A 288,358-nucleotide genomic window follows, 5' to 3' on the forward strand; every position below is an offset into this window, starting at 1 on the left:
CCCGCCGTATGGTTCCGATCTCGCCACATGCGATCATCGTGCCTTCGGTCCCTAAAAACAGTTTTGAAGTGTCGACAGTACCTGTCGGATGGGGATGTGCAGCAAGCAGTTACGGGCTTCTGCACGCAGCAGGACATGTTGTTTCACGAAATGAGTGTCTTCAAACTGGTGCTTCAGTTGAGTGATTGCCTCGAACATCGCGACGGTTTTGCCTGATAGACCGATTCTTGACTGTGCAGCCTTCAAGCAGAAACTTTATGATCACGCCTTATTGATAATATTAGATGTACGTTTCGTTTCAATAGATGCGTAACGAGGAGCTCCTCCAGAATGCAGGCCATGTTAGAAAAACAAGAATACACAATAAATATTTACAAAGCATTTAAATATGCTGATGTACCTTCCACAGATCCCAAGTGATACTATTCCTCTGGATGTGGAATAAATCAAAACTACCTTAAACATACTTTTTTAATAAATGTAATAAATAACCTGTCACAAAATATGCAAATGTTCAACGCATTGATAATTCTTAGGGTATCGTAGCCATCCATCATCAGTTAACAGAAAAATCATTTTACGACACTTATTTACAATGATCGCATTAATGCATTGAATTTGTACCGAAGTTAGATTCTACTAATAAAGTAAGTCTGTGAAAGATGGCGCTCATTTTCAAAATTATTCATAAAAAATCCCATGAAGCACTTAAGTCAAAATAGTTTATTGTAGAAGTAAACAAATCTATTTTCATAAAATATAATTTTTTGAGAGTTTTACATACACGCTTTCGTCATGATATTTAACCATTAAGAAAACCTTACACTGCGGCATCTATCCCTTAGGCTAAGGATGAGATGCCGCGCCCTTATGGATGACATGCCACATGATGATATTTGTTGAAATTTATAATTTTTTCAACAAAAATATGTTAAAACGCTAGTTTCTGATCGAAGTAATTGAGGAATAAAAATAAACACTGAAGAATTGGCAAACAAATAATTTTTATTTTTATTTGTAAAAACAGTTCTAGAGGACAGTGACGTGGATCATTGTGGATTTATACGATCTTCCAGTTCTTCTTGACCTGAGAGTCACTAAAGTTAAAACGATCTCCTCAAAACGACAAAACCTTTTCTTGTCGTGCTCTGTCCAATGGAATTATCCCAATAGACGGCGCAAACGTCTGTGTAAAAAAAAAGAAAACAAAAAAAACAAGTTTTACGTCGTCAGCCGCTCGAGATTAGCCTAGCGGTATAGGACGCTGCAGTCATGGACTGTGTGGCTAACAAATAATTTTTATTTTTATTCCTATTTTCCCTGCCACTGTCAACACAATAAGTATCAAAGACTGTATTGTTCAATTTTCGTGTGCCCAAAGCTTACAAGCCAAGCAGCAAACCAGTCACATTTTTTACTGATTTCACAATACAATTCTTTGCACTCCTTACGTGGTGTATTGTCAAGATATGCTTTCTTTGATATAGGCCTAGGCCTATGTTTGTCGTAATTCAGATCGTCGGGATCTACATCTACGTCTACATCTACACTCCTGGAAATGGAAAAAAGAACACATTGACACCGGTGTGTCAGACCCACCATACTTGCTCCGGACACTGCGAGAGGGCTGTACAAGCAATGATCGCACGCACGGCACAGCGGACACACCAGGAACCGCGGTGTAGGCCGTCGAATGGCGCTAGCTGCGCAGCATTTGTGCACCGCCGCCGTCAGTGTCAGCCAGTTTGCCGTGGCATACGGAGCTCCATCGCAGTCTTTAACACTGGTAGCATGCCGCGACAGCGTGGACGTGAACCGTATGTGCAGTTGACGAACTTTGAGCGAGGGCGTATAGTGGGCATGCGGGAGGCCGGGTGGACGCACCGCCGAATTGCTCAACACGTGGGGCGTGAGGTCTCCACAGTACATCGATGTTGTCGCCAGTGGTCGGCGGAAGGTGCACGTGCCCGTCGACCTGGGACCGGACCGCAGCGACGCACGGATGCACGCCAAGACCGTAGGATCCTACGCAGTGCCGTAGGGGACCGCACCGCCACTTCCCAGCAAATTAGGGACACTGTTGCTCCTGGGGTATCGGCTAGGACCATTCGCAACCGTCTCCATGAAGCTGGGCTACGGTCCCGCACACCGTGATGCCGTCTTCCGCTCACGCCCCAACATCGTGCAGCCCGCCTCCAGTGGTGTCGCGACAGGCGTGAATGGAGGGACGAATGGAGACGTGTCGTCTTCAGCGATGAGAGTCGCTTCTACCTTGGAGCCAATGATGGTCGTATGCGTGTTTGGCGCCGTGCAGGTGAGCGCCACAATCAGGACTGCATACGTCCGAGGCATACAGGGCCAACACCCGGCATCATGGTGTGGGGAGCGATCTCCTACACTGGCCGTACACCACTGGTGATCGTCGAGGGGACACTGAATAGTGCACGGTACATCCAAACCGTCATCGAACCCATCGTTCTACCATTCCTAGACCGGCAAGGGAACTTACTGTTCCAACAGGACATTGCACGTCCGCATGTATCCCGTGCCACCCAACGTGCTCTAGAAGGTGTAAGTCAACTACCCTGGCCAGCAAGATCTCCGGATCTGTCCCCCATTGAGCATGTTTGGGACTGGATGAAGCGTCGTCTCACGCGGTCTGCACGTCCAGCACGAACGTTGGTCCAACTGAGGCGCCAGGTGGAAATGGCATGGCAAGCCGTTCCACAGGACTACATCCAGCATCTCTACGATCGTCTCCATGGGAGAATAGCAGCCTGCATTGCTGCGAAAGGTGGATATACACTGTACTAGTGCCGACATTGTGCATGCTCTGTTGCCTGTGTCTATGTGCCTGTGGTTCTGTCAGTGTGATCATGTGATGTATCTGACCCCAGGAATGTGTCAATAAAGTTTCCCCTTCCTGGGACAATGAATTCACGGTGTTCTTATTTCAATTTCCAGGACTGTATATCTTCATCTTCATCTTCATTTACATCTACATCTACATCTTCATCTACATCTACATCTTCGTCTTCATCTACATCTACATCTACATGGATATTCTGCAAATCACATTTAAGTGCCTGGCAGAGGGTTCACAATTCTCTATTACTCCAACCTCGTATAGCGCGTGGAAAGAACGGACACATTTATCTTTCCGCACGAGCTCTGATTTCCTTTATTTTATCATGGTGATAGTTTCTCCCCATGTAGGTCGGTGTCAACAAAATATTTTAGCATTCGGAGGAGAAAGTTGGTGACTGGAATTTCGTGAGAAGATTCCGCCGCAACGAAAAACGCTTTTCTTTTAATAATGTCCATCTCAAATCCTGTATCATTTCTGTGACACTCTCTCCCATATTTCGCGATAATACAAAACGTGCTGCCTTTCTTTGAACTTTTTCGACGTACTCCGTCAGTCCTATCTGGTAAGGATCCCACACTGCGCAGCAATATTCTGAAAGAGGACGGACAAGCGTAGTCTAGGCAGTCTCCTTAGTAGGTCTGTTACATTTTCAAAGTGTCCTGCTAATAAAACGCAGTCTTTCGTTAGGCTTCCCCACAACATTTTCTGTGTGTTCCTTCCAATTTAAGTTGTTCGTAATTGTAATACCTAGGTATTTAGTTGAATTTACGGGTTTCAGATTAGACTGATTTATCGTGTAACTGAAGTGTAACGAGATCCTTTTAGCTCTCATGTGGATGACCTCACACTTTTCGTTATTTAAGATCAACTGCCACTTTTCGCACCATTCCTCTATTTCTTCTAAATCATTATGCAGTTTGTTTTGATCTACTGATGTCTTTATTAGTTGATAAACGACAGCGTCATCTGCAAACAACCCAAGACGGCTGCTCAGATTGTCTCCCAAATCGTTTATATAGATAAGGAACAGCAAAGGGCCTATAACACTACCTTGTGAACGCCAGAAATTTCTTCTGTTATACTCGATGACTTTCCGTCAGTTACTACGAACTGTGACCTCTCTGATAGGAAATGACAAATACAGTCACATAACTGAGACGATACTCCATAAGGACGCAATTTCACTACGAGCCGCATGTGCGGTACAGTGTCAAAAGCCTTCCGGAATTCCTTGTCAGTAGCACTCAGAACTTCAAGTGAATAAAGAGCTAGTTGTGTTTCCCAAGAACGATGTTTTCTAAACCCATATTGACTGTGTGACAATAGACCGTTTTCTTCGAGGTAATTCATTATGTTCGAACACAATATATGTTCTAAAATCCTGCTGCATATCGACGATATGGGCCTGTAATTTAGTGGATTACTCCTACTACCTTTCTTGAATATTGGTGTGACTTGTACAACTTTCCAATCTTTGGCTACGGATCTCTCGTCGAGCGAACGGTTATATACGATTGTTAAGCATGGAGCTAATGCATCAGCATACTACGAAAAGAACCTAATTGCTATACAGTCTGGACCAGAAGACTTGCTTTTATTAAATGATTTAACTTGCTTCACTACTCCGAGGTTAATTACTTCTACGTTACTCATGTTGGCAGCTGTTCTCGATTCGAATTCTGGAATTTTTACTTCGTCTTCTTTTGTGAAGGCATTTCGGAAGGCTGTGTTTAGTAACTCTGGCTTGGCGGCACTGTCTTCGATAGTTTCTCCATTGCTATCGCGCAGAGAAGGAATTGATTGTTTCTCGCAGCTCACAAACTTCACTTATGACCAGAATCTCTGGATTTTCTGCCAGGTTTCGATACAAAGTTTCGTTCTGGAAACTGTTATAAGCATCTCGCATTGAAGTCAGCGCTAAATTTCGAGCTTCTGTAAAAGATCGCCAGTCTTGAGGATTTTACATCTGTTTAAATTTGGCATGGCTCTGAGCACTCTGGGCCTTAACATCTGAAGTCATCAGTCCCGTAGAACGTAGAACTACTTAAACCTAACTAACCTAAGGACATCACACATATCCATGCCCGAGGCAGGATTCAAGCCTGCGACCGCAGCAGTCGCGCGGTTTCAGACTAAAGCGCCTAGAACCGCTCGGCCACCGCGGCCGGCTGGCATGTTTGTTTCGTTGTTTCTGCAACAGTGGTCTGACCCGTTTTGTGTACTAAGGAGGAGCAGCTCCGTCGTTTGTTAATTTATTTGGTATAAATCTCTCAATTGCTACCGATACTGTTTCTCTGAATTCAAGCCACATCTGGTCTGCACTTACATCATTAATTTGGAAGGAGTGGAGATTGTCTCTCATGAAGGCGTCAATTGAATTTTTATCTACCTTTTCGAATACATATATTTTTCGTTCATTTTTGGAGGATTTGGGGGCTACAATATTCAGTCTCGCTACGACAACCCTGTGTTCATTAATCCGTTTTGATACTAGTTATTAACTTAAGCTTATTTGTTGCTAAAAGGTCAAGCGTGTTTTCACGACAGTTTACTATTCGCGTGGGCTCATAATTTTCAGAGAATGCGCTTAACACAGTTTCGGATGATATTTTATGCGTAACTCCGAAATGAAAGATGTATTTTCGCCAATCGAGGTTTTCCAAATTTAATTTCCTTTTCCCGGTCTGAACTTTAGCCGTAGAATCTTTTTATTTTCTAGCCTTTTCAGCTAACCTCTTCTTCAGCTCATCTCTATTTTCTTTGGAAGTTAATAAAACTGCCCCTTTCTTCTTTCCTTTCCTGGGTGTCTCTTGATTTAGTTTAGGTATAGGGGAAATGACAGCTAGAAATTTTGAAGCAGTTCCCTCAGGCTCAGGCTCGAAGCTGTCCTTGCTGGAACCACGTTGGTCAGATGGTTGTGAGATGCAAGTTGTGGATGAAGACGAGGTTTGAGGTTGTGAAGATATCGCCTCGGGATTAGGCGCAGTGTTATCTGATATCGAAAAGAGGTAACCTGGAAGAATAATCTTGCCTAGACGGTAAATTCCTGTAGCCTTGAATCCACTGGTCCCATTGCCTACGGAGGCTGGTTTTTCCCAAGCCCCTCAAAGTATAGGGCCAACATCGTACCTAGTCAGCTTCCCGCCAACATGTTGTTCAACACAGGTGTTGCTCGCTGCTTTAATATAAGTTTTAAGTGGGGCGAAGAATGACTTATCAAGAGGCTGGAGAGCGTGTGTAGTGTGAGGGGGTAAACAGAGCAATGATATATTTTCAGCTTCAGCGAGTTCAAGGAGCGCGATTGCTGTGACGTGCGAACAGTGTCCATCGAGAATTAAAATGTAATGCCCTTGCGCTTTCCGGGACAGAAACATATCCTTGAACCACTTAAGAAATATATAAGAAACTATCAGCCTCGAATGCGGTAATGAAACCAACCTTTACCTTGGATTCAGCCCAAATAATAGAGCCTCTTTCAGAAGATATACCTGAATCTATAATTTTTCTAAGAGGGCGTGCTCTAGAAATAAAACTAAAACGGTCTGAATAGGTGTAGTAACATTTTTAAAATGCGGTAAATAAGTACTAAGTCAACACCAAGACTTAACTTAAACTCTGGCGTGCGCCTCGTCTCCAAGGACGCCGTGCGTTGGGCCTCGGGAGCTCACGTGAAACTAAGTAGGACTAGCTAACGCGCTGCGAATCAACATGGCGAGGAAGATTGCGCATGTCTAACTGAGACCATGACTGTCAAAGATAAAAGACCAAGGCAGTTATATCTTAAAGCAAATAACTTATAGAAAGTTTGAAAATCTTACACATAAAGCCTCTGCACCAGGTTATGACTAAAATGTAACAAACTCTGCATAGATTTATATAAGTTCGAACACACTACCGCGACTTACACTATTAGAATATGCCAGCCCTTTCACAACCAATGCTGCATAACGCACCCATCGTTATTAATGAAAGATGACACAGGACATAAAACAACGAGAATGGAGTACGTAAACGCCATAATGCAATAATCTCGGTTAACCGGTACACAGATGGTCGAGTAGGTGTTTTTATCAGTTGCTGTGGATATAATTCTTATTACTGATACGCACTGAATGAAGAATATTATCAAGATAAATGTTTTAGCTTATTACTAAAAATAACGCGTGAGTGAACGAACAACGCCACTTCATTGCCATAATACCAAATGACCAGCATGGGTCAAATTATGTGTTACTTGTAAAAACTATGGTAATTGCGTGAACGGACATGCAACGCCCTTCCATCGCCCTTACACTCTGTCGACCGACAGAGGTCAATTTCACTATGCGCTACGAAAGAGAATTATCGCCTCTTATATTAAAAGCTATTGTTAAATAGATATGACATGATAAAACATGCCTGACCCAAAAAGACACATAGGAAAATTTTATGGACACTTGACAAGGGAAAACGGCATGTTATTCACAGGGAAGAATTAAAAAGAAATGAAAGATAGCTAGTAATATGCCCATGTGCATGTCATAAATGGATAAGGATGAGGCAGCCGGTGTGGCCGAGCGGTTCTAGGCGCTTCAGTCTGGAACCGCGCGACCGTTACGGTCGCAGGTTCGAATCCTGCCTTGGGCATGGATGTGTGTGATGTCCTTAGGTTGGTTAGGTTTAAGTATTTCTAAGTTCTAGGGGACTGATGACCTCAGATGCTAAGTCCCATAGTGTCAGAGCTATTTGAACCAAGCCATTCGATAAGGATGAAGTCATCTCTGGATTGCAACTACAAATAAATGTAAAGGGAATAAAATCCCAAATGGTCGAGATGGACGAGCTAAACTTCATCTTGTCACCCGAGGTTCCATTTCACCTCTCGTGGGCTAGTAACCACTTATATGAATATGGCTATTGTCTAAGGGATAGATGCGGGCATCTTAATTATTTAAACACCATGCGTGCCACATTATGTAAGCATGGAAAGACCACCTGATGGGATTCATGTACCAAAATGGCACGTGCTCAAATGCACGCATGCTAGCCACTACCTTAAGGGATGTCTAAAATAAAGTATATCAAACACCGACCATCTGTGTCACACCGTCACCGAAATACTGCTCGGCTCCTGCCAGTCAGCCATTACCTGGTCATGATGTTCTAAATAATAGCATTAAACATTTAAAAAAAATCCTTGTTTTTAAGATGAAGTTGATCGTTAAGGAGGTTTATCCTTATCAAATTGCAGATGTTTAAAAATTTCGATTTCTCCTAGGATGTCTAATATAGCACCTTTAATCTCATGATGAAGTAGCTCCGTGCTGGTTAGGGTATTAGGCGCATGTGCCATTTAGATCAGGTGTTCGGCGAAGGAAGAACCTCGTGTGCCGTCACCACTTTTGGTTGGAATGTGCTCCTTATATCTAGCAGCAATGGCTCTGCCTGTTTGAGGTATATAATAGTTCGGGCTGACCCCACAGATGATTTTATAAACCCCAGAGCGAAATAGAATGTCATGTGATGCTTGCAGTGTATGGACCAAAGTTTTTTTCAGATTATTGTTGGTTGAAAATTCTACCTTAAACCCACAATTCTTAAGCATTCGGCCTAATCTGTAAGAAACCCTGCCTATGACGGGAATAGATAAAATGGCAGCAGGCTCACTTTCTTCCTCATCAACTAATGCAGGTGACGTGTAATTTCTTTTATTTAGTTTCTTGTTGTGCATTTGCCTCACCAAATGAGCCTTGTAACCATTATTTCTACCAATTTTCTCAAGCGTTGCTAATTCAGATTCTAACATTCAGCAGTGGGGGCTATGGGTCATTTTGGAGTGCCTCCACCGCATCGTGGCTCACAGTGTGGGCGTGAAGCAACTGGTGGGTTCAGCATCGGCAGTAGATAGCATTTGGATTATTTGCAAGCCTACCCAGGCATGATACAGAGAAGGGAGTCAGCGATGGCTGATGAGACATCACTTGACCAATGACGGCTGAACTGTCGGATCATTTTCCCATAATTTCGACTTCATGGCAATACATCCACGTGGCCAGGAACAAATGGTCTGCGATTACTTCTAAAGATCAATGTGCTGTTGATGGTGTTGGTCACACATATTGTGAACTCGACTACATGTCGCAGGAAGAAGTTAACCACTTCACTGCTGAGCAAGGACTAGTGGAGTAGCTTGAACAAGTGGGTCCTCCCTATCCAAGGGTTTGAATTGAATATGGTATGCTGATAGATACTGAGTGTGATGGCAGATAGGATTTGGGGTATTCTCACTAGGAGAACAGAAATATGGTACTGGATAGTGGCCATCTAGCTCAGTTCTGCATTTTTTATAGACTGACTAATACGTAGGTCTTCCTTAAGGAGGAAAGGTGGGTTTGCGTCATTGCAATATAGTCACTATATGCGATATTTTGCTGTAGGTAATACGTTCATTCCCTATGATACAGCACCACCATGACCAGTAAACAGGGCATTCATAGTGCGCGAGGTTCCCTAGCAGACGTGGAAAGCTATGTCGTCATGGGTTTTGACATTACCATGTTGTGAAGGGGAGCCATGTCTGTGTTGTTCTTTGACTCTCTGTCTCTATGGGAGACTTCAGCTGACTCACTCTGAAACCGCTGGTCCTCCATTCACGCCTAGCTCACTGTCACTGGACTATCTGGACCAGTTCCGTCACCAACTGGAAAGGTCATTCACTGTTTGCCCCCTGGTCTGCCTCGCAGTCGGAGCGTGGCGTCGTCATGTCCCCACTCCTTGTTCATGATTCTGCACTGTCCTTGAGACCAGATTCAGTACAAAATCTTATTCTCCTACAATATAAAACACAATATATAAACACTTCTCCATGACAGACTCAAGTTTACTAATTTATTTATGGAGTAATTTGATCACATACAAAATAAATTTTTCGTAAGGATTATAATGGAAACAAATGTCCCACGTTCCAGTTTATTGTTACTAATACTGACATAATCACCCTTACGTGTTATGTTTGTAATGTAACTGACTGTCATTTCCTCTTACAGTAACACAGTCTTATTGTGCCTTGGCATGCCTGGATCTAGGGGGGAGAGGGGGGCAGGGAAACTGGGGTATCTGCCCCGAGTGGCAACTTCAAGGTGCCGCCAAATCCATATTCTTGAAGAAAAAAACCTTGTTTCACAAAGCACCTAGCATCCAGTGCACGGTCTATCGATTGTTCATATGATACTGAAACGCATCCCTGTTGGATTTTGAACATTTCTGAAGACAAAAAATGTTCAAATGTTCAAATGTGTGTGAAATCTTATGGGACTTATCTGCTAAGGTCATCAGCCCCTAGACTTACACACTACTTAACCTAAATTATCCTAAGGACAAACACACACACTCATGCCCGAGGGAGGACTCGAACCTCCGCCGGGACCAGCCGCACAGTCCACGACTGCAGCGTCCTAGACCGCTCGGCTAATCCCGCGCGTTTTTGAACACATTGTAAGTTGATTTCTGAACTAATAATAAGTTGATTTTTTAATTCGGGCGTTGTGGATGGGATTTCTCTGCCAGGTGAAGCCCCTTCGCATCTAGAAATAAAGAACTTTCCCGCAGTTAAAAGGGGACGTGGTTGTACTAGCTGAGCTTAATAAACCGGAACGGGCGAATGCCAATCGTGTTTGTTTTTTTTAGTTGATTGGGTGTGCTAATGATAAGCGTTGTTATAATTATTAGCGAAATCCATAGACTCAGACTACCAGAATGAAAATAAACAACTAAAAGGAATAACAGGTAAGAAAGATTACATATTATCTTCTCGGTGATCCAAGAAACCGAAATTTTGACAAAATTTTAGCCACATCGCTGCACTACTAAGGGCCAGTCGTGCCGTCCCCGGTTAGTAGCCGCTTAATTCTATTTTCGAAATACCACGGAAAACGCGTCGCACGAGCACGTAATAACGCCTAACCAGAGAATAAACGCGGTATAACTAAACCGGGGGTTTGGCAGTTAACCGAAGAACAAGTTCTGACAATGGCAGAAAAAGTTACTGAAATAGTGATGACAAGACTATTTGTTAGAACGAGAAGGGACAAGAAGTAGGGACATCATACAAATTATATGGAAGAATACGGCGATTCTAAATTTACATAAAAATTTCGGACTACTACTGCTTCCCAGTCTCATGCCTGAGAAACTGGAGCATATGAATGAAATGTAAAACTATTTGCTAACATGGAACTTTTTGCTCGTAGTAGGCCTAACAGGCATTTGATATTGGTATTTTGGGTATTATATTCCGTCGTGTTATATACGTAAATGCGGTAGATAAAAATGACCATTTGTGCGAAAACACTTATTTGGCGTGTGTTACAATTGCTGCAATATTAGAAAGGGCTATTTCGTTTTATGTAGCAGACTGTGACAAAATAGACGTAATCAAATCGAGAAACCACACCATTCTTGGGCACTATTCGTATTAACAGCTTTTCAGTGTTAAACAAAATTTTGATGTTTCATGTAGAAAAATGTTTGACGAACTTTGATGTAATAAATTATTTCGCAGAAAAGAGAGTACGTCTTGTAGACCTGTAACAAAATTAGAGAGAAAGAAAATGCTGGGACCTAACGATAGAAGAAATGTGTACTGTCGTGTTTGTCTCTTGTGTTTACTGCTTTTATGTTTCCCATATTTAATTTTATGGCACACAAAAGAGAATGTTATTAGCTAATAGGCAATAAAGAGTGCAACATTTCTCAGGAGTTCTTATTCTTCCGTTCGTAAATAATCCACCCACCATTAAAAACTCACAATTATGTGACCGAACTGGGAACAGGAGAGGCACCACCCACTGTCCTGAATATCGGTTTGGTGGCTTCTATTACAAAATATACGCATGTTAATTACACGGAGCGAAATACAGTGGCTTGCGATGGAAGAGTACTGTGTGATGAGGTTTTGCACTTCACTTTGGCGTACTTAAGACCAAATAACATAGCTTACATTTCCTCGAACATATTCGTTTTGTATATCAAAATCTTAAGAAAGATGTGAGATTCTGGAAAAGTCGATTTTTTTAAAAAAAATGTCATCCTATCTCAAACGCTCAATTATGATGGTTGGGGGGCCGCCTCTATCAAATTTTTGCCCCAGTCGGAAATATCGTAGATCCGGAGCTATGCCTTGGTGCTGTCAGTGTTTATTCTACAGAAGCTGAGATTAGTACAAGGTTAGTGAAACTGTTTGCTGAAGAGTGCTAACATGCATCTTCTGTTCATAGTATGCCTTAAGATCTATCAACCGTAATTAGCTGCTCGCTCATCATATCCTGTTAGTTACGTTAACATGCGAGTAAAGCTGCGTGTTTACAGACAACCTGAATGAATACTCTGTACAAGCTGAGGTATGCCCTTAGTGATACTGTAACGTAACTTGTATTTAGGCGAGCTAATCGGCCGCCCAGTACTGGTACGAGGTAAGGTGAATTTGTTGTACGGTCGGCCGCCAAAGCGCCGCGGCCCATCTAGAGGCAGCGACCGTTGCTAGCGAACAAAGGTCCAGGAACAAAGGCTTGGCCTAAAATACGAGATTTTGAAGGTTAGGGGGACAGACAATGCTCCAAGAAATGGCGAAGTGTCAGAAAAGCTGAGAGGTGATTTCTTACAGCTGTTTGAGATTCTATAATAATTTACAGTCAAATATTAATGCAAATCTGAATACATCCACGATCTCACAACAATTAGGTGTATCCAGTGACTCAACAATATTTCAATTTCTTTAAAACTAGAGAAGTCAGTATTCCACAGCGAATAAATACGAGGGCTATCCACAAAGTACATTACGTTTTGGAATTAAAAATAAATAAAGTATTGATTTTTTTTATTATATACACATGAACGCCACACTTAAATACTACTTTTCTACATAGTTCCCATTTAAATTAAGGCACTTATCGTAGCGATGGACGAGCTTGAAAATTCCTTCGTCGTAAAATTCGGCCGCCTGCGCCTTCAACCACGTGGTTACCTCTTTTGGGACAGAAAAGGTGTGATTTTTGTGGATTTCCTGGAAAGAGACACTACAATAAACTCTCAAAGGAATTGCCAAACTCTGCACAACCTCAGAAGAGCAAGTCGGGCTCAAAGATCTTGCTGATTCACGACAACGCCCGGGCCCACACGGCAAATGCCACGTGTGAAGTTCTCGAATCTTTTAAGTGGGAGTTGTTTCCTCATCCGCCGTACACTCCCGACCTGGCACCAAGCGACTTCCACATATTCCCAGCAATGAAGAAGTGGTTGGCTATGCAGCGTTTTGATGACGACGCACAGCTTCAAGAAGAGGTAACCACGCGGTTGAAGGCGCAGGCGGCCGAATTTTACGACGAAGGAATTTCCAAGCTCGTCCATCGCTACGATAAGTGCCTTAATTTAAATGGCAACTATGTAGAAAAGTAGTATTTAAGTGTGGCTTTCATCTGTATATAATAAAAAAATTCCAATACTTTATTTATTTTTAATTCCAAAACGTGATGTACTTTGTGGATAGCCCTCGTATTTTCACAATGAACCTCCGAAGAAATAACTTTTAAATGCTTCATGAGATTTTAACGTGCAGTAACTCAGTTGACAGTATCGAACCACAGCTATCATCGCTGAAAGCTACATATTTGCATCTACTTTATTTTTGAATTATTATCTTTTTTTTAATTTTTTGATTATGCAGATGTCTGCCGGAATATACACTCCTGGAAATTGAAATAAGAACACCGTGAATTCATTGTCCCAGGAAGGGGAAACTTTATTGACACATTCCTGGGGTCAGATACATCACATGATCACACTGACAGAACCACAGGCAAATAGACACAGGCAACAGAGCATGCACAATGTCGGCACTAGTACAGTGTATATCCACCTTTCGCAGCAATGCAGGCTGCTATTCTCCCATGGAGACGATCGTAGAGATGCTGAATGTAGTCCTGTGGAACGGCTTGCCATGCCATTTCCACCTGGCGCCTCAGTTGGACCAGCGTTCGTGCTGGACGTGCAGACCGCGTGAGACGACGCTTCATCCAGTCCCAAACATGCTCAATGGGGGACAGATCCGGAGATCTTGCTGGCCAGGGTAGTTGACTTACACCTTCTAGAGCACGTTGGGTGGCACGGGATACATGCGGACGTGCATTGTCCTGTTGGAACAGCAAGTTCCCTTGCCGGTCTAGGAATGGTAGAACGATGGGTTCGATGACGGTTTGGATGTACCGTGCACTATTCAGTGTCCCCTCGACGATCACCAGTGGTGTACGGCCAGTGTAGGAGATCGCTCCCCACACCATGATGCCGGGTGTTGGCCCTGTGTGCCTCGGTCGTATGCAGTCCTGATTGTGGCGCTCACCTGCACGGCGCCAAACACGCATACGACCATCATTGGCACCAAGGCAGAAGCGACTCTCATCGCTGAAGACGACACGTCTCCATTCGTCCCTCCATTCACGCCTGTCGCGACACCACTGGAGGCGGGCTGCACGATGTTGGGGCGTGAGCGGAAGACGGCCTAACGGTGTGCGGGACCGTAGCCCAGCTTCATGGAGACGTTTGCGAATGGTCCTCGCCGATACCCCAGGAGCAACAGTGTCCCTAATTTGCTGGGAAGTGGCGGTGCGGTCCCCTACGGTACTGCGTAGGATCCTTCGGTCTTGGCGTGCATCCGTGCGTCGCTGCGGTCCGGTCCCAGGTCGACGGGCACGTGCACCTTCCGCCGACCACTGGCGACAACATCGATGTACTGTGGAGACCTCACGCCCCACGTGTTGAGCAATTCGGCGGTACGTCCACCCGGCCTCCCGCATGCCCACTATACGCCCTCGCTCAAAGTCCGTCAACTGCACATACGGTTCACGTCCACGCTGTCGCGGCATGCTACCAGTGTTAAAGACTGCGATGGAGCTCCGTATGCCACGGCAAACTGGCCGACACTGACGGCGGCGGAGCACAAATGCTGCGCAGCTAGCGCCATTCGACGGCCAACACCACGGTTCCTGGTGTGTCCGCTGTGCCGTGCGTGTGATCATTGCTTGTACAGCCCTCTCGCAGTGTTCGGAGCAAGTATGGTGGGTCTGACACACCGGTGTCAATGTGTTCTTTTTTCCATTTCCAGGAGTGTAGTATCCTCCACAATTATACAAAAAGTGAATACTCCATTAACACTTTATATTTGACATATTTGTGTATTTATTTATAGAAAAGTTTCCTCTCGTTCTTGTTAATCCTTGTTATGAAATTATTCATTTAACTTTATTTTGTAATTCTATTTTATTAAAAAATGGTTCAAATGGCTCTGAGCGCTATGCGACTTAACTTCTTAGGTCATCAGTCGCCTAGAACTTATAACTAATTAACCCTAACTAACCTAAGGACATCACACACATCCATGCCCGAGGCAGGATTCGAACCTGCGATCGTAGCGGTCGCTCGGTTCCAGACTGTGGCGCTTAGAACCGCACGGCCACTCCGGCCAACCTGTATTTTATTAGTTCGCAGTTGTAGCCAGTGCATAGACTATTTGACTGCAGGAACCCAGTTACAAGTTCTTGCTTGCAGGAAATCAGCTGCGGCGCAAGAAAGCAGACAAGTGCGGTTCGACCGTATGGCTACAACCAGTTATGCTTTTCAAACAGAGCCGTGCATAGCCTACGTACCAAAATACGAGGAATCGTAGGTAAGACGCTACTGGTTTGCTCATACGGTATGCTTTTTAGAGGAGGCGTTACTCAGCGGTAACCATTGGGTACCATCACAATGTCGTACTTTGTCTGTTGGTGACAACATTGTCTGTTCCCCCCCTCTGTCTGTTCCCCTTCTCTACAGCCATTCAGTGTACCATGAATTCTGTGTCCTTGATGTGCAACAGTTAACGGCTACCGTCCGCAACCAAGCCCTTTCGTTCCCTTTATGTGCATTTCTATTATTCCTAACTTCATATCGAACACAAGTGGCTCACTCCGTTCATAATCTGCACAAATAAAATTTTCATTTTCCCACTTTCGTGGTCCATACCGATACGTATGACATCCCCTTTTCCTTCTTTATTCCCTCTGTTTACGCTATGTAGACCACGTACTCTCCATCTATGTATTGAATTCGCTCGAGCTCTCTTTCTTTCGACCAATTAAGGACCCACGATATTTCGTTGGCAGCATGTCATGGCACAACCATATGATTTCAGTAGGAGTGAAAGGTTTGTCTAAATAAAGATAGTATTATTTTCCAATTCTTCAGGCAGTTGGACTAGGTTTCATAAACCCGTCTCTTTAATGGCGTATAAACCTACCATTACCTGCTTACCCTGGTCCTGTGTTGAGCGTGACCAGTATATCGCTAGAAACTTCTCTCTAAATACTGCAATCAACGAAAAGTTCTTAATAATTGGAAAGAGTCTAATGGTGCTTCTGTGTCGAGGTGACTCATTACAAAACGTAGCCGACAAAGCGCTGACCATTTGGCAGGGAAACAACAGACGAACTGTCGAACCCAGGCCATCGGTTTTCTCTTGAAGTTTTGGAATGGATGTGCCAATATGTAGAACGCATCGTCCATTTATTCCTTTATTAGAGATGCATTCTTTCAGTCCGACTCACACCCCGTCCCTCGTTCCCAGCTCATCGGCGGCGATAAGGCTAACCACTGCTTCGGTAATTGTTGATTTCAGGTTGCACGCTAGGTATGCGTCCTTGTTCACGGCCTGTGGGCAACTTCCTGCGCAACACCGCACCTTTTGTTGTCTACCAAACAGTCCCCATATGTTTCATACCGAAAAACGTTCTCGTTACACTCCTCTACCTGTTTGTTCCCCCATTGATTGAGACTGTCCTGCTGTTAATTGAGTATAGGCTGCATGGACCCGAACATGGCTTTCGTATCTCTTGTGCCACATGTTCATTGTTCTTGATCTTTAACTGATTCATGATCTCTTCTGATTTCGCATTAACATAGTCTTTGAGTTGACCGGCACGCTCTTCCCTTAGTTAATCACGCTTCTCCATCTTTTCTTGTCTCATGCTTTTGCAAATCAAAGTTGCTCCTATAAAAGTTCTATGGTTTCAACCGTACAAGTTAGTTTCATTATCTCATTACCACTTCCCTCTACGGTACGATATTGCAGTGCCTCGATTACTCTGATTATGATGCAAAGTTCGTTTGGAAATGCATGCATGTCCAAAGGAACAGGCACTGCGGTGACTACATCCGCCTTACCATTTGGCTATCCGTGCACGATTCACAGCCAGCCCCAAACTTCCATATGTCATCAAGCATGTGTCTACGACCTGGACTCGTACATCGATTAAGTATATTCCTGTACATGTCAGATGTTGTACTTAAAAGTCGCCTGCCCAGTATCGGTAGCGAAATACGATATTGCAGTGCCTGCGTTATTCTGAGTACAATGTCCGCCACCGTAGCTGAGTGGACAGCGTGCCGGCTTGTCATGCTGAGGGGCCGGGTTCGATTCCCAGCTTGGTTGGAGATTTTCTCCTCTCAGGGACTGGGTGTTTGTGTCGTCTTCATCACCATCATCATCTCGTCTTCATCATCATCATCTAATCCTCATCGCCGCGCGGGATTAGCCGAGCGGTCTGGGGCGCTGCAGTCATGGACTGTGCGGCTGGTCCCGGCGGAGGTTCGAGACCTCCCTCGGGCATGGATGTGTGTGTTTGTCCTTACGATAATTTAGGTTAAATAGTGTGTAAGCTTAGGGACTGATGACCTTAGCACAAGTCGCCGAAATGGCGTCACCTCAAAAGACTTGCACCAGGCGATCAGGTGCATTCATGTCCATAGGAACAGCAACTGCGGCGACTACAGCCGTTATGAAATACATTAAACGTATTCGCAATTGCGGGTAATGACAACCATCAGCTGTAAAATGGAGTGACGACAATGAAAATTTGTGACGGACCGCGATTCGAACCCAGATTTTCCGCTTATCTCGAACGGCCGCCTTACCTACGATTTGGCTAGCCGCACATGGCTCTGCCGATACCGAGCAAGCGAATTACAATGTCTGACCTGTACGGGAATATACATAATGGATTTATGAGTCCACGTGGTAGACGCATGGTTGACGACATATGGAAGTTTGGGTCCGTCTGAGTCGTGCATGGATAGCCAAGTGGTAAGATGACCACTCGCGATAAGCGACAAATCGAGGTTCGAGTCCCGATCCGGCGCAAATTTTCATTGTCACCATTCCATTCTACAGCTGATGGTTGTCATTATCCGCAGTTGGAATACATTTAATGTATTTCCCTTTACTGTTTTCCTGCATTCTTCTTTCGCTTCCATCGCTACCTTCCTGGCTTCTTGTGCCGGGTTCCTTGCTCCCTGAGCTACTTTCGGTTTCTTCTGCCAATTTCTTAGTTTCCTTGGTCTCTCCGTTTACTTCCTTGACTTCGTTTTGTATTTTTTTCTTCCATTTTCTTGGCTTTTTCTCTCCACTTCTTGGTCGCGTCTTTGACTTTACTCCGCATTGCTTTTAAGAACTGTATGACACCAAGTCTATTACCTCCTGTCTCACTACGTCTATGTGGCGAAGGTGCACATGAACCCAACGAAGTATCAGTTCTCGCTGTTCTACATGTTCAAATGGCTCTGAGCACTATGGGACTCAACTGCTGAGGTCATTAGTCCCCTAGAACTTAGAACTAGTTAAACCTAACTAACCTAAGGACATCACAAACATCCATGCCCGAGGCAGGATTCGAACCTACGACCGTAGCGGTCTTGCGGTTCCAGACTGCAGCGCCTTTAACCGCACGGCCACTTCGGCCGACCTGTTCTACATGCGGCGTGGCCTTGTCTTTCTCTCTTCGATAACCAAGATCGGCATCTGCTTCCTGCACAGTGAAGTTCGTGGAACGCAATTAGTGAATCGTATTTTTATGTTCGCCCTGACCAGCACCAATTCCGCAATCGTTTTCACCTTTACCATTTCCCAGAACATGTTCCAGATCTCCAGCACCATGCTCATTCGTGTCTTAGCTCGTTAGACCATCATCTTGATAGAAATTGCCCCGTTCGTTCCTCATTATCGCTGCTACGAAATTAATTGTCCCATTTCATCCTTCATGTATTAGGTGTCCTTCCGTCAGAACAGTAAACGCCAGTTGCCACAAGGTAGTTAACTTCTTTCAGGGGGTGGCATGATACTGCGAATACGCAGAAATCGCAAATAAGATATGCAAACCTTAGAATTATATAGACTTGTACAGAGATGCTTACGACTCGGTTAAATACAACGAAGTATGACATTTAGAAAAAGAGTGACTCACTGTCTTAGATTCCTTTTAAGGTTGCAGCGACCCTCATGTTGCTATTGTAATTTACTTCACTGTGGCTCAAAAAAAAAAAAAACAAACTCCCATGTAATTTTAAGCTACCGAAAACTTACATTTACCGTTTATTCTTTACAACCATCTAACATTCTGCGTGGTGTCTGTTGTTCTATGTCCTGTCTCCCTACCACTTTCGCGCAACGACGCTCTGAGCGTGTTTTTTAGGGAATTGACTAGTTCGAACCTGGGACCTGTTGCTGGTAAGGAGACGCCAGACCACAAATGACATGTAGAGTTCAGAAGAGTTCAGTGAGACTAGCGATGATATAACCAAATGCTTAATGGTTTCAGCGTCAGCTCTGCTGCACTCCCTGTAAAAGAATCTTAATACTGACTAAATTTAGTGGAAGGTGTTCAAGGCTTTCCTATTTTTAGTTTGCTGGCAAATTAACGTCGAGAAAGCAATTAAGTTTACCATTGGAAATTTTATTGTATTCACAAAACATTGTTTATTGATAAAAGTAAATGTTTTAGTACAGGGTGATAAAAACCAACTGCGTTCAACAAAAATCTGATCGAATATTCCCTGAATGGGTATCCAAGTTCTACAATGGATCGAAAGATGACCTATGCCATATCACATCTATAATCTAGGTTTAAATTAAGTTTCACAAAAGAGAAAACTATCAAAATGGTCTAAAGTGACCCTCAATAATCTTTAATTACTTATCTAACTTGTCGTAAATTACAGTGGCTGATGTGGCTTCTCAATAATTATATAACAGAAAAATCATCGGGTTTCAGATTTTAACTTACGTAGCAAATGTGAATACCATGAGCTTCAATTGACGATCGACACTAGTATTACGTAAAAAGGGGATGTAACAGATGAGACTTCTGCAGTTCTGAATGAAGTCTTAGGCACTCAAAAAATGAGGCATCGCATGCGTTCATTACCTTGTCGGTGTTCGTCAGGGGGCAGCGGCCGGCGCAGCTCCATCCAGCTCGCCATCTCGGAAGTAACTCTCTCCTAACTTCTCCTTACTACAATTTACCGAAGTTGGTTTAAAAAAAAAACTGTCTGGCTGTGTTTTCATCTGACCAGTCAGGGTCTCAATGTTAACCTTAAGCTCCGCCTACAAAAATTCTGTCCATCCAATGAGAAACGTTATACTTTTCATGGTGGGGCAATGTTTTTAAAGTTTGCAACGTAACAGAGACGCGAAAAAGTCTCACGCTAAAACTTGCAGTTGGTGTCGCCCTTTTAGTGTTATCGTAAGATCTATACTGTTCTTCTGGAGGGCTCTAGCTTTTAACATGGGCTGGGGGGCGGTTCTAGCGGTTACGTTTTGTGGTGGGGCAATGTTTTTTAGGTTTGCAACGTAACAGAGACGCGAAAAAGTCTCACGCTAAAACTTGCAGCTGGTGTGGCCCTTTTAGTGTTATCATAAGATCTATACTGTTCTTCTGGAGGGCTCTAGCTTTTAACATGGGCTGGGGGGTGGTTCTGGTGGTTAGCTGGCGACGTGGGTGTCCGTCCCTTATCGTAGGGCCTTCTAGCTTAACACGGTTCTGCTCTCGGCTTCTGTTCTCATTTCTCCCCTCGGAACTGCGTCTGTCTCACGGTGGGAAGGTATGGCATGCATTTAGGCATTCTTGTGTTAGTCTGTGGTATTCCATTTGCTCACTCGTTAAACGTATTGCTTTGGTTAATTTAATGTCACGATTTAATCGGAGCTATATGACATACTACTGGATTTGCTTATCATGTCAGGGTTTTCATGGAAGGTGTTGGATTTGCCTGACACCTTACATATCACCACTCTTCGAACTTAATTTTTGCACTGAATTTAGACAATGATTGAATTTTTGTCTAAGTCAGTCAAGAATTATTCCTTTATCTAAATTTTGTTGCCTACTGTTCAGCCACATTATTCTGGTTCTATGCTGGTTTGTATTACTAATTTATATTTTTATATTCTTCCACATTAATCTCAAAAATATGTTTATATTGACAAGAGAAGAATATTTTTTTCTATTATAATTATTATTTTTTAATTATTTTATTTCTTTATTTAAGTATGAAGTTTGTTTTTTAAGAAGTTTGTTATCGAAAGTGAGGAGTCTTTCACATCGATTTTCTTAGAAGTATTTCTTTTTATATAAATGTAGTAATTAAGTAAAATCAATTCCTAACACAATTTCTAAATATCATGTACAAGTAAAATGTTTTTGTTTCTAGACACTCATTTCAACATTGTTACACTAACAAATAAGAATTATTTCCAAGAATTGCTTTGACAAAGAAATATACATACACAAGTATTGAGATATTATCCTATCAAATGGTACAAATGTTAAAAAAAAGGGATAACATCCAACAAGATTATTTTTTATTCTTTGTTTAGGAGAAAATAAGTAAAATATAGTAATTCTTTTATTTTTATGACGAGAAAATAAGTGGCATATAGTTTTAGTGTTTATTATGCCTTACTTTTGTTCTTTATATACTGTCCATTTCAGAACTAATGACTTATTTTTTATCGATAGTCTATTTTTTACTGAAGGCCATAGTCAATGACTGTTATTTTGTAGTTTATTAGCTGTCTGGTGTGCTTAACTTATTTAGTTTTTCACACATTTCTTTTTGCACAATTCCAACATCACATAATTTGATTTCACACATTCACACAATCCTATGATTGTTTAAGCATGAAGTTGGCAAATGTTTTTGCACGAAGATGATGGACTTGAGCGAGATGGATGTGGGCAAGTATTTGATGTACAGCTTTGTTTGTCGTTCCTTGTTGGCTTTGCAAGTGTGTGTTGCGGAGATCCCATAATGGAATGGAGCTGTGAGTGCAGAATCTTGAGGTTTACTGGCTTTGTATGCGTGAAAGTCATCGTTATGTGTCGCTGAAAGCGGTCGTTTTTCGTTGTAATACTTCACAGACGACTAGTTTACAATAGGATAGGGATTTGGGAAGTATGTCACCTATTCTTCACCCATCTTCTTTCTTGGTCTCAATCTTGCGAATCTTCAACTTCTGTTCTTCCTGCTTTTTCTCTGCTTCTTACTTGTTTCTTGGTTCTTCTCTGGGCAGGATATGGAAATATTTATTGATAACTAGTCGCTTTGAAGTTCTCCTCTTAGTAACAGTTTCATAAATTGTTTTGGCGTGTCATTTTTACTTTGTGGAAGTTTTCTTCAGTTTCGTGCACCAGCGTGCTGTTTAATAGCAGTAGTGACTTTTACACTTTTTTTTTTTTTTTTTTTTTTTTTTTTTTTTGCCAGTGGTGGCTTACCCAAGCGATCTTCTCGTTGGGCCGTTTTTTGCTCGCTCCGTTGAGTCGGGGTGTTCCAAGACGCTCTTGACTTCTGTTCCGCCACTCTGTGGTTCCGTGTTCTGTCCCAGCAGGGTTCCGCCACCCTGTGGTTCAGCAGATTTACTGTGCCCACTTCGGCTACAAGGGCCCTCTTTTGGTCTTGCTGTCCTTTCCCTTCTCTTGACGCTTCTGCTTTGTAGGAATCGTGTCTTGTTAATTACGTCCTTTTCTTTCTTGATACTTCTCGCGTTGCAACTTGTGGGTTGTCGCATCTGTTCTTTGCTGGAGTTTTTACAATGGTTCTTACAAAAAGTTTTACTTATAACCATCTAACATATGTCTAGTACCTACATTGTTTTTCGCCTTCTTAAAAAGCTTTACAAATTTCGGCGCCCTTTCCATGTTACAGTTCTAAGATATTTTGAGTCTTAACTCCGCCTCTGGAAATTCATCTTCCTCGTCAGTATTCTCCCAATTAATTTCGTCCCAACATGATATTGTTATTTTCTTGTGTTCGATTTCATTTGGTCCCTTCGGATTTGTTTCTTCCTTCTTCTCTTCTCGTGATAAGGTATTTACTTCTCTGTTCAAGGTGCTGCAATTGTCCTGGGTCGGTGCATCATTCCCTTTGGCATGGGCGCTTAGCTGTCAATTCGAACGTTTATCGGGGTTTGATGGTCTTACCTCCACCTCTTCTATCTGTATTCTCTTTTCTTGTTCAGCTTGTTGATATTGGTTTCTTTGTTGATAATTTGTTGCTCTATTGGTTCTCCAATACCCATTCCGGTTGTCGTTATTCCCTCTGTAATAGTTGTTGCCGTTTCTGGGTGAATTATAGTTATTGCCATATTCTCTTCTAAATCCATAACCGGTTCTTTGTTGAAATCTATTGTCGTTTCTTGGTGCAAAGTTATCACGTGGTTCATAATTACTGTTTCTTCGTACTGTGTCTTGTGGATTCCACTGCTTTTTGCTTTCGTTTTCACGTGCACTTCGTCTTTTTCTTGCGTCATCTTTCGAAAATATGAACTCTAGTCCCTTAGAATACCTTTAAATTCTTCGACGTCATTGCCTCCGCACCCTACTAATGATTGCTGGTATTTCAATGGTAACTTCATCGCGCATAATTTAATCAATCTCCGTCACTGTATGGTACATCTAAGCATTGATTTTTCTTTGCCATTGATTCGAAAAATTTCACGGGACTCTTCTCTCCTGAATTTTCAAAATATGGGTTCTGTAATAATTCGTACTTCACTCTGTTCTGTGCTTCGCTGGCCCAATATCGTGAGAGAAACTTCTCTCTGGAATCTTCGTACGATCGGCATGTCTCTGCAACATTTTGCATGGTTTCTGCGACTGTTCCTGACATGTGTGCACATATAAAGTCTAATTTGTGTGCTAGCGTCCAGTGTTCTGGTAATCCTACTCGGAATTGATCAATGAAAGTTCGTGGATGTAATGAGTTTCCTTCTCGAAAGTGTTGAAATTTTCTGACTGTGAGGAAATGATCGTCGTCGTACTTCGTCATAGTTCCATATGAAATTCGCGATTCTTCGCCACTTTTGTTTCTGATCATTTCTCCCGTCGTTCTTTCTGGTTGTCGTAGATCCATTGGATATTGTCCACTGTAACTTTTGCGTACCCTTGCGTAGTATCGTTGGAGTGGTACGCAATAATTTTCTTCCATCGTTTGTGAACGTGTAGCTGAATGCATTGCACTGTACTCTTCGCGACCTGTCTTTCCATTGTAAGGTATTGGTTCGGTATCTTGTCTGGCTAACCTTGCCGCTTCATTGCACGATCCAATCTGTCTTGAAACATACATTTGTGGATCCGCATGTGCCTGTGGTGCCGTTTGTTCATCAAGAATTTCGAAACGTGTTTGTTGCGGTGCAGGCTGTCTGATTTCACGTATGTTATTTTTCGCCTGTGACTGGAATCGAAAATGCATGATATCTTCGTTAATTGCTTGTTTTTCCGGTGCTGTTACAGATACGGATGTGGTTGCAGACTCAGTGCTTGTTCGATCCTTTTGCCTCGTCTTCAATATGACTTAGGTGTAACTGAATTTTTTTGTTTTGTTCTTTAATTTCACGCATTTGTCTCGTGGTTTCTGCAATTTGTTTCGTCGTTTCTGCATTCTGAATTTTAATTTGGTTCGCAATTTCTTTATTTTGTCTTGTCATGGTTTCCGTCATTAATTGTAATAATTCTGCCAGATTGGTGGGTCCTATTGCGTTTTCTTCCGATGTCCTACGCTCTGTGTTTTCGCCCAAGTGTTGGTTTGCAACCGATTGCATTGAACTGTGCGGTGACACGTTTCTGCTCGCATTCCTTGTACTAGGTGGTGAGGGAGCTCTGATTACTTGTACTATGGGTTCTACGTATTCAAGACGCAAGTTAGAATCCTCATCGGCTGTCTCTCTACTTTCCTGCTCCTCTGTCGTATGCTGACCTAGGTTTTTTGTGCCTTGGCGTACATTATCCTCGTTATGGTGCGTTATCTGTCCTATTTCTCGCGATACTGTATCGTCTGTTGTACTGTCCTCTATTCTCTGTCCATCTTCATGTTGGGTCTCTACCCAATTCGGTCAAAGTCTCGATCTGCCATTGCTACTCTCTCCGAATACCTTACTTTCTGTTTTAAAGGCAATTCACGCGCCCTACTTCGCGTTAACATGCGCTCATACGATCTCACGCGTTTCATAAACTTTTTGCACACACTACTTGACAAACCATTCACTTACTTGTTGGGTCAGAAGCAACTTGTCAACGATGTATCCGCCACCTGTGTGCTTACATTGGAGAGAAAACTTAATCAAACTTAATTCTAACAATATTAAAATTCATAACTTAATTATGCTATTGTCTCTGCTAGAATGTCTCACATTCTATTGAATACTTTCTTACTATCTATCGCTGCAGCTACTGTTTTCGACTATGTATAACTTTATGAAAAAATTTTTTTTACGAAAATTTTTCAACAGGACATTTTTCTGACCTAGTTAGGCATGTGGTCGACCTTCAATCATGGTATTTTACCATCCTGGCAGGGTCGCCATTCTGTAACATTCAGCGTGGTGTCTGTTGTTCTATGTTGTGTCTCCCTACCACTTTCGAGCAACGATGCTCTGAGTGTGTTTTTTTAGGAAATTGACTAGTTTGAACCTGGGACCTGTTGCTGGTAAGGAGACGCCAGACCACACATGACATGTAGAGTTCAGAAGAGTTCAGTGAGACTAGCGATAATATAACCAAATACTTAATGATTTCAGCGTCAGCTCCACTGCACTCCCTGTAATAGAATCTTAATACTAACTAAATTTAGTGGAAGGGGTTCAAGGCTTTCCTATTTTTAGTTAGCTGGTAAAATAACGTCGAAAAAGCAGTTAAGTTTACCATTGGAAATTTTATTCTATTCACCAAACATTGTTTATAAATTGCACTGTTGATAAAAGGAAATGTTTTAGTACAGGATGATAAAAACCAACTGCGTTCAACAAAAATGTGAACGAATATTCCCTGAATGGGTTTCCCAGTTCTACAATGGATTGAAGATGACCTATGCCATATCACATCTATAATCTAGGTTTATATTAAGTTTCACAAAAGAGAAAACTATCAAAATGGTCTACAGTGACCCTCAATTATCTTTAATTACTTATCTAACTTGTCGTAAATTACAGTGGCTGATGTGGCTTCTCAATAATTATATAACATAAAAATCATCGGGTTTCAGATTTTAACTTACGTAGCAAATGTGAATACCATGAGCTTCAATTGACGATCGACACTAGTATTACGTAAAAAGGGGATGTAACAGATGAGACTTCTGCAGTTCTGAGTGAAGCCTTATACGCTCAAAAATGAGGCATCGCATGTGTTCATTACCTTGTCGGTGTTTGTCAGGGGGCGGCGGCCGGCGCAGCTCCATCCAGCTCGCCGTCTCGGAAGTAACTCTCTCCTATCTTCTCCTTACTACAATTTACCGAAGTTGGTTTAAAAAAAAAACTGTCTGGCTGTGTTTTCATCTGACCAATCAGGGTCTCAATGTTAACCTTAAGCTCCGCCTACAAAAATTCTGTCCATCCAATGAGAAACGTTATACTTTTCATGGTGGGGCAATGTTTTTAAAGTTTGCAACGTAACAGAGACACGAAAAAGTCTCACGCTAAAGCTTGCAGCTGGTGTGACACTTTTAGTGTTATCGTAAGATCTATACTGTTCTTCTGGAGGGCTCTATCTTTTAACATGGGCTGGGGGGTAGTCCTGGCGGCTACTTTTCGTGGTGGGGCAATGTTTTTAACGTTTGCAACGTAACAGAGACGCGAAAAAGTCTCACGCTAAAGCTTGCGGCTGGTGTGGCCCTTTTAGTGTTATCGTAAGATCTATACTGTTCTTCTGGAGGGCTCTAGCTTTTAACATGGGCTGGGGGGTGGTCCTGGTGGTTAGCTGGCGATGTGGGTGTCCGTCCCTTATCGTAGGACCTTCTAGCTTAACACGGTTCTGCTCTCAGCTTCTGTTCTCGTTTCTCCCCTCGGAACTGCGTCTGTCTCATGGTGGGAAGGTATGACATGAATTTAGGCATTCTTGTGTTAGTCTGTGGTATTCCATTTGCTCACTCGTTACTCGTATTACTTTGGTTAATTTAATATCACGATTTATTCGGAGCTATATGACATGCTACTGGATTTGCTTATCGTGTCAGGGTTTTCATGGAAGGTGTTGGATTTGCCTGACACCTTACAACCCTTCTTTTCCTTGCGGCATCACTTTGTTATAAATTATTCTTGACGGAGAAAGACCAACATCTTAGTTCATGTAAACCACTGTCCTTCGCTTTCGTATACCCTCTAACTTCTGCTTTTGTTACTTCATTCCAGCACAATTTGCCAGACAGTATTACTCTTCCAAAACTTACGATTCGTATGTAATTTCCCTAATACTAATTCGGTATCCGCATTCATCCGTTTAATTTGGATACAAAGCTTTAGTCAGACTATTAAACCTCACTCTCACTTTACAGCATAAAAAATTGTACGTACATAAAACCGTTAAAAATATTTACAAAACTGAATTAACGACATCGCTAATCAATCAGACGAAGAACAGAATCCATGGAACAACAGACAGGAAACTGAAATAAAATTACATCTTTTATTTAATCGCACCAGTAGAGTGCTATTAACTATCGTGGTTCTAAGTATTTACCGTTCCCAAGTCACTTACAACAAATCCGAAAGATGACTGCGTCATAGAAAATTGTATGCTGATACAATCAATTTATGCAAAACCTCACGTGTGTAAAAAGTGAAAGCCTGTATCAGAACGTTAATTATCAGACAGATAAATTCCCTGATGACCTGTTGCACTCGAACGGATCGGTACAAACAAAGAAACCCTAATGCTCCTGGGTCCTTAAGGAGTGTGTTGCGTAATATTAAGAATGCAAATGTTTAAACTGTTGTCAAAAATAAGATTTGAATATCATATTAATTTATTCAAATAAAGCACAAAGAGGGAAACGTATCTGATTATCCCACAAAAGGAAGTTAATAATAATAACTATACAAGAAACTTCAAACTAGATGAACTCCTTGGTTGGCAAACATACTTCAAAAATTTGAAATTGGCACTTATAAACACATCTGACATACTGCAATAACTCACGATTTCCTACTAATCGATTACAGTGACTGCTTGGCAGAATGTTAGTCTGAAAAGACACATGCATCTACTAATGTGCAGATCGACTTGGATTAGCTAATTGTAATGCTCAGTTCCGTGACAGGTTTGTTGTTTTCAGAAACAACAGCAAACCAACACCGACAACGATAGTTCAGGTATACATGCAGACGTCGCAAGCTAAGATGAAGAGACAGAGAAAGTGTATGATGATATTAAAAGGGTAATACAATATGTAAAGGGGGATGAAAATCTAATAATCATGGGGGACTGGAATGCAGTTGTAGGGGAAGGAGTAGAAGAAAAGGTTACAGGAGAATATGGGCTTGGACAAGGAATGAGAGAGGAGAAAGACTAATTGAGTTCTGTAACAAGTTTCAGCTAGTAACAGTGAACACCCTCTTCAAGAATCACAAGAGGAGGAGGTGTACTTGGCAAAGGCCGAGTAATACAAGAAGATTTCAGCTAGATTACATCATGGTCAGACAGAGATTTCGAAATCAGATACTGGATTGTAAGGTGTACCTAGGAGCAGATATAGACTCAGATTACAATATAGTAGTGATGAAATGTAGGCTGAAGCTTAAGACATTAGTCAGGAAGAATCAATACGCAAAGAAGTCGGATACAGAAGTACTAAGGAATGACGACCTACGATTGAAATTCCCTAAGGCAATAACGAATAGCTCAACAGGCGGTAAAGTTGAAGAGGAATGGACATCTCTAAAAAGGGCCATCACAGAAGTTGGGAAGAAAAACATAGGTACAAAGAAGGTAACTGCGAATAAACCATGGGTAACAGAAGAAATACTTCAATTCATCGATGAAAGGAGGAAGTACAAAAATGTTCCGGGAAACTCAGGAATACAGAAATACAAGTTGCTGAGGAATGAAATAAATAGGAAGTGCAGGGAAGCTAAGACGAAACGGCTGCAGGAAAAACGTGAAGACATCGGAAAAGAAGTGATTGTCGGAAGAACAGACTCAGCATACAGGAAAGTCAAAAGGATGGTAAGAGTGCAACGGGAGTTCTACTGTCAAATGCAGAGGAGAGGGAGGATAGGTGGAAAGAATGCATTCAAAGCCTCTATGAGGGGGAAGATTTGTCTGATGTGTTGAAGAAGAAACAGGAGTCTATTTAGAAGATATAGTAGATCCAGTAGTAGAATCAGAATTTAAAATAGCTTTGGAGGACTTAAGATCAAGTAAGGCAGAAGGGATGGATAACATTCAATCACAATTTCTAAAATACTTGGGGGAAGTGGCGACAAAACGACTATTCACGTTGGTGTGAGGAATGTATGAGTCTGGCGACATACCATCTGACTTTTGGAAAAGCATCATCCGCACAATTCCGAAGACCGCAAGAGCTGACAAGTGCGAGAACTATCGCACAATCACCTTAACAGCTGATGCATCAAAGTTGCTTACAAGAATAATATACAGAAGAATGGAAAAGAAAACTGAGGATGCGCTAGATGACGATCAGTTTGGCTTTAGGAAAGGTGAAGGCACCAGAGAGACAATTCTGACGTTGCGGTTAATAACGGAAGCAAGAGTAAAGAAAAATCCAGACACGTTCATTGGATCTGTCGACCTGGAAAAAGCGTTCGACAATGTAAAACGGTGCAAGATGTTCGAAATTCTGAGAAAAGTACGGGTACGCTGTATGGAGAGACGGGGCATATACAATATGTCCAACAGATTAGATTAGATTATATTAGATTAATACTTGTTCCATAGATCATGTATACGACACTTCATAATGATGTAGAACGTGTCAGGTTAATAAAAGATGTCTGTACAAGATATTACATTACACAAAGTATTGCATGACACAAATGTTTAAGTTTTTTTCCCCCTTAATTTATATCTAACAATTCAGCCAATGAGTAGAAGGAGTTGTCATCTAGAAATTCTTTTAATTTATTTCTAAATGTTAGTTGGCTATGTGTCAGGCTTTTGATGCTGTTTGGTAGGTGACCAAAGACTTTTGTTGCAGCATAATTTACCCCTTTCTGTGCCAAAGTCAGATTGAACCCTGCATAGTGAACATCATCCTTTCTCCTGGTGTTATAGCTATGCACACTGCTATTACTTTTGAGCTGTGTTGGATTATTAACAACAAATTTCATAAGTGAATGTATATACTGTGAGGTTACTATGAGGATCCCTAGATCCTTAAATAGATGTCTGCAGGATGACCGTGGGTGGGCTCCAGCAATTATTCTGATTACACGTTTCTGAGCAATGAATACTTTTCTACTCAACGGTGAATTACCCCAGAATATGATGCCATACGAAAGCAGTGAATGAAGGTAGGCATAGTATGCTAATTTACTGAGATTCTTATCACCAAAATTTGCAATAACCCTAACAGCATACGTAGCTGAACTCAGACGTTTCAGCAGACCATCAATGTGTTGCTTCCAGTTTAGCCTCTCATCAATGTACACACCTAAAAATTTTGAAAATTCTACCTTAGCTACAGACTTCTGTTCCAAGTCTATATTTATTACTGGAGTTGTGCCATTTACTGTACGGAACTGTATATACTGTGTTTTATCAAAATTTGAAGAGAGTCCATTTCCTGACAACCACTTAATAATTTTGTGAAAAACATCATTCACAATTACATCACTTAGTTTTTGGTTTTTGGATGTTATTACTATACTTGTATCATCACCAAAAAGAACTAACTTTGCATCTTCATCAACGTGGAATGGTAAGTCATTAACGTATATCAAGAACAGTAAAGGACCTAACACCAAACCCTGTGGGACTCTGTACTTGATAGCCCCCCAGTTTGAGGAATCAGCTGTTGTTTTAACATTACATGAACCACTTATATCCACTTTCTGCATTCTTCCAGTTAAGTATGAATTAAACCATTTGTGCACTGCCCCCCACAAACCATAATGATTTAACTTATCTAAAAGAATTCCATGATTTCCACAATCAAAGGCCTTTGAGAGATCACAAAAAATACCAATAGGTGATGTCCGGTTATTCAGAGCTTTTAATATTTGATCAGTGAAAGTGTATATAGCATTTTCTGTTGAAAAGCCTTTCTGAAAACCAAACTGAGATTTTGTTAGTACTTTATTTTTACAAATATTGGAGGCTACTCTTGAATACATTACTTTCTCAAAAATTTTTGATAGAGCTGTCAGAAGAGAGATTTGGCAGTAGTTGTTGACATCCGACATAGCCCCCTTTTTATGCAATGGTTTTACAATGGCATATTTCAGTCTATCGGGAAAACACCCTGCTCCAAAGAGCTATTATATATGTGGCTGAGAGTCCTGCTTATCTGTGGGGAACAAGCTTTAAGTACCTTGCTGGAAATGCCATCAATTCTGTAAGAGCTTTTATTTTTCAGTGAGTTTATTATTTTACTGATTTCAGAGGGAGAGGTTGGTGGAATTACAGTTGTTTCAAACTGCACAGGTATGGCCTCTTCTATTAGTAGCCTTGCCTCTTCTAGTGAAGATCTAGATCCTATTTTCTCCACAACATTTAAAAAATGATTATTGAAAAAATTTTCAATTTCTGATTGTTTGTTAGTACACTTGTCATTCAGTTTTATGGCACTTAAGTCTTCCTGTGCTCTTGGTTGCCCTGTTTCCCTTTCAATAATATTCCAAATTGCTTTAATTTTACTATCAGAGTTACTGATCTCAGACATTATACACATGCTTCTGGACTTTTTAATAATTTTTCTTAGTTCCAAACAATAGATTTTATAATATTGAGCAATTTTGGGGTCAGTACTCCATCTTGCCGTTAGATACAGTTCTCCTTTACGGTTGCAAGATATTCTTATTCCCTTAGTTAGCCAAGGTTTTTTATATGTTTTCTTGGAATTATGTTTAACTATTTTCTTGGGAAAACAATTTTCAAATACCCTTAAAAATGTATCGTGAAATAAGTTATATTTCAAGTTTGAATCGGGTTCCTTATACACTTCATCCCAGTCAAGCTGCTGTAGGCTTTTCCTAAAGTTTGCAATATTTATATTGTTAATTGAACGCACTGCTTTGAAAGCCTGATTTGATATACTGCATGGAGCTATGTCATGTACTGTAACTAGCTGTGCACCATGATCTGAAAGACCATTCTCAACAGGATAAGCATTTATGTCCTTAAACTTATCTTGGTCTATAAAAAAGTTATCTATCAATGTATTCTGTTCTTTGTTATCCGAGTAGGAAAATCAATGACGGAGCTCAAATTGGAAGAACTGAGTAATACTACAAGGTCATTCTTCCTATTACACTCTTTCAGGGACCAACATTGAAATCCCCACAAATGATAATTTGCTTTCCCCTGTCTGACAGATAGCACAACAAATCATTCAAGTTTTCTAGAGAGAGCTGGAAATTCCCTGATGAGGGGGACCTATACACTGTTACAATTATGAAAGTGCCATCATTTAGTTTAAGTTCAGTGGCACATGCTTCCATATGTTGCTCTACACAAATTTTTTTAGTTTCTAAATTTTTTACTCTGTGGACGCTCTTGACATATATGGCAACTCCTCCTCTCAACATATTATCTCTACTTACATGTGCAGCCAATTTGTACCCATTGATGCTAACCTTTTGCATATCAGTGACAATGTGATGCTCAGACAGGCATAGTACATCTGTTACATTCCCAGTTTCTATATCTTCTAAACAAAGCAGAAGCTCATCAGTTTTATTCTTCAATCCCCCAATATTTTGATGAAATATACTAACATTATTTTTCACTTTACTTGAACTTTTTTAACATCTTTAGTACTTGCCTGGCTGAGTTTCCCACTGGACACTGATCTTACACTAAAAAAGAGTTTCCACCATGAGATGTAGTTCCTCCCCCCTTTAAATTTCCTGCTATCAGCCCAGCCAGTTTACCCTTCCCTTTCTTGTTGAGGTGTAGGCCATGTCTAGTATAGTCCTACCTACAGAGTGAATCAACAGGAACCACCCTAATGTGTGACCCTGCACCAGATCCAAGTAGCCGTTCCAACTCCAAATTAACTCTCCTGACAGAAGAGCTCAAATGCACTCCAGAACCGACACAAACCCAACACTGGTATGACTCGATGTTGATGCAATCTTTGCCAGGTCACACTCTATGCTGTACCCCGGATCTCTGTCAATACTGTTGCCTGGCCCACCCACAATAACCACGGTATCTTCCTTAGTAAAGCCTCTACGTAGTGAACCTAAATCCTCTGTAACCTACCCCAGTCCAGCACTAGGTTCGAAAAAACTTGTGACCTGGTATTCTGACCCTAATTCATCCTGCAGAAGTTGGCCCACACCCCTAGCATCCGAACTACCTATCAACAAGACTTTCTTTCTCTTTGCAGACTTCCCTACATTCTTATTCAATTTGCTGCTGAAAGCTTGTTGAGCTCTGTCTACATCTACTTCTGTGAGAGGCTCATCAGTTTCTGACTGAGACAACAGGTCAAACCTATTTTGTACATTAATAACAAAGCTGTCTGAAGAATTTCTCGGCCTGTTCCTTATGCCTGTTGCTACTTTCCACCCCTGTTTACCCTTCTCCCCCATTAACCTGCCCAGTTCTCGCCTAGCCTCATCTAACTCAGCCTGAAGGGCAGCAATTTTCCCCTCCTGTTCCACAATCTTTCTATCTCTACTGCGTAGCCTACAGAACCACTGATAAGTCTCGCTCATTTTCCCAATTCCCACGCCACTACAATCGCCCCAATGAAAAAGGTACTACATCCGTCACACCAGACCCCGGAGCTAACGATTCTACGGCACGTCAGGCACTTTACACTCATGGTACAAATCGATTTTAGTGACAGAAAGACAATTAAGTTACCGGAAAACAACGAAAGTACGTGTACGAAAAATTAGGCCTACTGGCGACTATGTAAACAGTGGTTCAGAAGTTTTTTACTGGAATTTACTTAAGAGATGACGATACTCTACGGATGTGAAGGGGCAGCAAACGTATTTAGCACACTAAACTATCAGTATCTGAAAGTTCAGAAGTTCGGTCTGGCCGCGATATGTAAACAAAACGAACTTTACGTGATTACTGTGAAAATACGGGAGTAAGACAAAAACCTTTAATGGTACGCTTGAAGAGCACTATAATTAACGTAATAAATTAGTTTAAAGTGTTAAAAACAGTTTATTACTACTTAAATTACTTATCTTGTACGAGAGCTGTGACTCAGACGTCCGTATGGACAAGAGGGAATAATAAGAGTGAGCAACCAGGAACGAAGTGTTCGTATTAAAAAGGGTGTAAGACAAGGATGAATCCCTTCGCCCGTACTGTTCAATCTGTACATAGAGGAACCAATGATGGAAATAAAAGAAAGGTTAAGGAGTGGAACTGAAATTCAAAGTGAAAGGATAGCAATGATACAATTCGCTGATGACATTGCTATCTTGAATAAAAGTGAAGAAGAATTACATGATCTGCTGAGTGGAATGAACAGTCTAATGAGTACAGAGTATGGACTGAGAATGAATCGGAGAAGTAGCAGAAATGAAATCAGCAAGACGCTTAACATCAGGACTGAGGGTCACGAAGGAGATGAAGTTAAGGAATTCTGCTGCCTAGGCAGTAAAATAACCAATGACTGACGGATCAAGGAGGACATCAAAAGCACACTAGCAATAGAAAAAGGCCATTCCTGTACAAGAGAAGTCTACTAATATCGGCCTTAATTTGAGGAAGAAATTTCTATGAATGTACGTCTGGAGTACAGCATTGTATGGTAGTGAAACATGAACTGTGGGAAAACCGGAACAGAAGAGAATCGAAGTATTTTAGATGTAGCGCTACAGGTGAAAATTAGGTGGACTGACGACGTAAGGAATGAGGAGGTTCTGAGCACAATCGGAGTGAAAAGGAACATGTGGCAAACACTGATAAGGAGAAGGGACAAGATGATAGGACATCTGTTAAGCCATGAAGGAATGACTTCCATGGTATTAGAGGGAGCTGTAGAGGGCAAAAACTGTAGAGTAAGACAGAGATTGGAATACATCCAGCAGACAAGTGAGGACGTAGGTTGCAAGTGCTACTCTGAGATGAAGTGGTTGGCACAGTAGAGGAATTAGTGGCGGGCCGCGTCAAACTAGTCAGAAGACTGATGACAAAAAAATAAAAATGCTCAGACTCAGTGCTGGCCAGGGATTGTCTTAACCTGCCGGACCTGCTGTTTATGTGCACCATAAATTATCAACACAAGATAAGCAGGTCATCGCCTCCATCTCTGGTTTCCTCCGATACAACGCCGGGCTGCTGCTGCCGCAGACTCGAACCTGCAGAGAAGTGCTCACTTCTAAGACCCACATCAAACTCCCTCTCGTCTGTCAAAATTTAAAGGCCCACTCTTTTCGTCCCACCAAGAAAAAGGATAACTAATCTTACAAAGATTCTAGTTCGGCAATGGCGTGATTGCTCTTCCAGCAAAACTCCCGCCAAGACAGCACATCATGTAAAAAACCTCCAACGACCTCTCAGACCTCCCCTCCCCTCTAATAACCTTCCCTCAATGTGGTCTGGCCTCATGATGCCACATTTCATAATGTTTTCTCCAATCGGTGTTTTTTGTGCCCAGAGATAGCCCCGTTTACGGCATTCTTGGAAAGTTACAAAAACTGTATCCGAGGAAAGTTGCAAATTCTGCGCCTCTTCATGTAATTTCAGAATCCTGGATATTATTAGCTACTGAAGGCACTGTTCCGAACATGGCAAAATGCCGGCCTCAGGCTGATAGACATTCCTTCTCCTAACCCTAGCTCTGTTTCTCCGGCCAGAGTGGACGTGTGCCATTAAGCTGCATAAAAGCTTCCGTACACGGGGGGCCGCCTGGCAAAGCAAGTTTCATCTTCACTACACGTCTCTTACTGCCTGAGGCGCAGCCCCGGCTCTGTTCCTGCGAATTCCTCTATCCCTGCTTTTTCTGTCAAGCCTTACAACTCCTGTCCAGAGTCCATCGCGTGTGCAACTCCCAAACTCTCAGAAAAGCAAAGAACAGGCTCACACCAGCTGTGAAAACAACGACAAGAAATTAGCAAGGAATCAGCATATATAGTTACTGCAGTCACGTTTACCATTCAGAGGTGTTATTGTTAGATTCTGCCTTTTCAGTATCATTTATTGTTATTGGTTGGAAAGCTGAAAAATTTGCGCCTTTCAGTCCGCCATTATGTTACAGCTGCAGCACCTACAAGGCTATTTACAGCAAGTTTTCTACGGCCTACAGTGTCCAACCTATTTGCAAGTCAAATGGAGTGCTATCTCTTGCGCTGTCTTCCCTAATCTGCCACTCTTTGAGAATATTACCTGTGAGGCAACACGCAGTTTACTGCCGCATACTCATTCACTACAGATAACTGATTATCTCTCGCCATTGGGGGAATAACACTCCCCGTTCGTACTTAAGTGAGCAATTTTCGTTGACAAGCAACACTGCTGTAGAACCGTCACTAATCGCCCATGACATGAGTGAGTGGCCTTAAATTCATAATCATAAGGGGTTGTTAAATAACACCACTAAGTAATCCTGGCGGTATCCCCAGACGCCCCTGCGACGGGGATGTAAATGGGCTCATATACTTTATCATGCCACCTTTCTGCGACATCGGTACAAGTGGAAAGGAAGTTTTGTTATTACCTAGTGTGGGAGTTTAGCTTCCCACTCGCCTTTTTGAACTTCTGCATTGTGACGAGACATCTTCATGCCTCTGCTTGCCCCCTCTTGCTGTATAGTGACGAGGAGTCAAACCCCTTGATTTTCTCATTAGTGAACTACCTATATATGTAACATGTAGAGTAGTTACCGTCCTCATATATGCCATCACATGTGATCTGACTCTAGTAATTAAGCCATGCCAGTTATTATTTGCAGCTGTGTGAGAGATTGACTTACAGTTTATACAAAGCTATCTTGCCATTTGATTCATCCTGAGGCTCCTGATATCAGTTCCAAGCGAAGTAAACTAATCAAAAATAGTGTGCAATGTTTCTGGTTCGTTAAAAAACGTTGTGAAGTGAGTCAGTGACCAGATTTCTGATATCATCAATATCATGAGTTATGCAGTTCACATATGTTTCTCCAATGGTAAAGTAAACACATTAATATTAGAAATTTACGAATTTACTGTTAGACTCCTTCTATTGAACCCCTGATTTTTCTAATATTTAACACTGTGCTACAGTTATCTGAGAAAAGTTATTTTAATTTCTTTACTGATACTTTGTACAGTTCATTTTTGAGAAAGTAATGTATTCAAGAGTAGCTTCACATATCTGTAAAAACGAAGTACTAACAAAATGTCAGTTTGGTTTACAGAAAGGTTTTTCCACAGAAAATGCCATATATGCTTTCACCAATCAAATTTTGAATGATCTGAATAACCGAACACCACCCATTGGGATTTTTTGTGATCTCTCAAAGGCTTTTGATTGTGTAAATCATGAAATTCTGCTAGGCAAGCTGAAGTATTGTGGCATGAGTGGGACAGTGCACAAATGGTTTAATTTGTACCTAACTGGAAGAGTGCAGAAAGTTCAAATAAGTAGTTCTCATAACATGCAAAGATCAGCACATTCCTCAAACTGGGGAACTATCAAGAATGGGGTTCCACAAGGGTCAGTCTTGGGTCCTTTGTTGTTCTTAATATATATTAATGACTTGCCATTCTATATTCATGAAGAGGCAAAGTTAGTTCTCTTTGCTGATGATACAAGTATAGTAATCACACCTGACAAACAAGAATTAACTGATGAAATTGTCAATACTGTCTTTCAGAAAATTACTAAGTGGTTCCCTGTAAACGGACTCTCACTGAATTTTGATAAGACACAGTACATACAGTTCCGTACAGTGAATGGTATGACGCCATTGATAAATATAGACCTTAATCAGAAGCATATAGCTAAGGTAGAATATTCCAAATTTTTAGGTGTGTCCATTGATGAGAGATTAAATTGGAAGAAACACATTGATGATCTGCTGAAACGTTTGAGTTCAGCTACTTATGCAATAAGGGTCATTGCAAATTTTTGTGATAAACATCTTAGTAAATTAGCTTACTACGCCTGTTTTCACTCATTGCTTTCATATGGCATCATATTTTGGGGTAATTCATCACTGAGGAATAAAGTATTTATTGCACAAAAGCGTGTAATCAGAATAATAGCTGGAGTCCACCCAAGATCACCCTGCAGACATTTATTTAAGGATCTAGGGATATTCACAGTAGCTTCTCAGTATATATACTCTCTTATGAAATTTGTTATTAACAACCAAACCCAATTCAAAAGTAATAGCAGTGTGCATAACTACAATACTAGGAGAAAGGATGATCTTCACTATTCAAGATTAAATCTAACTTTGGCACAGAAAGGGGTGAATTATACTGGCACTAAAGTCTTTGGTCACTTACCAAATAGTATCAAAAGTCTGACAGATAACCAACAAGTATTTAAGAAGAAATTAAAAGAATTTCTGAATGACAACTCCTTCTACTCCATAGAGGAATTTTTAGATATAAATTAAGAAAAAAAGGAAAAAAACAAAAAAATATTTAAAAAAACACAAAAAATAAAAAAGTTAAGTATGTTGTTAAATTAACTTAATTATGCCATGTATTGGAAAATTTGATTCGTTCCACATCATTACGAAATATCGTATTCATGATCCATGGAACTAGTATTAATCTAATCTAATCTAATCTAATCTTACATTCTTTTATGTTACTTTAATTTTCTGTTGTTTTCCCATGGCTAACTGTAGAGTAGTTGGACAATTTATGATGACACAGATTCTTCAGGCTACAGAGAAGACCACATCATGATCGTCCATTCAGCCAATGTTAGTGGGCTATCCAGTTTATATTTTTTCCATTTCCCTTTACCCTGTTTCTCTCCCTCCAATTGTGTCAGCAATGCTATAGTTTCTCTGTTCTTCTGTTAAAGAATGCAGCTTTAGTTTTGCTGTCTTATCTTTACATGCACCCTTTTGAGATATCATTCGTCCCTTGGTGCAATATCTGATTAATACTTTTCCCCTGTGGTCTTCCCATTGATGGACTCCAAAGATAAGTGCGGCTTTGTAATGCTTTAAAATGTCTAGTCTAAAAATAACTTCCACAGTTTTTTTTTTTTTTTTTACTATTAACTTGAGTTACTGACAAACGTACTGCAGTTCTACTTCTGTGCTTTTGTTACGAATGGCTCTGTGCACTAGAGTTTTCTGCAGTGAAAGTATAGTCCAGTTACAATTTACACTGCGGTGCTACAAAACATCTTCTCTAATCATTGAGGCTTGGCCACCTGGGTCAAGCAGACAAGCAGTTATAACTCTTTTAACTTTAATACTAATGACAGAGCATTTCACTGAACTGAGGCAAGATTGTCTTCCAGTTACCTATCTCTTATATCCTCAAACTATATACACATCGCATTCACCCTGGCATCTATGCTTCCCATGTACTGAGTTGTGACCTACACCTTATCCCCTAATCATTGCCTCATGTCTTGCATTTCTTCCCTGTTGCTATTATTACGGTGAGCGTACCTCTGCCAGACATGGAGTAAACCTATCATCTGGTTGTTGACTGAATCTCCTAATTACCACCTGCCACTGTCATTATAACAAAGTCCAAAACTATTATTCCAACGTCCTCAACTGCCATTCCTTGAAAACTGCGGCTTCCAATTATGGTTGTCTTGGTGCCCACTAACAGAATAGTACACCTCAATCCTGACGGCAATGTTCTGTTCATGTACACGTCGATTTACACCCAATTCTTGTAATACGAGGGAATGAGCTTATGTCACCCATATTGCATCCTGCAATGGTGATATCACGTCAAAATTTATTGAGAAACTTAGTGAGACAAATGCGAATAAGTTCAAGTGGGTCACAGGGAGCATCCAAATATTGATAACTTTTCAACAAATGGTTCAAATGGCTCTGAGCACTATGGGACTTAACATCTTAGGTCATCAGTGCCCTAGAACTTAGAACTACATAAACCTAACTAACCTTAGGACATCACACACATCCATGCCCGAGGCAGCATTCGAACCTGCGACCGTAGCGGTTGCGCGGTTCCAGACTGAAGCGCCAAGAACCGCTTGGCCACTTAGTGGCGATACCGTTTCACCATATCTTTAAATTACTCAATTGGATGATGACGAACGCTATCCAAATAATTCTCTTTAATCAAACTACTGATTTTTATCCCGTTCAGCATTCCGCAACCAGAACTCATTAATGATAGCTGTCCAAAATTTCTCACACATCTTACAGTCTTTCATTAGTACTTGCATTCCAGCTGCCAGTTCACTGCGTAAATGGATGCATGCGTATTTCATGTAGAATATTGTCCACAATAAGCTGGAAGTGAGTGGTAAAAGTGGCTAAGTGACATATGGGAGTGTTGATCATTGTTTGAATCACGAAAAAGAGACTAGGCCTGCATAGAAACAAACTTTCTTCTGCACCCCTCATCACCACGGCCATAACAATTAATTTTATTGGCCTGACTAACTGGCTCAGACATACATTGAATGTTATATGATTATTCTTCTAATTTCCTACATTATCCTGTATCCTGACATCTACGTTTGCACCCTGTGCTATCTGTCCCCCTCGATTTGCTACTACTTTCTGCATTATGCCTTCATTGTCTGACACTCTATTATACACACATCAAAAAAAGCTTTGCATCATCGTGGTTCCCAGAACTCCTGAAGATAGACGTTGACTGTGGATACTGTATCACAGACACAGTCTCTTTGACTGTTCAGAGACGTCACTAAACCCGCCCAAAGATGTAACCAACCATGCTTGAGCAGTGTCTATTAGACGGAAGCGGTCCGATAGCCGATCAGTTCCAGTCATTTCCTGGGAGGTACACGGCTCATGTTGTCTGCAGTTCAGCCATGCCTAGACGGTCAATACCGCGGTGCGATCGCGTCCGCATTGTTACTTTGTGCCAAGAAGGGCTCTCAACAAGGGAAGTGTCCAGGCGTCTCGAAGTGAACCATAGCAATGTTGTTCGGACATGAAGGAGATACAGAGAGACAGGATCTGACAATGGCTTCCCTCGCTCAGTCCGCCCAAGGGCTACTACTGCAGTGCGCTACCTACGGATTATGGCTCGAAGGAACCCTTGTAGCAACGCCCCCATGTTGAATAATGCTTTTCGTGCAGCCACAGGACGTCGTTTTACGACTCAGACTGTGCGCGATAGGCTGCATGATGCGTAACTTCACTCCCGACGGTCATGGCGATGTCCATCTTCGCAACCACGGCGCTGTGCAGCGCGGTACAGATGGGACCAACAACATGCCGAATGGACCGCTCAGGACTGGAATCAAGTTCTCTTCACCGACGAGAGTCGCATATGCCTTCAACCAGACAATCGTCGGGGACGTGTTTGGAGGCAACCCGGGCGGTCTGAACGCATTAGACACACCGTCCATCGAATGCAGCAAGGTGGAGGTTCCCTACTGCTTTGGGGTTGCATTAGGTGGGGCCGATGTGCGCCGCTGGTGGTCATGGAAGGCGCCGTAACGGCTGTACGATACGTGAATGCCATCCTCCGACCGATAGTGCAACCATATCGGTAGAATATTGGCGAGGCATTCGTCTTCATGGACGACAATTCGTGCCCCCATCGTGCACATCTTGTGAATGACTTCCTTTAGGATAACGAAATCGCTCGACTCGAGTGGCCAGCATTTTCTCCAGACATGAACCCTATCGAACATGCCTGGAATAGATTGAAAAGGGCTCTTTATGGACGACGTGACCCACCAACCACTCTGAGGGATCCACGCCGAATCGCCGTTGAGGAGTGGGACAATCTGGACCGACAGTGCCTTGGTGAACTTGTGGATAGTATGCCACGACGAATACAGGCATGCATCAATGCAAGAGAACGTGCTACTAGGTATTAGAGGTACCGGTGTGTGCAACTGTCTGGACCACCACCTCTGAAGGTCTCGCTGTATGCTGGTACAACATGCAATGTGTGGTTTTCTTGAGCAATAAAAAGGGCGGAAATGATGTTTATGTTGATCTCTATTCGAATTTTCTGTACAGGTGCTGGAACACTCGTAACTGAGGTGATGCAAAACTTTTTTGAAGTGTGTATAATTCGGCAAGCTGTTCACTACTCAGTTATTGATTTCATATTGTGCCTGCTTAATTTGGACCTGTGCTTCAGCTTATGATGCACCATTACATACTAACAGGTCATGTTCGACAGCCATCAATCTGTTTTCAAATTGCTCACCGAGTGCACAATTTATCGTTTAATAATTCATATTTCCTTCAAAACTGATTCAGCAGTCGTCTGGTTTTTGGCGACTACTGCGTCAATTTGAGTTTCTATGTTGCTAATCCTTTCTTTCTGTTGTTCATGCTTACTATTTTTCTCATCAAACCTTTGATTAATAACTCTACTTTGTTCCTCTAAGCTCTTAGGAATATTTCGTTGTTGCTCCTCTAACTTATTACTTTGCTCCTCTGGGCCTTTGATCCAATCTCAGAAAGAACAACTTAACAGCCACAGTCTTTAAATGACTGTGGACAATATTTGTCTCTTCTGAAGTAACATGAAGTGAAGGTTTATCTTCGGCACCTTCTTCGCTTATGTTATCATCACCACCTTTCCTACTCAAGGCGGCTCTGAAATTCCTGGAATTTGGTCCGTTATCTCGCCTCTGTCAGAGGCCCCTGTCTCCTTGTTCACGACTTCCTGCCCTCGACTCTCGCCTATTCTAACCACAAAATCACCTACACCTGCTGGAGTCCATCTGCTGTCTAGACAGATAGTTTTCATATTCGGTTGTGCTTTCATGTTGAAAGACCCTTACAGCGTACCTTCATCACTTCTACTTAATTCTGCTTCATGCACTATGCTGTACTACTCAAAACACAACCTTCAAAATAATGACAAAAATTCGAACACCTACAATGCAAAATGAAATCTCCGTTTCCTGTCATTTCACACCAACACTCCTCTCAGATGCACATACAGTTTCTCTCCCCCGAAATAATAGATGCGCACAACAATACCAACATCTGACAATCAGGGCAACAAAAGTTTTTTTCAATTATAGTCTTAACGCAAGGTAAAATTTTGATTGGCTGAAAAAGAAACACTGATCAGTACATGCTAGCTCACTGTGTTTCAGAAGGAACTACCTTTCGGAAACATCCACAGCAAAGGGAGCACGTGAAAGAGAGCCACTCTTTCTTATAATGTTAGTTTTTACATGGTAGGAGTGTTCCCTGTCCTACTGAGCGCTATGTTCCATGGCCAATAGCTCTAGTTCAAATTATTCTTATGATAATCTGTCTAAGCATGGATTCATTGTGACCCTGGCACTATACGATAACGAAATGAATTGAAAATGCAGCACATAATGCATGAATGGCAAGCTACCAAGGAACACCATGTACAGTAGATGGAGCACGTACTTCTTTCTTTAAAATCATGGACTACTCATACGCATTCTTAATTTCATTTATCTATCTTCGTAAATACGCACTTCAGTGGAAAATAGATATCCTTCCAGCAACAACTACAATTGGGGTTATATATTTTCTAGTGATTATTTCTTGCTGGGAGAGTGGCTTCAGACTGGCAATGAAAAAGAATCTCTCTATAAAATATTCACATTTATTTTAGAATAGCATGCAAAATAGATTAACATTTAACCTTTAGAATTTGATCGAGTATTACACTCATGTACAGAAAAACAGAACATCTTGGACGTCTAGAGATGGGCTGTTCATATTCACAGGACATGTACATTAGCATGTTCTGCAGAAATGATTAGCATTTAAACCATGTCGGCCCGCGGGTTCAAGGTCAACATCGACATCGTGGCGCATCACCGCCTACCGGTAGAATGTGCCTGCGACTCTCGCTGTCGCTATAAACCGAAGGTAACGGATGAGTGTGACTTGAGCAGGATGTCTCGCAGACTTATGCGTCAATCGTACAGTCAGATCAGTGAGTTTGAAGGAGGGCGCATTACACTGGCATGAGATGTATTCATCCGGGAAACTGTTGCTCGTGTGGGACGAAGTGTTTCGGCGGTGCAACGGGTGTGAGCAGAATGGTTCGTGGAAAGCCGTAGAACACGACGAGATGGGTCAGGTGGCACCACCCGGACAACCCTTCGAGAAGATTGCCACCTCATCCGAAGAGCATTGGAGGACAGATCTGCGCCCTCCTCGTCTTTGGTGCAACAGTGGAACTGTGAAACACATCATACACTATAAGCTGTGACAGTCCGTCGCTGTTTATTACGGTATGAGTTACATGCGCGTCGTCCACTTCTCCAGCTACCTTTGACAAATGTGCAGAAACATGCTAGACGGTAATAGTGTATGGAACAACGTCACTGGGGACAGGAATAGCATCAGACAGTGTTTTAGAACGAAGCCAGGTTCTGTTTGTTTGAAAATGATGGCCGCGTTTTGGCTCGCAGCAGACAGGGGTAGTGGTATCACAGTGACTTTATTCGCATAAGACTTACAGCGCCAACCCAAGGCCTTACGGGTTGGGGTACTATTGGATGCAACCACAAATCGCGGTTGGTGCGTGTCCAGGGCACTGTGAGCACTGTGACCTACTTGAATGACATCCTGCAACCCGTAGCCTTACCCTTGCTGCACAGCAACCCAGACGCCAGTCTCAGCAAGACAATGCACGACAACATGTTACTGCACGAACACGTGCCTTCTTGGTGACACAAGAAGTCAGCCTTTTTGCCCTGGCGTGCCAGATCACCAGGCTTGTCACCAATCGAAAATGTGTGTGATGCGGTAAAACGACGGATGCATCGCTGTGACCTAGTGCCAACTACCACAGATGAATTTTGGAACGAGGTGAATCCAGCATGGATGGCTATACCACAGTACGCCGTTCGCGCCTTATAAGCATTGATGCTATCACGCATGGAACAAGTCATCAGGGTCCACAGCGGACGCTGTGCATATTAGGCAACAGGACACATGCTGAACCGGGTAGACTGAAATGTAATCATTTCTGTAGAACTTACTAATGTACATGTCCTGTGAATATGAACGTCCTATTTCTAATTGTTCAAGGTGTTCTGTATTTTTCTGAACATTAGTGTACAATCTACAGAATCAGTAATAAAGACTTCTACAAAAATACACTACTGTCCATTAAAATTGCTACACCAAGAAGAAATTCAGATGATAAACAAGTATTCATTGGACAAATATATTATACTAAAACTGACATGTGATTACATTTTCACGCAATTTGGGTGCATAGATCCTGAGAAATCAGTACCCAGAGCAACCACCTCTGGCCATAATAACGGCCTTGATACGCCTGGGCACTGAGTCAAACAGAACTTGGATGGCGTGTACAGGTACAACTGCCCATGCAGCTTCAACACGATACCACAGTTCATCAAGAGTAGTGAGTGGCGTATTGTGACGAGCCAGTTTCTCGGCCACCATTGACCAGACGTTTTCAATTGGTGAGAGATCTAGAGAATGTGTTGGCCAGGGCAGCAGTCGAACATTTTCTGTATCCAGAAAGGCCCGTACAGGACCTGAAATATGCTGTCGTGCATTATCCTGCTGAAATGTAGGGTTTCTCAGGGATCGAATGAAGGGTAGAGCCACGGGTCGTAACACATCCGAAATGTAACGTCCACTGTTCAAAGTGCCGTCAATGCGAAAAGAGGTGACCGAGACGTGTAACCAATGGCACCCCATACCATCACGCCGGGTGATACGCCAGTATGGCGATGACGACTACACGCTTCCAACGTGCGTTCACCGCGATGTCGCCAAAAACGGATGCGACCATCATGATGATATAAAACAGAACCTGGATTCATCCGTTTTGCCATTCGTGCACCCAGGTTCGTCGTTGAGTACACCAAGGCAGGCGCTCCTGTCTGTGATGTAGCGTCAAGGGTAATCACAGCCATGGTCTCCGAGCTGATAGTCCATGCTGCTGCAAACGTCGTCGAACTGTTCGTGCAGATGGTTGTTGTCTTGCAAACGTCCCCATCTGTTGACTCAGGGATCAAGACGTGTCTGCTCGATCCGTTACAGCCATGCGGATAAGATGCCTGTCATCTCGACTGCTAGTGATACGAGGCCGTTGGGATCCAGCACGACGTTCCGTATTACCCTCCTGAACCCACCGATTCCATATTCTGCTAACAGTCATTGGAGCTCGACCAACGCGAGCAGCAATGTCGCGATACGATAAACCGCAATCGCGATAGGCTACAATCCGACCTTTATCAAAGTCGGAAACGTGATGGTACGCATTTCTCCTCCTTACACGAGGCATCACAACAAGTTTCACCAGGCAACGCCGGTCAACTGCTGTTTGTGTATGAGAAATCGATTGGAAACTTTCCTCATGTCAGCACGTTCTAGGTGTCGCCATCGGCGCCAACCTTGTGTGAATGCACTGAAAAGCTAATCATTTGCATATCACAGCATCTTCTTCCTGTCGGTTAAATTTCGCATCTGCAGCACATCATCTTCGTGGTGTAGCGATTTTAATGGCCAGTAGTGTACTTTGGTCTCCCAGGAAAGAAAGGACATCGCCACAGGGCTTTTAGTAATAGGATCGGGGTAGAATCTAGTAATTGCTGTCATCAGTACGTCAGGGATACCATCCTACAATCACTTGCTTGTAATTAGTACAACACAGCACAGGCTCCCAGAACTACATAATAAGATGAGCAAATTGGGAAAAGTTATGACTTCTGCGCACACATGTGAGATTTCCGTGACAAACCTCAACAAATTGTTTCACTCGACGCAGCCTCTCAGAGCCACATTAGTTAAAGGTCATAATCAAAAATAATCCGCATGCAAAGAGAACACTCGTCAGTTTTTATTCTTGATTATCCTGTAGCCGCGTCTTATGTGTCATTATGAAACAATGGCTCACAGAGAGTCTTTCCTTGATTGATTTGTGGATAGACCACGTACAAAGAGACGCAATGAAAAGGAATAAATTAAATTATCAACCATCATAATTTCGTACATCATATAAGTAGTTTTATTTCATTTAAAGAACAATCCAAACAGGTGTTTAGTATTTCAGAACTACAGCCAGCCGCAGATCATAACTAACGATGAATGTCGCTTTGACCCGCGGGGTAGCCGTGCGGTCTTGGGCGCGTTGTCACGGTTCGCGAGGCTCCCCCCGTCGTAGGTTCGAGTCCTCCCTCGGGCATGAATGTCTGTGTTGTCCTCAGTGTAAGTTAGTTTAAGTTAGATTAAGTAGTGTGTAAGCCTAGGGACCGATGACCTCAGCAGTTTGGTCCCATAGTACTTATCACAAATTTCCAATTGTGTCGCTTTGGATCGGAAGAGATTCTCTCCGATTTCGGGCAGCTAGCTGAAGTAATAAGGACTGCCAGCCTTGCTTGTGAGATGAAGGCGGAGACTGCCGTCTGAACCATCGTCGACAGAAACGATTCTTGTCCTTTGGTACAGAGCAGAGAAGAGGGCCTGAATCGGAGGCTTAGACGGTTCTGCGACAGTGCAGTCTACAGATTCCTCGACTTGTGCCACAGGGTGCTGGATTTCTGGGTTCTTTTTAATACGCCAAGTGTCCACCACACACAGGAAGCGGCTACACGGGTAGCGGGGACTGTGTGGAGGTGACTGGGTGTTTTTTTTTAGGTTAGAGTGTCTCGGGGAAACACGAAAAGGGCGTCCATCTATAAGGGTGCACGACAAACACAGGAAAGTAGACCCAGAAGCAATCGATGTTGCAGTTGTAAATTGCCGCAGCTGTGTTGGAAAAGAACCAGTGAGAAAGCAGTGAAGCTGAAATGGTTGTAGATGCAGAAAGCTGACTAAAGCCGGAAATAAGTTGAGCCGAAACTTTTACGAAGGACCTATCCGTTATCAGGAAGGCTAGATTAAAAACAGTTCTGTTGGAGCGTTTATTGATGTCAGGAGTAGTTTACCTTACAGTGAAATCGAAGTAGATAGTTTCTGCGGGTTAAAAATGGTTTGAACGGCTCTAAGCACCATGGGACTTAACATCTGAGGTCATCAGTCCCTTAGACTTAGAACTACTTAAACTTAGCTAACCTAAGGACATCACACATATCCATGCCCGAGGCAGGATTCGAACCTGCGACCGTAGCAGCAGCCCGGTTCCCGACTGAAGCGCCTAGGACCGCTCGGCTACAAAGGAGGGCTTTTCTGCGGGTTAGTATGGGTAGAGTTTATACTTGACAACAAGTATAAGTTAATAACTGATTCATTTAACCGATCCCCCAACTCAGATGACAGAGTTGCTGTGCTGAACAGTTCAAACAAACTCGAGTCTCATTTCAAATACGACCCCATTCATATAAATATAGTCGGTGGTGACGTCCACCTACCCTCGATATGTTGGCGAAACTACATGTTTAAAGTCGGTGGTAGACCTAAAACGTCGTCGGAAATCGTTCTGAATGCTTTTTAATGCACAATTAGTTCAGCAGCCCACTCTAAGTGTAAACTGTTGCGAAAAAATACTTGATCTCTTCTCAACAAAACATCCTGACCAAACAGGGAGTAGCACGACGGATACATTAGTTAGTGACCACAAGTTTGTTGTAGCGAGACTGAATATCGTAACATCGAAACACACCAAAAATAAACGGAAAATACATCTATTTCAAAAGCAGATAAAAATTCGATTGAGGCATTCCTAAGAGACACTCTCCACTCCTTGCATATCTGAATATGTAAGCGTCGCCCAGATGTGGTTTAAACTCAAAGAAATAGTATTAAGAAACATACCAAATAAATTAATAAGAAATGGAACTGATTCTCATGACGCACAAAACACGACAGAACACTGTTGCAGCAGCAACGAGAAAAGCATGCCAAATTTACAAGAACACAAGACCCTCGTGATTGGTGAAGTTTTACAGAAGCTCGAAACGTAGCGCGAACTTCAATGCAAGATGGTTTTAATACTTTCCACAATGAAACTCTGTCTCGAAATGTGATAGAAAAACCAAAGAGATGCTGATAGTATGTAAAGTAAACCAGGAGAAATATAAAACCAATACATTCACTGTGCCATAACAATAGTAATGTTATTGACTCAATGCCACTAATGCAGAGCTGCTAAATGCAGTTTTCCGAAATTCTTTCACCAAAGAAGACTAAGTAAATATCCAGAATTTGAACCAAGAACAACTGCCAGCATAAGTAACTTAGAAGTAGATATGCTCGGTGTAGCACAGCAACTTGAAATCACTGAATAAAGGTAATGCCTCTGGTCCTGATTGTATACTAGTCAGATTTCTTTCAGAGTATGCTGATACGATAGTTCCATATTTAGCAATCACATTCAACCAATCGCTCACTGAAAGATCCATATGTAAAGACTGGAAAGTCGCTCAAGTCACAACGATACCCAAGAAAGGAAATAGGAGTAATACGAAGAATTACAGACCCATATTGTTAACGTCGATTTGCAACAGGATTTTGGAATATATACTGTGTTCGAACATTATCAGTTATCTCGAAGAAAACGATATATTGACAAACAGCCAACACGGATTCCAAAAATATCGTTCTCGTGGAACACAGCTAACTCTTTATTCTCACGAAGTGATGAGTGCTACCGACGGGATGTCGCAGTGATTCCTCATTTTTAGATTTCCAAAAGGTTTTTGACACCGTACCTCACAAGTGACCTCTAATCAAATTGCTTGCCTATGGACTATCGTCTGAGCTACACGATTGGATTCATGTTTTCCTGTCAGAAAGGTCACAGTTCGTAATAACTGACGGAGAGTCATCGAGTAAAACAGGAGTAATATCTGGCTTTTTCTAAGAAAGTGTTATAGATTTTCTGCTGTTTCTTAGGAGACAATCTGACTCGCACTCCTGGATTGTTTGTAAATGATGCTGTCATTTACGGTCTTATAACGTCATCTGTTGATCAAAAAAACTTGTAAAACGATTTAGACAAGATATCTGTATGGTGCAAATAGTGGTAGTTGAAAGATATCTGTATGGTGTCAAAAGTGGCAATTGACTCTAAATAATGAAACGTGTGAAGTCATCCATATGAATACGAAAACGAATTCGCTAAATTTCGGTTACATAAATAATCATACAAACCTAAAGGCTGTAAATTCAAGTAAATACTTAAAGATTACAATTATGAATAACTTAGGATGGAACTGTCACATAGGTAATGTGGGTTAGGCAAACCAAAGACTACGATTTATTGGCAGAACACTAAGAAAATGCAACAGGTCTACTAAAGAGACTGCCTACACTACGATTGTCCTCTTGTGAAGTACTGCTGTGTGATGTGGGATCCGCATGCGTCACACTTATAGTCGTGATACTGTGATGTTGTCTATCGCGGTATTCCTCTACGTGCTGGTACATTTGTTCCGTAGTAATTCTCCCTTTTTACATTGCTACTAGTTCCTCTGGTAGAAGTGGTTCTGGGTTGGCAGTACCTCTAGCGACCTCTCGGTCCAGTACAACATAGCCTGTTCCGCTTGGTTGTGGTCGTACCAGCGGTCGTAGCTGGTAGACGAAATGTTGCGCCAGTTAATACACAAGTTTTGCCGTTTATTATTATTCCGCCATCCTGTAATTCCACTCTGTTTATACCCGTTGGTTTCCCACGTTCATAACTGTATACTATGACTACTTCTGGTGAAAAAACTGAGTAGACATAGTGGGTTTCTGCTCCGTGGAAATGTGGATATGGCCTTATCACTTCCCTTTGGCATTCACGTGCTAAGGGTTTTCCCAGCAATAACTGGACCTCGCATGCCTGTACGTCAGCTTGTATTGTCCTACTTGGACAGACCGTAACGCTTTCCCTCTGGCATCTCTGTATGGCTTCCAATGGCGTTTGAGCGTAGTCGTCTCTTTATTCTGAAATTGTTAAAACATCTTTAGTCCGTTCCTGTACCCATTTTCCCGCAATTTCCCACCAGACTGGATATGGGTGTACGGTGCAACATTGATACCATGCACTGGCATCTGCTTCTGGGAATCGAATTTACACATGAACCTTGCACCATCGGAACTCATCTCAACGGTGTAAACATGATATAAAATTGCCAAATTTCCTTCTGTTGGTTCCACTATGTGTCGTAATTCTGTTGTAAATTCTTTTTGCGCTTTTTGTAGGCCGGTTAGGAATTGCTGTGGTGGCAATAATGTAGAACTTAGCTGCCCCTGACTGGAGTAATGCACTGCTTCTTGTAGCTTATTTACTTCTATTCTTGCACCATTCTATCTGTTAGTGCACGTAGCAACCTGGGCTACGGCCACTTTTCCATCCAATGCGTTCAGTCCATTTTGCATTGTGTAAATTACTGTTTAAGGCCTGCACCGCATCTTGCACAATCTGCGCTAGTTCGGCAGTTAATTCTCGCACTGTCGTGGTGTTGTTAAGCACATGCTGTTCTAGGTTTAACAGCTGAGTGGATTTAGTAGCCTCCGCTACTCTTGTATTCGCTCTATCGTGTTGTTCAAATCCCGTATGTCTTCACTGTCGGCTGTGCCAAACACCGTTTTTAGTAGTTTTCCACCAGCGTCTAACCGATACCTCCCTGTACGCACCAGAATTCGGCGTACCAGGTTTAATACCTGTGTAAGTAGTTCCCTTAGTTTTCCATATCAGAGTTCTAAAACTCGGTATTCCTTTATACTTGGGTTAAAATTCCCTCTTTCTGTGCCTCTCGATGTAACGACTCAAATGCCTCTTGCAATCTACGCACTTCATTCCTAACGTCGAAGCATGATTTGTCGGCAGGACATCTGGTTGCCTGCAGAGAAGGCCGGACTCAAGAGGCTGGATCTGTAATGCAGCTGTTACTCTCATCCTGGCGAGGTATAGCATCACTTTGACTACGGCACTCCTTCAGAGGCCCCATTCCAGTATGGTACCCGAGAGAAAAAACTTCCCTTCAGAGGACGAGATTATCCAGAGAAAATTTTACTCCCATATACAAAGACAATATTGCATTGATCTGTCGATAGTTGAAAATTAAAAAAATACACTTTAAAACAGACTATAAATAGAACAAAATAAAACTGAAAGACTTCATAATACAATACAAAGGAAGAAAACGAAGTGCAATATAGGCAAAGAACAATCTTATCTATCGATGTGGTGTAAGCGCGCAAGGCATTTTAGATGTACTTTGGTAATCAGTTGTCTGTTTTTTGTTCCCTGAGGCTTCACATTCTGTACTGCAGATGCTGCTGGTATCAGTGGCAATGCATCTCAAACCTCCAGCAGGCAAACAAGAATTAAGTGGAAGTACTGGACGGATTGGGGTTCGCATCATTCGTCATTGTTTATTAAAACGGCAATACTTTTACTTGCTCTCGAAAACACTTCTTTTCCTCGTTAAACTGAACAGCATTGTCCCTAGTGGCTTCACTTCATTATCACATACTCCGCGTAATCTATATGGTGGCGACTGTAGTCTTTTTCTGCCCAAGAGCTCCAGAATGACTACTGACTCCTCAGCCCCTGTTTCCCTTAGCGCCGGCCGCGGTGGCTGTGCGGTTCTAGGCGCTCCAGTCCGGAGCCGCGCTGCTGCTACGGTCGCAGATTCGAATCCTGCTTCGGGCATGGGTGTGTGTGATGTCCTTAGGTTAGTTAGGTTTAAGTAGTTCTAAGTTCTAGGGGACTGATGACCACAGCAGTTGAGTCCCATAGTGCTCAGAGCCATTTGAACCATTTTTTTCCCTTAGCATTTACTTTGCCTAGCAGGCAACATTCCGTCTCTGAATACGTTTCTGCAGTCTTGTGTTCTACTGTCTTTGAGTAGCAATTTTGATCTCCGAAGTGCACACAATGACGTCGAAGATTTGCGCTCAGGAATCGGGCCCCAAATCCACCCGGAGTGCTCCTGGTTCAAACTGTCCGCTCTCGGTTCCCATTCAGGAGACTGGAGCCGGCAGTACTGGTGTCTGGCACAGGAACAGGATGAGCAGGGGCGGTATCCCCTCTCTGAAAGGCAGATGACGGACAGTGTCCAGGTCACACAGGTTAAGTTCCAGCAGACATGGAAGTAGATGGCGGTCTCTGCGCCCTAGCAGTGTTGTCTCAGATGTTGGCAGTGCGACTCGTGGTTCCACAGGTGATCGAAGACTGCTACCGTGCTTAGGATCGACCTCCATAGCCTCCCTTCTCACTGGATACCCGCAACTGACACAAGGATTGAGACTTTGCTTGGGGCAGTCTGCAATCAACACTCACCAATCTGACACATCTTAAAAACGGTTGTGTATTTACCTTGGTGCTTCTCGTGCGCTCTATGGTCGGGTGGATGGCTATGACATCATGCGTATTGGTTTCCCTCGCTGTTAGGTCTCCCAGTGATTTCAGACTTTCATAACTTCACCTTTCAGAGGCCCTTTCCTGCAGGCTTGGCACTTCAGTACTTATTGTTGGGTTGTATCTAGCCTTCCTTGCGACAATCGGCTTGTTACTAGTGCGACGGCATCTCTCGGTTTCGAGGATGTTGTTATGCATAGCTTGCAGACGGGTGGCTCAGTCATTGCCTCATGCTGCAACAGTTTCCGTGTTTGCCGCAACTTGCTCAGCATTTCCACTCTAGCTGGCTGTCTACAGGTCACTAACACAGGCGGTTTGGCTTCTAGGAGCTGCCAGGGTAGAACTTGGATGAAATTTTAGTGCCCCCCGGAAATACTATCATGGGCCGCAACAGTATGGTGCGTCCTTCAGTCCCTCGCAGTTGGTTGTAGAAGTGTGTACTGTATTTTCTTCCCAGAATAAATAAACATTTCACTCTCTCGGTTTGGGAGAAGTAATCAAAAGAATGACTGAGAATGAAACCGACCAAATTTTTCCAGAACCGTTCAAATTATTTTGTCTAACTGCGACGAGTGCTTCAGTTGAAAAGAGACTTTCTTGTCTTAAACGCGTAAAAATGAATTTGAGGATTAGTATGGCCCAGCATCACTTGTCAGCTCTTGCCTGTACGACAACTGAAAAATCAGTCGTGTGAATACTGGAAAGCCGAAATACTTGGTATGATAATGTATTCGAAAGATTCGGGAAGAAGAAGAATCGTCGGGTTATTTTGTTTTGCAAATAACAACGCTTAAACGCCCAGTCTAGCAGTTCATTTGTAAATAAAAATAAGTGTCACTATTATTATTATTATTATTATTATTGGTAGCAGCCGTTGTGGTAGTCGTCGTTGTCGTCTTAATACACTCCTGGAAATGGAAAAAAGAACACATTGACACCGGTGTGTCAGACCCACCATACTTGCTCCGGACACTGCGAGAGGGCTGTACAAGCAATGATCACACGCACGGCACAGCGGACACACCAGGAACCGCGGTGTTGGCCGTCGAATGGCGCTAGCTGCTCAGCATTTGTGCACCGCCGCCGTCAGTGTCAGCCAGTTTGCCGTGGCATACGGAGCTCCATCGAAGTCTTTAACACTGGTAGCATGCCGCGACAGCCTGGACGTGAACCGTATGTGCAGTTGACGGACTTTGAGCGAGGGCGTATAGCGGGCATGCGGGAGGCCGGGTGGACGTACCGCCGAATTTCTCAACACGTGGGGCGTGAGGTCTCCACAGTACATCGATGTTGTCGCCAGTGGTCGGCGGAAGGTGCACGTGCCCGTCGACCTGGGACCGGACCGCAGCGACGCACGGATGCACGCCAAGACCGTAGGATCCTACGCAGTGCCGTAGGGGACCGCACCGCCACTTCCCAGCAAATTAGGGACACTGTTGCTCCTGGGGCATCGGCGAGGACCATTCGCAACCGTCTCCATGAAGCTGGGCTACGGTCCCGCACACCGTTAGGCCGTCTTCCGCTCACGCCCCAACATCGTGCAGCCCGCCTCCAGTGGTGTCGCGACAGGCGTGAATGGAGGGACGAATGGAGACGTGTCGTCTTCAGCGATGAGAGTCGCTTCTGCCTTGGTGCCAATGATGGTCGTATGCGTGTTTGGCGCCGTGCAGGTGAGCGCCACAATCAGGACTGCATACGACCGAGGCACACAGGGCCAACACCCGGCATCATGGTGTGGGGAGCGATCTCCTACACTGGCCGTACACCACTGATGATCGTCGAGGGGACACTGAATAGTGCACGGTACATCCAAACCGTCATCGAACCCATCGTTCTACCATTCCTAGACCGGCAAGGGACCTTGCTGTTCCAACAGGACAATGCACGTCCGCATGTATCCCGTGCCACCCAACGTGCTCTAGAAGGTGTAAGTCAACTACCCTGGCCAGCAAGATCTCCGGATCTGCCCCCCATTGAGCATGTTTGGGACTGGATGAAGCGTCGTCTCACGCGGTCTGCACGTCCAGCACGAACGCTGGTCCAACTGAGGCGCCAGGTGGAAATGGCATGGCAAGCCGTTCCACAGGACTACATCCAGCATCTCTACGATCGTCTCCGTGGGAGAATAGCAGCCTGCATTGCTGCGAAAGGTGGATATACACTGTACTAGTGCCGACATTGTGCATGCTCTGTTGCCTGTGTCTATGTGCCTGTGGGTCTGTCAGTGTGATCATGTGATGTATCTGACCCCAGGAATGTGTCAATAAAGTTTCCCCTTCCTGGGACGATGAATTCACGGTGTTCTTATTTCAATTTCCAGGAGTGTAGTAATAGTATTAGTGGTAGTGGTGATTAGTAATGCTACGTCTGGATACATAAAAAGATAAATAACGGGGATTTTTCAATATCTTTCCTGGCCTTCCCAGCACTGTGGCTCATCGACCATCACAGCATCCTCTGTAGTTTCCCTGACTGCTGTAATACTGAAAGACAGACAATTAGTGTTTTCTACACCTAAACAGCACATTCCAACACATCTTTCTACCCTTACGCGACGAGCCCATAGGGGACATCCACACACTTACCCAGCCAGTCCAGCACTTCTCAATATCGCGGAATCGAAGGACAAAGACTCTTGGTTCAAACCCAGTGAAGGAGGCATATCTCTCGTTGGCTGTGGCTAACCTGTCTACTTATAACCTAAAAGTTAATTTATATTTGGCGCTGACTTCAAGCATTGGCTTTGCCCGAATAAGGCCCCAGAGTTACGTCGCTACTGCCCTCATCCTACTCAACTATATATGCTTAGCTCCTATTTTCACCTCATGCTCGCTCTCATGCATTCAGATACACAGAAAAGAAAATAGCAAGCATGAAGGGTCGTGTGACATATGAAAAACAATGCGAATGCGTTCATTTTTTATAAGGAGAAATTTTTCCCTTTACCGATCAAAGATGTCAAATCAGAAATGGGTGAACGAATTTAATGGAGTGGAACTAACAATACCACTGCAGTGGTAACAAAAAGACTCGACCTCTTTGAGGATGTCCACACTGAAATCGGTATTAGTGACCTTGAAGCAGTTGTAGCAACAATGTTTACCAAAGCACACAGGGTAAGTAGAACAAGTAGCAGCATTTACATGGGTATCAAAGTAGAGAAAGAGGCAATAGTGTCACAATTCAGAGAGCAATATGAAACATTTATCTCTGGTCAGGAGCAAGTAAAAGAACTATGGCTCAAATTTAAGAGAACGGTTGACCAGTCACCTGACAGACATGTATGGAATAGAACAGTTCATTATGGGAGGGACCCTCTATTGCATACAGCCACTATAAAGAGACTTATAAGGAAACGGAAGTTATTTCCCAATACATCTCAAACATATCATATGACTGTAGGTACAGAGAAGCTGAATGAAACATGTTTAACTGTCATAACGATAACGCAAGAAGATCAATAATTACAGTAACAGAATACTATCGAAAGATCTGTCTAAAACCCCAGTAAGTCCTGGTCATATGTAACAGCAATTAGAGATACCATAGTTGGCGCGCAACCATTTACGGATGAGACAGAACCGAAAATGAGGATAAGCAAGCAAATGCTAAAACGATGTAAATAGTGTAGCAGTACCAGTTCTGACCAGAATAAACATTGGGTACAGCACTACTTTTGCTGGTATCAGCGTTGTCAGATTACAGATGAAGCGATTGTTCTTAATACATTCAAGGTAGCCCCCAGTGTGGGAAAGGGAGGGGAAGAGAGTGAGTGAAGGGGTGGTGGGTGACGGGAGGGAGGGGTGGGTGAGGGGACAGAACAGGAAGTTGGCCAATTGCGTTAAATGCCCTTAGCCAGTAGGGATCATTCGAAGAATGGACTCCGTAGGGTGACGATAATTTTGTTGTAACTAATAAAAACAAATTAATTTTATTATTATTCCGGTTAGGTAACTTACATTATTCACTTCAGGGAGAAAATCATCAACAGCGGAGTTATCCTGCCCACAAATATTTCCATAAATTGCAAGACACTCTGACAGTATAAATGAATGACTTTGTGCCATATTCTGCAAAACAGCGGTCAATATCAATGTAAGGTGCTCTGACATAACAGCGTTAAGTATAATTTAATGACATCATGATAAATTCTGCATAAAAGCTATTGGTGAATTGTGTGTGTGTGTGTGTGTGTGTGTGTGTGTGTGTGTGTGTGTGTCTGTGTGTGTGTGTGTGTGTGTGTGTGTGTGAGCGTGCGTGCTTGCGTGTGTGCCTGCGTGTGTGTTTGACAGGGTGCTATCAAACCTAAAAATGCTGTTGCATCTCTAAAGCATAATTAAAGGCTTATCTTAATTAAGATAATTAGTAGAACAGCACTGGGCATTTTTTCTGTAAGTACTCCTCCCATTGTAAGATTAACATACGCCAGTCGCCTTAGGTAAAAATGGTGCTAAATATATTACTTTTAATATTGTGATGATGTTCAGATGTGTGTGACATCTTATGGGACTTAACTGTTAAGGTCATCAGTCCCGAAGCTTACGCACTACTTAACTTAAATTACCTTAAGGACAGACACACACACCCATGCCCGAGGGAGGACTCGAACCTCCGCCGAGCCCAGCCACACAGTCCGCGACTGCAGCGCTCCGCTAATCCCGCGCGGCACTTTTAATATTATTCCAGTTATGCAAGTCTCATCATTTGATGTATGTATGCTGTAATGAGGAGGCCATCAACGGCTGAGTTATCCTACCTGCAAATATTACCCTAACTTATGACGTAAGTGACTTTGACAAAACAAATTAATGACATCAAGGCATATTCAGCAAAAAATGGTGGTATGGATGCTGCACTTGTGCCACGATATCTATCAACAGCGGAAGCCAACACGTTTTTGAGCGCACCCTCTGCAGCAGCAACCAGTCACCTCCATCCTTGGCGCCAGGCGGGACTTAACCGCACAATCGCGACACACTACGTCATTGAGTCACAATTGGAATCAACCGAATACAAATACGCGCGCGTAACAATTTGTAGGGATATGAAATGGAGAGACACCATACAAATTACCTTAGAGGTAGATAAATAAGGTGACAGACTCCATTTCATTGGTAGTATACTAAGAAAATGCAATCAGTCTGCAACCGAAATTGTTTACTGACACTCATGGACCCGCCCTAGCATATTTCCCAAGTGTGTAGGCTCTATATTTACAGTTGCGCTCTACCAAAACTAATGTTCGGTAGTTTTGGTACAGTACATAAGTAACGCAAGGAATTAACCAAAGGAGGAATCCAGAGATCCGAACCCCCCCAAAAAATCACTTAAATAAAATTATGCATGAAATTGAAAGATATTCTTACTTTCAATGCTACTGTGAAAAAGGGATAGCACTATCGATAGTCAACAAGGTTATCGATAGGTATAAATTAGGGATATATCGACGACACTATCGGTATGCCGATCCATACTTTAGCCAACACCACCTACTGTACGTTGTTTTACCTCCCTTGGGCTCACTTGTTGATTTGTTGTTCAGTTCAGTTCTTTCTTGCAGCTGAATTTAATGTAGAGGGTGTCGTTTTTCCTTTTGTGTTGTATGCTGCTGTGATAGTTTGTAATATGGACAAGTTTGTAAGAAGAAAGAAGAGGAAAGCCGGTTCTGATTCGTCCACGAGTGTCACAGCAAGTTCAAATTATGTTCGCACTACTGTAATAGCCATTTACGATCTATAGCAGTTTAATGTTAGCATAAAGCGCCTATTTGGAGAGTGGTAGAGCTTCAGGGCTGCAATTTTTCAGTATTTTACAAGGCAGCGGAGCGGTAAACGTCACAACAAATAACATTAAATTAAAATTCAAAATTAAAATTAAAATCAGTGATTAAAAATACACATGGACTGACATTCGAAGCTCAAAAATCGCATTGATCAACAAAAATATCTCCCAAATGGCGATGGGTGCATTTCATTAAAATATTTGCTCAATAGTCTCTCAGTAGTAGTCCAAATGGCAAAATGTCACCCAGTCTAGTCAACTGAAAGGTGCTCAGTTATGAAATCCTGGCTAGTCCTTGAGTGACGCAGTAAATGGCAAGATTACCGGTAGTATTGGTAGCACTGGTAGGGAAAGAAACACACACGAAGTTGTTAAAGAAAAACTAGGAGCAGCTGACTTTTGTTTGCTTCTTGGTCTGGTAGTTCGTTTTGCAAATAATTAGAACCACACATCATTTAATGTTAGTCCTTTGTGTAAAAATGGTTTAAATGGCTCTAAGCACTATGGGACTTAACATCTGAGGTCATCAGTCCCCTAGACTTAGAACTACTTAAACTTAACTAATCTAAGGACATCACACACATCCATGCCCGAGGCAGGATTCGAACCTGCTTTATGCAACTACAAAAAAAAAAAAAAAAAAAAAAAAAAAAAAAAAAAAATTGTTCAAATGGCCCTGAGCACTATGGGACTTAACTTCTGAGGTCATCAGTCCCCTAGAACTTAGACCTACTTAAACCTAACTAACTTAAGGACATCACACACATCCATGCCCAAGGCAGGATTCGAACCTGCGACCGTAGCGGTCGCGCAATTCCAGATTGTAGCGCCTAAAACCGCTCGGTCACTCCGGCCGGCTGATGCATCTACAGTTTAAATGTACTAACATAGAAAAATCTACGCAACTATTGTTGTTATTTTGCACTAAATAGAACATTCTTCATCGTGATCAAACGCAAGAGTTTACTCCTATCATTCACAAATGCGAAAGTTGTTTGCGGATAACAGAAACATGGTTTATATAAGTTAGACGAAGCACTGAAGCGATGTTTGATGCAATTTTGTTTTGTGGTTTTGTTTTAATGTTATCTTTTTTTTGAGGAAATTACATTTTCTAGCGGAATATGATAAATATGCATTGCTTTTGTTGTATTTACTACAGCATCCTTCCGTTCCACGTTACAGATCAACAACTTCCGAACAAAACTTGAATTAAACGCTAACAACTTGAGTTTTGCTACAAATACTATTTATTTTTAAGTAACAGACAGGGGGAGAACTATGTAGAAGAAAAATGTTCCGTAGGTTACGTGGCCCCTTATATATCCTCATTCAGTTTCTACACTCCTGGAAATGGAAAAAAGAACACATTGACACCGGTGTGTCAAACCCACCATACTTGCTCCGGACACTGCGAGAGGGCTGTACAAGCAATGATCACACGCACGGCACAGCGGACACACCAGGGACCGTGGTGTTGGCCGTCGAATGGCGCTAGCTGCGCAGCATTTGTGCACCGCCGCCGTCAGTGTCAGCCAGTTTGCCGTGGCATACGGAGCTCCATCGAAGTCTTTAACACTGGTAGCATGCCGCGACAGCGTGGACGTGAACCGTATGTGCAGTTGACGGACTTTGAGCGAGGGCGTATAGTGGGCATGCGGGAGGCCGGGTGGACGTACCGCCGAATTTCTCAACACGTGGGGCGTGAGGTCTCCACAGTACATCGATGTTGTCGCCAGTGGTCGGCGGAAGGTGCACGTGCCCGTCGACCTGGGACCGGACCGCAGCGACGCACGGATGCACGCCAAGACCGTAGGATCCTACGCAGTGCCGTAGGGGACCGCACCGCCACTTCCCAGCAAATTAGGGACACTGTTGCTCCTGGGGTATCGGCGAGGACCATTCGCAACCGTCTCCATGAAGCTGGGCTACGGTCCCGCACACCGTGATGCCGTCTTCCGCTCACGCCCCAACATCGTGCAGCCCGCCTCCAGTGGTGTCGCGACAGGCGTGAATGGAGGGACGAATGGAGACGTGTCGTCTTCAACGATGAGAGTCGCTTCTGCCTTGGTGCCAATGATGGTCGTATGCGTGTTTGGCGCCGTGCAGGTGAGCGCCACAATCAGGACTGCATACGACCGAGGCACACAGGGCCAACACCCGGCATCATGGTGTGGGGAGCGATCTCCTACACTGGCCGTACACCACTGGTGATCGTCGAGGGGACACTGAATAGTGCACGGTACATCCAAACCGTCATCGAACCTATCGTTCTACCATTCCTAGACCGGCAAGGGAACTTGCTGTTCCAACAGGACAATGCACGTCCGCATGTATCCCGTGCCACCCAACGTGCTCTAGAAGGTGTAAGTCAACTACCCTGGCCAGCAAGATCTCCGGATCTGTCCCCCATTGAGCATGTTTGGGACTGGATGAAGCGTCGTCTCACGTGGTCTGCACGTTCAGCACGAACGCTGGTCCAACTGAGGCGCCAGGTGGAAATGGCATGGCAAGCCGTTCCACAGGACTACATCCAGCATCTCTACGATCGTCTCCATGGGAGAATAGCAGCCTGCATTGCTGCGAAAGGTGGATATACACTGTACTAGTGCCGACATTGTGCATGCTCTGTTGCCTGTGTCGATGTGCCTGTGGTTCTGTCAGTGTGATCATGTGATGTATCTGACCCCAGGAATGTGTCAATAAAGTTTCCCTTTCCTGGGACAATGAATTCACGGTGTTCTTATTTCAATTTCCAGGAGTGTAGATGGCTCACCGCTTCAGATTACTAGACGAATCCGCTAAGACACTTATCACACATACAAACAAAGCGATCGATTTGATACTCCGCCAGATATGTACGCAACACGCCTAATCCAGGTATGACTTCTACTGACCAGGGCTGCTAGGGAAACCATGGTAGTGTACCTTACTTATGACAGTCTACGGTAGTGTACGGTAGTTTTAGTACTCGACCCACACCAAACTGAAGGTATATGAAGAATGCCAGTCTGTTTGAAACATGGCGAACATCACGGATACGCTGAAGGAACTGAACTGGCCCACACTTGAAGACAGACCTAAAATATCATAGGAAGGCCTTCTTAAAGAAGTTGCCATAAGTGCTAGATCTAGAAACATTCTACAATCCCCTACACATCGCTCCCATAGAGATCGTGAGGAGAAGATATGACTAGAATAAATTTTCCGCTCTGCAGCGGAGTGTGCGCTGATACGAACCTCCCTGGAAGATTAAAACTATGTGCCGAACCGAGACTCGAACACAGGAGTTTTGCCTTTCGAGGGCAAGTGCTGTACCAACGCTGTCGTGCCTGGGCAGTTCAGTTGCTAGAGTATGTGCACGCAAAAGAGGACACTCATGTATTCGAGTAAAGTCGTGCAAAAACACAGTTTTAATCCGCCAGGAGGTTTCAAGATGGGAATAATTATGGCGCGCGCAGAGACGTTCCAGCAATCAATTTTTCCACGCTAGTGACGGACGGCCGTGTGCGACCATCAACATTAATTTTTTATCCTCAAATGCGCTATAAGTGTGCGAGGTTATTGCACATCTTCACACTTGGGGATATGAGCGTGTTACAAGTGAGGGAATTTATTTGCACTAATAGTTGGAATAACAACGTTCCACAACTTTATTATTTGTACGCGCCATGCAGTTTTCGATGGTACAGGTGGAGTAAAAAGTAGCTGTCACCTGTCGGAGTGAGCCGCGACAGCTAGGCTACGATCTACAGGCAGCCAGAGGGCACCCAGCAACCCACGCTGGAAAAAAATGTCTTATTCATATGCATGCGACAGCGTGCGCTTCCAATGCGTTCCAAAACACCGGCCATAAAAATGAGATTTTAGGTGTAACCTAAAGGGCTTGACGATTCAATTGGTTCAAATGGATCTGAGCACAATGGGACTTAACATCTGAGGTCATCAGTCCCCTAGAACTTAGAACTACTTAAACCTAACTAACCTAAGGACATCACACACATCCATGCCCGAGGCAGGAATCGAACCTGCGACCGTAGCGGTCGCGCAGTTCCAGACTGTAGCGCCTAGAACCGCTCAGCCACTCCGGCCGGCTCTTAACGATACACAGTTTACTTTACGGGTGGTTCCTCCGATAACCCGAAAAAAAGCGTTTTTCGCAATTTCTTTCGCCTTCAGCAGCGCATATCTAAATAACTAACCGTAGAAAATTGCTCAAATTTTAACGCAATATTCTCCAGGCATTTAGCTAGATGTGCCATCTATACATCTTCCGTTATCGAGAAACACTATGTTTTTGGGTTCCAAAACTGATCTCCGGATTCCAAGACAACTATGCACAGGAAATGTGTGCATTTTTTTCAATACATTCCTAATATACCGATCTCGAACAACCTTGAAAATTTTCTTTGTATTTCGTCCATTTACGAAGTATAGAAATTCAATATTACCCTACCTGTACACGTAAAATTGACACATAAGATAAACTAAGCTAAACTCCGTCCAGACAAACCTTGAAGGCCAAAGACACCGACCGATCGCCGCGTCATCGTCAGCCGTGAGGAGTAACTGGATGCGGACGTGGAGGGGCATGTAGTCAGTACACCGTTATTAGTTCTCGTAATCGGAGTCGCTACTTCTCAATCGAGTAGCTCCTCAATTAGCCTCACAATGGCTGGGTGCGCCGTCCTTGGCAAGAGCGCTCGACAGACCGGATTGTCAGCCATCCAAGTGTTAGCCAAGCCCTACAGCGCTTAACTTCGGTGATCTGACGGGAACCGGTGTTACCATTGCGACAAGGCCGTTGACATGTACCTGAAACACGCATGTAAACTTCGATGTGAGACGAAATTGTAGTTCATGAAGTGCTATATCAAGGAGAAATATGCTGTAAAGTGTCCTCATTACTGTTACCTGTGTTCTGGGAATTCCATGTTGTAGTACTGAAGTACATGCAAAATTTTTGTGCACTTACAATACGGTTTGAAATGTGAAATTAGTTTTGTGTTATTCCAACTATCAAAATTTTACTGGCCCATAAAGTTCTTTTCATATGAGTAACTTGCCGTACTGTAGCAGGGAAAACGATGGAACCAACGTAAAATGCTCCTATCGAAGCACAAAAAAGGCGAATATGCTCGTATTTAAAACACTGTGACTGAAAAGTAGGGACCACCTGCCTCATTCTACCTTCCGCGGCACCTTTACAATTTTTGCAACATTGTTGGCATGTTAACATATCTGCGCTGTTTTATGCCGAGAGAGAAGGAAACAGTGGTAGTGGGCAAGAGAAGGGAAAGTAATAAACACTGGAAAATATAAGAGAGTGGTTGCCGTACAGAAAGAGCAAAGGAGACACTGGCAGTGAGAGAGAAAGAGAGGGACGTAGTGGCAGTGGAACAAAGTTGACAATGACAGAATAGGGCTAGAAGAAGAGTGAAGGAAGCAAAGAAGCGTGTGAATATATACGCATGTCGAAATTTTTGAGAAAATTTTCAAAGGTGCTGAGATAGTAGGTAGAATGAGGCATCCAGTATCCCATTTTTAGTCAGTCTTTTAAACAGGAGCATATTTGCCATTTTGTGCCCCGATAGGAGCATCTTTCCGTTGGTGTATTAATTCTCATTTCTTGTTTGGATTGTACACCAGAGAGACCAATGCGCCATGTCAGGAGTTTAATTGCATTAACATTGGATTTGCGTTAACTGGAAATACTTAAGGTTAGCCAAAGACTCAAGGAGCGTATAATTAGGTTGCGTACAGTTAGTTATTGAGCTACAGCAGTAGTGACATTGTGATTCATAGCCTTGCTTTGATACCGTACTAGAACTGATCAGACTGAAACTCTATAGATTGAAAAGTGTTATTTGGAAATGAAACTAATTACGTGATTTTATGGTGCAATATTTATTGCATGGAAATACTGGACTGTCCGTGTGTGCTGAACATGCGTAACACTCATTTTACAACACTTCCTGGAAACGTCACGTCATTTTGGCGTCAAGCGCAGCATTGACGATCGCAGTAACTGCCGTCGACTTCCGTTAGCGTTCGCAAGGGTCCCTCACAAGACTTCAGTCAAGTGTTTCGGAGATTTATAAAAACAAGTCATTCTTGGAATTGTCTGTTGTAACTATGGCTATAATCAACCCTCTGTCGCGGGCAGTCGGCTTGACTGACGCAGTTGACATGTTTTGTTCCCCTCTCCCCAATTAGGCGGCGAGGAATTTCACTGCTACTAGTACCTTCCTATCTTCAGTGCTGTTTACAAATCCCTCCATTATTTTTCACGTGCCTTGGTGGAGAGTAGATGTGACGTTAATGCCCTCTCAAGCTCACTTCGCCCAATTGCGTCTCAGTTACGGAGGTGTTATTTTTGGCTCTTTTTTATCAGAGATATGATTTTGCTCACTTGATGGATAAGTAGTATGAATTTTCTGAACATTTTATGGAAATATATAGTATACTGAGCTGGCCCTTCAGGTACATTGCGCCCGATTACATAATTATCCTCGTGTTCTCTTGTTCGCACTCCGTATTATCCACAGATGTCGTTCGGAATTATTACCATTTGTGTAGCCCACGGCATCTCAAAGAAATACAGGATTTGCTCATGTGTAAAGACGAGGAAGGCTCCATGCTAACTGAAGATCATGGTGATAAGAGTGACATTGATTCTAAAGGTAAAATGGAAGAACTTGAAGGCGATTCTGTAGCAGAGCATTATGGTGAGGATACTAGTGAAGATGAAGAAGGAAGAGGTAACAAAACATGGAACTTTGATTTGATAAGGGATAAGGAGACCACGTGGGCCAAAAAGCCATCTGGGAAAAGACATCGCATGGGGATTCACAACATCATCGTTCTCCTTCCTGGAGTCATAGTAAATGTTAAGAATGCTAAAAGTGCAGTTGAATGTAGGAATAACTTATTCATTGACTATATCCTTGAAACAATCGTCAAGTACACAAACCAAAATTAAGAGAGAGAGAGATCACTTTCACATATATAATTGAACTAAGAACTTTTATTGAGTTGTAACGAGAAAATGCAAACAGAGGGAATCGTCAAAGTATGGATGAACTCTGGCTTACAGATGGAGACGCGTTGAAAATTTCAGTCTCGTGATGAATCTCAAACGGTTTAAGAGTCTGATACGTTGCCTTCGTTTTGACGACCGACCTACAAGAGCGCAACGGAAAGAATTTGACCTTACTCTTGAAGTTTTCGGAACTTTCGAGGAAATCTGTCAAAAGAGCTACTGCACCGGGGATAAGATCAAAATAGACGAAATGCTTCCAGATTTTCTTGGTAGATTTGTTTTTCGGCAATACATACCCTCAAAACGAAACAAATATGGAATGAAACATCTTGCTATTGTTGGTGCTAAAATGGTGTACACAGTCAACACGGAGATCTATGTTGGACTACAACCTGCAGGTTCTTTCTGTGTCAGCGACAAACCAAGTGAAGCTGTCAAGAGAATGGCCGGATCTAGTCGTAATATCACTGCTGATTGGATTTCTGATTACTATCTCATCGATTATTCGACGACTAAAAAGCTTCCTATGTTGGACCTGTTAGAAAAAGTAAAAGACAGCTACCATCAGATTTTGCTAATGACAAAAGGGAGAAATACCACAGCAGTATGTTGAGCTTTAGTGATGGGTAGAATTTGGTTTCCTATACACCGCGCGAGAACAAAAACGTGATTGTTGACCTTCGCTTAATAACGACAATGCCATTGATCCCCAATATGGAGAGGAAAATAAACCAGAGATAGTCACTTTCTACAGTGCAACAAAAGGTGCCATTGATATTGCAGATAAAATGAGGGCTACTTACAGTGTGAGCCGAAACACAAAGTGCTGGCCAATGATCTTTTTTTTTCACAATGTTGAATGTGGGTGGTATCACCTCCCAGCCTATTTACCATGGAAATCAATTGGAGAAACTCCTTGGAAGAGTGTACCTAAAATCGCAGGCACATCAACTTGTTCTTGGAGAGTTACATAGAAGAAGTATGATGAAGATTGGAATCCCCACCAGCTTGCAAAGCCGGCTCAAAAGATTTATCCCCACAGAAGACAGAAAGAAATCAGCACCTCTCCCACATCCCAAAAGACGTAGATGCACCACCTGCACAACAGAAATGGGTCGCAGAAGAATGTTAAAATATGAACATAAAAATTGCCACAACACGATCTGCTTATTCCATGCAAATATGGTCTGCCAAATTCGTGCGTCAAGGTGTTTCTTCCAGTAATTCTAAGTGAGTGCGAAAGACACAAACATATATTTAAAATTACAGTTCTTTGCACAAATTTATTGTTTAGGAAAATCAATATACTGAAACTTATATACTTCGACTGTCACAATTTTATCAGTAAACTGTCGAAGTATTAGTAACAAAGTTCTCGAATTTACTGCCTTTCAGGAAAGTTCTTGCGCTCAAGTTATTCTTGGGACCGAAAGCTGGCTATATCCAAAGTGTTAAGTTATGAGATCTTTAGCGAGTCGTGGAACGTGTATCGGAAAAGACAGATTAGAGGCCATAGGAGGGGGAGTGTTCATTGCAGTTGACAAAAATATTTTCTCTATTGATGTCGAAGTTGAGTATGACAGTGAAATCATCAGATGTATGCAAAACTAAGTTTATTGCTGGATGTTTATATCGGCCACCCGATTCCGCTGTGACAATTCTAGAGTCATTCAAAGAAAATCTACGGTCAATAGCGCTTAAATACGCAGATCATGCAATCCTAGTTCGAGGTGACTTTAATCTGCCGTGTATATCCTGGGATGTCTATGGATGAATTGCAGGGGGTACAGGCAGACTCTCCTGCGAAATACTTTTGAACACGTTTTTTGAAAACTGTGTTCAGCAGCTAGCTCGGCAGCCCACATGTAATAAAAATACTGTGTAGCTACAAATAGGCCGGACAATGTCAGTTAGTGATCATGATGTTATAGCAACTATGATTACGAAAGTTCATAAATCAGTCAAGAAGACTGAGAGAGAGTTTCTGCTAGACAGAGCAGATTGTAAATCGTGGTCTGGAGAGTGGATGAAGGATGGAAAAGACCCACCATGATTTAATAACGAAATTAGGTGGATGCTAAGGAATCAGAGGCTGTTGCACTCTAGGTTCAAAAGGGGACGCCCAAATTACGACAAGCGAAGGTTACTAGAGATTAGTGCGTCTGTGAATAGATCTATGCGCGAAGCATACAACAACTACCATCGTCACACCTGAGCAAAAGATCTGGCAGACAACAGGGAAAAATTACGGTCGTATGTAAGATCGCTAAGCGGGCCTAAGGTCTCCATTCAGTCCCTTCTTGACTGGTCTGCTGTGGGGGTTGAAGAGAGCCAAACGAAAGCCAAAGTTTCAAATTTCACGTTCAAGAAATCGTTCACACAGGAGAGCAGTACAAACATATCGTCATTTGGCCATAGAACAGACTCCCGTATGGACGATATAGAAACAAGCATACCTGGCGTAGAGAAACAACTGAAAGACTTGATAAAAAAAAAAAAATCACTAGGTGTGGATGGAATCCCACTTCGGTTTTACTAAGAGTACTCTACGGCATTGGTCCCTTACCTAGCTTGTATTTATCGTGAATCTCTCGTCCAGCACGAAGACCTTAGCGACTGGAAAAGAGCGCAGGTGACTGGAAAAGAGCGCAGGTGACTCCAGTATACAAGAAAGATAAAACAACGGACACGCAAAATTACAGACTAATATCCCTAATTTCCGTTTGCGACAGAATCCGTAAACATTGAAACGTCCCCTTTGGAAAATTATAAATGATTGTGCTCATAAAACCCCTTACGTTACTTGATTTTCAAACAGCTGAGCAAAACTGAACGTACTCAGACATTTCTCTCTTTACTTATTCTGATCAACACTAAACTGACACACAATATTTTCAGCGCAACGCAATCTGACTTTCAATAATCCCCACAAAAGAATGGCCCCGACCAACAATAATCTATACATTTCATGAATCACATACCTCACAAAAAATCTTCGTTACTCGAACTACTGCAATACAGCGAGTGCCAATACTGCCAGTTAAATAAAATTTTCTAATTACTGAAGGCACTAACTACTGATAGGCATAGTTAGCAAATGAAAGATTTTTGTAGAGAACAAACAATGTATTTACCTTAATAGTGTTCAAAAGTCATAATATATATATCAGTTCATGACATCCAGACTTACAAATTTCCTTTTTTCTGAAGGACACACGTTCAGAACGTCCGCTCCCAAAATTCTGCCAATTCCCCACATCCACTACTGCTGGCGGCTCACCTCCAACTGCCCAACAATGCAAATCAGCCACAGACTGCACACAGCACAGTCAGTGTCATACAGAGCGCTACGTGGCGTTACAAACATAAAAACCTAAACAGCCTACTTACATCATATTCTCAGTTTGAATACCATAAACTTTCTTGAGACTAAGAAGCTAATGTCCCAGAATCAGGATGATTTTAGAAAGCATCCCTCGTGCGAATATCAACTTGCCCTTTTCTCACATGATGTACTCAGAACTATCGATGAAGGGTAACAGGCAGATTCCATATTTCTACATTTCCGGAAAGCATTTTACACGATTCCTCATTACAGGTCGTTGATGAAGGTACGAGCATATGGAACAAGTTCACAGATCTGTGAGTGACTGGGGATTCTTAAATAATAGAGACAAGGGTACGTCACAAGTGGCCCAATGAAGTGTGATAGGACCACTGTTGTTATCTATATCTATAAATGATTAGGCGGACAGGGTGGGCAGTAATTGCGATTGTTTGCTGATGAAGTCGTGGGCTACGGTTAGGTGTCGAAGTTCAATGATTGGAGGGAGATACAAGACGACTTAGACAACATTTCCAGTTGGTGTGATGATTGGCAGTTAGCCCTAAATGAGGAAAAATGTAAGTTAATACAGATGATTAGGAAAAGAAAACCTGTAATGTTCGGACAGAGTGTTACTAGTGTCCTGTTTCACACAGTCAAGTTGTTGAAATATCTGGGCGTAACGGTGCAAAGCGATATGATATAGAACGAGCATGTGAGAAATGTGGTAGGGAAAGCGAGTGGTCGATTTCGGTTTATTGCGAGAATTTTGGGAAAGAGTGGTTCACCTGTAAAAGAGACCGCATATAGGACGCTGGTGCGACCTATTCTTAAGTACTGTTTGAGTATTTGGGACCTGTACCAGGTCGGATTGAAGGAAGACATCGAAGCAATTCAGGTGCGGCCTGCTAGATTTGTTATTCGGTAGGTTCAGACAATACGTAAGTGTTGCGAACATGCTTCGTTAACTCAAATGGGAATCCCTGGAGGGAAGGCGACGTTCTTTTCTAGAAACACTTTGAGAAAATTTAGAGAACTGGCATTGGAAGCTGACTGCCGAACGAGTCTGCTGCCGCCAACGTACATCGCGCGTACGAGCCACGAAGATAAGATACGAGAAATTAGGGCTCATACGGAGGCGTACAGACAGTCGTTTTTCCCTCTCGCTACTTGCGAGTGGAACAGGAGGGCAAATGACAAGTAATGGTACAGGGTACCCTACGCCACGCACTGTAGGGTGTCTTGTGGAGTATCTATGTAGATGTAGATGTAGAAAACTGTGCACTGGTAGTTTCAAAATTTCGGTCCTTTATGTTTTCTTTTGTTTTTAATAAAAGGTTTCTTAGCTTCTAATTTCGTACGTTCTGTTTCTACATAATTCCATGAAAGCCACTGATTAAGTTTAGGACACTAATGTTGAAACTATGAGATAACAGGTGATTTCAGAAACTGTGCCTGTCGAGCTCTTTGCCTCCGAGACCGGGTGTCCCAGATTTCCACCTGATGGAGGGTTAAACGTCACATAATGCCTTATGGACGGTTAATGTGTTGATGTAAAAGTGCAGATTCAAGAGTGCGTTGTTATGGTCATTAATTTACCAATTAAGCGTCAGGCAAGCTTGTTTTATAATTATGTCGTTTCAAGATAACGGAGCATAAAAAACTTATTACAAACACGCCACCATTATCGTTAAATGTCAGTTAATAACGCAGCAACGATATAAGCCTTCAAGAGATCACATGATAACCAAGACTGGAGACAAACATCACGTGATTAATTAATAATGTAATGGATAACGTCGCGGTTTCTGGAGTCGAAAAATATATCTTCGTATCTCGCCATATGCAAATATATACATTTTTTTCATGTTAGCTTTGTTAACACATTCTGGGACTTTCTTAGGAATGTAATACAAATATTTTCTGCAATATATGATGTTATTTACATTCTGTCCGATAAGAGAATGAAGGATGAAATAAATATTTACCGATTTCCGAGTGTGTGAGTGGGCAGGATCCTAAGGGGGCAGTTTAAAATTATGCAACTGAAATGAACAACAATAAATTTCATGTACCTCCTCGAAAATATTTTATTCTTTATTTCTGAATATGTGGTGGTTTCCGAGTGGGTGATTCGGAAGGAACCCAAGAGGACAGCTTAAATTGCTGCGAGATAATCGAGGAGCAATAACAATCACATTCTTTCTTGTCACAATGTCTATAACCGACCAATGGTCGTAGATAATGTGTGTGACGTCAAAATAACGTCACGTCTGCAGGAAGTGTTGTGAAATGAGTGTTATCCGTTAAGCTTTGATCTTTTAACTTGAACTACACGCAGTTAGATGAAAACATTTCTATCAGGACATACTATTAATCATTGTGGATTATCAGGGGATTTATGTAGGCCCCTTTAGTTGGCGTTCCACTTCAGTCTTTCTGGAAGGTGGGAAAGTGAACTGACTTAATAACACTGGCTGTAATATTCGCCTCCCAATAGGCAGGCCGCCGCACATTCCTAACGAGACTCAAACGGGAAGAAAACCTAAAAAGTGGTACAACCGGGAGTATCCTCTGCCATGTACTTCACAGTGGTCTGCTGAGTTTGGATATAGATGAGCATATACAAGAGCCAGGTATATATCCAAGTTGAGAGACGGTGTTATGGTGGTCATGGCATCCCTCACCACCATGAAGAACGTTTTACTAAAAAAAATTATACACTGCTCTACAAAATTAAATTGTTTCTTTTTCGAAATCCAATTATAGCCCCCCTTTGCAACGCCTAAATTTTAAATTTGGCTCAAAGGTACCTACAACTTTCGTCTCTAATGGTGCAAAATCGTGGCGGCCTGTGACGTCACCCTAGAGCTGGGCGACGCTTGAAACAGCAAGGTGTCGACACATGCGAAAAAAAGGCCACAGCTCAGAATTTCATGTCAGCTGTAAGGCGTGTTAACGATGTTACGTTGGCACGAAAGTTCACCACAACTCTGCCCAATGACACTGTGAACATATAAGCTGGGAAGTTCGTCACTCCCTGTCTAACCCAAATACCATCCCTTCTTTTGACGCCTTGCGAATGATGTCGGAACCGCGACACCCAGAGTGGAAATCAGGCTGTGTTCTTATGGGCGACTGAGGAAAACATTTCAGACACATCGCTTCTCAGAATCGACACGAAAAGGCCTCACGGGGCGGCATAAAGAAAGTCAGTGAAACCACCCCTTCCCTTGGCGCATTAATTCCCACACATTTCGAGATGTGATGAGCAATATGACCATGTTCTTAACAAATCTGGCCACTGCTACCACCCCGTGGGGTTTCAGCTCTACACTGAGGACATCGAGATGCTACAGCCCCACTGAACGTGGTGTCATCCCTTCGGAGTGTAGCGCGGCAGGAAGTTGGAACCACTAGAATCGGTTCAGAACCATTCGACGAAATTTTTTAATTGGATACGAAGCTGTGCGTCTACATTTTCATCTACATACATACTCCGTAAGCCACCGTAAGTGTGCCACTACTAGCCATTTCCTTTCCTTTTCCAGTCGCAAATACAGTGACGGAAAAACGACTATCTACTGTATATGCCCCTATACTAATCCTAATCTCTCCTTATCTATCTATATACCTCCGTAGGAACCCTAATCTCCCTTATCTTCATGGACCTTACACTAAACGTGCGTTGGCAGCAGTGGAATCGTTCTCAAATGCCGGTTCTCTAAATTTTCTCTATAGTTCTCCTCGAAAAGAACCTCTTCTACCCTCCAGTGATTCCCATTTGAGTTTCCGAAGCATCTGCGTAATACTTGGCTGTTGCCCGAACCTACCGGTAATAGATCTAGCAGCCCACCTCTGAATTGCTTCGAAGTCTTCCTTTAATCCGACCTGATGCGGATCCCTAACGCTCAAACAGTAATCAACAATGGGTCCCACCAGTGTCCTATATGCGATCTCATTTACAGAAGAACCAGACTTCTCTAAAATTGCCTCAATAAACCGCAGTCGACCACTCGCTATCCCTACTACAATGTGTGCTATAGTGTTTTTATATTTTTTCATCCTTTTTTTTCGTGCATTCCTGTGTTGTGATAAAGGGCGGGTTTGACATTGACACATGCGTGAATAAAATGACAACGTATCCCTCTAACATCACCTACTTCGGCAACTTTCTCGGTGCCACAGCTGCACATAAAAAATGTATCCGTAAGAAACTTCGACACCAGTTCAGCCTAGTGGCTGCTCCAGTGCCTGAGTATTAGTCAACCCCTTAGACGCTCTTAGGTGGGGGTTACCTACCTTCGGGCGCTAGAGCGAGACTAAATTGCTATAGATTTTTTGACAGGTACACTTTCAGTGTGCCCAACAAATGTGTAATCTGGCACCGAGGGTATTGGTGGAGGTCTTAGAGCGACACTTCGTCATTTTATTCAAGCATGAGTCATGTCGATCACTCCCGTCATCGAGCCAAAGGTGGATGCGAAGAAGGAAGGACGAAAAAGCATAAAAACATTTTACTACTTCCGATCACGTTCAGATTTCGTCAGATGGTTGTGTTTCTACCTTTTACGTCACAGCAAAAATTGCTGTCGCGCTACACACCAGAAGGGCGAGATCACATTCAGTGGGGTTAACGCTCCGTGATCTCCTTAGAGTTAGGTTCGAATGCTGAGGGAGTGGCAGCAGTGGCCTGATTTGTGAAGAACCGTGTCCTGTTGCTCATCGCACCGCGAACTGTCGTTTTCAACCGCGAAATGTGTGGGAATCAACGCCCCAAGGGAAAGTCTGATTTCGTTGGCGCCCTTTATAGTAATCCTTAAGATCCGTGCCGATTGTGAGTGGCGATGTGACTGAAATGTTTCCGTCGGCCAACCATAAGAAAACTGCATGATTTCCACACCGGGTGTCGCGGTTATGACCTGCAACACTGAGCCGTCAAAAGAATGGGTGTAACGTAGGTAAGACTGGGTGTGACGATATTCCCATCGTACAATGTCTCCACGGCGCCCAGTGTATTTTCAGAGATACTGTATTGCTTTCGAAGTGTTTTCATTTACGTTTTTGGAGAACAAATAGCCGTAAAAAACCAAGTCTCCAAAATGACAAGATACGCTAGAAAATTACAAGCTTCGTCTAACATTATACTCTTCAGTGGCTTTCCTGGTGTGTGTGTTTTTGGGGTGGGGGGGGGGGGAGGGGGGAAGGGGATGGCCCACGTGGACTGGTTTGTGTCGGACCAGCTGAAGAAAACGTTCCGGCCAAGATCAGTTGAATATTCACAGATTTATTATACCCGCAACCACCAACAAATCCTACACAGTACGTCCACAGGCAAACTTGGAAAACCATATCGAGTTGGAAAAGGCGGAGACAGATAGACCACACATTAAGAGGGAGGGGGCGGAGGGAATAACACGAAGACTAAATTCTCCGAACGCAGGCGGAAGCGTCTGAAAGAAACAGCATTCCTGTCATTTACACGCTCGCTCAGCCATTGTTTTCAGACCTGCACTAACCGCTTTAGCGCTATGTGAAATAGTGATAACGATAACTGCACACTTCGACATTCCGCTGCGTAAATTAGTAAGGTGACGAAGTTGCTCAGACATGAAACTTAAGTTTCGTCTTCGTATGTGTGTTCACAAGAACTGATATATTCTGTGCTTGCAGTAGTTTAACACCGATATGTATGATATCTATAAGGAGCGATCAAAAAGTTTCCATTTGAGGGCATGTATGCAACATAGCGCGACTCCGATGCGGGTATATAGGCACCGAGGTGTAGCCAAGAGATTAATGAGACATTCTTGTATTTCAGAGGTGCATGCTGCGAATGCAGAAATGTGAACTATGGAGACGTCATTACCAAATGCGTCCAAATGCAACCAACGTCCTTTTATTCTTTTCTTGAATGTGGAATGACAAACGCCGGTAGACATACATAGGAGAATGAAGAATGTGTAAGGCACAGCATGTCTATCGAAGACCAACATTGTGGAATGGTGCCCCAAGTTCTGGGTGCTGCTGCTTCGGGATAACGCATGTCCTTATACCGGAAATGTCAGAACTCAGAAGTTGCGCCAACTCAGGTGATACACATTCGAGCAACCGCCCTACAGTCCTGACCCCTCCTAACGCGATTGCCACGCCTTCGATCCCTTGAAAACGGCAGTGAAGGGTCGACAGTTCCTATCTGACGAAGATGTGCAGCAAGCAGTTACGGACTTCTTCACGCACCAGGACATGGTGTTTTACCAAACGGGTATCTTCAGCCTGTTGCGTCTGTGCTCTGATTGCCTCAATGCTCGTGACTGTTAGTGAGGGAAGATAGGTCGACGGATTGTGTTCATGGATTTCCTTCCTTCATAGATCCGCAAACTGAAGAGCGAGCAGTTGATTCCCAGCTCTGTCTTCCCCAAGACATCAGTAGAAGTAACTACACGCTGTTTCACAAAGATACACTGACATTACGCGGTGTCAGTCTGCATGAGGATGTTTATTTTCCACAAAGTCCATTAACACTCACTGGAATGAAAATGTGAGTTAATAATAATACTAACACAAGAAACGCATGTGGACAGAATCTACGTACATCTCTGCATACTGTTCTACACTGTTAGTGGGCAAATTAGTTCTTAGTCATTCTGTACGGCAGCTGCAGTGTTCTTGCCCCAACATGAGTGCTGCTCGCTTTTCATTTTACAGATAGACTATACTTCCCCAGAATTTTCCGTCCGGTTCTCTGATGTGAGTAGAGAAAATAAATTCAGAGAGCTCTTGTTTATATACTCGAGGAATTATTTTCAGTTTATTACATGAGTACTTATTTGCAGATGCTAAGTGAACTATTATGCAAAAATGTTCAACAGTTGGAGATGTCAAATGTTTACCATACTGAAGAGCATGTCCCAAGTATAAAATGCTGTTAGTATGTATTTCATTGTCTCCATTAGCACTGGCTGAATACTTTCGTAGTATGAGTCCTATCTAATGCATCACCACAGCCTCAGCTCTCATAACATCTGAAGAGGCCAACAGTCTTATATTGTCTCCCTCTGCAATAAAAGTAGGTCACCTATGCATTACGGAACTTCAGACATTTCAGCGTAAGTCAAGTAACGCATTACTGCAGATTTCCCTTCTAAGCCTGAACATGATCAGTCCCATTCCATTAGTCGTATTCACACTCCGCATGGGAGGTATACTGATGATGTGTGGTGGATCACTTCACTCAGTGCAGCCCACTCTGTAAGTGCCAGCAGTCGCAGAATAGAAGAGGTTTATGCAAACTTCCAGTAACACAGATGATGGTGAGAGAAGTGCAGTAACTCTCAGCTCATTCGTAATTCGCCGCCAAAGGATTACAACACAATTACACGGCTATAAAATACACTGTCAACAACAGCAGCAACAAAGTGTCAAATTAACCAATCCATTCCCTTCTCCAGCAACAAATACAGGTCGCCGCCAAAATTACACAAAGTAAGAACTTCTCAAGCACAGTTTATGCGAGTATATTTTACATGAAAGTTCATTTAACAACAGCAAGTAAGTACTACTCTAATTAACTGAAAATAGCTGCACTATATAAGAACCAGCTGACTGAAGTTACTTTGTCTACTTACAAAAAAGAACTGTGCAGGAAATGCTGGGGAGATATAGTCTGTCTGTAAAACGAAAACCAACGAAAACTCATAGTGGGGAAAGTTACTACAGCTGCCGTACATAATGACAAATAATTCGTGTCCCGAATGAGATTTTCACTCTGCAGTGGAGTGTGCGCTGATATGTAACTTCCTGGCAGATTAAAAGTGTGTGCCGAACCGAAACTCGACCTCGGGATCTTTGCCTTCTGCGGGCAAGTGCTCTACCATCTGAGCTACCCAAGCACGACTCACGCCGCCTCCTCACAACTTCACTTCTGGCAATACCTCGTCTCCTACCTTCCAAACTTTACAGAAGCTCTCCTACGAACCTTGCAGGACTAGCACTCCTGAAAGATAGGATATTGCGCAGACATGGCGTACCCACAGCCTGGGGAATGTTTGCAGAATGAGATTTTCACTCTGCAGCGGAGTATGCGCTGATATGAAACTTCCTGGCAGATTAAAACTGTGTGCCGGACCGAGACTCGAGCTCGGGACCTTTGCCTCTTGCGGGCAAGTGTTGTACCATCTGTCGTGTCCCATACAAAGTCGTAGAAGAGTATACAGAGATTTATGTAGGCTCCGTCACCATGCGTTTCTTGCGTTAGTACTATTAGTAACTCACATGTGTATTCCACGAAGTGTTAATGCACTTTGTAGAAAATAAAAGGCACACCCTTCCCGCCACCTCAGGCATGTCAGCTCACTGCGTCGCCAGTGGTTCGTAAGGCGCGCTGCGGAGGGTCGATGTAACTTTGTGAAACACCTCGTATTTGTTTCTTGTAACGTAGTTGGGTAGACAGAGTGGGGAGCAATCTGCTCGCTCTTCACTCTGCTGCCCTATGAAAGAGGGTTGTGCATGACCAAAGTTCAATGGCCTACCTTACCTCGCACTTTTACTCTGCCCCCGCCTCCACCCTATTAAACACCAAAAACAATTTGTCCCTTGATGTGGCTTACTGCGCTTGTACGCGGTACACACATTTTATATTTGTTTAAAATTAATTTCATTTAACAGTAACGAGTTTTACACCATTAAAACACTATTTTTAATCATCTGCATTTTTTCATTTCCTGCAGCACAGAAACTACAGGGCGACAATTATTGAACAATATGAAAAAAATCTTAAATTAATTACAAACTACTGAGTGCACACACTTTATTCAAAATGTAAACGTCATATTCGGATTTAGGCTATGACGTGTTCCATACGCCTACCATCATTGGCGATGATGTGAAGCAGACGAATGGTGAAATTCTGCGTGACGCGATGAAGTGTCGGAACATCAATGATGTCGATGACCTTCTGAATGGCAGTTTTCAGCTCAGCAATGGTTGTGATGTTATTACTGTACATCTTGTCTTTAACATAACCCCACAAAAAGGAGTCGCTTGTGTTCAGATCTGGAGAATATGGTGGCCAACTGAAGCCCATGCCAGTGTCCTGTCGATACCCCTTAGCCAGAAAGCGGCAACCAAACTACTCCTCCAGGACATCAAACACTCTCTTGCTTCGATTGGGTCGGGCTCCGTCTTGCATGAACCACATCTTGTCGAAATCAGGGTCACTTTGGATAATGGAGATGAAATCGTCTTCCAAAACCTTCACGTACCGTTCAGTAGTCACCGTGCCATCAAGGAGTAACGCACCGATTATTCCGTGACTGGACATTGCACATAACGAAATCGCCCGTTGAGGGTGAAGAGACTTCTCTATCGTGAAGGGCGGATTCTCAGTCTCCCAAAATGCGGCAGTTTTTCTTATTGACGAAGGCATCCAAATGAAAGTGGACTTCGTCGCTAAACCAAGCCTTACTAATCCCCATCATATCCTGCGGCCAATAGTGCAATTTGAACGTCCTAATGCAAACAGTTCAAAAGTTATGACGATTTTATTTCACATAGTTCAATAATTGTCACCCTCTATTACTCCTAGAGAAAACATGAAGAGCAACTTTTCCCGTAGAAAATTTAATCTAGTCTGAAACGTCCCCTTTGAAAAATTAAGAATGACAACGCTGGTAAACTTCTACGTTATTTGATTTTCAACCAGCTGAGCAAAACTCAACGTACTCAAACAGGTTTCTCTTTACTTATTCTGATCATCACTAAACTGACAAACAATATTTTTTTGCGCAGCGCAATTTCAGCTCCGATAATCCAGGTTGCTTAGGTTGTTATGTTGGTAATTCCACATAGAGTATGAAAATCGCTGACTGAGCTGGTTGGACTCATTGACGGAATATTCACTTGTGTAGTGTTGGGCAGTTGTAAGTGAACAGCGCGTAGCGTTGGGCAGTTGATTATAACTACTGAAGGCACTAACTACTGATAGGCATAGTTAGCAAATGAAAGATTTCGATAGAGAACAAAAAATGAATTTACCTTAACAGCGTTCAAAAGTCATATATATATATATATGTGTGTGTGTGTGTGTGTGTGTGTGTGTGTGTGTGTGTGTGTGTGTGTGACATGCAATCAAATTTCTTTTTTTTGACGGACGCACGTCCAGATCGTCCGCTCAAAACTTTGGCATCTTTCTCCCCACATCCACCACTGCTGGCGGCTCACCAACTACCCAACGCTACGCGCTGTTCACATCCAACTGCCCTACAGTACACAAGCGAATACTCCAACAATGAGTCCAACCATCCACAGACTGCACACAGCGCAGTCAGCGATTTCCATACAGAGCACTACTTGGCATTACCAACATAAAAACCTGAACAGCCTACTTACAAGTTTAATTTTATTCTTGAAATATTTTCACTGGAAGAACGTGATTTTTCAGTTATTAAAATAAAACATAAAAAAGTGGTGTTTACGCGTCTCCCCCCATCCCCCTCCCCCACTAACACACATTCACACCACCGGTTTTGATTTTTACGTTTTGTTCATGAATCACACTCCTATCACCGTACAAAAATTTGTGACTACACAATTTTACGAATTTTTCCCCTAATTTTCCTTAAGTGACTGGAGTATGGTGTGACAGGCGGAAATTGCGACGCTTGGTTGTATAATGATTCTTGATAACAGACAACTACGAGAAGCAATTTCGTTACACGTTCAGTACCTTGTATTTCAAAGCTACTTGATAACCACTAACTGTTCCCTTTTCTCAGAAACGAGTTAACGTGTCAAGTTCAAATTTACGTCACATCTCTTCGCGGTGTAAAAATTTTAATTGTTAAAATTCATGGTGAAATCTTAGGCTGTCCTTAACTTTGCACTATTCATTACTAGTTTGGGTAAAATGACCATTATCAAAATAAGCTGGCATAAATGGCAGGAAAGTTATACCATAATTTGAACAAAAGTAATTTGCTTTTTCGAGCCCACTACAATACGTAAAATCTTTTATAATATTAGCTGTATACAACAGTTTTTATCAAGAAGTTAAGTCCACACCGACAGCTACTTAAACACTTTCCTTCTTGATGAAAAGTATAGTACGTAGCTGTTATTGTAAAAAAAATTTATATGCTATGGTGGGCTCAAAAGAAAAAAATTACTTGTGTTCAAATTATGGTATAACTTTCGTGCCGTTTATGCTAGATTAGCTTGATAATTTTCATTTGACCGAAACTAGTAATTGTGCAAAATAAAGGACAGCCGAAGGTTTCAGCGTGAATTTTAATAATTAGTTGGCGGCTGAATAACACCACCTGCAAACATTAAAAAAATGTTAAGCTTCTAAGACAGTTCAGTCAAAAGATACTGCTATGTATGTCACATAATTTTGATGCTCGAGTACTCCCTCTTCGAAATCTATATGATACTTTCCTTTGACCTAGAATCTTCAAATTTGGTAAGAAGTAAGGCTGACAGTAGAAGTAAAGGGCAAAATTCGAAATTGTTAATTTGTAGTTATACTACACAAAAAATATTTCTTTTCTCCTTTGTTATCCGATTTCAAACTTGAAGTTAAAATATTCTCGAAAGTCTTGGAATCTCTGGGACCGATATCTTGCCAGAATCAATATCAACAACAGGCAAAAACCACCAATATCCTTCATTTCCAGAATGGGGAAACTGTGCATAATTAAGTTTGTACGGAGCCCTCAGTGCGCGAGTCTTACTCCATCTGGACGATCTTTTTTATATTTAATCACAGATCAGTTATTGCTGGAAAGTGATAACCTTTATCGCATTTTACTAATACTAATTCTGACTCTAATTTAGTAGTTTTAAAGTTCGTAGTCATAAATAAATATAGACGTACAAGAGTCTTTTCTTGTCGACAATGAGTTTACTTAAAGACGAGAGAAATATCAGAGAAGACATGCCTGGCGATGACGTTGCCTCGCCGATGCTTCAATAAAATCTGCAACCGTCGGTACTCTAAGACACAATGGACGATCAAACTAATGGCGTGCCTTCAAAGTTTAATGTAAATAAACAGCAGATTAAAATTCAGGTTGATTAAGCTTTGCGGTGGGAGTTCACCCTTCGACAATTAGCTACATGCTGAAAATCTCAGCCATCACCGACGGACTCTAGAATACGAATTTGATGTCCAATAAGGGCAAAATACCATTTATATAGCCAAGAGCACACGCCCATCCCAACAGAACGCACTATTTTATTTCCACTCATAAAACAAATAAAAGTGTTCCAATGTTCTACAAAGTCGGTCAACTTCTGTCGGTTTAAACTTCACTTCGGTATGGATACGAATGTCATTAGCTTAAAATCTTAGTGTAGTCTTAATACAGACTGAACGAAAAGATCACAGTCCGATACACTTCAGCAGGTAATTAACACAGTTTATAACTATTATGAAGAAATGCAACTTATTAGACTTCCACCTTCCACACAGTTCAAAGTCACTAGCGCAATCGTTTAATTATCTTCGTAGTTAACCCCTATTTGCGTAATACTGCGAGGTACGAGATTATTATTCCACAGCAACTTTTCCCGTTACTGCCATAAGATATCTGTGGGACCATTTAGAAACTATTCACTGTCCTACATCAGACACCTACCAAAATGTCTCACAGTCAAATTAAAACGTCCACGTAGCGCGTCTGCATGGACTCATGTATCCTCTTCCTGAGTACTCTACAGCATTGGTCCCTTACGTAGCTTGCATTTATCACGAGTCTCTCGCCTACCACAAAGTCCCAAGCGACTGGAAAAGAGCGTAGGTGAATCCAGCATATAAGAAAGGTAAATGAACAGACCCGCAAAATTACAGACCAATATCCTTAACTTCTGTTTGCTGCAGATTCCTTCAACATATTCTCAGTTCTAATAATATGGACTTTCTTCAGACTGAGAAGCTTACGTTCACGAATCAGCATGATTTTAGAAAGCATCGCTCGTGCGAAACTCAGCTTGCCCTTTCCTCTGCGAACTATGGATGAAGGGCAACAGGAAGATTCCATATTTCCATATTTCCAGAAAGCATATGACACACTGAGAGAAGGGCATCGTCAGTAGAGCCCCAAGGAAGTGTGATAAGACCGCTGTTTTTCACTATATACATAAATTATTTGGCTGACAGGGTGGGCAGCAATATGCGGTTGTTTGCAGATGATGCCGTGGTGTACGGTAAGATGTCGAAGTTGAGTGATTTCAGGGAGATACAACACAACTTAGACAAAATTTGCAGTTGGTGTGATGAATGGTAGCTAGCCGTAAACGTGGAATAATGAAAGCTGATTCGGATGAGTAGTAAGAACAAATCTGTCATGTTCGGATACAGTATTATTAGTGTCCTGCTTGACACAGTCAAGTAGTGTAAATATCCGGGCTTAAAGTTGCAAACCGATATGAAGTGGAACGAGCGCTGTGGTAGGGAAGGCAAATGGTCGACTTCGGTTTATTGGGAGAATTTTAGGAAAGAGTGGTTCACCTGTAATGGAGACCGCATGTAGGATGATGGTGTGACCTATTTTGGAGTACTGCTCAAGTGTTTGAGATCCTTACCAGGTCGGATTGAAGGAAGACATCGAAGCAATTCAGAGACGGGTTGCTAGATTTGTTACCGGTAGGTTCGAGCAACACGTAAGTGTTTCGGACATGATTGGGAACTCAAATGGGAATCCCTGGAGGGAAGGCGACGTTCTTTTCGAGAAACACTTTGAGAAAATTTAGAGAACCGGTGTTTGAAGCTGACTGCCGAACAATTCTACTGCCGCCAACATACACTATGCGTAAGGACGACGAAGATAAGATACGGGAGGATCAGGAATGGAAATGACTAGTAGTGGTGCAGGGTACTCTCCGCCACGCACCGTACAGTGGCTTGCGGAGTGTCTGTGTAGATGCAGGTGACATAGTAATTCATATTCTCTTGTTATCAACAACAAAAACTCCTCAGTCCTGGCAAAATTTGACATACAAGTAGATGAAGCACACTGAGGTGACAGGAGTCATCGGATGGCGACATGCACATATGCAGATAGTGACAGTATCGCGTACAGAAGGTATAAAAGGGCACAGCATTGAGACAGTTGTCATTTGTTCTCAGATGATGTATGTAAAAAGGTTTCCGGCGTGATTACGGCTGAACGACGGAAATTAACAGACAATGAAAGCCGAGTGGTAGTTGGAGATAAACGTATGGGAAATTCCATTTCGGAAATCGTTACCGAATTCGGTATACCGAGATCCATAGTATCAAGAGTGTGCCGAGAATAGCAATATTCAGATATTACTTCTCACCACAGCCAACGCAGTGGCCAACGGCTTCACTTAACGACAGAGAGCAGCGGCAGTTGGGTAGAGTGGTCAGTGCTAACAGACAAGTAACACTGTGTGAAATAACCGCAGAAATCAAGGTGGATGTACGACAAACGTATCTGTTAGGACAGTGCAGTGCAGTGAAATCTGACGTTAACTGTCTATGGCAGCAACCGACCGACGCGAGTGCCTTTGCTAACAGCACGACACCGCCTCCAGCGGCTCTCCTGGACTAGTGACCATATCAGTTGAACCCTACAAGGCTGGAAAGGCGTGGCCTGGTCAAATGAACCCCGACTCCATCTGGTAAGAGCTGATGGTAGTTTAGGATGTGGCGCTGACCCCACGAAGTCATGGACCCACGTCGTGAAGACGACACTGTGCAACCTGGTGGTGGCTCCATAATGGTGAACCGATCATTACTTGGAAATGGTTATGCTCGGCTACTTGGAGACCTTTTGCAGCCATTCATGCGCTTCATGTTCCCAAACAACGATCGAATTTTTGTGGGTGACAATGTGCCATGTCATCGGGCCATAATGGTTCGTGACTGGTTTGAAAAACGATTCGAGCGAATGGTTTTGCCACCCAGATCGCCTGACATGATCCCATCGAACATTTATGGGACCTAAACGGCAGGGCAGTTGGCACACACAAAATTCTGCACCGGCAACACTTCCGCCATTATGGACGGCTATAGAGGCAGCCTGGCTCAGTATTTTTGCAGGGGACTTCGAACCATTTACTGTGACCACGCCACGTCGAGTTGCTGGACTACGCCGGGGAGAAGGAGGCCCGACACGATGTTAGGAGACATCCCATAACTTTCGTTACCTCCGTGTATATCCCGAACTGGGTCACCGCATTACCGTCCATACAGAATAATATTTTCGGGTATGTTATAGTTACAAAGTAGACAACTTTTACAGCTGTGAAAAACAATACAAAGGCGGGGTGGAAATGGAAAGCGTTGAATTTCAGATCCGATATTCGTCAGAAGAAATAAGGAAACAATGTATCTCTGTTTTCACACAACTGATGCGCATTCGAAAAATTCAGGAGGTATTCTAAAACACAGAAGTGTGCTGCTCACCACATCGCGGTAAAAAAGAAAAAAAAAACGAAACAAATTAGAAAATAAAAAAATGTTACGAATATTTTAAGTGCTATACCAGAAAACTGACTGGTTTTAAGTGCAATAAGAAAGTTTTTACGAGTTAAATCTTACAAATTACTGCAACTGAACATATTTTGAAACCGGTAACGGCGCTAGTTGCGTAAATAAATAGCATTGTTAACAGTGGGTGCATGCTGTTTTCTGCTTTGCAAGAATTAACTTTTATTCTGAACACAGGCATGTTCTCAAGAATGTCGGTTTCCGAGAAAATACTAGGAAGAAAGTTTTTGTTCCAAAAGCCTTTAATGTTAGGCACCACGTTTTATTTGTGGTACTACAAGTACAGAAACGCAGCATTAGTCTTAAACTATTAGAACTGTAGGCAACATAGACCATTTCTCTTATATTTTAACTTTCTAAATTCCAGAGGGAAGCACAACTTGGCACAAAGACGATGCGCCCTCTACTAACGCATGTTTGAAAGACTTTTACCAAGGTTTGGCTCTTTGATCAAGTCTAGAGACATGCAACAGAGTACCGGGAATAGAATAGCACTGAAAACGCGTTTTGTGAAAATACATGACTGGGAGCAAATTCTATTTCTTCTTTTCAGTTCTAGAGTTTGTAATAAGACATATATTAACAACATAATTAATATTTTATTCAGTAAAAATGGAGAATGAATAGGGGTAAGCAGATAAATGTCTACTGTTAATAATAACACTATCCGGTTCAGTACCACTACTCGTTTTGGTTGTGGTTATATTTTGGATCATTTTATGTACTTCAGGGTATTATATGACTTGGACTGCCGCAACAGTTTATGAATATAAGCTTATACAGTTTTGAAGTCGATCATGTGAACTGGACGTCATGAATAAAATAACTCAATAGACTATCGAGAAGAGCATAATACCGAATGATCAGTTGTGCAGAAAAGTGGATCAACGTGACCTCTATTCATGACGCCCGTCCATACGTGGTGTTCACCGTGACGTCCATTCTTGGGCGTAAGGAATGGGGCATGATTTGTAGTACAAAAACAGTTCATGAAGTATCCGTCAGACCAAAGTGTGACTCACATACGCCGCTAGTGTCAGTCTTCACGCTCTGGTAACATGTTCCTGGTCAAATCTTTGAGCTGAGTGAAACCGAGACTCCCTACTTACGCAATAGGTTTTTGTCCGAAAATCCACAGACAGAGGAAGAGTAAGAAATGGAGATAGGGGGTATCAAATTGCCTAGCGATCTTGTTTTGCAAGAAATAGTTTATCCGATTGAAACTAATACGGGTAATTAAGAAAGAATTAATTAGTGATCTAAGAATTTTTTATGCGAATTGTAACAGCCAAACGAAGAGTGGAAAATGAACAAATGTGATATAAGCTGAATAGCGTGAAGTTTAGTTTTACAAAAAAAATATTTAATTGCTTTAAAGTGGTCACGATAATTGAGAAGAACTGTATTACTGACTAGAAGGAAAATTACACAATGAATTTTTACCCGAATTTTAATAACCTAACGAAGAGGTGATAACGGGCAATGGGGTATTAAATTGACTAGAGTGCGATATAGTTTCCGCAGAAGAAGTGTTTATTTGCTTCAAAGTAATCAAGGTAATAAAGAAACAATTAATTATTGATTTGAGGGCAAATTGAAATATTTAAACAATTGCTGCTACTAGATATGTAAATGAAGTGTCAAAAAGTTCATCCTTTCAATGCCTATCAATTTTGCACACATTAAGTTATGCCAGTGTGATATTTATCTGTCAAAATGGTTTCCTTCGAATTCAACATTAAATTCGAGACATTTCGAGAACAGAAATCATTACGAAACATGTGTCACACATTCTGAAGAAAAATTTAAAATATAAAGAATTGAAAAACAATCGTTCAAATGTTTTGTGAAATGATTTGTCTGATAGTAAGAAATGAAATAGATTAGAGAAAAACTTGACTGTCCTTTGGATGATGCGCGGAATCATGTACAGCAAAAGCGGTGTGTCAAATATTTCTCTACTGTGTTTTACTTCTTACTTTTAGACAAATCATTTCACTTAACGTTTGACCAATTGTTTTTTTAAGTAATTTTTTCATTCTTCTACTAAATGTAGGACAGCTCCTCCATCTCTGGGGCGCGGACTGAGTGATGCGTGGCATTGTTTATCTTTTACGGTGTTACACAACCTGTGTCTCTAAGACGCTGGAAAAATTGGCCCAGGCTTTCAGGCTACTTCCATTTTCTAGAGCATACAGAAAATCGTATTCATCATATCACTGATGCTGTAGTGGACGTCAGTTGCTAACAAGTTGTGGAAATGGCAAAAGGAAATGTATAGAATCACGTGTACATACAAGTACCATAACAACAGTAAACACAAAATTGAAGTCATTTGTATAAGTAGGTCATATGATACGAACAGTATTCCATTTGAGTCCATAGACATATCACCGCAATGCACTGAAGAGGTATCTGAATGCTGTGCAGGGGCAGTTGAATTCAATTAAAACTAATCTTTTAATTCTTGGTGTTTACAGGTCTCCTAACTTTGACTTCAGAGCATTTCTGCTTAAGCTAGAGAGGGTTTTTAGCTCAGGAAGTACAGGAAGTACCAAAACCAAAAATTAGTTACATGCGGTGACTTCAACACTAATTTTATATGTGATTGTGCAAGAAAAAGGATGTTGGAATATCTTCTAAATTCTTATGATCTAATACAGAGTGTGTATTTTTCCAACCAGGGTGCAGAGGAACAATTTACGTTTCTGGTATACTGTAAGTTACGTGATTATTTCGATAAAGTAAAGTTTGTGTTGTTGCTGTATTGTTATGCGCTATCCATTTGATTCTCCAGTAAGTAGCCGAAGTATTTGTTCCGAAATAAGTGAAAGGTTTATATAGTGTGGGCTCAGTTCTTGGTTTACTTTTTGTATCGTCACATAAACAATACATGTTAAACTGTTTTTGTTTCTCCAGAGGTTTTGAATTAGTATCCGAACTTTAGGCCTAAACTTTCAAAGAAATTAAATATATTAATTGAGTAGTCTACGAAGTTATTCTTGATTTAAGCTAAAATTTGTTTGCTAGGAGTGAAAAGTGTATGACATGTCTTAGGATTGTTAGTTCCAAGGTGTGGTGTGAGGGTTATTGCAGTTTCTTTCATGTGGACGACTGTAGCGGCGTGGGAATTGAAAAAATAAACATGACTCATTGGTTGTGCAGGATTTGCTGTAGAGATAGGAACATAGTGTAACAGGAGGGCAAGATTGCTGCCCTTCAGGCGGAACTAGATAAAGCGAAACAAGACCTGGAAAGGTTAAGGGGGGAAAAGGCAAAAGAAAGGTGGGGAGTGACAACAGGTTATAGAAGAAATAGGAATAGGGCGTTCTCAGATAGTGTGGTTGTCAATGTGGAAAACAGGTTTGATCTGTTGTCACAGTTGGAAACTGATGAGCCACAAGTAGTTACAGGAGTAGACTGGACGCAACCAACTTTCAAAAAGTGTTTGAAAAGTAATAAGTCAGAAAAAGTTGTGTAGAAGAAGAAAGTTTTGTTGTTAGGTAGTTCACATAATAGAGGTGTTGGCCAACTGTTGCAGGATGAACTAGGGTCAGGTTACTATGTCAAAAGTTTTTTTAAATCTAGTGCTAGTCTGGGTCAGGTGATAGAGGATATAGGTTCACTTTGCAAACACTTCACAATGGAAGACAGCGTGCTAATAGTGGGTGGGGCGGGCAACAGCATAGATACAAACTAATTATTCAATTGAGAGTGACCTGGTAAAGACAGCATCAGCAACGAAACATAGTGGTGTTGGGCTTGTGTCTGTTCTGAGGCGCCATGAGTAGATTCATATAAACTCTTCTGTTAGGAGAGTTAATTTAGAGGTGGAACAGCTGCTTGGATCAGGTCAATGGTCTCATATCAGTGCAGTTCCTGTTGACTCTATCAGCAGGTGGGACGATTCTAGACATGGCCTTCACCTCAACAGGAATGGGAAGGAAAAACTGACTGGGCTAGTAGCAAATTACTTAATGGGGGGCACTGTCACAAGTGGTGAAGTACCAGTGGTTACAAGTGACTGATCAGCAATTTTTTTAGGGTAGGGAAGGCAGAAGCAAAGATGGCTGAAAATGACATTCAAATTGATAAAACAGGAAACCAGAAAGCAAATTTTAATGTACACAATTCATGCAGACGGCGTCTGATTGAAACTAGAGATACTCAAAGATTTATAGGAAAATTAGGTTCTTCTGGTTGTAATTCAGCCAGTGCACATAATCAGTTATCCTTATTGCATCAGAATACTGGAGGACTAAGGGGTAAGCTTAATGAGTTGCTTATTTGTATTGAAGAATTAGAGTTGAGCAAACCAGTTGATATAATCTGCCTCACTGAACATTATGTGACCACTGGTATAGACATGTCATATGCTACAGTTTTCAAGTTACCTTCTTACTTCTGTAGAGAAAATGTGAGGAAAGGAGAAGTTGCCACATCTGTCAGAAAATGTTTTGATTTCAAGAACACTGATATTAATAAATTTTGCTCAGAGCAGCACTTAGAAACTTGTGCAACAGAAGCAGTATTTCATAATAAGTCCTTTATAATAATGGGTATAAGAGTACCTTCAAGATATTTTAATCTCTTCATAAAAAATCTAAAAGCTCTGTTGTCTCATCTTATGGTAAAAAAAAAAACAAGTAAATAGTGGATGCTGGTGAGTTTAATGTGAATTTATTGAAAAGCTCTGTCAGTGAACAATTATTGCCATCAGTAACACCATCATTCAATTCAGTTCCCACTATGAACCTTGCAACTAGAATATGTAAATGCTCTGAGACTCTTACTGATGATATCTTTGTATACAAATCTAGGGCAAAAGTCATATCACAAAACCAATAGCAAATGGGATATTTGATCATGATAAGCACCCTCTTGTGTTAAATGTTGAAAATTGTCAGGATAAAAGATCTATTAAATCTGAGTACAGGAGGGTAATAAATCAGTCAAAACTTGAGAATTTTAGGAGGTTGCTCAAAGACATAGACTGCATAGATGTTAACAATACGTCTGACTCAATTTAAAAATACAAAGCATTCATCAATAAAGTTATCTCCTCTTTTGAAAATTGTTTTCCACTATGAGTAACTCAAATCACACAGAAGTCAAAAAGTAAACTGTAAATTACACAAGGAATAAAAACATTATATGGGACAAAAAGGAGACTATATCTACTATCTAGGAACAGTTCTGATGTTAGAATCGTAATGCATTACAAAGAATACTGCAAAATATTGAAGCAAGTAATCCAGAAATCGAAGCAGCTTTATTACGAGAAAAATATCAGGCAACAAAATAAAAATTGTATGGGATATAGTGAAGACAGAGACAGGTGGAGCCAAAAAGGAAGAGGAAAAGATAGCTCTAAAAATAAATGAGACTTTGGTAACAAATGCGTATAGTGTTGCAACCCTCTTAAATAGATACTTTCATTTCTGTTACTGACAGCTTCGGGTTATCAGGTTTGGTACACTGGAGTATCTGAGACCAGTCTTTAAAAATAACTTCAGTAAAATGGAAATGACACTTACGTCTCCCAAAGAAATAGCATTCATCATAAAATCCTTAAAATCTAAGTATTCCAGTGGGTATGGTAACATATCAACGAGGTTAATCAAACAGTGCTCATGTGAGTTGAGTTCATGGTTAAGTTATTTGTGTAATCAGTCTCTCATCAGCGGAACATTTCCAGATTGGATAAAATATGCTGAAGTTAATCCTCTTTACAAGAAGGGGGATAAAGAGATACCATCAAACAGTCGACCAATTTCACTTTTGCCGCCATTCTCAAAAATATTTGAAAAGGTTGTGTACAAATGTCTCCTTAAGCATCTGACTGCATATGATATATTGTCCAAGTCATAGTTTGGATTTCTTAAGGGTTTGATATAGAGAAAGCTATTTACACTTACAGTGAGAATGTACTTAATTCATTAGATAATAAATTACAGGCGTCTGGCATATTCTGTGACCTGTCAAAACCCTTAGACTGTGTGAACCACAGCATTCTCTTAAGTAAATTAGAATATTATGGTGTCACTGGCAATACTGCGGAATGGTTTGAGTCTTATCTACCTAACAGGAAACAAAGGGTGTCATTGAAAAATACCTTTGCAGTAAGCAGTCAGTCTTCATCTGAATAGGAATTAATTACATGTGGTGTTCGTCAAGGTTCCATATTGCTCCCATTGTTTTTTCTTCTGTAAATTAATGACCTCTCGTCTGTTATACTGCCAGATGCTAAGTTTGTTTTGTTTGCAGACGATACAAACATCGCAATAAGTAGCAAGTCAAGCAGAGATTTAGAAATAGCTGCTAATCAAATTTTCACTGACATTAATAAATGGTTTAAAACTAATTCATTGCCATTAAACTTAGAGACAACCCACTATATGCAGTTCAGAACACATAAGAGATTTCCTTCCAATGTATGTATAACACATGGAGGGATGCAGATCTAAGAGGTTGACAGTGCTAAATTTCTAGGATTACAACTGGATAATAAATTCAGTCGGGAAGTGCATACCACAGAACTGCTTAAGCGCCTGAACGAGTCTATATTTGCAGTGAGAATGATATCAGATGTAGGAGATATAAATATTGCTTACATTCATTCTATTATGTCAAATAGGATCATATTCTGGAGTAACTCATCAAACCGAGCAAACGTTTTTAGGGTGCAAAAGCGTGTGATAATAATCATTTGTGTTGTAAATATAAGAACATCATGTAGAAACCTGTTCAAGGAACTTGGTATTCTAACTACTGCTTCTCAGTATATTTATTCCTTGATGGAATTTGTTGCAAGTAATATATCTTCATTTCCAACCAATAGCTCAATACATAGTATCAGTACTAGGGATAAGAACAATCTACATAAAGACCTAAAATCACTTATCTTGGTCCAAAAAAGGTTCCAATATTCAGGAACACACATTTTCAATAAATTACCAACAACCATTAAAAACTTGGTTTCAGATACAGCACGGTTTAAACAGACTTTGAAAGACCTTTTTTTAGATGAATATCTTAACAGAGACTGTTAAGCCAGCTTAAATAAAAATGTCTGTCAGATTTCAGTTTTGGCAGCACTTGGTCACCACAGTCAAGATTAAGAATGTTTTGTATGACAAATTTATTAATAGTGCATAGCAATGTTTCATTCTGACAGTACATAATGGTATAATATTTTGGGGTAATTCTTAAAGTCAAACAAAAGTTTTCAGAGTCCAAAAGCGTGTAATATGTATTATTCGTGGAGTAAATTCACGGATGTCCTGTAGCAACCTCTTCAAAGAATTGGATATACTAACTACTGCCTCTCAGTATATTTATTCTTTAATGGAATATGTCTTAAATAATATATCTCTTTTTCCAACAAACAGCTCGGTTCAAAGAGGGTCCACTACTCAGGAACACACATATTCAATAATTTGCCAGCAAACATAAAAAATTCAGTTACAAATAAAGATCAGTTTAAAAGGAGCCTGAAAGACTTACTAGTGGCCAACTCCTACTCCATTGACGAATTTTTTAATGGAAACAAATGATGTATTGTATATACTCATACTGTTAGTATTGTTATTTCAACTTAAAAAATGATATATTGTATATACTCATACTATTAGTATTGTTATTTCAGCTTTAAAAAAAGTGACACGTTCCACATCCACGAGGATCTCCTCAGCACGGATCTATGGAACGAAAATCTAATCTAATCTAATCTAGTGTGTTAATCCTGTAAATATTAGCTGTTCCAGTTTACCGCATTGTATTCTCCTATTTCGACAATCTCCTGACAAATGATCATGGTAGTAAGTATTATATTCAAATGTTTTATGTTTTTATGTTATACTTTCTGACTTTCCACACCCACGAGAATTATCTCCTTTTTTGAGTGTAAGGAACGAAAACGGAATCTAATCTAATCTAAAGTAGCACAGCCATAGACAATATTTTTATTCATTCTTCATTACTAGAAGGGCTTTCTGTTAGTAGTACGGTTAATGGACTTTCAGATCACAATGCACAAATTTTAACTCTAAAAGGTTTTTGCACTCAAACAAATGTTATATATAATTACAAACTATCTAGAAAAGCTAATTCAATGAGGATAGAGAGATTTTTAAACCTCGTTAAGGGACAAGAGTTACAGGATGTTTATAATGCCGATAGCATAGATGCAAATATAAAGCTTTCCTTAAAATATTTTTCACGCTCTTTGAAAGTTGCTTTCCATTAGAACGTTCTAAACAGGGTAATAGCCTGGGTGGCTGGCTAGTAGGATAAGGATATTTCGTAGAACAAAGTGGGAATTACATCAAAACGTTAAAAGTAGTCCAAATCAAGCTACAGTAGCCCATTACAAACAGTATAGTAAAGTACTTAAGAATGTTAATAGGAAGGCAAAGAGTATGTGGTACGCAAATAGAATAGCTAATTCACAGGATAAAATGTAAACCGTATGGTCAGTCATGAGGGAAGTGTCGACGATATAAAACCAGTTGGTAGTAAAAATATTTCTGTTACTGGTAAGTCAGAGGTATGCACTATATTTAACAATCACTTTCTGAACATTGCTGGTGAATTAAATAAAAACATAGTTTCTACAGGGAATCATATAACTGTCTTGGAAAATGACTTTCCAAGATTGATGTCTGAAATGCTCCTCTGTGTTACGGACAAAGGGGACATTGAGTCGCCGGCCACTGTGGCCGAGCGGTTCTAGGCGTTTCAGTCCGGAACTGCGCTGCTGCTACAGTCACAAGTTCGAATCTTGCCTCGGGCATGGATGTGTGTGATGTCCTTAGTTAGGTTTAAGTAGTTCTGAGTCTAGGGGACTGATAACATCAGATGTTAAGCCCCATAGTGCTTAGAGCCATTTTACCCATTTTGACATTGAGTCAATAATTAAGTCAATGAAGACTAAGGACTCTTATAGATATGATGGAGTGCCTTTCCAAGATTGATGTCTGAAATGCTCGTCTGTGTTACGGACAAAGGAGACATTGAGTCGCCGGCCACTGTGGCCGAGCGGTTCTAGGCGTTTCAGTCCGGAACTGCGCTGCTGCTACGGTCACAAGTTCGAATCTTGCCTCGGGCATGGATGTGTGTGATGTCCTTAGTTAGGTTTAAGTAGTTCTGAGTCTAGGGGACTGATAACATCAGATGTTAAGCCCCATAGTGCTTAGAGCCATTTTACCCATTTTGACATTGAGTCAATAATTAAGTCAATGAAGACTAAGGACTCTTATAGATATGATGGAGTGCCTAGGAGAGTATTAAAGTACTGTGCTGCACATGTTAGCGCTTGCTCAGGCATATTTGTAGTTTTTTCCTTTAAGAATGGTCAGTTTCTTGAACTACTAAAGTGCTCAGTAGTAAAGCCTCTTTATAAAAAGGGAAGAAAGGGATAATGTAGACAATTTTAGTCCTATTTCTATGCCATCATTGTTTGCTAATGTTATTGAAAAGGCTGTATATATAAGGATAATTGATCATTTTATTTTACATAATTTGCTATCAGATGTACAGCTCGGTCTTAGAAGTGGTTTAACAACTGAAAATGCTACATTCTCTTTTCTCTGTGAGGTACTGGATGGATTAAACAAAAGGTTTCGAACGCAAGGCATCATCTTTTATTTAACTAAGGCGTTTGATTGTGTTGATCAGAAAATATTGCTCCAGAAGTTGGACCGTTATGGAATACGGGGATTAGCTCACAGTTGATTCACCTCTTACTGTAACAACAGGCAGCAAAAGTCATTATCCTCAGTGTCGAGACTTCGGGACTGGCTTTGCTATGGGGTCTGAGTTTGTGGGGAGGGGGGGGGGAGGAGTGCCCAAGGGATCAGTGCTGCAACCACTCCTGTTCCTTATTATTTAAGTGATATGCCCTCTAGTATTACAGGTGATTCTAAAATATTTCTGATTTGTGATGATAATTTGTAATAAAGGAAGTTGTGTGCAACATTGACACTGTTCCAAATAGGGCAGTTCATGACATAAGTTCATGGCTTGTAGAAAATTAACTAACGCTAAATCACAGTAAGACTTCGTTTTTACCGTTTCTAACACATAATTCAACAAAACCCGACATTTTAATTTCACAGAATGGGCACGTGATTTCAAACTTCTAGGTATTGAGATAGATAGTAAGCTGTCATGGAAAACCCACGTTCAGGATCTTGTTCAAAGACGTAATGCTGCCATTTTTACTATTCGAAAGTTATCTGAAGTAAGTGATAGTTGGACATGAAAAGTAGTCCACTCTTGCTTATTTTCATTCGCTTATGAGGAGTAGTATTATACTTTGGGTTAACCCTTCCCATTCTCAAAAGATATTTTTGGATCAGAAACAGGCGGTTCGGGCAATAAGTGGTGTAAGTTCGACCCCTGTTCATTAGTCTGAGTATTCTGACATTGGCCTCAGAACATACATATATATATATATATATATATATATATATATATATATATATATATATGTGTGTGTGTGTGTGTGTGTGTGTGTGTGTGTGTGTGTGTGTGTGTGTGTGTGTGTGTGTTTGTGTGTGTGTGTGTGTGTGTGTGTGTGTGTTTCTTATTAACAATATCAACTTATTCCCAAGAATTAGCAGCTTTCACTCAGTTAATAATAGACAGAAATCCAATCTGTATTTGGATCGCACTTCCTTGAAACTTCTGCAAAAAGGTGTGCAGTATAATGTTGTATCCATTTTCAATAACCTACCAGAAGAATTCAAAAATCTTAGCAGTAATCCATACGCTTTCAAATCGAAACTGAAGAGCTTCCTCACTCCTTCTATTCTGCCGAGGAGTTCCTTTAAAAATTAAGCTGATTCCTGCATTATATTGTTGTTTGAGTTTACATATACTTATGGCATGTCTCTTTTGTGTTAATAAACATTTTATTTTTTATGTTATTACTATGTTATAATTTCACGTACTGACATGTTCCAAGACCTTGGAGATTTGCTCCTCAATTTGGTTCTACAGAGCTAGATGTGTAAAGTAAAATAAAAATCAGAACCCGAAGTTGGGCCTAATTTACTGTACAGCAACACGCATTAGCGTCACTGAAAGTGACAACTTAATTGATAGCAGACAACCTAAAACTCAGTTCCATGTATTTATAAAGCACTCTGACGAACATAAAAAGGCGTTAGTAGATACTGTCGCACGCGTCGACGGAGCACCAATGCAACGACTCTACTCAGGTCCGCAACGAAACGTCTTTTCGTCACTTTTATGACCAAGTGCCACAATCTCAGAAAGTATTCGTTTACGGGCACATGCTTATTGGGCTAGTTATTCTTTTTTTGATAAGTACTTCCACCGATCAAATTATTCCACACTATGCAACACCTGTATACAGGAAAGAGCTTGGTATCCAAGATACTTAAAATTGTGAACAAAACCTGGACATCTCAGAACATTATTTCCGAAGCCTATGTAATTTCATTTTTATTTGGCTTCCAGCTTACAAGATATCAGACGTAGACATCGGAAGTTTGTATTTATATTCAAATTAGACGTCACTTAAGCATCAAGATGCGTTATTAATCATTGCCAACACGAGAAACGACTCAGTTGTGTAAAAGTACCCTTAAGGAACGCTTACATATTGAGGTACGGAAAGCTACCATTACAGGTTACGTGAGCAGAGAACAAAACAAAGAAAACAGATGTGCGGACGAGCAGTTCTTTCCTGCCGGGGAGTCTACCGGCTTACCTTTAACTGCTTCAAATGGAGACGATATACAACATTTTAACAAAGAAGGTGATATGGGTTAGCGCTGCCTTCATAGGTTCACGGGTTCAGGTGCTTGTCTGCACGTGGCCTTTTGTGAGTAGTTATGTGTTCGCTCGTAACGAGGTGATATCAGGATGGCTTGCACTTAGTACAAACGCCCCAGGTCGCAGCAAATATATGCGGCGGCGTAGTCGGGCGATAGTAGGGAGTAAGGGGAGTTGTTGTCCTTCCGCCTGTTTCTATGGTCTGATAACGTGGTAATAGAACCTGAGTGTCTGCCTCTAGTTTCTGCATAACAGGCTGTGCGGTCGCTGGCTCGTCGAGTGAAGTGCAACACGACGCATCCGTCATGCTGGGCAACGACGTGAGTACTCGAACCTTTTTTTCTTACAATTCAGTCATACTTTTTGCATTGGGAATCGCTGTTGTGGCACTTATTATCAGCAAGTGTTAAGGAAAACGCGAAAGAACTCGTCAGCCTAAAATATTCCAAGCTGTTGCAGTTTTTCGCTATTCAAATCGTCTCTACCTCATTGTCCCCGTTCTGGTTCTTGAATCATCTAGAGGAGGGCCGTTCTTGAGTAACTGACAATCGATAGTCATGTTCTGAAGAATGTGCAGTAGCGGAAAAGAAACTTTGAGGAGGATCAAAAGACTGGAGATTGTGCGACGACGCTCGTGAAGCCCTTGGCGTTAATAACACAGCGGGACTTAACCCACTTTTCCGTTGTTCGATAGGCGTGAATGAAGACTCGACTTCGTTACTGCACATGTAAACTGGTAACCGAATCGTGTACTTGCAACAAAACTTCTGCTCTATCAGCAATACAATAGTTGTGGTATCATTATATTCACGGCTGTAATTTTCAGCAACTGTAAAATATATTTCTCGGGATAAACTTCAGTCGTCGGTTGCAAAAAAAAATAATTATTACGCTTTACCGATTTCGACAAATTAATAAGTGCTGCACATATCTGGACTATCATGTCATTATGGAGAAGATACTGACGTCTGCTAAATCAGTACCAAGTTTCAGAAAATGACAGATTACTTTTTTGAAACCGGTAATGAGTAATGAAAATGTGTTTCCAACTGACGACTCAAATTTATTTCGAAAAATTAGTAGAGGTAAGCCGGCCGGGGTGGCCGAACGGTTCTAGGCGCTACAGTCTGGAACCGCGCGACCGCTACGGTCGCAGGTTCGAATCCTGCCTCGGGCATGGATGTGTGTGATGTCCTTAGGTTAGTTAGGTTTAAGTAGATCTAAGTTCTAGGGGACTGATGACCTCAGAAGTTAAGTCCCATAGTGCTCAGAGCCATTTGAACCATTTGAGTAGAGGTAACGGGGCCTCCGTACAGAATGTCCCACATTTACCATAGTAGTCGTTTTCTTGAAAATGTCATGGGATCTTTAGGGAGAATATGTTTTAGAAAGCCTTTAATGCCGAGGGGAATAGTAATTTACTTGAAATGAGATTGACTTTCAAGCAAACGTAATCATGCCACTTCAGAGTCGAAATCGAATATTAAATTTCTATTACTGTCAACTAAACATTTACTTGTCAGAAACTTGTTTGGCACACCAAGACGCTACGGAGCACTAGCCAAACCGGAACGAATGGGATGGGATGACGCAAGATAGTACAGGGCTACTATGAGTTATTCATTCGTTTCCAGAGTTCTGTATTTTCCGAAGTGTTAAATGGACAATATGACTTATGCGTGAATAGAATCTTAAACTCGCCCTCTTCGCACTGTGCCCATCAAGTGGCGTTATAAAATGGGGACAAAGCGGGAAAAGAGTTATTGTATGTTGGAAAATCAGGGCCGGTTCGAGAACATTTTTTCATACAAGAGACTTCTTCGCGCCCCCCTCCCTCCCTTCCAACCCTTTTCTCTCGCACACTTCCACCCGTGCCAGTCTCCGCTGCTAATTGTGATACGCACAGTGCACAGATCTCGCGCTTTTGTACCCCTACCACTCCCCTCGGCTTGGGCGCCCCAAGCAGCCCCTACTAATTGCAATTCGTCCTACGTAGAAATCTTAAAGATGTGACACCTCTGGCGCTGTTCTCATCTTGACAAGCCAAGCGGCAACTTGGGTCGCTTGGGCTCTAAATCTGCCCCTCGAATACGCGAGATGTTCATCTGTTACAATAGCGCAGTCTACATTCAGAAGGATTTATGCAAAAGAACCACCATGTAAGCAGAACGCTGTGCGTTGGAATCGAACAGTTAGGGATACAGGTTCCCTTTGCAAACAGAAAAGCACCACTCGATCGTGTGCTAGATGCATGCGTGGAGAGAATGAGGGAAAAGTTCTTACGCAGTCCAAAAAGAAATCAACGGCCCGTGCAAGCCACGAACTTTTAATAACGCGGGAAACTGTATGGAAGATTTAGTGTAGGTGTTTACATTTCAAACCGTACCGTTCGCAGTTCGTGCAAAAATTGAAACCGGAAGATTATGGCTGTCGCCTTCGGTTTTGCATCACAATGCAGGAAGCAGTTGAGAATGAACGTTTCGCGTTTGAGCTGATATTCAGCGACGAAGTAGCCTTATATTTGTCTGGAAAGCGTAATCGCCACAGTATGAGAGAGCGGGGCACTGAAAATTCTCATTAAATTGTGGCGCATGAACGAGATTCGCTGAAGGTAACGTTATCTGTGCAGTGTCACAGACGAAGCTGTATGGGCTGTTTTCCTTCTGAGTCTGGTACCTCTTACCTCGATGTGTTGCAGATGTTATTGTTTCCACAAGTGACTACTAATACGGAGAATTTCATCCTACAAGACGGGTTAGCCACTCATTGGAGCATAGACGTTCGTCCCTACCTAAACAACAAACTTCCGCTTCTCTGGATTGGGTGTAGTGGTGAAGATGATGTGGCTCTGTTCCCCTGGTCCCTCAAGTCGCTTGGTCTAACGTCGTGCGACCTTTTTCTTTCGGGTTTCATGAAGAACCGTGTTCGCGTACCCCCACTGCCAAGGACATTGTAGCAGCTCAGAAAACGTGTCAATGCTGCTCTGATACTCATTGGCAGGATGTTGCTACATAAGATTTGGAGCGAACTTCAAGATCGCGTGGATGTGTGTCGTGTGTCCAGAGCGGCACTCACAGAACTTTTGTAGAGTGCAAAATGCGATCTTGGAGGATTTACGGTCCTGTTCGAGCATCAGTCATAATTGTACGTGTAATATTCTGAAAAATAAGGTTTTTTGTAAGCGGATGAATCAGTAATAGTAGTCCTGTATGTCTTGCGTTTTCTCTTTGCTTGTAAGCTCACTGGGCAAAAAATTAGTCACCCCAGTACGTAAGCACATATTTTCCTTTAAGCCTTTACAGGAGGCAGGGCAACGGCCTTGCCGCAGTGGATACACCGGTTCCCGTCAGATCACCGAAGTTAAGCGCTGTCGGGCGTGGCCGGTATTTGGATGGGTGGCCATCCGGGCCGCCATGTGCTGTTGCCATTTTTTGGGGTGCACTCAGACTCGTGATGCCAATTGAGGAGATACTCGAACGAACAGTAGCGGCTCCGCTCAAAGAAAACCATCATAACTACCGGGAGAGCGGTGTGCTGACCACACGCCCCTCCTATCCGCATCCTCAGCTGAGGATGATACGGCGGTCGGATGGTCCCGATGGGCCACTCGTGGCCTGAAGACGGAGTGCTTTACAGGTGGCAGAGCGATGAACTCAGGTGCTGAACCGCTCGCTCGCTGCCTCTGCGTGAGCATAAGACAGTAGCAATCAGTGGAACATTTATGTACGTAAACATGCGTAAATGTAGAGACGTGATGGTCTTGCAAAAAGCGGAAATCTTGTTTGGCCGTGGCAACTCCCGTAAGGTGTATGAAGCTGGTAGATTTGTTGGTGTTCCACGACGCACTGTCACCGTGTCTACAAGCAATGTGTAACTCACGTTTCCACGAAACACGACGTCAGCATTGTGGTCTGAAAAAGATCCTGACTGAGAGGGACAGGATACTCGTTTTGCGAATCAAAATGGCTTATAACCCGACAAGAACTGCTGCAGACAGTGAATGAAGGTCCATCCCACGTGTCAGCGAGGGTACATTGCAGTGGGAACTGCATGCAATGAATGTGATGCGCTAAAGCTATGGTGCTTTCCTCAGTTGGGAGAAGCCGAACTACAGAAAATTATTTGGTAGGAAGAGGGTGGGCCGCCTCACTAGTGTAACTCAGTATGGGACTGGATAAACGACGTTGTATTCGACCACTGGATTGGCTGCAAGATGCCGGACGACAGAGCGTGTTCGTATGGCCTCCACGTTCACCCGATCTGCAGCCAGACGAATTTTATTTATGGATGTTTATAGAGGATCGTGTGTTTCAGCCTCCGCTAACAGCTGATCTACCCGACTGAAGAACAGGATTGAAGAAGTTGTTGCAACAGTTACTCCACACACGCTCATCAACGTTTAGGACGAACACTCGTATCGTCACAATGTGTGACGTATGACGAATACTGCTCACATTGAACACTTGTAAGAAAACTGTTTGAGTTTCTCTTTCAATTGATATATTATTTGTAATTGTACGTTGAAAGTAGTAAATTCTTTAACGTCTTAAAACTCCGATATTCATTTTGAAACATCCGTTATAGCGAAGAACCACTGGTAGACTTAGTAGGATTCAACCCAGTTAATAAAAGGAGTGTACTGTAATCGGCAGCGACTGAAAGTAGCATCGTCACCACAATTTACTAAATGGAAATCAACAGGAGTTTCGCAGAAACGTATCTCATTGCAACATATCTTCGCTTTACGTCATATTTGGTATCTTCGAGTGACTTAGGCGCGAGCGAGAACGTAAATATTTCCTTTAATTCTCCTCATAATAAAGGCTAATTAGCATGAGACATGTATCAAGCGTAGGAAAATTAATGTTTCTGGACCAAGGAACCCACTCGTCACTCTAAGGCGCTGCAGTCATAGACTGTGTGGCTGGTCCCGGCGGAGGTTCGAGTCCTCCCTAGGGCATGGGTGTGTGTGTTTGTCCTTAGGATAATTTAGGTTAAGTAGTGTGTAAGCTTAGGGACTGATGACCTTAGCAATTAAGTCCCATAAGATTTCACACACATTTGAACATTTTTGAACCACCCGTTACGTTCGTACCTCATGGACTGCAATTGTCTTCCAGTAGTAGAAGCATAGCCTAAAATTTCCTACTAATTATGCCGAGTGGGAACACGACTTGCACGATGAGGGCTTTATAACCACATCCCCTTCCATTACACCGCTGCAGCATTTGCAGGTGAATGTACACGCAGCCGGAGTTACGGTATCAGCGGACACTCAAGTTTCCTTCTACCACCAGCAACTTTCATCGCAAATCAATTTGGACCTCTCATGTCAGTAGATACCCAACTTAAAAGGTGGGCTTTCATGGGACTGATAACTGATGTGGCGCATCGGAATGTATCTTATTTTCAGATGGATTGAGGACAGTGGTCGGCAATGGGAGACGGTAAGGGTGGACGGGGTTGGGGGGGGGGGGGGCGGGATAGACTAGGTTATCAGTGCAAAGTCTGCTTTTATGTTAGTTGCACCTGTAACTAGAACATCCTCACTTGTAACTCCACCAACAGTCAGTACTTTAAGACAAAAGTTATTGGAATAAATGTCATTCTTGAAGCTTTCCCGGCGTACTGAATATTCAATAAAATTGTGGCAAGAACTCAACATGATCCGGCAGCAATTCCGAAACCTCAGTGAACATAAGAGAACCTATTTTAAAGGCACCGTTGGCTACAAATGAATTCCATATGTTGGTTGTAAATTGTTAGCCACTATGCTAGTGGGACATGCAGCATGACGAACTGAACCTCAACATTGACAGTGATTCCTGACCTGTTTTCCATACTGATACTTTCATCAGATCAGCCTCTAAAAAAATTTTGTAGTTGCTCTTTCATTTCTTTTACATTATCGTGTACTTCATCAAGTCAGTTTTTAACCATCCCACTTACGTTAACTGGTAAACATGTTTGGAAAACCTGGAATCAGGTACTAAGGCTTATAAAATTGAAAATGAAGCCTCTTACAATACAAAATGGACAGCAGTTTTGGTAAAGACCTAAAAAGGAGTAAAAACGTGTACCCAACACTCCCAAAATAAATCACCATGTGAGTAATGGAGCCCTGATTTATTCTTGCCGCTGTCGTGTATCTCAACAACATTCTTATTTATGCCTGAAATTTTGCAAACCAACGACCTCCAAAATCCAAGACTACAGCAACCCAAGTCAAACCGGTCCTCACTGTCTTACAAACAGAAAAAAAAACCCGAACAGTTGTCCAAATGACGGCCCGCACTTGTCTGTAACAGTCCCACACATTCTCATAAAAGCAAAGCAGAGCCAACAGGCAATAAACCAGAAATGACTACTGACCTCATACAAACACTTCATTGACACACTCCTTCTGTTAACAAATTTCTGCTGTCGACGCCCTTCCCCTCACAACACACATGCAGTCATACTTACACATACACACACGGACTAAATACTTTATCTGCTTTAACGACTCTACCCTCTAGAACTACTAACCTACCATCTAATCCACAATCACATAACGCGGGAGACCGCGCTGACGCTACCAGTAACGCATAGCTGCTTGCCGGCTGTCACGTACAGTGTTAAACACACAGAGTGTACGCCACACAGTTGACAAGCGTGATTACAAAAACAGTTTTTATCAGCCCGGTAACATATGCACTGTCATTGCCAGCCGCACGTTGAACGCAAAACGAAACAAAGCAGAAGTGGTTGTTTTCGAAATACGTGAGCGGACAGTTAGTTATATTCAAGCATGTACGAGGGCAGTTCAATAAGTAATGCAACACATTTTTTTCTCGGCCAATTTTGGTTGAAAAAACCGGAAATTTCTTGTGGAATATTTTCAGACATTCACGCTTCGTCTCGTATAGTTTCATTGACTTCCGACAGGTGGCAGCGCTGTACGGAGCTGTTAAAATGGCGTCTGTAACGGATGTGCGTTGCAAACAACGGGCAGTGATCGAGTTTCTTTTGGCGGGAAACCAGGGCATCTCAGATATTCATAGGCGCTTGCAGAATGTCTACGGTGATCTGCAGTGGACAAAAGCACGGTGAGTCGTTGGGCAAAGCGTATGTCATCATCGCCGCAAGGTCAAGCAAGACTGTCTGATCTCCTGCGTGCGGGCCGGCCGTGCACAGCTGTGACTCCTGCAATGGCGGAGTGTGCAAACACACTCGTTCGAGATGATCGACGGATCACCATCAAACAACTCAGTGCTCAACTTGACATCTCTGTTGGTAGTGCTGTCACAATTGTTCACCAGTTGGGATATTCAAAGGTTTGTTCCCGCTGGGTCCCTCGTTGTCTAACCGAACACCATAAAGAGCAAAGGAGAACCATCTGTGCGGAATTGCTTGCTCGTCATGTGGCTGAGGGTGACAATTTCTTGTCAAAGATTGTTACAGGCGATGAAACATGGGTTCATCACCTCGAACCTGAAACAAAACGGCAATCAATGGAGTGGCGCCACACCCACTCCCCTACCAAGAAAAAGTTTAAAGCCATACCCTCAGCCGGTAAAGTCATGGTTACAGTCTTCTGGGACGCTGAAGGGGTTATTCTGTTCGATGTCCTTCCCCATGGTCAAACGATCAACTCTGAAGTGTATTGTGCTACTCTTCAGAAATTGAAGAAACGACTTCAGCGTGTTCTTAGGCACAAAAATCTGAACGAACTTCTTCTTCTTCATGACAACGCAAGACCTCACACAAGTCTTTGCACCCGAGACGAGCTCACAAAACTTCAGTGGACTGTTCTTCCTCATGCACCCTACAGCCCCGATCTCGCACCGTCGGATTTCCATATGTTTGGCCCAATGAAGGACGCAATCCGTGGGAGGCAATACGCGGATGATGAAGAAGTTATTGATGCAGTACGACGTTGGCTCCGACATCGACCAGTGGAATGGTATCGTGCTGGCATACAGGCCCTCATTTCAAGGTGGCGTAAGGCCGTAGCATTGAATGGAGATTACGCTGAAAAATAGTGTTGTGTAGCTAAAAGATTGGGGAATAGCCTAGTGTATTTCAATGCTGAATAAAACAACCCCTGTTTCAGAAAAAAAATGTGTTGCATTACTTATTGAACTGCGGCGATTTTATATAGAAAGGAAGATTCTTTCAAAAGTGAAATTTTTTTAAAGTGTTTTGTGCCTTTCGTCTTGGAATACGTATACAAGGTGAATCACCTAAAATTTGCACCGCAAAGATCGCAGAAATGGAAAGTGCTATTGATGTGCGGTTTTCGCAAAATGGATTGGTAGTCACGGGCTCGCGTTGTTAGTCAAGAGATCGCAGTAAAAATTAAAAAATGTATTTTTTGTACAAACCACACTTTTTAAAATGGAACAATGCGTATTGATATAAAGAATCTAAAGACAGGATAAATTACAATGTCAGTGGTGTTTGTTTCAGGGTTCAAGTGCGGGTCGTTTACGAGATATCGTATTTTGACAAGCTCTGACACCCATACTTGTACAATACACGAGGTAGCACACGCTAGAGAAAAAAACAAGTACACATACTAGTTATGATTTTGATCAATAACGAGAGAACTGATCATCACAGGTCGGGTTCAAAATAACTTCCATCACGGGCAATACAGGCTTGCAGTCTGGTATGGAACGACTGCTACACACATGTTAGCATTTCAGAGGAGATGTCCGGGCAGCCTGCAGTAATATATCGCTGAATATCAGCGGGTGCGGTTGGCATCCAACTACCGACCGCTGCATCCAGTCCAACGATTCGGACCCAATTCGCGGAGACCTGATGTAGTACTTCGTGTGCTGTGGACCGGACGGACTCCGACCATCCTGATTTAGGTTTTCCATGATTTCCCTAAATCACTCCAAGCAAATGCCGGAATGGTTCCTCTGAAAGGGCACGGCCGACTTCGTTCCCTAATCCCATGAGACCTATGGCCTCGCTGTCTGGTCTCCTTCCCCAAACAACCCAACCCAACCAGACGGACATCGTGCTGGTACCACAGGTTCCTCCTAGTCTGCAAAGAAACGTCTTCTACCACCCGTGGAAGATGGTCTGTTAGGAGGACACGATAATTGTGCGTGTTCAGTGTTTTGTCCATCAAAAAGGAGCCAATGAGCTGATGGTTCACTATCCCACACCACACGTTTACACTCCATGAACACTGAAGTTCCACCTGACGAAGCTAACGGGGATTGTCAACAGACCAATAGTGCATGTTTCGGCAGCGTACCTGGCCATGATTGGTAAATGTCGCTTCATCACCAAACAAGATACATGATACATCTTGAATATCTTGTCTTAACATAAGTTAACACGATTGTCATAATCGTTTCCCTGCAGCTCTTGATGGAGAGAGATGTGATAGGCATGAAAATCGTGTCAGGGGAGAATGCATAGGACACTTACCTGAATCATGCCACTTCCTCGTACGATTTCACGGGAGCTAAAGTGTGAATAAACAACAACAACAGGAAGAACATTAATTTTGCCCCCTTCTGAAGTTCACTTGTTTCCTTCTGTTATTTTGTCGAAGTGTTACACTATCACTTGCAAATAATTGTTTGAAGAGGTTGATAAATAACTACCGAAATTGTTGACGTCTATTGGGATATCTAGCCGCATACACCGTACAAGAACAAACTACATTCTTCCTACACTCTCATTCCCCATCAGCATGTCTGCTTTTTGTGCTCTGATAAATCACATCGCCCACTTACAACCTCCTGCATGGACCGTCGCATACTAATTGACTATCAAGTCGCAGTGCACTCATGGAACACACAAGCACATTGCAAGCAAACATAAAAACATCGCACCTAGAAACTTTGCAGTTTGAATGGCACAAACAAGTGTCGGTGTGGGGAAGTATCAAAATGCAATATCTTGTAAACGCGTCGGACTAGACTCCACAACAAGCACCACTGACATTATAATTTACCCTAATTTTAGATTTTTAATGTTAATAGACATTGCTCCCTTTAAAAAAGTGTATGTTTGCGCAAATGGTACATTTTCTATCTATTATTACACTCTGTTTATTGGCTAACAGTACGAGCTCCTGACTGCCAATCCATTCTATGAAAACCGCACGTCAGTAGCACTTTCCATTTCCGCAATATTTGTGGTGCAAATTTTAGGTGATTCACCCTCTATAAAGGTTCAAACTTAGTATTTACATATGTATGTTTCTTGCTATATTCATATACTGCCGTTCTCCTGAAATTATGGAAACGTTACTAACATAATAGTAATTCCTCTGCTGACTATTAAAGTTGCCACATCAGGAAGGATATCAAGTAACGAAATTTTACCTATAGTGCACATACAGTATGGGGATGTGGTTACCTACCTTTCTCACTCCATCATACCTGATTGTAATTTAGGTATTGGTAGCTCCTCCCTCCAATTCACCACACCATGGTCATCAACATTATTGCCTAACTAGAGTTTAGAATGAATAAGAATTTTCTTTGTACGTTTTTACTTTTAAAATAAGAATAGATTGCCGATACTTAGTTTTTGCACGTGTTTTTATTAAACCACAAAGTAATGAGTAAATTAGACAGTTGGTACTACTTATTTCTAACAACCTTTTTTATTTTTATAATGAAGCAGTAATTTTCTGTGTGTTCAGAGTGCTACCTACAGCTCCTCAGAAAAGAAAGCTTACTATCCACCTGTAAGGTAGACCCAAAACATATTTCCCCAGCACCAATCCTGTTTTCAGTAATACTTGCTTCAGGCATGACCTTTACCCCCATTTAAAATGAACAAAGTTAAAAAATTGGTACTGTAATTACTCTTTGTAAATCATTTGACTGTTCGAATCTTTATTCTGAATTGGCAGAGATCGGAAGGCTTCAGGCTGCCAGAGCTTCATGCACTCCCACTGCCACTAATATTAATAATATTATTATTATAGTAATAATATACCGAGGTGACAAAAGTGATGAGATAGCGATATGCACACACAAAGATGGCGGTAGTATTGCAGTGCATTGGTGGAACTGTCATTTGCAAACAAGTGATTCACGTTAAAGGTTTCTGACGTGATTATGGCGGCACAGTGGGGATTAACAGATTTTGAACATGGAATGACAGTTGGAGCTACACACATAAGACATTCCATTTCAGAAATCGTTTGCGAATTCAATATTCCGAAATCCACAGTGTCACGAGTGTGCCGAGAATACCAAATTTCGGGCATTACCTGACACCATGGGAAACGCTGTGGCCGATGGCCTTCACTCAACAAGCGAGAGCAGTGGCGTTTGCATAGAGTTGTCAGTGCTGACAGGAAAACAACACTGCGTGAAACAACGGCAGAAATCAATGTGGGACGTACGACGAATGTATCCATTAGAAGAGCATGGCGAAATTTGGCTTTTATGGGCAGACGAGCGACGCAAGTGCCTTTGCAAATACCACATCACCTGCAGTGGTTCTCCTGGGCACGGTATAATATCAGACGGACCCTAGACAACTGGAAAAACCATGGCCTACTCAGATGACTCCTGATTTCAGTTGCCAAGAGCTGTTAGTAGGGTTGGAGTGTGGCGCAAACTCCACGAAGTCATGGACCCAAGATGTCAACAAGGCAGTACGCAAGCTGGTGGTGTCCCGATAATGGTGTGTGCTGTGTTTATATGGAATGGACAGGGTTGTCTGGTCCAACTGAACCCGTCATGATTATGTTTGCCTACTTGGAGACCATTTGCAGCCATCTGTGGACTTCATGTTCCCAAACAAACGACTGAATTTTTATGGATGACAATGTACCATGTCATGGGGCCACAATTGTTCATAATTGGTTTGAAGAACATTCTGGACAGTTCAAGTGAATGATTTGTCCACCCAGATCGCCCAACATGAACTCAATCGAATATTTATGGGACACAATCGAGAGGTCATTGTAGCGATTCGCAATTATGGACGGCTATAGAGGCATATGTCTCACTATCTCTGAAGGGGACTTCGTCGAGTTGCTGACTGGGCTGGGCAAAAGGAGGTCCGACATGATATTAAGAGGTATCTCATGACTTTCGTCACCTAAGTATAATAAGATTGTATGGCCCCTGAGCAGTGTAGTAGCCATTGTATAGTACTAATGTGCTGTCAATTGGTTCGCTTATATCTGCGAAGTGAATACGGAAGGAATTTCTGGCCCATTGCGGAAACTATCTACAACCCGAAGAAGGTATCTTCACCTGCTATTTAAGCGTGTGTCTCAGTTTCATTCTGATGGATGCATGTAGAAACTATAAAGTATGCATATAGTGAGTGGACTGAAGATGATGACATGCATACATTCGTCTCACAAGCTCTAACTTCTCCACATTTCGACACACAATTAGAGTATAAAAAATGTGATTATTGGTGTGGTAACTTACGTGATCAGTACTACCAACTTACAAAATAGTGATATTTAAAAAATAATTTAGTTTCCTGAGCATAACAAATTCAAACTCATTGTTACTCATCAGCAACTGTCATTTTACCCCTTGGTGGATAATTACCTCCAGTTGGGGAAACTCTGTTCCACATTAACAAAAAGAGAAACATGGCTTAAATTATAATTTTCGGGTTGGACCATAAAGTTTTTAGTTTCAAAAGAACTATCCTGTTTTATGAGAGTATATTCAATCTGTGACAAGAAAAAGTCGCACTGCGAAGGAATTAACCGAATGGGACAGAAATAGGCAGTTGTGATGTACATGTACAAAGAAACAAATCATTACAATTTCAGAAAAATTCTATGATTTATTGAAGAGAAAGAGCATCAGAAACTGAGCAAGTCAGTAACACGTTGGTCCACCTCTGGCTCTTATGCGAGTAGTTATTCGGCTTGGCACTGATTGTTAGAGGTGTTGGATGTCCTCCTGACGGATAACAGGCCAAATTCTCTCCAATGGAATAAAGAAAACAAAAAAATTTCAAAAAGTATTTGATAAATATCATAATGCATTAAGTAATTTTGATATAGAAGAACTAGCTAAACAATTGATACTTCCTGGCAGATAAAAGCTGTGTGACAGATCGAGACTCGACCTAAGGACCTTTGTCTTTCACGGGCAAGTGCTCAACCACCTGTCGTGTCCCATATAACTTCACAGAGCAGTATACAGGCACAGGTTCAAGTCTCGGTCTGACACAGTTTTAACTTCCAGGAAGTTTCATATCAACACACAATCCGCTGCAAATTGAAAATGTCATTCTGAAACTAAACAATTAAAAATTAAAGACTTTAATTGTGTATTCATGACTGATGAATTATTAATAAACCATTAAAAATTGAATGTGGTATATAAATATACATACATCTGATACTCATTCGATTTGTTATGATACAAATAATGATAAAATATTTGATTTGATTCATTGTTGGTAATGTACCAGAAAATTAGATAACTATTTAGGAAAAAATGAACTATATTACAAAACCGAAAGAATACAAAATATTGATGAAATAATATGTGGTCATTTATGTTTATTTCTTTTAAAATTGCTATGTGAGAATTATAATTTTAATGATATTTTAGATTTAATAAATGGACATTTTTGAAAAGAAGATACATCTAACTGAATAAACTAAACAAACAGTTAATACACTTACATTCATGTTTAAAAAATATCCTCAAATGACTTCAATCATCAATAGATCCAAAGATAAGTAATGCAATTTAACAATTTCAAAAAGAATGTAATGCTTAGAAAAAGAACATGTTACAAAGCATTTTAACACAGTTCAATAATTATGTTAATAATGAAGATTATAACAAGATTGTTTTACATTTAAAGCAAAGAAACGGCATTATCAATAGTATCTACGAAGAACAAAGGAATAAAATAATCGAAATGCAAAGTATTATCCTTAACACATTAACTATAATTAATTCACTAGAAAGTAAATTTAAAACATTAGTATCATAAATTAATAAATGCTTACACAAGAAAGAAGGTGAAGAATTTGAAATTATGCAAGAAATATAATTGTTAGATTAATTTAAAATTTACTAAATTCTTTAATCTATTTAAATTTTTATATATATAAATGTAATATCACAGTTAACATTTAGTTCTTAAAGACGATCATATTTATTGTTTATAGGGTAAAAAGTTTACAGAAACACATAATCCACGTAGAATAACTACTAAAAATTGAAGACAATTTGTAAATGTCAAAAGAGCACATACATTAAAAAAATTGTAAATGGTGAAAGTTTAAATGATATTTGTGAAAATATATTTAATGAACTACATAAACCAATTTAAAAAATTTTAAAATAGGAAACGTTGTTTTTTTAGTATAGATGATTTATGGCAAGTTGATTTAGTTGAAATGAATTCAGATAATTAAAAAGGAATTTCAAAAATACACTAAGGTTATAAATATTTTTGACAAAAACTGATGATTTTTCAAAATATGCATTTGCTGTTCCTATTAAAGATAAAAAAGCTAAAAATATAGATGATTTCAAAAAAAATTATAGTCAGAAACCCAAATAATTTACAAATTGATGGTAGTAAAGGATACTATAACAAATAATTTAAAGATTTAATGAAGAAACATAGCATTAATCATTAGTCAAGTTTTTCAGAATTAAAAGCATCAGTTGTTGAACGATTTGACACAACACATAAAGAAAAAATTTAGAAAAAAATTTGCTTTACAAAGGAATCATAAATGGCTAAATTCAGTTAAAAATCTAATTGATGAATATAATAACACAAAACATTCTGTAATAAAAATGAAACCAATAGAAATTACTGACAAAAATTAAAAAATAACTAACTTTGTAATAATTGAAAATGGTAGATTTAAAACAGGGGATAGAATCAGAATTAGTAAACCTAAAGGTTTTCTTGAAAAAGAATATACAGCTAATTGGTTAACAGAAATATTTTATATTATCCAAATGCATATAAATCAAAAGATATAAAACGAAAGTTGTATTATCAAGAACTACAGAATCCTAAATATCCAGATGTATACATAGTTGAAAAAGTATTAAGAAAGAATGGTAATCACATTTATGTTATATGGATAGATTTTGATAATTCACACAACAGTCGCCTCAATAAAGATAAAGTAATTTTATAAAAAGTTAGTTTAGTTTAAAATCAATTAGTTATCAAAGAATTACTTTACTATTGGTTAAATAATCAATTCGTTTTTCAACAAACAGTTTTTAAAAGAATAAGTTTAACAAGTATCAACCATTTCCATCATATTTCAAATTTGAACATCTTTTCATTTAATTATTTCATCTTTTACATTAATGCATTGACTTTCATTTTAATTCGATCACCTTTTATTTTAATTACTTCATTGTTTATTTAATTCAATGTCTGTAGCTATTGAATACAAATATATTTTTGTTTTATTTCATATGTGTAAAATGTTTCCATATATACAGAACCACTTTTTGAATAAAAAATTTTGTTAGTTTTATATTAAAAATTTTATTAATGTTTTATAGAATCAATTTTATTAAATTTATATAGAAAAATTTTTATTATATGTTCACAATTCATATCTTTTATTATCATTCAGACATAGTGCTTTTTTGTTTACATGAATTGCATATATTTCATGATTTCACTGTATTGTTCTGTACTGTTAAACAAACAATCTTCGCAATCCTCGAAATTTACTTTTTATTTAACAACACATTTCTTAATTCCTTTAGATTTTTTCTTTATAAGCATACATTTTTGCTCTTATACCACAAAACTCTTAAATTACTACTCCATTACATTCATCATTAATTTTTCCAGCAATTTTCTTGTTTATATGTGGAATATTATATATACTATCTGTTGGATAGTAACTTGTTTCAAAATATTCAACCATGATTTATTTCTTCATAGAAATCATCAGTTTTAATATTGTAAATATAACTGTCTGTATCTTGATAACATAATTTAATATATTCACCACATTTAGGTTTCATAACTCTATAGTGAAAATCATTTATTAATTCTTCAGATATATCAAGAATGCTTTATCCAACGTAAAGAGGTTTATCAAATATACCTTCAGTTTTATACATATGAATAGCAGCAAATTTTCATTAAATATATTTCTACATTTAAAGTTCGGTTTAGCTAAAATTTATCACATATTTTACTGTTTGAAATTAATTTTATATATTGTCTGCTTCTTATATTCTTCATGGTTTTACCAAATACAGATTTATTCATTAATATATAGAAATCTTTTGCGAAATTATTTGTAGCTTTTGTTCCTAACATTATATTTAAATAATTGTGATTTTTCAAATTTTTCCAGCAATCCATATTATCATGTTGACAAACGCCTTTTCTTATTATTGAATTAACTAATTATCGTTATAATTCTATTTAATATTTTTAATTGATTTTTTGTTATATTTCATGAAAGTTTGTCAAGTGAAGAAGCTATAAATGTAAATGTACCAACAAATCTCATTTATAAATTTTTTGTATCTTTGCCAAAACTAATGTGTATATTTTCATTGTTTGGTATTAGTTCCATTTATTTTTATCATAACCAAGTACTTTTACAAAAAGATGTAAATTATGTACATAAACAGGTGAATAATGAGGTTGTTGTAGTTTGAAATTACAATTATTCCACAATGGAGCAATATATTTTCCATGTATATGATCATGATGACGAACTTTTTATTACTATTTGTATAATGATATTTAGACAATGTACAAAACTTAGAAATATTGTGTATTTTGTTTTCTTTAAATGTAAATGGCATCAATTGTTCAGTTTCAGAATAAATTTTTCCAATTTCTTCACCTTCTTGTTTTATACATTCAATAATTTTGTTATGACAATTCGATCCTCTATAAACAACAAGACGTTTATAATTTTCATATATGTATTTTATGTTGTAACAAATTTCACTTGGTTCATGTTTTTGATATTTCATTGTATATGGTTTTTTTGGATTTGGTTCAAATTGGCAATATTTTAAAGAAAACTTTCAAAATCAGCATAAATAACAATTGGAATTTTTTTGTGTATATTGATAACGTTTAATATATACACATGTTCCATTATTTGGCATTCCTACTTTTAATGGTTTTTTAGTTAAACAATTTGGTGTATGATTATCTAATTTTTCTTTACTATTGAAACAAAGTAAAAGTAATTGACAAATAAATTTTACTAGATTATTTGACTTGATACAAGTCTAGATAATTTTTTTATCTGACAGTAATGTGAATAACCATGTTTCTAGAAATAAAGTAGATGTACATGTTTATCCTTTTCTACATTTTGTAATTTTTAATGGATACATTTGATATTCTTCATCATCAAATGAATAAACATTGATAGATACATTAATTATATTTTCTACTTTTGGAATACGACCAACAACTACAGTAATTTCAATATTTTAAGGTTTTTCTTAATCAAGATCAAGACCAACATCTTTATATTTTTTTATTCTTTCAGCATTTTTATCTACAGGAAACAAAGCTGATTTTATGGACCATAAAAATTCATTTTTTCACATTGAGACATGATTTTTTATTTTTATTTTTATCTGGTAATTCAATGTAAGATGATCCATTTAGTGGAATGTATTTATTAACTGCTAGTTGCACGCCAATAATTCTAGTTAAAGCCCATACTGATCCTTGTGCTTGAAAGTTCGATATTTTTTAAAAAAAAACCTCTTTTACCTCGTTGAAATTTTTCACTAAAATCTTTTTCTGTTTACTTTCTTGTTTCTTGAAGTTTTTCATTTCTTTCATTTATTTGTAGTTTATATTCAAAATATAAATTACAATTTATCTTTAAACCATTATGTACATTCAAATAGTCTTTAAAAATTTTAAAAATTTATGTTTTTACTGCAGATACAAAATGATTAGGATCAAGTATTCATTCAGGTGTATATTTCTTACAATATATGGTAACTGTATCAAAAAATTATAATTTACTTCAGATGTATAATTTCTAACAGTGTTTGTATTATTTTCACTTACGTCTGGTGTATAATTTCTAACAATATATGCATCATTTTTCACTTACTTCATGTGTATAATTTTTAAAAATATTTGAAAGATTTTTAATAATAATCAGATGATTTCTAATAATAAATCTAATTAAAGAAGCTCTACATACATTTGAACACACTCATAAATTATTTATTGCACAAAATTGCACTAAATGACTATTATTGAATAGATGGATGAGAATTATTATTAAATAGATAATTATTAAAAAAGAGAATTAGTTTATTATTTAGTTTAACAATCCATTTGGTTTTAAGCAATTAGCTTTTTGAAATTATTAGTCATTATGTAGACTAACAATCAATTAGTTTTATAATTTATTTAATTAATCATAAGGGATTATTACTTAATAAATAATAAATCATAAGGTTAAAGCTTTCTTATTCTTAATATATTCTAAAGTACGTTTCTTACATTTATTATTATGTTTATCTTTGTGTGAAGGATTCATATAATAACACTTTAAATCTTTGACCTCTTGACAACTTTTATATTCCTTTGTAGATGTATATGTTTCTTAATTTACAACTTCTTCGTTATTTATTGTAGATGTAGATTTTTCTTCATTATTCATTGTTAATAATATTTTTGAATGTTCTTCACCTGGATTTCGTCGCAAATTTTCCTTAAGATAATTAACGACATTTTTTCCACATACACAAGGAATTCGAATTTTATTGTAATTTTTTACATGATATTTATTATACATAGTCTACATATAGTTCTATAACCATCGTTTGTGTATTTTTGTAAAGTAAAATTATCAATTAATTTCTCTTTATTACAGTATTTACAAAATTCAGATTTCACAGAAGACTCTTGTTGAACTGGCTCCATTTATATATAGAAAATGTATTAGATTTGTTAAAAAGTATATTTTTATAATTTTTACAATTTAAATATTGAATTAATCATAATCATAATTATATGCTAGTTCACCATAATGTACATCTTCACATTGATCATCAAATATAGCCTAAATATCAATTATTTCAATTTTTTCTGGTAATTTATTTTTGATAATAATTCTACAAAATGGACTGTTTTCTTTTTCCATTTATCAATGCTTTTTTATGAAAAATATGTTTGCAGCTTGTTTTAACAAATTCATTAATATTTCCATTCCTTAAACAATTAGGACAAACAGTATTTTAAGATTGCTCAATTACTTCATAAGTTTCTTTTGGTTTATTTTGCACTTCATTTAGGATCTTCATTTATAAGAAATAATTGTTATTAGATTTATAAAAAAAATAACAATTTTCAATGAATCATTTAGTTATAAGTCCAAATAACAATTTTTTAAAAATTTGTTGAATGCAAACTACACTTATTTTTGTAAAACTAATCTAATAGAATTTTTTTTATAAATGAAAACTACTTTCATCAAGAAGCTCAACAATGTAAATATTTCTAAAGAAATTTAAAAAGTAAGTGAGCTAGAGATAAATGTTTTATATAATATTATTAACTGTGAATATTTAAATACTAGATATGTAGAACAACTTTGTCTAGAACTCAATAACGATTTTCAAGTTATTTTACCAAACAGATTTTCTAAATTAATTGATGATTTTGATTTTGAAATAAAAAATGACAAATGAAATTGAAATATACAGGAATGAAGAAACGTAATAGTAGAAATAATGAATTTAATGACTTAGAATTCACAATGTAAAATTTTAATGTGCTTTCGTTTTAACTAATACATTTTACTATCTTACAATCACATTGTAAGTTTTTTATAATTTAGTTTTGTTAACTAATACATTGTAATTGTTTACTTACATCCACAATGTCATTTTTAAAATAATGTAATTTGTTAACTAATAGATTTTAATTAATTTACTTACATTCACAATGCAAAATTTTTAAAAGTAAATTACTTTCTAACTAATTAATTTTATTTTTTTACTTAGGTTCACAATGTAAAATTTTTATAATTTACCTTTGTTAGTTAATACATTTTAATTAATTTACTTACATTCACTATGTGATTTCTTAAAATAATTTACTTTTGTGAACTAATACATATTATTATCTTACAATATTTTTGTAAATTAAATAATTAAGTTATAAATCAGTTGTTTATTGTAATTAATTGAATTATTGTAAATGTATTCAGTTGATGTTTTAAAATCGGTTAAGTTATACTGAATATTAAAAAAATCAGTTAAGTCACATAAAATACAGAATTTATTTTAATATTGAGCTATTGAGCTAGAACCGGTAAAATTATTCTACTACAGGTGTCGAAAATTTTTTTTGAAAAACTTTTATACTTTGACAGCTGATCTCTATAGATTTTTATTAGCTGAAACAAAATATAGCATTAATTTTTTTGCATCATACATAGTTTTCGAGCAATGTGCTTTTTACTATATAGTATAAAAATCCGATACCATACAGTAAACAGGGAAATCAATGAAATGCTTTGTTACAACATAAGCATGGTTTGTATTTACACTAAGCTACTTAAAACAATGATATGTATTAATAGAGGTTTCACTTGTCAGCTGGAATTGGTTCGTATTTCCTATCTCTTTTTTCATCGAAGCTTCTTGTGTAGCTTTTTTTACGATGAGTCGCTTGCTGAACTCGGTGAAGTTACCAGCAGTAGCCCCCCATCATGTTGGTGTTCCAGCAGCCTTGGTATCGTTTTTCCATCACTTTAATGTCCTAGTCAAAACCTGTCTTTGCTCCTCACTAACATCTCCATATTGTCTGGGAAGTATTCAAGGTGACTGTGCAAAAAGCGAACTTCCAGGCTCATTAAACATCCTAAAGTTTTAAACATATTCTGGGTCTTTTTCATGTCCTAAGAATTTTGTAACGACCTGCTTGACTGATACCCATGCTTCTTTGTCATTTAAGGTCATTGTGGATTCAAAGTTAACATCAGTTTTCTAATGTCAGATCCAACAAATACATCTTCTTTTAGTTTAGCTTCTGAAAGGTGTGGAAACTTTTGGCAGAGATACTTAAAACATGGTATATCTTTAGGCAAAGCCTTTACAAACTGTTTCACTAGTCCTAACTTAGAGGTGGTAGGAGTACGTTTTTGGATATACAAGGTTTTTGTGTAGAATGTTCTTCTCACCAGGTTTTAAAGACTCCCTCACAGGTCAGTTCTTTCTGCACCAATGTTGATCCCTAGCCCTACTGTACCATTCACACAAGAAACATGGAAATTTGGTAGTCACTTTGCTGACCAAGGAGCATGCATGTTACTTTTAGATCGCCACATATCACCCAACCATGAGCAGAATAGCCTAGTTTATTTAGCACTATTTCTAGGTTTTCGTAGCTTTCTTTCATATGTACAGAATGTCCATCAGGTATAGATGCATACATGTTACCATTGTGTAATAAAGCAGCCTTTAAACTAATTCTGGATGAATCAATAAATATCCTCCAGTGTTCCTTTTTGTATTCAATACCAAATTCAGTCATCAGACCGGGAATGTCTGAGCAGGACATAAAATCACCGTCTTGTTGAAAAAACTTGGAAAACTGCTGCTCTCTCTCTTTCTATAGATGTATATGCTGGTTTCAACTGACAATAAGTTCTATTCTTTTAATCTAGAGCCAAGCAATTCAGTTTTTCTTTTGTTAAGCCCAGATCAATAACCAAATCGTTAAGCTCAGTCTGAGTAAACAATTTTGGCTCTAGACTTTCTGTATTACAATGGAATTCATCATCGTCTGGTTCATCTAAATCACAATGTACATCAGAAAATACTTTTGTTGGAATAGAATTTAAATCATCTGGTGGTCCAGGAACTGGCAAGTCTACACTATGCCCTACTGGTCAGATGGCGGATGGAAGGTTAGGGTAGCTTATAACCTTCTTGTTTTTCTAATTACGACCAGTAATATCAACACTGCAAAAGTAGCAATCATCATAATGATTTCTTGGCTCCTTCCATATCACTGGAACAACATATCTAAAGACTTTTGTCTCCTTTTTGGACCATTTTCTCAGATCTTCAGCACACACATAACATACCTTATGTGGCGCCGAAGATTTATCTTGATCACCAAGTTTAGATCCTGCTCTGGTCGCAGGTTCGAATCCTGCCTCGGGTATGGATATGTGTGATGTCCTAAGGTTAGTTAGTTTTAAGTAGTTCTAAGTCTAGGGGACCGATGACCTAAGATGTTAAGTCCCATAGTGCTTAGAGCCATCTGAGCCAAGTTTAGATCCAAAGTATGATAAATAAACCTTTTACACAAAGTCTGTAATGTTTCTTTGGTGTTTTTAATCACAAATTCACCACACATATAACATGTACAGAAAATGGGAAAGTGAGGTTAGGTGGACAGTAAACAAAACACCATCTGTTAACACAAAAATAGAATCGACCTTTTTTGCCAGTAAATGTTTTTCAGCAGTCATCTACGTTCATTACATCTCCTTTTTAAATTATTTTAACTATATAAAAGCTGTTAAAATCTTTAAAAACCGGTTAAATTAATACATTTAACTGTAAAATGTGAAGAAATGGTGGGTGTTACTGTTTTTTAAGTATCATATTTGGATTTCCTACCCTAAAAACATAAGAAAAAGGTATATTCAGCAAAGAAGTTTTTCTATAGTTGGCCTGTGTAGTTGAAATTCTAATCATTTACATACCCACCAATGCTTTGCATGTGCACAAAGTTTCACATACAGACGGCCATACGATCTGGTTCTTAACTTCTTTTGTCGTGCAATGTAAATTTGGAGCCTATCATGATATAGCTCCTTGTGGAATCTGGCAGCTTTGTATCTCAGTGTTAGCAACCTTTTTCAGATAATTTTGAGAATTGCCAACATTAAAACTTGTAAGTCATTCTACTATTCTTTCAAGATCTTTTGAACATCGTTCAAAAGAGTGTAGCATCCCACTTGAAACACTCGCACCCGAGGCAGCCTCCCGTCAAGGAATCCGGAACTCAGCACTGCATAGACACTCAGAGCTAGTATCGATACAGTGCCATAAAAAATTAATACAGTCCTAAACACCTTAGTTGATACCACAGAATTAAATCTCCCCTTTTTTAGGCTAATATTGTTTGTTAAATACCTCATTTCAACATTTTAAACTGTTTACGAAATAAAAGAGTTGTTATGTTTCGCATGACTTAGCCTGCACCTGCATCGCTATCATCAGATAGTTGACATACATTGCAGGATAAATGTCACCTACAAATTACTCCACGCAATGAAATCTGTAATACTCGTTACCATGTTGCTCTTGCATGTTTCTGGACATCACCTTTTATTGGCTAGAACGAATTTCCACTCTGCAGTGGAGAGTACGCCGATCTGACAATTCCTGGCAAATTAAAACAGTGTGCCTCACTGGAACTAATATCTGGGAACTTTGTCGTTCGCGGGAAGATGCTCTGCCGATTGAGCTATCCAGGCACAAGCTATCCAGGTTGCGGCTAAGCTATGTCTCCGCAATATCTCTCTTTCTTCCACGAGTGATAGTCCTGCAAGTTATGTAGGAGACCTTCTGTGATGTTTGGAAGGCAGGAGGAGACATACTGGACGGAGTGGAGCTGTGATGGGCGGTCGAGAGTACGACACCGTGATCGATATCCTTGGCAGCAGGCTCGTAGCATCAGGACAGCCATACCTTCTAGAACTTTCTGCTGTCTCGCACTTTTTCCGCTGGACAGGGCATTACCGTGTGCGAGTCAGTAGTGGATCAGACCCGTTTGAGTGATCTTGTAATGAAACAGCTGCTGTGAGTCTGAAATACAAGACAGTTCCGAATACGGCTCTCTTTCAGCAACCATATGTAAATCTCAGCGGAGAATCGACACAGCCAATTGGTTGTAAATAACTGACCTAGGTTTCGATATAACATTTAAGTGACTGCATAAACTTAAAGTGAAATTAAACATAAAATTTCAGGCTATAGCCCACGTCACTTAGGCTGGCGTTTCTGCGCATACATACAGACAGATAGGAAAGCTTGGAGGGGATGAGGTCTGTACGTGCATGGCAGATGCTGGGTCCACTGCAGCCTTAGTCCGTGAGATGTCAGAGGCGAGAATAGTTGGCAGCTCTGTGAAGACATCAGGTACAATTGTCTAACTATGAAGTCATTGAAACTGCTTGCAGTAATTGTCACTTACTGCGCTTTGAACTGTATTATGAGCAAAAATGTAATGCACAACAAAATTAACTTTAAACGCAAATCAGAATCATTATATTTGCTTGACAACTGCTTCCACTCAAAGGAATTTTTTTAAAAAATGTGTATAATGTGTTCATGACGGTGCTTTTGACTGTAGTTAGGAGTAATCACTGCACATAAAAAAGAATTATCGGTAGAAAAGACTAACGCAAAAGACTATAGCAAAAATGGTCCGTGTTTTGTCATATTTTTCGCTATCAATGGGCATTGTGAGTGTAAACTAATTATTTCGACATTACAGTGAGCGATCGCGTTTAAATCCCATTGAACAAGCGAACAATTAATCATTTTTGCGAATAACTCGAGGGATTGCTGACCGATAACGTAGAAAACCACCGATGCTTCGTAAGGTAAAGTTTTAAGGCATTTTCCAATCCATTCCTTGGAAATGACAGGGATTTATCTGTGGAAATATCAGAGATTTTGACTAGTTGCTCTGGCAGCATTGTAGCCAGTAATTAGAGCACGCAACGCGCCAGGAAAAGCTTAACTTCTCCTTGGGCAATATGTTGAACATTACAGCTTGCATAGGACACAAATTCGTAGGCAATAAAGGCTAGGAAGTTCTCATACTATGTACGCAATTGATAGGTTGATAAACACATTTTTAAACCATAAGTCTTTAAAACTAAGACACATTATTACTTTACTTTGTCCCAAAGTCTCCATCATAAAGCCATCGTCACTGCTATCTGAGTTTGTGTCCGAACCGTCTGATCGTAAATTTATGTTGATATGTTCAAGCCTTACATCCATCTTCACCTTCCTTTCAACATCTTCTTCCTGCAGCGTTTCAGCATGTCTCACAGACTGTGGCAACGCTGAAGGGGAGGATGTCTATTGCTTCATGCACAATCGATTCAGTCTCTACTGTCTTGCACGTTTTTTTTTTTCTTTTTTGTTTTTTTCTCCCACATAACCTTTAAACATTGCCCAAATTAATTCCATGGGACTTGTATACATTTTAACCAGGGCACAATATCCGCTTTCCTGGCGTTTGTAATTGGTGTTTCCTCTGTGACAACTGAATGATAACTGGCCTGGTACATTACAGTGACCAGTTTTGAAACAAGGTATGACAAGAACTGTTCAGTGAACCACTTCATGAAACTGATAGCCTTCGTTTCGGAATGACAGTCACTACTGTTTTTCTTACACCTCCTATTGGAACTTAAAAACTACCAGTACCATCACTCATTTCCCAGCAGGTATTCCTGTAATGATTCTGATTCACCCTTGTTTCGTAAAGGTAATACACTGTTGACCTGCCTTCTTCATATTTAAAACCAATGTCTTTTCAAACTCTTTATGTGTTGAAGAGGGACCTTTGAAGCCAATTTTCTCGTGCAAATTGTAACAACTTTTCTGATGTCAAGTTATTCAGCATGCACTCGGAGTGCTTTCAAACATAGTTGTCAGACACACCCATTTGTGTTACAGGTTTTTTGCGATTTCGATGCTTTCCAGACGACAGAAAACCAACATTTTTAACATTTATTGCCTCATCTGACACTTTTTATTTAATCGCACTATAACATTTACCGATATACATTCATAGCCTATTACTACAAGAAAAGAGAGAAACACCGACCATTGGGCAACAGTGGAGCATGTAAGAGAGAGATTCTCGTCGTCTAGCTGTAACTCGTGGCTAGCCGCTCGGTAAGAGAATGAATCTTATTGGCTGCCAGCAGTTTAATGGAGGGTGATGCGCAGAACGGCTGAAAACTGGGCCGCCTTCCTACATGACGCGGAAATAACATGTAACAGCAACAGATTGCTGTAAGATGAATATGTAGAGTATGAAAAATTAGCGGCGTATAACGAACTTCACATGTAAAGTGATACACAATTTTTCACAAATGTTCCAATATTCACACAAGTTCTCCATTCCACACTCTTCACGTCACTGAACAGCAGGCTTGGTAAATTTATTCTGTCCTGGCAAACAAACACCCACATCCTTCTAATGGTGTGCAAGTGTCTGTCAGTCTGCTTGCAGGGCCTTTCATTGCACGAAATTTGATGACTAAATTGTGGCTTAGTGTTTCCTCACTCCTTCGAGGTTCAGTACCTGTATCTGTCATAGAAGCTAGATGCCTCCTCTCAGTATTCATTCCTGTCTTCATTATCTGATTCACTAGAGTCACAGCTTTGTTCTGAAACAGTTCCAGTTTCACTATTGTAAGATGGGTCATTCTTATCTTCGAGATCATTTTCATTCCTACCTTAATCTTCTTCTAGCGCTTTCCTCACAAAGTCCAGAAAATTTGGATGAAACACTGATGAAAGACAATGAGAACTCGAAGCAGTACTAACACTGACAATATATGAAAACACCAACAAAGCCTAAACATTATATATTTAGTTGATAGGTAAATTTTGACCACACAGAAAATAGAAACACTCGCATTGCTGTGGAGTTAAAAACGGCAGTACCCAAACTTTGTAGTTGTGATCTGGAGAAGCGGACGGCTCCGCAATAATTCTAGTTTGTCTGCAGGTCGGTTGTCAACTGCTGGCTGTACTGCGTTCATCATAAGAATAAACCTCACGTAAACAATATACTGTTTGCTGGAACCTGGTTGGATTTAGTTTCACGTGAAGCGGAAACCAATCTGTCTCGAGTAATTCAAGTATGATAATGAGGATACGTTTTATGCTGTGCGTTACGCTTACATCGATTCAATGATGACACGGGACAACAGATTTACTGGCGCACGTGATATAACTAATCTGCAGTGATGCAAACAATTGTAGTAAAGACGTAAAAAGAGACGAGCAGAGAACAATAGAGCTTTGAATGTCATTTAATTTTTAAGCAGAAGGAAAGTGTGGCAAAACTCAGATGGTACACTTGTTAGGTGACCTGACGGAAAACATAACATGCCCTCGATCTTAGCTAACATATTATTGTAATTAAAAACAAGAATAACGAAAATTTCTGACATTAACAAGGGTAATATTTCTGCTTGAGCTATGCGTGGCGCAAAGCTCACTCCTGATTTCCCATGTAGTTAAATATCGAAACACTGAAGGTATAACAGTCGGTGGTCTGCTTATCTCTCATCTCCTTCCATATCCGATTCTGAAGAATACATTTTAGTACTGCAGTGTTGAAAAAGAGGCGATCAGCAATAGAATCCCAAGCCACCTAAAAGTCAACATTTCCTTCTCTTTTATGACGCACAGTTTTGCAGCCGGCAGCTGCGGCCGAGCGGTTCTAGGCGCTTCAGTCCGGCAACCTCGCTGCTGCTACGGTCGCAGGTTCGAATCCTGCCTCGGGCATGAATGTGTGTGATGTCCTTAGGTTAGTTAGGTGTAAGTAGTTCTAAGTCTAGGGGACTGATGGCCTCAGATGATAAGTCCCATAGTGAGTAGAGCCATTTGAACAGTTTTGCGTTTCGCCATCGTTCGGCAGTGACTTGTCACAAAGCTTCGTGTATTACTTCCAGTACGTTTGGCAGCTTAAATATCCTGTTATTTCTCGCGACATATCCATTAACTTGGCTCTAGATCAGTTTTATTGGGTTCAGATAACGGTGGCATGCTGACAACTGTGAAATTGCAGCATTTGTACAGTGTGCTCGATGCCATGAAAATTATTGTTTTCCATGTTTCTACGACGCTTATCACTCTGGCTAGTGTGAAAATATATCGGTCCTACAAAACAAAGGGTGTATTCAAATAAAGAGTACTTGATCTTGCTCTTTTCTAAAAAAAAAAATTGATTGTGTGATACTGTCTTATTTGTAGCGATCTTCAACAATCATTTATAAAATATCGGTACTTAAGAATTTATACCTGCAATGAAAACCAGAATTTTGCATGCGATATGTAGTTATAAAGTAGAGGACGCGCATTTTTCTTGACAAATTATGGTTAAGTATGAGTTAATTAACATATATTTGATGAATTTCATATTGAAATGATCTAGGTATTCAAATCGAAAAAAAATTATACTTCACAACGAGGTTCGAACTGCCGCCATAAGACGCTACTCATTACGCTACAGACATGATAGCAAAATGATTCGATTTTTATTACACAATGTTTTTCGAAAAACGTCAGAGCTGATTTTTCTCTCTAAGCTTGTGGAAAATATTAAGAACAACTTGTTTTTCGCCATTAACAGTACCCGTGCGCATGTTTCACTACGAAGCAGAAAGCAGTGTCATCAATTTTCACAGTACGTATAAGTTTAACAGCGAGAGAAGAGCACAAGTAGCGTTTACGAAGACTGTGACTGTACACGATTTTTGAAATAAAAATTACATAGCTAAACTATGATTACGAAAAAACATTGCTGGCTGTTAATACATCAGAATGCCTCTGCTGACCAGTCATAGCGCTTGTGTTTGTTTACATTAGGTCCATTCTTATGATGAACGAAGTATGTGGAACCGCCAACAACAGAATGACCAACAAAGGAAACGGCAGAGGTGTACCGTTTCACTGGTATCGAAAAGGACCCCTCGCAACTCCGTTTGAGGGGTAACTTGGGGGACGCACGTGGAGAGGTCCTCGAAAGATTCTGACACAGTTCATCACCGTATCGCACCTCATTAGTCCAGGCGACAATTCTTCCATCCTAGTAGCGTTCTGCGTCCTGTGCTATGTGGCGAGAAGGTAAGCGCGTAGAACTGCATGCTATAGTGAGGAAACAGATGTTTCTGAATGGTACAGCTCCTCAACGGTTCTGGCGAATGAAACACTGCACTATGGCTTTTAGATCCGCTGTTATACAGTATACCGCATTAGTCGATGGTGAAACCTGTCGGCATTATTCTCTTCATCAGATAAGCAACTTATTGTCTGAGAATGACAGCAAAACCGAGTCAAAAAGTTGTACGGCAAAAGATACGAGGGCGTGCTGAAAGTAATGCCTCAGAAATTTTTGACACCTTTAAAGCTTTTTAAAGGAAACCTTATTTTCTTTCTACATGTTTATTCTTAATTTCTGCGTATTTGCAGCCCTCAGCCACTAGAGGGTTCAGAATTGTAGCAGGTAACATAGGAGTCTGGGAACACACCGCGAACACTGTTTCTTAAAGTTTAGGTTTTCAGACACAATTTTGTACAAAACCGATCTTGAAACTTGTGGAAATTCCAAAGAAAGAGTGGAAATTGTGAATCTTCTGTCCTCACGAATCTTTGTTTCGACTGCAGCCACCAAATCATCAGTGATCACAGAGGGCCGGCCTGAGCGTTCTTCGTCATGGACGTTTTGACGGCCATTTTTAAACTCTCTAACCCATTGACGCACTTTACCTTCACTCATTGCATTCAAGCCATAAACTTCTGTTAACTGACGATGAATTTCTGCAGCTGATAGGCTTCTCGCGGTCAAAAAACGTATCACTGACCGTATCTCACACGCGGCGGGCTATTCAATAATCGTAAACATTACAAAGTAGCACAACGATGCGTATACGTCAGCTACGAGCTGCAATTTGCATCAGTGTGAACAGGAAGGATGCCGGCAAGTGGCGCGGTGGCTTGTTGCGGCGTCCGCGCGAACTACGGGACTATACGCGCGAACGGCCCTTACTTAAAAAACAACCCTCGTAAGATCAGTGAATCTTAGGTATTTATTAAGTGACTAGATGTTCATTCATGACTCGACCAATGATACTGATGGTTCAAAGAACCAAGTCGGAGATACAAAACATATAATATTATAAGAACAGTATGTGGTGTGTATGACGCTATCCAAACACATTTCACATATCTATTATGTGTAGATGTGTTGTTTGATTAATTAAGCTGGATGTGAATAAAACGTACATATAATTCAAGTTTACTGGCGAAATGTGATGTTCCTCACAACAATTAGCACATTAGCTGTTACGTCTCCCCGACTCACAACATGATGGTTGATTTTACGAAGCTTGTTTCGTACCTAAGTAAATGACTTGGTACAGTAACGATCGTGGTATCAAATTGTTTAAGTGATGCAACGCGTTTCACTGGATCTTGCATTGTTGCTATGGTATGTCCATAAACAGTTCCAATATATACACTGACAGAAAAAAATCGCTACACCAAGAAGAAGTTATGCGACGTAGATGAAATTTCGTACACATGTTTCGAAGTCTGAAAGATGATGTCTAATCAGAATTAGGGCCAGTCACACAAGTGTGGCTCAAGTAGTGACATTATGAGAATGCAAATCAAGTTCGCTTTAATTACACACTGTATCGGTCGTGAGCGTTAATTACCTTTGAGATTGGACTTCACGACTTGATGTTAGTCAAGAATGTCTTTAAGGCTACAAAGGCGCCATTATCAACGCCTCACTGAGAGGTCTTGCAATGGGCTACAAGAAGCTGGATGCTCCTTCTGCAATACTGCGGAAAGACTTGGCAGGAATGTAGCAACTGTACACGACTGCTTGCAGCGGTGATCATGGGAATGTACGGCCACCAGAAGACAGGGCTCTGTACGGTCACGGGGCCATACCGTGTTCCGTGTATGGTACTGGCGCATCGTACTGCATCAGCAGCAGCTGCAGTGGAACAACGAACTATTACAAATGGGTTACTTCAAGGACACCTCCGAACCAGACGCCCTGTAGCTTGCATTCCATTCATCCAAAACCACCACCATGTGTGTCAAACAAGAGGTCATTGGAAGATAGGGTGGATATCTGTTGTGTTTTCCGATGAAATCTGGTTCTGCCTTGATGCTAGTAATGGCCGTACCGTGGTCAGAAAGGCCAGTATAGATCAGATAAACTGCAATCCCGACTACAAATCTGTAAGTAAGTCTGGTTATTCGACCTGTTGTGCAGCCATTCATGGACAGCATTCCAGGGAGTGCTCTTCCAAAAGGATAATGCTCGTCCACGTATCACTGTTGTAATGCAGCCTGCTCTACAAAATGTAGACATGTTGTCTTGGCCTGCTTGATCACCAGATCTGTCTCCAGTCGAGTACATTTGGGACATCATCGGATGAAAACTCCAGCGTCATCGACAACCAGCATTTGTCCCTTTATTGACCCACACCAAGTGCAACAGGTATAGAACTCCATCCCAAAAACAGACATCTGGCGCTTCTACACCACGATGTGTGCACGTCTGAATGCTTGCATTCAACATTCTGGCGGTTACACCAATTACTAATGTGCCAGCATTTCATATTTGCAATGGCTTCTATCGTGCATGTATTAACCTGTGATCTTGTAACGTTAATCACTTAAATATGTTACTTAGAGAAACGTACTCCCAAAATTCCATTACTCTATATTAATTATGTTCTGGTGGTGCGAGTTTTTCCCTTTAGTTTATATATACTAATCTCACAAAGGATTAGCAGCTAAGTGCTATCAGTGGTAGTTCCCCACACGTGGACTGCGCTTTCCAGCGGTGCCACAATCACAAGAGGGCGATATAAGTATGTGCAAAACAATGTAGAGTTTTATCCCTTCTAAAATGCACTGCTTGAGACAGTGCTATTTCATACACCTCTTTATGTTTCAGGATCCCACAAAAGCCACTGATGATGAGACAGAAAAATTAAGCTTGACAGTAGAAAAGGAATCGTCATTTGAATGCATACTGGACACAATTGGCAGCAGAGGAAAATTTCAAATTCGACTGAGTTGTATTTACATTTGTCTCTCTGTACTCTTGTGTACCTCTCCCAGTCATATGTTTATAATGTCTATGGTGGTTCCTGACCATTGGTGTCACGTTCCTGGAAGAGAGTTATCGAATGTTAGCGTCGAAGAATGGAAGAGTCTGACGATACCAAGGTAATTAGGAGGTGTGTGACCGAAAGAGAGAAAAATATTTCATGTTTTCAGGTGACTGATTCATGATAATCAAATGGGACAATTTCATTATGTTTCCATTTCTACTTTCTTAGATTCTTAAGTAAAGTGCCTGTAACACAATTCTTCTTTCAGCCTTGATATTATTACAAACTTCCTAATTTTTTGTTTTCGGCAGAAAATTTAATTTTTTGATCTAGTCTGTTTTAATTTGTCAGGAAAAATGGATCGTACAGCAAGTGTTCCATGTACAAAAATACGGAACAAAAAAACGACACGATATCATGTCAGTATGGATGGGAATTTGATACAACATGGTATTCGCTCACTCTACCAGCCCAGGAGGAGTGGGTCTGTGACCGAGAAATTGTGGTCAGCAATACTCTCGCATTGATCCAAGGCCTCTCCGTCGTCGTTGGTCTGGCAATATGTTACATTGGAGACAGGTATTTCACTTTTTAAGCTTTTACCCATTTACTTAGCAAGCTAAATAAAGTTGGTCGCTTTCGGCTGCCTTTGAAACTTTGTAAATACGGCCCAGCTGAAACTTTCTAAATACGATTCTACTATTGCAACTGAATGAACGTGATGCATCTGTGTCGTTTTACTGGGAAACTATGTAACTTTTAAATTACTATTACAGATTCTGATCTACAATAGCCTTAGCTACCCTACAAAAAAATGTTCAAATGTCTGTGACATCTTATGGGACTTAACTGCTAAGGTCATCAGTCCCTAAGCTTACACACTACTTAACCTAAATTATCCGAAGGACAAACACACACACCCATGCCAGAGGGAGGACTCGAACCTCCGCCGGGACCAGCCGAGCTACCCTACATTTGAACACGAACATATTTATGCGCATTCCTTTTGGGGTGTGTAATACTAATTAATCTAAACTGCATCTGTCTGTAAATGTGACTGAGTGTAAGGAATGGTTATCTGTAATACTAACAACTCTTTTGTCATGAAAGAAACATACACAGTGACTAACCGTTGCGTAACGAGAACTATTCTCTGTAAGAAAAACGTTGATTACATGACAATTTTACAAATTAATGCTGTTCCTAATTTTCTCAGTAAGTTCGTTTAGGCCCTACAATCTTTTCGTACCTTTGCAATGGATAACCAGAGTCTGCTCTGCCTGTACGCTGTAGCGGTGTTGAGTACTGAATGACATACAGGCGAAATAAATCATTGCGCAGCAAATTGCCTTACGTTACTGATTCTATTAGGCTGTTTTCGTAAGTTAAACATTTGTTATCTTTCCAGAAACACGCTTCACTCTCCATGCAGTAGTGCAATGCGTGTTGGCGCAGGTTTTACCAGATACAGTTTTCATCTAACAGTGAGGATGAGCTTCAGTCCAATATTTGCAAATTAAAAAAGGAAAGTCTTCTGCAATTATACTGAATCCTCTTAATGAGACAGAAAAAAACACGAGCTAGGATGAACAAGAACTTTTTCTCAGCAATGCCATACACCACAAAAAATACTTTTACACACAGTATTCAAAAATGGTTCAAATGGCTCTGGGCGCTATGGGACTTAACTTCTAAGGTCATCAGTCCCCTAGGACTTAGAACTAATTAAACCTAACTAACCTAAGGACATCACACACATCCATGCCCGAGGCAGGATTCGAACCTGCGACCGTAGCGGTCACGCGGTTCCAGACTGTAGCGCCTAGAACCGCTCGGCCACCTCGGCCGGCACAGAATATTCAAATTACGTCAAATTTTCTCTTTACTTTTTAAAATGAAATACTTTTAACCTACAATGGTGGAAGGAAACCAGTTAAAATACTGAATACATGTTTGATAATTCACTCCGGTTACCAACACATAGACGTTGTTAAACAATATGAAATCTTTTCACTACCATATTTGTTACCTTCTTCCAAAAGTATCGTATCAGAATCATTCTCTATCCTCAATCACATAATGGTGCGTCACTAACAAAAATTCATTTCCTGAACAGCAAATCCGCCATCCAAGCTCCTTACTCTGCCATGACACATTACTCTGGCCGACAACTGCTCACTCGCTCGCCCGAGCTCTACTCAGTAATACTACAACTTCTGGTAGGCAAAGAATACGTATGTGTTCAGACATGCAAAGATGATCATAGATGTAAACATCCAAATAAACTTTAAAGTGTACCAAGTATACTCTCATTTTACATGACATACACAAGGTGATTATAATTAAAGTTTAACTTTCAAAACGCTGTAGAAAGAACACCATTTGTCAGAATGATGTCAAATTGCAACGGAATATCATCGGAGAAGGGAGAAAACGTACGGCAGAAGAAAAGTAAATAATTACAAAATGTAGCAATATATGGTGCTGTAATTTAATAGTGGTCTACTACAAATGACAAATCAGTTATACAACAATGTCTAAGGTGTACATTTGACGTTAAACAAACTGTACTACTCAGTGTGCATGTGTGTATAGGTGTCATACTGTTAGTTACGTATGTCCATCCACCATGGCAATGTCATATCACATCAGATGGGAAAAATCTGTTTTTAATTGTCCTGAGATCAAAAACCTCATAAAAAGCATCAATCAAAATCAAATCGGATTATAAACTTCCGTGTGGTTGGCGCAAAACTTGTTCACTATACTGTCCACCGTTTTTTGCAACAAGTTTTAATCGAGAAACAGTATGTTCCACAACTGATCGAAGTGTTTCCGGGGTCACATTCAGAATGTGTTGTGCAATGCGTGCCTTTAATGCAATCGGAACACTGAACACAACACCTTTCAGATAGCCCCACAGCCAGAAGACACACGGATTAATATCCGGTGATCAGGACTGCGAGGCTTTAGGGAAATGGCGGCTGATAATTCTAGCATTTCCGAAATGGCACTTCAGTTGCTGCTTAACTGGATTTGCAATGTGCGGAAGTGCGCCATTTTGCATAAAAATGACCCCATCCACACATCGACGCTGTTGGAGAGCTGGAATGACGTCGTTGCGCAAAAGACACTCATAGCGCTTACCAGCGACGGTACAGGTAACAGGACCGGAAGCATCCGTCTCTTAGAAGCAATATGTTCCTATGATAAGGGATGCCGTAAACCCGCACCACACAGTGACCTTTTCAGGATGAAGTGGTACCAGTGGATTTGCGTGTGGTTTTTCCGTTGCTCATATTTGACAATTCTGTGTATTGAAACATACTGTCATATGGAAGCGGGCTTCGTCTGTCCACAAAGTCTTCCTATGGCAATCATTGTCCACTTCCATACAAGCAAGAAATTCTAAAGCAAAGGTCTCTCTTGGTGACACGGCAACAGGAAGCAACTCGTGCACGTGAATAATTTTGAACGGATAACAAAGAAGGATGTTTCGTAGGATTTTACGCACCATGCCACGGGCATGTCCAATGTTCACCCAATTTCCGTGCACTACAATTTTGCACACCATCACTCGTCTCATCCTGCATTGCTGTGGCTACTGTTCCCACTGACGTTGAATCAATTCGTTTCCTCCCTCTACCAGGTTGCGCAAGAACCCGTCTTTCCGAATTTCCGAATCATTTTCGTCAGACCCAAGGCAGTCATTGGACCAACGCCTTTTCTCAAACCTTTCAGCGTCTGGAACTTCTGCAGAGCGACATGTGCACAGCCATCATTCTTGTAATACAACTTTACACGCAGAGCGAGATCCTGCATTAAGACAGTCATGGCGAACGTCGCAGACGCGAAAGGAGGAAAAACCATGTACCCGGCGTGTTTATACCAACTTCAATGGGTCGTGCGCATGACAGGTGTTTTCATGTAAGTATTCTCACACATACAGCGCCATCAATTTTCACACTATTTTCTTTCTTCTGCCATACGTTTCCCCCCTTGACGTCATTCTGACCAGCGGTTTTATTGCTACAGCGATTTGGAAGTTTAACTTTAGCTATAATCACCCTATAAACTGAGGTGACAAGTCACGGGACAGTGATATGCGCATGTACAGCTTACACAACGCATAAAAGGGCTGTGCACTGGTGGAGTTATCTGTACTCCGGTGATTCACGTCAAAAGATTTCCAACGTGATTATAGCCGCATGAATGGAATTAACAGATTTTGATTGCGGAACGATAGCTGGAGCTAGATCGATGGGGCATTCCACTTCTGAAATCAATATGGAATTCAGTACCCTGTGATCCGCAATGTCAAGAGTGTGCCGAGAATACCAAATTTCAGGCATTTCATCTCAACACGTACAACGCAATGGTCGACGGCCTTCACTCAATGACCGAGAGCAGCTGCGCTTGCGTACAGGTATCAGTGCTGACAGACAAGCAGCACTGTGTGAAATAACAGCATAAATAAACGAGGGACGTACGATGAACGTATCGGTTAAGATAATGAGGGAAAATTGGGCATTAATGGGCTATAGCAGTGATGACCTTCGTTAACAGTATGACTTCGCCTGCAGCGTCTCACCTGGGCCCATGACCATATCAGTTGGACTTTAGCGCCCATCATCTTCTGGGAAGTTGATATGATACATTACCAAGGCAAGGTATAAAGACATATTTAGTTTCTACTGGTGCTGAAGAAAGGTTTGTTGGTGGTTTTTGCTTACTTTTCATTTTTGCATCTAGTTTGTCAACTATGGTTGGGTCATAAGCATTGTTGTGGGCTATTGTTTTTAAAATGTTTAGTTCCTTGGTTTTTACAGCAGGTTCAGAATGAATTTTGTTTACTCGGTTGAGTGTTGATCTGTGGATAAAGAAATGTTGAAAATATCATCTAAAGTAAGAAAAAAGCTCTCAAACCTCATTGCCAAAAAATCCATCAACTCAAACCTACCTGATGGAAAACATAATTTTTCTGAGAGTGTAGTAAACACAACAAACATTAATTTCAACAGCACAGATCTAAATTTGCTAAATAAAGGATTAAAATACATTATTTCCACCAAACTTGATGAAAACACTGTCAAAGACCTAATAACTGACACTAAGGTAGCCTGCCTATCAGCAAAACTAAATCAAAATGACCAAAATGCTCTTGCACATGAAGCAAATAAAATAATAAAGAAAACATTAAAACAAAAAAACTCCCCTATTTTACTCATAATGAGGTTACAACATTCAAACAAATTAATAAAAAATTAGTTGACAATAATGCTCTTGTGGTTAAGGCTGACAAAAGCAATACAGCTGTAATTATGTATGAATCAGAGTACATTAACAAAACATTAGATTTTTAAAAAAATAACAACATAACTGAACTAGAATCTGATCCTACCCCAAAATACCAAAACAAAATAAAGAACTGCAACTTCCTCCTAACAATTGCTGAAGCCAAACACTACATAATAATGAGCCCAACAGCCCCAAAGCTCAGATCATAAACCAAGGTTCATAAACATGGCCTCCCACTACGCCCAATAGTCAACTCAGTAAACAGTCCTGGATACAAAATAACCAAAAAACTTCATGAAATTCGCAGTAAATCCTACACATTTACAAACAATTACTCTGTAAAAACAGCTATGAAATAACCCTCAGCATAAAAGACAACACTATTCCCACAACAGTACAATTTACATCCCTCGACATAGTGAACCTGTACACCATCATACCTATAACAGAAACACTCCACTTAATCCAAAACAACTTATTGCATCATAAAAAGCTAAGTAACATAGAAATCTATGAACTGATGGATTTGCTCGAGTTAATGTTGTCTCACACTTATTTTTACCTTAATCACAAAGTCTATATTCAGAAAGACAATTTAGTAATGGACAGTAGTTTAGCTGGCATACTAGCTGACATCTATATTAATGATCTGGAAAACAAATTCTTTAAAGATAATCCAATGGAAAAATACAGTCATTTATTATAAACGCTATGTTGATGACACGTTGATACTACACAATGGAACAACAATTGAAATAGAAAACTTAGCCAATAAACTAAATAATGTACATCCCAAAATACGTTTTACAGTTGAACACCAAACACTACAGGGAATTAATTTTCTTGACTTAAACATAACATGTCACAACACCAAACAAAAATTCGAAATTTACAGGAAACCCACCACAACAAATGTAGTTATAAATAACACATCATGCCACCCAAAACAGCATAAAACAGCATTTTTCAGATCAGCACTCAATCATGTAAACAAAGTTCATGCTGAACCTGATGTAAAAAGCAAGGAACTAAACATTTTAAAAACAATAGACTGCTACAATGCTTCTGACCCAACCATAGTTGACAAACTAAATGCAAAAATGAAAACTAAGCAAAAACCATCAACAAACCTGTCCTCAGCACCAGAAGAAAGTAAATATGTCGGTATGCATTTCCTTGGTAATGTATCATATCAACTTGCAGAACTATTCAATCCACACAAAGTCAAAATCATTTTCCACACAAACAACAAAACACAAAACAAAAAATTTGCAACATTAAAACAACAAGCCCACTATATCACAAATCAGGTATATACAAATTAACTTGTGCCAGTTGTTCTTGCTGCTACATACGACAGACAGGAAGAAATTTTGAAATCCGATACAAAGAGCACACTGACACACTCCATTTAAATAATTTAAATAAATCCACTTTTGTAGCCCATCTACCCCAAAATAATCATTCAGTCACAGATATAAAAACCAACCTCCACATTCTGTACAGTGTAAACAAAGGAATAAAAATGGACCTCTTGGAACGACTAGAAATTTTCATGCATAACAATAAAACACCCCACACCATCTTAAAAGAACAAATTGATTTAGCAAATAACCCATTCTTCCAAAATTTTACAGAATCCTTAAATTTGAAACACTAATAAATACTGTACTCATCCATTCCCATACCCATTTCCTACCTCACTCATACCACACCTAAACACCATCCTCTCTGTCTCTTTTTTACACACTCACACACACACACACAATTTCCCTCTCTCTCACTTTCTCTCTCTCTCTCTCTCTCTCTCTCTCTCTCTCTCTCTCTCTCTCTCTCTCTCTCTCTCTCTCTCTCTTCCCCCCTCCATCCCTTCTCCCCTCCTTCACACTCCCCCCTTCCCCCCCACCCCATATGTATACTATCCTCTTTATTGAGTAATGAGAAACATACCAAACACAACATCACTACCGGAAATATTGTCCTAAACAATTTGTTGTAGATTTTGTAAGTAGCATAAGAGAAAAAAATTGCAGTGAAAAAACATAATACTAATTTTTTACAGAAAGTATTGTAATAAATATATATTTTACTACGAATGCCACACAAAACGAAAAATGAGCAAAGAAAATCTCTGCCTCCACAAAACTCTTTGGAGACAACAACAGTCACACTCTTTGGTTTGTTTATACTTTGTAAAATATGTGGGAGTCGCCATCGGTGGAAAAGTGCCTGTTTCACTTGATATTTAACGATAGTGGAAAGCATACATTATATGTTCCAGAGCAGTGCTTGCAACAAGAACAAAAACAATGAGTAATACCATCAAATTAATCTTACAATCTTAATATTCTTCCCACATACAGTGCTCACTTTTTCGTTTCCATATTTGCCACAGATGCATGACCCCCACAATACTCCAAACTAAATTGTATCATCTGATAATGAATCGCCAGGCGATTCGAAACCGGTCATGAATAAATAAAAAACGAAGAAAAAACGGCGATTGGTTACAGTAATTCCTGAAACCATTAGTAGAAGTGACGGAGTCTTATGAGTATATACTGTAGTACTAACATTTTAAGTCTGACAAGGCCAGTATCTGCCATGTTTTAATTTTAATTTTATATTGTGACATTTCTGAAGAAGGCTACATTATTATAGCCAAAACCTTGATAAAGTTTCTTTGCTTATGCACCTGGAGGCTGAAATTTAATGTAATTATACGTAAGTTGCATATAAATCAGCATTATTAATTTAAGGCATAAAATGTATTTGCGAGATTTTAATATATGGGACATATGTGTGTCTTGACAAAAATTATGGGGATGCCAGTCACCTGGGCCAAAAAAGGGGAACCCTAATACTCTTCAGAGCACAGCTTCGTGAACATCACTGAAGTAGTTTTCACATGCAGAATAGCTTACGATGGAGGGTCAGGCTTTTGAATCAGGTCATAGAGCGGAAGAAAGATTAGAGTTCAACTTGGTATTTATCTTCACAGTTTCCGTAATTGTCAGTTGGCACTTTGAGTATTGGACTTACTGATGGAGCAGGGAAAATTATATATTGTTCACCGCCTGCCTGGGTCTATCTGATTGTTAAAAACCCTTTTTTCCCAGGAGTGGGTAGGCATTTCAAGTTGAGGTTGAAATTATGCTGAATACTAAGGTCTAAGATCTCTTCGCACTGGAACAAATGTAATCTTTTAAATCAATACAGTCAACTGATACAGCCATTTATGTTGCATACTTCGATCGTCACAAACTCATTATAATCTATATGGTACTTCGTATTGGCCTAGTATCATGAAATTTGGCAAGTAGCAAGGTTTTACAGTACACGTAAAGGGAAAAATCCCAAAATTGTTAATTTCTAATTATATCACACAAAAAATTTTCCTGTTGTCTTTTGTTACCTGACTTCAAAGTCAGAATTAAAACATAGTCGAAAGTCATGGAACTTGCTGGGCGAATATCTTGCTTGTATCAATAATGATAACAGGCAAAAATTGTCGAGATTCTTGGGATCAATTAAGTGTCTACATACATAACTAAGTTTATGAAGTCCTACTAGCACCTGACCAATTATATTACTAAAAATTTAATAAGTGCTGGCACACTGCTGAAGCTGGGGAATGACACCACAATATACGTTTTTCCTACTGAATAAATGGGTATTTTGACATACACTGAAGAAGGGGTATCTTCTCTAAATTCGAACAGGTCACCATTGTCCAATTGGCACATCTTTTATTTTATGTTTCTGGATTTCTGATAATCACCCCACAAAATTGAAGTCGTTCACTTGTTGTAGAACAGCTGTCAACAATGTACAAAGAACTACATGAATTAACTTAGAAAAAAGCATTGAAATGTACAGTTATCCTAATAAAAGAAAAACTGTGTTAAAGTAACACAGAACTGTCTCAAAATTAAAAATCACGAGCTGTCGCCACTAATTGTGTATCGAAAATTCCAATTATTGTAGTGCTACAGTACGTATTTGATTTTATTTCTCATCCAATAAGTTAATTATTGACTGCAACCAAACTATTATCAGGAATGGTTGTGCTCCTAACTTTCACTTTTATGTAATCACACAACAAGACACACAAATCATGTGAGATAATCCTCTCCAAAATATTTCACCTATTTCAAACATATATAAACAAAGCAAACAATATTTGTAGAACACTTTTGATAGAAATTTAATGTGAAAGAACGCAAGTTAACAACAATGCAAGAATATCACAACAAATGAAATGTAAAGAAAATAAATATATTCACTTTTACATTCATGTCACCACAATCATACTGTATTCACGTGCTCTCAATCACACTACAATGATGTAATGTAAAGAACACAAGTTAATGACAGTTTCCCAACAATGCAGCAGTATCACAACAAATGAACTTTCAAGAAAAGAAATACATTAACTTTTACATTCATGTCAGCACAATCATACAGCATTCACATGCTCTCAGTCACACTACACTGATCAGAAAGAACTCAAAAACTACTGACTACCTAAATGCACTGTAGTGATAAATAAATACATATTGTAGTTCTAATGTGCAAATTTCCAGGTGCAATGAATTAAAATTATCTAATTCTAAGACAGTAATTGTGTAAATTGATTTTTTGATTGAATCTTACTGAACCAAGATTGGCTCTTAATTATGATTATAATTAAGGACAGAGGAACAAATTTAGATCGAGATAATTATTTCAAAGGGACAAAAATATAGCTAAAGCTCATTTGAAGAATTATATTCTTAATTAATTTGTGTGAGGTTACTGTGTGGTCAATCCATAAAACTGAGTGGGGCCTAACTGAGGTACAGCAGTTCTGCAGCATTCATTCATGAATGAAATTAGTCCTAAATAATCCATCTCCACTTGAGAAGGATAACGATTCCCATACCTACCACACTAGAGGAAAAAATTACCTATATTAACCGTCATATTAAAGCTGTCAGTGGGTCACAAAGGTGTTAAACATGTAGCAATAAAAATGTTTGATCAATTTCCCAATGACATAAAATGTCTGACAGATACCAAAGCAAGTTTTAAATCTACCTTAAAATCATTTCTGCTTGGCAAATCCTTCTATTCCATGGACGAATTTTTATTTACAAAGTGGTAATCTCGAAAAAAGAAACCTAGTTTTCAAGTGTAATTACAGGAGTTGGTCTAAAAATAATATGTTCATTAATGGTAGCGCTAATCGTGTTTACATCCTCTAAACTGTTTTGTTCCATATCATTTCAATAAAAGAATCGGTCAAATGATCCCAGAACCATTTAACTAACTAATTAACGAAGTAACTGTGGGCTGCCCTGTAAACCCGTTTCCTTCATCAGCTTCTTCCTTCAGTAGATATTTCTCCACAGCTTCTTCAGTTTATTTATCATCCTCTCCTGTTTTCAAATGTGAATCTTCAGCCCTTTTTATCGTAGCATTCAGTTACTTGATTTCTATTTCACTGCCTTCCCTTATTTCCTACTCTACCATATCATGCTGTTTGTAAACCATAAAAGCACAATTATTATTTAAAGGACTAAACAGTTGCGCAATAGTCATGCTATCGTCTGGCACTCTCTTACGAGGTGTGGCTAGAAAAAAACCGGACTAGTACTGGTGAAACAATAAAACGAATGCAATAAGGCTGAAAGTCGCGTGGCCTGTCACGTGACTCTCGCTCCGCCTACTGCTCGAGTTTCATCTGCCTCCTGCACTCAGTCTGCCCGTGGCGTCTGTTTTAAGTAGTTGACGTTTTGTCTGTGCGTCGGAAAATGTTGAGTGTACAGAAAGAACAGCGTGTTAACATCAAATTTTGTTTCAAACTAGGAAAATCTGCAAGTGAAACGTTTGTAATGTTACAACAAGTGTACGGCGATGATTGTTTATCGCGAACACAAGTGTTTGAGTGGTTTAAACGATTTAAAGATGGCCGCGAAGACACCAGTGATGACACTCGCACTGGCAGACCATTGTCAGCAAAAACTGATGCAAACATTGAAAAAATCGGTAAACTTGTTCGACAAGATCGCCGTTTAACAATCAGAGCAGTGTCTGAGTTAACAGGAGTTGACAAGGAAAGTGTTAGGCAGATTCTTCATGAAAGTTTCAACATGAACAAAGTGTGTTCAAAAATGGTTCCAAAGTGTCTCACAATTGAACAGAAGGAACGCCGAAGAATGATTTGTTCTGACATCCTGGAAAACATTGAAAGTGATCCCACCTTCTTACAAAATGGTATTACTTGCGATGAATCGTGGTTTTTTACTTACGATCCCGAAACTAAACGCCAATCGATGCATTGGAAAACTCCTGGTTCTCCACGACAAAAAAAAGCACGAATGTCAAAATCGAAATTCAAGGCAATGATGATTGTTTTTTTTTGACATCAAAGGGATTGTGCACATTGATTGGGTACCAGAGGGACAAACAGTGAATCAGCATTACTACATTAGCGTCCTGGCTACCCTACGTGAGCGAGTACGGAGAAAACGGAACGATTTGTGGAGAAAAAAGTCATGGATCCTTCACCAAGACAATGCCTCAGCTCACAGTGCGTTGTCAGTGAAGACGTTTTTGGCAAAACACAACATTCCCATCTTAGATCATCCACCCTACTCACCTGATTTGGCCCCCTGTGACTTTTTTCTTTTCCCTAAAGTCAAGTCAGCTTTGAAAGGAACTAGATTTGAGACTGTTGAAGCAGTAAAAGAAAAAGCGACGGAAGTAATGTATGGACTTACCGAAAATGATCTGCAGCATTGCTATGAACAGTGGAAAATTCGTATGGAGCGGTGTAGAGACCGAGGAGGAGAGTACATTGAAGGAGATAACATGAAATTGTAAATAAATGTTTTTTCCAGAATCAGTCCGGTTTTTTTCTAGCCACACCTCGTACTGATCTCTTTGTCAGCCACAACACCTTTCATAATAGACTCATTACAAACATATGATCCAGCATCTCCTTCACAACTTTATCCACTACTTTCATCACTACCTGCACCACTATCCTCGTTGCTTCCTTTATTATCTATTACCTTCTTCTTTTTCTATGTTACCTACATGTTACTCTACACTTGCCTCTCTTTCCTCATTTCTTAAGTCCCACACTTCATTTTGTTTTAAACCTTCACGATTGCCACTTAATTCTAGAATACATTCCTTTGTGATCTTTTCTCTTCTGTTGCATTACAGTCCTTATGCACTCTCTTACCCGGGTATTCGTAGCTACTTTCTCTTCTTTCCATGTTATGTCTGCTAGTTTCCACTTACACTGAACGCCTACATCTTTTGATAACTTTAGGGTACTGTATCGCAATACATTTGGGTTCTCTATTCTGGACCACTTCACTATGGATCGTTACTGATCTCGTGTCCTCTCTAGAGCCCTGTATTCCCTGACAGTAACTTCCTCTGAACAGTCCCCAGCCTCTGCTGTCTCAACTCCTATAGTTATTTAGGCTCATTTTATTCATATGTCTCACATTATCATGATTTCATTCACTCTGCCTAATATCATATCTATAATTACCTACATCCCATCTGTCAATTTTAGCCACTTATTTTACAATTTTTTTTAAATACTGGGTAGCATATAACATACTTTGCCAACTGGTAGTTTCTCCAATAGGCTGCCTACAATATCAGTATTGTAACGCTGGCAACCAGTTTTTAGCTAAAATAATGAGAAGTAGTGAGAATGATACCGTGAATCAGTACATAAATAGCTGTAGACTGATAGCTGTACGTGTGATAACAGTTGGTCAGAATAAAATACGCCTAAGGGGATTGTGGGACGAGGCTAGCCGCACTCAGTGGAAAATTGCACTGTACATTTACAACGGCTGTAGTGGTTAGGTCGATGGCACTATACCACGGCGTAAGTCTTGTTACAGGCAACGTGACTGGGTGCCAGGTATTACTGAAACAAATAAGCCTCAGAGCGGTATAAAAACATCTGAATTTTGAGACAGAAGTCATTGCCTGAGTCCAGTAGCAGCACTACAACACCGAAGGCCACGGCAGGTAGGGAGACGTCTGGGCATCACCAGCAGTAGCCATATGTATGAGTGCTACCACCAGCACTAAGTTCATAGTGTGTCTTAGTGTCTCACCATCAGCTGCTGTCCAACAGCTGCCGTCTGTTTGCTGCCAGAGGGCAGCAAGCTGAAGACTATGCACTATCATTTCCACATGCCACCATGGTAAATGCGTGCGGAGCCATGGGGCCGTCAGGGTACCGTGCCACCAAGGGAAGCAGGCAGCCGCCGACGTCACAGCTGTGACCTTTAGAGGCCAGTAACGTGTCACAGGGCTTCTGTCTGCAGAAGCCACTGCCGATACGTCAGCGCAGACCAAGAACAACAGAGTGACACATGATTGCCTCGCTGGGCTATGACACGTCATATACTGGAATTAAATAAAGGCGTTATATATTGTCAACAGAGTCTCCACTGGGCCTTTTGGCCTGTCACGACCATTCACTCACCACCCTGTGTTCGATCGCACTCTTCAATGTCTTTATGTTAATACTGATCCGATGTAGTCCCCTTGATAACGTAATACATGGAATGATACCAGACAGGCATCGAATCGACGGGCGAGAGAGCTGAGAGGGAGGGGGTCACAATTGGGAATGGTTCCCCACTGGTCATGCTCTCACTCTGACTCAGTTTATTGAAGATGGTTTTGAGAGGCAGCTTCGGGCAGATTAGTGTTCATTGACCTAACTGAAGCATACAGTTTAAACCTGGGATCTCCTATCTCTAAAAATCAGATGACAAAAAATGCGTAAAAAATCTTACTACACTGTTGGTTGAAAGAAGATTCATCGAATCCCAACAAACGAGAAGCAGATGGGGAAATAAGAAGAACAGTTTGCCACAAGGTAGTCTGCTGTCGTCACTGGTGTTCAACATACAACTTATTGGCGAAAAGGTCAAATCTTTTATTTACACAGATGATAGGGCAACTGCACATCAAGAAAAATCTTTTAATGACATTGAAAATGGCCTAAGCGAAGATCTCAGAGTGCTTACAAACTGTCATATATGTAATAATCTAAAATCAAACCCCATGAAAACACAAGAGGTCTTTACCACCTTAACAAACGGGAGGCAGCAAGGAGCTCAATATCATCTAGAATGGTACGTCCTTGAACAACTGTCCCCATCCATCCTACCCAGAAGTCACTCTAGACACAACGAAAACTTTCACTGTCAGCACAATCACAATACATTCATATGCTAATCGTACCACAATGATCAGAAATAATTCGAAATGTGTCATGTACAAAAGTGCTGCGCAGTAACAAAATGAATCTATCGTAGTTCCACTGTAATAGTTGCCAGGAACAATACTACATAATTACTCTTTATCTACTTCAGAGATAGTAATCATGTAAACTGACGTTTGACTAAATCTTCAGATAATTAATTACTGAAACAACAATCCCTCAAAACGACGATTGTAATTCATGACAGAGGCACAGATTTTAGTTCAGAATAAAATTTTCCACAAGAACAAAAACTTAGCTGAAATCCATTTGAAACGTTATATGCTCGATGAAAATGTGTACATATGTGGTCAATGTACAAAACTGAGGTATAGCAGTTTTTCAACACGTTACGTAGGAAGAGGTTGCCAGTGCACCCAGATTGTCATTGAGCAAATGAACTCCCCAGATAATTGTATGGGCGTCGTTTCTTGATATTGCCCATTTACAAACGCTCAGCACTTCATTACACTCCAGTTCGCAGTTCTCGCTAGCCACGTTCCTACTGCCGCGTGACCATAACGTAACAAACAATTTGTCAAAAGTGCTATAATCTCCTCTTAATCACAAGATAAGTGCTGTTCATGAATATTTTCCAACATAATAGCTTTCAAGGATAAGATGCCAAACGATTCCATGTATACACATTAAACAAAATCTGAGTAAGAGCATTTACAAAAATTTAATTTACATATTACACAGAATACTTAAAGGATTAGCAAACAAATGGCTTGTTAAGTAGCGTCTATACACGGTCGTTACAGCAAAATAGCTCGCAAAAATTAAATAATACCTACAGTACGTGTATTGACTTATATTACAAGCTACTTAATTGTGGCCGGCCGGTGTGGCCGAGCGGTTCTAGGCGCTACAGTCTGGAACCGGGCGACCGCTACGGTCGCAGGTTCGAATCCTGCCTCGGGCATGGGTGTGTGTGATGTCCTTAGGTTAGTTAGGTTTAACTAGTTCTAAGTTTTAGGGGATTGATGACCTCAGAAGTTAAGTCCCATAGTGCTCAGAGCCATATCTAAATGGGATTCCTTTCCGTCTTCATTCATTGGTGAAACATTACGTGTACTGGTTAGGTCATTTATTGGTGATAAAAAAATCTGTTTCAGTTTCCTGTATTGAATCGTAAGACAACATTACTCCCTGTATCAAATAAGTTCTTCAATATTACAGTTAGAGAACTCTCTGTAAATGCTCTCTTTTCCATCGATACTGTCCCTCTATGTATTTCATCTATACATTTGAGACGTCATCTGAGCTACTATTAGACTATTTGGAACGACAAAGCTCCTTGATCTTGCTGGAAAGCCTACAGTGAAATACAGAAAGAAGAAAGGAAATGCAGTTAGGGTTGCCAAGCCCTAAAATAGAAAAGCCGGGCTCGGCGTTATATTTAGCCAGACATTTTGCAATAAAAGCCAGACTTCGTATTTTAAATAGAAACAGGCGGTTGGATGTTTCCAATTGTTTATTAATAATCAGTTATGGTGAGCTTTTTGTGAGATCAACCTTAAACGTGCGTAACTAAAAAAAACTGCCTTATAGCGACTTTGCATGGGCTTAAGACTCGTTGGCAAAATCACATTTTAATTTTGTGATTTTTTATATGGAGTGTAATGTGTTAAACTCCAGTTGTAAGACTACCCTATGATTTCATAGTATGCCTGTTTATAAATATTTGTTTCGAATTTAAACATAACGGTGCTGCCGCACTGGCTACAACACCAGTTGGCTTCGCTCTGTTGAAGTCACACATTTATACATTACAAAATGCACAAAAATACCGCAGACGTACACTACAAGAAGGGAAATATGGACCAAAGATATACGAATATGCACTTAGAATGAATGAACCTGTATCTTAAACCATCACAAAATAGAACTGGAGAAATAGGAATCTTAATATTTTGTTAGGCATTTGAAACATTACAGTTATACTAAACAAAGTCTTAATAAAATTTCGTTGTGTCTATTGTAGTAAATTGCTAAATATTTTTCCAACTCTTTCAGAAAGGTCTTCCTTACGTCTGCCAACATACGGCAGATTTCACATTTGGAAAGGTCCAATCTGTTTCACTAAACGTTGCGAAGTGGAGCTTCATTGTTGCAATGTTGCTTGCAAAATAATCCTTAAAAAATTGTATCTGGAAGCATAATGTCTGGTATAATGATACTTCTTTAACTCGCAGATTTAACAGCAGCACGTGTACGTAGATTTTGTAATGTATTAAAATTTTGCTTACGGTTACAATATTTTACATAAAATTAGAAAATCAGGTTACTAACAAATGTTACAACGGTTGCAATGTTTGGGCATTTGATTGAAATTTTTATTTCTTAAGGAGCAAAAAGTGAACACTTAGTTCTGGGTCTCCTGATTATGTGCTACGCTGACCTGTTTTTACAACTAAGACAAGCAGCTAGTGACGGCTGTAGTAGAAATAAATTCGACTTACACACTTTTTTAAGTTTTCTTTTTGTGGTCACTCTTTACCAAGCGTTAGTAAATGTTCACAATGGTTCTCAGCGAAGCACGGCTCACCAGGTAGTAATAACTTCTATATGCATCATTACAATCACGCACAATTACACACATAGTTCAATAGATTCTGTCTAATTATAAATTAAACTGAGAGAAGCCTAATTTTAAACATCACTGATCTAAATCTCTATCTTTCTTGCTTTTTGAGCAGGCCGTCACCAACTTCTCCATCTCAGCGAAGGCACAATCTCTCTTTCCACAGATATGATGGCAAGGCCTCTTAGCCTTTCAACACTCATTAAAGATATCAGATAGTTTTTAATCATCTTTAACTTGGAAAATTTATGTTCAACGGGGGTTACTGACATTGATATGCACAAAAATACTGGACAACGTCTAGCAAGTTCTTTCCGGAAGTGTACTGAAATATGTGTTGGCAGTGTGGGGAAGCAACGGGGACAACATATCCAATTTATTTACAAGGTCTCCCCTCGATATTTCGCCTACAACGCCTGTCCCTAAACCCACCATTACCACTTTCCCCACGCCTGTCCTGGTGTAAGCTCATCTATCGAACACGGCATACTGCGCGGACTATAACATTAAAATTCAAGACATATTTTTTTAAAGTTAAAAAGCAACTGTTCGTTAAGTAAGAACAAATTTTTGTAGCAATCATAGAGGGGCCCCCTCAAGCTCGGAGGCCCCCGCGACTGTGGTTCTTGCCGTAACGGTAAACCAGCCCTGCGCTGTGCGTTTGGCTCGTTCGTCCTATGAAGAAAAACATAGGATACAGACACTAGAGCACCTGGTATAACTATTCCTCGCCCTTATGTCATTAGCTTGGTATAGGCCTCCGTTATGTGTCATCATCGATAAAAAAATCTAACAAAAGCCATACAAGCCGGACTCGTATTTATTTGGCCGGACACGAATGTAAAAAACCGGACACCTGGCACTGTTAAATGCAGCATTGCCATAACACACCGCCAAATTTTCCTTTTCTACGTGTTTGTAAACGCACAGTTTTTCATCTTACAGTTCACATAATACAATCATATTTCTATTATTCGCTCAAGGGTCTGTAAAAAACAGTGACTGTCACGAAAAATATGTGAATTTGCTCTAGAATTTTGTTTAAGAAGGATATTAGACACTAGTCAGCGCATAGCAATGTATTCATTTTTTTGCAGCTTACTGCTTAAAATTTTGTCCACAGGTTTGGCCGACGTACGCAGTATTTTGTCTCCCTTTCGCTGATTTCTGTGTGTCGCAGCCTGAGTGTTCTGGCTGTGTCCATATATCCATTGTTCATCGTATTGTCGGTTCTTGGAACTGCTGCAGATAGTTCGACCACGGAGGCAACTACGGCAATTGGTGAGAGCCGATAATAAAAGAAATAAAACTATAATTCTAGATCTAAGATTCCAGCAAGTATTAATTCACTTCGTAATATATATTTTGAAAGATGTTTTCCCCCTTCTATGTTTGATATGAACGGCATAGACATTTAAAATCTCTAACAAAACTCTCACAACAGTTAGGTGGTACAAACTACCGGACAGCGAGAAATCACTGGATAATTATGCTTGTTAGTTTTTGGTAAGACTTCTCTTCAAGTGTATTTTTGCATATCCTTTGTCCTTTCCTCGATCCTCTATCATTTGTGTAACTTAATTACTGTATTAATCGTGATGTACACTGATGGAAAAAATTGAAACACCAAAAAAGAAGTAAAGTAGAGTAATGAAATTTCGGAATAAGTTGTGTAGGTAACACAGGTTCTGTAAGCGCGAAATAAGCCATTGAAAATGTGAAATCTTCTTCTTCTTTCCGTGTATATCCGGTTCGGATGTTGGCGATGATGATGGCTATTCTTCTCTTGTTGGTAGCAACACAGATTAGTTCTGTTAAAGACATACTGAACCAGCATCTAAGGCTGTCAAGACAACATATTCGTCTTCTTTTGCTGTTGATTTTCCCTTAAAGCAATTTTTTGTACCAGATCTTGTCTATTTATATTACGCATGATGTGTCCTAGATATTGCAACTTTCGGCATTTCACTATCTTGATTAATCTAGGTGTTGTGTTCATTCTTCTCAAAACTTCTACGTTTGTCACTCTGTGGGTCCAAGGTTTTCTCATGATCCGCCTATAAACCCACAATACAAAGGCCTCCAGCTGCTTCTCCGTGTTTTTATTTAAGGTCCCTATATGTACCCCATATAGGAGGGCAGATTATACATAGCAGTGCAAAAGTCTGGTTTTTGTTGTTAGAGTTAGGTTATGGCTTTTGAAGACAGCACTCATTTTCTGAAACACACTTCTTGCTTTCCCGATGAAAATCTTGATTTCTTGCGAGTTATTCCAGTTCTCATTTATTACAGTTTCAAGGTATGTATATTCTTTTACCTTTCCTATAATTCTTTGGTTTATGACTAAGTTTATGCCTATAATAGTTTCCTTACCACCATGAGTTTTGCCTTTGTGGTGTTTAGTTCAAGCCCGTACTAACTGCTAACTCTTTCAGTTCCATCCATTAATGATTGTAATGCTTGAATAGTGTCAGCAAATACAATAGTATGATCAGCGTATCGAATTTTGTCTAATCTTACTTTATTTATCAAAATTCGTCTTCTATTTCTAGGGATTCTCTAAATAAACATATAATATTTAATAGTACAGGTGACAAGATACATCCCTCCCCTACTCCCCTGAGAATATTGACTGCTTCAGAGTGTTCTCCATCAATACGCTCCACTCCTGTTTGATTCCAGTACAGGTTCTTGGTGATTCGCAGATCCCTTTCCTCCATTCCAAATTTCACAAAATCTCCATCAGTTTGTCGTGTTTTACTCTATCAAACGCCTTCTAGCGATCTATCAGGCAAGCAAACACGTTTTTATTTACATCTGTACATATGTGAAACAATACTTGTACACTGAACAAGGCTTCTCTCGTACGCACAGCATTAACACACCCAAGCTGTTTAGGGGCTATCTGTTGGTCATATAATCTATATATGCTTCTGTGTATCACTCTCAAAAACAATTTCGAGATATGGATCACTAAGCTTGCTGTTGTTGTGGTCTTCAGTTCTGAGACTGGTTTAATGCAGCTCTCCATGCTACTCTATCCTGTGCAAGCTTCTTCATCTCCCAGTACCTACTGCAGCGTACATCCTTCTGAATCTGCTTAGTGTATTCATCTCTTGGTCTCCCTCTACGATTTTTATTTTCCACGCTGCCCTCCAGTACTAAATTGGTGATCCCTTGATGCCTCAGAACATGTCCTACCAACCGATCCCTTCTTCTAGTCAAGTTGTGCCACAAACTCTTCTTCTCCCCAATTCTGTTCAATACCTCCTCATTAGTTATGTGATCTACCCATCTAATCTTCAGCATTCTTCTGTAGCACCACATTTCGAAAGCTTCTGTTATCTTCTTGTCCAAACTATTTATCGTCCATGTTTCACTTCCATACATGGCTACACGTCATACAAATACTTTCAGAAACGACTTCCTGACACTTAAATCAATACTCGATGTTAGCAAATTTCTCTTTTTCAACAACGCTTTCCTTGCCATTGCCAGTCTATACTTTATATCCTCTCTACTTCGACCATCATCAGTTATTCTGCTCCACAAATAGCAAAACTCCTTTACTACTTTAAGTGTCTCATTTCCTAATCTAATTTCCTCAGCATCATCCGACTTAATTCGACTACATTCCATTATCCTCGTTTTGCTTTCGTTGATGTTCATCTTATACCCTCCTTTCAAGACACTGTCCACTCCGTTCAACTGCTCTTCCAAGTCCTTTGCTGTCTCTGAAGAATTACAATGGCATCGGCGAACCTCAAAGTTTTTATTTCTTCTCCATGGATTTTAATACCTACTTCGAACTTTTCTTTTGTTTCCTTTGATGCTTGCTCAATATACAGATTGAATAGCATCGGGGATATGCTACAACCCTGTCTCACTCCCTTCCCAGCCACTGCTTCCCTTTCATGTCCCTCGTCTCTTATAACTGTCATCTGCTTTCTGTACAAATTGTAAATAGCCTTTCGCTCCCTGTATTTTACCCGTGCCACCTTCAGAATTTGAAAGAGAGTATTCCAGTCAACATTTCAAAAGCTTTCTCTAAGTCTATAAATGCGAGAAACGTAGATTTGCCTTTCCTTAATCTGTTTTCTAAGATAAGTCGTAGGATCAGTATTGCCTCACGTGTTCCAACATTTCTACGAATCCAAACTGATCTTCCCCGAGGTCGGCTTCTACCAGTTTTTCCATTCGTCTGTAAAGAATTCGCGTTAGTATTTTGCAGATGTGACTTATTAAACTGATAGTTCGGTAATTTTCACATCTGTCAACACCTGCTTTCTTTGGGATTGGAATTATTATATTCTTCTTGAAATCTGAGGGAATTTCGCCTGTCTCATACATCTTGCTCACCAGATGGTAGAGTTTTGTCAGGACTGGCTCTCCCAAGGCCGTCAGTAGTTCTAATGGAATGTTGTCTACTCCCAGGGCCTTGTTTCGACTTAGGCCTTTCAGTGCTCTGTCAAAGTCTTCACGCAGTATCGTATCTCCCATTTCATCTTCATCTACTTCCTCTTCCGTTTCTATAATATTGTCCTCAAGAACATCGCCCCTGTATAGACCCTCTATATACTCCTTCCACCTTTCTGCTTTCCTTTCTTTGCTTAGATCTGGTTCCATCTGGGCTCTTGATATTCATGCAAGTGGTTCTCTTTTCTCCAAAGGTCTCTTTAATTTTCCTTACCCCTAGTGAGATAAACCTCTACATCCTAACATTTGTCCTCTAGGCATGCCTGCTTAGCCATTTTGCACTTCCTGTCGATCTCATTTTTGAGACGTTTGTATTCCTTTTTGCCTGCTTCACTTACTGCATTTTTGTATTTTCTCCTTTCATCAATTAAATTCAGTATCTCTTCTGTTACCCAAGGATTTCTAGTAGACCTCGTCTTTTTACCTACTTGATCCTCTACATCCTTACATTTGTCCTAGAGGCATGCCTGCTTAGCCATTTTGCACTTCCTGTCGATCTCATTTTTGAGACGTTTGTATTCCTTTTTGCCTGCTTCACTTACTGCATTTTTGTATTTTCTCCTTTCATCAATTAAATTCAGTATCTCTTCTGTTACCCAAGGATTTCTAGTAGACCTCGTCTTTTTACCTACTTGATCCTCTACATCCTTACATTTGTCCTAGAGGCATGCCTGCTTAGCCATTTTGCACTTCCTGTCGATCTCATTTTTGAGACGTTTGTATTCCTTTTTGCCTGCTTCACTTACTGCATTTTTGTATTTTCTCCTTTCATCAATTAAATTCAGTATCTCTTCTGTTACCCAAGGATTTCTAGTAGACCTCGTCTTTTTACCTACTTGATCCTCTACATCCTTACATTTGTCCTAGAGGCATGCCTGCTTAGCCATTTTGCACTTCCTGTCGATCTCATTTTTGAGACGTTTGTATTCCTTTTTGCCTGCTTCACTTACTGCATTTTTGTATTTTCTCCTTTCATCAATTAAATTCAGTATCTCTTCTGTTACCCAAGGATTTCTAGTAGACCTCGTCTTTTTACCTACTTGATCCTCTACATCCTTACATTTGTCCTAGAGGCATGCCTGCTTAGCCATTTTGCACTTCCTGTCGATCTCATTTTTGAGACGTTTGTATTCCTTTTTGCCTGCTTCACTTACTGCATTTTTGTATTTTCTCCTTTCATCAATTAAATTCAGTATCTCTTCTGTTACCCAAGGATTTCTAGTAGACCTCGTCTTTTTACCTACTTGATCCTCTACATCCTTACATTTGTCCTCTAGACATGCCTGCTTAGCCATTTTGCACTTCCTGTCGATCTCATTTTTGAGACGTTTGTATTCCTTTTTGCCTGCTTCACTTACTGCATTTTTGTATTTTCTCCTTTCATCAATTAAATTCAGTATCTCTTCTGTTACCCAAGGATTTCTAGTAGACCTCGTCTTTTTACCTCTGCTGCCTTCACTATTTCATTCCTCAAAGCTCCCCATTCTTCTCCTACTGTATTTCTTTCCCCCATTCCTGGCGATCGTTCCCTTATGGTCTCCCTGAAACTCTGTACAACCTCTGGTTCTTTCAATTTATCCAGGTCCCATCTCCTTAAATGTCCACCTTTTTGCAGTTTCTCAGTTTTAATCTACTGTTCATAACCAATAGATTGTGGTCAGAGTCCACATCTGCCCCTGGAAATGTCTTACAATTTAAAATCTGGTTCCTAAATCTCTGTCTTACCATTATATAATCTATCTGAAACCTTCTAGTATCTCCAGGGTTCTTCCATGTATAGAACCGTCTTTCATGATTCTTGAACCAAGTGTTAGCTATGATTAAGTTATGCTCTGTGCAAAATTCTACCAGGCGGCTTCCTCTTTCATTTCTTACCCCCAATCCATATTCACCTACTACGTTTCCTTCTCTTCCTTTTCCTACTGTCGGATTCCAGTCACCCATGACTATTAAATTTTCGTCTCCCTTCACTACCTGAATAATTTCTTCTATCTCATCATACATTTCATCAATTTCTTCATCATCTGCAGAGCTAGTTGGCATATAAACTTGTGCTACTGTAGTAGGCATGGGCTTCGTGTCTATCTTGGCCACAATAATGCGTTCACTATGCTGTTTATAGTAGCTTACCCGCACTCTTATTTTTTTATTCATTATTAAACCTACCCCTGCATTACCTCTATTTGATTTTGTATTTATAACCCTGTATTCACCTGACCAAAAGTATTGTTCCTCTTGCCACCGAACTTCACTAATTCCCATTATATCTAACTTTAACCTATGCACTCCCCTTTTTAAATTTTCTAACCTACCTGCCTGATTAAGGGAGCTGACATTCCACCCTCCGATCCGTAGAACGCCAGTTTTCTTTCTCCTGATAACGACGTCCTCTTGAGTAGTCCCCGCCCGGAGATCCGAATGGGGGACTATTTTACCTCCGGAATATTTTACCCAAGAGGACGCCGTCATCACTTAACCGTACAGTAAAGCTGCATGGCCTCGGGAAGAATTACGGCCGTAGTTTCCCCTTGCTTTCAGCCGTTCGCACTACCGCAACAGCAAGGCCGTTTTGGTTAGTGTTACAAGGCCAGATCAATCAATCATCCAGACTGTTGCTCCTGCAACTACTGAAAAGGCTGATAAACTCTGCATTGCTTTGCATTTGGCTTTTTGGACAGAGTAATGAACTTCAGCCACGCCATTGGAATGTTTCCAGATACGTGAATCTGATTGAAAATTTGGGTTAATTATATTACATGATTTTCATTCATCAATTTTAAGAACACCGCTTATAATTTATCTGGTCCGACAGCCTTTCCGTCCTTCCTCTGCCCGATGGCTGTTTGAGCCTCTACTTCCACAATATCTGTGCCACTGATTTAATTTGTACTTGAATTAAAAGCATATCTAGTGTCATGAAATAAATTTTCTGTACTTTTTCCATGTTTCTTCTTGTCTTCTAATTCCACCATCAAGTTCCCTGCTTCATCCACTAGTTTCCCACTCACACTTTTCCTGCATTTCCCTGTTATTTCTTTGAATTTCTTGTGTACATTAAAACTACCGTATTTACTTTGATAAACGCCGATTTCATCGTATTTCTCCAGCTTCTAAAAGGTTTCTAATTTGTAACAGCAACCAGCCCCAAATATGATTTTAGAAGTGTATTTAAAACAAATAATTACGGTTTTAGGATTTATTACAAATACATCTTCAGATGATTCATAATGATTTTCTTGCTTTTTCTGCTGGAGCCTCGTTGTACAGTAGACATTGATTTTTGTGCACCAAGACAAACAAAAAGCGCCGCGCGGAGTGGCAGCGTGGTTTGACGCGCTATGTCACGGATTGCGTGGCCCCTCTCGCCGGATGTTCGAGTCCTCCCTCGGGCATGGGTGTGCGTGTTGTTCATATCATTAAGTTAGTTTAAGTAGTGTGTAAGTCTAGGGACCGAGGACCTCAGCAGTTTGGTACCTTACGAATTCACACACATCTGAACATTGAACAAAAAAACGTTTCTCGTTCAAAATTTGGTAAACTCAATAGATTTTTTTTTCTTTTTGACCTTCTCAGAAACATAAATGGAATGACTTTAAAGTTATTAAAACATGAAGTGGTGACTTACATGATATTTATTTCTGTGCGACAAATTGGTTGTATATTAGTGTTAAACATTTTGAAGATGACATATTTTATCACGTGCCCATGTGAGTGTAACACGATGATAAGCGAAAGAGTACCGTTTCATCAGTAAACTGAGTGTTGTTCGATCTCTGTACTAACTTCACTGACGAGACTAATCGTTTCCTGCATGAAGCTACTGCCTGCTTCCCTGAATCTATTACTTTGTACCTCTTTTACAACTGACATCTAAGTTACTCTTGAAAGCAAGCAGTTTCCGCCACACTGTAATTTAACTAAATGAAACTGGGATGTTGTCTCTTTAGAACAGATTTGAACGACCATAAAACGTACCGCATTTCTCATGTCAAGTTAATCGACATCTGTATACTGATAGATAAGCTTTTTCTGATATTGCACTGCCTTACACTTCCTGGTTTCTACATGAACCATGCAAGTACGAACACATACTCGTTCACACAATCAAGCTATACCTACAGATTTAGTGGGTATTTACTAAATGGATGCGTGTGTCTATGATCTTGGTTTTATTTTAAAGCTATATGTGAAATATGGAGATACCTGCCTAATATTTTAATTTACTACTTACTTTGCAGTTCATTTTAAACGAATATTATAACATATTCCTGTTGTATTTTAATTTACTGCTGACTCTGTGGTTAATTCTAAATAAATATTTTACCGTTTTCCTATAGCGTTGGCGATAAACAAACTGGTAACATCTGAATAGTAAAAATTAGTAACAACAATTTGACTGCGCAGTTTTATACTAACATGGTACAAATCCAGCAGCAAGCGTAACTAAATAATGTCTCCACTGCCACACGCAAACTTATTCGTTGTCTAATGTTAAAATGCTCTGTATATCAAAATGTCACTTCACTGAATTGCTTTTCTTTATTCAGTTGATTTATCCTATTGCATGGTGCGCAATAATAATCGACGTATGTACTGGGCTGCTATGAGTGATTCATTCATTGTCATAGTTCCGTATTTTCCAAAGTGTTCCATTTACAGATATGACAGATGCATGGATATACCCATAAACTCACCAGGTTTGCATTTGGCAGTTTTAAATGTTCTGCGAGTGCCCCTCTGGTTTCATGACGCACGTCCGAGCGGTAGTCAAGTCCGTTCCATACATTATATGTCAACACAGTAAACGGTCATCACAAAAACATTGAAGCGTTCTGTGAGCTGTTCCAGTATTCTTGACAGTGGTGGTACGTTATCGCGGCCCTTAAGGTAAAGGAAAAAGTCACAAGGCGTTGGGCAGGCTCCTTGGAGGGGGGGACAAGGGGGGCAAGGGAGTAGAGCCAGATCATCGTCATCTTCACAACTATGCCCAATCCAGCGATGCGGAGGTTCGTCGTTAAAGTAGCGACGAACATCGATGCTCCGTTGAGAGGTGCCCCATCTTGTTGGAGGATGGAATCACCAGTCAAGTGTGGAAATAACCACGACTGCAGCACATCAAGGGAGGAGGTCTTCTAACAGAAGGAAAACGGCCTATACAGCTTCACCTGTGACACTACACAAAAACATTAACCTACGAGAAACTTCGTTCATGCACCACAATTTCATGAGAATGTTCAGTGTCCCACACTCTCATATTGTGGAGATTAATTTTCCAGATAAATGAAAGGTTGCGTCGACGATGAATTTCAACCTGGGCGCGAAATGTTCACCATCTTCCTTTGTCGCCATTTTGTCAAGGCGCTGCAATCGCAACGCTATTTGGCACAATGTAAGCTCGGTGGGTTTATGGTTCTAACCCCACATCAGTCATATTTGGACACGTACTGCTCTGGAAGTAAGGAACTTTGAAAACAAATGAATCATTTATAGTAGCCCTGTATAGCTCACGCATAAGCAGCCTGTGCGCAATGGTAAAAATTATGTAAGCGGTCTATCGAGAAACTGACATATCCTGTCTAGGTGGATCTCAGCGGCCTGTTCGCCAAAATGCAGCTATATGGGACTTTGCCAAATGACTAAGAGTTACTACTCGAAAACGATCAGAATCCAGTGTGGTCAAAGAAACACCAAGAACAGAAGATTGATTACCATGATACTTCTAGTAAAACTGCATTTAGAGTGATTTTAATGCTGCTTCACTATGTTAAAGGTAACAGCATGTATGCAAACTTCCGATATTATTCACTATTAGCCCAATAACGTGTACATTTAATGATACCTCAGTATCACTGAAGTGACAAGTGGAATACGTTTCACTTATTTCAGCTAGTTCTTTCATGGTGTTGCCATTTCCCAAGCAGTAGTATATGTGTTTCGTATATAGCTAACAGGTTGCACATTGTGGGTTATTCACCCACGCCAAGCATCTAGGATTTTTCCATTTTCTCACCAATTAACTTTCGTATAAATTATGAACCAAATGTGATCCAACATATTACATATGTTATGCATATCTCTGTGTAAAACATGCAAGTTCATACAGCGTTGCGATTGGATGTTAAATCCTAGTTTTCCTTTCTCCATTTACCTATGTACTTATGTCACAATAACCGGAGTTATTGTGCTTGATAGATACAGAGAGACAATACAACAGTTATTCATATAAACGAGTTACGACACGAAGAGCTCTCATACCACACCTAGACCAAAATTTTATCTTTCAAACCGACTGACACAACTTTTGCATTCCAGGACTTGAACTGACAGATATCATGCATCGCTCCACTATCAACTTCCAGTTCACTGTAATGTACTGCGTGGGTTCAATGGTGAGTCCCCTAATTGCTTGGGCCACAAGGAACTGGATGATATTTATGCTGGCCTCATCAGTACCATGCTTCCTTTTGTTCTCATGTCAAAGGTTCGTTCTCTTACGTATTATATATATTTTTTAAATTTAATAGATCAGAGTGTCAATACTGTGTGCCACACTGCTTAATCTTAAACGCACTTACGAAATGATAAGGTTGGTGCATAAGTTCGTAGCGTTTTTCCCTGAGTTTAATAACCATAACAGATAAACGTAACATAGAGTTTAGTCATCAATAATATATTTTTCTTCACTATTTACTACAGTCTGTCTACGCTGGCGCAAGATCAGGTGAATAAGGTTGGTTCAGAATGACTTCCAAACTCAACTCCAGTATATTATTTTTTGTCAATGCAGCAGGACGCGGGTGGGGTGTTATCGTGGACCAGCATCACTACAAGCAGTCTTTCTGGTCGTTGTTCTAGGACTGCCTGTGCAAGACATCTCAGTTGTTGACAATAAATGTCAGCAGTGATGGTTACATCTCGGGGAATCAGTGCACCACACCATCGCTATTCCATCAGATGCATAACATTATCTTTTGTGGATGCACGCAGGTCTTTGGAAGAATTGCTGCTTTCTTTTTGTCTCAATCATTCCTTTCATCTCCTTATGTTACCATCAAGAAATCATTCCCGTCAGCATTAACGATACAGGATGGGATGGTTCACGAGCCAATTGATGAAGAGCAAGCAGAGATGCACATATGGCTTGGAGCATGCGGTACTCGTTCACCCGATTTTCGAACTTGTCCCAACGAATGCAAACGTCGCACGATGGCGGAATTATCACAGTACATCACTTTTGCCAGTTCTCAAGTACTCTGACATGGATCACTACGGATTAATGCGCTTTAACGATCTTCATGAAACCCCAAAGGTCTTCCTGAACCCCAAAGGTCTCGCCACAGAACTGACATGCCCCAGCAACTGACTCTGCCATGTGGAGAGAATATTTACAAGATGCAAGGAGCTGCATTGATATTTTACTTAGTCTCGACCCTGAACAGCAGTCGATGTCATCCCTACATACAGGGGTTGGGTCCCAGTTAATTACGACTGAGGAAGATGGACAAGATTCAATACTAACGAAACAGATTACACTTTGACAGTGAGATGTATTCTATCGAAATTCACCAACATAGAGCCGATAGCAGCTTTCGCTGCTGCTTTAATACCGACTACACTAGACCCTCGCTAATCCGGCTATTCCTTGCACATATGGGTGCCGGATTAACGGAACTGGCGGGTTATGAAGAGCGTCTGAAATTTACACACATCAAAAAAAGTTTTGCATCACCTCGGTTCCGAGAGTTACGGAACATGTACTGAACATTGGAATAGAGATCAACATAAACATTATTTCCGCCATTTTTATTGCTCATGAAAACAACACATTGTTGTACCACCATACAGCGGGACCTTCAGAGATGGTGGACCAGATTGCTGTACACATCAGTACCTCTACTACCCAGTAGCACGTCCTCTTGCATTGATGCATGGCTGTATTCGTCGTGGTATACCATCCACAATTTCATGAGGGCATTGTTGGTCCAGATTGTCCCACTCCTCAACGGCGATTCGACGTAGAGTGGTTTGTGGGTCACGTCGTCCATAAACAGCCCTTTTCAATCTATCCAAGGCACGTTCTATAGGGTTCATGTCTGGAGAACATTCTGGCCATTGTAGTCGAGCGATGTCGATGTCTTGAAGGAAGTCATTCACAAGATGTGCACGATGGGGGCGCGAATTTTCGTCCATGAACACGAATGCCTCGCCAATATGCTGCCGATATCGTTGCACTGTCCCTCGGACGTTGGCATTCACGCATCGTACAGCCGTTATGGCGCCTTCCATGGCCACCAGTGGCGTACGTTGGCCCCACATAATGCCACCCAAAAACAGCAGGGAGCCTCCACCTTGCTGCACGCGCTGGACAGTAATGCGTTGAGCCTGACCAGGTTGCCTCCAAAAACGTCTCCGACGATTATCTTGTTGAAGGCACATGCAACACTAATCGGTGAAGAGAACGTGATGCCTATTCTGAGCGGTCCATTCGGCATGATGTGGCGCCTATTTCTACCGCACTGCATGGTGTCGTTGTTGCAAAGATGGACCTCGCTATGGACGTTGGGAGTGAAGTTGCGCTTCATGCAGCCCATTGCGCACAGTTTGAGTCGTAACACGACTCCTGTGTTTACACGAAAAGCATAATTCAACATGGTGGTGTTGCTGTCAGGGTTCCTCCGAGCCATAATCCGTAGGTGGCGGTCATCCACTGCAGTAGTAGCCTTAGGGCGCCTGAGCGAGGCATGTCATCGACAGTTCCTGTCTCTCCGTATCCCCTCCATGTCTGAATAATATCGCTTTGGTTCACTCCGAGACACCTGGACGCTTCCCTTGTTGAGAGGCCTTCCGGGTACAAAGTAGCAATGCGGACGAGATCGAACGGTGGTATTGACCGTCTAGGCATGTTCGAACTACAGACAACACGAGCCGTGTACCTCCTTCCTGGTGGAATGACTGGAACTGATCGGCTGTCGAACCCCATCCGTCTAATAGGCGCTGCTCATGCATGATTGTTTACGCCTTTGGGCAGGTTTAGTGACATTTCTGAACAGTCAAAGGAACTTTGTCTGTGATACAACATCCACAGTCAACGTCTATTTTCAGGAGTTCTGGGAAACGGGGTGATGCGAAACTTTTTTTGATGTGTGTGTATTAAAAATATAGCGGATATACTTTATTAAATCCAAAGAGACATACATTTTCAGAAGCTGATTATTTTTGTTTAGATTCTTTTGATGTTATATGTAATTACGTTAGAGAAGACGAAAAATTCGTCGAACATTGTACCCAGCATCAATGGCCTTCTGCGAAGAACCTCGCTTCAGCGTGTCTCAAACTTCAACGTTTTGCTTCGTGCCTAGTGAAATGTGTTTCCTTTTAGAAGAATGACACTGAAATGTGAAAATGACACAATTTCAAATGCGTATAGCATTGTTTAAAACTGTAGTTCACTAACATCACTGCTGTGCACAATAATCCATTGTTGTGCACCATTTTGGACGTGGGCCTGATTACTGAGAGGCCAGACTACAAAGGGCCATATTAGCGACAGTTTAGTGTATTAAGTCAGTGCATTAGTTCGTAGCGTACATATTTCCAATTCAGTGATTGGATCTAGTAATTTCTCGGAGAGCAATCTGACTCTTAACAGGTCTGTGATTCATAGTGTCGAAATTGTGAATTTGGAAAAAACATTTCGGTCGTACTGGAAACATCAGTGAAATGAATTTCAGAACTGGTTGATTTTCCAGAGCAATCACATCCCATTTCAGCAAGGAACTACAGGTGTGGTTTTCTCACGAGTGCTTGTGAGTGAACTATTGATTTCACTTTTTGATCTGAAGATGACCGGTGACGACCGAAGCCTACATTTCTTGTTGAAATTATATATGGTTGTATCGAAAAATTAACCACTTTTCTGAAAAAAATGCAATTGTTAAGCTAGTCTCACAGGTCACTACGGATCTGGTGACTCTTGTGAAAAACTACGTCACTAATAAAGTAGTGCATAGAGTTAAACCTGGTCCCCCGGTAAAAACTTCTTCACTTGCAAAAGTGCAATATTCGTGTATTGAGATTGCTAGTAGCACCAACTGTTTCCTGGGGCACAAGAACCGCACTATGGCCATGCCCCCACAACTTCGGGCTGTAGACAGAAAAGTGGATTATTACCCACTTGACAGTTTGTAGCAACCTAACAAATTTCGCCTGGAGTCAGCTGTCCCTCTAAAGATTACTCTGAAGCAGAATTAAGTTGTTTCACGAGTGCCTCCTGTTTTCTTTTCTTTATTTCACTGTTATTAGAACGTTTTAGACCTGTCTTGTGCGTTCAAATCTGAAGTTGCACATACTGCAAACTAAGTCGAAACTCGGCGCGATGTCTGATGGGAGGGACCGTAAAGGCATTTCCCATGTACGATCGTTCCCATCAGCCACTGCGAAAAATGTCAACGTAGTTGGCGCAGGCAGTAAGTTACGCCTGCTGGTCTAGACAATGCACAGCCTGATAAAAAAAGTGCAGCACCCAAAAGACGTCGTCGGATGTCGGTATACACACTATCGGTGGATATGTAGAGTTGCAATTCTCTGTGACATATAGAAGTCCCACCAGACTACATTAGTGTCCTCGTGCTCAGTGTTGTAACCAGCCCGCTTAGGCTACAAAACAGCTCAACAGCATCACATGTTGACCAGTCAATGTGAAGGACATAGAGGTGCTATGTACTTGTCTGAGACAGAGTTATCAGCAACTGACAAAGTTTGAAAAGGGCATCATTGTGAGTGTCTATTTGGCCAGCTGTTCGAATTGTGCCATATCCAAATCTGTGTGGCATTAGAACGTAAAAGCGACCCGAGGTTGGGCTTAATGGACCCGTAAGGCAGGCATACTTGTCGTCGTTACCGATCGACCATGTCTGATCACCACAAGGGAGGATCGCTGTACTGCATATCATGCACAGCGTAACCGCTTCATATCTGCCCTCCGAGGGCAAGTAATGGACACCCTACAGCAGTCGGACTAGGGAATTACCGTCCCATGAGTAGGTTGCCGTTCAAAACGCAACACAGATGGCTACATCTGGAGTAATGTCGTGGTTGGGAAGCGTGGGTTGCTAATGAATAGAGCCGCATTGTGATCAGCAGTGAATCTTTGTTCTGAAATATCCTGGATGACAATTGTCAGCAAGTATGGCGGCGACTTGGGGAGAGGTCCGATTCTTCCAATGTCTCGAAGAGGCACAGCCATGTTACTCCCGTTGTCATGATGTGGGGATTCATTTTGTTTCCCCATCGCCTTCTGGGTGCTTCACATTTTCTGTCAGCCAGTGTATAATTGTCAGATACCTTACTTCTACAAGGACCAAGCAAATCAGCTGCCATCGCCGACTGCCTTGAATGTAATCAAGAAATTAAACACAGCGAGAGAGTACCGTGGTACGAAAGGCAGTGTTTCTAAGACTGCATACTAAAGAAGACTGTCAGGCTTTGAGTCCGGCATTAAATTTACCCTCTAAGAAATATTAAAAAAAGGACGCGACATTTAGGAGTTATGCAAGTACCGACAAAAAATGTAAAATTGTAAACTTTGGCGACCGATGGATGACTGTGTGATGCTAGGCTGGCTACAGCTGGCAAGGATAGTGAAAATGGGGTCTTGTAGATATGAGGGCACAATTTCTTTGTGAATTGCATTCCATGAACTCTGTTGAACAGTAACTGCGTCTCGCAGACAGGCACGTGAACGATATAGCAGATGTCAGCATTTGAGAGAGGACGTGTAGTTGCCGGCCGGAGTGGCCGAGCCGTTCTAGGAGCTACAATTTGGAACCGCGCGACCGCTACGGTCGCAGGTTCGAATCCTGCTTCGGGCATGGACGTGTGTGATGTCCTTAGGTTAGTTAGGTTTAAGTAGTTCTAAGTTCTAGGGGACTGTTGACCTCAGATGTTAAGTCCCATAGTGCTCAGAACCATTTTTTTTTTGACGTGTAGTTTGGGTGAAAGAAGCCAACTGGGGTAATCGGGGGATCGTGAGACATTTGAATAGGAGCGTTGTCACTACTCCACGATGTTGAAAGGAACGGGTGAACGACGGCTGAACACAGCGTCAAGAAGGAAGCGGTCGACTTAGACAGATGACGGAACGTGAGAACCGTGCAATCGTCAGACTCTCAAGAGTCCCGGATTGATCATTATCGTCAATTCGATGTGCGAGTGGTGCTTCAGTGATCACAAGGACCATTAATAAGCGGCTCACAAAAAGGAGGCTGAGCTCAACGGCGACCCTTGCGCCGACTACCATTGATCTCTGCACGCCAACAAGCCCGTTTACAGTGGTGTCGGGCACATGCTGCCTAGAATCACACTGACTGGAACAGAATTGTCTTTGGTGATAAGTCCTGCTTCCAGCTGAGCCCCGATGACCAGCGAAGACGTGACTGGAGACATCCCGGACAGCGGCGGGATACCTGCCCAAATGTCGCCCCTCATAAGGCACGGCAGCTAGGAGTGATGATGTGGGGTGCCATTTCATTTCATAGCTAGACGCCTTTGGCTGTCACCTGCGGCACTCTTACGGCACATTGGCATGTCGATGCTATTCTATGGCCCGTTTCGTTGCCTTCCATGGCAAGCCACCCTGAGCTCATATATCAGAAAGCTAATACTCGCCCATAGATGGCGAGAGTTGCTACTGCCTGTCTTCGTGTTTGCCAAAACCCTACCTTGGTCAGCAAGGTCGCCAGATCTCTTCCAAACTGGAAATTTTTGAGGCATTATGGGCAGTGCCCTCCAACCATCTCGGGATTTTAACGATCTAACGAGCCAGTTGGAGAGAATTTGGCATGATAGCCCCCAAGAGGATATCCAACAACACTATCAATCAATTGCAAGCCGAATATCAGCCTGACAGTGTAAGGTTCAAATGGCTCTGAGCACCTATGGGACTTAACATCTGAGGTCATCAGTCCCCTAGAACTTAGAACTACTTAAACCTAACTAACCTAAGGACATCACACACATCCATGCCCGAGACAGGATTCGAACCTGCGACCGTAGCGGTCGCGCGGTTCCAGGCTGAAGCGCCTAGAACGGCTCGGCCACTCCGGCCGGCGACAACGTAAAGGCCAGAGGTGGACCAACGCGTTTTGCGAAGCTCTTTCTCTTCAATGATTCATCCATTTTTTTCTGAAATTGTGACCATTTGTTTGTCTGTACGAGAACATCACATCTACCGATTTCCATACGTCCTGTTTTTGTATTTTTAGTCTGCAGCCACCTGATCCGCTTGAGATGGAAAACGCTGAGAGAATTTGCGTTCTATCGGATAGCTGTGTGCGGAATACAAATGGTCATGTAATGCTGTAGAGGGCGCCGGGAGCCCAGTTTAGTTACAAATAGCGGCACGTTTAAGCGACACTAGTTCCCAGTCTGTTGGGAGTCCAAGCAGCGTAGCCGTAGAAACACGGTTCGCAGCATCTGAAGAAGGTGATTTGGCGGGTTGCCGAATATTGTGCACAAAAATGGAATTAACAACTTGGCTGAACACCCGAAATCACACGGTTTTCTTTACAAGTCTTAGAACAATGCAATGAAATACATGCCATAGGACATCTACATCCTCCTAACCATTCCGCAGTTCATACTTAAGTTCATGAACCTCCAGTTTCATTCAGAGAGGCACCACGTCGTCGAACAACTTTCACTCTGTTTCTCGACCATTCCACTATCCAACAGAGCGCAGGAAAATCGAACACTTAAATCGTTCCCTGCGAAATCTTAGTTGGGTTGGGTTGTTTGGGGGAAGACACCAAACAGCGAGGTCATCGGATACACACACATACACACACACACACACACACACACACAAAATGGCTCTGAGCACTATGGGACTTAACTTCTGAGGTCATCAGTCCCCTAGAACTTAGAACTACTTAAACCTAACTAACCTAAGGACATCACACACATCCATGCCCGAGGCAGGATTCGAACCTGCGACCGTAGCAGTCGCGCGGTTCCGGACTGAGCGCCTCAACCGCGGGACCACCGCGGCCGGCGCACACACACACACACACACACACACACACACACACACACACACATTACTACATTGGTTTTGTGGACAGGAAAATAAGATTCTTGGGGGAAAAAAAGTGTGTCCGATGAAATTGTGTGAGAGGCGGGGTGTAACAGGAACGCCAATATCTGTCGTGTCAAGTGCCACACTGGAACCGTCCCACTACATGCTAAACGATGTTCATCAGTGTCCATTGTTGCACAGCTTAAACATAGGGTGATCGCTATTCCACGTGCCGAAGGGATGGACATGACTTCGTCCACTCCTATTCCGTCCCTGGTGAGGATCGCCACACCCCATCCACTCTCATCGTGCACTGAATAACGTGCTTTGTAGCCGTAGAACTCCGGCGGCGATGTAAAAACGAATTTCTTGTAGGAGTACAGTATCCACGTTCGCAGCGTGTAACATATGTTTCAGCTTTTGAATTTTAAGTGGTGTCCGAATGCCATTAATGTTTATGGTTGCAATGCAGTACGCCTAGCGTGTGTTCGTCAGTTGTCTGGGGCTGTCATCAAGCGATGGTGTTGAAAACCGAACTGCTGTTGGCTATCGGCAACCCCGTCGCTCCTCACCACATCAAGTTGTTCAATATTCCCCGGCCCCTCCCGGTGCTTGGCCAGGAATATCCTCAATCGCCCGGTCCTTATCTTCATCCTGCTCCTGTTGGTCCATTTCTTGCGCCCAGTAACCCAGCATATTTCCGGAACTGGCCGAAGGATGGTAGGCAGCGGTGTCACCACTCTGATGTTGGGCAATTGCCATCTCCATTTCTGCCTTCCGATCACCGGAAGGAAAATTCAAGTTATCGTCGCTGTGTAATTCCTGCGCCGTCATCTCGGTATCTGCTGAATCCACTGGTCGTAGGTCTATACTGTCGTTGTCGTCCACTGTCCCCTCGGGACTATGGCTATCGTCAGCAGAAGTCAGTCTTTCTCCTCTTCGGCGAACGCTGTTTCCGTTGTCTTGCTTCCGCATCGGCTGTTTGGATTGCTATCTTGCGTCTTGGGCCTGGTCTATCACGCTCTCGGTGGAAACACTGGAAGCGACCATGTTGAGCATGGAGCGACCATCAGCTGCATCTCTCGTGTGGGGCCCTGTGTCTGCTGTGGTGGAACCGGTGGTCGGAGTTCCAATCCGTTGGTGTCCATGTTCTCTATAGTGCGCAACTGCTGGCGCCCATCGGAAATCTCCCTCACTTCTTCTCTCAGGACCTCCACAAAGGTCAACGGCAATACAGTCATCTGTTGTGGCGCCTGAACGTCGTCCTGTGGGGTTTGCACTAAACGTCACTAGAGGCATTCCGAGCGGACGTGACCTTCTTTCCCGCACCCCGAGCAAGTGCGAGGTTGTCCATCATAGCTTATAATCGCTCGACAATCCCCTATGCACAAATAAGAGGGGACGTGCTTTCGCAGTTCAATCCGTATTTGTCTCACCCCATTTAGGATGGGGTATGTAGTAAAACTCGTCCATTTTTCGGCCACATGGGATAGCACTGTACCGTATGGTCGAAAGGTGTCGATCACAAGTTCAGACGAAACCTCAAACGGAAGTTCGAAGACCCGTATGGTGCGTATCCCCATTCCTGTGTGGTCGACTGTAACCGCACCAACATTCCCATCGGCATGACAGAAACTATATCCGTTCGGTGATCGTTGTAGAAGTCTTTCACAAGCGGCCTCGTCAATAAGCTTGACACAGACGACGCTTGAAACGATCGGTAATTGGATTCCCACCATTTCTCATGGATCGATTTTAACCTCTTCTCTTAAAAAACGTTAAGTCGTGTGCCTTTGGTCGCGGATAGTCGTTCGCAAACCTGAACTTCAAAGTCGTTTTTCTGTACGAGTGTGCCATCTCGTTCTAGACTCAAAACACCGCAAACGCGAAGCTGCTCCGTCGTAGACTAACAGGCGCGCGCACCACAGCGCGGCCGGCGGGCAACACGGTCCGCACTGTGTCACTGCCGAAGGCAGACTGTCCGACTGAGCCACCAAGGACACAGACGATAGTGCGACTGCAGGGACTTATCTCTGGCATGCTCCCCGTGAGAGCCACACTTTCCAACTTCCTGTCCACACACTGTATTTGTAGTACCCCTGCCCACCATACTTATTACACGCGGCGGTCAACTACCGATTCCCGTAAGAGTTCGCGCAATTTGAGTGCATCCTCACTGAGGACGATCTTTGGCCGGTACTCCTTATCTATAGGAAGCTGGTATTTGTACAGATATAATTGGTGTTCTTGCAGCTCTCGAAGAATGAAGTTATAACGAAATCTAGATTTCATTACAACTTCATACACATATCTTGGTTTTAATCTTGTGATGACTTTACTAGATGGTAAATAACACTATCGCCTGCGAACAATCTGAGAGAGAAAGACAGTGTGTGTGTGTGTGTGTGTGTGTGTGTGTGTGTGTGTGTTCGTTCCACATCTCCTCATAAACCAAACTTGGTACACATATACCTTACTGTCAGACGACAGTCGTTGTGGGGGTAAAAACAACCGACCTATCGAAGGTGTGGGGGTGAAAAAGAAGCGTAGCCTGCGACGCATGAATTCCCAGATTTTATTCGTCCAGTATTGGAAAATGAAAGGCCCTAGCGACTAGCAACTAACTTTACACATAATTTCAAACCTTTACGAATTTTTTTCTCGCATACAATCCCCTACAACAAGATAGAAGGTAAAATATTTATCGCTTACTACTCTTCTGTCGTTCATGAAGTAGAAGTACCACATGAGGCATGAAGTTACAATTTATTCCTTCTGCACTGACTGTTTTGACAACACATTTTATGGACGGTATGCATATATAGCACTGAATGTAAGTGCAAAATTGTTGTTAGACACATAGTTCAAGAGATATGACGTCATAAACAATGAAGTGCATGAAAAACTTACTCATCGTGTATTCCGCTTAAATTTATTAATTCGTTAGTACCGTACTAACTCCATTCGAAACACTTTTGCAGACGGTATCCACATACGCTGCTGACTGCACCTACAAAGTTATATTATTGTAAGGCACATAGTTCAGGAAATATGACTCCACAGACATTAAGCACGTAACTAAATACTTCGGCAACGCCGGGTTTCTCCGCTAGTTATTTATATAGATTAGAAATAGCAGAGGACCTATAACACTTCCATAGGGAACGCCAGATACCGCCTCTGTTTTACGCGGAGTCTCTCCATCAGTTACTACGGACTGTGACCTTTCTGACAGGCAATCACGAATCCAGTCGCGACAACTGAAACTATTCTCCATAAACAAGCAATTTAGCTAGAATCTGCTTGTGAGGAGCAGTATCAAAATCCATTTGGAAGTCTAGAAATAAGATCATTCTGAGGTCCTGTGTCGATAGCATTCATTGCTTCATGAGAATAAAGAGCTAGTTGTGTTTCACAAGACCCTCATTTTCTGAATCCGCGCTGTGTGTCAACAGATCGTTTTCCCCGACGCGATTCATAATGTTCGAGGAAAGTACATGTTCCAAACTGCTACAACAAATCGACATCAGTATTCCGAAAGTCGCAGTTAAATATCAGTCACTGCGTTTTGTCAGTTTGCAGTCAGTCAGAAGTAAGATGGCGTTCGCTCAGCAGAAGGCGTTTTGTGTGCGGCAGTTTGCAAAGAGTGAGTCAGTGATTTCGGTACAGCGTGCTTTTCGTCAGCGTTTTGCCATTGAGCCGTCCGCACCCAAAAACATTCGTCGTTGGTGTCGGCAAACTGAAGAGACAGGATGCTTGTGAAAAGGTAAGAGACCTGTTCGGCCTCGCACTTCTGATTACATGGAGGAAATAATTCGGCAATGAACTATCTTCAGATGCTGCAGAATTGGCTTTCTGCACAACTACAGGATCCGATGTCTTCATTTTCCAGCAGGATGGAGCTCCACCACACTGGCACATCTACGTACCACAGTTTTTCAGTGACACACTGCCCTAACGCTGGATAGGGCGCACGGGACTCCGAGACATTGCCGTGCATTCTTGGCCAACCAAGACCGCCAGATATGACCCCAGGCGATTTTTTTCTAGTGAGGATGTGTGAAGGAAAGTGTGTCCATCTCCCCTTTACCTCGTGACATAGAAGAAGTGAAGAATAGAATAACAGCCGCCATAATTTCTGTAAAAGCAGATACATTTGTACGGTTTATGACGAATTTAGCTATCGTCTAAATGTTGTTCGTACTGCTGCCGGTGGACACGTAGAGCATTTGTAATAGCATAGCTAAAACTTTAACATCTTGTATTTTGCAACTTATCCCATGTTTGTAATATGATTTTATCAGTAAACACGGAGTTTTGAAACCAGGTCATTCTTTTTGAAATACCCGGTATTTACGTCGCCTTCTTTAGTTAAAGAATTTCAGATAATCGTATTTAGTAATTCCGCTTTAGAGACGCTGTCATCGGTAACATTGCCGTCGCTAGCACGCACTGAAAGTCTTGATTGTGTCTTGCCACTGGTGTAACACATACGACCAGAATCTCCTTGGATTTTCTGTCGAATTTCGAGACGCAGTTTCGTTGTGGAAACTTTTAAAAGCACCTAATATTGAGGTTCGCTCTAAATTTCGTGCTTCTATAAAACTTCGCCAATCTCGAGGACTCAGCGTTCTTTCGAGTCGAAGCACTTATTTTATAAGTTTACTTTGAGAATAGAGTGATAAGTAATACTAGTGGTTTTAGCTATGTTGAACCAATGTATTGTTTATTACAGCTTTCTTCCTGAGTCACCGCGCTGGCTGCTCAATAAGGGGCACACGAAAAGAGCGTTTTCGGTGGTGCACAAGATAGCCCAGACCAATAAGAGGCACGTTCCGGCCGACACTCTGGAAATTTTAAATGCGATGTCAAAACGACGGTGTGCGAAAATGGGAGTGCTAAGTTTAGTCACCAATAGAAACCTGTTTAAGAATACACTTAAACTGATTTTTGGCAGGTAAGTGAAAATGTTCAGTGTTTTGTAAAACGAACATGTCTATTAAAATTGACTGTCCGTTAGGAACATTGGCTTATGTATTCAGGTCAGTACGGGGTGTATCACAATTACTGGTGTAAACAACACGACATTAGAAGCAAAAAGGTCTTGGTAATCACAAGCCCTACAAACAAACTGCGAGATAATTGCGACTTTCTGGTTACCTGACACATCTGGCTTGATTGCGTGTAAAGGTCATCCCAGGTAGGGAAAGGTAAAAATATTGTACAACATTAAGAAAAGTTATTAGAGATACTTTGGTAGAAGTGCAGGTCTTTTGAATAAACACGACATTCTCATGGCTCTACTCGTAATTAAAGGAGAGGTTCGAAGTGTCGTCTTTGTAGCCGAGTGCTTGCCTGTACCCGTCACCACAATAAGTTTCGAGTCCTTTCAAACACGCCGCGATCATTTCGAAATTTTTGACAAACACTGACAAGGCTCTGCTCCAATTAATCAACCGTTTAAACTGGAGTGGCGTACACTAAACCATTAAGGTGGCCTCAAAAATAGAAATCCATGGGGTTCAGATCATGTGATCTTGAAGCCACGGTAGAGGTCCTCCTCACCCATTTCATCTTTGGCCATATCTGAGTGTTAGATGTCGTTTCACCATAGCAGTAAATTGTGCCGGTGCTCTATCACGTACGTATCACATTTTCTGGCGTTGCTCTAAGGGTCTAAGCTGTAAACCAACGTCCTCAAACAATCTTGCAAGATGATGCCGCAGAAACCGAAGGTAATTCCGTCCACTGAGTTTGTTCGGTAACTTGTATGGCCCAATGAGACGATCACCTACCATCTTAACAACATATTCAATACGAAACGTCGATGTGGAGACTCATACACAGTATGTGGGTTGGAGCCAAGATGACTCAAAACGTGACAAATGTGATAATTACACACACTGACTCGAGGGAACCCTGCTTCATATGTAAATAAAATGTTATTGTCAAACGTATGGTTGCCTAAATATTGTTGTTGCACGCACTTGCAAAACGTTAGTCTAGGACCAAAATCCGTCTCTCTGAGTCAATAAATTCGTTGGAGATGTTTCGAAGACAATAAACTCGTTGGAGGTGGTCATAGAGTAAATATCTCTGGAGTGAGCATTCACATGCGCAAAACAGATTTTGTGTCGTCAACATACATTGCCGGCCTGGTCACGTGTTCTCGGGACGTCGTGTGTTTGTCCGTATTGCGCCCCGTATATTTCGAATGTCACTACATCCCTAGTACAGGCGGATTCTTTTCGTACGTGTGTGGATTATTTATATATGTTGCGCAGACATTTTAACAGTATCCATTTGATACCGGGCATAAACCAGCTACGTAACTTTTAAGGGCAAGTGATATTGAATTCTGCTTCTTTGCGATAGGTGTCACAGTTCAGATTCTCTCGATTTTCTGTAGTTTTCGGTATGATACGGCACTTTATTGTATTACAGAGCCTGACGTACATTTTTGCAGTGATAGTCTTGCAAAACGAGTTGACAGTATGCTAGTACTTTTGCAAGTGTCCGAAAAAACACCGAATTTGCCACACATTAGCATAATATATCCCTGCTAATTCGTCCTTTTTTTCTGCTATTTCTGCGTATTTATTTTCTCGTTTTTGCGACCTAAAGCACAATTTTTCTTACTGGTGACACTTTGAAATGTTTATTTAACGCATTTTACGTACTTGCTCCCAGTTTATTAAATAAATAGAAGAATGAGTAAGAAGGGGGGGGGGGGGGAGGCTATCGGAGAATAAATGTACTGTAAAGCAAATACAGTTGGTCATGTAACAGTCAACCCATATAACACCATTAAGGGAGGTGGAAAGTGACACAATTGAAAGAGTTTGCGGACATGTTTACTAATATTTTACGCTTCTTAATCAAATGGTGAAGAAAATAAATTGAAGGCAAAATACACCAAAGAAGATGAATGTGTACTTTGATTAGCTACACTATTGTGTTTTTTATTTGATTTGTGCAGAAAATGTATTTAAGCTGAATGCAGAAATTGGTAGTAGGTGCTGTGGAAAATTAAAAATAAATGATATAGCATCTACCTTCAGCCACAGACGTCCAAATGTTTCTTTGTCTAAACATTCCTCTTCAAAGTGCTTTGAACATACTTCGAAATATTTTGTGGGGACAAAATTACTCCTCCTTATTTTCTGGAGCCACATCTTTACTCGTTGTTCATCCTTCGGGAAACAAAAATATAAATCACACATAATCATTCTCCAGGTCCTAGACACACTTAACATGGTCTCCTACTGTAACTTTATAGTAAACAAAAAGGTTTGGACACACATATTATACGAAGACAATTACATACTCCCACTCTATTGAATTTATCTGTCTCCTGCCTTTCAAATCTATATACATAATAGACAAGACACTGATAGATGCATGGAGGATAATATTTGCTGAAGCAACTAACCATTCCCTTTCCTGTTCCACTAGCAAATTTACGAGAGGAAGCGATTGTTTGTAAGCTTTTGTACGAGCCTTAATATCTATTATATAGTCATAAAATCGTAGAAAAATAGGTCTACAGAATCAAGCCTTAATTATAACGCGTCTCGAAATTTTTAAACATAGTACCCATGAAAGTTACTATCTCTCCTCTCACAAATTTTTCTTTGCATCCGTAGCAACAACAGTAATTCGCCATCGCTATTACACTATAAACAAACGATGAAAACACAACAAAAACTCTTGATATTATAAACTTCGAACTCTGAGGAAATCATACACGCACAGCGAAGTCCCGTAAACACGTGACAATCCTGCTTTAACGTTGACAACATGCTCAGAACGCAATGCTCACTCCAGAGATATTTACTCTATGGAGGTGATACGGGTGCATTGCACTGCGGTGCATTATTCTCCAAACACTAGTGTGGCTCATTCCATGAATTTGTGTGCTAAGTCTCCTTGTCGAGATTCCTGGAGAGTGTTTGTTTCCAACAAGTGCAGGTGTAATTCGAGCAAGAACACCCACTCGCGCAGCATGTGCAAAGTTCTCAGTTGCTCCGAGGCGTTGATGGAAACGTAAAGTTCGTCTCACGGGATACCCTCGAGCAGGGTATGCTTGTTGGCACGATGCATCCTCCCGTGCCTTGCTGGTAGCTCTACCATACATAACATGTATATCCGCTTACTGCCTGTAATGTTCGACGTTACCACCAACGCTCGTACCACGTAACTTACGCTCTGCAAACAACTGACGTGAGTGGCACTTTGAGTGTATTAGTCGACCACAGAATTGCTGTATCTGGGAATCAAGGCACTTCGTTTGGCTTATCGTGAGTTTTTATCGTCATATTTCACGAGGACATGCTGAAATGGTTGATAATAAATGCACAACTGTCTTGAAATCATTCACTGAGCGAAGCGTTTTCCTCAACCATCACTGTAATTGTTTACTGTAATTTCACCGCTTTACCGATAACGGCCACGGAAAGTCAAGTGTAATAATATCAGCCATTCTGTTTACAAGTCCATGCCTCGAAAATGTAAGAACACACCATTGACCAGTATGTGGTTGGTGGCTGGTAACCACAAAGTCGCAGTCATCTCATAAACTGTTCGTTTGCGGACCTGTTTACTGCGAGTGCTTTCTTTGTAGTACCATGTATTTTCAACTCTATGCCTTTAGGCCATTAGTTATGATACACCCTGCATTGCTAACCGGCAGCATTAAAAATGAAATTATTATTGCCACGAAACTTTAAATTTTATGCCGTCTGTAAATGTATTTCAGTATTACTAACTGACTTTCTTTAGGTTAGTCTGCATACTGACCAGAAGTACCATGATGTTTAATATCGGTAATCTCGGCGGCAATCCATTCCTCGCCTATTTGGTTCAAGGAGCTTTCGAGTTCCCCGGTAATCTTGCAGCGCATTTCCTGGGCAACAGGTTTGGACGGAGGTTCACAGAAGCATTTTCATTGTTGGGGGCAACACTGGTTTCCGTCGCCATCATTATTGTAATGACAGGTAATGTATCTACATCTACATCATACTTCACAAGCCACCTAACGGTGTGTGGCGGAAGGTAGTTTCCGTTTTTTTGAGTAATATTGATTATCAGTATTGACGTATGTGCCACTGTACAACAAAAATTGCGGGCTACGACAGGGAATACGCCATTGACGGTTAATCTTTACGTTCTAGCGCTCTTAGAACCACTCTTCGATAATAGTCTTCATAGAATCAGTATCACACGAAGAGAACTTCAAAATTAACCCACACTTTTTATTATACGTTTATCTTGAGCTGAGAAAATGGTACGTTAGAAAAATGAAAAAAAGTTTGTATTTTTATTGAATAATTCTGTAACTAGAGATCCGCACTACCAATATATTTGCCTATAACCCAATATAATTTCATTATCATTGGACAAATACATTTCAGAACACATAATTTTATAAGTGAGCAGGTCCTAGCCAAGATGCCCAGAACTCGGACAAACAATTCTTACTCTAATCGTAAATAAATAATGATCAAGGAACTTTAAAAGCAAATTGTCTCATGTAGCCTACCGCAGAATTAAGATTTTGGTATAACTTGTTTTGCGATAATCCTATTAGCTCATTTGTAATTAAAGCCTCAACTGGATTCTCCATAACAAATAATTCGACAATAAAAATCTACCTGCTTTCTGCTCGCTGTTTTCTCTTTCCATTTGTCACCTTCAGTCCTATTTAGTTTTGTGGTTTCCATCCTCATTTTTTAAGCAGGCCTTAGACTTTTCACTTTTCCCTCTTATTTTTTTATTTTTTCCTCTTTTATTTTTTATTTTTATTATTCGTACTATCCTCTCCAGGAAACATACAAAACTACTGACACCGCCCAATATATCCTTAGTGTGTGATATTTCTCTAAACATTGCATCATGCAAAGAGCTACATCACACTTTTTGCATCTTATACATGTGATTTTTTGCTGTGAATTAGCAGAACACAGAACACAGTGTCTCTGGAGAATCTCCTTTTCTCCATTGCTCCGAGGAATCTTGGATAATATCCTTTATTTTGCATACCAAATGGAATATCTTGTTTTGGTGCCTTTGGGATCTCAGTTTTACGTGTTTGCCCACGAAATTTATTCAGAAACTGGTTGGTTAGTTCCAAGTGGAAATTCACCAGTGGGGTGTTAAGTTTCTTTTTTTATTTCAAGAATTGTTTTTGCAGTCAGTGCACACAAGTCAGTCAAATGGAAGAATACCTTTCTGTGACATTTCATTGTCTTTCGGATGCACTGTGCAGAACTTAACATCAAGTCTATCGTATCAACAGCGCCCATTGACTTATTGTAGCTCATTACAGGAGTGGGTTTCGATTTATTTTGTCCTGTTTTATTTTCCCTCTTCTCTATTTCAACAAAGTCTGGACCATTTATGGTTGAAAGCATCCATGCTTCATTGTTGGCCATCCATTTTAGAGAAAAGTGTGTTACACAAGAACTGAACTATATTTCCTCTTTCTTCAGTCCGCCAGGCAACGGTGGTAAATGTTTCCTGTTTTTGCGTACCTTTTTTAATGGCATTGGTGCATTTATCGTGGAGCCATAGTAATATTCGGAGCTGGAATACTAACTGTCTAAATAAACGGTATGACCTGTTTAGAGGTATGGCAATAACAAAGAAACGACATCGCCATATTTTCCCGTCAGCATTTCCAGATTCCATTTCCGTGGCGCCACCAGTATTGGCAATATAATCCAGAATATGATTACGTGACCCTGCTTAAACCGCAGCCTTCCTTGGAAGAAAAGCAGCAGACATGAAATACTAAATTTTCGAAAGGAACTGTGACCTCACGGAATTTTTTCCTTTTGTGCTCTACAATGAGCCGCATTTTCAGAAGAACATCCTGGAATACAGCGTAATTATCACTGAAGCGCAATAAACGGAGCATCAGTTTCAACCGGTTCCTTGACATTATGTGTGAAAATATTGATGTTTGAAGCAAAAAATGTGGTGGCCAATACTGATCCGCTTCCAACTATTTAGTTTTTGGCATAAGCATGGAACACATCAAGAAGCAATAAAATTCTGCAAGCTCTATATGCGTCCACAGTGTTAACATTCTGGGTACTGTCATCAGAAATGTAAGAAATATGTAGTAATTATTCATCTGTATACAAATGGCAGAAACAAATTCAAACGACATAACGTACAAAAAGTTTAAATGACTTGCTGAAACATCGAGGTCTATTCTTATGCAGCTAAATGTGTTCACGAAATGGTGGCTTTTGGTCACAGGACGATTATCCGACCAATCAAACGTTCTTTTTCATGATGAAGCTGCTCTTACGACTTTATCTTCTCTTCCCCCTTTGAAAGAAGACTCTTCCGAAAAAGGTTCCTTGTATTGGTGAAGAATCATCATTACGTCCAAACACATCGGCATCTTCGTCCGATGAGGGTTCCGAACTGAGGATTTCCGTGATTTCCTTGTTCGATAAATTACGTTCCAACATTGCAAAGGCAATACAGACAAAGGCTGTCGTCTTACCAAACGTGGAAACAGGACTGGCCCATTGCATGACTCGTAATGCTCCTTTCTCTTCTCTTTCTATTATATTATCCTCAAGTTTGTTCACCTTACATAGATCCTGTAAATACGCACTCCTTCCACCTTCCAGCTTTCCCTTCTGTTTTCTTCGGAGGTCTCCTTAATTTTTGCTGTAGGCTGCATCTATCTTTCCCCTAATTATGGATGCTTCTACAGCCTTGCATGGGCCCTCTACCCACTCCTGCTTGGCCGTTGGGCACTTTCCGTGAAACTCATCTATTCCTTTCTTTATTCTCTTTCATCTGCACCATTCACTGCATTTGACAATTTCTCTTTTCATCAGTTAAAGTCAGTGCCTCCTGAGTTGTCCATGGATTTCTAGTAGACCTTGTCTTTTTACCTATATGATCGTCTGCTGCTTCCCCTATTTCATCTCTCAAACCTATCCATTCGTCTTTTGTTGTATTGCTTTCCCTTGTTTCCGTCCAACAATGCCTGTCACTCCCTCTCAAACTCTCAACAACCCCTAGTTCCTTCAAATTATCCAGGTCCCATCTCCTTAATTTCCTACCTTTTTACAAATTTTTCAGTTTTAATTAGCAATTTATAGGCAATTACTTATGGTCACAGTCCACATCTACATCTATACTCTGCAATATGTTACATTTACGAATGGAGGGCGGGAAGAATGACTGTTTAAATGCCGCCGTGCGTGCTGTAATTAATCTTATCATGTTATGATTCCTACAGGTGCGATACATAGGGGGTTGTGGTGTGTTGCTACAGTTATAATTTATAGCCGTGTCTCGACACATCATTAGCAGGCTTTCTCGGGACAGTTTACGTCGATCTTCAGTAGTCCGCCAGTTCAGTTTCTTCAGCATCTCCATGACACTCTCCATTGGATCTAACAAACCTTGACCATCGTGCTGCCCTTCTCTGAATACGTTCAATGTCCCTTGTTAGTACTACTAGGTACAGGCCCCACACATTTGAGCAATATTCTAGGATGTGTCAAATAAATGATTTGTAAGTAATCTCCTTTGCAGGCTGATTGCATTTCCTACTAGCCTACCAACAAACCGGCGTCTGCCACCTGTTTTACATACGGCTAAGCCTATGTGATCGTTCCATTTTATATGCTTACAGAGTGTTACACCCATGTGTATGTATTAGTTGACTGATTCCAACCGTGCGCCCCTTATACTACATTTATAGTAGACCACATATTTTTTTTCATTTTGTGAAATGTACACTTTTATGTTTCTGGTAATTCAAAGGAAGTTGCCTATCTTTGCGCCACATTGAAATCTTATTGAGATCTGACTGAATATTTATGCATCTTCTTTCAGATAGTACTTCATTATAGATGACTGCATCGTACATATATACAAAGTTTAATGTTACTTTTAATTTTGTCTGCAATGTTATTAATATTAAAGATGCATAACATGTGTCGCAACACACTTCCCTGGAGCAAAGCCGCAGTTACTTCTACATCTGGCAATGACTGCCCATCCAGGATAACAAGTTGTGTCGACCCTAGCAAAGAATCCATATCAAAGGAACCATTCCGGCGCTGGGCGACGTCGAGGAGGTCATTCTGTTCGAGATATCTCATTACCTTTGAGCACAGTATCTGTCCTGGAGATGCCTAACGGTTTAAGATCTGGTTCTGAAATCTCTGTCTTATCATTAGACAACCAGTACGTAACCTACCACTATCTCCAGGTCTCTTCCACGTTTACAACCAACTTGCATGATTCTTAAGTCAAGTGTTACCAATGATTAAATTATGCTCTGTGCAAAATGTGGTTGCTTTCTCTTTCATTCCTTTTCCCCATTCCATCCCTGTCTTTCAGTTCTCCCACTATTTTCCTTCTCTTCATCTTCGTAATATTTCAGTCACCTTTCACAATTAAAATTTCCTCTCGGGTAACTTCTGAATAATTTCTTTTGTCTCATCCTACATTGTTTCAATCTCTTCATTTGCGAATCTAGATGGCACACAAACTTGTGCTACTGCGGTGTGTGCTGGCTTTGTGTCTGCTTTGGCTACGATAATGCGTTCACTCTGCTGCTCATAGTAGCTTGCCTCATTCTTATTTTCTTATTCGTCATTAGACCTACTCCTGCATTACCTCTATTTGATTTTATGTTTATAATCCTGTAGGAACTCACCTGACAATAAATTCTGTCCATCTTGCCATCAAACTTCAGCTATCCTCACTATATCTAACTTCAAACAATAGAATTTCCCTTTTATATTTTCTAACCTGTCTATCAGATTAAGTGACCTCACATTGCACCCTCCAATCCGTAGAGTACTGGTTTTGTTTTTGGTAATGATGACAACCTCCTCAGTAGTCCCTGCCCAGATATCTGAATGGGGAGACCATCTTACGTACAGAATATTTTTCTCAAGAGTATGCCATCATCATTTAATAGTACAGCAGAGCTTTACGTCCTCAGGAAAAAAAATGATTGGCTGCAGTTTTCCAATCCCTTTAGTTGCTCGCAAAACCAACACATCAAGGGCCATATTAGCTATTATTACAAGGCCAGATCGATCGGTTATTCAGGCTGTGGCCGCTGCAACTACTGAAAAGGCTGCTCCCCTTTTAAGGAACCACATATTTCTGTGGCTTTCCCACAGATACCCTTTCATTGTGGTAGCACCTACGTTACAGCTATCTGTATCGAGGCATACAAGCCACTCCTCAGCAATGTGTGTCATTTCTAGGGATATTTAATTTACCTTTCATAATTGGTTGCCCTGAGAACAGTGCCGTCCACGTGCTGCGTATTTACATGTTGTTACTCTTTGTCATCCGTATGCCACAAACAATTATATACATCTAAACATAATACACAAAATAAAACGAAATCTTCTATATTTCGGCTCTTCGGAGTCCCTTTTACAAAGAAGAACAAAAATGGTGCATCTTAATATATAACTTTACCTGTTTTAACAAGAGCAATGTGGAGTGTGGTTCAAGTAGAGTTTGTGTTGTTACAGGCATTGTTGATATCTTCCATCGATAATACTGGGGGATTCCAGTAATGCCATCTCTCTCTCCAATCCCCAGTATCTGAGTCGATTAGACATTAATTAGTTACAAGTATCATGTTTTAAAACTGAAGAATTATTATACTCTGTGTCTTATTAATATCCTACTATCTAATCAAACTTGCTCCATCTCTGCTTCATATTCAGCTACTGTGGATGCTATCCTAAGTTTACTGTCTATTATCAGAAGTGAGTCTCACATACTGCTCAAGCAGTAAGCTGTTGTCTTGACCTGTATTCTGTCTTTCTCGTTTTTTTGCGCATCGCCTTCAGTAGTCCTTCTAAAGGCCCCCATACACAGGCCGATCAGTCAGCTCAGCCCCCTTTGCCAAATGGGTCTGCCCGACGTGTCGGGTCTGGTGTGGGTGCACAAGTTTTACAGCAAAGCGCTACCTCGCAGTCCTGATCGCTACCTCCTGATCGCTACCTGTCAGTACAAACTCTGTCACTGCAGGCAGGTAGGTTTCACCAAGCAGTTGCCATTGCCCACACACAGAGGGGTCAGCGAGCTGGCTGGTGAACAAGTCGGCACACCGATCAGGCTGTGCGTATGAGGCTCAGGGGTTCAGACACCCAGCTGTGAGCAAACTTTTCCTTTGTTGGGCCACGGTGCCATTAACTGATAACATGTCCGTTAGCATCCCATTAAGGTGCCCATCCACAGCCGACCAGTCCGGCCACTCGCTCACTGACTGTAACTACAACACATTCGACTGTGTGTGGACACCGGCGAACAAATGGCGGACCCTACATGTCTTTCTTGGTGGTGGGAGGCAGCGATCGTTGCAAACACACGGGACTCGCTGGTGGAACCGATGCACCCAAACCACAGATCCGATTGGGAGCCTGTCACCCACACACAGGCGAGCTTATCTTCGCTAACACGCTTGGTGAGCGGGTCTGCAACAACTCAGCCTGAGTGGGACAGTTTTAAGCTTTACCTCTACTCAGTATCCAGTGCTGTAGATGCTGTTTGAATTCTGAACATTACCAAATCATTACATTTAAGATATATGTCTCATTGTACTTTTTAGTGTGCTTGCTAAAATTCCCTTAATAAAATGCCAACAGCCATAATTAAAACAGAGAGATTTTGCTATAAGTATTGTTCGTTTGATACTCAATGTATATCATGTCGAACACAGGTCTAACTTCTCTTGGCTCAAATCAGCATATGCTAACCATGTCCATTTCGACAGCATTATCTCCCAAAAGTAAGTTTTCACTGGTGCTTCACAATATACAAGTGGTGCGAAAAGTGTAAGGATGTAACTTGGACCACACATAGAAAGAACCACCTACAGCACAGTGCAGAAAGTAACTGAAAGAAATACACAATGAGACAGACAGAAATGGCACATTTACGCAACGTCGATAATTACACGGAAGTCACCGTAATTCACGGAGGTCCCCTGGACGTCACAAAAGGCAGGGCATGGTACTTAATACGATTTGTGATCACCATAGACGGCAATGTATCCTCTGCAACGTTCTTCCATGCTGGCTATAAGGTTGGGAAGGAGTGCTAGTTCTGCTAGGTTTGTAGGAGAGCTTCTGTGAAGTTTGGAAGGTAGGAGACGAGGTACTGGCGGAATTAAAGCTGTGAGGAACGGGCGTGAGTCGTGCTTGGGTAGCTCAGTTGGTAGAGCACTTGGCCGCGAAAGGCAAAGGTCCCGAATTCGAGTCTCGGTCCGGCACACAGTTTTAATCTGCCAGGAAGGTTCATATCAGCGCACACTCCGATATAAAGTGAAAATTTCATTCTAGGATCCTATTGCTCATTTTTTGGAAATGTAAGTGTCGCAATTGTCCTAGCGTGATCGATATTATTAGCAGCTTGCTACTTACTTACTTTGACTTACAACTTGTCTTGCTTAACATGTTTATAATTTGTAGCATTTATTGGTATCGTTAACTTTGATTTCTTAAGCTGCCCTTATGAGCAGATCTTTTTGCGTTTCGTTCAATCAGTCTTCCACACTTTCTCATACTTCCTCACAGTGTTAATGTCATTTGTAGTTTAATTCGAGTTCAGATATCTTTGTTCACTATTAAGTTTTGTTGTGATTTTAATGAATCATTAGAGAAAATAAATATCTGTTAATCTCAGTCATGGCAAAGATTCCAAGATACAGTACGTTCTCCTCATTAGGTGACCTATAATAAATGTAGCCTGGTGCATACTGAAGCTGGTTGTTCACACTGCGCCGGCCGAAGTGGCCGTGCGGTTAAAGGCGCTGCAGTCTGGAACCGCAAGACCGCTACGGTCGCAGGTTCGAATCCTGCCTCGGGCATGGATGTTTGTGATGTCTTTAGGTTAGTTAGGGTTAACTAGTTCTAAGTTCTAGGGGACTAATGACCTCATCAGTTGAGTCCCATAGTGCTCAGAGCCATATGAACCATATATATGTTCACACTGTGATGGCGTTATCGTTGTGCACAGTGGCCAAAATGTATAATCAATCATATTACGAGTTCAGAGAAAAGATAGAGCATTGCACTCGGTCATTTTGTATTATCGAAGAGTTGTTTTGAAACGGGCATAGCACTTACGCTTCTCAACTGTGGTCAAGAACATAAACCTAACTTCCACTCTTATCATATCTTACTTTCTTGGAATGTGTCAGTCTTATTCTTTGTGATAAACTTAAGAAATTTAGTTGTAGACCTTTTGTCCTTTTGCAATTACTGTTCGTGACTTAACGTCTTGCGAGTTTCCCTAAGCTGAATCCACCATTCACACTTTCCATTAACTTGGTTACTATAATTTCGATATTTCCCATGATAATTTCCTCTTCGTCTATCAAATTCACCCACTCCTGTTCTTAGAGGACTGTGACAGTAGTTTCGCTGATCTTGTGCTCCATACTATGGCCTCTCTTCAAGCTATCGTTGCGCGTTTATTTGAGCTGGAGTCATGATAAATCTCAGTGACGGTACTTCTTCCCAACTTCGCACATCATCTTGCTTCTTGCCTTTCCACCTGTTTCTGCACCAGCCTTCCAAATTCTGATTGTTACCTGTCAATGAGTCTAACTGATCTACTATCTGCACAATAGAATTGACATCTGTTTGTGGAATTCCAATTAACTTTTCCTGTATTAATACTGGCAACTTAATCATTATAACTGAAATTAGGTTCCACTCTTTAAGCAGGTCGTCCGAATACTGAAGTTTTTCTAAACAGGTGTGAAAGAGTTCTTTATTATTCTTGCACCCGCTACTATTGAAATTACGACCTTCAAATATTTCTTTCCTCACAATGTTTTGTGCGTTTTCAGACCAATATCAGTTCAGATGCGCACTTTTGAATTGATCGAATGTGTTGCATTGCAGTCCCGTAATCCCAAGAAAATGTTCCTTCTAAGCTACTAATTACGCAACCAATCTTCTTCTTATCATCCCACTGCTCCAAAAATATTCCATCAAACTGTAGTTTGGTTGCAGCCTGGCATTTTCTTCCTCTGTCAGAGGAATTATGAAAGTTACATACTTACAAATGTTGATGATCAAACATTAGATAATTTTTATTTTTAAATTTCAGTTTTCCTGCTCATACCGTACTTCAGATACTTTGCTTTATTTCAGTTCCACCTGAGCAGCATACTGAGCCCCTGACTCTAATTCTCACTCCGTCTCTAATGACCTCGATGTCAATGGGACATTAATCCCTACTCTTCCTTCCTTCCTTCCTTCCTTCTAATTTTACCTCAGACCTGTCGTCATTTTTTCGCGATTTTCTACAGTTCTGAATGAAGTTCACTCTTGGCACATGTCTTTCGGATTAGTTCTACCCTCATAAAGAAACCAACATTAACCCTTACTATTTTTATATCACATTGCTCATGAGCAATTTAATAAATACCATTAGTTTCTTTTTGACCGTTCACTAACTGCACAGTATTAGATTCTAAAAGAGTTATTCGAAGTTCATCTGCATCAAACAATTCTTTATTCTTAGAACCTTCTTCGGCTAAAGAATCAGTTACTAATTCATTAAGTTAGATCGAGGTTTCTAAACAAATATCATCTCCCAGTTTATCAAATTGAGACTTCTTTTCCACTGAAGATTTTAACAGCCTGTTCAAGCTTTTCTAGATTCTGTCTCGTACTGACGAAAATTTCTTTGGTGGAACTTTGAGTTCATGCCAGGAATTCTGTGAGAATTCTCATCATACCACATTCATCATCAGTAACATTTACCACCATACTTAAAACAGATATTTCACCATCACTATAGACAGTCACATGGTCTGATGATACAGCACGCTGACTTCGACTTTGTACATTCATTTCTAACATCATGGTCCTCTGAGAGTACTTGAGCACTATCTTCCCTGACATCTGAAATGTCTTGCATTGATGAACTTTCATCACGTAATTCTGACTATTTGTCATGTGATTCTAGTTCATCCTTGTGATCACTCCCATGAGCGTCACATACTTCCATATTACTTAACACCATGAGGTATCCTCTATTCTCACTCTTGGTTCAAATGTTACTGATATTTATAAATAAACATCCGTTTACTACTAGCTAACCTATTTGGTAATGCTGCTTTTCACTACACTGAAAAGCGTGTAATGCCACAGGTCCTGGGGCTTTTAAGAAAGATAAGATCGTCCTGCTCTGAAATTTGGGCGTCTTGGCTGCGTGTCGTTGGCTATTGGGCTTCCCTCGCTTCGACTGGTCGTGTATTGCCTTTTGCTTTCATTGCTGGTGGCACACTGCGGTGACAACGATCGTCTGCCTGCCTCCACGTGGAGACTACAAAGAACCGCATGCTGCCTCACGCCACAGCTGCCTGCAGCTGTTGTGTTATCTGTCCGCTGTGTTGCATCGTAACTCAAGTCTCACAGTCTTCTTCTTTTCTTGGCGTCAGTCTTTTGCTTTGCGTCCCACATCAGAATCTGTTACATTGCTCGTGCGTTGCACAGTGTACCAAATTATTTACTGTCTCTGAAATGTTGCGTAGTTTTTAAATTACAGCAAAATTCGTCAAAGTCACTTCCACTAATTTTTATGCTCTTTGCTGCTATTGTTACCACAAATCACTCTACATCCACTACAAAACACTGTTTACTAGAGATGGGCAAACTGAAACACGTAACTGTTTCGAAACAAATGAAACAGTACAATGTAATGTTTCGATACGATGTTTCGAAACAGTGAAACAGTTTGCGTTTTGTAATCTAATAAACCTACACATTTTATCATCTTGAATGTCTACTGTATAAGTGTGTCCATATAAACATAAATGAGGTGCGAGAGCGCTAATCATATCGCAGAAAGTATGAAACTATCACTTAGGCGTTTTGGCAGTTTCGTATTTCCTGAAGCAAATGTGCTGCTTTCGTGTCGTGTGACTTTCATACTTTTCAATTGGCTGAGGACAGCCATAGCTGAAGACAGAAGAACCACCACGAACGGAACTGGAGGTGGGAGCAAACTGCAGAAACAACGGATATGCTACTGGGATTCCCACATTCCGTTAGTATGGGTAATCTACCCAATCTTGCTAATTTCCCCATGCACACAAAGGGAATCATTGTGGATAATAGGCACCGTGACTATAGACTCACAAATAATGCCAAATAATTCGAATAAATATCAAAATATAACAGAAAAAATTTTGTCTTTTACGGTGTTTCGAAGCGTTACTATAAATTCACTATGCTTCCCAGCCCTTCCCGTTCACCATTACACTTTCAGTGATACGTCAAACAGATTGCTTGCAATTATACCTACATCAAATTTAAGTATGTGTCTAATAACTGTCACTTTACGCTTTTTTTTATTCAAAATGTTGTAGGCCTACTTGCGTTTCTTAATATGATTACTGTACATAACCAGAGAAACGTATGTTGTAAAAAAAAGTGAATGATTTTCACATATTTATTATTTTGAATGTGAATAGTATGCGTTGTTTTATTGTTTGGTTAGTGTTTATAAAGCAGATGTTACGCCATTTCAGAATAGGACAGTCAGATAGAAACGAAGCTTTATTTTCGGATATCTTAAGCTTCATGCTATTGCTTGTCAAATAGATTTCGACACTCTTGAAAGTGTTTCACGAAGTGGTATGTTGTGTTTCAGTACCTATGCCGAGCCCGAATCTCGTCCGACACAGCGCGGAATGAAACATCACTGTTTCGATACAATTAGTCCGTTCCAAGCACAGGTGGACTGAAACAGCCTTATGTGGAAACAACGATACAGTTTCTGTGTCTGGCTCGAGATCGAATTTGGTTACCCGAGACAGGGGCGGAGTGAAACACCACTGTATCGAAATAGTGAACCACAGCCGTTCCGAAACACTGAAACAGTTCCACGTATCGGTACACTGTATCGAAACAGAAACAGTGGCCGAGTCTACTGTTTACCAAATTGCTATCTCAACTCACTATTACTGCAATTTCACCGTTCACTTTTCCGACAGATCTCAGGTGTCACAGTCACTGAAAATCATCCCCACAAGGGATAGCATGCTTCGAAATATGTACTAGTAGCAGGATGTAACAGACTGACCACATACAGGAGGGCTGTGGTTGGAAATGTGCAAAATCAGTCACACCTCACAAAGTTTCTTGAACTTTTATCAATCTTCTAAAGATATTGATCTACTACTCGCTGCAGAAGATTATGCCTGGTTGTGGTTTTGTTTATGAAGTGATACTGCTAGATTAGGATTAGAGAGAACTGAGGATCTACTTTGCCATGAAGATCACTCCAGTATTGTTTTACGGATGCCTTATTTTGATTTCTTACAGTAAGTCATCACACACCAAATAATTACATTAAGTGATTAAACGATCAGTCAATCATATAGTATGCTAACACACAAATCCAACTGTGCTCGACAACACTCTTTTATCAATACCCTGAACAATGAAACAAGTCATGCACAGTACAGCTCATCAAATTAACAAAACCTTATACTCGTGATCACAGTTGTCTTCAGCCATCACATAATCTGCTTCCACCTCCCTCCAAAAATTCAGTATTTCCTAACAGTTAGTTACAGCAATCAAATATTCGACCGCTCACTTCGGCTTGACTCCAATACCACACTCTACTGGTACACTTAACACTTTGGCTGAAATAATTAAACGGTTAACGTACTTTTTTACAATGATTAGGTGCATGCCCGCTCACTGTGGCCACCACTACTCGACTCTGGGCAGCAATGACACCAGCGTTTCTGCCTCAGGTGCCATAAAAATTACCGCTACCTTATAGTGTCCAGCTTCCCTCAGGCAATAGGAAGCGAATATGCTGCCTCCGAGTCGACTTTGAGCCTTTAACCTGCCACTAGGATGCTTTCACTGCGTAAAAGGCTCCCCAACAGTAAGGCTTGCTACATATTACACAGTATTACAATTTGAGGGACACTCATTTGCCATAAATTTTATGCTACCATGCCTGACACTGTAAGGGTGAATAAACAACAGAAAGCCAGTCAAACGAAGTTTCTCACTCCTTCTAGCAGACTAATGAAATCAACTACTTTTAATTGTGGAGGAAATATAATGAAGCCTGGACAACAAAGTGCGCTAGTAGATGCAAATGAGGACCACTGCACCATGGACGAATCAGCAGTTTTATTTAGTGACAGATATTTTACTTTATGACATGACACCATATCCAAGCAATTTCAAAGTTAACTTTTCGGTTACAAATTAAAAAATATGTGTTTCAATGTTTTTGGAAGTTGAACCCCTAAAGGGGCCCAATAGCGGATGAGATTTCTTAGGGAAATATTTTATTACGAAAGCATTTTTAAAGCTAAATCAATGAAATTTAAATTTGGCTTCTCAGTAAGAAATAAAAGTACATGTTTCACCGTTTTTGGAGATCCAGTCCCTATGGGTCACAACTAAGGATGAAAGTTTTTATGGATTATTTCATTGTGCAAGAATTTTTGAATATGAGTCTATGAAAATTTGTATCTGGATCCTCTGCTAGAAATAAAACATAAGCATGTCACTGTTTTTTGAGAAATCGACTCCTAAGAAGGTGAAATGGGGTCAGAATGATTCACTGACTCATCATCGCCAAGCCCAAACAGCTAAGGATAGAGACTTGAAGATCGGAGATGGAGTGGCGCAAACTGTAGGCGTCATTTAAGAAGAGACTGTCCGAAATTCCACTTTTAAGGGGGTGTAATGCTTTTTGAAAGTATGTCGCGGTTAAGGGAATTTTGAAACTAGAACTACGAAAACTGGTATTTGGTTTCTCAATCAGAAATTTAAAAAATACAAGTTTGAGCACTTTTAGGAATTCAACAACTAAAGAGGTAAAACAGTGGCTGAAAATGTTTTTGAAAATAAATAATTACTAAAGATCTACTAAAGGATTTTTAAGGCTACATCTATGACAATTGATATTTCACTTCTCTGTTATAAAAAAATATATGTTTCAGTGTTTTTGGAAATTCAACACCTAAGGAAGTGTAACAGAGGATGAACATTTTTAAGAAAATGTTCTGTTACAGCACAAAAAATTTAAAGCTAAATTTATGAAAATTAGTATTTCACTTCTCGGTTAGATGTAAAGAAATATTTCCACAAGAACACAAAAGGCATAATTAACAAAAGCTTTGGACTCTGCTACCGGTATCGCTTTTTGGTGAAAAATACATTGGGAAAAGACAATGCATAAGGCCTTAACTAGCGTGAAAAGCTTAGAAGGTGTTGTGTTTTGTTAATAACATAAATATTAGATTAAATAAAAACAAAGGAATCTCTGCAGGCCGTACCATCTATGCGAGCAAAGCAGCGCGTGGTAAGCTACTATTCTAATAAATAAATCGTTCAAAGTCTAGAAAAAAAAACCATAAGCGGTAACGTTTTCATTAAATCCTAAGGTGTGTCTTGTCGAAATTGCAGAGGTAGTACTCAAATAAAGAATTGTATCGATCTGTGTAAAGTCAACCAATTTCTTAAACTATTAACAATCACAAACAATGGATCAGTAAATCGGAGATACCAACATTTCACGTGTAACGGGTGTATTGTATAGGCCAGATACGAAGTTCAGCCTGCCACCCAGATCAAATAACTGCATGACACTGGGGCCAGCAAACACCTGTGCAGATTGGCAGTCATGCGCCAAGTGACTCCAGCGCGTTCACCAACGCACTATTTTACGTCCGAACAGGTATCAGAACAGTCACACATATTGTCAAGCTGGGACAAAAGTGTCAGGTGGTTCTTGTATCTGAACGGTGAACTGATCCTCTTGTCTGGCCAGCACAGTATACAGACTGGTCCAATATGCTGAAATAATAATTAAAGATAAAGGCAACAGCCTACATCATTAAATTGTTAATTGTTAAGTACTCCCATTATCATCTAAAAAACAATCCATATAAATTCAGATACACATAAAAATTGAAATTTTGCAGGTATGTTAGTAAGTTACTGTATTTATAAGTTATTCTGTTAATGATGAGAACTAAATTTCTGAAATGCTTTGTAATTCTGTACATAAATTTGGGAGTGAAATGGATCCCATATTGTTGGTCAGAGTGCTGAGCTTCTTTATTGCCTTTCAGTAGTGAACAAATCTCAATTAAATAATAATAAATATCCAGTATAACAACGATAATTGTGCTTTTGGGATATTTATTTCACTGCAGAGAGGCTTAAGAAATATTTGTTGCAGTCACTACATTGTTAGTGTCATTTGTCACAAATAATGTAATATCCATGTAATATGGCATAAAACAATATGTGAGTTAAATTTTTCACTAGGATTTCTAAATATTTTGATCTTCAGGAATTCCCTGCATCATTGTCTACTCTACTAGGCCACAGTTTCGTAACGTTTCAGGACTTAATTTATTCCTTTCGGAATACCGTTGCTACTGCCTTAGCAGAAAAATTCCAGAACCAGGGTTTAATTAGAGTTAATTTTCAATACATTTCGTCCTCCGTACACGTCAATTCAATTAAATAAACATGAAAAAGGAAACTGAATTGAAGTAGTTCTTTTCATTCCATTAAAGGCACACTATCCTTCTTTTCAAAATACTGTATTGCAGAAAACTTACTAGTCATTTAATATTTATCTGAGTCTTATTCAAAAACTATCTCCCTTTCTAGTGTCTGGGCCTGACTGGATGGTGAATTCAGGAGCTGTTCTCTTGAGGTTTTTCAGTTCAATGTCGTTGTTTATCAACGTTATCCAAAGCATGGAAATCCATCCAACGTGTGTCAGACAGATTGGTTCTGCCATTGAGTGGGCTGTCATCGCGTCCATGATTGGAGTTGCGCCATATATTGTGTACTTGGTACGTTTTGTAGTCACTGTCACACCTTCCCTATTATGGCTTTACTAATTCACGTGAAACAGTAAATGTAATTTTTCAGATAGGCCTAATTTTATTACATCCTAAAGTTAGTAGATTTCTTAACGATTTGTTCTTTGCAGGGTGAGTTGGTTGATCGCCGGTGCCTATATGGTGTGCTTGGAATTCTCCTCTTCTTGGCAGCTGTGGTAACGTCCTTTCTTCCAGAGTCTTTGCACGAGAGATTACCAGAGACTCTCGAAGATGCTACCAATTATGGTGCCTGTCAAAAATACTGGAGCTTACCTGTCATTAAAAAGGGATGGAGATCCGCTACTTACATGCCTGGCGTATTATTTCTTAACAATTTATGCTTCAGTATACCTTTTTCCAAAGTCATATTTATGCTTTTTAACCTCTTTCGCATTCTGTTCATAATTTGTGGATGTGATCTCGGCAAACGGCTGAGTAAAATTAAGAAAGAAAGAAAATTAGCACACACTGTACTTAAAACAGAACATTAATTTCTAGCTTTGAAGGTTGGTACACCAATTAGAATGTAAATTAATATTCACACCCTTTCATATCATCATCGTTAGACTCACTTTGTAATGAGCAGTGTACCAAATTTATTTTCGGTGCCTCTGAGAGAGAAGACATGAGTTGTTTTCACTGTAACCTCATCCTCTAACTCTTAGATTGCCTGCAGATATTATTTTTGTGCTCTCCTGTGAGCAATGGTTCATACTAATCGTAAGAAAGACTGGAAACTTTATTGCATTATCACATGGCAACATTAATCGGTCGCCACCACACTTTGTCTGGAAATCTTCTCAACTACTCTTATAAGGTTAGTCAGGAAGATATATTACGGTATATTGATAATTTTTACTTATGGACCGTCTGACAGAAACTGAATAAAACACAATTTTAGTGCCATACGCGTTTCGCCTTTATTTTCTGCAAGGTATCATCAGTGGCCTGGAATATGTACATATGTTAGCTATTTAATTTACATTTTTGTCACTGTGCCTGTAGGTTATAAACAGTTCTGGTGGTTGGTATTTCCTATTAAGTAATAATATTTTGAACTGTACTTACAGGTTGCGTGGACAATTTCTTACATATTGCGCTCCTGTTGCATTTTTGGTGTTGTTCTTCTTCTTATGAACGCCAATTAGCGGTTTTCTCCACATTCCACAGCACTATGCACTCAAGGTTACTAAATAATAAGGTTGGGCAGTAAGCGCTCTGCTCTGCCATTGGCTGGCCTAGTGACGTCAGCGTGGAAGCAAGCGCTCACAAGCAGACGACACGGCATGCGCGTTTACGTCAAGTTTTTGGCGGAAGATTTTGTTTATACCAGAAATGAGATGTCTAAACTGCTTTTCTGCTGCTAAAATATTACAGTTAAAACTGATGAGTTATATTCTTTCGCAGCTTATGCCTCACACATTGGTAAAATTTCAGATCACAACCGTACACTGACACACACTTGAAATTCGAAACCTCGGCTCAAATAAATCAGAAACTGTTCATTTATTCGCATTGAAATGAATTTACTTAAGAGCTCGAAGTTGCACACACTTGTTTGTAAGAACAGCATTCCTTCTTCCTAAAGCCGCTATAGTATTCATCAAAGTAACTTTATCTGTGTCTCAAAAAAAAAAAAAAAAAAAAAAAAAAACTGTCATCTGTAGATGTGCTCTTATTATGATGTTTCTTATTTGGTGACAGCTTTTCCAGAGATTTCTTATGTAGTTCTCGTTTCTTATACCGTTTGGTTCTGTCTTCTGTTGCGGGTGACAGTCGCACTACTGCACGGCAAATTGCGCGAAGGAACTGCATCTGGCTTGAGCATTCTTTTTCGGGGCAAATTAAGCAATTCAGACTGTAAATCCCTTAAGTAATCTGTTTCTGCGAAATGGCGAGAACATATTCTTGCACGCACTCTTGCGTGTGTGTTTACACTGTCTTTCCCTCAACATTTCGACAACCATAGTTTTTGTAATGTTTCATTACGAGGGAAACTGTGATACATTACGTCAGTTCCCTTCGTGCTCCAGTTGTAGGAAAAACAGCCCGTTACAGCACAGCCTGGCATTGTAAAAATTAATTTTCTCGCTCACTTGTAGATTCTCCAATAAGAATTTCACTGGACGAACCATAAACTATAGAGCTGGCGAACACAATGTTGATTCCGCTGTCCACTATCGCTAACTATTTCAGTTCCGAATCAAATATCAATTACAGCAAAAACCGTTAACACCTCCCGAATTCCGAATGTTTCCGCTGTTGACTGAGTACCTCAGAAGAAAGAACTCAATCAAAATACTCCTTCAAAATCAAAACAACACAAGAAAAACAATCACACACAATTCGAACCGTGTACTGTTTGGCACAGTTGCTTCCACGGTGACGTCATGCGCACAACTGAGAAAACACGTTGCTTTCTGCGCATAGCTTTCTGCGCCCCCCTGTATGCACTGAACACTTGTTTTTATGCAATGTTTTGGTTTCTGTTGCCGACTGTCAAATTTTTTTTGGCAAAGATCGAATGTTATTGCCAAACTTATGGGTGTAACTATTGAAGTATCTGTGGTCTGTTCGTGTATGCATTTGTGTGTGCGTTTGTGTATGTGTGTATGTGTGTGTGTGTGTGTGTGTGTGTGTGTGTGTTTTGGTGTGCTATTTATTTAATTTTTTTGTATTTTATTTATTTATTTTTTTGTGCTGTGTGTGTGTGTGTGTGTGTGTATTTTGGTGTGATAAATTTTTATTTTATTTTATTTTTTTTTGTGCTCTGTATGTGTGTGTGTGTGTGTGTGTGTGTGTGTGTGTGTGTGTCTGTATTTTGGTGCGAAATAATTTTTTTTTGTCTCCGTGTGTATGTGTGTGTGTGTGTGTGTGTGTGTGTGTGTGTGTGTGTGTGTGTGTGTCCAGATGATGTGGGGAGAGGTTTTTTTGTTTTATGTTATCATTTCCTTTATTAAGTGTAGTATGAAACAAACCATTCCACATTTGCAGAGCATTTAAAACACTATAACCATCATCCTACAAACATGGAACAAGAAATGAAAATAAGCAACCATGACAAACATCTTATACAAACGCAAGAAAACTTCCACAACCAGAAATCCATAGCAGAAAACAAACACGTGATAAATGAACAAACACACATCAGCACAGGCTCCCTACTACACTTAATAAAGGAAATGATAACATAGAACAAAAAAAAAACTCTTCCCCACACCATCTGGACACACACACACACACACACGCACGCACACACCCACACACACATATACACACGAAGACAAAAAAAAAAATTATTTCGCACCAAAATACAGACACACACTCACAAACACACACACACACACACACACACAAACACACACACACACACACACACACACATACAGAGCACAAAAAAAAATTATCACACCAAAATACACACACACACACAGCACAAAAAATAAATAAATAAAATACAATAAAGTAAAATAAATAGCGCACCAAAACACACACATACACACACACACACACAGCACAAAAAATAAATAAATAAATAAAATAACTAGCACAGCAAAACACATACACACACACACACACACACACACACACACACATACACACATACACAAACGCACACACAAATGCATAGACGAACAGACCACAGATACTTCAATAGTTACACCCATAAGTTTGGCAATAACATTCGATCTTTGGCAAAAAAACATTTGACAGTCGGCAACAGAAACCAAAACATTGCATTAAAACAAGTGTTCAGTGCATAGTGCTGTGGAATGTGGAGAAAACCGCTAATTGGCGTTCATAAGAAGAAGAACAACACCAAAAATGCAACAGGAGCGCAATATGTAAGAAATTGTCCACGCAACCTGTAAGTACAGTTCAAAACATTACTACTTAGTAGGAAATACCAACCACCAAAACTGTTTATAACCTATAGGCACAGTGACAAAAATGTAAATTAAATAGCTAACATATGTACATATTCCAGGCCACTGATGATGTCTTGCAGAAAATAAAGGCGAAACGCGTATGGCACTAAAATTGTGTTTTATTCAATTGCTGTCAGACGGTCCATAAGTAAAAATTATCAATATACCGTAATATTACACGCAACTGAGGAAGACAGGACTACAAAAGTTGAAGATGTCAGGAAGATACAGTTAGTAGCATTTCGTATATGTGTGCGGTGTCTGCTTTTTTCGAACACACACACACACACACACACACACACGCGCACACACAGATGTGTATGAACACACACTGAAGCGCCAAAGAAACTGGTACAGGCATGCACATTCAAATGCAGAGATTTGTAATTAGGCAGAATACGACGCTGCGGTCGGCAACATCTATGTATAAGAAGTGCCTGGCGCATATGGTAGAACAGTGGTGGTGTGGTGTACCACGAATTGCTTCCCCGAGGTGTAACCACAACTGCTAACATTTATCGTCAACAACTGAGACGTCTTGGAGACGCAATCCAAGAATAACGATCAGGAAGACTGCATTAAATGATGCTACTCCACGATAAAGCCCGCTCGAATTCTGCTAGACTGGCAAAAACGATATACAAGCGTTGCGTTGGGATGTTACTGCGCATCTACCCGTATTCGACTGATATTACACCTCCAGACTGTCACCTTTTCCGTTCTCTATCGAGCAGCCTTCAAGAAACTTCTTTCCGGATGAAAATGCACTCTGAACGGACTCGATGAGGTCTTCGCCTCAAAAACGTGTGATATCTATAGCTGCGAATCGAACCCTTACCCAAACAATGGCAGACTGTTGTAAATGGTGAAGGAGAATATAATATTGACGACTAAATTCCCTGTTACGGTTATCAATTGTGGTATTAAACTTACGGAAAAACGATATGAACTTGTGAAACAACATAATATGCTGCGGTACTTACTTCATTTTGAAATATCAAAATCACTATAATCGATATCGAAAAGAGAGTCAATTCACTATCAAACCCGCCAGGTTAGCCGAGAGGGCTAATGCGCTGCTTCCTGGACTCGGGTAGACGCGCCGGTCCCGGATCGAATCCGCCCGGCGGCTTAACGATGGAGGCCGGTGTGCCGGCCAGCCTGGATGTGGTTTTTAGGCGGTTTTCCACATCCCTCTAGGTGAATACCGGCTGGTCCCCACGTCCTGCCTCAGTTACACGGCTCGCAGACATCTGAACACCTTTGCACTATTCCATGGGTTACACTAGAAACGGACAGTTGGGGTACACTAATTCCGTCTCGAAAGGGGGGGGGGGGGGGGAATGGTGTGGCGGCAGGAAGGGCATCTGGCCGCCCCTTCAATTAACCTTGCCACAGCCGATTAAGCATGCCGACCCTGCGTCATTGCGGGAAAAGGCACAAGCAAAAGAAAAGAAAGAAAGAAAAGTCAATTCATTATCAAGCTGTGGTATCAGTCTACAAGGTGCGGAAGAGTCAAACTTTGTTATCTAATAGTTTCTTCAATATGTAAAGAGAAAAACTGCTTAGAGGGGAAGTATTTAACACAAGCAGTAAAAGTTTTACTGAGAAACTAACATCAGGAACAGATATAACTTTACTTCGGTTCCATAAAACGGTAACCAAATTGACTAAAGTCAGAACACTTTCATGATGCGAGAATGATAAGGTGCCACGTTACTTCTACTGACGTGGAGTCGCACATATGCAACGCACCTACTATGAATCTGTTATGCCACACGTCACGCCGGCTGTGGTACTTTGATGGCCGTCTTGTCAGGATGCGCACAGAGAGAAAGCGGACTACCTGCGCATTGGGGCCCAGTTCGACGCGGCTTTAACCCAGCGCGGAAAATATCACCTTGTTATCTAATGAGGCGACGTGCTGTGCTGACATGATCTCAAACGATTTTGCAGAAACTAATGGGCAAAAAAAAAAAAAACCATTACGTTACTTATAGCTCTATATGTCATCCTCATGGATAGGTTCCCAAAATTTCGATAATGGTCGTACTTATTGTGCTGTTCTCACTGAAGTAAGTCGCGGCGCGAAATTCGAAAAAGTTTGCAATGATAAATATGCGTCGCTATGATTTTGCATTTGGTGCGTATTACATCATATGTTGCTGAGAATGAAATTTAAGCAAAATACTGAATTTTTCTTTAGCCTTAGTAGGAGTTCTCTATCTGTCTCCAATCTGGAGAAAACACGCCTCCAACTGCAGCCACATGAGAATGAAATATTTATAACGTACGTTGTATCTCATAAACCGTTCGAGATACCGAAACGAGATTTTGGCAGGTGATGATCACGCCAAAAAGAGCGTGTTTTGCTACATGGTTAACATATGGAACTTCTTTATCCACGTTGGTATAGCAGAAGCTACGGTTTTTATTTTATTTTTTTCCATCCACTACTGCAATTTTTTAAGACTCTTCGACAGCTATAAGGAGGAGAATCTGCTAGTATAAAAATAAGGAGGAAATTCCTTATCTTATACTACAGCAAACCGACACAGTGAGCTTTTACGTAAGGTATTGACCACCCTGATCGCATATTGCTCGTTTAATAAAAGACCTAAGTTTCAAGATTCTGTCGCATAGCAACTGCAAGGCGAGTTTGTGCCATTTTGTAATATGTTTTGGCAGAAAAAAGCAAAATTAAACCGCTCAACAAGAGAAATGTAGCCATTCCTCATAACTGATGAACCTTCCTCAGAAAAGAAATGGTTAACAGTTCAGGCAAAAATAAATCGGGACGGAAATAAGTACATGTGTGCCGTTCACCAGATATAAAAACCGATAACTCAAGATCGAAGTGAGCTACCGCTCTGCTCTCAGTTCTAAATAAAATTTCGATGCCTTATCTACATTTAACACACGACTACATATGAGCTAAAATCAACCATATATGCAAAGTTTACGCAATGCGTTTTTACCTCCGCAAACCCTTGAAAATTTCGTGCAGTGCTTTACTTAATTTAATGCAGCATGGTAACTACGACAAATAACGGCAGCATATTTACTCCCTTATCGAGTGAAGATATCAGACTGTAAGATGTGAAAAATTAATTTTCTCGCTCAATAGTTTTCTTAAAATCGGACGATAAGTACGTCATAGCACCCAGCAAGTCAGCATGGAGGGAACTGAGCCCACTGTGCATGACTATCCAACGGATATAAAAATCAATAACTCGAGAGCGAAACTAGCTATTGCTCTGCTCTCAATTTTAAATAAAATTTCGATATCTTATCTACTACATTTAGTGCATGGCAGTTGAAGGGCTACAATGAACAACATGCAAAGTTTACCACTGCAAACTCTTGAAAAGTTTGTGCAGTGGTTTACGTAATTTCATGCAGCGCAGCAGCTGTGACAAATAACAAAAAGAAATTGTCTCATATCGAGTGAAAATAGCAGACTTTAAGACGTGCAAGAAGTTAATCTTTTCCACCTGATAGCTTTTTTTGAAGTTGGATGACAAGTAGAGACCGTATTATAAGCATTTACATGTTGCATATTCATTTGCATATTTGGCTCCTTTTCATCGGTTATTGCATATTTTAACTAAAAACTAGTCACGATGCATATTTTCGCTCTATGTTTACTATATTTCAAAAATTTTGATGGGCGGTCTCTAGCTGGATCTAGTTTTGATGTCTCACAGATTGACCATGAGCTAGAACTGCGTGCAGTCGCTAACCCAGAGGCCACTGCCTAGCGAAGTCATTACATAAGAGGAACAGGAACAAGCAGACACAGTCAATGCTCCTAAGCCCGCACCCCCGGTTAATCCCCACCATTGTCATACCGTACTCGTTGGCAACAATTAAATTAAACTACGCAAGCTTTTAGTGGGACGCCCATTGTTACAGTTTAACTTTCTATTTACTTGTGGCAACGGCCTTGCCGCAGTGGTTACACCGGTTCCCGTGAGATCAGCGAAGTTACGCGCTGTCGGGCGTGGCCTTGCCATTTTTCGGGGTGCACTCAGCCTCGTGGTGCCAATTGAGGAGCTACCCGACCGAATAGTTGCGGCTTCGGTCAAGAATACCATCTTAACGGCCGGGAGTGCGGCGTGCTGACCCCACGCCCCTCCTATCCGCGTCCTCCACTGCGGATGACGCGGCGGTCGGATGGTACCGATGGGCCACTTGTAGCCTGTAGACGGAGTGATTTTTTTCTGTTTACTTGTACACAAATGAACGTGTTTACGACGTGTAGTGGGTAACGTGTTGTGCGCTGTCACCTGAGAAAAAAAACGGCGTTACGTGGATGGCTGACCATCTTGGAACATTTACATTTGACTCGGCCTCGGCTATCTTCAAATGGTTCGGCGCCAGTCGTCGTGGTCGGCAGGAGATCGGCGGCCCCTCAGACGTCTTGATATAGTGCACAGTGTTGTGCCCGACGTCCTTCGGTATGCCTGGTGCCGTGGTTAACGCTGGAAAGTCTTTCAATAGTGCGGCATACTGATTGTCAGTGGCAGTAATCAGCTGGGCAGACTGGGTGGATGTCTGGCGCTGGAAACCTGTGGCCGTCAACCGTGCGATCTGGTTCACAAGGTGGGTGTTGGTCATATCTGGCAAAAGGTTATAGAACACCAAGAAATCCGTCCTAATATTGGCTCTGCCGCATCCGCCACCCTGAAATTCCAGAGGAACGTGCAGTGGAGGCCAAGATCCATCTCTATTCTGTGCAAGCCATACGTTGTAGTAGGCGAGTTATTTGCCGCCGCCAGGCAAAACGACATACGTGGTCGGCACTGATGTAGCGTCATACGTGGGTAAATACATAAGTTGGAGCGAGTATCACTCAAGTTCTTATAACCGGTGTGTCGATCGCTGATGGACAGGTACTGTGATGTTGGCCAGTAATCAGGCGAAGCACCTTTGTTCAACTGCAGCTGGCATTTGGGAAAGCGTACCGTTTGGCGGCAGCGTTACACACGTTCCCCAAAATGCTGGTGGTACCAGGGGCCCTATTCTGTATCGTTCATACCGATCGGTGTAGTAGGTTTTTCTCGGTAGTGACGTCATTTTCGGTTCTGTACCGAAATATCCTATTCAGTAAGATTCTGAGACCTGTTACCGAACGGTCCTCCCACCGCTTTTACGACAATTGTACCGTGAGGTTTTGGATTTCGCTGTGTCCCTGTCAATCGGTGAGCTGTGGTTTATGTACACTTATAATTTGTTATTTTAAACATATTTAGCGGTTTTAGCTTTGGATTTAGTGAGTATGTTACTCAAGATTCACCAGAGGACGCATCCGGTTGGAAAGTGAGTTCATAATAGACTATTTTCCCTTGTTAGAAATATGGTTAGGTTAGGTTGTTACTGTGAATGATTACATCCAAAAAGAAAACGTTTTCGATCAATATTCTCTCAAAATACGTGTTATTTTAATGCAAATAAGAGTTTAAATATCAGGAAATATCAAGACATCGGCTCTGCTTACGTATATTACATGAGTGTGAACTGATGTTACTAGTGACTTTGTGTACTTTTTCCCAAAAATGGTTTAGTTAGTAATTATCAAAACGTGTTTACAACCTTCGAGTAACAATGGAAAGCAATTATGTGAAGCCTGATTTGGAAACCTTCCAAACTATTACGCAGCACCGTTTGGCAACGAAGTCAGCCTACGTTCCTCTCCCCAATAGTACAAGAATTGAGCAGTGCGTAGCTGTTGTTTAGCGTGGCCAAGTGGTTAGCGCGTGGGAGTGCTATACAAAACAAGAGTTCGCGCACGGATGGGTGCAAATATTTTTTTTTGTCCTCTTCATATATGCAACACGTTCTGAGACATTGTTATTGGTGTAAGTTAAGATTTTTCTGCAATATTCGTTATTACTTACATGTAAGAGCGCGCTCCCTCAATAATGATTTCGTGATTCCCGTGCATTTAAAAAACGAAATATGAAAACGCTCGAGATGAAATTGCTGTGAATGAAACAACTGTTTATAGTTTTTCTTGTCATAAATAATTTACCATTTTTTCCGAATATGTAGCGATTTCCGAGTATGCGGTTAGACAGGAACCTAAGAGCACAACTTAAATTACGGGGAATGTAACTAGCAGCAGTCATTTTCATATTCTTGCTTGTCACAAGTATTTATCTGCGATCGAATCCTCAACAACAATAGACTGAGATGAAAGATCTCCGCCGCTTTAGACAGTAGCACCATATTCGATACATTTTCAATAATGAGATACGTGTTATAAACTTCGACGAACTGCAGGAGCCCTGGAAAACACGTTTTTTCAATTTTGTTTTTAAGACCCAAATCATTGAGGTATCATATAGGGAAATGGATAGGTTGAAGTTAGATATAGTGGGAATTAGTGAAGTTCGGTGGCAGGAGGAACAAGACTTCTGGTCAGGTGACTACAGGGTTATAAACACAAAATCAAATAGGGGTAATGCAGGAGTAGGTTTAATAATGAATAGGAAAATAGGAATGCGGGTAAGCTACTACAAACAGCATAGTGAACGCATTATTGTGGCCAAGATAGATACGAAGCCCACACCTACTACAGTAGTGCAAGTTTATATGCCAACTAGCTCTGCAGATGACGAAGAAATTGAAGAAATGTATGATGAAATAAAAGAAATTATTCAGATTGTGAAGGGAGACAAAAATTTAATAGTCATAGGTGACTGGAATTCGAGTGTAGGAAAAGGGAGAGAAGGAAACATAGTAGGTGAATATGGATTGGGGGACAGAAATGAAAGAGGAAGCCGCCTGGTAGAATTTTGCACAGAGCACAACATAATCATAACTAACACTTGGTTTAAGAATCATGAAAGAAGGCTGTATACATGGAAGAACCCTGGAGATACTAAAAGGTATCAGATAGATTATATAATGGTAAGACAGAGATTTAGGAACCAGGTTTTAAATTGTAAGACATTTCCAGGGGCAGATGTGGACTCTGACCACAATCTATTGGTTATGACCTGTAGATTAAAACTGAAGAAACTGCAAAAAGGTGGGAATTTAAGGAGATGGGACCTGGATAAACTAAAAGAACCAGAGGTTGTACAGAGATTCAGGGAGAGCATAAGGGAGCAATTGACAGGAATGGGGGAAATAAATACAGAAGAAGAAGAATGGGTAGCTTTGAGGGATGAAGTAGTGAAGGCAGCAGAGGATCAAGTAGGTAAAAAGACGAGGGCTAGTAGAAATCCTTGGGTAACAGAAGAAATATTGAATTTAATTGATGAAAGGAGAAAATATAAAAATGCAGTAAGTGAAACAGGCAAAAAGGAATACAAACGTCTCAAAAATGAGATCGACAGGAAGTGCAAAATGGCTAAGAAGGGATGGCTAGAGGACAAATGTAAGGATGTAGAGGCCTATCTCACTAGGGGTAAGATAGATACCGCCTACAGGAAAATTAAAGAGACCTTTGGAGATAAGAGAACGACTTGTATGAATATTAAGAGCTCAGATGGAAACCCAGTTCTAAGCAAAGAAGGGAAAGCAGAAAGGTGGAAGGAGTATATAGAGGGTCTATACAAGGGTGATGTACTTGAGGACAATATTATGGAAATGGAAGAGGATGTAGATGAAGATGAAATGGGAGATACGATACTGCGTGAAGAGTTTGACAGAGCACTGAAAGACCTGAGTCGAAACAAGGCCCCCGGAGTAGACAATATTCCATTGGAACTACTGACGGCCGTGGGAGAGCCAGTCCTGACAAAACTCTACCATCTGGTGAGCAAGATGTATGAAACAGGTGAAATACCCTTAGACTTCAAGAAGAATATAATAATTCCAATCCCAAAGAAAGCAGGTATTGACAGATGTGAAAATTACCGAACTATCAACTTAATAAGTCACAGCTGCAAAATACTAACACGAATTCTTTACAGACGAATGGAAAAACTAGTAGAAGCCAACCTCGGGGAAGATCAGTTTGGATTCTGTAGAAACACTGGAACACGTGAGGCAATACTGACCTTACGACTTATCTTAGAAGAAAGATTAAGGAAAGGCAAACCTACGTTTCTAGCATTTGTAGACTTAGAGAAAGCTTTTGACAATGTTGACTGGAATACTCTCTTTCAAATTCTAAAGGTGGCGGGGGTAAAATACAGGGAGCGAAAGGCTATTTACAATTTGTACAGATACCAGATGGCAGTTATAAGAGTCGAGGGACATGAAGGGAAGCAGTGGTTGGGAAGGGAGTAAGACAGGGTTGTAGCCTCTCCCCGATGTTGTTCAATCTGTATATTGAGCAAGCAGTAAAGGAAACAAAAGAAAAATTCGGAGTAGGTATTAAAATTCATGGAGAAGAAATAAAAACTTTGAGGTTCGCCGATGACATTGTAATTCTGTCAGAGACAGCAAAGGACTTGGAAGAGCAGTTGAATGGAATGGACAGTGTCTTGAAAGGAGGATATAAGATGAACATCAACAAAAGCAAAACAAGGATAATGGAATGTAGTCTAATTAAGTCGGGTGATGCTGAGGGAATTAGATTAGGAAATGAGGCACTTAAAGTAGTAAAGGAGTTTTGCTATTTGGGGAGCAAAATAACTGATGATGGTCAAAGTAGAGAGGATATAAAATGTAGGCTGGCAATGGCAAGGAAAGCGTTTCTGAAGAAGAGAAATTTGTTAACATCCAGTATTGATTTAAGTGTCAGGAAGTCATTTCTCAAAGTATTTGTATGGAGTGAAGCCATGTATGGAAGTGAAACATGGACGATAAATAGTTTGGACAAGAAGAGAATAGAAGCTTTTGAAATGTGGTGCTACAGAAGAATGCTGAAGATTAGATGGGTAGATCACGTAACTAATGAGGAAGTATTGAATAGGATTGGGGAGAAGAGAAGTTTGTGGTACAACTTGACCAGAAGAAGGGATCAGTTGGTAGGACATGTTCAGAGGCATCAAGGGATCACCAATTTAGTATTGGAGGGCAGCGTGGAGGGTAAAAATCGTAGAGGGAGACCAAGAGATGAATACACTAAGCAGATTCAGAAGGATGTAGGTTGCAGTAGGTACTGGAAGATGAAAAAGCTTGCACAGGATAGAGTAGCATGGAGAGCTGCATCAAACCAGTCTCAGGACTGAAGACCACAACAACAACATAGGGAAGTGGGCTACTTAATCATTTGGCTCTCTAGGAGCGAGTTATAACCACATTCTGTTTATCTTCTTATTCTTTGAAACTCTCAGAATCAATTTTGCGGGTGTTTTTATAGATGTATTAGTGCAATGTGGTACTACACACTATTCCCAACTCAGTTCCGAAACGTAAAATCCAAAACACGATGTCAGTGTGAATGAGAATAAGATGACATAATGCGGCATTTCCGACAATCTGCAGAATACAGTCAAATATGCTATCTTTTCGGTACTTCGAAGAATAGCGCGCCTGTGTCGTCTGCTAGCCGCTTTGTGTTCGTGGCGCTGTGCGCGCTGCAGTGCGCATGCGCGGATCTGCGGCCGCTTGCTTTTGATTGGCTCGTGCGACGCGAACCGGCAACAGCGCTTTGGTTCTCTAGACCCGAACGGCATCCCTTCCGAAATGCATACTGAATAACGCAGGGGCTTTAATTCGAGCACTAGACCATTCGGTGCTCTTGAGTACCGAAATGATCGGCACAATAGCGGAAAGATACAGAATAGGCACCCAGCACAAGTCTTTCTGTGCATCAGGTGATGGCGCAGGCGAGCGGAATGAGGCCCTGCTGCCGGAGTGTCTCCTTTATCTTGGCCGGCTGTAATCTCCGACGCTGCAACACACTACCAGCCGGCTACTCTGTTGCACCAGTTGATCGACCTTCTCCGCTAATGCATCGTACTCAGCTTGCGCTACTGTGGTGGCTACACTCACGCACAGTGCGGCTGATACAGTAATAGGCATGGGTGAGACTGCATCCAGCACCATGTCGGCCGATTCTGCCACTGTGTCTAACAACATATCCCATTGCTTCGCGATAATCGTCTTGATAGATGGAGGTAAGCGAGTGCTCCAGATTGTACGAGGCGTGTTTTTTAAATAAGTACCGTTTTGAAACTAAAAAATGATGTGCTAAGATATCTCAATAATTTTATTTTTACGTGAAAGCCCGTACCTTAATCTACGCACTGACGCAATGTCAGTCTGATTCTTCCTTGCTTACTTTGTGTACTGAATGTTTAAAATGCCTCCGATAATCGTGAGTCCCGCCGACTGTGAAGTACGGGCTGTTATAAGATTTCTTAGTGCCAAAGGCCTAAAAGCGATCGATATTCATCGTGAGATCTGTGCAGTTTACGGAGAAAACATTATGAGTGATAGAATGGTAAGAAAGTGGGTGAGAGCATTTAAGGATGGCCGCACAAATGTGCATGATGAACAACGGAGTGGGCGTCCTTCAGTTGTTAATGAAAGTTTGGAGCAGGAAGTGGGCAATAAGGTGAGAGAAAACAGACGCTTTATGATTTCATCCTTGCGGGATGACCTTCCTAGTGTTTCTCATAGTGTTTTGTATGGCATTGTGAACGAGCACTTCGATTACCGAAAACTGTGCACACGTTGGGTACTGAAATTGTTGACGGATGTGCACAAAACCAAACGTTTAGACAGTGCATTGACTTCCCTTTCGCGGTACCACAACGACGGTGATGATTTCTTAAGCCAAATAGTTACGGGCGATGAAACATGGGTGGCCTACGTCACACCAGAATCAAAGCAACAGTCCATGGAAGTTGAGCAAGGGCATCGTTTTGCTACAAGACAATACCCGTCCGCATGTGGCGAATCAGACCAAAGATCTCATCACATCTTTTCGACAGGAAACTCTAGATCATCCTCCGTACAGCCCCAATCTTGCTCCCAGTGACTACCATTTGTTCCTGCACTTGAAGAAACACCTGGGCGGTCAGCGTCTTCAAGACGATGGCGAAGTCAAAACAGTGGTGATGCAGTGGTTAACAAGTCAGGCAGCAGACTTCTATGAGAAGGGTATTCAAAAACTGGTACAACGTTATGACAAGTGCCTCAATATTGACGGAACGTATGTAGAAAAGTAGATTAAGGTACAGGCTTTCATGTAAAAATAAAATTATTGAGATATCTTAGCATGTCTTTTTTTTATTTCAAAACGGTACTTACTTAAAAAAACACGCCTCGTACATAGCAGATGATCATATACGGTATTAGCATCAATTTTACTTCTAAATGCTGCAGATACTGTGATGGTCTTTGGTCTCCAACATCTTCTTGAATTAGTAACTGACGGAAGCACTCTTCTTGTGATGCAGATACACGGTGGATCAGTTCCGTTTTCAACCTTTTGTATGCATTCCCTTCAGGTGGTGCAACGATATCTTCCTCTCCTGCCGCATATTGCTGCTCCAGTTGGCTCACCACCAGTGCAAATTTAGATGTGTCTGCGGTAACGCTTGAATAAATGAAATTTGTCTCTACCTGGACAAACCACAGCGCCAGATTTTGTGGTCATAACGGTAGTAGCCTCACAGCTAGTCTAGATACTGTCAAGTTACCAACCATTTGATTCTCATTCATTCTGTACTGGTGTTACGTGTGTGCAGGAATGACCAGATCATATTGGTGTCACCACAATAGCAACAGTGTAAATGAATTAGGTCCTGAAATCTGCACTGTGACATCATGGAAATTAGCCACTTGTGCATGTACGGTGCCTGCCAACTTTACTGTTTTGGCACTGGAGACAACACTTCATCCACTCTCTACAATCCCTCTTTGCTCCTGGCCACACGAGGCGATCTAGAATCAGATCGAGTGTAGATCTCGTACCTGGATGGCTCAGACTGTGTAGGGATTCGAATGCTTGCCGTCAGAAGTTCATAGACAGGTATGGATGTGGCTTGCCCGTGGACACATCACAATGCAGTTGCATGCTGGTGACAGGAATGTCTACAGATTGTAATTGCACTGAAGTCTGTGCATCTTGTAACAGGTCTTGCAGCCCTTGGTCTGACTTCTGTGCTACTGTGAGTGCAGTGTAGTCCAGTGTAGAGCTGTTCATGACACAAGAGAGACAGTCCGACATTATGTTGTCGATCCCAGAAATGTGTTAAACGTCTATGGTGAATTGGGCAAAGTACAGCAGTTTATTGTGTTGCCTCTGTGAACAGTTCAGATTATTTTGCACGGAGGTGAATGTCAGCGACTTGTGGTCTGTAAATATTGTGAAGGCATGAGCCTCAACGTGAGGACGAAAGTATTTGGCAGTCTCATACATTTCCAGCAGTTTGTGGTTGTATGCGCTCCATTTCTCTTGCGAGGTGGTCAGCTTTTTAGAGAAGAAAGCTAGTGGCTGCCAGGCCTCATCAACCCATTCTATTGCTGCCTATTCTATTACTGTCTGGCTCGCATCTACAACCACATCAGCCGGCCGTGGTGGCCGAGCGGTTCTAGGCGCTTCAGTCCAGAACCGCACGACTGCTACAGTCGCAGGTTCGAATCCTGCCTCGTGCATGGATGTGTGTGCTGTCCTTAGGTTAGTTAGGTTTAAGTAGTTCTAAGTCTAGGGGACTGATGACCTCAGATGTTAAGTCCCATAGTGCTCCGAGCCATTTGAGCCATTTTTTTTTACAACCACATCCATTCAGCTCAAGATTGCCAACAGTGCCGCATCCACTATCACTTGCTTTGTTTTCTCAAATGCTGCCATCATATCGTCTGTTCAGGTAATTGCTGAATTGCCTTTAGCCTTCGGGCCTGCCAGCATGGCTGTCAGTGGCTCTTGAACTTCAGCTGCATGTAGTAGATGCAACCAATAAAAATTCAGTATGCCTAGGTAGCGCCTTAATTCCTTGCATGTGGCCAGCCGGGGCAGCTGGCGGATAGCCTCTATTTCGTTCAGCAATGGTAGCAAGCCTGAAGGAGTAAGGTGGTGGCCTCGGAAGTCAACTTGCGACTGTTCAAAGATACACTTCGCCATGTTCAGCACAATTCCGTACTCACTTGGGTGTTGAAATACATCAAAGAGATGCTGCCCACCTTCTTCTAGCGAGGATGAAAAGACCAAAACGTCGTTGAGGTAAGCGAAATAGAATGACAGGCCTTGCAGCAAAGAATTGATGAACCTTTGCCACATTTTCTTCGCAGTCTGGAGACCAAAAGTCATAAATTTGCTTTCAAATAAGCCAAATGGCGTAATTATGGCTGTCTTCGGTATACCTTTGTTGGTCACTGGGATCAGTGTATAGGCCTTAGCACAATCTAGTACATTATACACACAAGCGCCACTCAATGCGCAGTTGAAGTCGCAGAGCAGAAGTATCGGGTACCTTTCAGGTATTGTGCGGTAATTTAGTGCTCTATAATCCCCACAAATTATATCTGCAAGTGAAAATTGCTCGAAATGTGTATAAACTCGACGGATTGACAGGCAGTAAAGTCCCACATTACTGAATTTATTGAGAAATTGTCCCACAAATATACGGCCATCAACCTCATCATTAGTTGGTTTACACATTGCCGAGTGTCGTTGCCATATTTTTTCATCTGAAGACATGCGCCGAAAAATGGGCTAACCCTCAAATGTAACAGCTTAGATACAAGTGTTGCCATCTGTTGCCAGGTACAGGAACTATCAAAATTGACATTGGTCTCATCCCTAAATATCAGGGATGAGACCAATGTCAATTTTGATAGATCCCGTACCCAGAAACAGATGGCAACATTTATCTCTAAGCTGTTACATTTGAGGGTTAGCCTATTTTTCCGTGCATGTCTTCATTTGTTTCTTAGGTACTGTGAAGGAATCTCCAACTGGACATCTGCACCCACAGTGAACGTTAGCTCTTCTTAATATAATGTGAAGAGGTAGGCAAGTAATCTTCTTTCGTTGATCCACCCATCTACTTGCTGCTCTTCTTCGTGGTCTTCTGCTTTCGGTTTAGTCTTACAAGATAGTCTTTTCTAAGTTATCACCTTGTCTTCCTAAAATGTTCCCAAGGAACTGGCCATATTTTTGACTGACATGGGAAGATAGGGCTCTTGTGATGTTAAGTTCTGCTATAATGAAAGCATTGGTTCATATTTCTGCCCATGGTGTGCTTAACATCTTCCACAAATATTACAGTCATTGACTACCCCTAGATTCTTTAAGCAACCTGTAGGTTGGATGTGATCTGAAACTTAGCGATTAATAACTTTTAGTTTGATTTTTCATGTTTATCTCTAGATATTAATGTAAATCAAAAGTCTTCACTGTGAAGAACAGATCATGAAGTTCCTCATCACTTCCTGCAATGAGGATAATATCAACTGCAAAGCACAAATTGGTTATTTTCCTACCGCCAATTGAAATTCCACTATTCTGGCCTACATTACTACACTGTTTCTCAATATTTTTAACACATATTTCCTGGTATAAGTGAAATTAGGCATTTGTGGACTATGAAAAGTAACTTTACCATATTTCGATTTGCGTCTGTACCTACAATAATTATGGAGCTCACTACTGCTGTTGCAAATAAATAAATGTGTAAAACAGGACAAATAAGTGCAGTATTAAAGTTTCAGTCTCAGTGCAAAATGTAAACATACAGAGTTACACGTAAGTTGTCTGACAGTCTCATTCTGTCATGCACAGTACACTATGCTCAGTCCATAGATATTCTTGGTTTATGTATTCTGTCCATGATCCTGTCTCTGATTCTTTAGGTTTGTTATCTCTCAAAGTTTAGTTCTGTGCTGCAGTCGTTTATACCACCATAAAACATATTCGGTTTTTCGGAGCTAGATTTGAGACAAGAAAATTTAAATTTCTGTTTGTAAATTGATTTTAGTTGTAAACTCCTTGAAGCATTATCAAAGATTTTAACGGAAGTGGCAGTGTGAATATGAAAGTATGAAATACAGGTACCGTACCTCAACATTGTGTTGTGCTTACGGCAGCCAGCTATTGGACACTCAACGGCAATCTGTCTTCGCGTGTGAGACTTCGCCATCCCTTTAAACGCAATGTACGGCACATTGAGCCAGCATTTCTTAAAATAATGTCCGAGGACACCAGCTGTGGAACATGTCAAAGACTTGCTGACTGCTGCTTGCGTATTTCGAAGTGGTGTCCTATCCTTGTAGTAGCCGTCATAGTGCTGTGGTCGTACTATGCTTACGTGGTAGAATTTTGCGTTTTCAGTGTGGATACAACATACGAGAATATAGTGTACCTGTTGGTTTTCCATTTTCTCTTTGTTTTAGTATTGGTGGCGTATTGGAGAACTAGTTTCACGCACCCCGGAGAAATTCCGGATAATTTCCAAATTCCACAGCCTGAAACATCTAACCAACTCGATGTCAACAATGGTGCAAGCATGAATGAACACTTAGAAGAAATTGTTCGAAACATTGGAGTGAAAACGCGAACAGCAACGGGGGATATTCGATACTGCGAAAAATGTCGGCTCATTAAACCTGACAGAGCACATCACTGCAGTGCCTGTGGGAAATGCGTTCCCAAAATGGATCATCACTGTCCATGGGTTAACAATTGCGTTGGTTTTAACAATTACAAGTTCTTCATGCTGTTTCTGGTATATGCTATGTTGTACTGCGTTTTCATTGGGAGTTCAACGCTGATGTACTGTATAAGGTTTTGGAAACAGCAGACGCAGAACAATAAGTGGCAAGTTTATATCCTATTCCTGTTATCTGTTATGTTTCTTATCAGCATAGCGCCGTTATTTTTTTACCACTGTTTTCTTCTCCTAGACAACAGGACGACTCTAGAAGCTTTTAGAGCGCCAGTGTTTCTGCATGGAATTGATAGGGACGGATTCAACTTGGGCAGAAGTAAAAATTTTAGGGAAGTCTTTGGAGAAAATTGGCTTTTATGGTTTCTTCCAGTGTCAAGCACTCCTGGTGATGGCGTTCACTTCCCATTACGCATTCGTAACTCTGGCAGAACGTATAATACTGTGGAGAGAGGTGATAGTCATTTTAAACGCAATCATGAATATGGTGAAGTAAAGTGAATCCAGCAATAGACCCATCTTTTGACAGTCGGTTCCGAGAAAGCAAGGATCAAGTGTGAATGAGTGGATACAGATCTTTTCTCGAGTCGGCTTTTAAAACTCGTCTAAATAGATGACTTACAGATTGTCTTGACAATACGGCAACAATTCGGTACGGCACTTTGTGTTTCAGATACTACGAGCATGAACATCAGTCCATAAAAAAAGAATAAGCGTCAGTTGTACTACATATTCACGCATTCTTCATATTTATTTAGAAATAAAACATGTAATCGTAAATTCTATCAAAATGCTGGCTTGATCACATTATTTTCAGCTTAATAGAGACAGCAAATCAAAAATGTTGAAGCGGCATATTGTTTACGATGTACGGAAAGGTAAGTCACAACTACTTGCAGTGACCATATTTTCAATTATATCTAATAGTTTTGTAACGTTTTTTCTACGTGAACCCGCAATAAGGGCACTTATTTCAGACCCTTCACAGAGCTGTTCTGACAAACAACTGATACTACCAGCACGGTAGGTAGGCCTATGCCTACCTGAAAAATTTCCACAGACAACAGATAAAACCAGACCTTATTACTCCTACAGAACACGCAGGCCCCACTGGTAGGTGCTATTATGGAAACTGCAGGCGTGATATAAGTAGGATACCGTAATAGTTTCCCTTTCAGCTCTGGTAGTGTCACTATGTCACTGGAGAACGTCTGTTCTACTTCGTAAAAGTCTGATGCTGACCGCAAAAACCATTTGACGACGCGTTCCCAGAATTTTCATTAGAAATTCATTTAATAGCCTGGTAATTTATTTGTATTAAAAATAAGTGGGCATTTATTTTGTCATCTGTTTCCTATTTTCCAACTTTTTTCTACGCTCCCCTTCACCCGCCTCTTGATAAGGTAGATGCCCATTTTATCCTGCAACGAAGGAGACGACTCAACTAGAAACAGTAGTACAGTGAGAAGAAATATTTTGAGAACTCTGAAAAGCATTTTGCAAGCTTATAGTACAAAGGTTGACATGCAAATACGCTATTTTTATATATGTAAGAAGTGCCAGAAGCATTGCTTAATACTGTACCATAAGTGAACAGGTAAAGCACATCTGGTGAGCTCATTACCAAATCTACGACTAGTACACCAGTAAAAAGACCGTAAATTTCAGCATAGCAACTCTGTTCCAGTATCTCCTGGAAGAAAATAAAGGTATGATGGAGGCGGATGGGTGAGGGGGGAGGGGCAAGAAGGGTCACTAGTGCGCCCTCCCCCCCCCCCCCCCCTAGATAAGGAGATTTTACTCATAAACTGAGAGCATAACCATCAACTCCCTGAGATATAAGAAGTTGTTGTGTCATTTTTAAAATTTAGTTCTTATTGGATAACATCTCAAATCAGGCCAACACATTTACATAACAAAAATGGTAATTTGAAAATCTTGTGCCCCACTGCCTCCGCCTTCCCCACCCCCCTCCTGGGAACACCAATGCTGCAACAGCTTTCAAATTGAGCTTAACATATGGTACACTTCACAAATAAACAAACTTGGTGCAAAGCCCATTGCTAATTATCCTAAAAAAATAAATCTCAGCAAAGTGATGATGACAGGGAAAGATACATCATGATTGAAAGGAAAGGTCGTAGATATCAGATTAAAATTTCCAGCCGGCCGGTGTGGCCGTGCGGTTCTATGCGCTTCAGTCTGGAACCGCGTGACCGCTACGGTCGCAGGTTCGAATCCTGCCTCAGGCATGGATGTGTGTGTTGTCCTTAGGTTAGTTAGGTTTAAGTAGTTCTAAGTTCTAGGGGACTGATAACCACAGATGTTAAGTCCCATAGTGCTCAGAGCCATTCGAACCATTTTTTAAAATTTCTGGGAAACAAATAATTAGTATATCTCAAATTTAAAAAGAAATTTGCATGTTAACCGAAAATGTAGTTAAAAATGAAATAAATAACTATGATGAATTTACAAACATATTCTTGTTCCTGAGGCTTTGCCCTGCTTCATGGCAGGATCAGCATGATTATGAATGGATTTGGCATGGTTAATTTAAAGGGCTGCCAGATGCTTTTCCAAATAATGTAACTTAGTGTGATGGGGGAAAGTGCCAGAAAATCACATCCTGGCTGCACATTGACCATTGTCCTTAATCTGCCAGACAGATCTAATCCAGGCTGGTACATCCATGTCCTGAAAGTGGTGCTTTAATACACATGGCTATCTGAGTGGGTGTAAATTAACAGTGATAACCCAAATAACATTTTGTAAACTTTGCTAATCAGCCAGTCCACTCAAGAATTGCAAATTAGTTGCACAAACCCTACCATCTCATGCAAAACAGACAATAAATGTGATAATTTCTTAGCTGCATACCACTTTCATAAACTGGCAAACAAACTCAATATTCCCAAACCAAATAACTATGACATATTCAGTAATTTAATCATAAAGTGTGCAGAAGTGGAAGTAAAGAACTCATTTCTTTTGCTTTCCAACATGGTACTAGGTGCAAGCATTTTCCTAAAGTATCTTAAGCTTACAGTTACCATTATATAACCAGTTCAGCAAGGGGAATTTAAAATCTGTAGGTATTTCTACATACATGCTATGCACAACAAAAATTCATTGGAGTACGCTGAAATTGAACAGTTATAAATTGGATCACATTTCTGTACGTAAATTATAAGGAAAGGGAGAGGAACTGTAGACATAAGAAGTGGGAAAGGACCCAGGCCCCAGATGTAAATAAATTCATCTACATCTACAGGATTACTCTGCAACTCACAGTTAAGTGCCTCACAGAGGGTTGACTCAACAGCTTTTAGAGTGTTGTGCTTCATTTGTGAACTAGGAAACTTACGTATGTGATAGTGTTTCTGATAGTGCACTATGCCACAACAGGGAATTTATTACACTTCATCAAGCAATCAGAGATAGTTCCAATAAAACTTTGTAAAATTAACTACTGACTTGGAAGTCTTTGTATGAATTAACTTCATCTCAACAGTGACAGTTAAAGGAATGATAAGACTACCCTTAACATATTATTGTAATCAATGACTTCGGGTATAATTCCTAACACAGAAGGATGTAGTAACATGCATCTATAAAAATGGAAATAAATAAGCAAATCATCTGTTGTTAGTAGCGCCCTTCACTTCCCCAGATTTTGAGAAAGTGGTCTATGATAAAATATAAAACAGTGACTCTTTTACATGTAACAATATTATGAGAAGGAAAGTTCCTACTCATTGTATAGCGGAGATGCTGAGTCATAGATTAGCACAACAAAAAGACTCTCACAATTAAAGCTTTTGGCCATTAAGGCCTTTGTCAACATAGTGTATGTGTGTGTGTGTGTGTGTGTGTGTGTGTGTGTGTGTGTGTATATATATATCTATTGTTGGTGAAGGCCTTAATGGCTGAAAGCTTTAATTGTGAGAATCTTTTTGTTGTTATATCTGTGACTCAGCATCTCCACTATGTGGTGAGTAGCAACTTCCCTTCTTGTAATACTGATACATTCCATCCTGGATTTTCCGTTGTTTGTCTTTTATATGGTTAGAATTGCTTCTCAGTTTGTCTTTAGCTATACTAGAAAGCTATACTAGACCTCACAATAAACAAGTAAAACTATCCCATCAGTACACTTTGTGGACTTGACAAAGGTTTCGATTGTGGTGGTCACAAAATTCTGCTTGATATACTGAAGTCTTAAGGCATTAATAGCACCCTTCTACAAGGACAGAGTCTTGCCTTCACAATAGAATACAGATGGTTGTACTGACAGGGATGAAATGGACTTCATAAGGAAGGAAAGTAACATAAAACAATTCACTATGACTGATACTGACCCACTCTGGCTTTGAACGTATGTGAAACTGATTTTCCAATTACTTGAATGGATTCATAAAAAACATTAATTTTTTTATGACTCCAGCATTCTAATGCAGGGTCCAAATTCACTCTAATGTGCCACAGTTTAGGAGAAAGCTGAACAGATCTATAAATGATTAACAGCAAATATTTTTAATATCAGAAAGCATCCTCCCATACCAATATCTAGAGTTACACCAGGGTCCTCAAAATGTTGTGTTGCAAAAGGACCACTTCAATCATTGTTGCGGTTTTTTGAACTTCAGTACTTTCATAATACGTCGTAAGTACAGTATTCTGCTTCATAAATCTTCCTATCAATAATGCAGCAATATGGCAAAGTTTGGAAATAATTTACATTGCTTGATGTCAGCAAAGGCTGCTTGTACTTGATGAATAGTTTGTGCAGTAATTATGTACATGGATCTCTGTTGATTCTAAGTAGATTTGGTCAACTGTTGCTCATCCTGTAATGTGGAAGAGCTAACTCTTCTCTGTCTGATATACTTGCAGATGTATCAAATTGTAGTGGGAAGCAGTGATGTATTTTCAGGTCACTTTTTAACTAAGTTTACATACCATGTATTATCGTGACGGGGTTAGATGACAACTGTAAATCTTGCATCACTGTCATAATCTCACTTTTGTTAATACAGTCAGTCAAATATACAATTACTGACTGTGATGAATGCTTCTTTTAATAACTCATCACCCTGGAAAGACTTTTTGTTCTGTGTGAATACATGAGAAATTTAGATAGAAGCAAGAGTGGCAATTTTAAATTTCATTACAAGCCTAGTTAGGATAAATTGTTGGTCAGACATTGTTGATCATAGATGAGTTATTTTCTTCTTTTGTATTTCATATAGAAGTGAATAGCTTGTATTAGAAAGGGTAACTTTGTCTGTTGTGACATTCAACTTTGTTTTTGTAGCACTGCAAGTCTACGGTCACACATAAAACAGACACTCATTTTTTGATTAAAATGAGAAAGTATTTCCAACCATGGTGTGGAATATAGGTTTCATTGTTTGTGTTCTACAGGCTCGATACATGGTCAAGCCATATTAGTGTTACTACTACCTACATTCAACATCAATATGCAATAACATAAACAGCAGATGACAGTACCAACAGTTGAGGATTTGTACAGTATGTCGGGGCACATGGAAAACAGTACAGTCATGTTGTAAAGTAACAATGGAGTCATTTATCTGTGTCCAAAAGGGCATAATCATTGGCTATTGGGCCAAGGGTGGAAGCATTTTTGAAACAGTTAAGTTTGTAAATTTTTCAAATGCGATTAAGGGTAAACTTTACTTTGCATGATAGAATGGTACTATTCAAAACCGAGGCAACTGTGGTGCACCACATCACATAAATGATAGGAGTGAATGACATTTGCGAAGATGTGTGCAGGCAAATAGAGCAACTGACCACCCAGATGTACCAAGAGACTACCAACAGTATCTCCTCAATGACCATTCAGCGAACTTTGCTGTGTATGGGTCTCTGCAGCAGGCACCTGATTCAAGCACCCACGCTGACTGCTGTTCATCGGTGACAAAAACTGGAATTTGTACACCAGTACCACAGCCGGAAGCACACTGTGTCACAAAAGGTGGCCTTTTCAGATGAGTCACAGTTCATGATCTATCAGACAGATGGCGTGAAATGTCTGAAAGCATATAATCTACAGGCATTATGTTTTCATGGCATTCCCTCAGTGATCTCACCATTCTGGAAGGAGCAATGGATCAACACAACTATGCATCTATCCTTGAAGACCACCCCTACCTGCAATTTGTTTGTCCTCTGCACAATGGCATCTACTAGCAGGACAACACAATGTGACAGTCACCATGCAGTGTACCTGTGTCGTTCAAAGAGCACCAGGATGATTTTACTGTACTCCCTTCTCCACTAAACTCCTAGAATTTAAACCTAATCAAGAATCTGTGGTACTGAATCAGTTGGGCTGTTTGCACAGTGGATCCTCAACTGAGAAACCTAGTACAACTGACCACAGCACTGGAGTCAGCACAGCTCCACATCCCTGTAGGTACCTTTCTGAACCTCATTATCTCTCTTCGTCCATGACTTGTGCTGCAAAAGGTGGTTATTTAGGATTTCTGACAAGTGGTCACATTAATCTGACTGGACAGTGTAAATCAGACAACGGAAAGCTGAGGTTGGGGCATCAACAGTATAGGAAATTGACTGATTGCTACCCACCATACTGATGACATGTTGAGTCACAATGAAAAGACTGTTACACATTTAGCTTTTGGCCAAAGCCTTCTTTAGAAAAGGAAACACACATTCATTCCCACAAGCAAGCACACTACACATGCAAGAGCACACACACACACACACACACACACACACACATACACACACACACATGACAGCCATCCCCAGCAGCTCTGACTTGAATAGAGCTGTCACGTGAATGAAAGAGCAGTCTTGAGGGGCCGGGAAAGGGGAAGGGATGGCAGGGTTCGAGTGGGCAGAGAGAAGAGATTTGTCTAGTGGATTGTGAGGCGACTGGATTGTATGCAGGCATGACAAGACTGCCACTAGGTGCAGCTTAGAGAGGCTGTGGGGCAGAGAGGTGTGGAGGTGAAACAGAGAGCAGAAAAGAAGAGGAGCAGCTAAGAGGAAAGATGGTCAGATTCATTGGCAGAAGGTGGCACGCAATGAGGGTGATGGGCATGAATATGGAGGACATGATAGGACAGCAGCTGCAGACACAGTTGGGTGGAAGGTGTGGGGAAAGTACATTACTGTAGGTTGAGGCCGGGATGATTTCAGGAGCAGAGAAAGTGTTGTAAGGATAACTCTCACATGCACAGTTCAGAAAATCTGGTGATGGAGGGAAGGATCCAGATGGTCCAAGTTGTGAAGCAGCCATTGAAATCAAACATGTTGTGTTCAGCTGCATGTTGTGCTGCAGGTTGGTGTACTTTTTTCTTGGCACCAATTTGGCAGTGACCATTCATCTTTATGGATAGCTAGTTGCTAGTCATATCAACATACAAAGCTGTGCAGTGACTGCTGCAGTGCTGGTATATGACATGGCTGCTTTCACAGGTGGCTTGGCCTCTGATGGGGTAGGGTAAACCTGTGACAGGACTGGGACACTAAGTGCTGGCTGGGTGGATTTGATAGATCTTACATCTGAGTCTTCCACAAGGATATGATCCCTGTGTCAAGGTATTTGGATTGGGAGTGGCATAGAGGTGGACTAGGGTGTTGTGGAGTTTTGGTGGGTGTTAGAATACCACTTTAGGAGGAGAGTGAAGGATCTTGGATAGGACGTCCCTCATATCAGGGCATGGTAATAGGTAATCAAAGCCCTGATGAAAGACATGGTTCAGCTGTTCCAGTCTGGGTTGGTATTGGTGACAAAGGGGCCACTCTGTAGCTGGTTATTAGGGTGGTGGGAGGATTGGGGGTGTGTCAATATGAGATGTGAGATCTATTTATGTACTGGGGCTGGGGATAGTGACTGTGAAGGCCTTAGTTATAACTTCAGCATACTAGGCAAATGAGTCCTTGTCACCGCAGATATTCCGTCACTGGGTGGTTAGGCTGTATGAAGGGATTTTTTTGGTGTAGAAGAGGTGACAGCTGTTGAAATACTGGTACTGTTGGTGGTTAGTGGGTTTAATGTGGATGGATAAGTGGATGGAACCATCAGAGAGGAGGAAGTCAATGTCCAGGAAGTGGCATGCTTGATTGAGGAGGATCAGGTGAAACGGATGGGAGAGAAGGTATTGAGGTTGTGAAGGAATGACGATAGCATCTTGGCCGTGAGTCCATATAATGAAGACATCATCAGTGAACCTGAGCCATCCAGACTAGGAGATTAATATTTTGGGGTGCTAGCAAGGTCTCCTCTAGATGGCCTGTAAATGGGTTGACATAAGAGGGTGCCATTGGGATGACCATGGTTGTGCTGCAGATTTGTTTGTTTACCTTCACTTCATAACAGATATAGTTCTGAGTTAGGATAAAGTTAGTAAGATGTATGAGGAATGCTGTAGTGTCTTTGGATTCTGAAGGCCATTGGGGAAGGTAGTGTTAAATCACAGCAAGGTAAGGGATGTTGGTGCATAGAGAAGTGATGTTGACAGTGGCGAGTAGGGATTCAGGAGGTAAGGCAATGGGAATGGTGGAGAGTCAGTGAAGGACACAGAGGGCTAGATTACAGATTAGTTAGAGGTGTTACTCAATGATGGCCAAAATTCTTTTGGTGGGTGCACAGTAAAACTAGCTACAATGGTGAATCCAGGATTGTTGAGTTTGTGAATTTTGTGAATCATGTAGAAGGTCAGTTTGCAGGATGTCAGAGGGGCAGGAGGGAAATGGATTTAGGTAAGAAGTTCTAGGAAGGGCCTAAGGTTTTGAGCAGGGATTGGAGGTTATATCGAACTTCTGGGATGGGACCACTCAGGCAGAGTAGGTAGGTAGAGGAGTCAAATAATTGGCAGAAGCCCTCAACCAGGTAGTCACTGTGATTCATGAAGACAGTGGTGGAACTTTTGTCTGCAGGTAGGATAATTAGGTTAGGATTAGTTGGAATGATCACCAGACATCGTCAGAGGAATCATGAGAGCAGGATGTGATCTATATCTGAGAGTTGTAAAAAATTTAAAAGAGTGATCAGCTTGCAGGACAATATGGAAATGTGTGAATATTAACATGGACATCAAGCTATGTGCAACTGTAACAGCATGTACACATCAGGCCATAGTTGCCATACCACGTAATGCAGTGATTTAATAATCACATATGAGTATGTAACTTAGATACAAGAGTATGGATTATGGAGAATGTAAATTACAGAGACATCACAAAACTTATATGAATATCACTATAGAAATCGAGATGCATACTAGTGTAACATAACACAGACATCAAGCCAGAAGAGTCTGCTGGATGTAGAAGTATTACTCATGCCTTAAGCTTCAAGTTTGTCAGTTTGGCTGCTTATTTCTCTTGGCCTGAAATTCAGTTTGTGTGATAGTATAACATATGTTTCACATTTGCAGTGCAGCAGTACTTCTATACAATGAGGCATGCATAAGTCTAGGTCCGCCTACTGGAGTAAACATAGACAGACAGTGATAATTTTAGGTGTTTTTTTTCAGATGTATCAGGTTGTCATGACAACTATCAGTTGAATTGACTGCTGTTGTACACGTAATGGGTATTTTCTCACAAGGTGCTGTTGTACACATAATGTGTGTATTGTCACTAGGTTTGTTACAACTTTATACTTTATGTATATGGTATCACTGCTGCTGGAAGTCGGACTGGATACTGACTGATGTACTTTGATAAGCTGCATTGTAAGTATACAGTTTGTGTTACTCTTCCAGTTTATAGAATATATTTGTCAAAATTTTATGGCATATCTTAGTGTCAAAGGGAATATGATTTTTATAATGTAGATCTTGAGCTATGTAGCACATTTTTTGCAGTTGTTTGCAGTCTACCTTGAACTGGTATGCTTTGTGTGATATTATTGTTTTATGTCCTTTGTTACAAATGTATCTTTTCCTTATATTGTGTATAGTAACACTCCAGTTTGAAGTCTGGTGGGTCAGTAGCCTATGGGCTCCAGCAAGATTTTTTGTATTAGATTTGATGTATTACATTTCTGTTTGTGATCAAATATGGTTGCAAAAGTGTATATGATAGCAGAGTTTTGAAGTAATGTTTTATAACATAGACCTTGAGCTATGTATTACATTTTTCGCAATAATCTATTTTCCTACATTAAAAATGTGGTTTGGATTCTTGCTATTCTCATTGATTATAACATTTCAACAGAATTTACAGTGAGTACTCTCACAAAATATCTGTTATTTGTATGTAATTAAAGCTTAAAAATCGTTAAATGTCAACATCTGGTCACACTCTGTTATTGGCTGATGCTGTGGTGACATCATAGGCTAGGAGTAAGATGAAGCTATATTTGTGTTATAAAGGTGTTAGCCAAAATTGCGAGGTTTTTACATACTTTTTCTGCAAACAGTTTAGCTATTTGGTGATGGAAAACGCAATTACAACTTTTAAGGGACAATAGAAAGGTATTTTGTGAACCCTGATAGTGGAAGCCTTGTGAAAGTTGATGTGTTTATGATCCAGCCATTTAGAGCAGTGATATTTGCAATGATAGACATTCTTTTCCCTGCTCCCTGCTACATTATTAAACTTGCTCAGAACTAAGGAATTATTGAACTTTTTCAAATGGCCATATATTATAAATAGATTGTTGACTATCAGTCATGAGCTACAACCCAAAACACATTTAAATTATTCTGACTGCTGATTCCCTCTGTAGAAGACACTCAGAAGAGGACCTGTTTCTAGCAGCCACTCAGTAGCACAACAGATAACACATATGGCTGCAGATAAAGAGGTCACATGTTCAAATCCTGAAAGTGTCATATATATTTAAAGTTTTACACAAAATACGAAAATAGCATTAGCAAGAACTGATTGTGGCAGTTGTTTCAATTGTGGTGTGTATTGTATACAGCTTCACATTAGTCTTAGTCTGAGAAATGGAGAACGGAGAATAAATGCATTTAGTTTGTGAACAAACAATACACTTTTCTGGAAAGCATTATTAGTAGTGAAGACATCACCATATGCCCTCAGTACAATGAGGTGTTGCATGATGAGGTTATACAGAGACATTTAAAGTGTATCCAACATGCAGGTGACAATAACATAAGGGCAGTGATGTTTGTGAGTGTAAACTAATGTTGGTGTCTGAAGCAGACTTACTTCATCTTTATGTAAGATGATGAAACTGCAAAAGTTCAAACAATAAGGATCCTAGCTGCACAGTGCAAAGATAAAAATGTTTCTAATAAACTGAAAAGTTTGTGGTCACATGAACTAGAAAATATCTTTGTGGACATGACTTGAGTGAATAGCGATTGCAAATGTAAGTGCATGTGAACAGCAAGAAAAACACAATAATATTCTGTTTCTGGCTGGTGTGGTGAAATTTTATGATTGTGACTCAGTTTTCATTTTGGGTTACATTCGAACCAGTGCTCTATGGATATGAACTCATAAAATACAACGGTCTACCACTGTAACAACAGAGGTGTAGTTGGGTAAAATGACAATTTTCATTAGAAGTTTAATTTCATTGAATGACAGTATCCTTCTTTGTAACAGTGGGAGAGTGTGTCTCAGAGGTAAGTTAATGTTAACTTCAAGATGCAGCACAGTTTTAATCAAGGTAGTGAATTTGTATGTGGTCATGGTGGCAGTTTGCCAGTACAATGAAGTCACATTTTGTGCATATTCTCTTTCTATGGAACAATCAAAAACACTTTTTCACCAGTTTTTATAGATGTATTGGTACAGTATGGTACTACACACCATTTGTAACCCATTTGCCAAAACAAGGCATCACTCTCAATTAGCATTATGACAACAGGAGCAGCAAGCTAGCCAGTTACATCACAGGCATCATGACTCGAATGGAGCATTTTTAGCATTTCAGATTATCTCAATTTCATTTTTGTTTTTATAAAGGAATGTAGGAATCCACAAGGAAGCATGTCAGGAGCCTAAGATAACATAATCATTTAAGACAGTTTCCAGAGAACAGTCAAATAACCTAATGTTTACAGTCTACATTGAGCTGGTACAATTTACCCAATACTATTTTTTTAATGTCATTGTGACGTCTTTTAGAATTTACCCTTTGCTTATACTGTACATACACTTAAGTGCCAAAGAAACTGGTAGAAACATGCATATTCAAATAAAGAGATATGTAAACAGGCAGAATAGAGCACTAGTTGGCAGCACCTACACAAAACAAGTGTCTATCACAGTTGTTAGATCGGTTACTGCTGCTACAATGACAGGTTATCAAGATTTAAGTGAGTTTGTACATGGTATTATAGTCAGTGCATGAGAAATGGGACACAGTATATCTGAGCTAGCGATGAAGTGGGGATTTTCCCATACGGCCATTTTGTGAGTGTACCGTGAATATCAGGAATCTGGTAAAACATCAAATCTCTTAACATTGCTGGGGCCAGAAAAAGATCCTGCAAGAACGGGACCAATGACAACTGAAGAGAAACGTTCAATGTGACAGAAGTGCAATCCTTCTGCAAATTGCTGCAGATTCCAATGCTGGATCATCAACAAGTGTCAGCATGTGAACCATTGTATGAAACATCATTGATATGGGCTTTCAGAGCCGAAGGTCCACTCATGTACCCTTGATGACTATGTGGCACATAGCTTTATGCCTCGCCTGGGCCTATCAACACTGAAATTGCACTGTTGATGACTGGAAACATATTGCCTGGTGGACAAATCTCATTTCTGATTGTATTGAGGGGATGGATGTGTACGGGTATGGAGACAACCTCATGAATTCATGTAACCTGCATGTCAGCAGGGGATTGTTCAAGTTGGTGGAGGTCTGTAATGGTATGGAGCATGTGCAATTGGAGGAATATGGGATCCCTGATATGTCTAGATACAACTCTGACGGGTGACAATGTAAGTAAGCATCCTGTCTGATCACCTGGATCCATTCATGTCCATTATGCATTCCTACAGACTTGTGCAATTCCAGCAGGACACTGCGACGTCCCACACATCCAGAATTGCTACAGAGTGGCTCCAGGACATTTCTACTTCCCACCAAACTCCCCAGCGGAGTGTGTGGCACTTCTGCATACTCGCAGTGGCCCTAGACAATGTTAGGCAGTTGTACCAGTTTGTTTGACTCTTCAGTGTAATAACACTCCTGTTAGAAGTCAGGTGGGTCAATAGCCAATGAACTGTGGCAGTAGATGTTGTATTAGATGTGATGTAATACACTACTGTTTGTGATAAAGTATGGTTGCTAAAGTGTATGTGATAGCAGAATTTTCTAATAACATCATTGTTTTCACAGTGCTACCGTAAAACAGGTACAGTGTAATATTTATGTGACATAAGACATCAAGCTATGTAATACTGGTCTCTCAATGGTTTTCTGTCCATCAGGGACCCTATACACATTGTTTTAAACAGCTTAGGATTGTGAATTTTTAAGAGAAGTTACGTTATATTGAAGTGTTATCATAAAATAAATATAGTGTAATACATATGTAACATAGACATCATGCTACATATTACAGTTCATGCAATTGGTCGTACTCTACCTGCATCCCAAATGCTGTTTGATAGTACAGAATGAAAGTAGAGTATCTATTGCTGTATTGATACAGTCTCCTCTGACATGTAGCCAGCAAAGTTACATATCTTGTTTTTCTGGCATGTAGCTTAGAGAGACACGTATTTTACAAACATATTTCTGGGTTCATGATATGTCCTCAAGTACCTGACTTGTCCATGTATAGTGATATAGTACTTCATAAAATATCTTCTCCAATTAGTTACTGGATGTCAGGTTATTTTCACAGAGTGTTTCTATGATGTTACTATAAAATAAGTATAATGTAACATTTATGTAATTTAAATATTGAGCTACATGTTACTGTTCTCATAATTGTGTGCTGACCATCCAGGACCCTATTTGCCTTGCTTGAATCTGATTGGGAGAGTGTAATTTTAAGGGTATTTGTGTCTTATAATGTCATCATACAATAAATATAGTTGAACTTGTATGTAACTGGATACTGAGGTATGTATTAGCATTCTCACAATTGGTTGTAATATGTCTGGAGCTTATATGCTCTGCCTGATAATACAGAATAAAAACAGTATGTCTATTGCTGTCATGATGTAATGTTCTCCAACATATGGCTGGTACAGATATGAATATAAGATTTCAGTTCTTTACCATGTACCTCTTCTGGTTGTGTGTTATAATGCTGATCACAGAAATAGTACCTATTGCTTTATTGATGTAGTGTGTTTCAGCATATGGCCCGTAGAGACAGCTATTTTAGAAATATATTTCTAGGTTCACGGTATGTCTCACTTATCTGTTCTGTATATAAATCAAAATGTAGTAGTTGTTAAAAGTTTCTGTCCATTTTATTACTGAATTTCAGGTTATTTGTATTAAGTTATTGCATTGGTACTGGTCTGTCCCTTGGTGTTTTCATAAAACAAATTTGACAAAATGAACTTGAATCTCATATCTTAAATATTTGTGCAGCTTATACATTTTAAGTATTTTAACATATTAGTGGACACCAGGTTGAGCAATACATTTTTCCACTGCTACTACACAGTCCCATGGCATTTTGATAAATGAGTTTGAACCTCATACCTTAAATATCTGTGCAGCTTATGTTTCAAATATTTAATTGAATGTACAAGGGTGGTTTGAAAAGTTCTCAGAATCACCATGAGAGGTCAGCACTATCACAATGAGTTGTTCATGTGATGTTCATTGGACTATTGCCTGTAAACACATACCACAACAGTGCTCTTGGAAGGGAGCTGTGGTGGTGACGTGGCTCTGTTGTTGTTCCCATGTAGTGATTTGTGAAGATGGAAAAAAATCAATATTCGAGCATTGATTCAGTACTTCATAAAGAAAAGTATGAAAGCAAAGGACAGTCATGCTGATTTCCAGAATACACTGGGGGGCTCTGCTCCTTCATATTCAACTGTTACCAAGTGGAAAAATGAATTTAAATTTGGTCGGGAGAGCTTAGCTGATGATCCGTGCAGTGGTTGGCCAAAATGTGTCACTACTCCAGAATCATTGCAAAAGTGCACAAAATGGTCATGGAGGATCACTGATTGAAAGCGCATGAAATTCCTCATGCTTGCCAGATGTCATCTGAAAGGGTATACCACATTTTAACTGAAGAATTAGAAATGAAAACATTATCTGCAACATAGGTGCCACAACAAAAAAATGCATGCCCGCACACTTGTGCCATTGCCACGGCAAAATTACACAAACTAAGATATGAATTGTGGCCACACCTGCCTTATTCATCTGATATGGCTCTGTCAGACTTCCATCTCTTCCCAAAACTGAAAATTTTTCTTGGTGGATGAAGATACACTTCAAATGAAGAACTGATAGCTGAAGTTGACAACTGTTTTGCAAGCCTGGAGGAAACTCATTTTTAAGATGGTATTAAGACACTGGAACACCTCTGGACCAAGTGCATTAATCTACAAGGAGACTTCATAGAAAAATAAAAAAAGTTTCAGTGATGTACATACTTTTTTCCTATTCCATTCTGAGAACTTTTCAAACCACACTCGTAACAAGTTCTATTATTTCTATGATAGTATTATGTTTGACCTTTAGTCTAATGGCTATTAGCAGGTTTCAGGTAACTGGTGTATTTTATTTAATTTATAATGCAATATCCACTGATGTTACTTCACATGTTGTATGTATCATAGTGTACTGCCACCTGGTGGCAAGGGCTATCACTTAACATATTGAGCGTACTCTAGGCATTGCTGGGATTAATCCCAATGGCATATTCTTCCAACACTAGAATGTTACATCTGGTTATAAATCAAAAAGGCTTTTTACAAAGCCAACTCTTACAATAATTTCCATAAACATTGAAGGAATATTATTCAATATGTGTAAGACAAAGAACTGTGACCTGCTGCTCATCCAGGAAACTCAGAGGCCCAAATGACACAAGGCCAAAGATAAGCAGAATGATTTTTATCATTGGGATCACCCTCCCTCCCTTCCATCCTGTTTTTTCCCCACCTGCCCTCTCTCTGCCTCCCTTCTCCCCCCCCCCCCCCCTCCCTATAACCGAGTCCTTTTGCATTCACCTCCTCCGCCTTTCCCCACTCCCTCTCAATGTACGAACCACCAAACAATGTATTTAGTTTCAAGGAACCAGATAATTCCTGTCTGCAACCAGTAAATTTGGTCATGGGAGATTTTAACTGCCACAGTGTATCATGGGCCTACAGAGAAACAGACAAAAGTGAAGAAGACCTTGAAAACTGTGTAGAATGCATGGGCCTGAAGAAAAACATGATACAAGGCTACCATACTCCTTCTGGAGTGGAAGATGGGAATATGATACATTTGCAAATGAAAATGTTGCTCGCCAAGTGAGTAAAGAAATGAGAGATCCAGTTCCAGAGACACAATACTGAGTTTTTATCTGCAATATAGAAGCAGTCATAAAACCCAAGTATACCATCTTCAAGAGAAGGTTTAACTTTAAACGAGCACTTGCTGATGAAATTGACTCCAGAATCCTTGAACCTAATCCTTCACCTAACAAATATGAGTTTTCTATAAAGCTGGTCAAAACAGTATCACACAGGCACATACCTCAGAGATGTAGAACAACATCTATAATGGGACTGGATGAAGATACAAAGACACTTCTGAATAAATATGAACACCTCTTTGAAGATGATCCATTTTCTCAAGGGACAACGCAGGCTAGAGAAGACCTGATGCTAGCCATATCAGATCCTCCTGAGACCTGGCGACAATTGTCATGATTTTTTTGGAAACAGATATTCTGTACCTGTTAAACAGAAGGTAGTGAAATAAGATTCACAAAAATTTTTCTTTTTTTCTTTTAAATTCATGGTTTTCTGAAGTGTCCATTACAATGGACACTGGGTCTTGGAGACATGTAAGTAAACATTAGAAAAGAAGTAAAGTGTCCATTACAATGGACAGTGGGTCTTGGAGACGTATAAGTAAACATTAGAAAGAAAGTTGAAAATGTAAAAAAAGTACTTTATTTTTAGTTTATTGAACAATATACAGTCTTATTATGCAGATATTACTTGAATCACACACTGATTATTAATTTAAAATAATTAATATAAATTTAAAAAGTAAAATAAATGACAAATTTTGACAGTTTTATTTCTGATGATACTCAGAGAAACAGTTTTTCTGTGATGTCAGACAGAGGAAAACTGAACAACCTTTGCACCTTATTTTGGTTTTCTTTGTGCAGCCACTGTTCTTACACCTCATGCTATTTTTCAACCCTGTCATTTCTGGTAAATGGGTTACAGAAGGTGAAGGTGATTGTGGCGGCAGTAATCTTCGCCTTTTAGGAGTTGACTCCTCATCATCTTCATCAGAATGTTGTTCCTCTTGGCCCCTTAACAAATGCTCAGCAATTCTAATTTTGAAATCAAGGTACTGCAGGATATTCTTCTTTGGCTCATCGTTCTTAATTCTGTCACTTCTGTACTGAATCCAGCTATTTGCAATTCCCAGATCTATGAAGTGAAAAATAGTTTTTACGGTCCACTTTTTGATTCTGGTGCAGATCCTGTAAAAACTCATCATTCTGTCAATCAGGTCTATGCCACCCATATTTTTATTGTAGCAGCTGATTACTGCTGGACGGGGAACCTGAATGTATCTCCGATCTTTTTTCGACCACCTTTTACATTGATCCATAGGGTTCTTCCCAACCTTCGTCGATGCAGTTATGACTGGCTTTTGGTCATACCATTTTACAATAGAAATGAGTTTGTCTTTTCTCACTGTCTGGTCAACAGACCCACGTCCTTGATTTGCAAGAATCTTGTCTGCTGTCAGATGGACTGCTCTGGGTATTCTTGATTTCATGATTGTTCCAGTGGCAGGCAGGTTTTTTTCAGCCAATGATTCCAGTAACGGAACAGAGGTAAAATACCTATCAAAGAACACATGTGTTCCTTCTGGAAGGCTCTGGCAAAGCCTGAGGACTGCTGAGGCCCCTATTTCTTGTTTTAATTGTTGACCAATAGCTTCTGGGAATGTTCCTTTACCCTGATAAATCTCAAAGTCAAGGACTAGTCCTGAAGGAGCAGCCAACACAAAATTTTTAAGCCCTTCAGGATTTGGCTTTCCCCTGACAAATTGTTTTATTGCACATGCTCCAGTAAACGGGATCATTTGTTCATCCACTGCCACTTCAGGAGATCGAGGTAAACTGAGGCATGCTGTCTTTACACGTTCTAAAAGTGGCCTTATTTTCCACAACTTATCTGTCCTTCTAGTTTCCTCTGTTACAGCATTATCGTCTGTCACCTTCAAATTACTTCTAATGGTGAAGTATCGGTCTCGAATCATAATTTCAGTAATGCTAATAACTCTTGTTGTTTTACCCCAGTACATCCTAACTCTTAGGGTGTCCCAAACAAGACATTAGTATTGTTGCTCCAATAAATACCCGCAATTCCTTGGCAGACAGCTTTAAAGACCTTCCAGTCTGTTGTAAATATCTCATATTGGCAAGTTCAGAAGTATCCTTAAAAAAGGCCAAGTCAAAGTATTGCTGAAAGTAGTCCATGATCTGCTTCTCATTATGTTCTGCAACTTCCGTGGGCGAGAAGGTAACCTGGAGTCCCTCAAACCTGAAATTTGGAAACAAAGCATCAAGGAAAGATCGAAAATATCAGGAATAATAGAAAATTGTTTACAAGAAGGTATCTCACTTACCTTTCGCATTTCTCCCAAAACATCCTGCGATTCTGCGAAGAACTCTCGTCATCATCAGAATTATCAGTACAGCTGCTACTCTGTTCACTTGGGGAAGGAACATTCGATTGTTGCACAGCATCATCTGCCAGATCAAAATCACCATCCTCCTCCTCACTAATCTCAAGATCTGACACGTCACCATTCAAAAGAAGTTCTAAAATTTCTTCTGAACTGAGCTTTGATGTGTATCCTTTAAGAAAATGATTGTTTTAACATAGTGCCTACTTTCCTTACAGGAAATAATGATAGTAGTACATCACATAATGTCATTGAGCAACAGTCACAACACGAAATGTATTGGAAATTAGCGAAGATAATCACCACTAATTCCTACGAAATTGTGCTCAGAAATGTGGCCGCAAGTCCCAGCTTCCACTATAGTGGACATTACTGTTTTGCAACAATAACTTATGGAAATACACAGTACTACCAAACCTTATTGCACAGAAAGGTCGTATAAGCACCACTTATAGATACTGTCTACAATAGGTCCTTTTTTTCATCAAATAAGTTTCGAAAAATACACAATAATGACGGGGAACTCACCTGCCATCGTAACACGTCGTAAACAAAGCTGTTACTTGGTGCCAAGTGATCGTAGTGACTGTTTCTCCCGCCAGATGGCTGCAGCATACAATCCATTCAAATGTGCCACAGGTATTACAACGGAAAATGCAGAATCTCTGACAGCAGGACAGGAAACTCGATGTCCATTATAATGGACATCAGGTCTCAGGAGGAGATACAAGGAAAGAAAAATGGTGTGACCTTATGATGCAGCTAGATATGAAACAAAACAGTAGAAAGGCATGGCAACTGCTGAAGAACCTTGAAAACACCCTGACAGCTACTCCCTCAGTAATTCCTGATGTTACACAGAACCATATAGGGCAGCAGTTATTGCTGAATGTCAGAATTAATAAAAAAAAATCTGTAATTGCAAAGATCCAAAGAATTATTGACGAGAATAACCATATTGTCACACCTTTCTCAAGGACAAATTAGAATCCACAATATGCTTGATGAAAAACAATAAAACTGCTGGATTAGAGCACCTGAGAATGGAATAAATAAAAATTTACGAACCAGCAATCAAGAAATAGATTGTATATATGATGAACACCTGTGTTTCAAGATAAAAATACCAAAGATCTTCCAGCCAGGATGGTCGAGCGGCTCTAGACGCTACCGTCTGGAACAGCGCGACCGCTATGGTCGCAGGTTCGAATCCTGCCTCGGGCATGGATGTGTGTGATGTCCATAGGTTAGTTAGGTTTAAGTAGTTCTAAGTTCTAGGGGACTGATGACCTCAGAAGTTAAGTCCCATAGTGCTCAGAGCCATTGTTTTGAACCAAAGATTTGGAGGAAAACCGAAGTAGTGGCCCTATTTAAACCTAGGAAATGGCTAACACATGCCAAAATCTTCTGACCGATATCAGTCCTATGCCACGTTTGTAAAATCTTAGAGAGAATGATCTTCAATCGAATCTCAGACCATGTCGACCAAACACTGATTAGGGAACAACTGAATTTTTGTCGAGGGAGGTCATGTTGTGGACAGATCTTGAATCTGACACAACACATAGAAGATGGATATGATGGTGGGCAGATCATGAGTGTTGCCTTTGTTGATCTTACTGCCACATAAGACACCATTATTAACAAAGATCTATGCCATCACAAAAGACTTCCATTTAACATACTTTATGAGATGTCTGTTTCAAAACATACATTTCTTTCTCACCCTACAATACAAAAGGAGCCGTTGGAGGACACAGAGAATGGTATCCCCCCAAGGAAGTGTGTTAGACCCATTGTTATATAATATTTATACTAATGACCGGCCAATTAGTCCTACCACAAGATCTTTCATTTACGCAGATGCTACAGCAGTTACTGCCCAAGGGAAAACTTTTGAGGAGGGCAAAGAAAAACTAATGACAGGTCTTAAGAAACTATCTGTCTCTTATAATAGTAACTACCTAAAGCTAAAAAAAGGTGTTCATTCCATTTAAGGAGTAGAGAGGCCAGGAGGAAACTGAGCATAACCTGGAGAGGTCAACAGCTAACACACTGCGATACTCCAAAATATCTGAGAGTGAAGTTGGACCATTCCCTCATCTTCAAAGGCCACTGCATAGATACAAAAATGAAAGTCTGTGCTAGGAACAATATTATTTGAAAACTGACAGGCAAGAAATGGAGAGCACATCTGGATGTCGTCCAAACATCTGCTCTTCCTTTGTGCTTCCCCACTGCAAAATATGCAGCACTTGTGTGGCAGAACTCCAGCTATGCCAAACAGATAAATATTGCCCTAAATTAAACAGGACACATTGTGACAGGCTGCCTGCTGGTGACCCTGGTCAACAAAATCTACTATCTCATGGGCATAGCACTGCCAGATAAATGAAGGAGAACTGTAGCTGAAATGGAAAGGAAGAAACAGGAGACAGACCCAAGACGTCCCACATTTGTACATGAGCATCAGTCACTAAGACTGAAATTGAGAAAAAGTTTCCTGCAGACAACACAACCAGTTCCGACATGACCTGCAGTACATAGTATACAACTCTGGCTTAGTTCACCATCAGAGGAATGTTGGGATGATCCCAAAGAAGAACTTGCTGCAGGTCACCACCTCCCATATGAGAAATGGAAGGTCCTCGATAGACTGAGAACTGGAGTCTCTCAATGTAAGGCAAACATGAAGAAATGGGGACACATCTCAGAGGATGATTTATATGAGTGTGGTGAACCTCAAGACCACCAACAGCTACTCAACTGCAGGGGACTGACAGAACCTGTCTCGATGGTCGACCTGGCTGTTGCCAATGATAAGGCAGTTGGTATGGCCAAATTCTGGGCTCCACGATATTCAACAGTGTATGTATTACATGTTCTGATCTGCACACATATAAATAAAAATCTCAGAAAGTATAAGATCATCGTACATATTTGATTCTGTATCTTTTTTTGCACTATATGAGAGTTCTCAGAGCTCTATATGTTGTCATATTGTTTGTAGGTAATGTACTTATAGTGCAATGGTGTAATGTTAATGATGACTTTGGATCAGTCCTGTAAATTATTTTTTTTAAAGTATTGTACACAAATATTACTTACATAGCGGTATTGATTTTACCTTGTACATTATGTATTGTACTTAATGATTTGGGGTAACTCTTCCCATTCTAAAAGGATATTTTTGGCTCAGGAATGGGCAGTTCAAGCAATAAGTGGTGTAAGTTCATGACCCCTGTTCACGAGTCTGGGTATTTTGACAATAGCCTCTCAATATATATATATTCCTTACTGTCATTTCTTGTTAACAATATTAGCTTATCCCAAAGAATAATCAGATTTCACTCAGTTAATACTTGGCAGAAATCAAACCTGCATTTGGATCAGACTTCCTTAACTCTTGTGCAAAAAGGTGTGCAGCATACCGCTGCATCCATTTTCAATAAGCTACCGCTTGAATTCAAAAATCTTAGTGGTAATCCACGTGCTTTCAAATCAAAACTGAAGAGTTTCCTCATGCCTTCTATTCTGTTGAGGATTTCCTTGAAAAATGAAGCTGATTCTTATTGTATTGTTGATTGTGTTTACTTAAACTTATGGACTGACTCTTTTCGGGTTCATGAACATTTATTTTCATCTGTTGTTACTTTTATCTTGTAATTTCATGTACTGACACGTTTCATGACCTAGGAGATTTGCTCCTCAATTTGGTTCTATGGAACTTGACATGCAAATCCAATAAAATACAACATTTTATGTTTTCATAATACATATTGGCCTCTATTTCATTACAAACTTTTCCATATCTGATGATGGCCATTGAACTGGCAGAAACAGGTTGTCTATGTGACAAAACTTGGTGTCTACACAATAAAGTGTTCTAAGAGAGTACTAGACTCTTGACTTTCTGGAAAGTGACCAGGCAGTGGTTAGGCGGGAGGGAGGGAGGACCACAGTTGGATGGTAGTATGAACTAGGAGAGGCAGACTTCAGTTTTTGGATCAGATTGGCTTAAGTTGGAGGTATTGGTGACAAAGTAGTGTTTCTGCTGCAGGGATTTGGAGCAGAAGGGTAGTTCTTTGAAAAGTCCAACATGATTAAATTTAGGTGCAGGGCTAAAGGTAAGGCCTTGGGATAGGATTGAGACTTCTGAGGGTTTTGGTGGAAAGATTAACAGCAGTGTTCTGGGAAAGTTTTGGCTCTGGAATTGGTGCAGTGTTATTAGGCCATTTTGGGGTTGTTGCAAGTCAAAAAGGTCAGCTAGGCAGGGTGTGGGTGATATGAAGGTTTGACAAAACTGCGGGTAGGGTAATGGTGCCACGAGGCAGCCGTAGGATGTCAGCACACTGGACAACTTACAGAGGTTGTATCTGGAATGCTCCTGCATGTGGAGAGCAAGGGATTCCATTTCAGAGATTCGGTGTATGTGGTGGGGACTGCAGAGTACCATTATTTTGTGGTGGGAGCAAAGGTGATTCTGGGGTGCCTGTGCCATGGAAATGCATATTTTTGCAGTATTAAGTTTATGAGGGCCAGGGACTGGTTGAATCTGAAAAGGTGAAGGTAATTGTGAAAGGAGGGCTGGGATCCAGAGAAAAGAATTTTTATGGTTAAGCTGTTAGGGTGGGTGGGTGGGGGTCAGGGATTCCATGGTTTAGGGTTTAGGCAGCACTTACAGAACAGGATGTAGGACTTGGCTTTAGCCAGGAAAAGGAGTACATGTCTGAATTGGTGCAGGTGTACGGAGCAGGGCTCCACTGTGGCAGGGATGACATATGGGAAATGGAAATGGGCAAATGAAGGTGTTAGATGGTTGTGAGGGGAACTGGATAATGGAAAGGATGCATAAAATTATGTTAAAACACCCAAAAAATACACAGATAGGTAGAAATATGCACAAATGCATAAAAATACACACAAACACCCAAAACTATGTCAAAATATGCACAAGTACATTAAAAACATTCAAAAATGTTGGAGAAAAGGAACAGATGAGATATGGGAGTAAGTGTGTATTGGGATAATGGAAGAGAGGGTGAAGGGGGATTGTTGAGTTCGTGTGGCACAGGCAGGTGTGGAAAATAAAATGCGAAAGTATGCAAGATTGAGGAAAGAAATGGAATCAGTAGGAATAATATAATTATTGTAGTGAAGAATTATGGGCATCATTTGCTGCACCAACAATGCGGTCACATAACCATGTGTTGTGCACAGATGAAATTGTTAATACACGATGTCTCAGGAGTCAGCATATCACCTTCCTGGACATTCACTGCCTCCTCTCCATCCTCCGCTCTGTCCACATTAAATGCACCAGTAACCAACAGTACTTGCATTTCAACAGCTGTCATCCCTTCCACAGTAAAATATCTCTCCCATACAGTCTGGCCACCTAGCGAAGGCATATCTGCATTGACAAGAACTCCCTTACTCCACATGTTGAAGATCGCAGCAACGCCTTCACAGACAGGCACTAGCCCCCAGACCTAGTCCACAAACAGATCTCCCAGGCCATTTATCCCCTCACCCCCAATCCTTCTCAATAACCAGCTACAAGTGAGTGCCCCTTTCATCATGCAGTACCACACTGGATTGAAACAACTAAACCATATCCTCCGCCAGGGCTTCGATTAGCTACAATCATGCCTCTCCTGAAGTGGAGTCCCATTGCTCACAAAATCTATCCCAATCCCTGTGGAAGACCCAGGTGCAAGACCTGCCCAGTCCACCTACCCAGCATTTCCTATTCCAGCCCTGTCACAGACTTATCCTATCCCATCAGAAGCCAAGCCACCTGTGAAAGCAGCCAAGTCATATACCAACTTTTCTGCAATCATTGCACGGCCTTTAATATTAGTATAAACAGATACTGCCAAACTGTGACCTAGAACAAAGTAAACCATTCTGTGGCATGACATGCAGCTGAACATAACATGATTGATTTCAAGGCTGCTTCACAATTTGGGCCATCTGGAACTTCTCCTCCACCATCAGCTTTTCTGATTGCACAGATGGGGTTATCCTGGAAACATATTCTCCACTCCCGAAATTATCCCATCCTCAACCTATCACAACTGCTGCCCTATCACTTCTCCCCATTCATGGCCAATCACCTCATTGTGTGCCGCCCTCTGTCAACACATCCACTCATCTTTCACCTTCCCTGTATCTCTCTTTTTCTGCTGCTATTTCCGATTGCCACCTCCCTACTCCATGCCTCTTGAATCTGTGCCTGGTGGCAGTCTTGTCATGCCTCCATCTTTTCCCTGTACACTCTGTCAAACAGCACTTTCTCTCCCCCTACTTGTACCCTGCTTCACGTGTTACATTATGTTATTTGTAACTTGGTAAAGCTGCTCTCTGTTCATGCCAGAACCTCATTCAAAATGGCAAGTAAGACACATTGCTCGATAAACAAGAATTTGAGACTGAATTTTTGGGAAAGCATAAAATTTATCACGTACATGACATTTCGGAAAACTTAAATACTTAATAAAAAAATGCATACATTTACATAATCTTTTATCCAATTCTTACTATTTATATGCATATCTGTTAGTTAAGAACTTATGTACTAATCAGTGCAGAAATGAATACAGATCTGCTCTTGAGAAAGACACAATGGTAACTACTACACAAAAACATCATTTGAGTACTCTTGACCACATATGCAGGTAAAAACTAGGAATTTGTCAGACATGAGTTTGCACTGCAAGTGTTTGCATGGATATTACTTTGCACACTTGTTGTCTGTCATGCCACTTATTTTACATTTCTCCAGTCACCATTAATATTACTCCTGGAGCCTAAGCAATCAGTTTTCTTATGAGTTCTTTTGTAATAGCCCTGAGAGAATAGCCTTTTCCAGAACAAGCTTTAATCTGTACTCAAACATCCTCTTTTCTTTTTCTCTCTTTTGTTTCCTTTTGTGCCTCTTCAGTCCCTTACATTTAAAGGAGGTAAGATACAGTTATTCAAGCTGTTCAAAAATTGCCCCAAAATATCCTTCATTTCTGTAGTTTTACACATGTAAGAAATTCATGTTTATATTGCATTGATTGACTTTTCCATCAATTTATTCTTGGTAGAATATTTTGTACATCATGAATGAAAACACACACTAAGCTGGTGTAATATTCTACAATATTTGTTATCTATTTCAAAAACTGGTTTTGGCTGTTATGGCATCATCAGGTGTAAATATAAAAATGTGACACAGTCACATTTTGTAGAATCGAAGATTTTAAATTTGTGCATCTAAAGAGCATCTCCATTTCCAGAGATGGAAATGTTAATGTTAGATTTAGGAGTAAAATGAGAGGAATTACATCAGTGAAAATGTAATGCAAGATTTTATTTATTTATTTACATTTTATGGCCTTCACTGGACCATTCTAGCCTACATTATACAAAGAATTTTTCAGTTTTCTGTCAGCCCAGTATTTCTTCATTCTCTCGGATCTCAACCTTCTTTCTTCATTGGAAATCACCCTTCCTATTGTCTGTTTGTTGATTCTTGTTTGCAGTCTGGTGTGTTTGTCAGTTTTGTTTCTTAGGTCTTCCAATGTAATCTGTAGCTAGTCCATATCTTCCTTGATTTCTGTAATCCACTTAATGTTGCACTTAGTATTCCACAATTTTTTTTATTATTCTCCTGATGACGCTGTTCTATGGTGTTCTGAGTAGATGTCCAAAAAATGAAATGTGTTTCTTCCTGATTGTACTCATTACCAGTTCTAATTCCTTGTAGACTGTTTCATTTGTAGCTATTCTCCAGTGTCCATCTTTTTGGTATGATTAGGTGATGCACATTCTGATGATTCTTCTTTTATTCTGAATATTTTGTCTGTTGTGCAGTGTTAGTTGTTTTGAAGATGGTTTCACTTGCATCAGTTTTGTTGCTATTGACAGGCTCTTTTTGTAGTAGGTGTTCTTGGTGATATATTGTGCTATAGTCAATTTGTTTACTCTGTTATGCCATGTTGGCTTTTCATTGAGGTTATATGTTATCATTTCTCCCAGATATTTAAATTTATCTACAATTTTCATTTCTTGGTTTCCTATGGCAATTTTGTTTATGAGTGGTGGGTAAGTTAACATGATGACTGTTTCTTCAAAGGATATTCCAAGACCAGTTTTCTGTGCTATTTCCTGTAGTGAGATAACTTGTTGTTTGGTTTCCTGAATACTGTTGGACTAGAGAGCAAGGCTTCCAGCAAGTCCTAGACAATTTAAACTTAAGTTGTCTTTGGGTCTTCCAATTTGAATGTTCTTTGAGTTCTTCTTGTACCATTCCCTCATTATGTATTCTAATGCATAGTTGAACAGCAGGGGTGCCAAGCAATCTCTTTGTCTTAAACCTGTTTTTTATGATGAATGGCTCAGAGACTTTTGATACAGTGTTGGTTCAGGTGAATTCTATCAATTTGATTAATTTTGTATGGAGCCTGAAATTTCTTAAGATTGAAGGTCTATGGATACAGTTATATGCCTTTTTAAAGTCCACAAAGGTTATAACAAGAGGTTTATTTCGTTTCTTATAATATACTATGGCTAATTTAAAAATGATGATCTGTTCCGCAGAGCTTCTCCAAGGTCTGGAGCCTCCTTGGTATTCACCTAATTCTTCCTCTAGTTGCTCGTTGATCCTCTTGTATAGGAATCTGGAGAAAATCTTGTATGTGCAGTTAAGAGAGAGATACCTCTGTAATTATCTGGGTTGCTTTTATCTCCTTTTTTGTGGAGCAAGTGGAATATGGCTGTGGTCCAATGTTCAGGAAACTTTTCTGTTATCCAGATTTTTGTTAGGGCTATGTGTAAGGATGTTCGAACTGTATAACTGGCATATTTCCACATTTCTGCAAAAATTTGGTCTTCTCCACATGCCTTATAATTGTTCATCTCTCTGAGTGCCGTTTCCACCTCTTGGATTGTTGGAGGATTTATGAGATCAGGTGGAGTCTTGATGGGTGTGTCTGTATTAATTTCTAAAAGTTCCTGGGGTTCTTTATGGTTCAAAAGTTAAATAAATGCTTTTGCCATGATTCTGGCATTTTCCTTGTCATTATGTGCCATTTTTCCATCTTCCCTTTTCAGCATAAATGTGGGAGGGGCAAATTTTTGTAATTGTCTTCCAAACATTTTGTAAAAGTCTCTGGAATTGGTTTTATGGTAATTTTCTTCTGTTGAGTCAATTAGATCTTTCTGTGATTGTCTCTCGGTTTGCCTGATAATTTGTGTGAACTTTTTCCTGATATTTTTGAGGTTGGTAGTATTTTCATTTGTTTTGTGTGCTTGAAATTTTAACCATGCATGATATCTTTCTTCATGAATTTTGTCACATTCTGAGTTCCACCAGACATGTCTTTTATGTGGGTTCAATGGACCTAAATTTCCTGCTTGTTGCCTGAGAATTTGAATGAGTTCTTCTAAATTATCTGTCAGTTTTATGTTTTTTGTGACTTGTCTATATTTATCATTTCTAATTAACTGGTGGGGATTGAAGTTTGTCTTTCGTTTATTGCATTTTGGTTCTTTTTTAGTGGTGTGAACTTAATTTTGATTTGGACAATGTAATGATCTGAACCTGTATCTACCCCTCTTAATACTGTAACATTGCAGATTTCTCTGTGGAAGAATGTATCCATAAATACATGATCCAGCTGCCATTCTCCTTTTCTCCAATCAGGATGTTTCCAAGTTTTAAGTCAGTGTGGCCTCCTTTTGAAGTATGTGGACTTTCAGATCAGTCTGTGTTCCCTACAGAGCTCAACAAATCTTTGGCCATTCTTATTTGTTTGTTTATGTGGAGCCCATTCTTATTTGTTTGTTTATGTGGAGCCCATTTCCCAATGATATCCCAGTATTTCTCTTCTATTCCGAGTTGGGCATTGAAGTCCCCTAACAGGATCTTAACATTGTTAATATTTACTTGGTTTATTGTTTGGCCAAGGAGATCCCAGAACTTTTCCACTTCTTTCCTAGTCTTTGTTAGAAAATTCTTTTCATTAGTAGAGGCATGGGCATTAATGAAGGTATAAATTTTGTTGGATGCTTTTAAACTCAACGTTGAAATTCTAGGAAACATGGCTTGAAAATCGATAATCAAATCTATTATTTTCACATTGACTATAAACGAGTTCCAAATTGGGGACATTCTTTCATACCCCTTATTCCAGGTTTCTTATTGTAAATTTTGTAGCCTTGTGATCTGAATGGTTCTTCTGTAGCATTTCTCATTTCCTGGAGTCCAGCTACTAAAATTTTCTGTTTATCTAATTCATCCATCAAATTCTTTAGTTTTCCTGCTTTAAGTAGAGAATTAATATTGTGAGTTGCATTGTAGTTGGTCTGATCTTGTTTGGTCTTGTTCTTATGAACTGGCATAAAAATGGGTGATTTCCAATGCTCCGACTCATTGACAGTGGAAATTTTTTCCTAAAAGACCTTTCCATGGTTGACTTTTGAAGGTAGTTAACCTTGGGTGGAGCAAGCTCTTATTTACAACTATGGTTGTTAACCGCAGAGGCACAACCCTAGATGTTCAGGGCTTTGGGTTGGCATTTCCTGCGAACCCACCAAGGTATGGTTTTCTCGCCAATAGTCAGGTGGCTGATTGCAGTGGTTTCCCACTGGATGATGGGGTTGCCATGTCCCTAAACCAGGTAATGTAAGATTATTTAACAAAGATAAAAATATGGCAAAAAGTACTTTATAGAAATTACAAATACTGCTCATAGATGAAAATAAATGTAACAATAAGTATTGATGACACGTTCCAAAATAATCTTGTCTGTAATACGTTGTAAATTACAAACTGAAAAGATACACTGATGAGATTAAACAGGTAAGTGAGGCAATTGTAATTATACAAAATTAATGTTTTTAATATGACAAGGAAATTACAATATATGAAGTAAAGGAAGAATGGGCCATGTGAGTAGGAAGGATAACATGGCCTGGATGAGATTGGAAGTAGTAGTGTCTGGTTATTCATTAATAAGCCTGGGCAGATTGACATATTTCAAGATAGTTCATCTTCCTTCGTTTTGGGTGTAATGTAATACTTCATGTTGCATCTTGTAACTACTGCCTCCTTTAAGCAGGTGGTCTGCAAAAGCAGAGCCTCCTTTTCTAAGTTTCAACTTCTGTAGTGTTCCTTCAAGCAAGTGTACATTTCCCTGCCAAACTGACCTATATAGAATTTGCCACAGTTACAACTAATTTTACATATTCCACTCTTTTCCAAAGCTGGAGTGCTGTGTTTACAATTGGACAAAATTTGACCAGCAGTGTTGTGCACATAAAATGATGTTTTTAAGTTCTTGAATTTAAACTTACTGGCTACATTCCATGAGGCTTTTTCCAAACATGGAAGTGTGCAATATTTATTGCTTTCATTATGTGGTAGGTCAGTAACAGGCTAAAGAAGAGAGTACACCTGTTGTTTCTGCTTTTTGTGCATCATGGAGTCCATCAAAGTAGAACAGTAGCCATTGTTGATGCTATTTCCTTGATTGATTTAATTCCATTTGGAAGCTGTCTTCACTTGTGGGTATGGATATTAGTTGCAGTATTACTGAATAAAATTCAGCATCTGTTTGGGCCACTGGCTGTTGAGAATTGGCAGGCAGTACATCTGTGGTGGTAGGTTTCCTATAAAGCTTGAACGTATGAATATAATCTCTGATGTCTATGGTTAAATCTAAATAATTTATACAGTTATCCCCACACTCCATTGTGAATTTTATACTCCTGTATTTATAATTTAGCTGCTGGAATAATTTTTAAATTTCCCTGATAGTACTTTTTTTCTTGGGGGGGGGATTCAATTCCATAGCTAGACCATCTAACTGTTTGTATATCCTGCCGTTGAAATGGAAATAATTTTGTGTTAGGTCACTTGAAGTACTACATCACATCCACAAAGGAAGGAAGAGGAACTGTCTTGAAATAAAGTAAATTAATAAACATGTGCCCACATGCCCAAGTTTAGTACTGAATGACCAGACACAGTTGCCTTATTTGCCACTTCTAACTGCGGATACTACTTGTAGTCCCATCCAGGCCTTGTAAATTGCTCCTGTTATTAACATGGCCCGTTTTTTCTTTGTTTCATACACTATAATTTCTCTTGTCATGTTAAAAGAAATTAACTTTGTATAATGAAAGGTGCTTTGTTTACCTGCTTATTCTCACCAATATGACTTATCTACATATAATTTAGGTCCTACCAAAGACTAGATTATTTTGCAACATGTCACCAAAGTTTATTGTTCAGTTTATTTTCTTCTTTAAAGAATTATTGTAATTTGTATATAATTCCTTATTCAATGTGTTCTATATTTTATCTTAATTAAATAATCTTAAGTTGCCTTTTTGGTTAAACTGTTCCTCTCATTTTAATTCTAAATCTAATGTTACCATTTTAATCTCTTAAAAAGGGACATACCCTGTAGATGCACTAGTTTAAAATATTTGATCCAACAAAATATGACTGCACTATATATGTATATTTATACCTAATGATGGCACAACAGCTGAAAATTGGCTTGTGCAGTAAATAATAAATATGGCAGAATATTAAAACAGTGTTGTGTGTGTTTTTATTTATAATTCATGACTATAGCTTAATTGATTGCTGAAGTACAGAGAAGTATTGATGACAGAGTATGGGTAACAGTTTGATGCATTGTTCAATTTAATTTTCTTGCTTTTTAGTAAAAATGGTCCAGAGACATTGGAGTTCTATCCCATAAAATAAAGGTAATGAATATCAAATAGCTTAACACAAAATATTCTCTCTTGCTCACTGATTCCAGGAGCCTGTTTCATAATACAAACTCATACTTTCAGATTTCTGTTTATTGTAGGCTGTACCCTTTCCTCTTGAAGCCAGTTTCCTAATAACTACATTCTTCTTAACGTATAGGTGTTCTGTTATGGTGATGTGTCATATTATAAAATAACTGTAACTGAGTTAGGCCATGGTTGCAAGGTTACTGCTGCTATGGTCAAAATGTTGTTTTCATTCTGCGATATTTATTTTGCAGTATGGTATCACATCATAACCAGAACATTTTTATCCAGAGTTTTTGTGGCTATATCTCTCTCCTTTAGTTTTCTATGTAGTTGACATGTGTTCCACTGTTCTCTTGTGATTTCTCATTATGCAATGATGAATGAAAGCAGCTATGCAGGCTAGTACATACTAAACACAGGTGTGCAAAAAGCAGGTAGATTATTCACTGAAAAAGTGGTTGATATTAAGCTGGAGGACTTGATATTTTTTAATCCCATACTAACCTGTGTATTATGTGTTTATTTTCCCAAAGAAAATAAAACAAACTGATTGAGCTGTTTTGTAACAGACATCAAAAACAGTGAATGTTTGCAGCACAAGAGAGTGCTCAACTCTATCTTTAGACAATAAGAGTATCTACAGACTTTTATTGTCATAGCAGTTCAGCACTTGACAAATGTATCATTAGATACCACCACAGGACAGGGAGACAGCTGCTGCTGAGCAACACAGTGTGCACTTTTACATTAATGCAACGACTGCAAAAACCGCATGCTAGATGTGTAAGTCCAGGGGGTATTATCCTTATACATAAGAAAAGTGATTTCTAATTTGAATAACAAAGGGAAGAACACACTGAAGTGGCAGAAGTCACGGGATAGTGATATGGACATACGCAGTTGGCTGTAGTATCAAATACACAAGGTGTAAAAGGGCAGTACCTTGGCAGAGCTGTCATTGTACTCAGGTGATTCATGTGAAAATGTTTCTGATGTTATTATGGCTGAAAATTGGGAACTGACAGACTTTGAACATGGAATAGTAGTCAGAGCTAGATGCATGGGACATTCCATTTCAGAAATCATTAGGGAATTCAACATTCTGACGTCCACAAAGTCAAGTGTCTGCTGAGAATAATAGATTTAAAGGATTGCCTTTCACCACAGATAATGTAGTGGCTGTCAGCCTTCATTTAATGACTGAGAGCAGTGGTGTTCTCATAGGGTTGTCATTGCTAACAACAAGAGGTTCTGCCTGAAATAAACACAGAAATCAATGTGAAATGTAAAACACAGTATGACAGTGTAGCGAAACTTGGCATTAACGGGCTATGACAGCAGGCAACTGACACATGTGCCTTTGCTAACAGCACAACATCCCATGCAGCACTTCTCCTGGGTTTGTGACCATATTGTTTGGAGCCTAGATGAAAGTAAAACTGTGGTCTGGTCAGATGAGTCGTGATTTCAGTTGGTAAGAGCTGATAGTAGGGTCTGAGTATGACACAGACCTGATGGAGTCAAGGATACAGGTCAACAGTAAGGCACTGTGCAAGTTGGTGGTGGCTCCATGATAATGTGGGTTGTGCTTACATGGATCATTGATCAGAAATGGCTGTGTTCATTATATGGATGACAATGCGTCATGTCACTGAGCCACAGTTGTTCCTGACTAGTTTGAAGAACGTTCTGGACAATTCAAGCGAATCATTTGGCTACGCAGATAGTCTGACGTGAATCCCACTGAACATCTTTGGGACATAATTGAGGGGTCAGTTTATGCACAAAATCCTGCACTGGCAACACTTTTGCATTTATGGATGGCTTTAGAGTCAGCATGGCCCAATATTTCTTCAGGGGACTTCCAACGACTTGTCGAGTCCATGTCAAGTCAAGATGCTTCACTACGCCAGGCAAAAGAAGGTCTGACACCATATTAGAATGTATCCTATGACGTTTGTCACCTCAATGAATAACATTACAGCAAACAGCAGCTTCATGGAACTGTGGCTAGCCAGGGTGGATAAAATGTCTGACAGACAAAAAAGTAGAATGTGAAAACAAAGTGAAAAATTTTCTCCTTCGCAACTCCTATCCTGTTGAAGACTTTCTATTATTGTTAAGTGTAGCAGGTGATGTATAGGTTTTATTAGCTTTGTGGGGATCGAGATGTTACGTAGGGTAATATTGAACCCAACATTAAGTATTCGCTCCTTTATAATGGCTTCCTTGGTATTAGAGGGGACTGTAGATGGCAAAAACTGTAGAGGAACACAGAGATTGGAATATATCGAGGAAATAATTGAGGAAGCAAGTCACAAGTGCTTCTCTGAGATGAAGAGGTTGACACAGAAGAGGAATTCATCGTGGGCCACACCAAACCAGTCAGAAGACTGATACTCAAAAAAAAAAAAAAAAAAAAAAAAAAAAAAAAAAAAAAAAAAAAAAAAAAAAAAAAAAAACCCGAAATTTATGAAATTCAGAGTGGCACATTACAGGAAGAACAAACATAATTTGTCTATTTTGTACTGCAAAACTTACACTGCCTCCTGGTCTTTAGTTCCTTTGGAATTGGGGGGGGGGGGGGGGGGGGGGGGGCAGAGCATCCACATGAAGTTATTCTGCATTAACGTTACCCTCCCGAAGTTAATTTCTGGTGTGGTTTGATGGAAGATTGTGTGATTGGTCCTTTCATTTTTGTAGAAAGAACAATAAACAGGGGACGTTTACTGTGACATGTTGAAGAATAAGTCTTTTCCCAAATTGACTATACTGAGGGAGAAAAGGAACTTGTGTTTTTCCAACAAGATGGTGCCCCAACTCATTACAGTAACCATGTGCGTGCGGCGCTTGACAATCGTTTTCCAGGAAGGTGGATAGGCAGGACTGGCCCAATACCTAGGCCACCACGAAGCCCAGACTTAACCCCACTGGACTTTTTCTTTTGGGGCCACATAAAAAATGTTGTGTACATTGGAAAGATCAGACACATCAGTCATTTATGGGAAATAATTGCCACAGTGGTTGGGACAGTTACACCTGAAATGTTCAAGGTGAATACGTGGCGAGAAGTAGAATATCCTCTCGACGTGTGCAGGGCAACAAATGGTTCCTACGTTGACGTCTACTGTCATTTAAAAAAACTTGAAGGAATTCTCTTTCATGATATGTCTTCTTTGATGTAATTTTTCATTAATTTCCCCATTAACTTTATCCTTAAAATGTCCTGTATATTAAAGATACAGACAATCATTAAGAATAGTGCAAATGAAAAGACCTCAAAAACTGATTAGACACTTATTCATCAAATATGTTTATTAATTGTAAACACTTTTAATAAGAAATGTTCTGCACTGATAACACTTTTGACACTTATCATTGTCCACTTACACAAGCTACACCTGAATTGAATTCAGACATTGACATGCATATATGAAATCCTGAAACATATTATATGAATAATTTGATTGTCATGACATTCATTACTCAAGTTATAATTGCTACATACTTTGTAACTACTATACCAATTATATGCTGTGAAAATGTGTTACTATCTCATTAGGTTTCAATTTATATGATAATGAATTTATGCTAAATGAAGAAGGATTGCAGTGTTATGCATGACACAGAGTAAGAATTAATATTAATGTAAATTTTTTATACACACAGTCATACATGAAAGACTTTTTTTTTTTTGTTTGAAAGTGGCTCAACCGTGATATTTTTGGCCTCCTGGCTGTTTCTTCCTCAATGCAAATAATGATTCACTTATTTTACAAAACACATTGACTATATTGTCATAAGGCTAAACAGATACTCATGTATTACTTATTGTAAAAATTATTATATGAAATGCATTTATCTGCAAATGATTAATTAACACATCAGTATGTATCAACAATTCCCATGTTAGTTCATGCCTACCTTCACTAATTCCAAACCAGGGAAACGAAAGAAATGTGGAACACACTGATCTTTGATACAACTGTCTTGTTTCACTTGTGACCTTATATGAAAGAAGAGAGAGACATTTTGTTATAATTATTGATGTATACCCTGTGAATGCAGCACTTAACATAAGTTTACACCAGATGAAACACAACTGATTTACAGTTAAATTTACATGTGCACACATTTGACCGTATACCTGAAATGATTTGTATCTTAACTGGCAAAGACGAAATTTAATGTAACACTATGAGATAAAGATTATGTCACAAGAACATCCTTGAATAAGCAATAAAACTTACAAATGTTGAAAGTTGTACATTACTGTTACCTGATATGAAGCACCACTTTTGAAGAACATTCATAAAAATGAAACTCTTAAAACTTTATTAAGAGAAACTGCAATTCATACCTTTGCACATGACAAAATTATTATTGTAATTAAAAAATAAATGTTTTCCTGATTATACCATATAAATAGAAGACATTACCACGTCGTATACTATTACATATCAAAGTGATGAAAATGACTTTAAGTAGTAGTAGTAGTAGTAGTAGTAGTAGTAGTAGTAGCAGCAGCAGCAGCAGCAGCAGCAGTAGTGTATTCATCCAGTGATGATGTACATTGTATGGATTTCGCCAAAGAACACAGTATAACAAAAATAAGATAAGGGCGTAAAGTTTCCTACATAATACAATGGTTCATTGTACCAATCACAATATTTTTGGGCAATGCAACTTTGATTACTGTAATAATATAAAAGTATGAGAAGGATCTTTTACATGAAATACATTACAAGTGAAGGAGATATCAAGGTGGTAAGGTAATGACCACGGTTCTCTCTTCTATTCATTAATACTTTTATTACACGACAAATGTACAGATCAAAGACTAGGCGGGAACTGAGGTCCTGGAAGTATACAAAACAAAGATCAACTCAAAGACATAATACACATATGATGTTCTGGCCTATCGATCCGTTGATCGACATTACATAGCGCCCCCCCCCCCCCCTCCCAGCAGTATGGAGTATGTACCCGAAGGTGGGGGGGGGGGGGGGGTTGGCGAGAGTTTAAGTGGGTTACAGTGAGTTCGCGTCGAACGGCATGGGCCCTGTTGGAGGAGAGCGTGGAACAAATCCTGGAATGCTGATGCTGAAGTCTTGAAGTGATGTCGGTGGTCGTAGTCATCAGCCAGTGCAGAAGTGCTGGTGTGGAAGGGTGTCATCGGCAGGGAACCTAATGATCACCTTTCCACTTGGCCTAACGTAAGCACGTAGGTTGCCACACGTAGCACTTCGAGAGATTTTGAAACGCTTCACTACACATTGTGACACACCACCTAATGAGTCACACAAATCATCACACACAAGCAGCACTAATGCGGTATCACCACTAACGACAACAGATAAACCACAAATGCCATTAGGATGAACGTGGGTAGAGAGCTTGTAAGTGGCACCTGGTAATGGAGAGGTATGCTGAGCCAGTGGGGTGGGGAAACTGTACCATGGTGAGGGCGTTGTGCTGTGAGTAGATTCTGAGTGTCAGATGGTGAGGTCTGAGTGGGCGTGGCAGGAACCTGTGGGCTGCACCAGTTAGAAGAGTGGCGCGGTGTGCTGTCACACAAACATGGAACTGTTATATTAGAGCCCTGGGAGTTGGGGTCTCTGCTATGGGAGCTGGAAGGCGGAAAACCCCGGAATGAGTGTGGGCTCATTGACGGGGCAGTGTAGGCGTGAGTTTACTCGAATCTTGAGCAGAGGAAGAAGGCCGAAGGTGGCCGTTCTACCAAGGACGACAGTTCAGACGGTTTGGTGACTGGAGTAGAAACAACAAGTTCGCCTGGCAGTGTAAGGGACTGGCCATAGACGAACTCAGCCACTGAGCCTTTAAGGTCTTCCTTGAAAGTGGTCAGCAAACTGAGTAAGACGAATGGCAGGGCTTCCATCCAAAGGAGGCCATGGCAACGTAGGGCTGTCTTAAGTGTCCTATGCCAACGTTCCATAAGGCCATTGTTTTCGGGGTGGTATGCTGTTGAATGAATTTTCTTGATGCACGGCCTACATAGTTCAGGAAACAAGGCACACTCAAATTGACGGCCTTGGTTGGTCGTCAAGTAAACAGGGCAGCCAAAGCGTGAAATCCAAGTATCTATGAAGGATCGTGCGACTGATTCGGATGTAATATTGGATAGCGGAGCAACTTCCACCCAATGAGAGGTTCTGTCTATAATAGATAGCACGTATCTGTAACCCTCGGAGGGGATGAGGGGGCCAACAAAGTCGATGTGAACATGCTGGAAGTGACTGGGAGGAGCGGTGAAGCTGCCTAGTTGGAGCGATGAGTGCTGTGAAACTTTATTTTGTTGGCACGGACCCAGGCTTGGCAGTCGCGACGCATGTCACGCCAGACGAAGCGCTCTGAAATGAGTCTGGTAGAGGATCTCACACCTGGATGAGTTAGGTTGTGTAATTTATCAAACACTTGTTTCTGTAGAGGTTTGGGTATGAAGGGACGCAGCGTACCAGTTGATTCGTCACACCAAACCTCGCCTACGACACCGGGAAAGGTAGATCGCACAGGTTTGAGCGACGAGCTGTGATAGGAAATAATGCCCGTAGTGTCCGTGTCAGCAGACTGCAGCTGAGGCAAATTAGAAAGGTCTATCAAAGTTGTGAGAGCACCAACACGAGACAAAAAATCTGCGACCACATTATCTGCACCCTTGATGTATCGTATGTCAGAGGTAAATTGCAATATAAAGTCCAAATGACGGAAGTGTCTAGGTGGAGGGTCAGTCGGGGGGTTCTTTACAGCAGCAACCAAAGGTTAATGGTCTGTTAAAATGTAGAAGTCTCTACCCTCAACCTTGGTGCGAAAGTGTTTCCCAGCCTCGTAAACTGCCACAAAGGCTGAGTACTTTTTTTGAGCACGGTTGAGCTTCTTAGAAAAGAACTGCAAAGGAGAGATAGTATCTCCAATGGTTTGGCTGAGGACAGCACCTACTGCGGTATCACTGGCATCCGCGGTAATAAAAAATGCAGCGTCCGGATGCGGGTGGGCAACAGTCACTGCGTTTGCTAGTAGGTGCTTCAGTTTGTAAAAAGCTTGTTCCATGGCAGGAGTCCAGGGGACCGGGTGGATACCGGTCGTATTTTTGCCAGCAAGGGCGTCTGTTAGGGAAGCCTGAACCTCGGCTGCGGCAGGCAAGTGCTTCTTATAATAGTTAACTGTTCCGATGAACCTGTGCAGCTCCTTAAACGAGTGAGGGCATAACAAATCCAAAACATGTTTGATTTTATCCTTGGGAGGATTGAGGCCCTTAGCTGACATGATGTAACCTAAGAATTTTACCAAAGTCTGGTGCAACTGGAGCTTCTTATTATTCAGTTCAACTCAGTAGTGGTAAGAGTATCTTTGACAATCTGCAAATGTTCCTTGTTCTTTTGCAAAATAGGACTGAAAATAAGAATGTCATCCAAGTAAACGAAACAAAAATCCAGATGAAACAACACCTTGTTTATGAATCTCTGCCAAGTTTGTGCAGCATTGCGGAGGCCAAAGGGCATGAACCAGTACTGGAAAAGACCGAAAGGTGTTGTAACAACTGTCTTTTCATTATCCTCTGGTGCCATCAAAATTTTATGATAGGCCCTCCTACAGTCCACTACCGAGAAATATTTGGCGTCTGCAAGAGCATGGTTAAAATCCGTGACGTTAGGAACCGGGTATTTGTCTATGATAGTACGAGAGTTCAACTTAGTATAGTCGCCAACCATACGCCAGGTGCCATCGCTTTTTGTGACGAAGTGGATAGGTGAGGCCCAGCATCTGGCAGATGGTTTGATGACGGCGACTGTTAAAAGATCATCTGTTTGTTCACGAGCCACTTTCATGAGGTCTAGCTTGAGCCGGCGTGGTCGGCAAGAGATAGGCGGTCCATCTTGCAAGCGAAGTTTGTGGGAGGTGCCGTCTGTAACTACGGAAATGTGCGACCCGGTACACAAGGCAACTGTCTGTGGTATAGTGTGTGCGCAACCGCTAGGCTGGGTTGTGGTGCGGACGGCAAAAGTTTGCATAAGTGCCCACTGTTGGGTGGCTGGGAGTGACAAACAAGGAGCTACGCGAAAGAAGGTTGGTACACTGTTTATTAGTAACCAAAGGCGCCACTGTCGAGCTTGGTGGCGGTAGTGGGCACCAATGAACAGTTGATGGCAGTAAATCAAAAACATTAACCTGCACCTGGGAAGTTAGCTGCCCAAGAGATGAGGGGGATGAATGTGCGCTCGGATTAACACAGTTAGAGCTGGCGGGCGTGCGGACACTGTACAGTTTACGTTGCACACGATCACAAATGCACTCAGGTGCGAGAATACCGTAGTGGCACTGACTAACCTTGTGTGTTGCCGAGGCGTCATCTGCTGCAAGCTGCTGCCGCACCGAAGATAACTCGTTACTTAAGTCGTTGAGGCGACAGCTTAGCTCAAGTTGTTCCAAGCGGAGGTGTGTAGACTCGACATGCTCTGTGAGCCACTTATTGATCCATGACAAGAGCTCGGAGGAGGAGTCATTACACTTCCTAGCCAGATTGAGCTGTTTAGCAGTACTATTGGCACTCGACGAAGCACACGGGATGTATTCCTGCGTAGGGTCATAGAACACTGCATTCCTGATGAGGTGAGGCCACAGTTTGTGGTGTCGTAGAAAGTTTATGTCCAAAATGGGATCATCGATGTCAGCCACCAGGAAGGGACCAGGAGGGACACTGCATGTGAAGTAGAACCTAAGCATGACAAACTAGATGAGTTTACAGCACGTAGGACAGTTTTGTGTAGTTGGATCTTTTCGGTAGCAAGACGAGATGGAAGTAGGGAAACATCTGCGTCTGTGGCGATGAGAAAGTTTGAGCCAGAGTTCAAGTCACGGACGTAGACTCATCCATTCGAAGCATTAGTGTTGGACACAGAATTGAGCGTGGGACGGTGCCTGTTGTTTACGTATTTACAGTATTTATGGGCAGATGTCTGCTCCTGCGAGTGGTTAGATGGTGACAGCCCAGAATCTTCCTCAGAGTCAGATGTGCTATTGTTGTGCAGACTTGAAGGTACCAGTAGTGTGGCGAGCTTGACATTCTTAGGTTTAGTGGGGTGTCTACGTTGGGGCCCCGGTTTTGGTTGGAAACTGGCATAGCTGCCGGACTGCTGGGCACGGCGATCACGTAGTAGAGTGGAGTAAGCTCGGTCAGCAGTGTGCAGGTGTTCGCTATTTGGTCTATCTTCATAGGCAGAGATGGCAGTTTGGACAGACAGAGGCAGCTTTTCTGTCCAAATCTCGGTGAGCGTGGCGTCTGGCATGTCGCATTCACCGACGAGAAGTCAAAGGCATCCCCACAGCTGGGACGGAGATCTGTCGCCGAGGCGTTCTTCATAGACGAGCTGTTGAACATTTTCTCTTCTTGTCTTGGAGACACGTTCCAGTATTGCTTGTTTAGCTGTAGTGTACTGCTCGTTCAGAGGAGGTGACTTAACCGGGTCATAAATTAAGTTGACACGGTTGTGGAGGTGGTTCATGAGGCATGTGAAACGGGCGTTGTCATCAAGTGCACAGACACTGAAAGTTTGCTCAACCAGGCTGAACCAGAATTCCGGGTGAGCGGGTTTGAATGCCGGGAGTTTCGGCGGTGGAAGAATGCGGGCAGCTGCTCGTGGACTCAGGAGTAGATAAGTCAAAGTTAACTCTGCATCATGAGGGCAGTAGAGAGGAAGCAGACATGCCGGCTGTGTTCCTAGTAGCTGGACGGGAAGCGAAATCCGTTAGCAGGAAGCCTGGCATGGAGCGAAGCTGGACCGGTTGTTGCGGCGGAAGGTCAAAGTGATCACGGTGGTTTCTCGACAGGTTATTATGCAATTGGTCCTCCACATCTGCAGTGAAATTGTCCATCACAGAGTCACTGATGAGCTTGGTGGAACCGGACGTGCTCAAATTACTGCACTGATGAACACTCAGAGTAACACGCTGGTGAATGTCATTCATGTAGTGTGCAACCGGTGCAGAGTGATACACACGTGGAGCTTGCACATTCAAAAAGGTGTCCTGTTGTGGCACATTATGAAAACTATGCTCCTCACTATTTACAGTACTTGCATTAAAGTTCGGTATCAGTGTGTAGTCGTTTCTTGTACTGCTGTGTGGCGAAAAATGAAGCACTTCGGGGCTAACAAAGCAGGAGTCGGAGACCGCTGGTGTCATGTTCAAAACCACTGCACCTGATGAGGATCCTGGGTTCTCGAGGCTATAGGACTGCAGAAATTCACATCAGGCACCAACTACAGCTGGTGTGCTTGAATTTAGTTGCTGTTGCTGGTGAACCGGGCAGCGGCGGTGTGTTGTAGAAGGTCCATGCAAAACGCGGAAGCCGGCGCAGTAGTCACTTTGTACTCGGTTTGACAGATTATTCGAACTTCGAGGACACCACTGAAGGAGATATCAAGGTTGTAAGGTAATGACCATGGTTCTCTCTTCTAATCATCAATACTTTTATTACACAACAAACATACAGGTCAAAGACTAGGCAGGAACTGAGGTCTCGGAAGTATACAAAACAAAGATCAACTCGAAGACAGAATACACATATGATGTTCTGGCCTATCGATCCGTGGATGATTGATTTAACACTTTTGGTCAGAAAAATTAACACTGAGGCTGTGGCAGCATTTGATTTATGGAACTATCAACATATAGTAAATGAACGTAGTTACTTGCTACAAGGTTACTGCAGATATTCATTTATACTGTAATAGCAGTTGACCATTAAGAATTTAAATATTGCTTCTTTGGATGTAGACAATGTTTTTATTTCTTTTTTGCTGATTCAGAACTTTGTTGTACAAAGTAGTACCCTGAATGTTCGTTCGTTTTTGTGTTAAAGCCTTGTTTACTCTTTTTATGTGGATGTCATTACACATTCTTGTATTGCAGGAATGAAGATCTGAGTTGGTTTTATAATTATCAATGTGCAGTTTTATATTAACAACACAGCTAGTTGGTGGCAAAATAATAGTCACAGAATCTTTCTGGACCCATTTATTATTCATTATGTGTTTCGGGCTCTGTCAATCTTCAGCGGACCTTTTGGCAAATTGGGGAAAGAAAAAAAAACACAAATATCTTAAAAGAGGAAAGTGCTAAAACATAACTGAACATCAAGATGGTTAAAACAACATACATACAAATTAGTACAGAATGGAGACACAACATGCAAAAGGATGCCAAGTCTAACAGTCCACAGAGCAAATAACTTTATGATCTAACATCTGTGCTACTTAAAGCTTAGTGATGTGGATGGCAGGTAGTCCCAAATAAAAGGGTTTGTTGATAATACATGGGATAAGAGCTGTGGTGATGCCTTGTATTGCCGATACCTAATTACAAGTGGTAATTTAATATCTGTTACATTATTTCTACAGATTTTTCTTGTATTATAAATAAAAATTAGTGCCAGCATTAGGCAAAGACAAATTTAAACAACAACAGGGTCCAAGACCCACATTAGTGAGCTTACAGCAGCTGAATTGCATAAGTGCTATGGTGCTGCCATATATGGCCGGCATGTAATTACAAGTGGTAAAAAATGTAAATGTCATGTGACTAGGGCCTCCTGTCAGGTAGACAGTTCGCCGAGTGCAAGTCCTTTGATTTTACGCCACTTCGGCAACTTGTGCATCAATGGGGATGAAATGATGATGATTAGGACAAGACAACACACAGTCCCTGAGCGGAGAAAATCTCCAACCCAGCCGGCAATCAAACCCGGGCCCTTAGGATTGACATTCTGTCACGCTAACCACTCAGCTACAGGGGGTGGACAATACAAGTGGTAATCTCAATACATACTGTAACATTTGACATAAAATATATACATATTTGTGGCTGTAGACTTTCCCAGCGTAAACTATTGATGAAAGTTTCTCAGGTCTCCAGCCAGGTGGTAGCGTTGATATCTCGCAACGTTTTGGGAAGTGTCATACTACCCATCTTCTGGCTAAGTGTTGAGATTCATGTAGAGCGGGCTATTTATATGCGTGGTCACCCCCGTCCACTAGACCTCGGGTGGCTGTGGTGAACCATTGGCGTGCACGTGGTTGTGGGGATGGCGGTCATCCCCAACGGCCACATTCGGTTCTTGGTGTAAGCATTCTGTCTGCGTCCAAGGCGGAGGACATTGATGGGCGCGCTCCAGACAGATTGCTGCTACCACAGGCTTCCATGCTGTGCTGAGTTGGTATCCCTCATCTCTGTTGACCAGATTGTCATGAATCCTTATTTCATGGATTCTTTATAACGCTTTCCCAGAAGCCAGATGTTCCGCACAGTACCTTTGTGTTTTCGAAGTTGATGGTGTGTTGTACATTTATGCTGTGTTTTGCTATGGCTGATTTTTCTGTGTGAACTAGTCACATACATCTGAAATTTCTTCACAGCGTTTAGATATGCAGTGCTGTGTTTGTCCAATGTATTGTTTTCCACATTCGCATGGTATGCTGTATACTCCTGGTGTGTTAAGATTCAGCGCATCTTTGGCAGAACTTAGGAGCTCCCTTGTCTTTGGTGGTGGTCAGAGAATGGTTTTGATATGATATATTTTGGCCGAGAGCGGACCCATGTACGGAAGGAACGTGAGTCGTTTGTCTTCTTCTTCTTCATCATCTTCTTCTGTGGTTCTCACTGCTTCCTTCTTCCTTTTAAGCGCCCTGTTGATCTGCGTTTCACTGTAGCTGTTTTGGTGGAAGACTTCCCTCAGGTGTTGCAGCTCAGTTTGCATGATGGTATAGGTCTGTGTGTGTCCTCTTCCTATGTACTGCATGGCCTAGTGAACTATCTGCTTTCCTCTTAATTAAAATATCAAGGAAGTGGAGGTATCCATTTTCCTTCATTTCAATTGTAAATTTGATGTTCGGATGGATGCTGTTGAGGTGTTCAAGAAACTCATATAGTGCCTGTTTACCATGTCCCCACATGGCAAAAGTGTCATTGACATAGCGGAAGAAGTGCTTTGGTTTCTGACTGGCAGTTTGAAGGGCCACCTCCTCGAAATCTCCTATATAGAGGTTTGCAATCGCAGGAGCCAATGGGGAGCCCATGACCACACCATCAATCTGCTTGAAGAATTCCCCGTTGCACTGAAAGTAGGTGGTTGTTAGTGCATGTTCGAAGAGGCTGACTGTTTGTGGTTCAAAGTGCTGGGCTAAAGGTACCAAGGAGTCTTGAAGGGGCACATTCGTGAAAAGCGACGTCATGTCGAAGCTCACGAGTAGGTCCTCCCTTTGTAGTCGCATGTCCCTGAGTATTTTTATGAATTCGGCTGTTTCTCACATGGTTGCTGCCGTGTCCCACAAGGGGTTTGAGCAGTGTTGCTAGGTATTTAGCAAATTCATAACTGTGAGAATTGATGGAGTCCACAATCGGTCTCAGAGGTACCCCTTCCTTATGGATCTTGGGGAGACCATAGAGGCATGGTATTGCTGGCGCTCTGGGGTACAGCTGCTTCTTCATTAGCTCAGACACAAACCAAAGCACTTCTTCTGCTATGTCGACGATACTTTTGTCATATGGGGACATGGCAAACAGGCACTAGATGAGTTTCTTGAACACATCAACAGCATCCATCCGAATATCAAATTTACAATGGAAATTGAGGAAAATGGATACCTCCCCTTCCTTGATATTTTAATTAAGAGGAAGGCAGATGGTTCACAAGGCTATGCAGTACATAGGAAGAAGACACACACAGACCTATACCTTCATGCAACAAGCTGCCACCATCCAGCACAAAGACAAACAATACTGACCACCCTGGTACATAGGGCGTGCGCCATCTGTGACAAAGACAGCCTACCATCTGAGATGCAACACCAGAGGGAAGTCTTCCACCAAAATGGCTACAGTGAAATGCAGATCAACTGGGCACTTAAAAGGAAGAAGGAAGTGGTGAGAACCTCAGAAGAAGATGATGAAGAAGAAGAAGACAAATGACTCGCATTTCTTCCAAACGTGGGTCCGCTCTTGGCCAAAATTGCATGACTTCTGGGCAAATACAATATCAAAACCATTCTCCGACCAACACCAAAGATGAGGGAGCTCCTAGGTTCTGTCAAAGATGCGCTGAACCTTAACACACCAGGAGTATACAGCATACCATGTAGAAAAATCAGCCATAGCAGAACACAGCATAAATGAAGAACACACCTTCAACTTCGAAAACATGAAGGTACTGTGCCAAGCATCTGGCTTCTGGGAAAGCGTTATCAAAAAATCCATAGAAATAAGGATTCATGACAATCTGGTCAACAGAAATGAGGGATACCAACTCAGCGCAGCATGGAACCCTTCGATAGCGACAATCCGTCTGGAGCGCGCCCGTCAATGTCCTACGCTGTAGACGCAGACAGAATGCTTACACCGAGAACCGAAAGAAGCCACTGGGGGAGACTGCCATCCCCACCACTGGGCGCATGCCGCTGGTCCACCACAGCCACCCGAGGTCTAGTGGAGGGGGGGTGACCACGCATATAAATAGCCCGCTCTCCACGAATCTTAACACTTCGCTAGAAGATGGGTAGTATGACACTATCTGAAATGTCGCGAGATATCAACGCTACCATCCAGCTGGAGACCCGAGAAACATTCATCAATATATACATATCTTTTTCTCATATTGTAAATAAAAATTAATGCCAACATGAGGCAAAGACAAGTTTAAAATACAAACCAGGTGTAGCAATAAAGATTTTTTTTTGTAGAAGACAAACAAGCTAGAGGAAACCAAAACTAGGAGCATGTGTCAAGAGATAAAAGATACTAGATAAACCATAATGTATACTGGAGAACATGACCTAGGAAAATGAAGTATGAAAATGCATTGCTTTGTTCTATATGTATACCATCTATTTTTTTAACAACAACTCATTGAAAATGCGAAAGACTCATTGTCTGCTGATTGTGATCTGTTCATTAATTATTAGATACCTTCAAGGATATCTTGTGTTCTACCTTTTTGTTCTGAATTTAAAATATGCAGGCTATTTTCAATTGACTGTAAATGATGATTTTTTTCTCTGAATCAAAAATAAAAAGAAATCACCTTTACAGTCAATTGAAAACAGTCTAAGTATTTTAAATGCAGAACAAACAGGCAGAATAGATGGAATTAACACTAACTGCCATTCAACTTCAAATTTAATAGTTAATGAATAGATCACTAACAGCAGACAATGGTTCTTTAGCGTTATTGACAACTTGTTACTGTAAAAATAGGGGGTAAAAATATGAACTGAAATCTGCATTTCCTTACTTCATTTGTTTAGGTTGTGTTTCCTCTTATATATATTATGGTTTATTTACCTCATGATTCAGGCTTCTAGTTCTGTTTCTCTCCTTATTGTATGTTTTCTACAAAAAATTTCTTTATTGCAAAACATGTATTTCAAACTTGTCTTTGTCACTTATAATGTAAGAAAAATCTGTGTTCATTTTGTGTCAAATATTGTAATATGTATTGAAATCACCAATTGAAATTACATACTGGCCATATATATGGATCTAAAAACCCTGTATGTCTTTTTAATTCATCTTTGATTAATGTTGGCGTTACCTAATTATTACTTATAAGATAAGAGAAGTCTATATAAATACTGTAATGGATATGGAAATTACCATTGGTAATTAGGTGTCAGCCATATAAGGCAGCTCCACACCACTTACGCCACCTACAATCAACAAGGTCTCTTATGGGGGACATCTACCAGGCATTTGACTCAGTTGTAAGCAACACACATGTTAAGTCATATTGCTGTGTGGCTTAGTAAATTTTATGTTTCTTTTGGCATTAATTAACATTCTTGTCAAAATTGTATCTTCAGTCTGTAGAAAATGGTATGTGATTTGTCTGAAATGTGCTCTATGTCCAGTTATGTTTTAGCATATGTTGTCTTTTTAGACATTTGTGTAATATTTCAAAACTGAAAGAAAAAAAAAATTCTGTTTCAACTTTTGACCAGGTAATCAGAAGATAGGCAGAGCCCAAAATGTATAACGAATAATAAATGTGTTCAGAATTCCTGTGAATATTATTTTGTAACCAACCAGCTTTTTAAAAACCATTTTAATCATTGTCCTTATAAAGGTCACATCCTCTATTATGACTTTCAGTCATGTCTACAATACACATAAAAGTGAATTATGGATACATTGAATTAAAATTTTCTGCATGTTGATAAATAAGACTTTCACCAGAATAAAATAAAAATAACTTTGTGGTTGAAATTTGTATGGAAATAGTATACCTGTACCAGATTATTAATTCCATTTTTTCCAAAAACATGTAACCTAATAGGAATCAAGTTTGATCTTAATGAAATAAATTTCTGGAGAAAGGACTCTCATATAACACACAACAGGTAGAATCACAGCAACACTTAGATTTAATAATATATCATACAGTTTCATCCTAGATGGCAGGCTGTTGTCTACTGCATAATGCAAGGATCCAGAGGTGTACACAACGTAGTAGAGTCTTATTCAAAGGACTTAAGTATTACTGACCATCTTTCAATGACATGGTTTTTGGAGAATATTATCATTAAGCATATTAATAGGAAACGTATAGATAACAGTGCCCTGTTAGTGCAAGCTGATAAATATAAATCAGCTGTTATTATATTGGTGGACCAGTATGTATATATGGCTCGTTAGTTTCTGGATGAGAACAGTACAGATAGAAGCAGATTCAACTTAACTGTGAAATATTTGACAAATATATTTGGTGTCTATGAACAGGTCATGTAATTCACTAACGAGCCGCTGATTTGTGTATGCAGCAATGGTGCCCGACAGTGACCCAGATAAGTTCAAATTGATTTACATCAGGCAAATATGGTCACTGAGACATCAACATGAGTTCACTATAATGTTCCTCAAACCACTGTGTAGCACAGTTCTGGCTCTGAACAGTTATACTGCTGAAAGATGACATTACCATCAGGGAAGAATCAGTATGAAGGGATGCAGTGGTTAGCAGGTGTGAGCATGTCTTTGATTACTACCACATGTCCCAAGCAAGCACAGGAGAATGTCTTCCAAAGCATAATATTGTTCCCGCCAGCCTGCAACTGTGGTATGCTGCATGTTTTGAGCGAACATTCACCTCGATGACACCATTTGTGAAGCTGACCATTGACCTATTGTAGAAAAACTGTGATTCGCCAAAAGAGCTGATATGTTTCTGTTGATCAATGGTCAAATCCCAATGGTCCCTTGCCCGCTGTGGTCATAACCGACAATGTCATTGGCTCAACATGTGAACACATAAGTGTTGTCTGATGTGGAACTCTATGTTCAACAATGTATGATGAATGGTGTGCTCCAAAACATTTGTGCATGCACCAGCATTGTGCTCTTTCAGCAGAGGCGCCACAGATCAACGCCAAATTGTACACAGCAGATAAGGCTCCAAACCCTACATTCTGTGAAGAGTCAGGGATGCCCAACCATCCAGTGCCTGCTGGCAGTTTCACTGTCCTTCTGCCTCTTTCTGTAGATGTTCATGACAGTAGGACATGAACATTCAAACAGCTCCACCATTTTCAAGATTCTGTTTCACAGCTCTGTGTAATAATAATCTGTCCCTTGCCAAAGTTACTTATCTCAATGCATTTCCATATTTGCACACCATATGTTCACTAGCATGATCCCTCATCCATGTCTGCTCCTCTTACATACCACTGTTACCATGTGAAGTGCCCAAAATGCCACCAGTTGGCATCCAACATCACAGTGGAAGGAAGGTTTTGCTTATTAGTGTGTCCAACAGAGAGGAATTTATCAGTAAGCTTTCTAACTTAGCCATTTCTCCTAACACATCCATTCTTTCATCGACCATGAAAAGCATATGTACATAAATTCCTATAGATGTGGTACAGGATGTATGAGGCCTGTCTAAAAGGTATCCAACCTCTGGCTAGAAAAAATATTGTGAATACCTGTTCGGGTTGGGACCCAAATCCCCTTCAAAGTAGGCCCCTTGTGCTTGCACACACTTAGCCCACTGATCCTTCTACTGCTGGAAACACCTCTCGAAATCTTCTTCTGGAATGGTGTTCAGTTCCGTCATCATGTTATGCATTATCTCTTCTCTACACTCAAAATGAGATCCTTTCCGTGGCGTCTTCAATTTTGGAAACAACCAGAAGTTGCAAGGAACCATGCCTGAAGAATAGAGATGTTGGCAAATGGCTATATTTCCATGTTTGGCCAAGACATTTTGGATCAAATGGGATGAACATCTTGATAGTACACCTTTGTCACTATTTGTTGTTCCAGTGCATATTCATGATGCACAATTCCATGGACATCAAAGAAGACAGTCAGCATCACCTTGATTTTGATTCGCACCTGTCGCACTTTCTTCAGCCTTGGAGACTCGGGATGCTTCCATTGCGATGACTGTCTTTTTGTTTCTGGGTCGTACCTGTACACCTGGGACTCATCTCCAGTTATCACGGTGTTCAGTGACCCAGGATCAATGTTGATGGTGTCCAGAAGGTCCTGTGCAAGGTCAAAACTGAGGTCTTTTTGTTCCAGCGACATCCCCTTCTGTAACTTTATGCACATGCCATTACCTGCATGGCCCATAACAGCATTTTGCCAGTTTAGGTTAGTTTGATACAGTGTTACCTCCCTGAGTAGTTGACAAATAAGGTGTGTGTACGGCTTTGCTTCTTTCTTTCTGATTCCTACTTGAAGTTGTGGTATGTTTGTTTGACTTAGCTTGTTCAGATATTCTTACGACACATGATTTCTTTTGTTTTTCATAATTACTGACATATGCCCATATTTTATAGACTGCTTTTTGGGGCCAATCATTTGATTGATGATGAACAATTGGAATGTTTTTCTTGTACACTACAGAGATTTGAAAGACAGTGTAAGTGTAATATTCTTAGCCACCTTATGTGGCTAAGCTCACAAATTTTTAAAAATTGGTTATTCCAACGAGTAAATAAGTTATTCCACCAATGTACAGATCACTAGATGATGCACTTCAAGAATGTGAAACCATTTGTGATCTTTTAGTAAAGCACTCCACCATCCTGTGCAGATTTTTTATCATAAACTTTGACTGCACATGACCCACATGCGTCCATTGTTAGAACTCACACACTGGGTGTTAGGTGTAAGTGCAGATACTTTTATTGCTGACTGGGGATAGAGTACTGAAGAACATTACAACAGTATTATTTACTTCAATTGCAAACTAATAAATAGTTATTAGGAATAGTGTGTTTCTAGATTGGTCAGTACTGCCAAGAACATGTGGCAAAAGCAAGCCATTAATGCTAATTTTCCCTTGGGCAGCAGGTCATTTGTTGAAATGTTGACATGTGGATGCACAATAGTTAGTCTATACTGATAAGCATAGGCCACTTACGAATGAAGTTATGACTGTGCAGCAAATATCAGGTAATAAATTATGTGTGTGTTTGCAGGAAGACTTTTAAATGCAGAGAAAAAACAATTATAACTCTCTAAACTATGCATAATCATTTAATACTCCATGAAATTTCTACAGTTGTGTTCTGGCTAGACTATTGGTGATAGGGTCTATGTCCTGTTTCACAGAAAAACAAAACAGTTGAAAGGACTCAAGGTCTGATGACATGCTGAATACGATTTCTCATTGTACTAATGATTCTATGGAGAAGAGAAGGGACATGGAGAAAATAAATTCGTAAAATGAAGTTAACTTTAATAAATTGTGTAATGATATTATGTATATATGTGGTAAAATAGTTTGTTACCTAATATGTTTGTGTAATGTACTTCGTTGATATTGCTTACCACCAATTTACAACACAAGCAGCTGCAGACATCAGAATTAGTTTATAATGTACCCCTGTTCTGGTACATGCCTACTCAAAAGTGCAGTTCTGACTATATTCCTAATACTATCTCGTGATCTTTATGCGAACTGATACAAACACATAAACGTGCATTGTAATACTACAATTTCAATATATCAATGTGATTAGAACACTTGTGACTAATTATAATGAAATATAACAAAAATGTGATAAAATACAGTTACCATCCAAAAATAGGTGCAACCAATGAATACAAATGTTAGAATCTGTACTTACAAAAATACTACACAGCAACCTGATAGTACAATGGAAAATCCAGGATGAAATGTAACAATATTATGAAAAGGATAGTTGCCACTCTCACCTTATAGCATGTCAAATACACACACACGCGCGCGCGCTCACACACACACACACACACACACACACACACACACACACACACACACACACACACACACTTTTTGGCCAAAAGCTTATTTTGTGACAGTCTTTTTTTGTGTCACACTGTCACAGTCTTTTTTTGTGATACATGGAAGAATGCTGGAGATACTAGAAGGCATCAGATAGATTATATAATGGTAAGACAGAGATTTAGGAACCAGGTTTTAAATTGTAAGACATTTACAGGGGCAGATGTGGACTCTGACCAAAATCTATTGGTTATGAACTATAGATTAAAACTGAAGAAACTGCATAAAGGTGGGAATTTAAGGAGATGAGACCTAGATAAACTGACTAAACCAGAGGTTGTACAGAGTTTCAGGGAGAGCATAAAGGAACAGTTGACAGGAATCGGGGAAAGAAATACAGTAGAAGAAGAATGGGTAGCTCTGAGGGATGAAGTAGTGAAAGCAGCAGAGGATCAAGTAGGTAAAAATACGAGGGCTAGTAGAAATCCTTGGGTAACAGAACAAATATTGAATTTAATTGATGAAAGGAGAAAATATAAAAATGCAGTAAATGAAGCAGGCAAAAAGGAATACAAACGTCTCACAAATGAGATCAACAGGAGGTGCAAAATGGCTAAGCGGGGATGGCTATAGGACAAATGTAAGGATGTAGAGGCTTATCTCACTAGGGGTAAGATAGATTTTGCCTACAGGAAAATTAAAGAGACCTTTGGAGAAAAGAGAACCGCTTGTATGAATATCAAGAGCTCAGGTGGAAACAGAGAAACAAAGAAGGGAAAGCAGAAAGATGGAAGGAGTATATAAAGGGTCTATACAAGGGTTATTCACTTGACGACAGTATTATGGAAATGGAAGAGGATGTAGATGAAGATGAAATGGGAGATACGATACTGCATGAAGAGTTTGACAGAGCACTGAAAGACTTGAGTCAATACAAGACCCCGGGAGTAGACAACATTCCATTGGAACTACTGACGGCCTTGGGAGAGCCAGTCCTTACAAAACTCTACCATCTGGTGAGCAAGATGTATGAGACAGGCAAAATACCCTCAGACTTCAAGAAGAATATAATAATTCCAATCCCACAGAAAGCAGGTGTTGACAGATATGAAAATTACTGAACTATAGCTGCAAAATACTAACATGAATTCTTTACAGACAAAAGGAAAAACTGGTAGAAGCCGACCTTGGGGAAGATCAGTTTGGAATCCGTAGAAATGTTGGACCACGTGAGGCAATTCTGACCCTATGACTTATCTTAGAAAATAGATTAAGGAAAGGCAAACCTACGTTTCTAGCATTTGTAGGCTTAGAGAAAGCTTTTATGTTGACTGGAATACTCTCTTTCAAATTCTAAAGGTGGCAGGGGTAAAATACAGGGAGTGAAAGGCTATTTACAATTTGTACAGAAACCAGATGGCAGTTATAAGAGTCGAGGGGCATGAAAGGGAAGGAGTGGTGGGGAAGGGAGTGAGACAGGGTTGTAGCCTCTCCCCAATGTTATTCAATCTGTATATTGAGCAAGCAGTAAAGGAAACAAAAGAAAAATTCGGAGTAGGTATTAAAATCCAGGGAGAAGAAATAAAAACTTTGAGGTTCGCTGATGACATTGTAGTTCTGACAGAGACAGCAAGAGACTTGGAAGAGCAGTTGAACGGAATGGACAGTGTCTTGAAAGGAGGATATAAGATGAACATCAACAAAAGCAAAATGAAGATACTGGAATGTAGTCGAATTAAGTCGGGTGATGCTAAGGGAATTAGACTAGGAAATGAGACACTTAAAGTAGTAAAGAAGTTTTGCTATTTGGGGAGCAAAATAACTGATGATGGTCAAAGTAGAGAGGATATAAAATGTAGACTGGCAATGGCAAGATAAGCGTTTCTGAAGAAGAGAAATTTGTTAACAACGAGTATAGATTTAAGTGTCAGGATGTCGTTTCTGAAAGTATTTGTATGGAGTGTAGCCATGTACGGAAGTGAAACATGGATGATAAATAGTTTGGACAAGAAGAGAATAGAAGCTTTCGAAATGTGGTGCTACAGAAGAATGCTGAAGATTAGATGGGTAGATCACATAACTAATGAGGAGGTATTGATGGGGAGAAGAGGAGCTTGTGCCACAACTTGACTAGAAGAAGGGATCGGTTGGTAGGACATGTTCTGAGGCATCAAGGGATCACAAATTTGGTATTGGAGGGCAGCATGGAGGGTAAAAATCATAGAGAGAGACCAAGAGATGAATACACTAAGCAGATTCAGAAGGATGTAGGTTGCAGTAAGTACTGGGAGATGAAGAAGCTTACACAGTATAGAGTAACATGGAGAGCTGCATCAAACCAGTCTCAGGGCTGAAGACCACAACAACAACAACTTTTTTGTGGCACTCTGCAACTCAGCATCTCTGCTACATGGTAAGTTGCAACTCTCCTTTTCATAATATTGAAACCTGATGTAATTGAAGATCTCTAAATCACATGTAATTTGGTAATTACAACTGTTATATTTTGGCATGTTTATTATACTGGGGAGATTGTAACAGATTGTAAATCAACTTTCTGTAACTATTTTTAAAAAACTAATTAACTTTTAGTAATAAACTTCATGTATTATATCAGATTTTGTAGAGTCTATATTACATCATATCTGTGGTGCCAATAAATGACTTTATTTAAAGCAATTAACTGTTTTGACCACATCATTTTCTTTTGATTAGCTTCATGAGTCACTCCTGATAAACAGAGAGACCAGATTTAAGTGGAGATTAATGCATCAAAGAAATACTCACTTCATTCAAGAACATCAAAAATCAAATCAAGAAGTTAAGTAAACAGGTTTGTAGCAGTATACCCTGGTCACATTTTAAGCTGTTAGCTAAAATGGAATTCTTTGTCTGTCTTTCAGTTAGCCACCTTTATACATTTATACTTGATTGTCTGTGGAGGATTTGAAATAAGTATCATTGTATTTTTTCATGTGCCTATGTCAAACACTTCACATTTTTTTTATAAGATTTATGGCTGATAGCACCCTTATTTGTATATAAGCATGAGCAATTCATTTTAACTTATCAGTCTATTGGTTGCTAGTCATCATGTTGACTGTGTATTTTTGTGATATGTCACAGATTTGTTGTTCTGTAATGCAGGTATGTGATTATTGTGGTGCTCAAATATTGTACATTCATTATGAACATACATGTGTACTTTTCTGATGCTCAACTATTTGCTTTTAACCATCTTTTATAATTTTTTCTTTTCTTTGTTTTTATCATCTGATCATTATTTCATGTTAGTTTACCTATGTTCTAAGGCTGTATACAACTTCTGAAAATGATGCATTTATCTGTTGTAATCTGGAAAGCATTTTTTGCAGCTGATGAGTGAGCTTATCTTGGTAAAAAGATTACAAGTTACAGCTGTCAAACAACAGCAATGAACAAAATCATAAGAAAAATAGATATTTGAAGAAAAGGGTTATCAGCATAATGACCGAGGCTTTATAAGAGAAGTGTACTATATAAAGGTGTACCCACTCAGCTGCTTTCCAAATTGCATTACCTAGGTAGAAAACATTTGAGTCATAAAACACAGTGTTGGACAAATTTGGAAGAGAATATATTTCATTCTGCAAATGATCATGTTGATTACTGGAAGAGACACTCCAAAAGTGGGCCTACGTGGGAACAAAGAAATTAAGATTGAGCTGTTTGTTTTCTATAAGTTCAACATTAGATTTTTGCAAGATGACAAACTGTAAACTCCATTGAATGTTTTATTTTCTTCTACCTACAGTTCAAGAGTTTTACAAGGTTGCTGTCATTAGCAAACAGATACTACTGCCATTCTGAGAAGGTAGCAATTGAGTTTGATGACAGGTATAAAATGTCCTCATTTCTGCCACAGAACTGTTCTGGGAACTTAACCTCATATCTATATCTACCTAAACGTCTACATCTATACTCTGCAAACCTCCATGAGGTACATGGCAGAGGGTGCATACCATTGTTCCAGTTATTAAGGTTTCTTCCCATTCCATTCACAGATGGAGCATGGGAAGAATGACTGTTTGAATGCAACTGTGCATGCAGTAATTATTCTTATCTTATCCTCATGATCCCTATGTTGGTCATATGTAGGGGATTGTAGTACATTCCTATAGTCATCATTTAACGCAGGCTCTTGAAAGAATGTTAATAGGCTTTCCCGGCATAGTTTACATTTATCTTCAAGAGTCTGCTGGTTCGGTTCCTTCAGTATCTTTGTGACACTCTCACACAGATCAAACAAACCTGCGACCATTTGTGCTGCCCTTCTTTATAAACATTCAATACCAATAAATTAATTTCATTTTTAATAATCCTCCTCCTGTGTTTTTTGCTTCACTCTTGAAGTGTTTTATTTTTGTGTGTAATGGAATTGATATACATTTTTGTTACAACTGACTACGGAATTTTATGACAACACAGGTAGCTGAGTGTCAGCTTTTAACTACAATTTGTACAATGAGTTGGGTAGAGTTCTGTTTCCCTGCAACAATATACATTGATCTCATCTGATACCAATCCCTTGTGACTGCTTCTGTTTAATTTCTTCTTAGTTTATTTCAGGGTAAAATATGACTCAAAAACTAAAAGATATTAAAGGGGTTAGTAAAACAAACTTATTTAAAAAGGCTGCCACAAGATTAGAAATTTGATAATCTTCTGAACCAAATATTATAAGCTTTCATAAGCTCAGCCAAGTAGGTAAAAAGACAAGAGCTAGTAGAAAATCCTTGGGTAACAGAAGAGATATTGAATTTAATTTATGAAAGGAAAAAATATAAAAACGCAGTAAACGAAGCTGGTGAAAAGGAATACAAATGTCTCAAAAATTACATCAGCAGAAAGTGCAAAATGGCTAAGCAAGGGTAGCTAAAGGACAAATGTAAGGATGTAGAGGCATCTATCACCAGGGGTAAGATAGATCATGCCTACAGGAAGATTAAAGAGACCTTTGCAGGAAAGAGAACCACCTGTAAGAACATCAAGAACTCCAATGGAAAACCAGTCCTAAGCAAATAAGGGAAAGTAGAAAGGTGGAAGGAGTATATAGAGGGTCTATACAAGGGAAATGTACTTCAGGGAAATATTAGGTAAATAGAAGAGGATATAGATGAAGATGAGATGGGAGATATGATACTGCATGAAAAATTTGACAGAGCACTGAAAGACCTAAGTCAAAAAAAGGCCACGGGAGTAAACAACATTCCATTAAAACTACTGATAGCCTTGGGAGAGCCAGCCATGACAAAACTCTACCATCTGGTGAGCAAGATGTATGAGACAGGCGAAATACCCTCAGACATCAAGAAGAATATAGTAATTCCAATCACAAAGAAAGCAGGTGTTGACAGGTGTGAAAATTATTGAACTATCAGTTTAATAAGTCATGGCCGCTAAATACTAACACAAATTCTTTACAGACGAGTGGAAAAAAATGGTAGAAGCTGACCTCGGGGAAGATCAGATTGGATTCCGTAGAAATGTTGCAACATGCAAGGCAATACTGGCCCTACGACTTATCTTAGAACGTAGATTAAGGAAAGGCAAACCTATGTTTCTAGCATTTGTAGACTTAGAGAAAGCTTATGACAATTTTGATTGAAATACTCTCCAACCATGAAGGTGGCAGGGGTAAAATACAGGGAGCGAAAGTCTATTTACAATTTGTTCAGAAACCAGACTGCAGTTATGAGTAAAGGGGCATGAAAGGAAAGCAGTGGTTGAGAAGGGAGTAAGACAGGGTTGTAGCCTATCTCCAATGTAATTCAATCTGTATACTGAGCAAGCAGTAAAGGAAACAAAAGAAAAATTTGGAGTAGGAATTAAAATCCATGGAGGAGAAGTAAAAACTTTGAGGTTTGCTGATGACACTGTAATTGTGTCAGAGACAGCAAAGGACCTAGAAGAGCAGTTGAATGCAATGGACAGTGTCTTGAAAGGAGGAGATAATATGAACACCAACAAAAGCAAAATGAAGATACTGGAATGTATTTGAATTAAATCAGATGATGCTGAGGGAATTAGATTAGGAAATGCTGTTTGGGCAGCAAAACAACTGATGATGGCAGAAGTAGAGAGGATAGAAAATGTAGAGAGGATAGAAAATGTGGGCTTGGAATGACAAGAAAAGTGTTTCTGAAGAAGAGAAAGCTGTTAACAAATAGTATAAATTTAAGTGTCAGGAAGTCTTTTCTGAAAGTATTTGTGGTGATTGTAGCCATGAATAGAAGTGAACCATTGACAATAATTAGTTTAGACAGGAAGAGAATAGAAGCTTTTGAAATGTGGTGCTACAGAAGAATGCTGAAGATTAGATGGATATATCATGTAACTATTAAGGAGGTATGGAATAGAATGGGGGAGAAGAGGACTGTGTGGCACAACCTAATTAAAAGAAGGGCTCTGTTGGTAGGATATGTTCTGAGGTATCAATAGGTCACCAATTTAGTATTAGAGGGAAGTGTGGAGGGTAAAAATTGTAGAGGGAGACCAAGAGATGAATACACTAAGCAGATTCAGAAGGATGTAGGTTGCAGTAGTTACTCAGAGATGAAGAGGCTTGCACAAGATAGGGTAGCATGGCGAGTTGCACCAAACCAGTCTCTGGACAGAAGAACACAACAACAACAAGCTCAGCCAGGCACAGACACAAAATATCTATTTTGGTATGGTATGATCAAAACTTATTTAGAGCAAACCTCAGAAAGGCTTATACAGACTCACTGAATAGTCACATCAAACTGTAATCTGAACCTGAATTGAATCAAGTGCAAATACAATTGCTACAGAAGTAAAATGGATTGTCCAAGCTCAAACGGTAATTAATTTCAGTTCTGTATCATAAAATAACAGTCAGAGAGCATTGCACTGCACCAGAGAGAGAATAATCACAGCACTTGTGGCGGCCAGCACATGAACGCATTTAACAGCTGTGACAAGCAAATCAGCAGACTGTTTGTTGACAAAATGTGCAGATGTATGCCACTACTCCAGCTACCTTTGGAATAGTGCACCATCATTCATGTCATGACAGGAAGAGTATGCACTGTCCAGGGCGTGTTTGGTGATCTGGTTGAGTTCATTCTCCCAGTGGAAGCTGCTATGCTCAAGGTGCAGGTTGTGGCAGGTTACATTGTGCGATACATGTGTAATAATTTGGGTAACATGAAGACTGTCTTAATCTCTGCCAATTGAGACAGTACTAAGTTTGCCCTTAATCAAAATCGCCATGGCTCTTTCGCTTCTGCAAACGAAACACTGAGGGTCCATGTATGGAGGTGTCAGTGCCAATTTTACTCCATCTGTGCATGGCATAACTTGTGTTCATGAGCGTAGCTCACAGTGCATGAAGTTCCATGCCTTGACACTTGATGAGGCCAGATTTTAGTCACTGATTCCCTCCGGTGAGAAATGAAATCTGCTTGATTGATGCCATCTACCTCGACTGCAGTTGTATCAATAAATTCACCAAGGTTTCACAGCATTTTGCCATAAACAAGCTCAGATGATGAGGAGACCAGTTTGAGTTTGTAAATGCCTTTTGCATACCGAGCAAGACCAACGGTAAAGCTGTTGTCCAATTTGAATCATGACAACAGTGTGTGGCTTTTCCTGAACAGTGGCAGCATTCTGTCATAGTGATAGCTTGTGGTCTTGTGATGTATGGCACTGCAAAATCTGCTCGTATTGGATAACCAAAGTGTGAAATCGAAGGTGGAGACAAGTGTTTCTGCTGAAATATTGACAACTGGTATATCTTTAGGCCAGCTGGCAAAGCGATTGATTGCTGTGAACAGATATCACTGACCATTTTACAGAGGCACTGGTCCTATCTTAATATGGACATGTGGAAATCTTGCAGTTGTGCCAGGGAAATTTCCCACAGGTGCATGTACATTGCAAGATAGCTTGCTAAGTTGAAATTGAACCCGTGTGCAAGTCCACACTTGACAATCTTTCTGCATGCTAGGTCAAAAGAAATGATTAACAATCAGTTGAAATGTAGATTTGATGCCAGGGTGGCATAAACTGTGAAGGCTCTCAATAGTGTCTCTGTGGAATGAGGAAGAGAGGAATTAATGAGATCTCCTATTCAAAACTTCTCAATAAAGCCTTACATTTGTGGCAGGAATGTCAATCAGTTTCAACTAAAGGTTGGAAGAAGCGCAGTTCTTTTGCAGTTTCTGCCTGTGAAATCTTCAATATTGCCTCTACCTTCCCACGAAGTGGCAACGACACTGCTGGCAGATCAGATGGTCTGAAAAAGTAATCTCAGCTTGCCAAAAACATACTTGTGAGTATTTGGTACAATCCCGTGTTGGTCCAGGAATTTACAGATTCTGAACAAGTGTTGTTGCTGTTGCTTTCAGTGGCTGAAAAGCCAAGTCTGAGTAGCATTGCATAAACTGAACATCAAGAAAAGACCCTTGATAAGCCCAAATGGTGTAATTGTACCATCTCTGGTATGTCTTTGTCAGCCGCAGGCATCTGTGTGTAGGTCGTGGCAGAGCCTAACACACTAAAAATAGTTGTGTCACATGAAGCATAATTTTAGTCTCTCAACAGGGGTACAGGATAATGATCTGACACCATTCAAACATTAAGGGCATGACAATTTCCACATGGGCAAAAAGTGTGGAGGCGATGATCATGGCTTATTGGAAGGGCAAATGATGCCTTTCTTCAGCATAATATTGAATTCTACCTTGGCAATAGCGGAACGGTTGGGCAAGGCATCTTACACTACATGAATTTGGTGGACCTGCAAAAGTCTTAAAATAGTTCATAGTGCTGTGATGTACCTCTTTCAGAGTGTCTGGAGATTGTGTAATACCTGGGAATTGCTCCCGTATTTCAGCTTATCTTCTACCTGCTGACTGTGTAAGGTTGGTGCTGCGCTGTGTTGAAACCTGGCAACAGCTAGGCAGGTGATGCTACTTACAAGATGTGTATTGGCGATGTCTGGCAGCAGATGGTAATGCACCAGGAAGTCAGCTCCGATGATTGGTTGTCACATCTGCTATGGTAAAGTTCCAAGCAAAAGTGAGGTGTAATCCCATATCCAATTCCGTGTGTTGCATGCCATGGGTCATTATGGTAAAGTTGTTGGCTGCAGAGAGGTAGAACAAAGTTGGTGGCTGATACTTATGCAGCAGGATCCATGGGTAAATGCATAAATCAGATCCTGTATCCACTACATCTTTCAGTCTGTCTTCTGATCCATCACGAAGAGGCACAGGGATGGTGACTGGCAATTGGGTGCACCTACGTCCAACTGCCATGGCTGTTTGGGGAAGTGCATGGCAAAGTGCATTTGCGCATCTGGTCTCTGAATTTCAGATGACAGCACTGCTGTGCCATTTACTGTTGAAGAGTTCATGGGGAGAATGACTTCTTGACCTGCAAAAGCATCCTCTAGCATTCTGGGAAGAGAATAGCTCACTGAGTGTTTTCCTCTGGGTATCAACGTGGTTTGTGGGGCATTCATAATCTGTGCATGTCACTGTAGCTGTCGATTCACTGTTGCATGCCACCTCTGTTGTACTGCATGGGGACAGCATGAATGCGTCATGAATTCTGTCTGCCAGATCCACTATGGCATTGAGTGGGGCCTGTGCGTGGACCGCTGTAATGACCATTCTTGAGCAGGCAGTCCACTGCTCCACAGTGGGCAAAGTAGTGAGTCCAGTACCGGCCCATGTGAAACCTGCTGTGGAGGAACTGAGATGGCTTTCTGTCCATGACATCTTCCTCCATATGGACTTGCACCACGCTTTCTTCTTATGAGGAGGGCATTCCTTGTATGACTCCTTACGTGAGCCTCTTGTACGACTCTGTCATAGGAGGTATAGTTAATTTATCCTAGGCTTCTACAGCATAACGATGGTCTAATTGGCCAAATACTAAGGCAAATTTTGTAGAGTCTGTTGTTACTCCAGTGTGGAGAAAACTTACCTCAACTTGAGCAAACCATAGTGCAGGATTTTGCAGTGAGAATAGGGATAGTTGCATTGTATGTCTTGATATGGCAGTTAAGTGTACCACCTTGAAATATTTTGACTCTTGAGTAATTGGTCGTAATTTCTCTGGTATCGCAGATTCATTCATATTTACTGGAGCATTTCAGGGGCACCACAGTTACAAGACTAGCTGATAATCTTCCACATCAAAATATTATGAGCCTTCATAAACTCAGCAGGACAGAGGCATAAAATATCAAATCCAGTGTACTATGATCAAAACATTTACTTGGAACAAATCACAGAAAAGTTTATACAAACTCGCTACAGTGATTGCGAGCTGTAATCTGAAAGTATCAGAAGTAGAATTAACAGTCATACAATAATTAAACACATCATGTGAAATTCATTGTCATTAAAAATGGAGTCTATGCAGAGATAAACTAATCAAGAGGTTTAGTACTCCATGTTTTGCACATGGAGGCATCTCTCATTCTATCAATCCAGTGAGAAGGGTGTTAGTTTTTTTTTATATATTTTCACTCCTTCTTGTGTGAAGGAAATCTTCTGTGACAGTGCACTTAATGTAGATAAAGTTTCCTTCAGCAGAAGCAAATGCTACGAATATTCTGTAAAGTAGATAACCTTACGTCCTACATAGATATCTTTAAGCATATTGGAAATCCTGAACTTCCAGTACATTTACTACTTAATGGTTTTTGTTGCTGACAATAATAATCAGTTTCAATTGAACTGTGATGTACACAATCACAATAAAAGGCAGTAAAATAATTTTTAAGGTAACTTTGTATCCTTGTGTACGAATTCATAGTGGGATTGTCTACTCTTGTGTGAAATCATTCAACAAGCTACCATCAAATAAAAGCAAGAAAATGGGAAATCATACTAATTCAAAAGAAAATTAAAAGTATCCCTCATTAGTGGCCCTTTCTGGAAATTATGTGTCTACATTCAAATATGAAAGAGCTCTGTTAATACCATGATAAGACACAGTGTTCACTGTAAAGCTGCATGACAGGTAATAATATAATGTAAATGAGACTCAGAGTTACAGATGTAAGAACTATTTGCTTTGAAAAAATATCATTGTGAGCAATTGAATATTAAGTTACCAGTAACAGAAAACAGTAGCTATCTAGTACATCCAAGGAGAAAGGTGCTTTTTTCAAAGTATCAGTTTTTTTCCAATTTACCCGTGCTTTTTAATGTGTACCCCGACTTGTTTCACATTCCTGAGGGTTTTCCTTTTTTTATTGGATTTGTGTATCATGATGAATGAATGAATGACTAGATGGATGTATTGTTGGATGGAGGATGGAAGCTTCAATCCCCATCTGGCCCTTATGATTTAGGTTCTTAGTGGTTTCCATAAATTACTTCAGGCAAATGCTGAGGTGGTTCGTACCATAAGCCCATAACCAACTATTTTTCTCAAATCAGACCTACAAGTATGTAAATGACTGAATACATGAGTAATATTTTTTTTGCAAGTTTAATACCATGGAACATTCAATATCCTTATGAAAGTGATGCATGAGTGAATAAAACTGCAGTGTGCTGTAGAAATAGACTTCAGGAAGTACTAACATTTATGATTTACATTATCTGTTTTGAAAACTTCTTTCCTGTTTTCTTTTTATGTGTTCCCTGCTCACACAGCAACGATATCGTTTGTTACATTTCTAATATGCAGACATTTTCTTAAATTACGAGAACTTGAATATTCAACACTTTTGTTATCCACATTTAATTGTCAAGCTCAGATAACTCATTTATTATCTCTTCTTTGCTCAGTTAACTGAAAACTAACCATCAATAGCAGTTGCACTGTGTGCTTTAATGTTCTCTGGGAGCTTTAGTATGGGAAAAAACCTCAAACTTTTTAACAGCACTTAGTCTCATGAAGATGACATACTTTTCTGTTCAAGTGAAAACTGTCTACTCAAACTCAGATCTTTACTACCTGTACACACCTTATGAACTGTCTCAAAAAATTGTTATAGACAGCAAGTTTGAATTACTCCACGAGGCAGTTTGGTGATGTACTGTCTGTGAAAGATTGTTACTGCATATGACACTAAATCCTGCATTCTATATAATCACATCAATAATTGTCTCCAATTAAGTCTACATGACTTTATCAATAAACTCTCCAACACCTGGTATTTTCTGCACAGAGGACTGTAAACTGCCTGTACTTCAAGCTTCTATGTTTCATTATCCACTACAGTTTTCCAGTGAAAGATTTCTAATCATCATAATATTCTGCCTTTATCTCAGGTGAAACTCAGAGCAAGATGTAATATTGATCTTTAAATCATTCGCATGTGTGAGATTTCAATGGCTGCCTCATGACCCATGCCATCTGGATCTTCCCCACCACCACCAGCTTTTCTGAACTGCACAGATGGAAGCTAGCCTTATAGCACATCCTTCGCTCCAGTAACGTCCCTGGTCTAAACCTCACCCCAAGCCCCACCCAATAGCGCACGTGTGTGTGTGTGTGTGTGTGTGTGTGTGTGTGTGTGTGTGTGTGTGAGTGTGTGTGTGCGTGCAGTGCTTCTGTCTTACAGTGAGTCATCTCCTTTATTCCTCAATAATTTGTAATTCTCAACCAGAACTTCCCATACATTATTATCTTTTCCTACACTTTGACAGTTTTATTCTTTCCTTTTTAAGAAAATGTTCTGTAGTTTAAGTGAGCTACATCTCATTTTGTTCATAGTATTACACTGCAGTCTGTGCACATAAAATCATTTATACTAAAGTAACAGCTTTCTTCAAAAATATTTTGGGAGATTTTCAAAAAATTTTTATTTTTTATTTCTCTCAATTCCAAAGGAAGCTCTTCTCACATTATCTGCATTATATAATAGCTTAATACCATTTCTTAAAGAGTTTTCTAACAATAATGCTTTAGGATGGGGAATTTGGATAGTTGTTCCAAATTCCTTCATAAAGATGAAAGAATTTCCCCACCTCTTTATTTATTTTTGAACGATGATGTTGGGTTTGTACCATTACTTGATCTTCTGTGTGGAATTGAGGCTCTTTGGCCAACTCATTATACTTTCTAAACTTGTTCTCAGCACACCTTTTCAAATTGTTTTCTGTGGTCAATTAATAATTTCTGCTATTGTGTGAGTTAGTTAAAATGCTTTACTTTTTCATGTAATGCAGATACATTGACAGTTTGCTTATGTCAAAGGTCCATACTTGGCCTGACTAAATTGTCCCCATCTGGGACACCCGTATTGCCTAGTAACAATCCCTTCAGCAAAAGCAGTTCATCATCACCAAAATTATCCATGCTAACTCGAATCGTGTATCCCCATTCACTTCCTGCAAATGTACCATGCTTCTATGTATAAAATAATGTGACATATTCAGATAATTATTCTGTTTTATAATAAACAAAATATCACTCAGTATGTCAGTACCTACAACCACCCAGAGTAGTTTTCATGTGGATTTTGGAACTTTATCAAACAATGTGAGCATTAATCAGTTCCACCTTCATGTTCGGACAACCTTAAACCAACATATCATTTGCAGTGGTCTCTCCCAATCAGAACAATACTCCACAGAGTTCAACAGTACACTGCGAAAAATCAGTTTATGCGTGATGCTTGTTCAAGAAATGTAACCCCAGGATTGAGCAGTACCCCTCGACATGTGGCAAGACTTACCACATGCTCCAAAAAATTCGTTGTTCCAGTGCAAAAGTTGAGGAATGTTGACCCCAATGATGACACTTCATTGTTTTGTACTCCACATAATCTGTGACATGTGGAATGCAGTGTCTTCCTATTCAAGATGTCCAGGCTAACTAGTGGTACAAGAGCCCTTGCGTCCGCTAATACTTACGTTCTGTACATTCACTGTGGAAACTAAACAACATTCTACTGGTGCATAGATCTTTGTAACATTGCATTTCACTGGGAATGTCATTTTGTGGTTGTGGAATTTTTACTGGTGTTTAACAACTTTCTAACACTCTGTTTCTTGTTCCTACAATCCCGTGTCCAGTTGAATGTGCACCATATGTCCCACCTAAAACATTTTACCTCCAAGGAAAAAAAAAACTTCACCTGCCCTGCACTCATGTTGCTATGTCCAACATGCCTACCCGTGTAGCAACCTTCATGGCAGCAGCCAAATCCCTTGGTTTCTGCATGTGCACTCTCCTTGACTAACCAGAGGAAGTCCCCTCAGAGAAACATCTAACACTATGTGCTCCATCTTTTGCAGGATATTTCGCCTGTCACCCAGTTCTGTGTCAAACCATAAGTTTGTTCATTCATCTTTCTAATTGTATCCATTGTCGTTTCCAACAATTCTTTGCATTTCTGGGATATTCCACTGGTACTGTTCTGTTTGTGGTACAACTGCATGAGCCCAATATTGAGGAGTTAAAATGTATGTGCCTCATTTAATCCTTCATGGTACATTACAAACATTTTTGCCATCCCCACTAACTTTAATCTGGCTATGTGCAAACATACTTGATCTCATCAATCACCCACCTCACAGCAGCTTCTAAGTTATCAAAAGTGCTGCAACATCCTCAGTTGTTTTACCTGAATAAGGGGTCACTAGGTGAGCTGCAGCTCACTTCAGGGAAGGAGTAGTGTGCCGCAACTAGTTCACGCTGTGTCAAAGCATTCACTTACCTTTGCAAATCAGCATTACTTTCCTTCAGCTCAGCTATCTGTTTCACTGAAGATTCAATCACTTCCTGATATGTAATTAATTGCTGGTGTTTGTGGCCCTGGCATTTGTGCAATCTCTGTCTGCCAAAAATACAATACACTTGAAGTACCTGTGCACAAAAATTCAAAGGTAACCACTACAAGTGTCAGTGGTGTTGAGAAACAGCTGAAATCATTAAAACTGAACAAAGCTCCAGGGCCCAGTTGAATCTCTGTCACATTCTATACTGAACTAGTCCCTATAATATATTGTAGATTCCTCAAACAAGGAACTTTGCCCCATTCTTGGAAAAAGGCACACCTGTCTACAAGAAAGATAGTAGTAGTGATCCACAAAACTACCGTCCCATATCTTTGGCATTTATTTGTTGTAGATACTTAGAACATATCTGAGCTCAAACATAATGAAGGCTTTTGAACAGAATGACCTCCTCAGTGCCAACCAGCATGAGTTTTGAAAACATTAAGTATGTGAAACCCCACTTTTCTCACATGAAAGTCTTTTACCAAGGCACTCAGGTAGATGCTGCATCACTTGATTTCTGAAAAGTATTTTACTCAGTACAACACCTAAGCTTTTTGTCAAAAGTACAATTACAGGGGGTATTAAGTGAAATTTGTGACTGGACTGAGGACTTTTTGGTAGGGAGGACGCAGCATGTTGTCGAGGATGGAGAGTCATCGTCAGACGTCGAAATAACTTTGGGTGTGCCCTAGAGAAGTGTGTTGGGACCCTTGCTGTTCATATGGTACATCAATACCCTTTGTACACAATATTAATAGTAAACTCAGGCGTTTTTTACAATGAAGTACTATCTGAAAAAAAGCTGCATAAATATTCAGTCGGATCTTGATAAGATTTCAAAGTGGTACTTGACAGGCTCTGCACCAAACCAACTTTAAAATAAATGACCGATGGAAAGAGGAATGGGAGAGCAGAACAGCAGTAAACTGCCACAGTATGCCATGCATCTTTAGTAAACCAAAAGGATTTGATTGCCCTCGCAAAGTTTGGTCAACTCTTAATCGCATCAGAACCAACTGTGGGAGATGCGCCGACTCCTTACACAGGTGGGGTAAACTTCCTTCGGCCGCTTGCGACTGTGGCACTGAGAGACAGACGGTCAAACACATCATTCAGGAATGCCCACTAAGGGCATACGAGGGTGACCCACGGGATTTCCTAATGACGACCCAAGAGGCAATCGACTATATATTATCTAAGCTGGACGTCTGCTTGTGATTGCTCTTCTGTGAGTGTAAATTTACAATTGGCGGTGTTCTTATATACAAACTGTTATTTATTGCTCTGTTTTATACATATGTGATTTTTTCTTAAATCGTGTTGTTTCTGTAATTTTTACTGTGATGTTATGAGCCATACGCTAAATAAATAAATAATAAATTCAAAGTGGTGCATAAATAGTCAACTTGTTTTAAATGTTCATAAATGTAAAATGTGTCACTTTACAAAACGAAAACATGTGGTATCCTATGGCCTTAATATCAATGAATCCGCCAACTCCTGCAATCACCTGGATTAACACTTTGGATTGATATGAAATGGAATGTTCACATACGTTCAGTTGTCCATAGGGGAGATTGTAGACTTCAGTTTAGTGGTAGAATACTAGGGAAGTACAATCAATTTGCAAAGGAGATTGCTTACAAACAGCTTGTACAGTTGGTTCTAGAATATTTCTCAAGTGTGTGGGACCCATACCAGATAGGACTAACAGGGGACATTGAACGAATACAGAGAAGGGCAGCATGAATGGTCACATGTTTGTTTAATCCATGAAAGAGTGTCACAGAGACACTGAAGGGTCTGAACTGGAAGGCTCTTGAAGGTAAACATAAAGTATCCTGAGAAAGTCTATTAACAAAGTTTCAAAAACCAGCTTTAAACGATTACTCTAAGAACATACTACAACCCCTTACGTATCACTTACATAGGGATAGTGAGGATAAGATTAGAATAATTATTGCACACACAGAGGCATTCAAACAATCATTCTTCTCACACTCCATAAGTGAATGGAGCAGGAAGAGATGCTAATAACTGGTACAGTGGAACGTAGCCTGTGTCATGCACCTCACGGTGGTTTTCAAATTATAGATTTAGATGTAGATATAACAAGAAGAAGAAATATGTTCAATCTTTATGGCCAATAGCTCACCATCTTGATTCCATGCACTAATTTGCCTCATGCCCATAATATCAGCAACTGCTACAAGTTATTTGGCTGACTGCATACATGGCATTTCATGATCAGCAAAGTTACACTGCTGGCATTGGACTGGCTGTAGATAGTGATCACTATAATTTATCTCAAATTCAGACATTTCCACAGGTCCTTGCAGTTTCACATATAACATGTGCACGTCTCTAAGGACACCAATTTTCCCTACCATTGCTAAGACTTCAAACCACAGCTAGTGCTCACGTCACAGTTGGAGCATTTGTTCATAGGATTGCAGCAGTCAACACTGTGAATAGTTCTGGCACCAGAATTTTGGAGCCAGGATAGGACCGCAGGATGACACAGGAATTGTCCATTTTTTGTCCAGGAGAAGATGCCCCTTCATCACCAGCACATGGGTTACAGAAGAGGTGTTGGCTGGAACTACTTAGTGAATGAAACCCCCTGATTGCATAGCTCTATATTTATTTAAGTTCAGAGACTGCATTACAGTAGGCAGGAGGTTACTGGCCTCTGATGACATCAGTGGCTGCCATCATGCAGAGTGCTGGGGTCAGCAACTGACAGCTTGAGAGTGAGTGCAGCATGTCTTAGCAGTGATGGAGAGTAATGTCAGGTTGTAGCAGCCAGGTGTCACCAATGGGTTGTGATGGTTTCATTTGTGCAGCTTTTTTTGTTTAGTCAGCTGCTGCAAGAACCTAGCTGAAGATGTGGTTTTGCTTAACTTCACCCTTCGGACGTGTTGACTATATTCTTGGGGATTGATGACCATGGATGTTAAGTCCCATAGTGCTCAGAGCCAGCCAACTAAATTCTTCCATTCTGTCACGTTCCTGGATAAGCTCTCTTTCATGCTGAATACACATTTTTGTGAAACGAAGTCAGGGCTACAGGCTGAAGCTTGTTCCCTCTGTAGAGTGTCTTTCTGCTGAGCATCACGATAAGAGTTCCTCACACCAAATGGAGTCGTGGTGCAACATTTGTAAAATTTAGGTCAAGTATCCAAAGGCCATATTAATTTGTAACGTTTTCCTAAAGCCCTTCTCTAATATTAGTCATACGAGTGTTGCAGATAACTGTAGCCTACACGTTGCTTGTGCTTGTCAACAGCTGTGGATCGCTGATACCATCACCTCTATGTTCTCAGGTATCACTATTTAGCCACTGTTCAGATCAGATAAAAAAAGAAATGTAAACTTCTGGCCAATTTAACTGATCAAGACTTTGTTACCCCTAGCTATAAGCCTACCAACAGTTCACCTCTCCATCTCCCAGCATCCTTCCCTTCACTATAGATTGTCCTTTCATTGTGTAGTCGCTTAGCCAGTCTAATTGATTGATACATCAGATTTTTGTTCCTAATTTTTCACTTTGAAACCCTCATATGATGTTCAAGTAGGCCTACAATGCGTTTTAGCCTACATGGCGAGTTGGGTCACAGCTTCAGCAAACATTATTTGTTCCTGTGGAATGTGCTGACGAATAAGACACTAGGCATCGCTGTGGGTAGCCAATACGGGGCGTGGGAGGGAAATCACGTGCTGGCTGGAGTGTCACGTTTAACAGTTCTCTTCAGTCGTCGTTGGTCCCGTTCTTGCAGGATCTTTATCTGGCCGCAGCGATGTCGGAGATTTGATGTTTTACTGGATTGATTAAATGTTCATATGGGAAAATCCCCATTTCAATGCTATCTTGGAGATGCTGCGTCCCATCGAAGTGCACCAACTATAACACCACGTTCAAATTCACTTAAACTTTGATAACCTCACATTGTAGCAGCAGTAATCGATCTAACCACTGCGCCAGACACTTGTCTTACATAGGCGTTGATGGCCGCAGCGCCGTATTCTGCCTGTTTACATCTCTCTGTATTTGAATATGCGTGGCTATACCATTATCTTTGGCGCTTCATGGTATTTCATTAACAGTAATCGAAAATAAACACACACACACACACACACACACACACACACATATATATATATATATATATATATATATATATATATATATATATATATATATATAATTCAGGGGAATACCTGGACGAGTCCTTTTCACATATGGACCTAAATCTTGTCAACGCTCCATCTGTATTGACTTCACTTCAGCGGTGACACAAATTATTTTTAATTTATCTTTTTACTAGAGAGGGAGATGGAGTCTCGTCCAGAACTCGACGACTTCCAGAACCAAGTACAGCTGCGGTTCCTCTGGGTCCCATTCTTTGAACTTCTCCTACGAGATTTTCGGGTTGTCGAGCCTGGTCTGAAGCAATCGTCGTTTTCGAGATATGCAATGTTCTTCGAGCTCCTGTATTATTTTTCATATTTGAGCACAGATTTTCGTGCAGAAACTTAATCCAAAATGTCCCTAGCTAATTGTTTCAATTCGCTTATTGCAGTGGTTCCCAACTTTTGTGAGACGATTGCCTCTGAACCAGATTCTTAAGAAATTTTCTGTTAGTAATGAATGCTAATCACCAGCGTTTCACCAAAGCATTGCTAGTTCAGTCAAAACCCATTTTCGATGAGTATCTTCGTAGAGTCCGAAAAATTGTAATTTTACACGAATTTCACTATCTGAAAATGCACTGAAATTTGTATTAGAAGGTAAGCATCGATTTTAAAGATATTTTAATTGGAAATAGAATTTATTTACTTATGACAAATGCAGACATTACACCTGAGTGTGGGCACTTTTTTATTGCTTACGTCGATCATCATTGTCTCTTACAAGAACACTTATATGGCCTCGACTTTAGACAGGTTTTGGTGAAGCTCCATTTTGCGTAGAAAACTGGCAATGTCATTTTGCACTGTTAAGAAATTTCTCTAGAGACATACACGAAGAATCTCATTTTGGAAGTAGATACATTATCTATTCTTCTGAATTGGTCGTCGAGTGAACATCCAACTAAGAGAACAATTGCGATAAGCGAGGCCAGAGCTCCATGGACTACCTGGACACACCGCGCTGCAATATTGACCTCTTGGATTGTGTTGTGGTCATTGTCGACTGTGCCCTAATTTCATATAACGTTGTGCACATATTCGTTCCAAAACTGCAGCTTCTGTCGTATTGCATTAGGTGGTAATGATCATATTTGAAAATTTTTGTTAGTTATTAATTACTTATCTAATAAATACAATTCCCTCGAAATACGATAGAAACAATCCGATTTTTATATATATAAATCGGATTGTTTCTATCTATCTATCTATCTATATATATAACGTGACTCAACCTTAATCGAACCCTTTTTGTGTACACCCACAGGAAATTTAGTTTTATTATTAAGATGTCATCGCTGCCAGAGTCCCAGTCACCCGTCTACGATAATTCACAGTACACCTTGAGGGAACGAGAAGCGATAAGCGAGATATTTCTCACTCATCTCAGCTTAGAAACTAATAAAGACATTTCACAAAGAGTGATAACATAGGTGATTTTTGTCAGCCTTAATAGTCTATCTTTTGGTTTAGTCTAGAAGTAAGTGAAGTATTGGTGATTATTCAACAGGGTGCTCACGTGACAACTGGAACATAGCTAAGTTTCTGCCTTTAAAGATCGACTAAAAAGTCACCGAAATGGACGAAGTGTTGCAATTGTTTTAAAACAAACGCGGTGATTTTGGTATCATTCTTCTAGTCGTAGTGACATGTTTTTGCTTAAATGCTATCTGTTAGTCTTCAAATTACATTTAAGGGGAGTTTTTCCTTTTTAATAGTCACTTTGAATTCTCTTCCACCCTTTGTAGCGTAGTAGTGTTTCTGACGACTCTTGCCCAGTAGTAATACATTGCAAATTTTCCAACTACAAGTTAATTACAAGGTTGACATTCTTCAACTATGGGGCCGATCTAAATTAATGTGAAGTTAGAAATAAAACCTTCCGAAAGTGTTGTATGTCCATTATCTCACTTTTCGTGTTGCACTGTTGGTGGTGTATAACAAACGAATTTACAGATTGTGGTTTAACAACACTTCAGTTCATTGCCCTTCTTCTGCCCGCAGTAATATGAGACGTACCTACTTTCTATTTTGTCTCTATATCCTTGTTATCTACACCTTAAGTGAATTTGTGCAAGTTAGTTTGTTGATATATGCTCTACATGAACATATAACTGGCTTAATTACATATGTATTAACTTTTCTCATTCTGTGAAATGAGAAGGAAAAAATTTCTGCAGACAAGATCGCGAAATTCCTTCTTTATTTTCGACAGACTTTACTGTCATCTGGGCTTCAAAATTTTTTGTTACGTATCGTATTCCTTGTGAATTTGAACCTCATGCCACGTTGTCATATTAGTCGAAAAAAGGAAGCACACTGTGCAAACGTGTCAGAAATAAAACATTTACAATCATAAAGCATCTTGTGCACATGGTCATGTCCGTTATGTAGCGCTCACAGATGATTGTCGAATCTTAAAAGTTACAATACGAGAATACAGTAACATGTACATCAACATCGGTTTGCGTTAGTTTGACATGTTCCATCCGATGATGATAGACTTTAAATCGCGTGTATATATGGTACAACAGTTGTGTATCACCCCACATTATCGGACTAGCTGTTATAATCTACTGAGCGGAGTACTGGGACATCGAACGCAAGCGATCGCAAATGAATATGCTACATCTGATCAATTTTCCAAGGATTGGTGACAGATAGAGACCTTCACCCAACAATAATGAAAAATTCAGTGTCTTAGATAAATTTCATTTGAAGCGACATATTATGTAATATGCACGAAACGCAAACTCATAGCGACTCCTATTTTTCATTGCAAACTTTTTGGAGTTTTGCGCAGTGCCTTACTTAAACGGATATACCACTAAAAGCCATTAACGAAATGATAGGCACGTCATCATGAAGGAGGCATATAAAGCCATGAGTAAGGCAATAATGAAATTTTTTTGCCAAATACTTTCTGCAAAATCGTTTGAGAATAGACTGCTCAGCTTCCGGTTGGATTCTGTCATCGGAGCGCGTCACCGACCGTCCGAAAGGGAACAAACAATGTCGGCCTCCCTTTCGGAACAAACGAGTGAACTAGCCCAGTGCTTTGGACGAAAACTGATCACTGAGCATCGGCCACCGTATTATGCGCGGACTGTACTGACAGACAGGAACGGCCGACCATTGCGTTGGGTGCTCATAAAAATCGCATGAAATCAGCGGAAGGAATCACTCGTGAGTTCCAAAGTGCTACTACTAGTCCAGTGAGCACTGTGCGTAGGCAGTTAAAAACAATGGCGTACAATGGTCGAGCAGCTTCTCTTAAGCCGACATATTTATGTAGTCAGCCGTAAGCGATGCTTGAGGTGGCGCAAAGAGCGACGCCAAAGGAGGGTGACTGACCGGAAACCAGTGATTTGGAGTGATGAATCGCGCTATACTGTATTGCATTCCGATGGAAGGGTTTGGGATTGGCGAATGCTTAGATACGAGGCGTGTGTTTTAAGTAAGTACCGTTTTGAAATTTAAAAAAAGACGTGCTAAGATATCTCAATATTTTTATTTTTACATTTGTACCTTAATCTACTTTTCTACATAATTTCCGTCAATACTGAGGCACTCGTCATAACGTTGTAGCAGTTTTTGAATACCCTCCTCATAGAAGTCTGCCGCCTGACTTGTTAACCACTGCATCACAATTGTTTTGACTTCGTCATCTTCTTGAAGACGCTGACCGCCTAGGTGTTTGTTCAAGTGCAGGAACTGATGATAGTCACTAGGCGCAAGATCGGGGCTGTGCGGAGGATGATCCAGAGCAGGGCTTCCCAACGTGTGGTCCGCGGACCCCTTAGGGATCCGCCGGCTCTTTTTAGGGGGTCCGCGGCCACCGTTCACCAAATCGTGTAAAATAATGAGTAAAATTATTGAATAAAAATGTGTAAATCAAATTCATCACTATTTTTTTCGTGTGAAAAACATGTGTACTTTTACTTCTGGTCGTGTTCCCAAGCAACCTTTGCGGTTCCTATGTGAGAACACATACACAGTTTAGTGCCGGAGAATGCGGCTTCTCTGATCGACTGTTTCGCAACAACACGGGGGTCGTTTGTGCGGCGGCTCACGACGCTAGATGCGCTGAAACCTTTTACGCATGCGCGGAGCGAGCTTTGTCGACCAATCACAGCGCTCGCTGGCACGTATGCGGCCCCAGGCATCATTAAATGTTAAACTTGCTTTGTGAGTGCACTACCTATTTCATAAGTCGATTTTTTACGAGTTTATTACTTCTAACATGGATCGGTGGCTGAAGTCAGGCTCATTGAAGAAGGGTGCAGTTTCTCCATCACCTTCACAACAAGGGAAGTTTCCAGTTGAAATGAATGAAGAGGGAGGACGACCAAAGGAAGAACAATCACCAGAAGCTCCACAGCGGATTTATTACGTGAAAACGCTGCAAGTATTCCATTGGGTGCAATATCCTGTGGAAGTGGAATAACCAAGAAGCGTAAGTACAGCGAAAGCTATTTATAAATGGGCTTTATCGAGACAAAGGAGGGTAAAGCTCACTATGTAACTTATGCGCGAGTCCTTCCGAACAGTTCAGTGGTTCCAGTTAAATTGCGCCGTCATTTTGAAGGTACTCACCCGGATTTCCAGGCTAAAGACATCGATTTTTTCAAAAGCAAGAGTGCTGAACTAGCTGCTTCTCAGCATTGCCTGAAAACCCATGCAAAAAAAAAAAAAAAAAAAAAATTAATGAAAATTCATCAAAAGCTTCTTTCTTGGTTAGTTATCGAGTGGTAAAAACAGGCAAAGCTCATACCATTGCAGAAAATCTCATAAAGCTGTGTGTTAATGATATTATTCCTTGCATGCTAGATGAAAAGGCAGTAAAGCTTGTATCTTCGGTGCCATTATCAAACAATACTGTCAAGAGACACATTGTTGACATGTCAAATGATGTGAAAGACACTCTTGCTTCTCGCATCCAACACAATTTATTTTTTCTGCAGATAGATGAATCCACTTATGTTGCAGGATTAGTGATTTTATTGGCTTTTGTCCGTTATGAATATTCTGGATGTTTTGAGGAGGACCTGCCAACACAACAGGTGCTGAAATATTCCGTCTGTTGGATGATTTTTTAAGGACTAACAAAGTTTCATGGTCTAATTACATTGATGTGTGCTTAGTTGGTGCTAAAGCTATGACGGGTCCTACAGTCAGAGCAATAACGAAAGTAAAAGAAACGCCAAGAATTGCAGCAGTAGACTTTGTGCTCTTCACAGATACACTTTAGCTACGAAACAAATGCCTGTTTCGTTCAAGAAAGTTTTAGACGAATCCATGTAAATCGTTAACTACATAAAATCAAGGCCATTGAAGTCAAGACTTTTCACAATACTGTGTGAAGATATGGGAAGCCTTCATCGTTCCCTGCTTCTCCACACATAAGTGAGATGGCTCTCACGTGAAAATGCACTCTCTCGGTTGCACGAATTAAGATTGGAAGTCTTAGCTGTCCTTTTGGAGCATAACACCAATTTAGCAGATCTTATTAATGACGAAAATTGGCAGTGTATACTTGCTTATTTGTCAGATATTTTTCCCAAAATGAACGAAATGAATATTTCACTCCAAGGGCAAAGTGAAACAAAGGTCACAGCTATCAACAAAGTTTGAGCATTCAAGAGAAAGTCAATTTTTGGGTAGAGAGTGTCGAGGAGGGGAGGTTGAGTGTTTTCCTCTTCTCAAGGAGTTTTTGAAAAACAAAACAGCGCTTGGGAAGAATTTGTTTCATCAAATCCTGGAACATCTCCGAAGCTTAATGTCATTGTTGGAGCATTATTTCCCAACATCTGAAGATGAGAAGCTGCAGAAATGGGTGGTCAACCCATTCACTGTATCCAAAAAGCCGAACATTCTATCATCAAATGAATATGATTTGTTGATAGAAATTGCCACAGACCCTACCTTGAAATCAAGTTTTGACATTGACAGTTACTCACACTTTTGGATCCGTTTGGATGACAAGAAATACCACCCCCTTGTTGAAAAGGCAAAAGGTGCACTTCTTCCGTTTGCCACAGCATACCTGTGTGAAACTGCATTCTCGATCTATGCTGCCCACAAAACTAAGTACCAAAGCTGCCTAGATGCGGAACCAGACATCTGTCTCCAGTTGTCAAGAATTGAACCCAACTTTTCAAAATTGTGTCAGCAGAAGTACCCTCAACCATCACATCAGGATTCCTTTATTATTCCTACAGACTCATCAATAGTAAAGAAGAAAGCATTTTTCTTCGTAGATGCTCAGTGAACGTACCTGAACTATAACTCTGTAGGAATTTTGCTTCTGTCTTCTATCATTTACAAAATAATTATTAATTGAATTCTGTTGGCATTGATATTTTTTGTTACGAAAATTAAAATGATCTCTAAAGCTGATTTCTTTTCTTTATAATATATTTCGTCCTCTCAGTTAAAAATATGGCCTGCCTATACTTCAATTACAATTACTTGCTATTACTCTGACACTATATTGTGGCAATTGGCTGCAAGTGTAAACAAATGAGGACTTTTCACGTGCCACCTTGTAAAAGGTAAATCTCCTCTGCCAGAATTGTTTCCTTTGAGAAAAAAAGGCTTACGTTCTGTGAAAAGCTTTGTCTTCTTATGTAGAAATAAGAGAATCTGTTTTTTTGTTTTCCTAATTTGTTTACAGTCGAGGCTGACTACTGAGATATAGTGTCCTAGTAGTAGTTGTCAGCTGTGGCTAAACTGTTGCCACTCCGCCTGCTAGCTGCCGGCTATGGACTGACAACTGCCTTTCAGTAGATATGCAAAGACGTAAAAATAACTGGACTTTCTGAGCTGTTTACATGGGCACGAAAATCGATTGTGGAACTAGAAAACGGCTTTATAAAAGCAGATTTTCAGGATCGATTTTGAAGTGTTTACCTGACCAACCAAAAGCGGAACTGGGACATCGGCTTATGAAGACTGATTTTGGAAATGCATGTTAACTGGATGAATGTATTCCCACACGTTGCAGAACAGATGTCACAATAGTCCTTTAAAGGTAATTCCTTGGCCTCTTTTCTTTCGTGATGTGTTGGTATCCCGAATGATGGGTCTGCCTCTTTTCTTCACAGCCATGCGGAATGGCCGCGCAGTCTAAGGTGTACATACATTTGAACATTTTTCTTCGGATTTCACGAAAGACCACACACACACACACACACACACACACACACACACACACACACACACACACACACAGGTATGTTACAAAACAGTGGAAGTGAACAGACCACAAGCGGTAGCTTGTCAGCAGCAAACAGTTTGGACGTGACGTTGATTGCTCTTGGAGGAAGGCAGCTCCAACGTGTGAAATGTCAATTACCAAGTAATTTTAATCAGGCTATAGAGTGTTGAACAAAGGGAGTAAATCCACTAGTAAGTGTCTGGATACAGTGGGAATTCAAATTGGATTGTTAATTTCAGGTTGTTTTCATTCATCTCTAAACCAAAGACTATTGATACTTCGGAGGGGAGGGGGGTCAGTGGGAACATGACATTTGCATTAAGAAGCTTTCAGTTCCCATGGGTTTCGCTCTGAAATTTAAAGTTACTGTGCTCTATACTGACTAGGGGTCCGCCATGGATTTTCGACTGAAGAAGGGGTCCACCAGCTGGAAAGGTTGGGAAACCCTGATCTGGAGTATCCCATAGATAAGATGTGATGAGATCTTTGATCTGATTTGCCACATGCGGACGGACATTGTCATTCAGCAAAACGATGCCGTTGCTCAGCTCGCCACGTCTTTTGTTCTGAATTGAACGGCGCAGATTGTGCAGTGTCTTACAGTAAGCTCCTGCACTTATTGTCTCATTACGAGGCAGCAGAAATTCCACAATCATACCCCTTTTCTTTCCCAAAAAAACTGTGCACATGATTTTCCGTGCAGAAATTGTTTGCTTAAACTTCACTTTCTGGGTGAATCTGAATGCCGCCATTCCGTGGACTGTTGCTTTGATTCTGGTGCGACGTAGGCTACCCATGTTTCATCGCCTGTAACAATTTGGCTTAAGAAATCATCACCGTCATTGTTGTACCACTCAAGAAAAGTCGGTGCACTGTCTAAACGTTTGGTTTTGTGCACATTCGTCAACATTTTCGGTACCCAACGTGCGCACAATTTTCGGTAATTCAAGTGCTCGGTCACAATGCCATACAAAACACTACGAGCAACATTAGGAAAGTCATCCCGCAAGGAGGAAATCATAAAGCGTCTGTTTTCTCTCACCTTATTGTCCACTTCCTGCACCAAACTATCATTAACGACCGAAGGACGCCCACTCCGTTGTTCACCATGCACATTTGTGCGGCCATCTTTAAATGCTCTCACCCGCTTTCTTACCATTCCATCACTCATAATGTTTTCTCCGAAAACTGCACAGATCTCACGATGAATATCGATCGCTTTTAGGGCTTTAGCACTAA

General features: G+C 40.5%; 3 protein-coding genes and 1 pseudogene across 3 annotated transcripts; 3 read left to right on the plus strand and 1 right to left on the minus strand.

Moving 5' to 3' along the window:
- The first annotated feature begins 97,211 nt into the window (after positions 1-97,211).
- Positions 97,212-208,848, plus strand: LOC126474615 (solute carrier family 22 member 7-like). Its single transcript, XM_050102091.1, has 10 exons — positions 97,212-97,348; positions 128,754-129,028; positions 129,265-129,492; positions 147,217-147,374; positions 156,882-157,050; positions 169,379-169,600; positions 173,425-173,639; positions 189,339-189,526; positions 189,667-189,873; positions 208,732-208,848. The coding sequence occupies exons 1-10, from the start codon at positions 97,334-97,336 to the stop codon at positions 208,846-208,848; spliced, it is 1,794 nt and encodes a 597-aa protein (XP_049958048.1). The 5' UTR covers positions 97,212-97,333.
- LOC126475896 (5S ribosomal RNA) lies at positions 100,338-100,455 on the plus strand (annotated as a pseudogene).
- LOC126474616 (palmitoyltransferase ZDHHC2-like) lies at positions 208,845-209,504 on the plus strand. The gene has a single exon (XM_050102092.1). It carries the CDS (start codon positions 208,845-208,847, stop codon positions 209,502-209,504), a length of 660 nt encoding a protein of 219 aa, XP_049958049.1.
- A 16,661-nt stretch (positions 209,505-226,165) lies between these two features.
- LOC126474186 (piggyBac transposable element-derived protein 3-like) lies at positions 226,166-228,027 on the minus strand. The gene is made up of 2 exons (XM_050101649.1): positions 227,800-228,027; positions 226,166-227,714 (listed from the first exon to the last, which is right to left on the minus strand). Exon 2 carries the CDS (start codon positions 227,473-227,475, stop codon positions 226,222-226,224), a length of 1,254 nt encoding a protein of 417 aa, XP_049957606.1. The 5' UTR covers positions 227,476-227,714; positions 227,800-228,027; the 3' UTR covers positions 226,166-226,221.
- Between the last annotated feature and the right edge of the window lie 60,331 nt (positions 228,028-288,358).

The sequence above is a fragment of the Schistocerca serialis genome, chromosome 4 (genome assembly GCF_023864345.2).
Source record: "Schistocerca serialis cubense isolate TAMUIC-IGC-003099 chromosome 4, iqSchSeri2.2, whole genome shotgun sequence".
Classification (NCBI taxonomy): domain Eukaryota; kingdom Metazoa; phylum Arthropoda; class Insecta; order Orthoptera; family Acrididae; genus Schistocerca; species Schistocerca serialis.

Coding starts and splice junctions, on each gene's coding strand:
- LOC126474616 (XM_050102092.1), top strand. CDS start 208,845: ATGAATGAACACTTAGAAGAAATTGTTCGAAACATTGGAGTGAAAACG.
- LOC126474186 (XM_050101649.1), bottom strand. CDS start 227,475: ATGTACTGGGGTAAAACAACAAGAGTTATTAGCATTACTGAAATTATG.
- LOC126474615 (XM_050102091.1), top strand. Junction 147,375..156,881: donor GGAGGCAACTACGGCAATTG/GTGAGAGCCGAT, acceptor TTTGCATTCCAG/GACTTGAACTGACAGATATC. Junction 173,640..189,338: donor CATCATTATTGTAATGACAG/GTAATGTATCTA, acceptor CTCCCTTTCTAG/TGTCTGGGCCTGACTGGATG.